General features: G+C 45.6%; 12 protein-coding genes, 3 long non-coding RNA genes, 2 other non-coding genes and 2 pseudogenes across 72 annotated transcripts in view; 10 read left to right on the top strand and 9 right to left on the bottom strand.

The window, feature by feature from the left end:
- Positions 1–23,803: 23,803 nt before the first annotated feature.
- TRNAE-UUC (transfer RNA glutamic acid (anticodon UUC)) lies at positions 23,804–23,875 on the top strand. Its single transcript has one exon. It is a non-coding gene; the product is annotated as a tRNA-Glu (tRNA).
- Positions 23,876–44,296: 20,421 nt separating this feature from the next.
- Positions 44,297–72,712, top strand: SLC2A1 (solute carrier family 2 member 1). 2 transcript variants are annotated; one of them, XM_081492246.1, is made up of 10 exons: positions 44,297–44,487; positions 56,173–56,268; positions 66,895–67,055; positions 67,224–67,464; positions 68,454–68,616; positions 68,703–68,890; positions 69,152–69,256; positions 69,712–69,813; positions 71,041–71,244; positions 71,625–72,712. In XM_081492246.1, exons 1-10 carry the CDS (start codon positions 44,470–44,472, stop codon positions 71,823–71,825), a joined length of 1,479 nt encoding a protein of 492 aa, XP_081348372.1. In that variant the 5' UTR covers positions 44,297–44,469; the 3' UTR covers positions 71,826–72,712. The 2 variants fall into 2 exon arrangements, with proteins under 2 accessions (XP_081348372.1, XP_081348373.1); XM_081492247.1 differs by lacking the exon at positions 44,297–44,487 and adding an exon at positions 56,096–56,104.
- Positions 72,713–74,703: 1,991 nt separating this feature from the next.
- Positions 74,704–109,412, top strand: LOC145506842 (uncharacterized). Of its 2 annotated transcripts, none has more exons than XR_014054374.1 (6): positions 74,704–74,801; positions 76,323–76,412; positions 76,581–76,829; positions 108,179–108,339; positions 108,443–108,528; positions 108,628–109,412. It is a non-coding gene; the product is annotated as an uncharacterized LOC145506842 (long non-coding RNA). The 2 variants fall into 2 exon arrangements; XR_014054375.1 differs by having other exon boundaries at positions 108,653–109,412.
- LOC145506840 (protein BEX3-like) lies at positions 77,659–78,452 on the top strand. Its single transcript, XM_081492260.1, is given in 3 exon segments — positions 77,659–77,797; positions 78,174–78,261; positions 78,264–78,452. Coding segments are annotated over 3 exon segments (288 nt in total). The 5' UTR covers positions 77,659–77,747; the 3' UTR covers positions 78,414–78,452.
- On the top strand, positions 78,892–107,021 carry LOC145506843 (uncharacterized). The gene is made up of 2 exons (XR_014054376.1): positions 78,892–80,373; positions 104,700–107,021. It is a non-coding gene; the product is annotated as an uncharacterized LOC145506843 (long non-coding RNA).
- LOC145506839 (transcription initiation factor IIA subunit 2-like) lies at positions 79,268–79,667 on the bottom strand (annotated as a pseudogene).
- TRNAE-CUC (transfer RNA glutamic acid (anticodon CUC)) lies at positions 90,046–90,118 on the top strand. The gene has a single exon. It is a non-coding gene; the product is annotated as a tRNA-Glu (tRNA).
- Positions 109,413–114,341: 4,929 nt separating the features above from the next.
- On the bottom strand, positions 114,342–125,329 carry ZNF691 (zinc finger protein 691). 3 transcript variants are annotated; one of them, XM_081492251.1, is made up of 3 exons: positions 125,309–125,329; positions 125,151–125,177; positions 114,342–115,800 (listed from the first exon to the last, which is right to left on the bottom strand). In XM_081492251.1, exon 3 carries the CDS (start codon positions 115,789–115,791, stop codon positions 114,943–114,945), a length of 849 nt encoding a protein of 282 aa, XP_081348377.1. In that variant the 5' UTR covers positions 115,792–115,800; positions 125,151–125,177; positions 125,309–125,329; the 3' UTR covers positions 114,342–114,942. The 3 variants fall into 3 exon arrangements, with proteins under 3 accessions (XP_081348377.1, XP_081348376.1, XP_081348375.1); XM_081492250.1 differs by lacking the exons at positions 125,151–125,177; positions 125,309–125,329 and adding an exon at positions 119,718–119,760; XM_081492249.1 differs by lacking the exons at positions 125,151–125,177; positions 125,309–125,329 and adding an exon at positions 119,718–119,760 and having other exon boundaries at positions 114,342–115,900.
- On the bottom strand, positions 121,774–148,972 carry ERMAP (erythroblast membrane associated protein (Scianna blood group)). Its single transcript, XM_081492248.1, has 9 exons — positions 148,663–148,972; positions 133,327–133,416; positions 130,400–130,516; positions 129,540–129,572; positions 128,516–128,548; positions 126,330–126,350; positions 125,431–125,451; positions 125,291–125,335; positions 121,774–123,557 (listed from the first exon to the last, which is right to left on the bottom strand). Exons 1-9 carry the CDS (start codon positions 148,730–148,732, stop codon positions 122,833–122,835), a joined length of 1,155 nt encoding a protein of 384 aa, XP_081348374.1. The 5' UTR covers positions 148,733–148,972; the 3' UTR covers positions 121,774–122,832.
- LOC145506838 (peroxiredoxin-1-like) lies at positions 137,994–138,903 on the bottom strand (annotated as a pseudogene).
- Positions 148,578–154,521, top strand: SVBP (small vasohibin binding protein). 3 transcript variants are annotated; one of them, XM_081492263.1, is made up of 3 exons: positions 148,578–148,981; positions 149,295–149,444; positions 154,335–154,521. In XM_081492263.1, exons 2-3 carry the CDS (start codon positions 149,331–149,333, stop codon positions 154,419–154,421), a joined length of 201 nt encoding a protein of 66 aa, XP_081348389.1. In that variant the 5' UTR covers positions 148,578–148,981; positions 149,295–149,330; the 3' UTR covers positions 154,422–154,521. The 3 variants fall into 3 exon arrangements, with proteins under 3 accessions (XP_081348389.1, XP_081348387.1, XP_081348388.1); XM_081492261.1 differs by having other exon boundaries at positions 148,578–148,625; XM_081492262.1 differs by having other exon boundaries at positions 148,578–148,615.
- TMEM269 (transmembrane protein 269) lies at positions 151,338–175,332 on the bottom strand. 6 transcript variants are annotated; one of them, XR_014054370.1, is made up of 8 exons: positions 175,257–175,332; positions 173,864–173,972; positions 170,603–170,741; positions 165,234–165,331; positions 164,403–164,546; positions 163,558–163,758; positions 161,628–161,801; positions 160,861–161,529 (listed from the first exon to the last, which is right to left on the bottom strand). XR_014054370.1 is itself a non-coding variant. In XM_081492252.1 (7 exons), the coding sequence occupies exons 1-7, from the start codon at positions 175,269–175,271 to the stop codon at positions 151,410–151,412; spliced, it is 843 nt and encodes a 280-aa protein (XP_081348378.1). In that variant the 5' UTR covers positions 175,272–175,332; the 3' UTR covers positions 151,338–151,409. The 6 variants fall into 6 exon arrangements, 5 of the variants coding, with proteins under 5 accessions (XP_081348378.1, XP_081348381.1, XP_081348379.1 ...); XM_081492252.1 differs by lacking the exons at positions 160,861–161,529; positions 161,628–161,801 and adding an exon at positions 151,338–151,546; XM_081492253.1 differs by lacking the exons at positions 160,861–161,529; positions 161,628–161,801 and adding an exon at positions 158,696–158,849.
- A 112-nt stretch (positions 175,333–175,444) lies between these two features.
- P3H1 (prolyl 3-hydroxylase 1) lies at positions 175,445–206,442 on the top strand. 3 transcript variants are annotated; one of them, XM_081492244.1, is made up of 15 exons: positions 175,445–175,554; positions 191,037–191,189; positions 192,842–193,031; positions 193,244–193,375; positions 194,470–194,609; positions 199,840–199,929; positions 200,199–200,251; positions 200,426–200,547; positions 202,421–202,548; positions 202,710–202,805; positions 203,469–203,619; positions 204,768–204,885; positions 205,292–205,367; positions 205,643–205,783; positions 206,189–206,442. In XM_081492244.1, exons 2-15 carry the CDS (start codon positions 191,100–191,102, stop codon positions 206,342–206,344), a joined length of 1,683 nt encoding a protein of 560 aa, XP_081348370.1. In that variant the 5' UTR covers positions 175,445–175,554; positions 191,037–191,099; the 3' UTR covers positions 206,345–206,442. The 3 variants fall into 3 exon arrangements, with proteins under 3 accessions (XP_081348370.1, XP_081348371.1, XP_081348369.1); XM_081492245.1 differs by having other exon boundaries at positions 175,503–175,588; XM_081492243.1 differs by lacking the exon at positions 175,445–175,554 and adding an exon at positions 187,275–187,762.
- On the bottom strand, positions 180,197–186,986 carry C5H1orf50 (chromosome 5 C1orf50 homolog). Of its 2 annotated transcripts, none has more exons than XM_081492259.1 (5): positions 186,897–186,986; positions 186,658–186,773; positions 181,727–181,813; positions 181,080–181,211; positions 180,197–180,720 (listed from the first exon to the last, which is right to left on the bottom strand). In XM_081492259.1, exons 1-5 carry the CDS (start codon positions 186,964–186,966, stop codon positions 180,520–180,522), a joined length of 606 nt encoding a protein of 201 aa, XP_081348385.1. In that variant the 5' UTR covers positions 186,967–186,986; the 3' UTR covers positions 180,197–180,519. The 2 variants fall into 2 exon arrangements, with proteins under 2 accessions (XP_081348385.1, XP_081348384.1); XM_081492258.1 differs by having other exon boundaries at positions 186,888–186,986.
- CLDN19 (claudin 19) lies at positions 206,066–218,560 on the top strand. The gene is made up of 6 exons (XM_081492257.1): positions 206,066–206,135; positions 213,387–214,137; positions 215,410–215,574; positions 215,683–215,767; positions 217,560–217,712; positions 218,424–218,560. Exons 2-6 carry the CDS (start codon positions 213,915–213,917, stop codon positions 218,470–218,472), a joined length of 675 nt encoding a protein of 224 aa, XP_081348383.1. The 5' UTR covers positions 206,066–206,135; positions 213,387–213,914; the 3' UTR covers positions 218,473–218,560.
- A 15,330-nt stretch (positions 218,561–233,890) lies between these two features.
- YBX1 (Y-box binding protein 1) lies at positions 233,891–251,554 on the bottom strand. 4 transcript variants are annotated; one of them, XR_014054393.1, is made up of 8 exons: positions 251,250–251,554; positions 250,517–250,580; positions 242,158–242,191; positions 239,399–239,488; positions 238,799–239,101; positions 238,588–238,683; positions 235,147–235,412; positions 233,891–234,279 (listed from the first exon to the last, which is right to left on the bottom strand). XR_014054393.1 is itself a non-coding variant. In XM_081492313.1 (8 exons), the coding sequence occupies exons 1-7, from the start codon at positions 251,413–251,415 to the stop codon at positions 235,178–235,180; spliced, it is 975 nt and encodes a 324-aa protein (XP_081348439.1). In that variant the 5' UTR covers positions 251,416–251,554; the 3' UTR covers positions 233,891–234,279; positions 235,147–235,177. The 4 variants fall into 4 exon arrangements, 3 of the variants coding, with proteins under 3 accessions (XP_081348439.1, XP_081348438.1, XP_081348440.1); XM_081492313.1 differs by having other exon boundaries at positions 238,601–238,683; XM_081492312.1 differs by having other exon boundaries at positions 235,147–235,433; positions 238,601–238,683.
- A 203-nt stretch (positions 251,555–251,757) lies between these two features.
- On the top strand, positions 251,758–265,194 carry LOC145506854 (uncharacterized). Of its 2 annotated transcripts, XR_014054395.1 has the most exons (4): positions 251,758–251,905; positions 259,847–259,967; positions 262,647–262,711; positions 263,217–265,194. It is a non-coding gene; the product is annotated as an uncharacterized LOC145506854 (long non-coding RNA). The 2 variants fall into 2 exon arrangements; XR_014054396.1 differs by lacking the exons at positions 259,847–259,967; positions 262,647–262,711; positions 263,217–265,194 and adding an exon at positions 255,656–256,520 and having other exon boundaries at positions 251,804–251,905.
- PPIH (peptidylprolyl isomerase H) lies at positions 256,104–272,835 on the bottom strand. Of its 4 annotated transcripts, none has more exons than XM_081492315.1 (10): positions 272,746–272,835; positions 272,347–272,411; positions 272,030–272,053; positions 271,715–271,759; positions 271,411–271,453; positions 267,960–268,052; positions 264,690–264,777; positions 264,161–264,201; positions 263,410–263,499; positions 256,104–256,307 (listed from the first exon to the last, which is right to left on the bottom strand). In XM_081492315.1, the coding sequence occupies exons 1-9, from the start codon at positions 272,809–272,811 to the stop codon at positions 263,431–263,433; spliced, it is 534 nt and encodes a 177-aa protein (XP_081348441.1). In that variant the 5' UTR covers positions 272,812–272,835; the 3' UTR covers positions 256,104–256,307; positions 263,410–263,430. The 4 variants fall into 4 exon arrangements, with proteins under 4 accessions (XP_081348441.1, XP_081348444.1, XP_081348443.1 ...); XM_081492318.1 differs by having other exon boundaries at positions 272,603–272,835; XM_081492317.1 differs by having other exon boundaries at positions 272,509–272,835.
- A 3,144-nt stretch (positions 272,836–275,979) lies between these two features.
- The window catches only part of LOC145506844 (phosphopantothenate--cysteine ligase), a 116,224-nt gene continuing 108,622 nt past the window's right edge, over positions 275,980–283,581 (bottom strand). For 15 of the 35 annotated variants that reach the window (XM_081492264.1, XM_081492266.1, XM_081492265.1 and 12 more), the window contains 4 exons: positions 282,131–282,267; positions 280,817–280,931; positions 276,569–276,636; positions 275,980–276,332 (listed from right to left, as the gene is read on the bottom strand). In XM_081492264.1, the coding sequence (XP_081348390.1) occupies positions 276,155–276,332; positions 276,569–276,636; positions 280,817–280,931; positions 282,131–282,267 (498 nt within the window). In that variant the 3' untranslated portion in view covers positions 275,980–276,154. Of the gene's footprint in view, positions 276,333–276,564; positions 276,637–279,434; positions 279,786–280,816; positions 280,932–282,130; positions 282,268–283,581 lie in introns of all 35 variants that reach the window. The other 20 variants (XM_081492268.1, XM_081492276.1, XM_081492274.1 and 17 more) reach the window with 3 other exon arrangements.

A 283,581-nucleotide genomic window follows, 5' to 3' on the forward strand; every position in this document is an offset into this window, starting at 1 on the left:
AGCTTCTGATAATAGTGTTTGAGTGCCTGGTCCCAGGTCAGCTTCCACCCTTTCCTTCCTCTCCTTCTCCCAGTCACTGTCCTTGGTTAGACTCCACTGGCTCTCCTTCCCCTCTCTGACCTCCCTGATGACCTGTGCATCCAGAATGGGAAAGGTTCAAGATGTGATTTGGGTCAAGAGACAGACACTAGCTATGTGACCGAGAAGCCACTTCATGTCTCTGGACCTTGGCCTTCCCATCTGTCCAATGGGGATGCTGTCTGTCTCAGACTCTCAAAGTTCTCTCGCGACCTGGCACACTTATGAGCAAACATGATTTAGAAGCGTAAAGTGCTGATCATTTTACTCATTTCCCTGAGGCCAAGTGTCATGTGCAGGTAGACAGAGTATAGAGAAAGGGCTTTGGCAAAAAGGTTGATCTCCACTTACTAGCTGTGTGACATGTGTGACAGGGGCACATCATGCATGTGCCCATGATGCAGCTTCTCTAAGTCTTTGTTTCCCCATTTATTAAATGAGATAATAGTACCTATCTGCCAGTATGTCTGTAAGGGAGGAGTGACAATATAGACCAAGTATATGGCACATAGAAATTACTTAAAAAATGGACTTTTAGGGGCTTCCCTGGTGGTGCAGTGCATAAGAATCCGTCTGCTAATGCAGGGGACACAGGTTCAATCCCTGGTCCAAGAATATTCCACAGGCCTCAGAGCAACTAGGCCTGTAGTGGCAACTACTGAGCCTGTGCTCTAGAGCCCACAAGCTGCAACTATTGAGCCCATGTGCTGCAACTACTGAAGCCTGCATGCCCTAGTGGCTGTACTCTACAATAAGAGAAGCCACTGCAATGAGAAGCCCATGCACCACAATGAATTCCTCCCTTTCCCCAGCTCCACTCTGGTCCAATAGACACTGCCAAATTCTGTCCTCTTAAAGTCTGCAACACTCTTTTAGCAGCCCACCTTCTTCCATCCATCTTCCCCTTCCCTCTGCCCTGTCACACACCCTACACCCCACATCCTTTAAGTCCCGTTCACCACCTCTCCCCTGCAGTACATTCTGGGGCTGGCAGGAGCTGTCAGAAACAGATCCCTAAGCTCAGAATATTGCCCCAGCTTCCTATTGCCTAACAAGTAAACAGCAAATCTCTAACAGGGACTGCGAGGCTCCCATGAACTCTTTTCAGCTTTCCTTTCTACAACAGGTGCTACTGGCACCCCCACCCCCTCCACCTGTGACACTTTAGTGCATCTTGAACATCACCTACCTACAGATTTGGTGAGGAGTTCCTGTACACACTGGTGGTTTCCTACCCCAAGCATCTACGCTTCTTTGTCCATAAGTTTTCTGTGGTGGGTTCACCCATCTGGGCAGGACAGCGAAATTGATCAGATTTGATGGACAAATACTCCAGCTTCCTTGTTCCTCTGTGAAACATTTCTTCTTTTTCTTCTTCTGCTTCTTTTTTTGGCCTCACTGTGTGGCTTACAGGATCTTAGTTCCCTGCCAGGTATTGAGCCGGTGCCCTCGGCAGTGAAAGTTCAGAGTCCTAACCACTGAACTGTCAGGGAATTCCCTATGGGATATTTCTGATGTGTGTCCTACACAGTCTTTCAGGGGGCTCCCCAGTGGCATTGAGCCCCAGTTCCCAAACAGTAACATTCTCATCTTGTATTGGTTTTCCTCCCTTTTCTGTCTTTCTCCTCCACTACTTCACTATGCTTCCTGGGGACATCCTCTCATATAAAGTATTTACACCTAAATCCTTGATCCAGCATCAGCTTTGGAGGGTACCCAAAGTAGGACATTTTCAAAGCTCAAGTCTCATCACACTCTTTTATGCACCCTTAACTCTAGCCAACTTAAACTACAAACTAGATGCCCACGCCTTCACTCTCCCATGTCTTTCCTGTTTGTGGGCCTGTTACCTAGAAGCCCTTCTTGCTTTTGCATCTGTCATCCCCTATCTATTTTTCAAGAACCAGCTCAGGTTTCATTGATTTCAAGATAAGCACAAAGAGTGATTGCTTACCCTCTGAATTCCTGAGCAGGTTCTCAGGTCCCTTGGAATGCAATTTGCCCTCCAGGTTTCTTGACCTAGCAGAGTCTAATGACAATCTCCCCACCCCCTTACACCCTACCTCCACTGCCCCAGCTTGGTTCAATGGCTTGCTCCCATGCCCATAACTAGACCTTATCATCACCCAGAACTGCACAGGCTCGGGGATCTTAAATTCCCGTGTCCCCAGGGTGACCACAGACGCTTCTCACACTCTTGCTTCAGAGGTATCTGCTCTATGAGGTTATCAAGATCTCCAGTCTCCTCTTCCCTGTCTCTCTGATCCTCCAAGCCACACAGACCCTACCTGTCCCGTAGATCTTTCCACAGACTTACCAGTCCCTTGGCCCTTACACCCCTCCATCTATACAAAACCCAGTTCTGTGTCAGTATACCCCTCAGCCTTCCTGGATCCTTCTCCCCCAGTGGCCTGAGAAGAGGGGCAAAGTGGTTAAGAGTACCCACAGGAATCATCAGCGTTGCAATCTTGGCTCCACTACACGCTTTATTGTGTAAACTTGGGCAAATTATGTAAGTTTTTGGTCTGCAGGCTCCTCATCTATAAAAGAGAAAAGTAATAAAACATGCTTCTCAGGTGAAAGGTTCAATTTTTAAATGCCAGAGACATGGCAAACCCTCAGTATCTGGGTACATGTTAATACTGCTTTTATTACTGTGCATCTACTTCACTGGGAGGGGAAAGTCAATGAAGTAATGCATGAAGACACTTAGAACCATGCCAGGCCCAGGATAGGCACTCCATACGGTTGGGGGCTGTTATTATTACTGAACTGAGTTTCCTTTTTTAAAATTTTTGCCTGCACTGGGTTTTCATTGCTGAGTGAAGACTTTCCCTAGTTGAGGCAAGTGGGGGCTACTCTCTAGTTGTGGTGTGCGGGCTTCTCGTTGTGATGGCTTCTCTTGTTGTAGAGCCCAGGCTGTAAGTGCATGCACTCAGTAGTTCCAGGCTCTAGAGAGTGGGCTCAGTTGTAGTGAATGGGCTTAGTTGCCCCGAGGGCTGTGGGATCTTCCCGGACCCGGGATCAAACCCGTGTCCTTTGCATTGGCAGGCGTATTCTTTACCACTGGACCACCAGGGAAGTCCTGGGTTGGTTTCTGGGACTGCTTTTAGAAACCACCACAACTGGGGAGCTTAAAACAAGAGCAGTGCGCTGTCTCACAGCTCTAGAGGCCAGAAGTCTAACACATTAAGGTGTCTTGCGGGTTGGCTCCTTCTAAGCCTCCGCCTGAGAATCTCCTCATGCCTTTCTCCTGGCTTCTTACAGCTGCCGGCAATCCTTGGTGTTTCTTGGTTTCTGGGTGTGTAAGTCCACTCTGTGTCTCTACACTCATACGGCCTCCTTTCTATGTCCCAGTCTCATAACTCCTCCTGACCTTCTCTTGTAAAGATACCTGTTGTTGTTTGTAGGGCCCACCCTAAATCCAGGCTGATCTCCTCTTGAGGGCCTTCACTTAACTGTATCTGCAAAAACCCTTTTTTATCCCAAGTATGTTCACATTCACAGGCTCCAAAGGTTAGGAGTTGGACATACCATGTCAGGGGCCAGCATTCAACCTTCCACAGTGATCCTTAGGCAGTTTCAGGAGATGGGTGGGAGTGGAAGCCAGGTTGCAAAGAATTAAGAGACAAAGAGGAAAGGGAGAGAAGAGGAAAAAAATTCTTTTAAAAAGGACAGTGGGGAGGCAAATAAATGTAGATAATTATTGACAAAGATTTGGTGAAGGACAAACACAAATAGAAAGGGAGCTGGAGGGGGAGTAAGTAGAAGAAGAATTTCTGTTCCTATTTTGAAATACAGTAGAAACTTGAGTCTCTTGGGGGCCAGGAGAGTAACTAAGAAAGGGACTATCTTGAAGATACAGGAAAGAGAGCGTTCCTGGTGGTCTAATGGTTAAGAATTCAACTGCCAATGCAGGGAATATGGGTTCGATCCCTGGTCCAGGAAAACTCCACATCCCATGTGCCACAGGACAACTATGCCCATGTGCCCCAAATACTAATCCAACGCTCTAGAGCCTGTGAGCCACAACCTCTGAGCCCAGGTGCTACAACTACTGAAGCCTGTGCTCCCTAGAATCCAAGTTCCGAAACAGAAGTTACCTCAATGAGAAGCCCACGCACCACAACAGAAAGCTCGCCCCAACTAAATAAAGCCTATGCGCAGCAAGAAAGACAGAACAGCAAAAAATAAAAAAGACAAATAAATCTTAAAAAAAGGAAAAAAAAAGATGCAGGAAAGAGAGAGGAGGAGTAGTAGAGCAGGGAGCAGGCCCCAGAGCAGGGTCACCTTCAATACATCAGGGCTAAAGTGGATGACTCAGTAAATCCAGAGGTAGGTCAATCACAGACCAAGAGCAGTCACAGAACAAGTCAGAACAGACATATCGCTGGAGGAGAAAAAGGCTGAGCCAAGGAGCTACCAAAGACAAGAGAAAACAAAACCGATGAGCCTCTGGAAGAGCCTAAAACTTAAAGGGACTGAGTCAGAGATGATGGTTGGGTGGTTGATGAAGCACTTTCTCCTGCTTTTTCTCTTTTGAAGCTCTGTCTACTGCTGGAGGGCAGGGAAAATTATGATGCCCCTTGGGTGGAGAAAGAAACCAAGACTCAGACAGGCCTTGGGCAAGGACATACAGGTACTTGGGGTTACCAAAGGACACACAGAGGTCCCGGGTGAGGAGGCAGGGGGCCCAGAGAAGGTCTGGGGGGTCTCCACCTGAACGTAGGAAGAGACATCCTTGAAGCCCCGCCCAGAAGTGGGCACCCTTTTATACTCTTGCCTGTACTCCCCTTTTTCCACCCTCCTCCCTGGGATTCTGAGCTGATCTTACTGGTTTCCTACCTCTTGGATCTTTCTCAAGGGACTTTCCAGCGTACCTCTTCTTCCTCCAACCCTTTACAGATCTAAAACTGGATCTACCTTATTTCCCTCTAAACTGACTCCTCCTCCTATGTTCCCCACTTGGCAGTTGGCACCACCAGCCACAAATCTGCCTCTCTGTAACATCCAACCAATCACCAGGTGCTGTGTCTTCTGGCTCCTAAATACCTCGTGAGCCTGCCTGCTCTCTCTCTTCCTAGGCCTTGTCGCCCTGTCTTGCCTTAACCCTACCACCTACCACAGGCCCCCACCAGATCTCCCTGACTCTTGGCCTCCCCAATCCATCCTTCAAACTGCTACAGCCCGAGGTTCCTGAACCATAAAGATGATGTTCTTGCTCAGGCATTTAAAGATCTCTGCTCACTTCCCACCTCTGCTGGGTAAAGCACAAATTAGTATTCAAAGCCCTTTATGAATATTCTTCAGCCTCAACAACTGGAGAATATGAACATATTCTACCCTCCAGTCACACCTATGATCTGCCATTTTTCAAATGCTCCTTGCCTTTGTCTAGGTTAAATTTCTACTGCCTGGAAAGTCCTCCTTCCCAGCACCATCTGCCTAAAGCCAGCTCAGGTATCTGCTCCAGTAAGAAGCTCTCCTGACCCTCCATCCTGTGGGGTTTACCCCTCCATGTGCACTTTTCCCCACTCCTCTCATCACACTTCTCACCTTATACAAAATTATTTCCCTGCCTGTCTACCCATCAGATGAGATAGAGATTTCCAGGTGGCCCAGAGAGGCTTCAGGAGCTGACATATGCTCGTGCTAAGTTACTATTTGCTGGACCGTGCTGATTGTCACAGCGTCCACCAATCTACCGTAGTTTGCCGTTTACTTATTCATTGTTCCATTATTGCCACTCCTCCCCATGATGCATAGTCAGCTCAAAACATCTTTACAAATAAGAGTTTCTTTCCCTTTCCATTATTCACTTGGAATATATTCTGCAAACTGCTTTTATTGGCCAAAGGTTATACTTGTGTGTGGCTTTTAATAGGCATGGCCAAATAGTTCTTTAGAAAGATGGTGTTGATTACATCACTACCATGTATGTGCATGGTTCTCTGTAACACTGCCAGCACTGGGTTTTACCATTTTCATTCAGATTTGCTACTTTAACAGGTATGATTGGTGATGGTCTCTTCCTTCAAGGAGGCTTCTCTAGTTCTAGAGAGGCAGTTATAATGCCATGAGAGAGTGTAGTTGCAGGGACTATATGAGCCTGGATGGAGTGGAGGTTCAGTGAAAACTTCCTAAAGGAGATGGCATCTAACTGGGATCCAACCAGTTGATGTTTCCTGTTGCCATGCCGTCCATGACATCTTCACCTGCACTGGCTTTCTCAACCTCATCTTCACCCATCTTCATTCACCTCCTGCTAAGAGTTTTCGAGTCCCAGAATCAGCAAAGAACAACAAGTCAATGGGAATAGATGTTTTTTTCCATCTCACAAATGAGGAAACTGAGGTTCACAGGGATCACACAGCTAGTGAGTGAAAGGACTAGAACTTGAACCAAGCCCCCTGGTTGTCCCTGGGCCCATGCTCACCCAGCCACCTCCACTGAGAAGGGAGAAAGAGGACATTTCCTGGAAAGACCATATGCCAGGCCATATGGAAGCCACTTCTCATCTATCACTCCATTCACAACGGCCCTGTCAAGTAAGAAAATACCAGCCACAGTCTACAAGGGAGCAAAGTGAAACCCAACGATAACCCTTTCAAGGTCACAGAACAGGGCAAGTTCAGTGGGACCCAGAATGTCCGGGAACATAGAATCTCCCTCCTAGGGAGGGCCCCCTACCCCTACCTCCCAGCCACACTGATCTCAGACGGAACACATCAGTTCAAGGGTTATAGATTGAATTGTGTTCCCCCATCCCCAAATTCATATGTTCAAGTCCTAACCCCTTGTACCTTAGAATGTGGCCTTATTTGGAGGCAGTTACTTTATAGAGGTGATCAACTTTAATGCGGTCATTGGGATGGGCCCTAATTCAATTTGACTGGTGTCCTTATAAGAACAGGACACCTGAACAGAGACAGACATTGCCAGAGAGAAGACGATGTCAAGTCATACAGGGAGACACTAGACAAAGAACACCAGAGGCTACCAGAAACCAAGAGACAGACCTGGAACAGATCCTGCCCTCACAACCCCGAGAAGAAATCAACCCAGCCATCACCTTGATTTTAGACTTCTGGCCTCCAGAACTGTAAAACAACAAATTTGGTTTGTTTGTTTTTTTAAAGCCACTGTTGGCAATGCTTTGTTACAGCAGCCCCAGTACATGAACACAAAAACTGCCACCCGTCTCCAAAAGAAGAGATCCTGAAGATATTTTTGAACACATGATCTTTGTGATTTTAAAATTTCCAATGTTTTTATTATTCTTATATTTTTATTGAAAATTTGGAAAGGATGAGACAGTATAAAGAAGAAAATTAAAAACACATGCCCTCTTTGGAAGTGAATTCTTGGGACAGGTGTGCAGGAGTTGAATGGAGAACTGCATGCCCTCTTATTTCACTGTTAACATTTTAGTGAATTTCCTTTTAATCTGTTTTTTCTCCCCTCGCAGTTATTAGAATCTCCCTTGCAAAGTTGCATGATGCTTGACTGAGAGACTGAGTGAAATTCCTAGCACAGGGTTGAGCACTAACAACAGTAGATATTGGGACTTCCCTGGTGGTCCAGTGGTTAAGCCTTCACCTTCCAATGCAGGGGTACAGGTTCAATTCCTGATTGGGGAGCTAAGATCCCACATCTTACAGCCAAAAATCCAAAACATAAAAGAAAATCAATATTGTAACAAATTAAATAAAGACCATTAAAATGGTCCACATCCAAAAAAACAGATATTGTGGATGTTTATATAGACATTGGATAAAATTGGAGTCATGCTGTTTTATAACTTCCCATCTCCAGTGTTTCCTCATATCGTTAATGTTCTTCAAGAGCATGATATTTAATTTCTGCACAACCTTCCACCCATGAACGTAGCATCTATTTACCCAATTCTCTGTCATTGAACATTGAATTTCCCTTTTTTCCCTGTTATAAATAAGATTGGGATGAAAAATCTTTGATTTTAGGGTACATCCTGCTAGTAGAATGGTTAAATCAAAGCATAACCCTTTTTAAAAGCTTTCATGCATACACACACATACCAAAAAAAAAGTGCAAAAGTTCCTGGAGAAACACAGTACAGTTTACTTCCTCAGTGGAGAAAAAGGCACTGACTTCCCCACGCTTTACCGACATCTGGTGTTTTCATTATTTTTTTCATCTTGACCAATTCTATAGGTAAGAAAAGCCGGAATCCTTTTCATTTGTACTTCAGGATTTCTAACATTTTCATAAGGTTTTTGTATTTCCTCGGCAAATTACGTTAATCATCCTTTGCTTCTGGTATCCCAGGTCAGTTCCTTTCATTGTTACGAGTTTAGCAGGACTTGAAAGGGCCGCTGCAGATGAGGACCCAAGAGCAGCTTCCTCCCCGCCCTTCTGACCCTCCTCTCCCCACATTCCCATCCTCAGAGCGTTCCTCTGCTCCCCAGGGAACCTTTGTCATTCAAACTAGCCCATGCTTTTCCCAGGGCCCTGGGAAAGCAACTCCACCACCTTTTGCTGCCTCCTCCCACCCCCTAGCCCCACATTCCTGTGGCTCCCACCTCCCTCTCACCACACCCTACACATTCACCCCTGAAATTCCTCAAGAAGGCCCCAAACCACAAGGGACCCAGACTGACCTAGTGCTAGAGCAAGCATCCCAGCCCTGCCCAGCTCGGGTCTGAAAGGGGGAGAAGGTGGTGACAAGGGGAGCGGTTCAGAGAAACAGTTGTCCCCAGGGGAAGGCCTGGGGGTGCCAGGCAACAGTGTGGGGTGGGAGAAAGCATGTTTGGGGTGTTTTTTGGTGTTTGATGTCTTTCCAGCACGAAGCTCAAACCCCAGGTCAGCCACTTGCAAGCTGTTCCCCCGCTCTTTCTTGCAGGGTCACCACGAGGGGCAAATGCCACATGCTCTGCACAGCACCAGGCACAGTAGTCAGGTGCGCCTATGGCAAAGCCCCAGGGATCAGGTACTGCTTCTGCTGGAGAGATGGGTCTTGAAAGGGTCGGATTTGCACCTGTGGCTGAGAGAGAGACAGAAGGAACAGCTTGAGCAAAGACTGGGAGACCAGAGGTATGGTTGGGCAGGTCGTGTAAATGGAGGGTCTCAGGGTACTGAGGAGGCCCCAGGGTCAGTGGTGAGAGCTGACAGGGAAGCCCAGACCTCAGCTCTGGCCATGGAAGGGCCCACGCTGGGCTCGGGAAACCTCGGTTCTCCTTCCTGCCCGCCTCCAGCTTCTCTCCCTCACTCCCTCGGGAAGACACTTGTATGGACGGCGGTCAGGCCTGTGCGGGGCAATGCGCTGGGCCCCACCCTGGATCTTGAGAGCAGGCGAGCCTCAACCGGAGGGATCAGGGCTCTGGGGGCACCCCGAGGACAGTGGCTAACACCGAGAGTCTGAGCGGGCTTCCCAGAGGCAGCGTTGGAGACAGGCCTGGGGGTGCGAGTTGGCTAAGCGCTGGGAGGGGGAGACAAGGCGGGCACCGCGTGCAGAAGGGTCGCTGGAACCCCGACTGGCCGGCAAAGCCTGGCTCAGGTGATGGTCTGCGAGCTCCTCGAGAGTGGCGCGCGGGGGAGGGGCGGAATGCAGCTGGTACCTAGAGACGCCCTGGAGGCCCCAAGCCGGTGGGGTGGAGGTGGGGTGGAGAAGGGGAGATGGAGGGGGCCCGGCGCCCCCCGCCCCGCCCCGGCGGGCTGCAGCACGTAGCGCTCGTAGCTCAGCGGCGGCGGGTCCCGGCAGGTACAAAGGAGGAGGGCAGAGGGGCGTGGCCTGACCGCTACCTGCCGCACCGCCCCCGCCTTCATCCCCGCCTGGGTTGGGGTGGGGAGCCAAGAAACGGAGCTGGGGCGGGGTGGGCTGGGGCCCAAGGGCACCCTGTCATTGCCAGGGCGGTCTCCTCCACCCGCAGCTTCCCCTCCCGCGGCCTCCCCAGGGCCTTCGGCCCAAGAAGGAGGCGGGGTCCCTGTGTGGCCGCCTGGAAGTCTGGGGCCCAGACAAAGGAAGGGGCTGCCCCAGATCCACAGGGACTGGGGGCGAGGGGACTAACAAAAGGCACCATCCGGTGTTTTGCCGGAGAGAAGCGAGGCCACGGCGCCTTTTGCACTTGCGCCGACCTCACTCCTACTCCCGGTCTGAGGCCGAGGACTGTGCCCCAGGCCCTCTAAGGGAGTATTTGACGTACAAGAACCCTCAAGCACACAAGTCTGCGCTCCGGAATTTCTGATCTAGGAGTCAACCTAGATGCACCTGTCTCTAAGCGGCTCTTTACCCAAGATTGTCCAGTCCACATCAAAGGAAGCGGGAGGCGCCGATAAAAGTTAGAGGGAGACCCAAGTCTTCTCTAGCCATCCTTAGCTCCGCCTCTGCACGTACCCATGCCAGTGGATGCCCTCGTGGGGGCTCACAATCCCGCAAACACACAGATAACCGCGCACGCGGATGCGCCAGTGTGTTGTTCCACAGACCCGCATTCCCATGATTTCACACATGCACGTGTGGGTTCGGGCTCCCCACGAGCCACTCAACAGATTCTGACGGTCAGAGAGGGCTGCAGAGTGAACCCTAACTGATCCCTTGGGATTATCCTTCCTATTCACTTCCCCTCCCCTCACCCCTCAGCCCTTTGTTCCTCCCTGCAGGGCAATCCTGGAGCAGGTGGGGGAGGAGAATTGGGCCAGGCTAGTTGGAAATCAAAAGAGGGAAAGTCCTCTGGATGGGAGCGGCTGCCCTCTGCCACCACACCCTCAGACCAGCCCAGTGTAGAGGGACTTCGCATTCCTCATCAAAGCAGGCCAGGGGACCACCCAAGATAGGTGTGCAAGTCTCGGGAGAGCAGGGAGCTAAGAGACTAGGGCCCCTGCCAGTTGAAGGGGCAGGGCGGGAGTGGCTGCCTCAGCTTTCTAATCACTACAGTGGGGAAGCCAGCTGTTCCCCGTGATTGGGGCCCCTCCAGTTCTGCCCTTCTGCTCTGGAGCTGATCATCAGATCTAGGGAGTGGGGCCCTTGTGCTCACATGCATCTCCACCCCCACCCCTGCAAGCTGGCCTAGAGCCCCTATTCCTGGAGGAGGAACCCTGGGAGCAGCAGACAGAAACTCTGAGCAAGGCGCCACCTAGCCCCGTACAGTCTCCCCTTTGTCAACTAGAGAGGAGGGAGACCAGGCCCCTGCCCTGCGGGTGTCTAGACCATGAGTAACAGTCACGTACACTCAGGCAGGCGTGGGACTGCAGTTCTGGTGCTGAGGGCTCAGGACTGGTGTTCAGAGAGGGAGGGAAGCCCCTCCCCTAAACAGCCAGGGCTGGGTATGCAGATGCCCTCAATACTATCTGGTTTCTGAATGAAAAAACAAATGAGTGGATGAATTCAGTGGATAAATGAATGAATGTCCGAGGCCATGAGTGCATTTGGGTGGAAAATCCTCAGCCTGCCCAGGCTAGGAATTCTTGTGGATTGTCACTGCTCTCATCCTAGTATGTGTCATCACCCCAGCAGGCTGCAGCTCCCCAAGAGCCATGTGGCCCCAAGGCCAGGAACACCTGTAGCAACCAGAGGGTAAGAGCAGATTCTTCCCCAGAATCTGGGGTGAGGAAGGGAGTAGGGGGGTGGCCACGGTGGCAGTGGAGCCCTGTTGACACCCTGCCTTCAGACTTCTAGTCTCCAAAACTGTGAGAGCACATTTCTGTTGTTTCAAGCTACCCAGCTTACGATAATTGCTTACAGCAGCCACAGGTTACTAGGATAGGTTTATTGGTTCTAGCTCCAACATAGCCAGTCTCCTATCCCTGTACCTCTCACCTCCTAGCCACATCTGGACCTGGACCCCCAGGCACTTGGAAACTAAGCCATAAAGCCAAGTCCTAAGTGGGATGAGACACCTGCCACCCACAACCTAGGCTGAGTCATAGCTGCCACCTGCCTCTGATGGACTCAGCGCCAGTCTCTCTGCCCCTCTAGACCCCAGTGGCAGTGGGAGGTGTTTTGCCTCCTGGGGTCAAGTACAGGTTAGTAGGGAAACCACACCAACTTGGGAAAATCAGGAGGTCTGTATTTAAATTTAGACCTCTCTATGAGCTTGAGCAAGTCACCTGAGTTCTGCAGACCACAATTTTCTCACCTGCCAGATGAACTACATGACTTTTCTGGGTACATGCAGTTCTGACTATGAATGAGCAAAGAAAGGGGTAGGAGGGCTTGGTAGGGAGGAAGAAGATAACCAGTGCTGAGCATAAATGTGTTCAATTCTATGAATGAGGTTTGGCTTCTCTCATGGATTGGATGAGAAGCAGTGTCACACAGTGATTCAAGGTTGGGGTTGGAGGTCTGCATGACAAGTGTCCATCACAGACCGACCCAGTCACACCCCTTTCCAAGGAGACTGCTCTGTCTCCAACCCCCACAGCGCAAGTGGGTATATTTAGACCATGGAACTTTGTCTCTTGTGGACAGAATCAACCTGAAGAATCAACTGGAAGAAAGGGGGACCTTCCTGGCAACCAATGACATGGAGGGAAAAGATGAGATGGGCCACCACATTTTCACACTTGACTGGAAAGCGTAATAAGAAAACAGAGATGAAGAAGTTCACAATATGGAGAAAAGCAGAGATCCGAGCCTGATCAAGCCAGTGATTGAAAAGAAAAATTAAAAGAAGTGAGTTAGTAGCTAGCAGAACGAGGTGAGGCAAACTAGGATGGTAGTCAAGTCGTGTTAACGTTGAGCTGTAAGAGTAAAAGTCTATGCATTCCTATTGCTGGAGGTCCTAACGTGTCCTAAAGCATTTGCAGGGAAAGGCCCCAGACTTAGAATTAGTAAGCACTCAGTTTATTAAAAATGCACTGCAGGAAAGGAGGACAAAGTGCTCACCAACGAGGAACTAAGGACTACCATGCTAGCTTGTTTTTCTTCTTTCTTTGGTTGAGCCACACAGCTTGTTAGTTCTTAGTTCTCCATCCAGGGATTGAACCTGGGCACTCGGCAGAGAGTGTAGTACAGTATAGTATAGTCAAAGCTATGGTTTTTCCAGTAGTCACGTACGGATGTGAGAGTTGTACCATAAAGAAGGCTGAGTGCAGAAGAACTGATGCTTTTGAAATTTAGTGCTGGAGAAGACTCTTAAGAGTCCCTTGGACAGCAGGGAAGATCAAATCAGTCAATCCTAAAGGAAGTCAACCCTGAATATTCATTGGAAGTACTGATGCTAAAGGTGAAGCTCCACTCTGGCCACCTGATGTGAAGAGCCGACTCATTGGAAAAGACCCTGCGCTGGGAAAGACTGAAAGTAAGAAAAGGGAGCAACAGAGGATGAGATGGTTGGGCGGCATCATCAACTCAATGGACATGAGTTTGAGCCAACTCCAGGAGATAGTGAAGGACAGGGAAGCCTGACATGCTGCAGTCCATGGGGTCACAAAGAGTCAGACACAACTGAGCAACTGAACAACAACAACTTGGCAGTGAAAGTGCAGAGTCCTAACCACTGGACCATCAGGGAATTCCCAACCATGCTATTTTCTTAACATATAAAATCTACAGACTTCTAAGCTACTAAGACTGAGTTCAACAAGGTAACAGGATATAATATCAATGTTCTAAATTCAATTATACTACTATCCACTACCAATAAGCAATTGGAAACTGAAATTTTAAAAATATCTTTTTAAATGACATCAAAAACCATTAAAGATAGGTGATACATTTATCAAGACAGAAGTAAGACATATATGCATACATGCTCAGTCGTGTCCAACTATTTATGACCCCATGGACTGTAGCACTCCAGGCTCCTCTGTACATGGAATTTTCCAGACAAGAATACTAGAGTGAGTTGCTGTTTCCTACTCCAGGGGATCTTCCCGACCCAGGGATCAAACCCTCATCTCTTGTGTCTCCTGCATTGGCAGGGGGATTCTTTACCACCATGCCACCAGTTATCTATTGCTATATAACAAACTACCCCACAGTTAGTGGTTTAAAACAGTAAACTTTTCCTATGTCAATTTCCAGAGATCAGCTTAGCTGCTAGATGATTCTGGCTAAGGGTCTCTCAGGAGGTTGCAACCTAGATGTTGGCCAGACCTGCAGTCATCTGAAGGTTTGATAAGGTCTTTAGCAGGAAACCTCAGTTTTGCATCACACGAAACGCTCCACAGGATTGCTCACAACATGACAGATGGCTTCTTCCAGAATGAATAATCCAAGAGAGAAAGGGCAACCCAGTTAGAGAGCCACAGTGCTTTTTATGACCTAGTCACCAAAGTTCCCCACTTTCTTCTGCTTCCTTCTCTTAGAGCAAGTCAAATCACTAAGTCTAGCCCATACTCTAGGAGAGGGAAATTCATCCCCACCTCCGAAAGGGAGGTATATTGAATAATCTATGAATGTATTTTTACAATCACCATAATCAACACACGGTAAACAATAAAACATTGCTGAGAGAAATTTTTAAATGAAAAGATAAGGCAAGCTCGTGGATGGGAAGAGAATATTGTTAAGACGTCATTTCTCAGATTGATCCATCGATTCAATATAATTTTAATCAAAACACCAGCAGGATATTTTTATAGAAATTAACAAGCTAATTGCCAAATTTATATGAAAATGGGAAGGTCCTCACATACCCAAATGAATTTTGTAAAGGAAGAACAAAGTTTGAGGATTAGGCTACCTGATTTCAAGACTTAGCATAAAGCTACAGCAGTTGCTTTGATCTAGGGATAGACCTTGATAGGATGTAAGAATAGATATGTAACTCAATGGTCTGAAACAGAGTCCAGAAATTAATCCACACATATGTAGTCAATATGTTGTGTTTTTATAAAAGGGCCAAGGCTCCAAAATCACTGCAGATGGTGACTGTAGCTATGAAATTAAAAGACACTTGCTCCTTGGAAGAAAAGCTATGACAAACCTAGACAGTATATTAAAAAGCAGACACTTTGCCAACAAAGATCCATATAGTCAAAGTTATGGTTTTTGCAGTAGTCACGTACAGATGTGAGAGTTGGACCATGAAGAAGGCTGAGTACCAAAGAATTGATGCTTTTGAATTATGGTGCTGGAGAAGACTGTTGAGAGTTCCTTGGACAGCAAGGAGATCAAACCAGTCAATCCTAAAGGGGATCAGCCCTGAATATTCTTTGGAAGGACTAATCCTGAAGCTCCAATACTTTGGCCACTTGATACAAAAAGCCGAGTCACTGGAAAAGACCCTGATGCTGGGAAAGATTGAAGACAAAAGGAGAAGGGGGCAGCAGAGGATGAGATGGTTGGACAGCATCACCAACTCAATGGACTTGAATCTGAGCAAACTCTGGGAGACAGTGGAGGACAGAGGAGCCTGGCAGCTGCAGTCCATGGAGTTGCAGAGTCAGACACGATTCAGCAACTGAACAAAAACAACAAGGGAATGCAATGCAGGAAAGGATAGTCTTTTCAACAAATGGGGCTAAAACAATTAAGTATCCACATTCAACAAAACGAATCTCAATCATCACGTCAAATGCAAAGATTAATTCAAAATATGTCACGTAGACTTACAAGTGAATGTTGATAGTAACTTTATTCCTAACAGCCAAAAACTGAAAGTAACCTAAATGCCAAAAGTGGTAAATAGGTTAACAATCTGTACTACATCCATACATTGAAATTTACTCAGCAATGAACAGAAACAAACTACTAATATACACAAGAATATGAATGAATCTCAAAATCATTATGCTGGGTTAAAGAAGCCAGACACACAGAAGAATGCGTATGACATAATTCCATTTATAAGAAGTTCCAGTAAATTCAAAATTACAGTGATAGATTAGTAGTTGCCAGGGCTGAGAAGAGGAACAGAGGACTGACTTCAAAGGGACACAGGAACATTTTTCTATATGTTGATTGTGGAAGGGTTACACAACCACACACGTTTGTCAAGACATCATATTTTATACTTGAGACTGGGGAATTTTTATTTTATAAGTTTTATCTAAATAAAAACTGTTTTTTAAAACTACAGGCTTCTTTTTAATACCTTCTCCAGATTGGCCTTGTGGTCAGCAGTGGAGGAGGACTCTTATAACACTGAGGTAGGGAAAATGACAACTTGGGAAATTTAGCTAAGAAAAAGAAAGTGCACTTAGCACTCTATCAAAATTTTTACATATGAAAGTAGTTCTCTTATATTGTACATTTGAAAAAGTTTACTGTTTTTTCCGGTAAAATATATGTTGGTTATAGTATTTGTCCAGTGGAGATTACTTATTAAAGATCTATAGATGGGGTCATAGATCTTTTGTCCAGGGAATAAATCAACTAAGGATCTCTTTGTTCATTGAGATTTTGGACATTTACCACCTGACGGAGTTCTTCAATGAGAGAGGGCCTGCATTCCTCATCTTTAGGGGCCTACCTCCATGTAGATCGCCAGAAGTCCATACTATAGGGTCTTTGTAACAGTCATGGGATTTCACTTACTGCACCTTACATACTCTTATTATACAAATGACCCTTTGTCCTTTGTTTCTTGACACTAAAAGCTTGTCACTAGAAAAGGGATCAGAGTTCTCATCTATGACAGAGGATTAGGTTAAGATTAAATTGAGGATTATGCTCATGGAAAATCTAATTGATGTTGCTCCTAAAACTATGTCCAACACATAGTGTCAAGTATAAGTGAGTCACATAAATAAATAAATGAAAACTGGTTAAACAAAACAAATCGGTTAGTTGGGTTTAGGTGACTCAAATAATATCACTAAGAATGAGGAAAGGTCTCTCCCTCTTTCTGCACTCACCTCTGCAGTGTCGGTCAAAAAATCTTCCCACCACCCACCATCATTCTGCTAAAAGCCTCCGATATGTGTGTGCTACGTCGCTTCAGTCATGTCCAGCTCTTTGCGAACCCACAGACAGAGGAGCCGGTCAGGCTCTGGGCAAGAATACTGGAGTGGGTTGTCATGCCCTTCTTCAGGAGATCTTCCTGACCCAGGGATCGAACCCACATCTCCTGTATTGGCAAACAGGTTCTTTACCACTAGCACCACCTGAGGATAGTAAAAAATGTACAGGGGTTGACTGAAAGTGGGCTTCCCTTGTGGCTCAGCTGGTAGAGAATCCACCTACAAGGCAGGAGACCTGGGTTCAGACCCTGGGTTGGGAAGATCCCCTGGAGAAGGGAACAGCTACCCACTCTAGTATTCTGGCCTGGAGAATTCTACAGACTGTATAGTTCATGGAGTCACAAACACGACTGAGCGACTTTCACTTTTGCTTGACTGAAAGTAATTTAAATGTTTAAATTTTGTTTTGCACAAATATCAAATGTTTGTATAATTATAAGAACCAAGCAGAACAGACTTTGAATTAGATTAGGGGTAAATAAATGCTGGGGCTTGAACTCAGTTAGATGACACTTCCTTGGAGAAATAGTTTAACCGCTCTGAGTTTCAGTTTCCTCATATGTAAAATAGAGTGAATGATAGTAGCATCACTTCACAAGACTATTGTGAGGGTTAAATTAAAAATTCCATATAGGGGCTTCCCTGGTGACTCACTGGTAAAGAATTCACCTGCCAATGCAGGAGACTTGTCTTCGATCCCTGATCCAGGAAGATCCCACATGCTGCAGAGCAGCTAAGCCCATGCACCACAACTGTTGAGCCCAGGAGCTGCAACTACTGAAGCCCACGTGCCCTAGAGTCCGTGCTCTGCAACAAGAGACACCACCACAAAGAGAAACCCTCGCACCACAACAAAGAGTAGCCCCCCTCGCTGCAACTAGAGAAAAGCCTGTGCAGCAAAGAAGACCCAGTACAATCAAAAATAAATAAACATTTAAAAAATTCTGTATCATGTTTAGCCATAGTACCTTGTACCTCATAGTAACCATTCAATATGCACTTGCAGTTACAATGAAGACGTGGGAAGAGGGATGCTGTGTAAAGACCAGACTCACTGTGACTACTCAGACCTGCCATCAGATTTTTTTAAACAGCGTCATTGATGTATAATTGACATACAGTAAACCATGTTCAAATTATACAATTTGACAAGCTTTAACACGTGTATGCACACTTGAAACCATCACCACCACCACCAAGATAATGAACCTATCTGGCACCCCCAAAAGTGCCCTCTCTTCCCTCTGCCACCCCTCTCCCAGGGAACTCCTCATCTGCTTTCTGTCACTGGAGATTAGCTGACGTTTCCTAGAATTTCGTATAAATCGAATCACACACCTTATGTGCTCTGTTTTTTGTGTGTTTCTTTTTCGGTCTGACTTCTTTCATTCAGCTTGTTTTGAGATCCATCCGTGTCATTGCATGTATGAACAGCTCCTTCTTCATTACTGAGAAGTACCCATTACACAGATATATCACAATGAATTTATCCAGTCACTTGGTGAACACAAGGATTATCTCCAAGTTTTAGTTATTACAAATAGAGCTCTCATGTACCAGTTTGCTTTAACATGTCTTAGAGAAATATCTGTGAGTAGAATTGCTTAGTTATAATGTAAGTATATATCTCTATAAGAAAGCTCCTGGCAGTAAATGTGAAATTTCCTTGGAGAGGGGTGGGAGGCTGGGGGTCAGGGTCAGGGGTCTCTTATACCTCCTTCCCATCTTCTCAAGCTCTCTGCTCAAATCCAGTATTCTACTAGAGTCTTTCCCTGCTTAGAGACACCCCATCCCCACATCAGGGGTTCCCATACCTGGGTGAGCCTCAGAATCTCCTGGGAAGCTTTAAACAGTATAGATTCCTGGGTCCCACCTGAAACCTATCACTCAGAATATTGCCTCTTGGGACCAGGAATCTGTATTTTTTTGTTTTTTTAATCTCTCAGATAATTCTTCCGTGTAAACAGGCCCAGGAACTTCCCACCTACTGGAATGAGTTTAAACCTCAGACAAGGCATTCATGCTTTGCCTCTCACCTAAGACATGCAGCCTAAAGAAGAGGGTCCCAGACATGCTCAGGCTCTCTTACCACCAAGCTTTCAAGCTTTCACTCGAGTTCACTTCTCTACCTTCCCCCTTCTCTACCCAGGGAACTTCTACCAGTCCTTGGAGACCCAGAGAAGACTGTTTCCCCTTACCTCAAGCCTTCCACACCCATCCCCTAGCCAGCCAGAAATTTTGTCTTCTTCTTGAGTCTCACAGCATCACCATGACCTATATATCACAGCATCCGTCATTGTGCCCTCTAATTACAGTTAGCCTTCCAATCCACGGACTCTGCACCCACAGCTCAACCAACAACAGATCAAAAGTATTGGAAAATAAAAACCCCAGAAAAGTCCAAAAGGCAAAACTTGGATTTGTCATATGCTGGCAACTATTTACATACATTCACATTGTATTAGCCATTATAAGTAATCCAGAGATGATTTAAAGTATATGGGCTGCTGCTGCTTCTGCTGCTAAGTCGCTTCAGTCGTGTCCGACTCTGTGCGACCCCATAGACGGCAGCCCACCAGGTTCCCCCGTCCCTGGGATTCTCCAGGCAAGAACACTGGAGTGGGTTGCCATTTCCTTCTCCAATGCATGAAAGTGAAAAGTGAAAGTGAAGTCGCTCAGTCGTGTCCGACTCTTAACGACCCCATGGACTGCAGCCTACCAGGCTCCTCTGTCCATGGGATTTTCCAGGCAAGAGTACTGGAGTGGGGTGCCATTGCCTTTTCCAAAGTATATGGGAGGATGTACAAATAGGTAATCTGCAAACACTATGCTATTTTATAATACATAAGAGACTTGAGCATCCTCTGCTTTTGGTACCAGCAAGGGTCCTGGAATCAATCTGCTGCTGATACCAAGGGAGGATGGCTCTAATAATGCCTCTGCCAGACAGTTGGCATCAGCAGCCCTGTTTAAACTTTCCAAGAATTCTTTGAGGTAGGTCATGGTGATGACGATGCAAAGCCAGATTAGGTGAAAAGTCTGCTACAATCCTTCTACATATGTTGCTAGACTCTTAAATCCTCACAAGAGACAGGTGAGGTAGGTACTATTATCATCAGGTCCATGTTACAAATGAGGAAACTGAGGTTTTGAGAGGTGAGTGGTAGAGGGTCTAACTCAGGAAATGCTCCAGCCCTTTCACAGAGAAGGGCACTGACACTTGGGGAAATAATTTGCCCCAATTCACCATTTTCTTAAGATGCACAGTCATGGTTTGCCCCCAAGAGTCGCTGATCCCACAAGGCCCCTGTTTAAACTTTCCACTAAACAATCCACAAGCCAAGCCCTTCTTCCTTGGCCCTGTGACAACGATTGTTTTCAGTTTGGGGCTATTGCAAATAGGGTTGTTACGAATATTCATGTACAAGTTCTTGCAATGCTTGCATTTCTCTTGAGTAAATAACTGAAAGAAGAATGGCTGGATTATATGGTAGGTGTAATTTTAACTTTTAAAGAAACTGTTTTTCCAAAGTGGTTAAATCATTCTACACTCCCACCAACAACAGAGTGTTCCGGTTGCTCTGCATCTTCACCAATACTTGGTGTGGTCACTCTTTTTTTTTTTAATTTATTTTTTAATTGGAGCATAATTGCCTTACAATGTTGTATTAGTTTCTGCTGAACAACAATGTAGATCAGCTATAAGTATACATGTTTCCCCCCCACCCGATTCTTGGGAGGATACATATATCCAACCCCCTCCATCCCATCCCTCTAGGTCATCACAGAGCACTGACACGAGCTCCCTGTGCTCTTAAGAGATTCCCAGTAGCTATGTATTTATACATGGTAGTATATATATGTCAGAGCTACTCTCTCCATTCGTCCCAACCTCTCCTCCTTCTGCCTCCCCTATGTCTACAATTCTGTTCTCTACATCTGCATCTTTATTCCTGCCCTGCAAATAGGTCAGTCTTTTTAATTCTAGCCATTCTAAAAGATCTGTAGTGGTATCATATTGTACTTTAATTTGCATTTTCCTAGTGACTATGATATTGAGTTTCTTTTCACGTATTTATTAGCAACCATATATTTTCTTTGGTGAAATGTCTGTCCGAATCTTTGCCCATCTTTTAATTTTTGTTTTATTAGTGCTTATTTGTAAGAATTCTTTATATATTCTGCAAACAAGTCTCTTGCCAGATATGTAGTCTTGTTCTCCCAGTCTGTGGCTTATCTTTTCATTTTCTTAACCGTGTCTTTCTAAGAGTCGTAAGTTTTAATTTTGATAAAGTCAAATTTATCAATTATTTTATGGATGGTGCTAATTTATCTCAGCAATATTTTATCATTTTTAGTTTATAGATCTTAATATATTTTGTCAGGTTTATCCCTATTCTCATATTTTGATGCCACTGCTATTTTTTAAATTTCTATTTCAGACTACTTGTTGCTAATATATAGAAAAATAACTGAGTTTCATATGTTGATATTGTAGCCTACATTCTAGCTAACCTCACTTATTAGTTTTAGTGCCTTTTTTTTTGTAGATTCATAGGATTTTTTACATAGGCAATCTTATTGTCTATAAACAGTTGTACTTCTTCCCTTCGATATTATTTGCTTGCTTTTTTTTTAACTTTATTTAATTCAGCTATTTGGCTGCTGAAGTTGTCCCACAGTTCACTAAAATCTTGGGTTTTAAGTATTTTTTTGTCTGTGTGTCTCATTTTGCCTAGTTTCTATAACTATGTCTTCAAGTTCACCAATCTGCTCTTCTGCAATGACTGCTGCGGATGCTGCTAAGTCGCTTCGGTCGTGTCCGACTCTGTGCGACCCCATAGATGGCAGCCCGCCAGACTCCCCATCTGCCATTATTTCCTTCCACTGTATTTTATATCCTGACATTGCAGTTTCTATCTATAGAAGTTTTATTTGGATCTTTTTTAAAATTAAAAATTGTTTAATTTAAAATTAGAAGTGCTACCTTTTTGTTTTGTTTTTTTAAGTTGATGCGTGTCTCTACATAGTTAACCTTTCTTCTGGTTAAACACATGAAATACATAGCTACTTTGTAATAGCTACTTTGGTGTTATTATCTATTAATTCTACCATCGGTGTCACTTCTGGGTCAGTATCAATTGATTGATCATCTGTTCATTATGGGTGGTGTTTTCTTGCTTCTTTGCATGCTTAGTAATTATTGACTGGATGCTAGAATTTTACCTTTTTGGATTCTGTATATTTTTGTATTTCTATAAATAATCTTGAGTTTGGTTCTTGGAAGTAATTATGTTACTTGGAAATAGTTTGATCTTTTTGTTAGGTGGGACCAGAAATGTGCTGTTAGGGTTACTTTGTCCCCAGTACTCAGCCAAGACCCTGCTTAGAACTTTAAAATGGATGTCCTTAGAATTATGAGACTTTCCACTTGGGCTATCAGGCTGTGAGGAACAGGCTCTATTTCCCAGGCTTGTGTGAGCTCTGAGCACTATTCCCTCTTATCCTTGTGGGTGGTTCTCTCCCCAGCTTCAGATAATATCTAGTTGATTAACACTCAGTTGAATAGTGGAGGGGTACCCTCTGCAGATTTCCAGAGCTCCTACTCTGCATCTCTCTTACAAACTCTAGCCTCTTTGGCTTCCCCCAGATTCCCAGCTATGTCTTCTTAATTCAGGAGACTGCCAGGCTCTGCCTGAATTCTCCTATACCTGTGTCATGGCTTGGGAACTTTCTCCAAGCAGTATGTTGAGTCAGTCATAGAACTCACCTTATTTTTCTTCCGTTCTCTCAGTGGTCACTGTTTGTCATCACCTGATGTGCAGTGTCTTGAGTGTCACTTTTTTGTGTGTGTCTTGTTGTTATTATTTCAGACGGAAGAATAAATCTAGTCTCTGTTACTCTGTCATAACCAGAAGAAGAAATTCCTGTCATCAGGTTGGCGCTGGAATTGGTCAGGGTCAGCGCTGAGCTGGATCTAGGAGGTTTTTCCTTCCTTACACCAGGTGACACAGCTGGCCCCAGGGAAGGGCTAATCCTACTATGCTTGCCAGCTCTTGGGCCCTGGGGAACCAACCAGAGCAGTTAGCCAGGGAGAGGAGGTAACCAGCATGCCCCGTGGGAAGTCGAGCTGGGGTGTCTCATTGTACTTTGTCAACAGAATGATTCCTCACTGAGAACCCCAGTGCCTTCCCTTCCTCTCACCATCCCAGCTATAGTCTCTGGCAACTCTGACCTCTTCTCTGGTTACTGGCCTCACTGGCCAGGGCAGGAAGGGATTGGCACCTGCAGCCTCCCAACTGGCAACATTAACTACTACCTAGCAACAACAGGAAGAACTTCCTTTTTAGAGCAGTTGCCATTTTCCTGATCCGGGGCTGCTTAGTAAGAATGTGAGGCTGGAGGAGGTAATGTGACTCCCCTAAGGCCCCATAGCTGGAAGGGACAGAGTTGGGGTTTAGCACTTACCTCTAGAGACCTGATGTCTTTCCTGCTAGGAAAGAGCCCTGAGAACTTTCTTAGCCTCTGGTTCTCCTTCTCCATTTTGACTTGGGCTCCTGTGTCTAGTTCTGACTTGCGCTTGCCTCTGGTCCCGAAGCCCTATCTGGAATCTTCTCAGTTATGGGAGGTGATGTGGGGGGACAGGAACCAGACACATACTGGCTTTGTAATCAGACATATCTGATTATCAAATCCTGCTTTCTAATGGTGTGAACTTAAGGGAGTCACGTACTCTTGCTCAATCACAATAACTGCTTCTACAGAATCAAATAATGGTATTACTTCACAGTGTTGAGGTAAAGATTAAATGAGATCATATCTAAAAAGTACTTACTGGAGTTCCCTGGTGGCCTAGTGGTTAAGATTTGGCACTTTCACTGCCATGGCCCAGGTTCAATCCCTGGCTAGGAACTGGGATCCTGAAAGTCACAGTGTGGCTAAAAAAAAAAAAAAAAAAAAAAAAGATGTGCAAAATATGCAGAGTTGGAATTCCTAAGAACCAAAAAAGCAATGCTAGAATCAAAACCACTATAACGAAAATGAAGAATGACTTTGATGAGCTCATTAGTAGACTCGGCACAGCTGAGGAAAGAATCTCTGAGCCTGAGAATATTTCAATAGAAACTTTAAAAACTGAAAGGCAAAATGAAAAGAGACTGGGAAAAAATGGGGCAGAAGAGCCAAGAACTAAGAGACAACTACAAAAAGTGTAACATACATGCACCAGGAATACCTGAGGAAGAAGAAGAGAAAGAAAAAGAAGCAGTAATTGAAGGAATAAGGATTGAGAATTTTCCCAATTTAATGTCAGACACCAAATCACAGATAGATCCAGAAAGCTCAGAGAACACCAAGCCCAATAACCTGACCCCCATCCCGCCCCCTGCCAAAAAAAAAAAAAAAAAGCCTGCACCTATTGTGTTCAAACTGCAGAAAATCAAAAATAAAGAAAAAAATCCTGAAAGAAGCCGAAGGAAAACAACACCTTATCTGTAGGGGAGCAAAGATAAGAATTGCATCCAAATTCTCCTCAGAAATCAGGCAAGGAAGAAGAGAATGAGGTGAAACAGAGGACTGGGGGAAAAAAAAAACACACACACTAGAATCTGTATCCTGTGAAATTTCCTTCAAAGTAAAGGAGAAATAATGATTTTCTTAGACAAACAAACACTGACAGACTTTGTTGCCAGTAGACCTGCCCTGCAAAAAATGTTAAAAGAACTTCAGAGAAAAGGAAAATGATATAGGTCAGAAATTTGGACCTGCATTAAAAAAGGAAGAGTATCAGAGAAGGAATAAGTGAAAATTTAATTGAATTTAAATTTGTCTCTTTTTAACTGATCTTAACAGATAACAGTTTCAAAATAAAAATAACAACAATGTATTTGATGATAATAACATGCATAAATGAAATGAATGGGAGCAATGATACAAGGGATGGTAAGGAAGAATTAGGAATATTTGCTATTATAAGGAACTTGCACTACTGTAAAGCAGAAGTGTTATGTGAAAGTAAACTTGGATTAATTGTAAATGTATATTGCAAGCTCTAGAGAAACCACTAAGAATATTTTTAAAAATTATAATTGATATGCTAAGAAAGGAAAAGCCAGAAAAAGAGTGGAAGACAAAAATAGGAACAAAAGACAGGAAATAAATAAAAGTAACAAATATGGTAGATATTAATCCAACTATATCAATAATAACCTTAATATTAAAAGTCTAATATATCAATTAAAAGACAGATTGTGAGAGTAGATCAAAAAAGAAGACCCAACTACAAGCTGCCTTCGAGAAACCCACTTTAAATATAAAGATAAGTATAAATTAAAAGTAAAGGTTAGAGGAAGATATTCCAGGCTCACACTAATCAAAAGCAATCTTGAGCAGTTATATTGATTTCAGCCAGAGGTGATTTTAGAGCAAGAAAAGTTATCACGGATGAAAAGGGGCATTACATTGTGATAAAGGAGTCCATTCTCCAAGAAAACATAATAATCTTTAATGTGTGCATACTTAACAACAGAGCATCAAAACACATGTGGCAAAAACTGATAGCACTGCAAAGAGGAATAGATAACTCCACTATTACAAATGACAGCTCAACACTCCTCCATCAGAAATGGACGCATCCAGTACGCAGAGAACCAGTAAGGACAAAACTGAACTGCGAAACACCATCAATCAGCTGAATATAATTGATACCTATTAACTACTCCATCCAACAAGAATAGAATACATATCCTCCCAAAACTCACATGGAGCATTCACCAAGATAGTCCACACGCTGCCCCCATGATACACACCATCACAAATTTAAAGCAATAGAAGTCATATAAGATCCACTCTTGGACCACAATGGGATTAAGCTAGCAATCAATAACAGAAAGGTAGCTGGAAAATCCCAAATTACTTGGATATTAAACAACACTTCTAAACAACACATGGGTCAAACAAGAAATCTTAAGCAAAATTTTAAAATATTTTGAAATAAATGAAAATACAACTTATCAATACACGATAGTCATCACCACTATGGTCATTCTCCAGCTGCAGCCCTGTGCCAGTCATAGCTGAGCTCACCATGACTGTCATACATTGGATCACTCAGGTCCCAGCTCCCAGATCGAGCTAGTTTACTGCATCTTGGTCTTCCCAATCATCACTGCTCTCAAAACTCGGTACACCTTGGGCTAGAGTCCACCTGTGTTATCACAGGTAGAGAAGAAAGTTAGTCAAGGACCTCCTTATCGCAAGCATTTCTACAGACAGTTGATGTCTGTCATAATCTAACAATGGAATGGGCCACCTGGTCCAGAGAGTGAGCGCTGTGTTCTAGTAAAGGTAACAGAGCAGTCTGAACAGCTGCCAGCCACTCAGTTACGGAGGAGATGCTGCATTGAATAAGGTGTGGACTCCACGATCCTCCATGGCCTTCCCTCCAACTGTAAGAAGCGGAGGGTTCTAAAATTTTCCATGATTCTTAGAATCTACCATCCTTACACTAGATTATTCCAAGAATCTTCTAAGGTTATTAGCTTTTAATGTTCTCTGAGTCTCGGGTTTCATAAGCAGTACTAAATGTAATAAGGTACACAAAATTATTACTTAACACATGGCCCAGAATTGTTCTTGGGAAGAGAAGGAACTGTGTTTCTGGGGAAATGATTTAATAAGGGCTTTGAGGAGAGACCCCATAGAGAGCCTGGACTTCTGAGGAATGAACTGGAAGGAAGCAAGGGAGGGAGAGAGGGTGGGGGAGAGAGACGTAAGGTGGGTGCACAGTGCTCTCTAGACGCCAGTAGGCTGAGCTCCATACGATGTGGAAGATTCCAAATCCTCTGTACTTGGGAGGAGTGATTTTATTTTTCATACAAAACCTAAATAAAATTCTGGGTCTCATCACATTCCAGTCAGTGTTGTTCAGGACAAAGCCAGCATGTTTTGCTGGAGGCAGAGATAACAGGGGTGGGTGTGAACCCCCTGGAGTTTAGCAGGCTTCTCTAGAGAAGGTGGGGCCTCTCTGTGTGGTGGGGTAGTCATCTAGGGGACTCCATTCCTATCAAAGTTTATGTGGACAGCTCTTTCTAGAGGCACAGAGTGCACATCCTGAACAACTGAATGTGACGGCCCTGGCCGGAGACATTAAAGGAAATTTCACCTCCATCTAAAGAAGCAAGGAGACCAGCCCAGCTAATATTCAGGCTCTGTGTTTTCTTTGGAACTTCCCTGGTGGCTCAGCAGTAAAGAATCCACCTGCAATGCGGGAGACATGGGTCCAATTCCTGGGTCTGGCAGATCCCCTGGAGAAGGAAATGGCAACCCACTCCAGTCTTCTGGCCTGGGAAATCACGTGGACAGAGGAGCCCGGAGGGCTACAGTCCATGGGATTTTAAAAGAGTTGGAGAGGACTTAGCGAATAGCACCACCACCACTACCAACATATTTTCTTTAGGCTCTATTTTTAAGGGTGTAAGATCCTATGGTTCTACAACTCCAAGAATCTAAGAATACAATACGGTTTACAATTCTAGGCAATAACCACCTACCACCACAGCCAGTGCTACCATGTTGTTGTTCTGTCGCTCAGTCGTATCTGACTCTGCGACCCCATGGACTACAGCACTCCAGGCTTCCCTGTCCTTGTTTGCTCAAACCCACGTCCATTGAGTTGGTGATGCCATCCAACCATCTCATCCTCTGTCGTCCCTTTCTCCTCCTGCCTTCGATCTTTCCCAGCATCAGGGTCTTTTCCAATGAATCGGTTCTTTGCATCAGGTGGCCAAAGTAGTGGAGTTTCAGCTTCAGCATCAATGCTTCCAATGATTATTCAAGGTTAATTCCTTTAGGATTGACTGGTTTGATTTCCTTGCAGTACAAGGGACTCTCAAGAGTCTTCTCCAGACAGTATGCCAGGCACTTAATCTGTATTATCTCAATTAACCCTCAAACCCTATGAGATACACATTACTGTCTCCATTTTGCAGATGTGGAAACTGAAGCACAGAGTTAAGTCATCAGTCCTGGGCCACAGTGGCAGGACTGAAGCCAGGTATTCTGACCGTGGAACCTCCTTACCTCTCTGCCCTCTACTGCTGGCATTCTTACAAGCACCTTTTGTCCCCCACAACCTTTTTGTCTGTGAGGTGAGCTTTTTTCCAAATCTTGCCCCAGAGATCTGGAACACAGACCTGAGGTCTGAAGTGTGTTGTGTTGAGCTGAGTCTTATTGAGTTGTGTTGTCGTGTTGTAATAGGTTGTGTTGCATTGAATGTGTTTGTCCCCATTGGACTTTGAACCCTCCAGGACAAAGACTGAATCTGATTCAGTTCGGGGACCGGCACACTGAGGGTGCTTAGGTAAATGTCTATAATATGAGTGACTAATTAGCTGGGAGTGAACGCTTCCGGCCAATTACCCTGAGAGCCTCATTCTGTGAGTGTATCTGGACAGGGGCTGGCGATGTGGGTGCACTCCCAAAGGCACCTGAGTGGGTGAAGCAAAGCCAGAATTCATCCTCAAAGGACCTTGGAAAAAGAGTCAGGACAGGCCCTTGAAGACTTCGCGTTTCCAGGTCAGGAGTAGATAGAGGGTAACTGGAATCAAGATGAGGAGGGAGCTCGGTGAGCCTTCCCTGGCAGTCCAGTGGTTTGGGCTCCATGTTTCCACCGCAGTGGGTACGGGTTCCCTATCTGGTTGAGGAACTAAGATCGCTCGTGTCACATGGTATGACAAGGAGTCTGAGGGGAGCCTCATGTGAGGGGGTTGGGCAAGAAAACAGCCCCAAGTGCCCCCATAGCCCATCTTTACAGATAGCCAGAGAAAGGAGATTTCCAGAACGTGAAGGTGCTGCAGCCAGGTGTCCTCTGTTCCTTGCCTATAACTTTTTCTCTCTTTAGGGCCAGGGGACCATCTAACACCCAGCCTGGCTCATGGGAACTCTTCTCTAGGGCTGGACTGGCCCTGACTCCTCTGTGTGGACTGGGGTCCTGTCAAGGACCTCCTAAGTCTCTAGACACACCCCAGTTGCATCTGCTGAACTTCAGCCTGCTCAAGATCAAAACCAGGAGCTCCTGAAGTTCCTGCCTGCCCCAGCCTCTCTTTGACCTTGAGTCCTGGAAATGCCCAGCTGCCCTGAGTGGAGCCAGCTCTGCAGCCCATCTGCCCTGTGCTCACCTGAGTACTTCTACCCAAAGATGCTTGCACCTGCCGAGCCACCTGCTCTTGCCCTAGGTTAGGCCCTGGCTACTCCTCCCTGGACTATGTCTGGTCCTCTTCACTGGACACTCTGCCTGGCCCCTCCAACACCAGCCCATTCCCCCAAACCAGCTTCCACACCACGTACTCAGATGCAAATCTGACCATGTCCCTCTCCTGCTCACAATTTTCCAATGGCTCCCCATTACCTACGACAGAAAGGTCTAATTCCTTAACCCAGCATTCACGGCCCTGCACTCTCTCTGTCCCTTGACCCTTCTCTGTGCTACAGCCATTGCAAACATCTTTTCACGCCTTCTTTACACTTGTTCTCACTCCACGGCACATTTTCCTTAAGTTCCTACTCATTCATCAAGCATCAGTCCTAAGCTGGTTCCCCCCTGAGTTTACAACACCCTGCACACAACTCCACAGTAGCCATAATCACATTGTATTAGAACTGTTTCATTGTGTTTGCTTCCCCAACTACTAGGAGTTCTATGGGAAGCCCTATTTTGCCAACAGCTTCACCCTTGCTGTCTGGCACCTGGTACATACATGCTGAATGAATGAGGGAAGAAATGAATGAATGGCAGTGAGTGACAGTGACATCCGCATCCATCCACACCTGGTGATGGTGTGGGCGGGATGGAGTGAGCAAGGGAGAGTGAGGAAACAAAAGAACAGAGCTAAAGCATGAAGCCAAGGAAGTTGTGGCAACACCAACACCGTTCTAAATTCATCTCTCTGCATGGGTCCATCCTGTACGGGTAGCTGTGAGCTCTGAAATCCCGGGAATCCCTGTCATTTCCTCCTGTTTGTTATTTCTGCTGCCCCTGTGAGGAAATGCTCAGGCCTTACCCGAGGCTGTTGCAGTGGGGCAGGGCGCGGTGGGGGGACATCACATAGATTACCCCTCTCCTGAGTACCAGGACCCTCCTGGCCGGGGGCACCCAGGGACGGCTGCGAGTTGGGCAAGCAAGGCCTGAGCCACATGGGAGAGGAGACTGGGCCTGTGGGATGGGGGAACCAGGAAGCTGTGGGATTTGGAGGATGGAACCATTGCTGCTGCTGTCTGAGCCCATGGGTGGGTCTCCTGTCCAAGCTCTCTTGTAGTTAGCCACATTTCCAATGCACTCTAAGCTCAGCCAGCTGAGGGAGTCAGGACAGATGGAAATTCTCTAGGAGGACACAGAGTGTCCACTTTATTCCCCCTATATCTCCAGGACCCAGCATCATGCCTGGCAAATGGCAGGGCGGGAAGCTCAAAAACTGTGTTGAACGGGTGGATGGATGGACAGATAAATGAATGGACAGAGAGAAAGAAGGTTGTCTTTCCTGAAGCCAGAGGGGTATAGGGCAGTGGCATCTCCAAGGTCCATCTCTGGTTGCAAATGTGACCATCAGAGAGTGGACGTCCTTGGGAAGGGGTGGGAGGCTGGGGGTCAAAGTCAGGGGACGTTTGCACACACACACACCCACACTCCATCCTCTCAAGTTCTCTGCTCAAATCTAGCATTCCAATAGTGCCTTTCCATGCTTGGAGATACCCCCTTCCCTTGGCTGGGGTTCCCATAACTGGGTGGGCATTAGAATTTCCTGGGGAGCTTTAAACAGTATAGATTTCTGAGTCCCACCTGAAACCTACCACTCAGAATATTGCCTGGTGGGACCAGGAATCTGTTTGTTTGTTTGGCCATGCCTCAAGACTTGCAGGATCTTAGTTCCTCAAACAGATTGAACCTGGGCCTTTGGCAGTGAAAGCACAGAGCCCTAGCCACTGGGCAGTCAGGGAATTTCTGGATTCTGTGCTTTTAAAACATCTCAGGTGATTCTGCCAGGTAGACAAGTATAGGAACTCCCCAGCTACTGGTATGAGTTTAAACCCCAGGCAAGGGATCCTGCACTGAGCATCTCCCCTCCCCCCAGGGCAGCCTCATGCCTTGCCCTCCACCCCAGACATGCAGCCTAATGAAAAGGCTTCACGTTCCCAGACATACTCAGGTTCTCTCACCACCAAGCTTTCACTCAAGTTCATCTCTCTGCCTTTCCCTTCCTCTACCTGAGAACTTCTACACATCCTTCGAGGTTCAGAAAATGCTACTTCTCCCAGGAAGGCTTCCACACCTATTTTCCAGCCAGGCAGAACTTTCATCTTCTTCCTGAGTCTCACAGCACCACCCACACCATCACAGCACCTGTCACTCTGCCCCGTAATTATAGTCAACCCTCCAATCCACGGGTTACACATTCATGACTCAACAATGTATTTCAGGGGAAAAAAAGAAAATGGCAGAAAGTTCCAAAAAGCAAAATTTGAATTTCCACATGCTAGCAACTGTTTGCATAGCATTTACATTGTATTAGGTATTATAAGTAATCTAGATATGATTTACTACATCTGGGAAGACGTGTGTAAGTCATATGCAAATATTATGCCAGTTTATATAAGGTACTTGAGCGTCCTCCGATTTTGGAATCCACAGGGATCCTGGAGCCAATCCCCTGTGGATACTGAGGGACGTTGTATCCAATAATGCCCCTGGAAAACAGTTTGCATCTATAGCCTTGATGAAGCCTCCCAGGAATCCTTTGAGGTAGATGATGACGATGATGATGGCAGCAAAAACTGATTTTGTGAAATGCTTGGCGCCTTCTACATATGCTGCTAGACCTTTGAAGTTTCACAACAACTGGGTGAGCAGCTACCATTATTATCAGGCCCATCTTACAGATGAGGGAACAGAGGCCCAGAGAGGTGAATTCACTTGCCCTGGGTCACGCTGATAAGTGGGGGAACCAGGTTCTAACCCAGGAAATGCTCCAACCCTTTTACAAATGAGGACACTGCCCAAACACACCATTCTAATAAGTGCTGCCAAGTTGCTTCAGTCATGTCCAACTCTTTGCGACCCCATGGACTGTAGCTCTGTCCATGAGATTCTCCAGGCAAGAATACCAGAGTGGGTTGCCGTGTCTTCCTCCAGGGGATCTTCCCGACCCAGGGATCAAACCCGTGACCCTTAAGCATCTCCTGCATTAGCAGGTGGTTTATTTACCACTAGTGCCACCTGCACAGTCATAATTTGCACCCAATAGCCTCTGATCCCAGAGCTCCATACTCCCATGTGGCCCCAGTTTAAACTCTGCTAATCTATCCCCAGATCAACCCTATCTTTGGCCTGTTTCAGGCTCTCTTCCTCTTTCCACAACCCCCCACCCCTTGAGACCTGCCCTCTCCTCTTCCCAGCCTGACATGCCCTATGATCTCATTTCTAGCCAGCCTGCCCCACCTCGAGTTCCCTGGAAGGAACACCCAGCCCTTGCTAAGGCCACAGCTCAGCTGGCAGGCACAAGTCCAGTGCCGCTAGCAAGGTTTTCCCCGTCACTTCCCCCTCCACATTCCAGCTGGGGAAGGCTGAGGCAGGTGTGGGGAGTAAGCATCCTCCTCTCCCTGGGCCTCAGTTTCTCCATCTGTCGGGCAGATAATGGCAGGGCTAAAAGAAGACTCTGATGATCACAGGGTAAAAGGCATTGTAAACTCTGGTGGTCCAGGCCTGAACATCTCACTCCCGGGTCCTGGTCAGGAGGGTGGGATACTCAGTCTGCCTGGAACCCAACTCTGCTGCCCTGGCTGGCTGTTACTTGCCCACCTAATGTCCCCACAGCCCATGTAACAAACGGGATCACAACCAAAGCATATACATAAAACATACTTTGCAGAGTAATAGCTCCATAAGTAAATTATAGCAGTTATTAAATGAAGGGCCCTGCCTCCCTCCATGGAGAGAGCAGACTAAAGCCAATGTGTAGTTGTACAATCAGGCAACTTTCTGGTGGGAAACTTGGCTCTCCCAGGTAGGTCTCCAGCATAGCCATCCCACCCACTGAGAAGGACTCAAATCATCTAGAGGGCGACTGCAGGTTGTAAGCATCGCTATTCTGGACACATGTTGCAAAACTCTTTCACATGCATGTTTCTCCTCCAATCCTTTACAAAATCTATAAAAGTTGCTGATAAGGGCTCTGTTTTCAGGCTGGCTTGAGCTCATTTCCAGCTCTGCCACTTATCTGCTGCATGATCTTGGGCAAGTTATTTCTTTCCTCTCTGCCCCACTCACATCTGCAAAGTGGGCATAATATTCATATTACTCATTTATACTTATTTAATACTCATAATACTGCAAAGTGGGCATAATACATAATATGCATAATAACCTTTGAGGGTTCCATGAGAGTTACAAGGATCAGGCATAGAGGAAGTAAATTATAATCCTCAAAGCTCTATTACCCTCATGCTCTAGATGAAGAAACTGAGGCTCAGAAGCCCTATTGTGTTCCACAGCTAGTAAGAAGTAGGGCTGACTTTGAGTCCAGGACCCCTGTTTCCACACAGGAAGGTGTCCCTCCGTTCATGAATTTTTGAGGCCAGGAGGTAAGGCTCTGGATGCTTCAAGCCAAGGACTGATTTCTGTATACACATTTCCTTACAACCCTCCTTAGTCATAGCTGGCCAGGCCCCAGGCATCAGCATCAGGTCCTCCAGAGTGGGTCAGAGTGGACAGGGTCAGGGTCAAGATGGGCTAGGCAGGTACAGCGGGTGGGGCCATGTGCCCTGTGTGCACCGGAAAACCTGCAGACAGAGGACAGGAAAGCAGCAGGCTTGTTGCAATTGATCTGCCCCATGAGGATACAGCAACCTCACCTCCACAGTCGGGAGCTCAGCTGGCAGCCCTGTGTTCCTTTTTTATAGCCTGAGTCAGCGGGCAGAGACACACTGCATGGCACTGCCTTTGAGCCTGCGGATTTATTAGGGCTGCTTCCCAGAGAAAGATAAGGACTCTTCCTAAGGATCCGGCTCTGGGCAACTTACTTTTAATTTTCACTTTGAAGACAATGATGAGATACCATTTCTCACCCATCCAACTGAACCACACCCAGGATTGAGCAGAGGATGGTGAAGAGACTGGTTACTTTACAGTCAATGGAAATGCAACATGTACTACATTTCTGAAGGGCAATTTGGCAAAACTTGAAACATTCTCCCCTCCTTTGACCCTGTCATCCCTCTCCTACAAGGATTTGTACCTAGTTTTTGGTACAAAGTTGACCTTCACAGAGATGTTTATAACTGCTCCCAAAATGAAAGCAACTAAATATTCATCAGTTGGGGACTGGTTAAATCAATGATAGGCTATCAGTGAGTCATTAAAAATCAGGCTGGGGAGAATATTTACTCATAGAGAAAATGTTCATTACAGATTAAGAGACAAAGCAAGTCATATCCAGAATGATTTGCACTAATATGAGCAGGCATGGTAAGTTTTTCTACACCTGGACATGCTCTTTCAAAATGCTCCCTGTTGGCCCCAGCCGTCATATTGTAAAGGAAGTCCAGGTTACCATGCTGGAGACAGAGGAGGATGCAACACTGTGTGTGAAGAATGGCCCCAGCAAGGTAACCCGCGGAACGCAGCTGCATAAATAACCTTGGCTGATCACGGGGAACAGAACTGCCCAATCCCCTGTATCAAGAGAGATAACACATCATTGCTGTTTTATGCCACTAAGTTTTGGAGTGCTAATTCTATAGCAACAGATAGCTGAAACACCCTGTCTTTCATTTCTTAGATTTTCAAAATGTGTACAGGTCATTAGAACAGAAGCACCTATGTCTGAGCACCCAGACTATTGTTCAAACTTTGAAGGCAGAGCCTTGGGGGACCCTAACGACTGAACCTCTACTGCTGGCCAGTCACTGTACAGCTTTCACAAGCATTGTCACGTACTAGGTGCTTAATAAATATTTATTAAATAAGTGAATAAATGTCTTAGTTAACACACACTGCAGCCAAGCATGGTAAGAATGATCATTTTATTATTACTCAACTGATATTCATGAAAGAAAAATCAGAAAAATGCAGATATTCAAAAGAAGAAATGAAAAATTACCCCTAATTCTACTACCCATAATTTCAATGAATATTTACCTTCTCTGTAGGAAAGTCAATTACATTACATATGCATATTTACTTTTTAAACTGTGATACACATACTGTTTTGTAACCCACTTTTTCCATTCAAAAATATCTTGACAGTCTTTCCATGTCAATGAACATCTATCCCTATTTCACAGCATTTCTAACAGATGCATGTGTTTGCCTGTGTGACTCCATTAAGGAGTCACACGCCCTTCCTCTACCCCACCTTCACACAAACGTGAGTCCTGCCAGCCTCGTTCATTCCCTATGACCCCATCACCTAACCATAGCCAACAGGACCCAGGACCAACATCTCCTCCAAACTGGCCGAATCTACTTTTCTTGTCTAGAAACTTAGAATCAATACCAGGAGAGAGTTGAGCCAGCCTTGAAATGGTCCCAGGTAAATTCTGGCATTGTGTGGTGGTCATATTCTGCCATGTGGAACAGGACATGCCTGTCTGTGAAGAGAAAGAGAAATAAAACAAAAATGAGGGATGCCGACCATCCTGGCAGCAGTGTACTCTGAGTCCCAAGCTTAGTCAACATCTGACTACACCCCACCACTGTTTGTGGGACACCTCTGTATCCCCTTAATAAAGTCTCCTTTATTAGCTGAAGTTGCCTTAAATATATTGACACTGACAACCAAAAAATTCCTAGCAATCATTACTCTAAGGAAATAAGGAAGATGGGACTCTCAGCCACAAGACCAGGTCTCTGGAAACCAATAAAAAGAATACACAAGATGGAAGACTATTGCCCCAGCACCTTCTATAAGCCACTTTACAAGTCGGGGGATACAGACTGGAATGCCAGCTGCTCAAGGGGAGGGCTCCATAGCCAAGCAGTCAGGGCCTCCTTTGATACCACAGCCCCCACCTCCCAGGCTCAGCAGCTAACATCTGTTGGGCACCTTCCATATGCTGGGCACGTGTGCATGGGACATAGATGCACGTGGATGTATAAAGTTCCATAGGTGGTTTTAGGCAAGTCATATCCACCTCTCCAGGCTTCAGTCTTCTCATCTGTAAAAGGGTTGAAAGGCACAACTCTAAAATCTTTCCAGCTCTCACATCTACTGATCTAAGCCAGTCCCAGCACTCCAGGAAGAGGGCATATATAACAAGCTGTAGAAGTAGCATTAGACTTTCCAAACACCTCCCTATCCACTGTCTTCTGTGAGCCTGCCAACAGCCCTGCAGGGCTGGACTCATTAGGCCACTCGTAGTGATGTGGAAATGAAGAGACAGAGAGGTTAAGCAACCTGCCTGAGGATATACAGCTGTTGAATGGAAGAACTGGAACTTAAAATCCATTTCAAAGCCAACTGCCCACAACTGAAGGATCATTTGACCTTTGCTCGCATAGTTTTGCTGTTGTCACAGTTTTAAAGACAAGGAAAGCTTATATGAGGTACCTAGAGTAGTCAAATTCATAGGACAGAAAGTAGAATGGTGTTTGCCAGAGGGCTGGGGAGATGGACAGTGGAGAGGTATTGCTTAATGGGTAAGGAATTTGGGTTTGGAAAGATGAAAAAGTTTCATAGATGGATGGTGGTGACGGTTACACAACAGTGTGAACGTATCTAATGTCACTGAATTACTATATGCTTAAAAATGGTAAATTTCATGTTATGTATACTTTGCCACAAATTTTTAAATGAAGCAACCAAGCTCTAGCAGGATAAAAGGAGTAAGAATAAACCCACTTATGAGAGTTCTGCGGACAGACGGGGTTTAAATTCTCAGATCTGCTATTGGCTTACTTGCCTGACCTGAGGCAAATTCCTCTGAAATGGTGCCTTGGTTTCCTCCTTTATGAAGTGGGATAGAGGCAGTATTTCTAGGACTTGTGATGAGAGTTAAAAGTGACAGTTTTACAGCAATCACTCAGCTCTGCCCCTGGCACACAGCAAACTATTGACACACACCACTTATCATGACAAGGCTTCTCAACCCAGGGCTGGAAGGGCCTTGGAAGTCACCTGTTGCAACCCCTTCATTGTGAAACCAAAGAGACTGAGGCTTAGAAAAGGACAATGACTTGCCTGAAGTCACCCAGCAAGCCTGTAACCTCCCAAAGTGGAGTCAACCACTGCCCTCTGAATTCAGGGATGTATGCCTCCAGGCAGACCACACTGCTTTCTCTTTCTTAAGAGCTAAACTGCCGTGGGTTTGGGACATTAATTTAAAGCCTCATGAAGAAGGGACAGCTTCTCCAGGTTTTCAGGTTCTCACTTTCCATCTTCTAAAGTGTGAGTCAGCTCCGGTATAATAGGGTGAGTCAGCCAGCTCAGCCAGCTCCTCGGTGATGAATGTACCTGTGACTGCCAGGTGGCAGCCAGGTGGGGCTGAGGGTGGGGGAAGCGGGCACAGCCATACGTCGGTCGGGCCATAGCTCCTCACTCAGGAGGTGAGCTCTGTGCTTTCTTTGGACTCCAATTGTTGCATGGTGGTGGTTAAGAGGTCCAGGTCTCACACCTTCCATTTGCTACCCAATTCCTCCTTTGGTGTAATTTCAAGCAAATGGCTTTAACCTTGGTATGCCTCAGTCTATTCACCTGTGCCATGGGTACATGAATAAATCTGGTCTTGACCTCCTCAAGAGGTGTGAGGAGGACCCAAGGAATGACATGCGAGAAGGTGTTTGGCACAGTTAAAGAGTTGCACCAGCATAAATGGTATTATTTCACTGGGAGTAATAAGGTCCTAAGACCAAAACAGAGCCCAGCCAGGCTATTTATTTGTTTTTCCCATCAGTCCTTAGATTTCCCAGAGTCTCTAAGAGCCTCCAGTCTCCTGGCTCTTCCCCAGGGTGCCATTCTTTAAGGAACATGTACTGTGGGCTAGACTTAGAGACTCTGGGGAATCCTCCCCAGAGCCCCACAAGGTAAAGATTATTCTCAGTCCTATTTTACAGAGAGAAAAGTGAGGCTTACAAAGAAGCAACTCATCACAGATGACACCACCAGCAGGATGGAGTTGGGCTACTAGACTTCTGGACAATCTCAGCACTGGTCTTCTCTGTGGGCTCAAGGAGGAAAGCTCCTGGGGAACCACAACAGGTCCCCTCCTTCCAACTCCAGAGACCTCCAAGAAAATAATACATGGAAATCGAAAGAGGTAGATCCCTGACATCCCGAAGTAGATCAGACTTTGAGAATGTGAACCACTGGAAAGAGTATTACCACAGTTACATTTTCCATGTGTTACATACCAGTCACCCCAACGAGCATTTCCTCACTTCATATTTTCATTACATTTTTGAGGTTAAGTACTGATATTATTCCCATTTTTACAGTTGGGGTAACTGGTGCTCAGAAAGACTGAGTAACAAGCCCAAAGACACACAGCTAGCAGATCTGCCTCCCCAACCTGTCCTCCACTCACCGCCTATCACTGTCTGCCTCATTCATTCATTCTTTGCTTTGTTCATTTATTAAATATTCAGAGCCTCTTCCCTATCCTAAGTAACTAGCTGGACAGAGAGAAGACAGGTATGCCTGAGCCCCTATCCCAAGGAGGTCATCATCTGCAGAGAGATACGGCTCAAAGAACTGTAATCTCAGGGATAAAAGCCAGGTCCTGGTATACCACTTGTGCCAGTGCTGGATCAGGTGCCCAAGCAGGTGCTACAGGTGGGAGTTTTTGTTGATTTTTTTTTTATCGAGGTGCTAGAACTCACACCTACTACCTATGTGAACTTGAGCAAATCATTTCATTTCCCTAAATCTGTTTTCTCCTTTAGAAAATGGAGTGAAAAAAGGACTCAGTTCACTGAATTCTTGTTGGGATTAAATTAACTGGAAGAATATTGTATTCATTCATTCAACAGCTATGTATCACACCCCAGAGTGTGTCAGGTACCATCTTGGGTCCTGAGGATGCTAGAAGAAGCAGAAAACAGTCATTTCCTTGGAATCACAGAAAGGTTTTTTTTAAGTTAAAAAAATTTTTTTAATTGAAGCATAAGGTGCATAATGTAAAAATTGTAAAAACTAGAACTGTCCAACCTGATGAGTTGTCAAAAACTGAATACACACATGGAACCAGCACTCATTGCAAAACACCACTGGCAGGGTCAGGACTAGGGCAAGTGAGACACTCACCTCCTGAGTAAAACGTAAGGGGGTGCCAAAAAGCTCAGTCATCAAGATAAATAACGTTTTAATGCAATATTTTTTAAAAATCAAAACTAATGCAAAAAAAATTCATGGTGACAGAATATCAAAATGGTAGGAAAAGACAGGATTAGTAACAATGCCGTGATGAGTCACATGAAAGCTTAGGGCAAAGGGAAATATCTGTACTACCTGCCTCATCCGCCTCACCATAGCCCCAGCCCTGATCACCAGCCCCGCTTATGGTCACTACCATCCCTCCAAGGGTAACTATTATACAGACTTCTAATCCATAGATAAGCTTTGCCTGTTTTTGAACTTTGCATACACGAAATTGCACTCCTTTGCATTTGGCTTCTTTCATGTCTGTGAGCTGTAGCCACATTCTCACATGCCAGGGAAAGACGCTTAAAAAGGGAAATGATGTGCTGGCTGGCTGAGTGTTTGAGAGACCAGAGAGGTGGCAGGTGGGAGGATGAACGAGCAGAGCTAAAGCCGAGCCAGTGGGATGAAAGAAGGGGGTGGAGTCCAGTGCCTGTTTTGGAAGGACCGAGTCCACAGGGTTGACTGGGTATTGAGGAGGAGGGAGAAAGTAGTGTCGAGGAAGATGTCAGATCTCTGGCTTGGGCTATTGGGTGGATAGAGGAAAGGTTTCTGCAGTGGGGACCAGGAGAGATGGGAGAGGGTGATGATTTTAGACTTAATCATGGTGAAGGCTAGTTACCTGTGGTTACGGACCCCTGGGGCATTCAAAGGGCTGTCTTGGAGGCACCTGGACAGACAAGCCTGGTGCGGGAAACAACGGGGGAAGTGTTCCCTCAATATCCCCCAGCATTGGCGAGCAGGTGGTGGCCCTGCTGAGAGCAGAGGGCCAGGGATAGGCGCGTGAAAGGATAAAGAAAGGGGAGGGGAGCTGAAAAGTGCTCTGTGAGCAGGCGGTGTGAACAGGTGCGCAAGTCAGAATGACTTGTCTGGCTCTTTGTAGAGGAGAATAGTAAACACACCAGACTGTCCTGCCTGGCGCATCAGGCCTTCCAGGAGTCCAACACCAGTTTACCTGCAGCCTGAGAGGATCGGGGTTGCAGGACATCCCGCGGATTGGGGGCTCTCCCGTCCTAGCCCCTAACAGCCCCACTTGCGTCAGCGGCAGCTGACTCAGCAAAGCCTTTTCTCCTGGCTGCCAAGGACGCTTGCCTTTAAAGTCAAAAAAAAAAAAAAAAAGCGTCTTTCCCCGGGCAGCCTTACTCACTCCTGACTCCGGAGTTGCTAAGACCGCCCCCGCACAGCGGCCAGCGCTGCTGGGGACCCGGAGCGTGCTAGCGTGCTCGCAGGCACGCACCAGGCCGCCCCGCCAGTCCCAGGGAGCTTTTTTCCTCCGACTGGCTACGACTAGAACTGCTTGGAATCCAAAAGTTCGAGTTCCTTCCAGGGCTAAATGCAGCCTCCTGCGAACAAAGCTGCCAGTGTGAGCGAAGCTTGGTCCTTCCAAGCGGAGCCCTAGGGCTTCACTGCCTCCTTACACCCCCCTTTAAATCTTTGGAGTAGGGTAGGCTTGAGAAAGGGCTGAGACTTCCTCAGGTCCTTCCCTGCTCAAAAACCCTCGATGGCTCCCCACTGCCCACTGAATAAAGCCCTAACTCCTATATCTAACATTTGACACCCCCCCCCACCCCGCGCCTTCAGCTTCTTCTCCCACTCAGATTCCGCGAACTTCATCCCCTTCTTGCTCCCAACCCTCTGCACTCCCGATGCGGGGGCTACTTAGCCGGGCTCCCTCTGCCGTAAGCTGCACCTCCATGACCTGGTGATGGGCAATTGCTCTGTCTCCCCAGGCATCCCAACCTTCCAGACTCACTTCCTTAGGCTTTCTCTGATGTTCCCTCCCTGGCTGGAGTTAAATCTGGTCGCAGAGGACTCAGCCATCCAAAAACTGAACTAGTCTACCTGGGAATCTAACCTGGGAATCTAATATCTGGCCGGTGTCAATAGCGTCTGATGAGTTTACCTCTACCCAGTACCTTCTAGGGATCATAAAGCTTTTACAATGAGAACATTTAGAAATTGAATTTCAAGCAAATGATAGGGGGCTATTGGGGCAAGTATGATGGGGTAGGGTGAAGGCAAAGCTGTTTTTCTAGCTACTCTGCTCTGTCTTCAAGTTCCACCCTGACCATAGCAAGGCAGTTTGATTGAATATCTGACATCATAAGTTGTGTGTGTGTGTTAGTCACTCAGTAGTGTCCGACTCTTTGCGACCCCAGGAACTGTAGCCCACCAGGCTTCTCTCTCCGTGGAATTCTCCAGGCAAGAATACTGGAGTGGATTGCCATTTCCTTCTCCAGAGGAACTTCCCAACCCAAGGATCGAACCCTGGTCTCCTGCCTTGCAGGCAGATTCTTTACCGTTTGAGCTACAGGGAAGTCGTAAGTTATTTGGATAAACTTTTGTACATAATCCGTTTTTCCTCTGGCCAACTCAGGAGGGGATTGTTATGCCCATTTTACAGATGTAGGTCTTGAGGCTCAGAAGAGAGAAGGGATTTGTTCAGTGATGTTTGGCAGGTAAACAGCAGAACTGGGACTCAGGAAACCGAATCCAGGGCTCCACCACCAGGTGTGTGGTCAAGAGATTCTTTCTTCCCTTCAGCAGTTACTCTCTGTCTCCTATCTTTGCAGGTGATCTTCCCCTTGCCAAAAATGGCCTTCCCTCTGACCCACCTGCTGAACTCCTATTTAGCCTAATAAACCCTGCTCAGCCTGCCTTCTCCCCATCCTGAAGCTCTCTCTACTCCCTCTCCTTCCTTTGTGGTACAAGATCTGCTCCAATACACATTCTCAACCATGCACACCCAACACAGTATTGTTGCTGTGCACCTCCCCTCTTCATTCTCTCCAGTCTGGGGAATCCATAAGGTTAGCAACAGGCTTGGTTGCCTCTGTCCCTGGGGAAGCAGCGAGCACAGACAGGGCTGGCCTGGAGAAGGAAAGAGAGCCTGATAGTGAGGGTACCCCGTGAGCTAAGTGAGGCATAGCCACAGCTGGGAAGAGGTATACACAGTAGACTGAATGTATTCGGCAACAGGGAGCAATGGAGAGACTTGGAGCAGGGAAGTGGTAAAACCCAAAAGGTACTTCAGGGAACACTTGTGTTGGCAAGAAACAGGCAGACTAGCTGCTCATGCGTTCATTCATTTCTGCCTTCTCCCTTCACCTCTGTGTCTCAGCTATAGAAGCTATCCTCAAGGTGCTCAGTCTGGAAGAAGAGAGAAAGCACAGCAGCACACTAAGAAACACCAAAAGGTAAAAGGGAGAACAACTCCCTCGTGGAGGACTCAGGCACGCCTCCTGGAAGGGGCCCCATTCTAGAGGTGCTTTGTGCCATCAGAAGCACTTTGGCTTGATGAGGTGGGGGTGGAGGGAGACAGGCAGAGGAAACAATCTGAACAGAGGTACAGATGTGGCAAGTGCAAGTGTGAGGGGTGAGGCTAAGCCTGTAAATTAATGCCCTGAAGGCCTTGCTAGCCAGGCTGGACCTTGCTGCCTCTACGGCAACACGGGACATACAAACAAAAAAATGAGGGTCAGTACTAGAGGACGAGGGCCAGAGGTGCCGGAGCCCCTGCAGGCAGCAGAAGAGAAGGAGGACGAGGTGGTACAGAAAGGTGAAATCGACGGGACTTAGGGGTTTGGGCACCAGATGAAGAGAGAGGTGGCCCCAAGCTTTCCAGGCTGCACAACTGGGAGACCATAGAAATACGAGCCATGGGCAGAGGTGCACCAAGAAGGGGCCTGCCTTCCCTGCCAGGGCTTCTTGCTCAGCCAGGGAGCCCCCTCCCTTGGCCAGCACTGGACCCACAGCCCAGACAGAGGACCCCAGGGGTCATGCCCAGGCTCCTCCTTCCCAACAGAAAATAGCCCCTCCTGACCCCTTCCATAGAGAAAGGGACCCTCAGGATTTTGTCCAGACCTTTGGACTAGGGGTCTCTTCCTTCACTGTGTCTCAAGTAAGACACGAGTCCAGAGGAAGAAATAAGGTGAAATCAGATGAAACAAGGTGAAAAAATACCATTACCACTAAAGGGGGCCTTACATGCAAGTCAACATGTGCTAAGTACTTCATGGGCTGATCTGGACATTGTATCTCTCATGATAGCACCTGAAGTTGGTGGTCGTGTTCATTCCGGGTTAGCCAGAAGAAAGCAGAGACTCATAGGCTAGCACCTTGCCTAGGATCATACCAGGGCTGGTCTACAGCGGAGTTGGTTCAAACCCAAGTTCTCCTATGTTCTTACCATTCATATTTTTCACACTTACCTGTCACCATAGAGTCACATGTACTCTCAGGAGCAGAGAAAAGCTTCACAGAGGAGGTGATATTAAAGTCCTAAGAAGAGGTGGGCATAGATTTTCAGGCAGAGGGCCCAGCCTGTGCTAAAGCCAGGCTTGGTTTACAAACAGGAATGTGGGTTGGAGAGGGGAGGGAGAAAATCACGGAGCGAGACCTCCCGTAGTCTAACAAATACTTAAATACCACTTACCACATAACAGAGGCTGCTCTAAACACTTTTCAAATATTAACTCACTTAATCTTCAAAACAAACCTATGAGGTGGTACAATCATTACAGCTAGTTTCCCAAAGTTATCCCTGGGCGGAGTGAGGACTCCAGTCCTCACTCTCACGCGCGACCGTGTGCGGCGCCGAGTTTTGTCTCACAGCCGCTACGAGCTCCTCCATTTTGCCGCTGAAGCCCAGAGAGGTGCGCACACTTGCAGAGAGTCACACAGCCAGAGAATTCTCAGGACTCAGGGAGAAGTGGAGATCCGCAGCCAGAACAAGGTACCCACCGGGCGCCCTCCCTCCCCACCCCCCTCACTCGCAGGGACCGCGACCGGGGCCCCCTCCTCTCGGAGCCCCGCCCCGGACGTGCCCCAGTCCCCGCCCCCAGGCTCTGCCCACCCCTCCGCCCCGCCCCCCAGCTGCGCTAGCCAATGGCTGGGGTCCTATAAAGGCGACAGTCGGAGTGCTCAAAGGTAACCAAAGCGAGAATTCAGACAGTGGGCCGCAGGTCTCGGCAACTAGCTCGCTAGGCAGAGGGAGGCCAAGCGAGTCGCAGACGGAGTCTCGAGACCGAAGCCGGAGCGGGATCCACAGAGCGCAGCCAGCCCGCGCACCCGGTGCCGCGAAAGCCTCCGGCGCAGCGCGGCCATGGAGCCCACCAGCAAGGTGAGTCCGCGCGCCCGCGGGCCCTCCCTGCCGTGAACAAAGGCGCGGATCCCCGCTGATCGCTCCGCCGGCCTGGGCCTCTCCCCTGGCCGGGAGCGCAGCGCCCTGCCGGGCCGGGGGACGATGACAGGGATGGGCTCGGGATCTGGCGGGCGCGAGGGCGCCGCGTGCTTAGGTGGCGCCCGCACTGAGTAACTGGCTTCCTTCCGGGGAGCCGCGCGGTCCACGCGGCCCGGCGGGGCACGGGGACCCAGGACCGGGGCGCGGCACGTCGCTCACGATCCTCCCCGGCTGCGGCCCCGCGCCGGCTCCTCCCGGGGCGGGGGAGGGGTCCGAGCGCGGCACCCATTGGCTGAGCCGGCCGAGCCCCCGGCCGGGCCCCGGCCCTTGCGCGCGGAGGAGGAGGGACCCGCCCCCGCTCGGCCGGCTGGGAACCACTGCTTTCATTTCCCCGGCGCCACACTGGGCGCGCGGCCTGGTGTTGGGCGTTTTCCGCCGCCCCGCGCGGTCCCCGCGCCAGCCCTCTGGGGCTCCGAGGCGGAGGGCACTCTGTTAAGGCCCGGGCTTCAACCCCAGGATGTCTGTCTGCAGGGCTGAGGCGAAAAGCCCGCGTACGAGACCCTTCTTTCCGCGTAGGGCAGGCCCTAGAGCTTTAGCTAAGTGGGGTGATGTGCTCCGAGGTGGCACGTTTCCCTGTTCAGGCGGGGCTGATGAGGGCCGCGCGGAGAGTGTGCCCCGGGGGCCGCCACCGCGATCCCGGGGGGACAGGGGTTCGGGAAGGGGCCCCGGGCTTGAGTGGAGTGGAAGGAGCGCGCGCCAGGGAGCTGCCGGACGCGGGACTATGAATAGATGAGGACTCTTCCCGCGGGAGCAAACTGCCTCGATACGATCTCTTTTTTCCCCCCGTCCTACAGGGGATCTTTGTGACTTTTCCAGAACGACTCCTTTCCAACAAGTATTTACTGGGCCCCACCTTTTGTATAGGGCCTTATTTCTTTCCTCCCTCCCTTCTTCCCCCTTCTATAGAATATTTCAAGTCACTTTTTTTCTTTGAAACTCGGCAGGGAAGGCGCGAGGGTGTACGTTTTTTCACCTGGTATGGATTAGCACTGAATTGCGCACTACCCTTCGTATGGGCGGTGGAGGTGTCCGGTGGAACTGAGCAAGGTTTTGGCTGGGCAGAGGGGTGCGTGACAGTGTGGCCAGGCTGTACCCTCAGCGGGAAAAGGCTCCTTTGTGCCTGCCAAATCCAGACAACTTGCTTCACCACCCCGCCCTGGCCTGAAGGGAGACCCTGAGCCTAGAACACATTTCCCAACAGTCATAGTTGAGCCTTTATGCTGGGGTATAACAAAATACAAATAAAATGAGAAGCTCTTTTAGCTAATGCTAAGAACTTACTTGGAGGAGGAAATGGCAACCCACTCCAGTATTCTTGCCTGGAGAATCCCAGGGACGGCGGAGCCTGGTGAGCTGCCGTCTATGGGGTCGCACAGAGTCGGACACGACTGAAGCGACTTAGCAGCAAGAACTTACTACTGCAAAGTTTAAATACTTGCTTGCTGTGTTAGCTCAGGGCTCTAGCAGGTCACTTAACCTCTCTAGACCTCAGTTTCACTGTCTGTAAGAGGATAACTTTTTCACTCCTTCAAGGGAAAGAAATGTCTGTTCAGCATATGATGCAGGACCTGGGTGTTTATTTGTTGAGTGGATAAGTGAATATTCTGAGTGGAGAAAAAAGTGGAGGAGAAATTCAACAGCTGCTTAACAGTTTACTAGGCTTTGGGCTCAAATGCTTTTCAGTATCACTGACCCTCCATATGGTTCAGGGAGGGAGCTCAGAGAAGAGAAGTAACTTTCCTGAAGTAAAACATCTAGTAAGTGGCTGAACTGGATTTGAACCCAGGCTAATCAGAAAAGGCTTTCAGTCTACACTGTCCCTTTTCACCATGAGCCTTTCTTGAATTTTGAATGGAGGCGAGAGAGTTTGTTTGACTTCCAGGGCTGCCCATGTGCCAGCCAGTTCTAAATGCTGTAGCAGGTGGGTGTTTTTCATGCAGTACCGTCCAAACTCTTGATTACCTGCTCCATCAATATATAATTTCGGAGTGCCTCCTTCCCAGTGGTTTGTCTGCATTTATTCTTGCCTGGGAAATCCCATGGACAGAGGAGCTTGGTGGGCCATAGACTGTAGGGTCACAAAGAGTTAGACATGACTGAGCATGCACACATAAATTCATATACATGCACTGTTATAATAATTGATTATATGTGTACATAAAGTAGAAATTTCAAAAGGCAAATACAGATAGCAGTTATAGTAAAAAAAAAAAAAATTTCACTTTTTTTTTGCTAACCCTTCTACAGACCGTCCTGTATACATTCTAGAAAAAAGCCATTCCCTTTGGATCTGCTGACTCGGTCAGCATGCCCAGTCCTTTTGTGCAGGAGGTTAAACTGAGGCCTGGAGAGATTATATTACTTGCCTAAGGTCTTAAAACCAGGGGTGTCTGATTCTGAAGTTAGCTTTGCTATGTTCCTCCTCATCTCCTTGGAACTGGAAACTGACTCATCTGACTTCCCTGCACTTTGTGATGCTTCTCTGCGGCTCATTGTGATGTTTACCTGAGTGAAAAGTAGGGAGGAGACAAGTTGAAGACCCTCTTGTTCCAGCCAGGAGTTTGCTCACACTCCCTACTGGGCAGCAGACAAGGGTGAGCCCTGCCCCCAGATGTCTCACCCAGCCCTTTGTGAAGACCCCTCAACTAGTCCTTCCTGGCACCCTAATCACACTCCAGGACCTCTGCCGACTCCACCCTCCATACAAAGGAGAAATGAGAAATCTGCGGGGTTCCTTAACCCTTCAGAGGTACAAAGAGCGTAGGCTTTTGAAGTCCTGCATTTGTGGTTTTGAATTCCAGCTTAGCTCAGTTACTGTGTCCGCAGAATGATGTCATTTTCATCATTAGAGTGTCTGCAAGAACTCAGAAATAAATGTGTCTGTCTGTCCCCATGGATGCTCCATAAATATCCCTTGCTTCTCTGGACTCCCATGATGCATTTCACTTACCTGGGCCCTAGGTGACCTGGGGTTACCTAGGTTGCAGCCTCTGTCCAGAAGTCTGGCATTCTGGCAACAGGAGCCTTTGGGGAGCCCCAGCGTACCAGGGCTGTATCACTTGGTCAGGCAAATCCTTAAAGTTCCAACTGGCCAGTTCTTCTCCACTTGGGTTTGTCAGGAAGCTGGTTTGCATGGCAGAACATGGGTGAGAGTGCTAGGCCCGAGATGGGTCCACTGATGGGGCTGCCCTGCCTTCTCTGTGAGGGTGATACCAAGTCATGATGACATCACAGTTCAATGGAAAACGACTTTTCCAAGATCACAAACTAGCCTCCCACCACAAAACACACTGCCAGCCTTTCTGGGATGGCCCAAGACGAAAAAGGAAAGTCCCCAGCAGGGACCTTCCAGTGCAAGGCCCAACCCTCCGTTTGACAGATGGAAACTCAGGCCCGAAAAGGAAAGAAGCTTAACCAAGATATGGCTGTCCAAAAATTTGAGATGTTCTTTGCTTTTTTTTTTAAATACTTCCTCCTCCACACGCCTCTTTTCTGTGTCACCCTCTGTTCACCCCAAATGAGCAGGAATTCTCAGACTCCAGGACTTTCCAGGCTCTTTCTGGGTGCAGTCTAATAGTTGGGTTAGATACATTTGACAACTGAAAGCCTTCTGTGAATGGAAACAAGACATTCTCACGAAACTATGACCTTGGGGAAGTGACTCTCCTCAGCCTTGGTTTTCTTCCCCATAAAATGGAGGTTCACTCCCCATGGTGCTTGTGGTGAGACTGGTCCAGTGCCCTAAACCAGGGTGGTAGCTATTTTAAATGGAAGGACCCTTTGCACGTCCAGTTGGGGTGTGCAGACATTGTAAACATCTCCATGATGATCCTTGTCCCATGCTGAGCCGTTTCAGGACCAACCCTAACTGGCCTGGAGCTGGGTCAACCCCAAATCCCCCCATAATCAGCTTGTGACTTCAAGGAGCTCAGCTTTACCCGGCACCTCCTGATCACAGGATGTCAGGGCCTAGAGCTCTGCTCCAGCTCCAAGGATACAGTCATCCAGTTCTCCCCCAACCCCCAACCCACCCCACTCTAGCTGGCAGAGCTGGAGAGGCCTAGGACAAAGGAGAACTGTGCAGCATTGGCTTGGGACCTGCAACCTTACCCTTCCCCCACCTCACTCCTGGGCAGAGAGGTAACAAAGTCACTCAGCGTCCCCAGGATAGTGGAGGCTGAGAAGGCTCCTGGTTGGACTTCTGGGCTCAGAGAGGCTGTGTCTAGGCCTGGCCACCACAACAAACCTCCAGCTGTTACCCGCCTCTTCCATGGGAGGGGTGGAGTGGAACCTAAGGCTCTGCTGTCCAACCTCCAGGCCAGGGAGGCAGTAGGTAATACATAAACATTGGGGTTTTGCAGTAACTGAGCAGGGCTCCCAGACCTTGAACTCTGATAGTCTGAGTACAGTTGACCCTTTCTAAGACTCCAGCACCAACACTTTGCTGGCTTTTGCTTCCCCAGGGCCTTGGCACCCTGGAAGGGGAGAGAGCTCTTGCCAGACCCCAGCTTAGAGAACCTTTGGCTACTGAGGCCTCTGCTGGACAGAACATCTGCCCAAATCACCTAGCCCAGAGCTCATTGGGGAGTGAGGAGGAAAGGGCTCCACTGGAAACAGCTCTACCATTTCACCCCAGGCCAGCCATACCTCTTGTTGGGGCTTTTTCCCCCAATTTTAACTGGCTCAGTGGTAAAGAATCTGCCTGCCAATACAGGACTCATGGATTCAATCCCTGGGTCAGGAAGATCCCCTGGAGAAGGATATGGCAACCCACTGCCATATTCTTGCCTGGGAAATCCCGTGGACAGAGAAGCCTGGTGGGCTACAGTCCATGGGGTCTCAAAGAGTTGGACACAACTTGGCAACTAAACAACAACAGAAATAATACCTACTTCTCTAGGTCAGGTTGCAGGGTTTTTTTTTTTAAGTTACAGAAATAATGGAGCCAAGTATAGAGAAGCATGCAAAGTAAGAGTGAACATCTTCTTCCAGTTGTAATCGTTGGGTATTTACCCCTCACAGACCTCTTTTTGTGCATGTGTATATATGTGCCTATAAATGGCATTTAGTGTAATTGGATCACACTTTCTACATAGTTCTGTGCAGCCCTGTGCCTTCCATCCTGTTCACCCACCAATACCTATGGTGTTTTTCTCTGCACATATAAGCACTTGCCATGATGCAAAGTCATTATCTCCTCCTTCTTTACACACAGTGTACATTCTATACATTGTTTACTACTTTTCTTTCTTTCCTGGCACTCTTTTCATATCAGATACATACAGATGGGTTTTATTCTTTCCAACAGCTGCATAATATTCCATTATAAGATGTCCTGCCTGATTAAGAATTAAGTGATTGTCTCCATCACTTTCTTTCTTCATACCACTCACCACCTGATACATTTTAGGTATTTATGCTCTACCTTCCCACTCCACCCACTGCTGCCAACCCCCAACTAAAATATCAAGTTCCATCAAGCAGGGATTCAGTTTAGTTTGTTGCTGAATCTCCATTGACCAGAACAGTGTTGGGGACCAGCACTCAACTACTGTCTTTCCTTAGTAATATAACTTCTTATTCTTAGGAAGCCTCTTTTATGGAGAACAGGAGATCTTAGGGGAAGGAACTTTTTCAAGGTCATATAAGTTGGGGAGCTGGGACTTAATCTTGTCAGCTGAGAGTGTTGGGGTTGCATATTCCCATAGTCTTATCAAATTAATCTTTTCATAGTCAAATAGGGGCACACCTCCCCGCTGAACAGGTCCCTCTCTGGGGTGTTGGCTTCTCCACATGCCCAGGTGCTGACTCAAGGAGTCAGTTGTTTGCATTTAACATCTTTTTGAAAGATGATTTGGTTTTGCCTGGAAGGCTTTGAAAAGTCCTGTGCAGCTATCATATGTTGGGTTTGCACACAGCCATTCAGAGCACCTGGGGCTTAAAGTAAAGATTGGCAAATTTTTTCTGTAATGGGCCAAATAGTAAGTAAATATTGTCAGCTCTGTGGGCCGCATGGTCTGCTGTTGTAGCACAAAGGGAGCCATAAACAATACAGTCTTCACAAAGAAGTATGGCTGTGTTAACAATCAAATGTTATTAATGGTAACTGAAATTTGAACTTTTTTTTTTTGGTTGTGCCACGTGGCCTGAAGAATCTTAGTTCTCCAACCAGGGACTGAACCCCTGGTTGCACAGCAGTGAAAGTGCTGAGTCCTAACCACTTGGGCCACCAGAGAACTCCCTTGAAATTTGAATTTAATATAATTTTCACGTATCGCAAACTTTTGGTCTTCTCTCCCCGCCCCCAACCCCAGCCACTTAAAAACGTAAAACCCATTCTTCCCTGGCAGGCTGGATTTGACCATGACCATGGGCCATAGTTGACTAACCTGGGCTTAGAGCAAAATCAACCCAAGTGGCCAAGAGGTTTCTGAGTGTGGGTCTGGGCTGTCCTGGCTCAGACTGGGCAAAGCCCAGCAAGTTGCTGGGATGGAATGTGACCTACATAGGAAGGAAGCACCAGGTAGAAACCTTGTTTCCTTTGGGCACCAGTACCCGGAAGCAGAGGGAGGACGTGAGCAGGAAGGATTTGGCAGCAGAGACCCCTTGAAATGAAGCTTCGCAGCAGCCAAAGGCCTTCTGGCTATCTGCTTTTTCCTCTCTGAGCCTCCTGTGCTCTCCTCCGTGAAGTGAGAGCAATCTCTCCCCCAGAGCCTGGTGGTGGTGGTTAAATCAGGATGTGGAAGCAGCCCTGGCGCGCTGCCTGGGGCCTGGCTGGTGCTGCTGGTGCTGATAAAAGCGGCAGCTCCCTCCTCTCCTCTCTGCTTTAAAGATTGATGAGCACCTTCTTGCCTCTAGGGCCACCGCGGGGTGCAGGGGTGGCTCAGCCATGCAGAAGTCCTGATATAACTGGAGGGTTTGAAGAAAAGGGCTTGGAGAGGAGTAAATAAATGCCTCAGGTCACCTGAAGGTCGTGCTTCCCAGGGTTATCACACTTCTTCTTGAAAAGACCTGGAAGGCGGGAAGAGTTCAGAGAGTAAAATGTCTGTCCAGGAATCCAAAGAACTCAAGTCCCAGGACTGGCTTCTGTTTGCTGAGTATCCTGGCCTCTACCTTCTGACCTTAAGCTCCCCATCTGTCACGGGAGGGCATTACAGCAATTCTGCAATTTCTTGGGCTTCTTTTTGTATTGACCCGAATTTTGTTCAAATGAAATCTTAGAAAAGAAATGTACACAAAATAAATTAAAAAGGAGCTGTCATGGATCCAATAAGCCCCTGCCCCACCCTCTCTAGAACTGAGGGCCACGCAGTCCTTGTTCCCCGTTCCTGTGCACCCCAGGGCCATGTGGGAGCTATGGGAGGAGGAAGGGATACGAGCGACCTGTGGCTCATCCCGGCTCCAGGACTCTCCTCGCAGACCCGTCTCCCACAGGGAGTGACCTACCTCAATGGCGTGGCCACATGCCCTCCCTCTGCCAGTACTGACCAGGAGAGCCCAGGGCTGGAGCGTGTACCAGGGAAAGGCCCGGCCCACAGGCGCAGGTCATAAGGCCATGCATGATGTTCGGCAAGTTATGTGACCTGGCCAGGCCCCCCAGCATCTCCGTGTGTGGCAGGAGAGGTCCCAAAGCTGGCAGGCACCTCACTGGTGGCTTCCTGGGAGAGGGAGAGCTCTCAGTGGGCCTCAGGACCCCCAGAATTGGGGTGGGGGTGGTGAGGGATGGGGGCGTGAGAGCCACCTCTGCAGAGCCCTGAGCCCAGGCATTTGCTTGGGGAACCCCTCAGAGAATCGAGGTTTGAACTCAGAGGCCTTTACCTCCCTGTGGGATGGGGTGGAGGCTGGAGAGTTACTGTTAGACTTTTTCCAGCTCTCAGAGCTGATGTTCCTGTCCTCATCAGGGGTTTGCTACATGACCAGGTTGAAATCTATTAGGATGAACACTGTGCTGGGGGAATAGATACTCAGAAGAGCCAGTTTTGCCCAAAACACTAATTTCAAAAGTGACCGGTTACCTTTGTACAAACATTCAGCGCTGCGTCCTACTCTGGGCACTCTAGGTCCCATTCTTGAGGAGTTCCCAGTGTGGTCGGGGAACAACAGTTGGGTATTGCCAACTGCTTGGAGCAGAAGCTGGAGACTGTAGAGGACACAGCAAGGGCAAAGGTCTGGAATGGCAAGGGGTGTTCTAGAAGGTAGCCCCATCCCCAGAGGTGGTCATAGATGGCCAGGGCTCTCAGATTCTGGGCTCTCCACCTCTATAAAAGGCTTCCATGAGAAAGCCGTGAGCTGTGGAACTTGGAACCCTTCTCATCAACTAGTCCATCAGCTTGGCACCTAAATAAATACACGTTGAATGAATGGACTGCATCGCTGCCTTTCAGTTCCAGCCATAGGGCTGGTGGAGGCAGATGGCTTCCCATCCCTCCCTGATTCAGCAGACACCTGTCAAGTGAACTCTGCCGGCTCCATGATGGGCATTGACATAGAACTCGAAGCAAGCCTTTAGGGAAGGCACTCTTACCCCATTTCCCATGTGAGGAAACCGAGACCCAGAGTCAAAGCCACCACAAAGACCAATTTCAAGGCGAAGGTAAGCAGCACTCTGCCTTTCGGCTTGGGTCTCCTGGTTCCTAGCCCAGTAGTGATCATGCTGGGTGTGGTGGGTGCAGCAGGGACAGAGTGTGCGCTGTGTGTCTACCCAGGAGCAGGGCCATGCTCCTCCCCTGCATCAAGCATCCAGCCACACTGAGCATGAATCCAACTGTGCTGGGCCCCCCATCTTCCCCTTGCACATACTGTTACGTCTACCTGGAATGCAGTCTTGCCACTGCTTCTCCCCTTGGCAGACTCCCTGCATGTCCTTCACGGCCCAACTCCAGTGTCACCTCCCAGGAACCCACCTTTGATTGATCATCCCAGGTGAAATTACAAGTTTGTCCCTGCAGGGCTCCCGTAGTGCCCCAGATGAAGCTCGGATCACACCAGTTTCCCCCTTCCCAATGGACCTGATGCTTTTCCTTGATGTCAGGAACAGGGCCCAGAACACGAATTCCTGAGCCTTTTAGTAGGTCCTGATGCAACAGCCTGCCTGGGTGGAGTGCATATAACCCTGTGGTTGGGTGGGCAGGTTTTCTAAAGCAGAGTTTGATCTTGACAGGTGGCAGCCCCCACTCCCAGAAGCACAGCTGCTCAGTGGGGCCCCTAAGACTGACGTCAGAGGCCCAGAGACCCCTGGCACATCAGAGCCAGACTGAGACAGGGCCTGTAGTAATAGTACTGATCCCCCACAGAGCCCCTCCTGTGGTGTCACTCAGGCAAGGGTGTGATTTTTACCAGATCCGCATATCATCTGTATCATTTTTCACTTATGTTTGTTTAAATTGCTGTGTTCTAAATAATATGAAACCTCAAGACTTGTAAAATATTTTTGAATAGATGATACATTCATGTGATACAAAATGACAAAATGTACAAAAGGATGGAAATTGAAAAATTTTCCTTCTACCCTTCCTCTGCCACCCAGATCCCCAAGGTACACTGCTACCTTTCTTGTACATTCTTTTAAGTAAATAGGTATGTATAGTCTCCCCTACCCCAGCCTTTTTTTTCCTCCACACAAAAGGTAGCATACAACACACTGTTCTGAAGCCTTGCTTCTTACTTAGTTATAACAAGAGGAATATGCCAAATCTATACCTAAAGAGCTTTCTTTTTTAGGTACCCTATTATATAGCTATGCCACATTTCTTGAAATCATGGGTTTGCGTTGCTAGTTTTCTATTTATTCTTGTGTGTACCAGGAAAATACATATCTTGAATACCATTAGTATCAGATGATGGCCAACCTCAAGGCCAACCCCAAGCTGACGCCTGTGAGTCACAGGCAGAAAGCTCCCATGTGTAGGCTTCAACAGCCACTGTCAAGCCCTCCTGTCCTTGGGATATCTTCTTACTTAGTCCCAGTGGTCACCCTGGGAGTTGGGCTGGGCCAGGCCCCTTCCCAGAGGAGGTCTGTCCGGTGCTCACCACCCACGTGGAACCAACAGTCCAGGGTCTGAAGACTCCCTAGGCAGTTGAGAGAAGGCTCTGGGAGGGCTAGGGTATGCTGGGCAGGGTGGGCCATGAGGGGCCGGATTGAAAAGGAGTGCAGCCTGCCGGGAGGAAAGCCCCACCGTCTAGGATGAATGACCAGAGTTTGGCTAGAAAGGGGCCATGGGAAGGCAGGACCCAGCTCCCACCCCCCACCCTCCCAACAAGAAATGGGCTCTGAACTCCCGCTGGCCAAAACCTCCTTCCTCTTTCTCAGCCTCTGACGTGAGAACCTTGGCTTTTGCAATCGTTGGTCTGACAGCTTCTAGAGAATGAAAAGACCATACTAGGAACGTGTCTAATTAACACCTAGATCCGGCAATATATGTGAGGATCTTGAAGTCAGGGCTGCTTCTGGGTTCTGGGTGGGGAGGGGAGGCCGAGGCCCTAGCAAGCCCGTGGCCGAGCTGAGGCTCTCCCCTCCACGGGCAGGTGTGGCTCTGGATCTGTGCCTCCACCCCTCCCCTCCAGCGCCAAGGCGTGTGAGACACCTGGTGAATACCTGTGGTTTCTTCAGCGTCCCTCCCTCCCACCCTCAGGCTCCGTTCTTTCAGTCAGTTAAGATCCTGCCTTAAATGGCTTCTTCATTTGACAAGGGGGAAAAAAAAAGTTCTCTCCCTTTCTCTAGCAAGGCGCCTGGCTCACCCAGACCCTCCTGCCTGCTGGCCTCCTCCCTGCCTGCCACCTTCCTGCCCTTGGCTTCCGGGGGACACAAACCCACTGCCCTTTTTCTGCCCCAGCCCTTTGCCCGTGGAAACACCTTGACCCAGCACTCTTTTTCACCTTGTGTCATGTTACTTTAGCAAAGCACATTCCTGGCTGATATGTCATCTGTGTCCAAACAACCCGGGAAGCTTGTGGTCTGGGGATGGTTGTCCTGAGCTTCAGCCTGGTTCTCTGCAACCCCCTGAGTGAGTTGGAACTGGTCTCCACCTTGGTATCCACCCTGTGACTAGAGGCAAGGGTTTGCAGCATACAGGGCCCAGGAGGAGTAGGGATAGGGATCTACCTGCTGGAATTCACAGCGCAAGGAAGTCAGTGGGCTGGAATTAGAAGCCTGCATCTTTGGCTCCAAATCCAGGGTACTTCCCCCACCCATCTATGCTGCTCTTCCCACATCATTCGGCACTCCCTTGCATTGGTTCCTGGGCCTCTTAACCAGTCTGGGGCCACCTCAACCCCAGGATTCACCAGGGCAATGAGGTGAATGCCAGGCCCTGGCTACAGAGAGGGAGAAGACCCTAATTCCCCTCTCCCCAGGAATGAGTCTGGCCAGCCCCATGTCTAGAAGTTGGCAGGGCTGGTTTGGGCACCTGAGGTCAGGAAGTGGCCAAGTTTCTTGGGAGAAGGGCTGGTGTGGTGCCAGGAATCAGGCAAGATATCTGAATGGGAACCTGCCAGCCAAGCCCCGCCCTCTAGTAACCTGGGCCCCCACATGCCTGTAACAGTGTGGGTTTTTTTTTTTCTCTGCAGAAGCTGACGGGCCGCCTCATGCTGGCCGTGGGAGGGGCAGTACTCGGCTCCCTGCAGTTTGGCTACAACACTGGAGTCATCAATGCCCCCCAGAAGGTGAGTGCTGTCCCGTCCTTGGCTTCTCAACACCAGCGGGCTCTGCTGTGCACCCCCACCACACCCCGCCCACATACACGCTCACCCTGCCTCTTGGATGTTGGAGACATCACCAGCGAATATTCTGACCCTGAACGGGTTAGAGACTCATAGCTTTGGCTTTGGAATTTTAAGGCCCACAGAGTCATGGGATCTTTACAGATCATCTCGACCAACCTCCCACCCAGCACAGACATTTGTAGAACTCAGAGCCATGCTCCGTGTAGTGCTGCATTCACGTGGCCCTCGGGTTACAGAGGCTGCCTTGGTGATTCTCTCACCTGCTGCTCACACTGCACTATAAGGCAGGCAGGCAGGTAGCCATGCCCACTCCCACCCTGCAAGTGTGGGGAACGGCCAGAGCCTGCCTGGCATCACCAGCTAGTCAGGGATGGAGCCAGGATGCAACATCAGTCTGCCTCGGTAGCCTCCTCGCCAGGTGGCCCCTGGACCCGTGCTCTCACCCATCCACATGTGGCCCACTCCCTTGTAAGGGAGCTCATTCTAGGCTGAAACTGCCTGTCTCCCTGCAGGCCCCAGGGCCAGGCAAAGCAAAAATGACTTCTTGTCCTAGGAACCAGGGCGAGGTACATGTCTGCTTCCTCCCTTCTCCCCACAACACACCCCAGATCTGTTCTCACTTATTCACCTGAGTGTCTGGACTGGGAGGGACCCCAGTAAGCACCTCCAGCCTAGCCAGCCCACTGCTTTAGGGAGGAGGGGAGAAGAAGGGGGCAGGAGAAGAGACTGTGACAAGTTCCTCCTTTATTCCAGGCCTACTGTGTACATTCATAACATCGGGCCGTGATTTCCACTTTATAGACCTGAAAACCACGGCTCAGGGCAGATGAAATGACCAGCGGGCTCAAAGTCACATAGCTAGGGGATGTGGAGTCAGAAGCCAAACTCTCTTGTTTACACAATCTCGGGCAGTCTTCCTGACCAACCACCTTGTCAGTTTAAAAGTCCATACCTTCCCCGGGCAGGACAAAATGAGAGTGGACAAGTCCTCTGAACACGTTCACGGTCCAGAACACGTTCACGGTCCGGACGGGTGAGGCCGGAAAGTGAGTGTGGCTGACTCCCGAGGATCTGGGCCTGTTTGGGGGAGTCAGAGTGGGGCCTCCTCCAAAGAGGTGGAGGGTGGCAGTGGAGACCACGCCCAAAGCTGGGGAGCAGGTCACCAGGAAGGCTGGGCCTGCTGAGTCACGCTCAGCTGCAGTGGAAGTGATGGGGCTTTTCCATGGGCGACCTCAGCCCCATGCTTGGAACAGTCCCAAGCTGCTTTTGCTCAGTGCTCTGAGCAGATCTGCCGAGGTGTGTGCCCCGGAGTCGGCTCCCTTTGGGAATCCTTTCAGGTACAAAGTGTGTACTGTCGTAAGAAGGAGGTTGAATTCTCCACTTGACTGCACACCGGAGTCCCCTGACACTCACCGTCTGATCTCATTGATCTGGGATGCTGTCTGGGCATCAAATTTTTAAAGCTCCCCAGCTGGTTCTCAGGTACAGTCAGAGATGAGCAGTACTCGGTTAAGTGATCACACTGTCAGGAGTGATCACTTGACTGTGATCACACAGGGAGTTACACGGAGTGACAGAACTAGGACTCTGGGAGCAGGATAGAGGAGTTTTCCACAAACAGAACAGGGTTGTAGTAAGCAGGGGCCCACAAAGGTGGGAGAAAGTGCCCAGAGAAGAGAAAGTCTGTGTGTCACTAGGGTAGAATGGGAGGAGGCAGAAGGATGGGAGGCTGACGAGGTGAGCCAGAACCAGACCACAGAGGGCCCTTGTGGTCGGCAGTTTCACGTGCAGAATCTCCAGCCCCCGGCAGGGCATGGCACAGTGAGAATGGGCACGTGGGCACCAGTGCGGAGGCTGAGCTGGGGAGGATGGCCTTCAGGGAGAGGACAATAGGGTCCCACTGAAGACGACAGAGAGGGTAAGATTTGCATTTTAGGGAAATGATTCAGGCGTCTGGTGCAGTGGGCTGGGTCTGAGAATGTGAGACTGCAGACGAGGAAACAGTGAGAAGGCAGCTATTGTAAGAGGGTTAGAAAAACAAACACTGGGTAGGAAGAATGGGCAGGAGCTGGTCATCGGTTCAGCCTGAGGGTGAGAGAGGGGGGTTTAAAACTGGCTTCTGGTTTTGACTGACATTGGGGCTGGAGGAAGAGAAGGTAGGTGCTGTGGGACACGCAGGAACTGAGCTTTGGTGACACAGCATACAGACACTTAGACACGGGGGTCTGTTTCTTCGGAGGGTAGCCAGGGGAGGAAAGCCAACAGGTGGGTCACTGGTATCCAACCAGTGGTAGACAAGGATCTCCTGGAGAGACTGTGAGTAAAAAAGTGAAGTGAGGGTCAAGCCCTGGACAGCACCCCCACTGATAAAAGGTCCTGGGAAGGAGGAGGAGGAGAGCTGGCACCTCTAAGCTGGGAGACAAGACCCTCCTGAGCCAGAGAAAGAATGGAAGCACCTGAGGACGAGGGTCCACGGTCCCTAGAGCAGTGCCCATCAGTAGGAACAGGCACTTGGATGTGGACAACTGAAGGAATGCTGTCGGGCTCCAGAGGCTGATCTGGGCACAGCAGCCCAGTGTGGCTGAATGCAGAAGACCCGATGGTGACCCTGCATTGCCAAGGCAGACGGAGCGGAGTCCTGTGGGTTTAAGCCCCCTGCAGTGGGCTGAAGAGGGAGAAGGGAGGTGGGAGAGAGCAGAGACGGCCCTTCCCAGGGACTGGTGGAGAAGGAGGAAAGGAGTGGTCACCAGAGGGGTTGTGGGGCTAGGATTTTTTTCCTTTTTCATACAAAGACTTCATTGTTAAAGGGGTTGTCAGGAATGCGCAGAGGAGAGGGTGAAGCTGGAGTGGTGGGGTGGGGGGTCCTTAAGGAGGCAGGTGGTGGTGGAGCAGAGGCAGTGGGGCTGCACTTGTCCAGAAGGGACTAAGACACTTCTGAGGGTGCAGGTGTGGACAAACCCAGAGTGACGTCCTCCAGTTCTTGGGGCCTCCCATCTAATCAGATACCGGTGAAAGGTAAGAATTTCAGCGGCAGACAGGCGGGACAGAGGGCAGGGAATATGGAATGGAAGCCTAATGGGTAGCACAGAGGCCCAGTTGTAAACGTTCACGAGAGCATTTGCAGGCACCTGTCCAAAGGTCACTTGGGAAGCCAACCTCTGGGGACCCAGGCGAGAGACCTACATGGTGTTTCCAGGGGGAGTGCGCTCGGGTGCTCGAGCCGTTCACTCTTGCCCTTTACAAACAACTTCTCATAAGCCTGGCCATAGATTTTCTCAACCAGGAGCAAATGTGATAAACTTACCAAGTGAAGAGGGGAGAGGATGACACCAGAGTGAGAGATGACAGCAGGGCTCAGAGGCAACGGTCCTGCCTGGGGAGGCACCAAAGCCATCATGCCTGGGACGGCACAGTGCTTCTGCCAACACCTTCATTCCACAGGGACGAACCAGGCAGAACCAGGCAGCGTTCTAGACTTGAGGCGGGATGAGCTGTGAAGACAGCAGAGACCTCCCAGCCCTCAGGGAGCTGCCTGACACACGGTCAGAGCTGGGCCCTGTCCTGCCCTCCAAAACCATCCAGAGGGCGGGGCTGGGGTGGGGAGGGGAGACTCCTTGGGAACAGCGGGAGTATTAATAGTGGAGGGCTCCTCGGTGCTATGGGAACGGAGAGAAAGGAATGACTAATGCTGGGGGTAGGGCTGACGGGAGAGACAGGAAGGGCTTAGCGAAGGAGTTGGCAGCTGTGCTAGACCTTGGAGGAGGGCAAACCAGCCCCAGGGGACAGATGGGCAGGGGGAATCGCAGGCCTGTGCAAAGATGCGCTGGCTGTGAGGTGTCCCACTGACGGTCCACACTATGAGGCAGGCCACTCCTGCATAGAAGCACTTCTCTTAGGAAAACTGCTGTGCTGGCCGGGGTGGCCTGCTCACCAGAGGAGATCTTGCCCCACCAGAGGTGAGAACGCCAGTGCTGCTGTTAATTACCAGGAGCTGGGTCTCCCCCATAAAACAGGCCCCAGAGGGCTTCCTCCTGGAAGTGGTTAATTAATCATAACATTATCTTAAATGTTTACAAAGCACCTCCTCATAAATTATCTCCCCACAGTAGCCCCACATGGTGGGTGGAGCCAAGGTTATCTTCCCCCTCATAAAGGAGGCCTGGAGGCTGGGTTGAAGGCACCCAGGGAGTGAGAGGCTGAGCTACAGATGTCTCTCCCGGGGCGGAGGGGAGCGCAGCCACACAAGAGCAAACAAATGAGCAAGGGCATCCTGACCACCGCACTGGGTGGAGAGAACTGCCTCTCCCCTCCCCACATGGCTGAGCTGCCAACAGAGATGACTAAAGGCCATTGAGGAACCATGAGTTCCTGGCCAGGGGACAGTGTCAGGCAGTCTGAGGCACCCTCAGAAACCAGACCGTTTGGGCTGGAAGGGGCCTGACGGGCCGTTGGCTCAATGTTCCTTGTTTGCCAAAGGAGGAACTTGGTCTAGAGAGCAGGCAAGGTCTGCCCAGGACAGCCCAGCTTGGTGCACGAACGTACTTGGAGGCAAGCCGGGCTTCCCAGCCCAGGCCCCAGGCAGCATCTCCTGGATCCAAAGAGCTCTGGGCCCCTCTGCCCTCCACTCATCTCCACTTACACAGACTCACAGCTTACAGCTCACTTACCATGCGCCAGGCATTGTTCCAAATGCATTAGAAATAGTAACTCAATTATTCCTTACAATAACCCCATTAGGTAGACACGGTGATCCCTGTTTTATAAGAAACTGGGGAACAGAGATGTTAAGCAATTAAACCAAGGACACAGAGCTAGTGATAGAGCTGGGATTTAAATCCAGGAAGTCTGGCTCCAGCCTGCGTTCTTGACCACCCGTAGAAGAAAAGGCAGTTGCACTTACAGGCACCGACACACTCTTACATGCCAACAACTGCTACCCAGCTGCTCCTTCCTGCTCTGACTTCAGGCCGAGTCAAGCTTAGTCACGCACAGACGTCTCAGTTTCCCACACACAGCTGCACAACCTCTTACACCATGACACCCTGTCACAGCTCCATCATCTCTTAAGTCACTCAGATTCATGGCTTGTTTTCCCATTAGTGACAGTGCTTTCAACCTCTAGCCCTGTGCTGGGACCCAGATGAATCAGGCCGTCCCCATGTTGAAATTTAGTGTAGAGGGAGCATGCAGGGCCTCACAGTTACCTGTCCAGGGTAACAATGGACATGCAGACAGACTGGTGGAAGCAGACAAAGGAGAGAGGGTACCTGGCCCTTGGAGCAGGGTTTTTCTCAATACCATAGACATTTGGGGCCAGATAGTTCTTTGGCATTACAGGGGCTGTCCCATGCATTGTAGGATGTTTAGCAGCATCCCTGGCCTCTACCCCCACCAGGGTGACAACCCAAAATGTCTCCGAACATCAGCCCCTCCCAGGGCGGAGGGGGGCCAAGTTGCCCCTGTTTGGGAACCACTGCAGTAATGAGGAGGTGGTTATGAAGGCTCTCCAGAGGAGAGAAAGTGCCCAACAGCTTACCAGGCAGAAGACAAAGGAGAGTCAAGGTGAAGGTGCAGAAGTGTGGGGTGCTCAGATGGCATTGCCACGTGGGGGCGTGGCCACATGGGGTGGGAAGAGACACTTCATCCCAAGGGTGTGAGCTGTGAGCAGGGGAGATGAAGATCTGTTTGCAGGGGAGACACCCCCCCACCCCCCCGCAGAGGCCAAGGACCAGTGAGGAGGTCAGAGGGAAGGTTTGGAGAGAGAAGCCATGTCAGGACTCTTCCAGAAAAGCAACCTGGGTGGTCCGGTCATCTGCTCTGGGGGTGGGGCCCAGCTTCTAGCTCCATCTGGCTGCCTGGGCCTCTTCCCCAGGCCCCAGGGAGAGGCCCTGGGGGACCCAGAAGCTATCTGTGCAGCCCCATCTGGAGCATCTGTCTCTGAACTCCCAGATGACCCTGAGGCGTGGCTGAGCAGGCTGTGGAGACATCCCCTCTGGGCTGAGGGGTGGGGGCAGCCCCAGATGTGGGGGAGGGGTGGGGAGGGAATGGGAAATAAGCTGGGACTGAACTGGACAAGCCGGCCCTTTCTTCCTTCTGACTGGATTTCAAAGACTGAGTGGCTGTTTAACCCCCTCATCCTGACAGTACATCTAAAAGAGAGAAGAAAGGGTTGAGAGAGCACTGATTCCCTCGCTGGATGATCTAGAAGACCAGGCCTCTCCAGGGAAGTTGAGCCCAGCCAGAAGTTCCAAAACATATACCCCTTCTCCTGGCAGTAGTCTGGAATTCTAGAACAGGGTTGGCAGGGGGACCAAATCCAGCCAGCAGCCTGTTTTTGTAGGGCCTGTGAGCTAAGAATGATTTTTCCCATGTTTAGAAGTTTGGAGAGAAAGGGAAGAAAAATAAGCAACAGAGGAGAGGCCATATGTGGTCAGCAGACCCTAATATTTTCTATCTAGCCTTTTATGAGTTGTTTATGCCAATCCCTAATCCAAATTTTGACTTGTATGCTCCCTGCTGACAGGGGACTCACTACCTGTAACTTCGGACTCACTATCCGAAAGCTCTCCTCTCCCCCCGACCCTACCCCCAGATGAAGTCTGTGCCCTGGGGGTCTGCAGACCTGCTGGGTCCCTCAGCCTGGGGCTGCCAGCAAGGTCTGAAGATAGAGCTTTACTCCCTAAGGCAAGCAACTAGTTATTCAAGTTCTTTCTTGTACTATACATTCCTTAGGGTAATGCTTTTTTTCCAGCAATTTAAAAATGGAAAACTCTGTCCCTAATGCTCCTCTCAAGGAGATGGCTTCTCTCCTTGAGACAACAGTGACACGTGGAACAGCTTACTCCAAGTGGCAGACAGTGGGTTCTGCCTCACACCCAGAGCCTCACTACAGACACTGCCCTGACACAGAGGAAGTCAGAACTTCCGCTCTAGACGGGCAGATGTGTGGTCCTTCACCCACAGTTACTCAGGCATGGAAGGGAGGGGGGTGTCAGACATGGCACAAACCTCTTCCCACCCTCAACCCTAGGAAAAGTGCTGGAATGAGGAAAAGCTTGTTACTGGAAAGGGATGGCAGCTGCCCAGGGCCATCCTGCTTCTCCACGCTGGCCCCAACAGTATCGCCGAGTGAGACTCTGCCCTCTGGCCCCAATGAGGGTATGCCTGGACAGAGAGCCTGGTGCCAGGGCTGACCAGGACCCCCCCCACCCCCTTTCTCCTCAGCACACAGCAGGAAAGGGCTGGGAACAGGCTGGGACGGGGAGCAGAGACAAGGAGGGCTGAGCCTGGTCCACTTGACGTCCCAGGCTTGACTGCCAAGTCTGGGAGTAATGATGGGAATCAGAATCTGGCTTTAGTGGGTGGGAGGAGTCAGGAGCAGAATCCAGGTGAGACCTAGGAGAGGTGGTGCGTGGGTAGAGAGGAGGACAGGTTAGGAGGTGAATTTTAGGGATGGGACCTGCTGAGTGACTGGATGTGGGGCAGTGGTAGGACCAAGGGTATCTCCCTGGCTTGTAACCAGAATGTGAGGCTGGAGCATTCAGAAGATGTATACGCGAGCCGGGGCTGAGGAGGCTGCCAGGAGCCTCAGTGTGGCGACTGGGTCTGTGGGATCCAGTTAAGGAAGCAGTAAGGAGGCTCTCAGACAGGAAAGAATCTGCCTGCAATGCAGGAGACCCAGGTTCGATCCCTGGGTTGGGAAAGATCCCCTGGAGAAGGAAATGGCAACCCTCTCTAGTATTCTTGCCTGGAGAATTCCATGGACAGAGGAGCGAATTCCATGGACAGAGGAGCCTGGTGGGCTATAGTCCATGGCGTTGCAAAGAGTCAGATAGAACTGAGCGACCAACACTCAGGCTCTTCTTCCCTGAGGGCCACCCAGCCATTGCTGGATGATGCTGAGGGCAGCAGCTGGGTGGGAGAGGTGACCCTAGAACTTCTCCCTGTGTAGGGTTCTTCTGTTCTTGAAGGACCTTTTGCCTTTCCTGAGCCAAGGGTCAACTTCACCCCCCACTTAGGGCATGGACCCCCAAGGGGAGAGGATAGAGAGCCTACACACCATATGCGGGAAAGGAAAACCTCATTCAGATTCTTCCCACAAATCTCAAACACCAGGTCCAGAGGCAGGAACCCGCTAGGCAGCCTCCACTCGGCCAGGAAGTGCTGCTGGGGGGTGAAGAGGATGAACCTGGGGCTAGGGTGGAGGGGGCTGGCTGCTCGGCCTCCCTCAACCCCATACAGTGGTCAAAGCAGCAAGGGGCTCAGGAGCCAAGAAAGAGTGAGCCTGGGACAGGGTTTGGCCCCTCTGACTTGTCACCACACGCAGGAGATTTAACTGGGGAGGCTCTGGTGACTATACATATTGACTCTTTGCACACAATTCAAACGAGCTTCTTTAACTGGCTTGGCAGATTTTAAAATGGATGTGGGGAGAGTTCTGTGAGACAAGCATCTAAGCCACAGAGGGTAGGGGTAAACTACAGAATGCAAAAATTAAATGCCACCTGGAGCAAACACCTCACCTTGGCCCTGCAGAGCCCTGAGGTCAGGAGTGGTTGTACATCCAGTTGCTCAGGGTAGCAGAGGGTGAGAGACAGGAGGGAGAAAGATTTCCACCCAGACAATGGGCCCCCCAAGGGGTGACGGTCACTTATCTGGGCAATTCCCTTATCCAGGACAGCTTGCTCTCTGCAGAGCCTGATAAATGGAGCATTGCTGTGCCCAAGCAGTCCTCCTCTGGGGATGGGTTTGTCCCTTGAAGAACACAAGCACTTTGTGTTTGTTTGGTTGAAATCTGCTTTCGGTGCCCCTGGTAAAAGTAAGGGCTTCTAGGAGGAGAACTTAAGCCCTTTCATGGGTTCCTTCATCCTGCACAAGCCCAAGGACAGGCCATGGGGTGAATCCACTGGGGTCCCTACCCTCAGGGAGGACAGACTCCTGGAACCCTCTGAGCTGGATCTCAAAAGGTTTCCGCATGGTAAGGTAGGGCAGGCCCTCAGGGTGGGTAACCGTGGAAGGTGGGGAAAGGGTGCATAGGCCAAAGGCAGAGATGCTAGCAGGTGCCATGATTTTGAATTATGGGATGCAGGCTCCGTCAGCCTTTGACAGTGGCCTGCACTGCCCTTGAGTCAGAACCGGAACGTGGTGGGCTCCTCGGCTCAGTGGTGATGCCAGGCACCGTGTGAGCACTGCAAGTGTGTTTCATTAACTCCCCGCAGCACTATAAAGTGGGTATTGCTAATGTCGTCATTCAAGATACAACCACTTGCCCTGGAAACGAGTGGTAGAGCTGAGTCTGAACTTGGTTGAGTCCAGCTTCCCTGGACAGACAAATAGATCACTGAGTGGGCACTCCTGGGACCGTGGGGCTTGGGGAGGTTAGGGACGGTCAAAGAGCAGTGCCGACGGAAATCGTACTGTATGAGAGACTGCATACTGCCCAGTGTACCCGAACTGGCAGTGGGGAGGGGTGCCCTGGGTTGGGCTGGTGTGGAACTGAGTTTGAGCTGCAGGTGGTGAGGGCAGCAGAGGCATGCAGGTTTGTGACTTGCTGAAGCCAGGAATATTCAGATTATGTGAGCACGAGCGTGTGTGCGTGTGTGTGTGTGTGTGTGTGTGTGTGTGATGCCATGAGTACACAGGAAGTTGTTTCTGGGTACACTGGGCCTGTGCCCAGCTACGCATGTGGCTGGGTGGGTCTGGCCCGCCCTGAGGCACTGGGCATGTGTCTGCATCACCTGAGAGTAAAGTGCGTGTGCGCAGGCAGAACCGGTGCTGCCCGCCTGCCACATTCTTAGGCATGAGCGGCCAGGCCCTCCCCTCGGTGGGGGCAGGGCTAGCTGGGCAGGCCTGTTCTAGGACAGGTGTCTCCAGTTCCTGGAACTGCTTCCTTGTCTGTAGCTTTTCCCCGAACCTCCCAGCTGGGCAGCTGGAAGAGAGGACGAGGCCATGGGTCCTTCAGGGGGGATCTCCCAGGCCAGCCAGGAGGGGCTGGGCCTGGGGATAGAAAGTGGCAGCTTGGTCTCACGAGCATTTGGCTGCAAGATGCTCACGCCAGACCCTGAGTGCAAAGTGAGCCTGCTCTTCCCTTCCTCCCAGGGCCTCTGTTCAGCTGTATTTCCTCCCCAGGAAGGGGGGTTGGGGAGAGAGCCAGAGTGGCCAGTGGCCTTAGGCATCTTGAAGGAAAAGGGGACACATGGGCAGAAGCGCTGTCTCTGAGCCCCTCTGTGCTGCCTGAACCCCCAGTGCTGGTCACTTGCCATCATCCCCAGAAAGTCCTGTTGAGCACCGGAAACCACAGGGCCCTGGAATCTGCCCCCGGGGGAGGTGTGAGAGCTGGCACCACTCTCCCTCGCAGACAGAGTCCAGCCCCTTGTTTCTCATGAGGAGGTGAGGGTGGGGGGACTGAAGCCCACAGAAGGGGAGGGACCTGGGGCTGGGCCTGGTGCTGGGGCCCTGGGCCCCTTCCAGCATCCTGGGGTAAAATGGTCCTCTTTGAGGAGGAGTGTGAGAGAAGAGGATGATTGCGTCCCAGCCTCACCCACCAGACTGCTGCTTCTCCTGCAGGTGATTGAAGAGTTCTACAACCAGACGTGGATCCAGCGCTATGGGGAGCCCATCCCGCCCACCACACTGACCACACTTTGGTCCCTGTCCGTGGCCATCTTCTCAGTGGGAGGCATGATTGGTTCCTTCTCCGTGGGCCTTTTTGTTAACCGTTTCGGCCGGTGAGCAGAAGGGGTTCTGGCCCTGCCCAGGGAGTCCCAGCTTGGAGTGGGGGTGGGTGAGGGGGCCTTCTCTGCCTGTCCTAGGGCATTATCTATGACCCAGCCTCTGGGGTCTCCAGGGACCTGCCTGACCTATGACCTCCTCCACTCCTCACCTGCTCCTCCCAGGCGGAATTCAATGCTGATGATGAACCTGTTGGCCTTCGTGTCCGCTGTACTCATGGGCTTTTCAAAACTGGGCAAGTCCTTTGAGATGCTGATCCTGGGTCGCTTCATCATCGGTGTGTACTGCGGCCTGACCACTGGCTTTGTGCCCATGTACGTGGGGGAGGTGTCCCCCACGGAGCTTCGAGGGGCCCTGGGCACCCTGCACCAGCTGGGCATCGTCGTCGGCATCCTCATCGCCCAGGTAAGCACCCACCCATGGCTCCATCCCTTGGGTGTGTGTCCAGATTCGACTCCTCGCCCAACCTTCCACAGCCCTGCAGAGGACACCCTCGTGGACACATCCGAGGCACAGGTCCCAAGAATACACCACATTCATCATCCTCCCCGCTTCCCCATTCCTGGTAGGAGAGCAAGTCCAGTCGCCTTGACTCTTCTCATCCCCACCCAGTCAGCCTTGCATCCTTTCTTCTCACCCTGGGGACCCAAGCACAGGGCAGCCTACTGGTTTCTCAACATGCCATCGTCTCTCTTACACCTCCAGGCCCTGATACCTGTATATATGTACGCACTCCCCTCTCAGGGCTCTCCCTTCTCCATCCCCAAATCATCTTGTGGCAGAGTAGCAGTCCCCCTGCCCCCTGCCAGACATGTTTGCCATCCTGCTATCTTATCCCAACCCCACCCCCACCAATGCTGTTAAGCAGGTCCTGCTTCCCCCTTGTCACAGATGAGGAAACCGAGGTTCGGAGAAGTTAAGTGAAAGTGAAATTCACTCAGTTGGGTCCGATTCTTTGCGACCCCATGGACTATGAAGTCCATGGAATTCTCCAGGGCATAATACTGGAGTGGGTAGCCTTTCCCTTCTCCAGGGGATCTTCCCAACCCAGGGATCAAACCAAGGTCTCCCGCATTGCAGGCGGATTCTTTACAAGCTGAGCCACAAGGGAAGCCCAAGAATATTGGAGTGGGCAGCCTTTCCCTTCTTCCCGACCCAGGAATCGAACCAGGGTCTCCTGCATTGCAGGCGGATTCTTTACCAACTGAGCTATGACGGAAGCCCCTCAGAGAAGTTAAGCCTCACATTAGTGGCACAACTAGACTCAGAACTAGAGCCCTCTCTCTAAAGCAGGGAAAGGCCCCTGGGCAGAGTGGGGCCGGAGCGAGCCCTGAGCCGGGAGCGAGCCCTGAGCCGGGCGCTCACAGCCGCTGCTCCGGCCCTGCCTCCCCCAGGTGTTCGGCCTGGACTCCATCATGGGCAACCAGGAACTGTGGCCCCTGCTGCTGAGCATCATCTTCATCCCGGCCCTGCTGCAGTGCGTCCTGCTGCCCTTCTGCCCCGAGAGCCCCCGCTTCCTGCTCATTAACCGCAACGAGGAGAACCGGGCCAAGAGCGGTACGGCGGGCCCTGCCCCTCCCCGCCCCCGGCCCCGGCCTCCTCCCCGCGCTGAGCCACCCCCTCCTTCCCTCCGGCCCCCTCAGTGCTGAAGAAGCTGCGTGGAACCGCAGACGTGACCCGCGACCTGCAAGAGATGAAGGAGGAGAGCCGGCAGATGATGCGGGAGAAGAAGGTCACCATCCTGGAGCTGTTCCGCTCGGCCGCCTACCGCCAGCCCATCCTCATTGCCGTGGTGCTGCAGCTGTCCCAGCAGCTGTCCGGCATCAACGCTGTGAGTGCCCTGTACCCACCCTCTCCTGTGCCCCCAGCCAATCCCTGGGGCCCCAGGCCTGCTGTGGACAGATCCCACACCTGAAACAGCAGACGGACCCCTGGCAGGGGAGCAGCTCTCCTTTAGAACCCAAACTCAGAAGGGCCCTGGTGCAGTGTCCCCTTCACGCTGTACTGACCGTGTGTCCTGCACCCACTGGGAAAAAGGCCGGGGAAGAGCCATAGCACCCGGCTGAGCCCCAACTACTCCTGTGTCCCGTAGGTTTTCTATTACTCCACAAGCATCTTCGAGAAGGCGGGGGTGCAGCAGCCCGTGTATGCCACCATCGGCTCCGGCATCGTCAACACAGCCTTCACTGTCGTGTCGGTGAGTCTTCCGCGTCATTGCCCACAGCCAGCCAGCCGCTGGGGTCCAGCCTGTGCCCTCAGGGCCTCGGGGCCTCGTGACCGAACAGCAGTCCTTACTGCAAGCCAGGCATGCATCATGTGCTCCCTAAGTGCTCTCTCATTTCATCTTCAACAACTTGTCAAGTTCATTACTCGTATCAAACAGCTGACACTGATGTTCAGAGAAGTGCAATGGCTGGCCCAAGGCCACAGCCAGAATGCTCAGGTGTCTGGCACTCACGGCAGCTCTCACCCCCTGGGACCCTATGTAGTCCCCGAGCCCAGCCCCAGGGAAGAGGCGATCCATCTGCCACTCCATCTCTGCGGCACCCTGTGGCTTTCCCAGCACTTGGGGGGGGGGGGATCCGCCTGGAGGAAGGGGTGTGTTTGGAGGGTCACCTGGAGGGGAGGCAGTGACACTCTCTCTGCCAACAGCTATTTGTGGTGGAACGAGCTGGCCGACGGACCCTGCACCTCATAGGCCTGGCCGGCATGGCAGGCTGTGCAGTGCTCATGACCATCGCGCTGGCGCTGCTGGTGAGTTGCCGTTCTCTGGGGGCTGAGGGAGGGGGGAAGGGGAAGGAGAGGGGAAGGGGGAGGGGGGCTCACGTGGGCATCCCAAGGTGCTCGTCTCATCCCCAGGCTGGCCAACAGCATCTGAACCCCAGGTGGGGCTCCCCTCCCCCTGGTTCTGCTCCACCCACAGCCCGGGGCTTGGGCCTGACCTTGGGCCTGACCTTCCGCTTCCTTGGGCTGTCTCTTTCCATCCCACTCTCATCCGGTCTTGAACCAGCTCCTCCCTGCCTGGTGCTTTTCTCACCACCACACCTCCCGCCCCCCGCAAGTTCCCTCACCCCTGGAGCTGCTCTGCAAAGTCTTCCTCTGCAGCCTCAATTCTTCTTGTAAACAGCCCTAGAAAGCAATGCACTCCTTACCACAGAGGCATGGAAACATGCCTTATCTCACGCAGTCCTCAGGATGCACAGGAGTAGTTCTGTCAATATTTCCACTTCTCCAGTGAGGAAACCACTACTCCACCACCACCACCCCCCACCCTCCGTGAGGTTAGTAATGCAGCAGATAAAGCCAGAATCAACCTCAGGTCTGCTGGCCCCAAGCCTGTGACTATAACCTCTATGATAACCTTATCCCAGGCACTTCACACACCACTCGCTTGTCCAGTGTTTGGGCAAGGAAAACACCAGGACACTCATTTTACAGCTGCACCAAGGCTTAGAGAGTAATTGATGACTGGGAGACCCAGCACGCCATAGGTGATAAGCAGGGGATCTGGGATCTGGAACAAAAATATATAACTCTTCTACTCTGGTCTCCTCAAGAGTGGCTCTCTGTGCAACTTCATGCCTGCTCTATGCTGGTCCTGAGCTGGGTACCTTACAAGCCTCTGACTCCCACCCCCAGGAATGTTCTTCCACATCCTCCCACCATAAGCAGACTGCTCCACATACAGAGCCACAGGACCACAGGGACCTATTCTTAGCACCTCCTCTGTGCAACTACATGACCATTCCTAGAGGCAGACGCAAGCTCACAACCACCATGCAGGGCTTAAACTGTTTTGTTCAGATGAGAAAACTGAGACCTGGCACAGGGTACCTAAGTCACACAGCAAATCCAGGACCAGCCCGAGGCCTCCTGCCTGCCAGAGTTCTTAGCCTGCCCTGGGCTGCCCCTGAAGTTGATTTCTTCTGAGGACCCAGCACAGCACAGCCTAACTTTCTTCCCCTCTCTCATCCTCAACAGGAGCAGCTGCCCTGGATGTCCTACCTGAGCATCGTGGCCATCTTTGGCTTCGTGGCCTTTTTCGAAGTGGGCCCAGGCCCCATCCCATGGTTCATTGTGGCTGAACTCTTCAGCCAGGGCCCTCGCCCTGCTGCCATTGCCGTCGCTGGCTTCTCCAACTGGACCTCGAATTTCATTGTGGGCATGTGCTTCCAGTATGTGGAGGTGAGAACCCCAGAGTCCCCACACTTCCGTGTTTCTCTCCTGCACACAGGACCCTATAGCGCTGTGCAAAATGCTGTCCCTGCTGTTCTTACTGGAATCACACTGGGGAGGAAACAGGCTCAGAGGCCAGGTTATAGGCTCAGAACCCTGACCTCCACTCCAGGCTTCTTCCCTTAGCTTTGAATTGTCTGTTCTGCTCGGCCGTCAGAACCTGCTCCTATCACATGCCAGATGCAGCAGAGTCCTGGGTTGTAGTGCTCCTGGGTTGTAGGTGGGTGTTCCCTTTTTCAGATCAAGGACTCAAAGGTAAAGTGACCGTCCATCCTAAGGGCAGGATGTAGGGTCAGGCCTCCAAACAAGTGTTTCTATGTGTCTTTCAGCAACTGTGTGGACCCTATGTCTTCATCATCTTCACCGTGCTCCTGGTTCTGTTCTTCATCTTCACCTACTTCAAAGTTCCCGAGACAAAAGGCCGGACCTTCGATGAGATTGCTTCTGGCTTCCGGCAGGGAGGAGCAAGCCAAAGTGACAAGACACCTGAGGAGCTGTTCCACCCCCTGGGAGCTGATTCCCAAGTGTGAGGGGCCCCACACCACCAGCCCGGTCTGCTCCCAGTGGCCCAAGGATCTCGCAGCGCGCAGGCAGCTGGATGAGACTCTCAAACTGGTAGATCTTAGCAGAGCCGGGCCTGGGGCTCCTTCCTTCAGCCAGCAGTGATGTCCAGAAGAATATTCAGGACATTAACGGCTCCAGGATTTTAACAAAAGACTGTTGCTCAGATCTATTCAGACCAGCAACAAGTTTTATAATTTTTTATTACTGATTTTGTTATTATTTTTTTATCAGCCAGAGTCTCCTTCACCCACATCCCTGGCTTCACCCTAAACGGCTCAGTGCCTGAGGGTGGGGACCAAGCCCTGCCTAGACACTTGCCTTCTTTGCCAAGCTAATCTGTAGGGCCGGACCTATGACCTAAGGACACACTAATCGAACTGCAAACTATGAGTCTTCTACCCTAAGAGGTGGCTATGGCCACCCCTTCTGTGGGCCTGGGTCTCCCCAACCTAGGGGTCAGGCTCCGTTAGGTTTTGCCTATTCCCTTCTCTTCCTACCCAACCACTCAAATTAATCTTCCCTTGCCTGAGGCCAGTTGGGAGCACTGGAGTGCGGGGAGGAGAGGGGAAGGGCCAGAGTGGGCTGCCAGGTGCTAGTCTCCTTTGCACTGAGGGCCAGACGATCACCATGAGAGGAGGAGGGCCATGGGAAACTGAGAACTCACTATTCAAGAAGACCTGGACACTCCTGCCCTGCTGTGTATAGTTGGAAGATATTTATATATATTTTTTGGTTGTCAATGTTAAATACAGACACTAAGTTATAGTATATCTGGACAAACCAACTTGTAAATACACCACCTTACTCCCTCTGTAACTTACCTAAGCAGATATAAATGGCTGGTTTTTAGAAACGTGGTTTTGAAATGCGTGTGGATTGAGGGTAGGCAGATTTGGATGGGAACATCCAAATCTTAGAACAGCTTCAGACTTTCTGACTCCAAGATCCAGTTATTTCCAAGCACTGTTGGTCAACACCCTCTACTGCTTAAAAATCTGTTTGATCTCTATTACCTAGAGATTACCTAAAAATTGTGGCATTTGTGGCATTCCCATTTTTCTTCACAAATGATAGCTGGTATTCAAAAGAATGACAGCTATGTGCTGACCTTGATGCTCAGGCCTTGATATGCATTATCTTGAAAGTGAGGTAGGTACTATATCTCTGTACGTTTGACAGGCTCAAAGAGGTTAATGTGCCTGAAGTTTCACAGCAAATATGCTAAAACCCCTGCTTTTAAGTTATACTGCAGGAATTCCCTGATGCTTTCACTGTGGTGGCCCAGGTTCAGTCCTCGGTCAGGGGAACTAAGATCCTGCAAGCCACATGGTGTGGCAAAAAAAAAATAATAATGATTATACTGCACACCCCCTACCCTATACCTCAGTCCTCCCCTCAAACTCCTATCCCCTCCAATGAACCATGTTCACTGCACGGGCAGAGTGAACTGTTAAGCTGCCTTTTTCCATCTATTTAATTCAGAATGCCCTATATGATACAGCTTATAGGCTACTGCACACTCTGGAAAGATTTCTCATGCCCTTCTCCCAATCCCTGAATTTCAGGAGCACTTTGTTTCTTTCCTGTGGCACTATATCTTTATCACAAGTTCCTAATTCTTCCACTAGCCTCAATTTCACGGAAAGAAGTCACTTTGATTCTTCTGAGTCTCCAGTACTAAATACAGTGCTTGGCACAGAGCAGGCAGTCAGAAAACAGTTGATGAAATAGAACCACCAAAGATATTTGTCCCTAGAGGTTCATCTGACAAAATCTTGTGGAGGGGGGCGGGGGGATATACCTGTGGAAGCTTTCATAACTGCACACAGGTGAAACTGTAAAATCTGCTTGGCATGAAGAGGGGTTGTAAGGAGAGGGCAAGAAGGGGAAGAAAGTACATCCTAGTTGGCAGTGCCTATCTGTATTATCATTAGGTATAAAGAATCTGAAGAGTTAGCCATCATCTCACAAAGAGGGAGGTTCAGAGAAGGGGTGTGCTTTGCCTGAGCAGGGGGGCAGGGTGGTGAACCGATGAAGTGCAGGGGCCAGGTGTGATGAAGGAGGGCTTATCACATGTCCATGTCCTCAAAAGTCTTCTGTTGAAAGGAGTTAGTTCGCAGGGGCCCTGGGCGGTTAGTGCAAAGAGTCAGACCCCTGCTGCCTGGTGTGCACTCAGGGCTCTTAAAAACCTATGGTGACACCGGCTGCTGTTCCACCAGATGGAAGGAAACGGACTAGGGGTGGGGTTAGGGCCGAAGAGGCACGCTAGCGGCCAGAGCTTAGGGATGCAAAGCAGATGGCGCCCGAGTCCCCGAAATAGGGCAGAGCCCGGAAACACTCTAGCCCCGCCACAGCCCAGGGCTCCAGACCTTGGTTTGAAAAGGTCCGAGAATCCACTCCCGGGTTCCCGCCCTTCACAAGGCTTGCACCAACGTGCTGGATGCCACCATTTCCCAAACCGCGAGGTGCACGCAGGCGCCTGGAGTCCTGGCCCGCCCCTGCCTGGGCCCACAATTCTTAAGGAGGCACAGTTGCCAGTCCCTTGACGCCTGTTCTCTAGAAGCCGCAATCCATCGCGAGTGTAGAAGATTTGATGCCAGAACGATCTTTCATCTTCCCAAGGCCCCTAACACTGGTGCTTCAGGGCCGGCTAGGCACTCGCGCTCCCACGTGGTTAGTCTCCATTGTCTACTCGCGGGAAGGGCGGGGCTACGCAGTGTCTTCACCAATCAGAACCTCAATGTTGGGCTGGTGAGGGGCGGGCCCCAGGCTCCCACCAATCACAGCCTGGTTGCTCCGGGCGATGGTCCAGGACCATGTTAGGGACTCGGGTCCTATGTCTTCAGGGAGATGCGTTTGCTCTAAGAGCTGGCGACCGTGGCTGGGTTACCGCTGGCATCCTGAGGAATGTAGCTCACCTGGGATACCTTATAGCACAAAAGGTGACGGCTTGTGACGAAAAGGGGTACATAGGTAACGGGGCTCCTCCCAAACTCCCTTCTTTTCCAGTGCTTAGCTTACAGTTTTGTGAGAACCTTGATCTGATATCTCAGGCTCAAAAGTCTATTCTCCCTGGACCCCAGAGCGTCCCGTATTTCCTTCAGCAAAGCCCCCTCCACGCTGTACAGGAGTTGACTGTTATTCCCCCAGGCTGGGGAGGCAACTGCTAAATCATTCCTTTGTTGCCAGTCCCCACCACAGACTGATCAGGATTGCTGAGTGAATTTAGACCTAAAAGAAGTTCCACGATCTGAGTTCTCCCAATGCAGGTTTAGGGAGAAAATCCAACAATTCAGAATGTGTTCTTAATAATGGGGAGAGAATATTCTTTCTCTTCTGTGAAAACTACATTTTGATGCCCTCTTTCTCATTCTATGGTTTTTATGAAAATCTCTTACAAATCTGACCTGTTCTGTCCACTGCCATTGCTGGCCCTGGTTCAGACCACTTTGCTCTACAGAGATCACTGCAGCACCTCCTCACTGCTCTCTTTACTTCCTGTCTCTTTCCCTTCTTTCTCCACACAGCAATCTTTGTGATCTTTCTAAAAGGCAAATCTCGGCATGTTTCTCTTCTACTTAAAACCCTTCCTGGGCTCCCATTTCCCTCAGGGTAACATTCAGCTTTCTTAGCCTGGAAACTCAAGGCCGTTTGCAATGTTTCTAGCTCTCAGATGCAGCCTCCTCTCTCTCCACTGCCTCCAGCCCCCACCCCCTACCCCTGCCCCACCGCAACCATCCTTCAGGCATTGATCACTCTGTCCTCTGACCTCCACATACTCCTTCTCCTATGTGTCTTTCGGGTTCCCTCCACAAAGACTGATCCCCCACTTACTCTGTGTTCCACCATATCCCAGCACAGCCCAAGGAGTTGGCTGAGGAAGCTGCTACTTACAGGGGCTGGCTCACTGATTTCTTGGAACATTGCTGCCAACTAGTGGCTATTGTGTGAATGTGTAGGTGGGGGCTGGTTTTAACCTCAACTTCTCATGGATTGAGAGAATTGATTTCTTTGGCAATAACCCTTCACAGGGACTATTACAAAAGATGCTTTTTCAACCCTGTCCCCAGCACCCCAGAATGACTTCCTAGAGCAGAGTCTGACTGCATTACAGCTTCATGCTCCCTACTGTCTCATGGTAAAGCTCAAATTCCATGACCAAGCTGTCAAGATCTTTCACATTCAGGTCCTTGGAGACCTTATCTTCCCAAATGCTCCTTCAACACTTTAAGATCCAGCTAAGCTGAGATACTCAGTGTTCCCTGGAAAGCGCCTCACCTCACTGCCTAATCTTAAAACTTTCTGTCCAAGCTTCTTTCTCTTGGTCTGCTTTTGATCTCTCCATAAGGCTGTTTGATCTCAAAAAAGACCAAATTAACAACCACTTTCTCTATGAAGCATTTTTTCACTCCTTCAACAGTTACTTAACTGAACAAATACTCTTTGCCAAACTTTCTCCTCAGCTGTGTGGTGTCTTGGAAAGAACATGGTTTCTAAAGTCAGATAGAGCTGATTTCAGATTCCGGCCCTGCTACTTAGCTGAAAATCTCTGGGTAAGTCACTTCACCTTTCTGATCTTCAGTTTCCTCATCTGTCGTGATATGAAGTTGAAATAAGATGATGTGTGTATGAGACAGGTGTCCGTTAGAGTTACTCCGTATTTCCCCTTCCACTCTTTTCATAAAGTGTGGTACTCACCCCAAGGTTTCTCTGAATTCCAGGGATTTCAAGGTCATCTCTGGCTCTATGATCTGCATCTCCTGAACTACCTGGTACAGAGTTCCCAGCGCAAGCTCTTTCCTGTCATGGAACCCAGATCTTTTGATTAGTTTCACTTCATTCATTTACTGAGTACCTGCTGGGCACCAGGCATTGTTCTAGTGCTGGGGATACAGCAGTAAACAAAACCAAGATTTGCTTTCATGGAGCTTACATTCTAGTAGGGGAAACCAGCAATCAGCAATCAACAGGTATATAATAAAGTATCAGATGGTGATTTGTGTTATGGGGAAGAAAAGGCAAACCAAAGAATAGAAGATGATGGATGTGAGCATGGGGTGGGCGGGTCAATTTTAGATGAGATAATTTGAAGGTCACCCTGAAGGAGTGATAAGTGATAACAAATTTGAATGAAGTAAGAAGTGATAACAAACTTGAAGTAAGGGAGCAAATCAGACCCTTAATCTGGGGGAGAGGCTTTTCTAAGCTGATAGAACAGCAAGTCCAAAGATACAAAGGCAGGACCATGTCTGGTGTGTTAAAGGACCAGCAGGGAGGTCAGGACAGCTGGACCAGGGCAACAGGAAGATAGGGGCGAAGAGGTGGCAGGACACTAGACCCCGTAGGGCCTCATATGTCACTTGAGGACTTTGGGTTTTGTTTTGGGGTTTTTTTAATATAAGAAGAAACTTTCCAGTTTTGATATTTTGTTTGCATTCATTATAATATGCAGTTATGCTCAGCAGGTTAGTTACCATAGGGTTAGTGAGCAAATCCATCTTCCTTTGACATACTTTACAACTTTGGAGAGGACCTACATTTTAACGCATTTAGTTTTCTGTAACAAAAATATAGTTGTAAAGTGAAAACAACCCATAAAGATAATTATGAAAAACCTCTGACTCTTACAGAAAATTCATTGGCATTTCCAGTAACAAGTCTTAGAAATTTCAATTAATTTATCTTAGCTCTCCAAGATGGAAATAAGTATAAAAAATAAGCACAGACTCCTATCTGGGTACCAACTCCCTACTGCTCTGTGCATGGTGGGCTGGCATCAGGCCAGGGGAAGAGGATCAGGTCTGCAGGATTAAGTGGTACAGCAGCGCACTCGTGGTGAGAATCAGAGGAGCAGGAGACAATGAGGACAGGCCCAGGAAAACAAAGAAATGGAACAGCCCATGCGGAATGGAGAGGAAGACTGTCCTTTGGGCAGGGGCTAGAGCAACTGAGAGTCCCTTGGACTGCAAGAAGATCCAACCAGTCCATCCTAAAGGAGATCAGTCCTGGTTGTTCATTGGAAGGTCTGATGTTGAAGCTGAAACTCCAATACTTTGGCCACCTCATGCGAAGAGTTGACTCATTGGAAAAGACCCTAATGCTGGGAAAGATTGGGGGCAGGAGGAGAAGGGGACGACAGAGGATGAGATGGCTGGATGGCATCACCGGCTCGATGGACACGGGTTTGGGTAAACTCCAGGAGTTGGTGATGGACGGGGAGGCCTGGCGTGCTGCGATTCATGGGGTCGCAAAGAGTCGGACATGACTGAGCGACTGAACTGAACTGAACTGAGAGCGACTGAACTGAACTGAACTGAGGGCCACCAGCCAGCAGAAAGTAATAGAGGCGGACAGGCTTGCCAACTTGCCCCTAATTTCCAACAGACCATACCCAATGATGGAGATAGAGTGATGGAGATAGAGATGATATGGAAATATTCATAGCAGAGATGAGAAAACTAAGGGAGCTGCAGCTGAGGAATTGTCTGCGTATCTTTATGGGGAAGCTCTCTAATCACCATGACCACCATGAGGAATTTTGCCTTATGCCTTGACTCCTGCCATGTTCCATGAGATTAATAGTGTGATTCCCACTGTTGTCCTCTTTTTCCTTGCATTTTCCTGATACACCTTTATTGATACATTTGCTGTGAACCTTATGTAATGTCTAAGTGTCAGGTGGGTTCTGTGTTACCAGCTTATAATTGGAGATTGCCTTGGCACTCTATTTAAGTTTCTGTCAACAGTAGAGTTTCACCATTTGCATGGAAAAATGTAAAGTTAATAAAGCAATTAAAAAACAACAACAGCAAAAAAGAATAAGTATAAATTCAACCTAAACTTTATAAAAACTGGGAGGTAGATATTTTCCCTCCTCCCTCCTTTCTTTCTAAACAGAGAGTACAAATCTGTTGGTGTTTTGAACTTTCAAATGCACTTGTGTCAACAGGCTTCACTCAGAGTTTCTCAGACAGTACCACTGATTCTTGTGGCCTTGGGTTTAAAGTCTAATTTTAAAGGAGGGAACTCAAAGTATTTGGGGGGCCTATAATCTGTTTCCACAAACCTGTGATGTAATTATGGTGTGTCATATTGCCCAGGCAGGAATCCTCATCACTTTTTTTTTTTTTTTGAGTTTTAAAATGAATTTATTAAAGAATGGCCTTAGGAAGGCAACAATGTTTGATTTGTCATTTTAGCAAAAGTTCTACTTCTTCATGCTGTATAATAAAGGTAATGTATGAGGGTACAGAGTGATAAGCTTCTTTCTGCTGGAATTATCTGATAGTACGGCACATTGTAGTCATTTCCTCAATGCTAGGATACATTTTTTGTTAAGTTTTCTATGCTTTTCTTCAAAAAGCCATGAACGATAACAGGATGTTATTAAAAAGCCATTTCTCCCCATTCATTCTGTAGTACTGGAGTCAGTGTTTTTACCATTACAGGCTACAATTTTCACTTTATCCAATTTAACAAGTTCTGTCACCTCTCTGAATTCAACATCATTCAGTTCAAAAGTCTACGCATTATTGCAGAATCTGTGCGTATTTAGAGAGCCCTTCAATCCTGCAGATAATGTCTCAGATGTTTGAAATCTCAGTAACTCCTCAGGGAAGGTAGCCAAACATACACAGGCCTGAAACTGACTCTGACTTTTTGTGCCAGTGTTGAATTTACAGCTTTATCAAACTGAAGTAGAAATTGAAGGGCAAGTTGGGGGTAATGTCGATAGAGGGTATGAGCTCATTGAGGCTCTCCTGAAGACTGCTTCCCATACTGGTATTTCTCTATAGCTGAGGTGCCATGGCTTAGGAGGGAGAAATTATTTTTCTTACTCAGGCTTTCACTGATGTCCTTGGAAAAGGCGCTTACTGCCTGGGAGTGTAGAAAAGCATTGCAGCCAGGAACCCAGCAGGAACCCCACCCCACCCCTACCCCCACCTCTCCCATCACTTCCTATTGTCTTTTCACAGAGGTAGGAGTAGAAGTTGACAAGGGAAAGTTACTAACACCTACCCCACAGAACTGTGAGGATCAGGCAAGACCAAGTTGGGATACTCTTTTATTTTCCAAATTAGGATACTCTTAATGTGATGCTTGATTATAGAAATGGTAAAGATTAGGAGCTATTATTATTTTCTGATAACCTTATTTCTCCATCCCTGTCATATTCTTTGAGCTCTGCCTACCATTGGCCAAGATTATAGCTAGCCAATCATCTTGCTGCTGCTGCTGCTGCTGCTAAGTTGCTTCAGTCGTGTCCGACTCTGTGCGACCCCATAGACAGCAGCCCACCAGGCTCCTTCATCCCTGGGATTCTCCACGCAAGAATACTGGAGTGGGTTGCCATTTCCTTCTCCAGTGCATGAAAGTGAAAAGTGAAAGTGAAGTCACTCAGTCGTGTCTGACTCTTCGCGATCCCATGGGCTGCAGCCTATCAGGCTCCTCCGTCCGTGGGGTTTCCCAGGCAAGAGTACTGGAGTAGGAAATGCCTACTGAGAAAAAGCCAGGGTGAGTGGGGACTTCTCCCCTATCTCTGCTTGGTGGTTATGTGTATTTATGGCCACGGGTATCCCCGGTAGCCAAGTTTCTATTTTTAATACCAACAATGGCTAATATTTAGATAGTGAGTGCTATTTGTCAAGCACTGTCCTTAATCTATGACATATATTAGTACGCTAGATCTTTACCAACACCCTAGGAAGTAGGTACTATTATTATTATACCCATTGTATAGATGAGGCAACTTCAGTTGGGCCACCAACATAAACCACACTCTGTAAGTGGCCTTTTATTTCCATTCACAGCTATGAACTGACATGGCCTAACTGCCTCCTTTGCCATCAAACCAAGAGGGAAAACCAGTCTTATCTCCCATTACTCTGCCTGATAAAGAGGCAGTTCTTATTTACACTTATTGCTGAACAAATCAAACATAAAGAAGTCAAGCAGTTCTTTTTTGTCACATCATCATCCTTGGGGGTAGTGCTGTATGCTCCTCTCAAGCACAAGTGCTTAGGTACATGAAGTACAGTGGGTAAAGATGTGATTTTGACATAAGAAGCATAGCATTTTAATCCAAGCAATGCTGTGTATTGACCCAGGCCTATCTTAGACTTGGTTTCCTTATCTATGAAATGAGGATAATAAGTGAATCTTTGTCATTGGGTTACTGTGAGTATTGAAAGAGGAAAGACTTATATACCTGGCTCATAGCAAGCACTCATTCAGTGGTTACTAATTTTCTGTTGTTTATTTGTTTTTGCTTCCCTTGTGGCTCAGCTGGTAAAGAATCCACCTGCAATGTGGGAGACCTGGGTTTGATCCCTGGGTTGGGAAGATCCCCTGGAGAAGGGAAAGGCTACCCACTCCAGTATTCTGGCCTGGAGAATTCCATGGACCGTATAGTCCATGGGGTTGCAAAGAGTGAGACGTGACTGAGCGACTTTCACTTTCACCTTATTTGTTTTTAATTCTTTTTGTAAATTGAGGTATGGTTGATTTATAGTATTGTATTAGTTTTATTATTATTATATTGTCACACAGCCGAACTATGCTGGTTCTCTTAAAAACCAAATTAGATTCAAAGCAACTTGGTCAAAATCTATAAATTTGTTTTTTCTTTTATTTTGGAGCAATAGGTGGTGGAACTTAGGCAAACTTTAACTTTTCATCATATACTTTCAAAAATCATGCCTAACTCTAAGGCAGGCTCTATTAGGAATATTTTATATCAGGACATTTATGGAAAAAGGTGTATTGTTCTCTGAGTAAACTGAAATATCTCAACCAAATTCACTTCCTCGGTGCTCTTCCCATTTCATTCTTCACACTCAGGTCTGGGGTTAAAGCCCCTCCCTGGTGGATGACCTTAGTGACTGCACACTGCAGAAAGAATACCTCAGTTCAGTTCAGTCGCTCAGCCGTGTCTGACTCTTTGCGACCCCAAGGACCGCACCACGCCAGGCCTCCCTGTCCATCACCAGCTCCCAGAGTTTACCCAAACTTATGTCCATTGAGTCAGTGATGCCATCCAACCATCTTATCCTCCATCGTCCCCTTTTCCTCCTGCCTTCAATCTTTCCCAGCATCAGGGTCTTTCCAAATGAGTCAGCTCTTTGCATCAGGTGGCCAAAGTATTAGAGTTTCAGTTTCAACATCAGTCCTTCCAATGAACACTCAGGACTGATTTCCCTCAGGATGGACTGGCTGGACCTTCTTGCCTACTCTGTACTCTATATTCTCTGGCCTGCTTTTTCATACACCCTACCTCTGTGGTGTTGGAGAAGACTCTTGAGAGTCCCTTGGACTGCAAGGAGATCCAACCAGTCCATCCTAAAGGAAATCAGTCCTGAATATTCATTGGAAGGACTGATGCTGAAGCACCAATACTTTGGCCAACTGATGTGAAGAACTGACTCATTGGAAAAGACCTGGATGCTGGGAAAGATTGAAGGCAGAAAGAAAGGGGACAACAGGGGATGAGATAGTTGGATGGCATCACCGACTTGATGGACATAAGTTTGAGCAAGCTCCAGCAGTTGGTGATGGACAGGGTGGCCTGGCATGCTGCAGTCCATGGGGTCGCAAAGAGTTGGACAGGACTGAACTAAACTGAACCTCTGCTAAAACCCCTAGTTACCTGTAACTTTTTTGACTAAAAGTCTATTTTGTCTGATATTAGGATAGCTACCTTTGTTCTCTTTTGGTTACTATTTGCTTGGAATATCTTTTTCCATCCTTCACTTTCAATCTGTTTGTGTCCTTGCATCTAAATGAATCTTTTATAGATAGCATTTATTGAATTATGTGTTTTCTATCCATTCTGCCAATCTGTTTTTTGATTAGAGAACTTAATCCATTTACATTTAAAGTAATTCCTGGTGAAAGTGAAAGTCACTCAGTCGTATCCGACTCTTTGTGACCCCATGGACTATACAGTCCATGGAATTCTCCAGGCCAGAATACTGGAGTGGGTAGCCTTTCCCTTCTCCAGGGATCTTCCCAACCCAGGGATCGAACCCAGGGCTCCCGCATTGTGGGCGGATTCTTTACCAACTGAGCTATGAGGGAAGCCCAATTCCTAAGGAAGGACTTAACTTTTATCATTGTACTATTTGTTTACTATACACCCCCATAGCTTTTTTATCCCTCACTTCTGTGTTACTGTCTTCTTTCTTGTTTACATGAGTTTTTGTAGAAAAACCTTTGCATTCCTTTCTCATTTTTCTTTGTTTATATTCTATAGTTCTCTTCTTTGTGATTATCATGGGAACTATATTTAACATCCTGAACTTACAACATTTTAATTTGAATTTATTACAGCTTAACTTCAATAAGATACAAAAAGTCTGCTCCTTTATATCACCGTCCCCACCCCTTTTGTGTGCTGATGCCACAGAATTATAGAATTGGGCCCCAAAACATAAATTAATAATTCTTTTAAGTTCATTCAGTTCAGTTTAGTCACTCAGTTGTGTCCGACTCTTTGCAACCCTATGAACCGCAGCACACCAGGCCTCCCTGTCCATCACCAACTCCTGGAGTCCAACCAAACCCATGTCCATTGAGTCAGTGATGCCATCCAACCATCTCATCCTCTGTCGTCCCCTTCTCCTCCTGCCCTCAATCTTTCCGAGCATCAAGGTCTTTCCAAATGAGTCAGTTCTTCGCATCAGGTGGCCAAAGTATTGGAGTTTCAGCTTCAACATCAGTCCTTCCAACGAACACCCAGGACTGATCTCCTTTAGGATGGACTGGTTGGATCTCCTTGCAGTCCAAGGGACTCTCAAGAGTCTTCTCCAACACCACAGTTCAAAAGCATCAATTCTTCGGTGCTCAGCTTTCTTTATAGTCCAACTCTCACATCCATACATGACCACTGGAAAAACCATAAACTAAGTTTATTAGTCTCTCAAATGATGTCAAAAACAAAATTTGGAGTTACAAACCAAAGTTAGAACAGTACTAGCTTTTAGACTAATAAATGAGATCTTTTTCCTTTAAATATGTTAGTCTCTCAAATCATGTTGATAACTAAATACGCAGTTACAAACCATTGTTACAATAATGCTAGCTGTTGTAATTGCCCGTGTGTTGCACTCCAAGTTACTGTCTAATGTTGTTTCATTTCATATTGCAGGACTCCCTTGAGAATTTTGTTTGTTGGAGAATATCTTGATTTCTCCCTCACTTTTGATGGATAGTTTTGCCAGCTAGAAGATTCTAGTTCACAATATTTCTCCTTGAACTCTTTGAATATGTTAGCCCACTGCCTTCTGGCCTCCAAAATTTTTCATGAGAAATATGTCAAAAATCTTATTGAGGATCCCTTGTGTGTAATAATTTGCTTCTGTCCCACTGCTTTTGTATCTCAACATGAGTTTCTTTGAGTTCATCTTACCTGAAATTCGTCGAGCTTCCTAGATGTTTATATTCATATTTTTCATCAAATTTGGAAAGTTCTCAAACATTCTTCAGATAATTCTTTCTGCCTCTTTCTCCTCTTTTCTCATTCTGGGACTCTCACAATGCATACTTGATGTTGTCTCACAGGTTCCTTAAAATCTGTTCACTTTTCTTTCATCTTTTTTCTTTCTGTTCCTCAGACTTAATAATTTCTATTGTCCTATCTTCAAGTTCACTGATTCTTTCCACCTGCTCCAATCTGCCTTTGAATCCTCTAGTGAATTTTTGATTTCAGTTATTGTACCTTCTAGCTCCAGAATTTCTTTTTGGCTTCTTTCCAGGTTTTCTCTCCTTTTACTGATATTTCTGTTTTGTTCATACATTATTTTCTTGACTTTCTCCACATCTTCCTTTAAGCATCTTTAAAACAGTTGTTGTAAGGGTTTTCTGGTAGAGTTGTCATCAGACTTTTTTCAGGGATAGTTTCTGTTAGTTTTATTTATTTATTTTATTTAAATGGGCCATAGTTTCCTGTTTCTTTGTATGCTTTGTGATTTGTTGTTGTTGTTGAAAACTGGACACTTGAATCTAATAATGTATTAACTTTGGAACTCATATTCTCCCCCTTCCCGGGACTTGCTCCTTTCTTGGTTTGTTTTATTGTTGTAGGCTGTCTCTCTACCAAAAGTCAGCCTGAGATGTAAACCTAAGGTCTCCTCATGTCTTTTCTGGGCCTTCATCTTTCCCTAGTTATGTGCAGTCACATTCTAATTTTCCCCATATGTGCAGTTGTTTTTGAATGTCCTAGTCTTTAATGTTTTGGCCCCAAAAGGAGAGAAAGAAAAATGAAAGGTGTGAAAAAGAGTGCTGGTCCTTTAAATCCCCTGGGGGCCATTTATGCCAGAGGGAGAATGGCTGTAACTGTAAGGGAAGGAGAGACAAAAGCTGCCCTCCTCTTCGCACCTCTGTGAGCAGAAACTGCAATCAAATGCCATTTGCAGCAACACGGATGGCCCTAAAGATTGTCATACTAAATGAAGTAAGTCAGACAGAGAAAGACAAATATCATGACATTGCTATAGGTGGAATCTAAAAAAATAAAAATGATACAAATGATCTTATTCACAAAACAGAAATAGAGTCACAGGCATAGAAAACAAATTTATGGTTACTGGGGGTAAGGGAGGAGGAGGGATATATTGGGAGATTGGGATTGATGTATACACACTACTGATATAAAACGGGACCTACTGTATAACACAGGGAACTCTACTCAATACTATGTAATGACCTATATGGGAAACGCATCGAAAAAAGAGTGGCTATATATCGAGATAGATAGATAGATATGTATAACTGATTCACTTTGCTGTATACTTGAAACTAACACAACACTGTAAATCAACTGTAATAAAAATTAAAAGAAGCAGCAGCAATCAGAGCACAGATCCCCAACATTTGGAGGACAGTGTCCTTTTTGCTCACCGTGGCTCCCACTAGCTATGTGTAGGTTACTCAAGAAATGTGTGTGTTGCCTGCCATGAGGCTAGAGTGGAGGATGAGAACCTGCTGCTGTACTGAGAGCTGAAACTGACTGAAATTAACTATTTATCACCTAAGCCTTCCCATGGAAGTTGCAAGCCTTCAGTAGACTCCAGATCTCCCCAGTATAAAGTTACATCAGACAGAGTCTGCCAGTTTGATTGTTGTCTTGGTGGGGATACAGATTCCAGGTGCTTCCTACTCTGCCGTCTTCCCAGAATCCTCCCTCTATAATTCTTTTTATACATCGTTGGACTCTATTTACTAATATTTTCTTGAGAATTTTTGCATCTATGTTCATGAGATATTTTTCAGTAGTTTTCTCTGTTTGTTAGGCCTTTGTCTAGTTTTGGTGTTAGTTTAATGATGACATCATAGAATGAGTTAGGAAATAGTCCTTCTTGACTCTATCTTCTGGAAGAAATTGTAGAAAATTGATATAATTTCTTCCTTAAATATATGATAGAATTCACCAGTGAAGCCATCTGGATCTAGTGCTTTCTGTTTGGGGAAGCTATCAGATATTGATCAAATTCTTTAATAACTATAAACCTACTCAGATTGTCTGTTTTTTCTTACATGAGTTTTGATAGCTTATGTCCTTCAGAGAATTGGTCCATTTCATCTGTTAATGAATTTGTGGGCATCGAGTTGCTCATAATATTCCTTTATTATCCTTTAATGTCCATGGGATCAGATGTCCCTGTTTTCACTTCTGATATTAGTAATTTGTGTCTTCTATTTTATTAGTTATCATTATTTATTACTAGCTAGAGGCTTATCAATTTTATTCATCTTTTCAAAGAACCAGCTTTTGGCTCTGTTAATTTTTTTCTGTTGATGTCCTGTTTTCAATTTCATACTCTAATTTTTTTCTGCTTACTTTGGATTTAATTTTCTCTTCTTTTTCTAATTTCCAAAGGTGGAGCTTAGACTATTGAGTTTAGATTTTTCCTCTTTTCTAAGATACGCTATTCAGTGCCATCAAAGCGTTGCTTTTGCTACCTCTCACAAATTGCGATTAGTTGTGTTTTTCACTTACTTCGAAATATTTTTAAGTTTTTCTTGATATTTCTTCTTTGGCCTACATTAAAAGTTTTGTGTTATTTTAAGTTTATTTAATACTTTAACTTCCAGGTATTTGGGGATTGTCTATCTATTTTTCTGTTGTTGATTTCTAGTTTAATTCCACTGTGGTCTGAGAGCACCCACTCCATGATTTCTATTCTGCTCCTGAGTGTCCCAAGCCGTGCCAGCTTGGGAGAAGGGCTATTGTGAGTGAAATGAAATGGTTCTTCTTATCTGTTTCAATGAAGCTGTTCTTGGCTTTTAGTTTGCCTGGGTACTGTGACTTCTTAACTGGTTTCTAGAATTCTCATAAAGGCTTTTTGGACTGAATTACTGTTGTTGAGTCAGTGTCTCTGTTGGGGAAGGAAGAATGGGCTTCCGACTCTACCATCTTGCTAACGTAACTCCTGTTAGATTAATTTTTGTAAAGAGTACAGTTGGAAGCTGAGGATCTTTACAGTGATTCCCTTTACACTAAATATGCTCACATCGTCATGGAACGTTTTGTGAACCGCCGGGGGTATGCACGCCAAGTCCGAAGACCACTTTTCTGGAAGGCCCAGACTAGTATTCCTCTGCTTCCCTTGTTTTCTTTTCTAACTCTGCCTCTGTTATGCCAACAGGGTGCCAGCTCCCTCTCCAGGATCTCTTCCATCCCCCACCTGGGGCATCTGAATCAACGGGAGTGTCTGGCAGCTCTTAAGTGATGAGTGTTGGGCAGCTGTCCTGGGCTCATGTGTAGCAACAGCAGGGTTTCCATTTGACCTGGAGGACAGGCTATCCCCTCTTCTCAAGAAGCCCTCCATGTTTATTTCAGGCCCACATACACTGAGAAATGAGTATCATGGTGGGCCTTTTATCACTAGCCTCTCCCTCCAGGAAGGTAGGAGGGAAAAGGAATGAGCTATGCTCTCATAGAGCCTGATGACTCCTTCAGGAGCTCTGCTCCTGTTTCCCACACTTCCTAAACCAGCCTTGGCTTCTGAAAGACCATAGTCAGGTTTTTGGAATGGGTACAGTTTAGCAAAGATGTCCTTCCTCTGAATAGCCAAGGTGAAAAGTGTGGTCAACTGCATTTCACAGAGTCTCAAGCTCAGGCACGCTACACACCCTCCCTCTGGAACTAGTCAGTACAATTTCCATATCTTTAGATATGCCATTTCTGGGACAATGCTCCATTCCCATCAGTGTCTGGAAGTATGGTCTCTGCTTTGCCCAATTTGCCCCCTATGTCTGTGGTTTTGTGGGTATCTGAGTCTATTTGTGGCTAGGTTCTTCACACTCTGAAGTGGTAGTTTTAACCCTAAGCCAGGATCTGGGCCTATTCTGGGAGACTTCTGACCTGCCTACCCCCAAGTGCCAGGCCTTGGATAGCAGGAACTTGATAGGGGTGTGCAAATAAATGGAAACTAAAAACCCTAAACCCAACCAACATTACACATGATAACCCCAACCCATTACCGAGGGCTCTGTGGTGGCCCACTCTGACCTGGATCTGGGCCAAAACCAAATCATAGTAACCAACACCTTCCACATGTCTCTTCCTCTAGACTGGTTGCTCCTTGAGGGCCACTGGAATACTGTCCCCAGTAGGGATCAGCCTAACACAAAGAAGTTATCAGTAAGTGTCTGGTGAATTTGACTTACCCTCCTTACACTACTGTCTGAGCCACCAGGGAAGCCACCCCACAATACCATAAAAACATGTTACCATCTTCCTTATTTCTTTTCTGGGGTAACAAACCCAGGCTTCTGTAATCTAGGTTTCATTCATTTAGACAAGTCCCTGAACAGCTTTTATGTCAATCTCTGAAGAAAGGCAAGACAGAGATCCCTGCCCGCAAACTGAAATAATGGGAAGAATAAAGGATACCCAGTTAAGTTATAGGGTTGTATCATGATTCCTGGTTGAAAGGAAGAGTCTATGTCAGCAGTACCTCTGAATGATACAGTGAGGTACTTAACTAAGAGAAGTTTGCCCACCATAGTGGACATCTGTTTTTGCTGCCTGTCATCCATTCAGCCTTCTTGAGGAGGACTGCCCCTTCCCTACTCTTAGCCCACATATTTGTGGTGGGTCTGACTCCACCTCCAACTCTTGTGGTCAACCTGAGACCTCAGGCATAGTCAGTTAAACCATCACATTTCTTCAGTCACAGTGATTAGTTCCAGAATAGACCCATGAGCTAATCGGAGTCAGTGAGATGCAGCGGTTCCTTTGCGGGAACACTGGAAGAGAGGCAGCCACATTTTCTAGCTATCCTTGAGCCCAGAGGTATGATGCCAGTCATCTTGCACAACGAGGGGAAAGAGAGCCTGTGTCTGAAAGAAGACAACACAGACAGATGGACAGAGAGAAGCAGGGTTTGAGTCTGTAGCAGCCCTGCCTGAAGCCGGAATCTTCTGTCATATGAGCCAGTAAAGTCTCTTTCCTTGATCTGAAATCAACTATTAGTTGTGAAGTCGACCTAAAGTGCATATAAGCAGACACTGATTAAGTCACTTCAAAACATTGAATTATCCTGAAGTCACTGGACTTTTAGGAGGTTGGTCCATCAGGAAGCCACACACACCCTGGTTAAGAGCGCAGGTTTTTGAAGCCACAGGCATGGACTTGATTCCTTGTTTCTTAACCTTTCTGAGCTTCCATTTCTTCATCAGTTAAATGCAGATAATAATAGTGTTGATATGTTTTTTTCCATGTCTGAGGGCAGATTTTGTGAGCCACAAAAGACGACAGCAGCTTGAATTTAAATGAACATTAAACTTTTTCATCTATAAACTCAAAACTTTGGTTTTGTTTAAGACTTGAAAGTTCAACTTACAAATGTATTATTCTACTTATAAATTGATTATATTTATAGAAAACTGATTAGGCCTAAGAGGATCTTTTATTATTGTTCAGGGAACTCAGGCAGAACAATGTAAACTCTGTTAAACAATTAATCCCATTTTTAAATTTATAAAATGTAATTTCATTACGCATTGTAAACCAAATATAAATTTCATATGTTCTCTTTTTATTTTATACCTATCACACACTTGCTCAATTAAGTTTCATTTCCAGTAAGCAAATTCTTCCCAAGTACTTAACAAAAATTTGTTACATATATATAAATAACACATATACTAGATCTAGTATTCTAATATTATTTACATGGGAGCTCCCTGGTTGTCCAGTGGTTAGGACTCTGTGCTCTCATTGCCAAGGCCCCAGGTTCAATCCCTGGTCAGGGAACTAAGATTCCACAAGCCATGTGGAGTGGCCAAAAAAAAATATTTTTAATAATATTATTTACAAACAATTAGATTCCCTTACATTTAATAGATCTAATCTATCAAAATAGGCTAACCTCTCAGATTTTTCAATATGTCATATTATTTCAAAATTACATTGTAAGTACCAAACACTCAGAATTATTTTAAACACAAAAGTATTTATCTGATGGGTTTGATTTATTTATCATGTCTAAATTTAATTCTAAACCTTTTCAGACTTGAAAAGCCACTTACTCACCAAGAAAAAAGTTCTAACATCTCGAGGGAGTTCAGATTACTGAGTCAACAATTCACAATCATGATAGAGTTACCATCTAGGGGGGCAATTGAGGTGACTGGCTCAACAATCCAGGCCATGATATAGTTACCTTCTTAGGATCCGGCTGAGACTGATACCTTAAACAAGTCAAGGCTATTGGGTTGACAATTTATTAGCACAATAAGGTCATTATCAGTCAGAGATTTGACCCTGGGGGCTATGACCTAAGCTTCACCTGCTTCAAGGATGACTCCACCTGAGTCACATGTGGATACAGCGAGCCCTTTTTCCAGTCTGCACTACAGCGGGGCACTTCTAGTCCCTGTCCTTCTCCTGGGTTCAAATTACACCCCTCTGTAATCCATCTGCTTGGAGTGTGCAGCTTCACCCAGGGTGCAAGAAAGGAAACTTACTCCACAATTTGAGTGGATTCTAGAGTTCTCTTAAGACATGTTAGTGCAACTGTTCTTTAAAAACTACTGAGAGTTCTCCACCATTCTTTCAAGATTCAGTTGTAATTGGTCTGGGTGCAGCCTGGGCATCAGGATTTTTCAGAGCTCTCCGAGTGATTCTAGTATGCAGCCAGCATTGAGAATCACTGTTGCACCTTCTCTTCCAGCTATAAAGATATGTTAATTTTATCACATTGGCTCTTGAATGCCTCTCTCTGTCGCAAGTTGTGTTGATCACAGTAAAGTTATCAAAGAGTGGTTAGAGCTTAAGGCTCTAGAATTAGACTGCTTCGGTTGACCTTGAGCGAATTTCTTACCTTGTCTATGCCTTAGTGTCACTATCTGTAAGATGGGGATAATAGTTATACCTGTCTCCTAGGATTGTGTTAAAGTAGGATTAAGTGGCATTTATACATGTAATGCTTACTGAACAGCTTCTGCATATATTAAGTGCTCAGTGCATGTTAGCTATTCTTATTATTTTTGTGCAAATGGTCATATAATCTGCAAATATATCTCTCTCTTTCCAGTCCTTATAGTTACTCCTTCATTTTCTGGTCTTATATCAGTCAGGGCCTCCAACATAATGTTGAGCATTAGTGGTGATAGAGGTACCCCCCATCTTATTGGTCTCCTTCATTACCAGTGTTAAAGGAAATGCCTCTGAGGTCCATAAGGATACTCGTACTTTAACATATGAGGTTTGATAGAGGTTTTGCTGTAATGCTGTTTCTCACATTAAGGAAGTTATTTTCTTACTTTTTAGAAGGCATGGAAGTTTATTGCATGCTTTCCTTGCATGGAGGGTAACAATCATATAATTTTCCTCCCTTAAGCTATTAAGGTGAATCCCACTTTTTGAAGGGACAGCATTGATTAACGAGGGGAACTAAAGAGGGGAATTTTTTATATAAGAGGTGGGAAAGGCATCAAGTTTAACTCAGAAGTAATAAATTCACTAAGTAAATTCAGGAGAAGCTATTCATATGAGTCAGACCTTATGAGGGGAGAGGAGAAAACAAGTATGGAATGTTTCCACTTTTGTGACCACAAAAGTGAAGGTTTTAAGAACACGGTGGATGATTAACCAAGTAAGATTCAAGTTTCTGTAATTTAGCACTGCACATCCTTTCTCCCTTGCAGCCCTTGCCTTTTTCCAACTGTAGTAGGTGCCTTTTTTTTTTTTTTTGGTGTTTTCTTTTTGCTTTTCCTCCCAACTTTTTATTTTGAAAAATAATCCCCAGAAAAGGTGAACTTATGGTATTAATATAATGAATTAATAGTTCATCCATTACCTAGATTCACCAGTTATTAACATTTGGCCACATTTTATTTGTCTAAGATACATCTGTGTACTTTTTTTCTTTTTTTGCTGAGCCATTTGAAAGTTCCAGACATGATGAGACTTTATGCCTAAATACTTCAGCACATAGCTTTTTACAGAACATTCTTCTAAATATCTGCAAAACCATTATCACATCCAAGGAATTTAACATTAACATATTTAATATACAATAACATAGTAAAATTTCATCATTACCACCAGTTTCCTTTATAACTTTTTTCTTATTTATCTAGGATCCAATGAAGGATCCAGCGGTGCATTTGGTTGTCCAGCCTTTTGCATATTCTTTAATCTTTATCTTTAATCAAGAACAGTACACACAGACATGCATGTCTGCATGGACACACATATATGCGTGGTCTTTCATGAATCTACTGTTTTTGAAGAGTCCAGGGAAGTTGTCTTTCAGAATGTCTCACAATTTGGATTTGGTCACCTTCCTCCCACAATTAGATTTAAGTTAACCATTTTTTGGCAAAAATACTATATGTGTGATGTTGTATACTTCCCCTTATATTCCATCAAAAGGTACATAATGTCAGTTTGTCTTGCTATTGGTGATGGTAAGTTTGATCATTTGTTTCAGGTGGTATCCATCAGAATTCCATTTTTTAAAAATTAGTTTATTTATCTATTTTTTAACTTTACAATATTGTATTTGTTTTGCCATACATTGACATGAATCCACCATGGGTGTACATGTTTTTCCCTTCCAGAACCCCCCTCCCACCTCCCTCCCCATCCCATCCCTCCGGGTCCATTTTAAAGGTACCTTTTCCTCTTTGATGGGAAGAGCTGACTCATTTGGAAAGACCCTGATGCTGGGAAAGATTGAGGGCAGGAGGAGAAGGGGACAACAGAGGATGAGATGGTTGGATGGCATCACCGACTCAATGGACATGGGTTTGGGTGGACTCCGGGAGTTGGTGATGGACAGGGAAGCCTGGCGTGCTGCGGTTCATGGGGTCACAAAGAGTCGGACATGACTGAGCGACTGAACTGAACTTTCCTCTTTGTAGTTAATCAAGTAACTTATGGAATGATACTTGAAACCATGTAAATATTCTGCTCTGTGGCAGTCTTCCACCCAATGGTTTTAGCATCCATTGATGATCCCTACCTGAATCTGCGCATTACATGATGGCTATAAAATAGTGATCTTCTAAGGCAATAATACCACCTGCAGATGATGTTATTAGAGGAGATGAAATAAGTTAGAGATGTTAACTCTACCTTGGGGGAAGATCTGGGGAGGCACCTACAGGGGATTTATGTAGAAGATAAAGACATGAGGTCCTGAAAGAAAATATTATCTTGAGCCTTTACACCCAGGAGAGCTTCTGAGTTCTGGATCCATAAGACAGGTGTTTTTCCTGTCAACTTCAATCTAGTCAGTTTAAGTTAACAAATCATGCAGTTGCACATCTGTTTTATCTGTATGTTGAAATCATTAGCCTTTCTGTATGAGTGAACCCCAGACATTCATTTCGTCATCCTCCATATAATTTGGTCTGGATGACAGTAACTGTAGTGACCTACTCCTTGGATTGTTCTCCTTACTTATGCCATTTATTGCCTACAAAGTCATGGGACTAGGTTGGGGAGTCAAAAGCACTGATAGTCTCTAATTTTCAAAAATCCTTATATTTCTAGATTATGCTGTACTCTGATTCTAATACATTATTTTGAAATTTATTACAGGATTTAAATTTTAATATTTTATTTAAAATTTTCACACCCATGTTCACAAATGAGGTTGTCTCTTCTACGGCCCTTACGTGGTCTTGGAATCAGTATTATATTAACCTCTTAAAAGTGAGTTGGGTAATTTCTCCCAATGAGCTGGATGATTTCACATGGAATAACAAGTATAAGATAAGAATTATCTGCTCCTTTGAAAGCGTAGTAAAGATTCACCAGTAAAACCGTCTGGCTTTAGTGCTTTTAATGAAGAGAATAGTTAAATAAGTTGTGGCGTTCCCTAATACAATAATATTCATACAATAGAGTGGTGAAAATCAAATACAGCTTCATGAAATAACATAGAAAAATCTTAAAACTATGAAGCCATCAATTTTGTTATAATAGGCAATGCAGCTATCAACATTCCTGTACATGTCTCTTGGTGCCAAGCTGCAAGAGCTGCTCTAGGAAATATATGTCATAGTAGAATTCCTAACTGGCAGAGGCTATGCATTGTTCAGCTTATTAAGGTAATAACATACTGTTTCCCTAGGGAACTTCTCCAGTTTATACCAATATCAGCAACACGTGAAAGTTCCCATTACTCCGTATTCTAGCTAACATTTGGTATTATCTAACTTTTGCATTTAGTGGCTGTGTAATTGGATTTTATTATGATTTCAACTTACATTTCCCTGATTTCAAATGAACCAGAAATTTTTTTCATATGTTTATGGATTATTTATGCTTTATCCTAAGTGAAAATACCATTCATTTCTTTGTCCATTTTACTGATTGAATTGTCTTTTCTTATTGATGTATAGAAGTAATTTATATAGTCTAGATATTAAATCTTACTCAGTTTTATGTCTTGCACTTATTCTTTCAGTTTGTAGCTTATCTTTTCACTTTATGTGAATCAAAATGCTTAATATAAATGTAGTCAAATTTATTGATTTTCTTCCTTTTGGTTTTTTCGTTTTGAACATTAGAAAATATTTTCCTATCTTGCAGTCACAAAGACAATTTCCATATTTCTTGTCTAATAATTTTCTTTTCAGATTAAGGCCTTTAATATTCTAGGAATTGACTTTTATTTATATTGTAAGATAGGGATCCAATTTTATTTTCTCCCTAATATATGATAAGTTGTTGAAGCACCATTTATTTTAGAATGTCTGTGCGTTTTTTTTTTAATTTTGAAATAATTTTAGATTCACAGATAGTTGCAAAAATAGTACAGAGGCCCCATATACTCTTCACCCAGTTTCCCCCAATGGTTATTGAATTAGAAAAACCCAGTCTTCCTCCTGTGTTGCTCCTGTACTCGCACACCACCGTCACACACACCGTCTCATACTCACAACACTTCTGACACCAAGTGTGGGAGAAAGGAGGTGCCTTACAAGCAGTTCTCTGCAACACCAGCTAGTGTCCTACAACCTAACTCCATTTTAACACAATCTACCTGGAGAAAGTGTCAGATCCCACAGGTTAAGGGCTCAGTCACACGACGCTTCCCCCCCACCACACACACACACAGTTACAGGCCAATAGCAAATAGTAGGACCCCAGATTAACTGCAACTTCTGTCCAACTTGGTTCCCACGACCACCTCTCCCTTCAGTTATTTGCTAGAACAGCTCATAGAACTCAGGGGAACACTGACTGATGTTTAACAGTTTATGAAAAGATACGATAAATGACATAAATGAATAGCCAGAGGAGCGGATAGATACAGAGGGCGAGGTCTGGGAGGGTCCCAATTACAGGAGCTTCTGTGGAGTCCGGTTGCATCACCCTCCCAGAATGTGGACATATTTACCAACCTGGAAGCTCCACAGACCTCTTCTGAGATTTTTATGGAGGCTTCCTCAGGTAGGCATGATCAATTATTAACTCCATTTTCAATTTCTCTGATGGGGGAGGGGTTATGCAGAGTCGAAGGGAGAATTCCAAGCTTCTAATCATGGCTCGGTCCTTCTGATGACCAGCCCCTATCTAAGAGCTATCCAGGAGTCCACCCAGAGTCACTTCATTAAAACAAAAGACTCTCCTATCACCTAGGAAATTCCAAGGGACTTAGCACCCTGTATCAGGGATGGTGTCAAAGGCCAAATACTGAAACAAAAGATATTCCCAGTGCTCTTATCACTTGGGAAATTGCAAAGGTTTTAGGAGCTCTGTGCCAGGAACCAGGGCCAGAGACTAATATATATATTTTCTATTATCTAATAGTTACATAATTATGATATACTATCAAAACCAGGAATATAACTTTGATACTGTGTTATGTGTTATTTATAATATGTGCATATTTGTGTAACCACACCACTATCAAGATATAAAACTATTTTATTACCACAAAGATCTCCCTTGTTCTACTGTTTATAGTCACACAACCCACTCTCACTGGTGTTTTTATTTTCTTTTTTTTGTTGTTTGTTTGTTTTTATTTTCTTAACAATGTCTTCCAAAGGTTAGAAGTTTGAGGTTGAAAAAGAAAACAAAAAATCCAAAAAAAAAAAAAAAAAGAAAACAAAAAATCCAATGAAAAATGGGCAAATATTTGAAGAGACACTTCACCAAAGATGATAAATGGGTGACGAATAAGCTCATAAAAAGATTTTCAATATTATTAGTTATTGTGGAAATGAAAATTAAAACCACAGTGGTACACTTTGTAAAACAGTTCAGCAGTTTCTTCAGAAGGTAAATAAATATATGTCTATCATCTTATCCAGCCATTCCTAGGGATTTACCCAAGAGAAATAAAAGCATGTGTCTACACAAAGAATTCTATAGGAATGTTCATAGTAGCTTCATTTGTAATAGGTAAAACTGGAAACAATCAAAATGTACATTAATAGGTGAATGGACCCTTATGGCAGAAAATGAAGAAGAACTAAAGAGCCTCTTGATGAAAGTGAGAGAGGAGAGTGAAAAAGTTGGCTTAAAACTCAGCATCCAGAAAACTAAGATCATGGCATCTGGTCCCATCACTTCATGGCAAATAGATGGGGAAACAGTGGAAACAGTGACAGACTTTATCTTTTTGGGCTCCAAAATCACTGCAGATGGTGACTGCAGCCATGAAATTAAAAGACGCTTGCTCCTTGGAAGAAAAGCTATGACTAACCTAGACAGCATATTAAAATGCAGAGACATTACTTTGCCAACAAAGGTCCATCTAGTCAAAGCTATGGTTTTTCCAGTAGTCATGTATGGATGTGAGAGTTTTACTATAAAGAAAGCTGAAATCTGAAAAATTGATGCTTTTGAACTGTGGTATTGGAGAAGACTCTCGAGAATCCCTTGGACTGCAAGGAGATCTAACCAGTCAATCCTAAAGGAAATCAGTCCTGAATATTCATTAAAAGGACTGATGTTGAAGCTGAAACTCCAATACTTTGGCCACCTGATGCGAAGAACTGACTCATTTGAAAAGACCCTGATACTGGGAAAGATTGAAGGCAGGAGGAGAAAGGAACGACAGAGGATGAGATGGTTGGATGGCATCACCGACTCAACGGACATGAGTTTGAGTCAACTCCGGGAGCTGGTGATGGACAGGGAGGCCTGGTGTGCTGCAGTCCACGGGGTCGCAAAGAGTTGGACATGACTGAGCAACTGAACTGAACTGAAGTGAATGGATAAATAGATAAATGTACAGCTATATGATGGGATACAACTCAACAGTAAGAATAGATGAACTATTTATGAACTCTTCATCATGCATGAATTTCAGAATAATTATGCCAAGTGAAAGACCAACAAAACAAGAGTACATACTATATAATTCCATGTATATAAAATTCTAGAAAAATGGAAGTGATCTACAATGACCAAAGCAGATCCAGTGGTCACCTGGAACAAACAGGGTGAAGATGAGAGGGAGGATCACATGGGACATGAAGAAATTTGGGGGATGATATATGCATTCAGTATCTTGATTGTGGTGATGGCTTTACAGGTGCATATCTGTGTCAAAATTTAACAAACTGTAGACTGATATATGTGTAGTTCATTGCATGTTTTTTAATATTTCCTTTTTTTAATTTATTTATTTGAGTGTTCCAGGTCTTAGCTGAGGCACCATTGCATGTTGACTGTACCTCAATAAAGCTGTCAAAAACAAACAGCCCAGGGACTTCCCTGGTGGTCCAGTGGTTAAGAATCCACCTGCCAATGTTCAATCCCTGATACAGGAAGATTCTACATGCCATGGAGCAACTAAGCCTGTGCTCCACAACTATTTTGGCCACCTGTTGTGAAGAGCTGACTCATTGGAAAAGACCCTGATGCTGGGAAAGATTGAGGGCAGGAGAGGTGGGGTGACAGAGGATGAGATGGTTGGATGGCATCACTGACTCAATGGACATAAGTGTGAACAAACTCTGGGAGATAGTGAGGGGCAAGGAAGCCTGGCGTGCTGCATTCCATGGGGTCACAAAGAGTCGGACACAACTTAGCAACTGAACAACAACAACTAGAGCCGGCAAGTGGCAACTACTGAAGCCTGCGCACCCTACGGCCCGTACTCCAAACAAGAGAAGCCACCAGAATGAGAAGCCTACACACCACAACTAGAAAGTAGCCTCCACTTGCTGCAACTAGAGAAAACCCACAGGCAGCAACAAATACCCAATGCAGCCAAAGAAAACAACAAAAGAAACACAGACAGCACAGTAAAGGTTTGTTTCTTAACTCATGCTCCATGTGCATCATGAATTGCTTGTCATATTTTCATTTTCCTCACTCTGGGTCCCAGGCTGATGGAGAAGGTACCATCTGGACAGTCCTAATTGCCATGATGGAGGGAAAGGAGCATGTAGCAAAGCACATACTAATTCTTAGAGCTTCCACCCAGAAGTAACAACGCCACACCCAACTCCCGAGGTTTTCCTAGAGTCTTATAGCTTCAGGATCATTATATGTTACTGATGAGTTACAATTCATCATTATGTGACCCTTTTTAACCCTACTAATACATTTTCCCTTAGAGTCTGTGATTTCTCATATTAAGGTAGCTACACACTGACTTACTTTTGATAAGTAATTGCCTGGGATATCTTTTAAATTCCTTTACTTTCTTTCTGTGTTCTTAAATCTTATTTATGTATTTTTTATTATGGTAAGAACATTTAACATGAGATTTACCCTCTTAAATTTTAAGTGTACAAACAGTATTATTTCTTTAAGCACTGTGTTTTACAGGTAACGCTATGTTGTACTATTGTTACTATTGGCACTATGTTGTCTTTAGAACTTGTTCGTCTTGCATGACTGAAACTTTATACTCATTGAACAGTACCTCCCATTTCCCTTGCACCTAGCAACCACCACTCTACTCTCTGTTTCTATGAGCGTGACTATTTTAGGTAAGTGGAGTTATGCAATATTTGTCCTGCTGTGACTGACCTATTTCACCTGGCATGTCTTCAAGGTTCATCCATATTATTGCACATGGCAAGATTTTCTTCTTTTTTAAGGGTGATGAATATTCATTGTATTATATATTGCATTTTCTTTATGTAGTCTACTTTAATGGATATTTATAAGTGGTTTCTGCATCTTGGCTATTATGAATGATGTGGCAATGAACATGGAAGTGTAGATATCTCTTTGAGATCATTCTTTCATTTATTTTAGACATATGCCCAGAAATGGGATTGTTAATCATATGGTAGTTCAATTTTTAGTTTTTTGAGGAATCTCCATAGTACTTTCCATAGTGCCTGCACCAATTTATATTTCTACCAGCAGTGTACAAGGGTCCAATTTCTCTGCATCTCATTAACATTTATTTTCTTTTTTTATAGTGGCCATTTTAACAGATGTGAGGTAACATTTCATTATGGTTTTGATTTGCATTTCTCTGATGATTTGTGCTGTTGAACACCTTTTCATATACCTGTTGGCCATTTGCATGTCTTCTTTGTAGAAATATCTATTCAAGTCTTTACCCATTTTTTAATCAAATTTTTATTTTTTGAACTGTTGTAGGGCTTTCTTATTTATATATTGTAGATATTAACCCCTTAAGTATAATGTTCACAATATTTTCTTCCTACCAATAAGAGGTAGGTTACCTTTTATTTTGTTGATTGCATCCTTTACTGTTCCGAAGCTTTTTAGTTTTTATGTGGTTACAGTTGTCTATTTTTGCTTTTGTTACCTATGGTTTTGGTGTCATATCCAAGAAATTACCAAGACCAATGACAAGAAACTTTTCCTGTATTTTTTATTTTAGGAGTTTTATAGTATCGGGTGTTATATTTAAGTCTTTAATTCATAAGGGTTCAATTTCATTATTTTTATATGTGGATACCCAGTTTTCCAAAACCATTTGTTGAGGAAACTATCCTTCCCCCTGTGTATTCTTGGCTCTCTCTCTTTTTATTATTATTATTGACGTATAGTTGACTTACAGTGTTGTTAGTTTCAGGTGTACAGCAAAGTGATTCATATATGTATTTATATCATATTCTTTTTCAGATTTTTCCCATTATAGGTTATTACAAGATATTGAACATAGTTCCCTGTACAATACAGTAGGACCTTGTTGTTTATCTCTTTTATATATAGTAGGATATATCATTAATCTCAAACTCCTAATTCACCCCTCCCTCCTCCTGCCCTTTCCCCTTTGGTAACCATGCCTTTGTTTTCAATGTCTGTGAGTCTATTTGTGTTTTATAAATAAGTTCATTTGTATCATTTTTTTAGATTCCACATATAAGTGATATCATATGATATTTGTCTGACATTTCACTTTGTGTGATAATCTCTGGGTCCATTGATGTTACTGTAATGGCATTATTTCATTTTTTATGGCTGAGTAATATTCCATTGTATATATATATCACATCTTCTCTATCCATTCATCTGTTGTGGACATTAGGTTGCTTCCATGTCTTGGTGTATAATAATATACCAAGTATATAATAATAGTACTGCTATGAGCATTGGGATGCATGTATCTCTTCAAATTAGAGTTTTTGTCCTTTCCAGATATATACCCAGGAGTAGGATTGCCAGGTCATATGATAACTCTATTTTTAGTTTTTTAAGGAACCTCCATACTGTTCTCCATAGTGGCTGCACAATTTACATTCCCACCAACACTGAAGGAGGCTTTCCTTTTCTCCATATCCTCTCCAGCATTTATTAGTTGTAGCCTTTTTGATGATGACCATTTGGACTGGTATGAGGTGATAGAGCTACAATGATGTAGCTCTGATTTGCATTTCTCTAATAATTAGCAATGTTGAGCATCTTTTCATTGCCCATTGGCCATCTGTATGTTTTCTTTGGAAAAATGAAACATACATTTCTTTAGAAAAATGAAACATTCCTATTTAGGTCTTCTGCCCATTTTTTGATTGAGTTGTTTATTTTTTTGATATTGAGCTGTATAAGCTGTCTATATATTTTGGAAGTTAATCCCTTGTCTGATACATCATTTGCAAATATTTTCTTCTGCTGCATAGGTATCTTTTTGTTTAGGTTTCCTTTGCTGTGCAAAATATATTGTTTAATTATGTCCCATTTATTTTTGCTTTTATTTCCATCACAGTAAGTCTCCTACATACAAACCTTCAAGTTGCAAACTTTCAAAGAGGCAAATGTGAGTTTGCATGTCCATTCGCATTGTTAGTTCACATGTCTGGCATACATTGTCACATGAGTGCAAGTCATGGAGAGCGATTTCTCCAGCTCTGTTCTTTTTTCTCAAGATTATTTTGGCTATCTGGGGTCTTTTGCACTTCCATACAGATTTTAAATTATCTGTTTTAGTTATGTGAAAAATGCCATTGGTATTAGTTTGGAAAAACCTGAATGAACTTTTTGGCTAACCCAATACCAATGGCATTTTTCACATAACTAGATGTTATGGAAAACCCAAATGAACTTTTTGGCCAACCCAGTTATTTGATAGGATTGCGTTGAATCTGTAGATTGCCTTGGGTATGATTGCATTTTAATAATATTGATTATTCCAGTCCAAGAACACAGGATATATCTTCCCATCTATTTCTGTTGCCTTCAGTTTCTTCCATCAGTGCCTTATAGTTTGGGGAGTACAGGTCTTTTGCCCACTTAGGTAGGTTTATTCCTTGGCTTTTTATTCTTTTTGATACAATTATAAATAGAATTGTTTCCTTAATTTCTCTTTCTGATACTGTTAGTGTATAGAAATGCAACAGATTTCTGTATATTAATTTTGTATTTGACAACTTTACTGAATTCATTGATGAGTTTTAGTAGTTTTCTGATGATGTCTTTAGGATTTTTTTTTAAATTAAAGTATAGTTGATTTACAGGGTTGTGCCAATCTCTGCTACAGAGCAAAGTGACTCAGTTATACACATACATACATCCTTTTTTATATTCTCTTCCATTATGGTTTATCACAGGTTACTGAATATAGTTCCTTGTGCTATTCATTAGGACCTTGTGGTTTATCCATTCTAAATGTAATAGCTTGCCTCTACCAACCCCAAACTCCCAGTCCCTCCGTCTCCCTCCCCCATCCCACTTGGCTACCACAAGTCTATTCTGTATGTCTACGAGTCTGTTTCTGTTTTGTAGGTAGGTTCATTTGCGCCACATTTTAGATTCCCCATATAAGTGATATCATATGGTATTTGTCTTTCCCTCTCTGACTGATTTCACTTAGTATGATAATCTCTAGTTGCATTTAGGAGTTTCTATATACAGTATCATGTCATCTGCAAAGAGTAACAATTTTACATCTTCCTTTTAAACTTGGGTTCCTTTTATTTTCTCCTCTGATTGCTGTGACTAAGACTTCCAAAACTCTGTAGCATAAAAGTGGTGAGTGTGGGCATCCTTGTCTTGTTCCTGGTCTTAGAGGGAATGTTATCAGCTTTTCACTATTGAGGATGATGCTAGCTGTGGGTATTACTGGCTGTCCTGCGAAAGATCAGGTGACTCTGTGTGTGTCAGTTTCTTTCTAGGCTCTTTATTCTGTTCCATTGTTCCATGTGTCTGTCTTTATACCATGTAGCTTCATAATATTAATATATTTTGAAATCAGAAAGTGTGATGCCTCCAGCTTTGTTCTTCCTTCTTAAGATTGCTTTAGCTTTGGGGGGCCTTTTGTGGTTCCATGTGAAGTTTAGGATTTTTTTCTATTTCCTTTAATAAGGTCAGGATATTGATGGGGATAGCATTGAAAAGTGAAGAAAGGCTAAAGGACCAAAAGTTATACTTTGGGTAGTATAGACATCTTTAAAACACTATTTTCCCCAATATGAACATGGGATATCTTTCTATTTATTTGCACCCAGTTTCTTTCAGCGATATTTTGCTGTTTTTGGTGTATGTCTCTTGCCTCCTTGGTCAAGTTTATTCCTACATATTTCATTCTTTTTGATGCTATTGTAAATGGGATTGCTTTCTTAATTTTCTTTTCAGCTAATTCATTATTAATATATAGGAGTGTTGTTAGAAATGCAACTGATTTTTGAATGCTGATTTTTTTATTCTACAACTGTACTGAATTTATTAGTTCTAACAGTTTTTTCATGAAGTCTTGAGGGTTTTCTACATGTAAGATCAGTTCATTTGTGAATAGAGAAAAATTTACTTCTTCCATTCCAGTGGATGTCTTTTATATCTTATCTATCTATCTACCTTTCTTATGCCACAGAAATAAGAAGACTCATAAGAGACTTCTGTGAAAAATTATGTGCTAGCAAGTTGGATAACCTAAAAGAAATAGGTAAATTCTTGGAAACATACAATGTATCAAAGATGAATCACAAAGAAACAGAAAATCTGAACAGATCAATAACTACTAAGGAGATTAAATCTGTAATCAAAGTGCTCCCAACAACAAAAGGTCCAAGACCAGATGGCTTCATAGGAAAATTCTACCAAGTATTTAAAGAAGAATTAACACCAATCTTTCTCAGTTTGGGGAGATTTTTGAGCATTATTTCTTCAAACATGCTCTCTGTCCTTTTCTCTCTTTTTTCTCTTTCTGGAACTCCTATAATGCATATATTGGTTTACTCTGTGTTATCCCATCAGTCCCTTAGCTTTTCTTCACTTTTCTTTTTTGTTGTTGTTCCTCTGACTCTAAATAATTTCAAATGACCTTCTTTGAGTTTGCTGATTCTTTCTTCTGTTTGATCAAGTGTGCTGTTGAACCCCTCGAAAAAGATTTCAATTCACTTAATTGCATTCTGTAGCTCCAGAATTTGTTTGGTTCTTTCTTTATAGTTTCTCTTTGTTGGTATCCTCCTTTTGTTCATGCATCATATTCCTGATTGTTTTAATGGACTGGCTTCATTCAGGGGAAGAACTTTAATAGTTAGCCTCACTAGAGATTCTGGGGATCTCTGGAAACATTTTTGGTGGATACAACTTCTCCGAGCTTGTGCAGCAAATTTTCCAATTAGAGAGGGCTGCGGGTTTCTTTTTCATAATCTCTTGCTCCCTCTGGTGTCTGTCTGTGGCCACTGAAAGTTCACTGATGCTACAGCATCAAGCCACCTCACCTAGAAGGATCACAAAGTATGTTGATCCCTGAGTCGGGAAGATCCCCTGGAGAAGGGCATGGCAAGCCACTCCAGTATTCTTGCCTGGAGAATCCCATATACAGAGAAGCCTGGCAGGCTACAGTCCACAGGGCTGCAAAGAGTCGGACACGACTAAAGAGACTTAGCACGCAGGCACATTCTTTTCCAGTTTTCTTTTTTGCAATCTCTTGCTCCCTCTGGTGTCTATCTGTGGTACTGAGCATTCTCTGGTTCTACTATCACTGCAGATGGTGACTGCAGCCATGAAATTAAAAGACACTTGCTCCTTGGAAGAAAAGTTGTGACCAACCTAGACAGCATATTAAAAAGTAGAGACATTACTTTGCCAACAAAGGTCCATCTAGTCAAAGCTACGGTTTTTCCAGTAGTCATGTATGGATGTGAGTGTTGGACCACAAATAAAGCTGAGTGCCGAAGAATTGTTGCTTTTGAACTGTGGTGTTGGAGAAGGCTCTTGAGAGTCCCTTGGACTGCAAGGAGATCCAACACATCCATCCTAAAGGAAATCAGTCCTGAATATTCATCGGAAGGACTGATGTTGAAGCTGAAACTCCAATACTTTGGCCACCTGATGTGAAGAACTGACTCGTTGGAAGAGACCCTGTTGCTGGGAAAGACTGAAGACGGGAGGAGAAAGGGACGACAGAGGATGAGATGGTTGGATGGCATCACTGACTCAACGGACATGAGTTTGAGTAAGCTCTGGGAGTTGGTGATGGACAGGGAGGCCCGGCGTGCTGCAGTCCATGGGTTTGCAAAGAGTTGGACACGACTGAGTGACTGAACTGAACTGAAGCCATCTCACCTAGCAGGATCACAAAATATGTTGTGCTCAGTGGCATCTCAAGTATTTTAGCTCCCTATCAGTATCGCAAATCAAGTGAAACAGAAACTAGTCCCTTGGGCAACCCTCTGAAAAGCCAGAACATTGCATGCATATCCCACTCTTCTTCCCACTCTCACCCCAACCCCAGAAAAACAACCCAAGTTGAGCTGTGCTTGCTTGTGGGTTTCTGGAGTTCTCAAGAAAGGTATTTTGGTCCATACATTGTTGTTAAGTTGGCGTCTTGGTTTAGGACTGATGCCTGGGACTTTCTATTCCACTATCTTGCTGAGATCATGGCCTCCTTTCTTATAATATGGTATTTTATTTTATCTAAAACAGCATCAATTATTGGATGTATTTTAACTTTAGAGATGCTAAAATGTGGAGAAGAAATGACCAATGGCAAGAATAAGACATCATACATAGTATGATGAGCCACAGTCTTATTATAGCAGAATCTCACCTGTAAATATCAAGATGAAAGATTAGGGTGCTGTAATAAAGAGACCAAACAACACAGTGGTTTGGAGTACAAAAAAAAATGTGTTTCTGTTTCATTAACAGCTGTGAAATGTGCATCCAACTACAAATGATTCCTTGTTTACCTGAAATTAAAATTTAACTTGGTGTCCTGTGTTTTATCTGGCAAATCCACACTAGGACATTGTATAGTCTGCAACCATCAAAGTTGGGTTCCTGCAGGTTACAGCTGGTGAAAAAGGGAAAGAAAATGATGTGAAGGCATGCCTGCTTTCCTGAGCACCTTGGCTGAGGAACGTCATGTACCATTTCTGCTCATTTTCCATTGGCAAGAACTTAAATGAGAGGATACACCTAATGGCAAAGGAGACTGGGAAATACTAGTTAAGTGCTCCAAATAAAATAGGTGGACAGATTTTGGAGGACAGTCAGCAGTCTTCATCATAAGAAGTTGATCTTCTGTGTCACTTATTTCCTCTTCCCCTATCTCTGTATTTTTGCCTTACATTTTAGGGGCTTTTCTCGATGTTATCTTCCAAGTGGTTTCTTGAATATCTTATTTTATCTATCACATGCTTAATATCCATAAGGGCTTCCCAGGTGGCACTAGTGGTAAAGAACCCTCCTGCCAATGCAGGAGACATAAGAGACGCGGGTTTGATCTCGAGTTGGGAAGATCCCCTGGAGGAGAAAATGGCAATCCACTCCAGTATCTGCCTGGAGAACCCCTTGGACAGAGAAGCCTGGCAGGCTACAGTCCATGGGGTGCAAACAGTCAGACATGACTGAAGCGACTTGGCACACAATTTTAATATCCAAAAGCTGTTTCCGATTTTCCAGTTGGTCTCTTTCCACTAGCAACCTTCTTGTTCTATAGAGGTAGTATCTTGCCAGATCTCCCTGAGGATATCTCTCGAGTTTTTAAAGATCCTATTGTGTCAGAAAGCCCAGAAATAAGCCCACACCTTTATGGTCAATTAATTTCTAACAAAGGAAGTGAGGATATACAATACGGGAAAGGTAGTCTCTTCAATTATTGGTGCTGGGAAAACTGGACAGTAACATGTAAAAGAATGAAATTAGCACATTTTCTTACATCATATGGAAAAGTAAACTCAAAATGAATTAAAGACCTAAATGTATCACCAGAAACCAAAAACTCCTAGAAGAAAGCAGAAGCAGAAGTCACAGCAGTATTTTGGGGGATCTCCTAAGGCAAAGAAAATGAAAGAAAAAAAATAAATGGGACCTAATTAAACTTAAAAACTTTTGCACAGCAAAGGAAACCTCAACAAAATGAAAAGTCAACCTAATGAATGGGAGAAAACATTGGCAAATTATATGTCCAATAAGGGGTTAATATCCAAAATATTATAAACAGCTCATACAACTCCACATCAAAACAATAAACAACTCAATTCAAAACGTCCAGAAGACTTACATGCTTTTCCAAAGAAGATATGCAGATGGCCAACAGGCATATGAAAAGATGTTCAACACCACTACTCATCAAAGCAATTAAAACCACAAGATATCACTTCATACCTGTCAGAATGGCTATCATCAAGACCACAGATAACAAACACTGGCGAGAATGTGGAAAATAAGGAAACTTATACACTGTTGGTGGGAATGTAATTAGTGCTGCCACTACAGCAAACAATAAGGTTTCTCAAAAAACTAAAAATAGAACTACCATATGACCCAGCAATTCCATCCTGGATATATAGCCAAAAAAAGACAAAAATACTAATTCAAAAAGATAAATGCATCTCAATGCCCATAGTAGCATTATTTACAATGGCCAAGATATGGAAACAAGCCAAGTGTCCCTCAACAGATGAATGAATAAAGAAGATGTGGTGTACATACACACACACACACACACACATATGCATACAATGGAATATTACCCAGCCATGAAAAGAATGAAATTTTGCTGTTTGCAATAACATGGATGGACCTGGAGGCATTACGCTTAGTGAAATAAATCAAATACTTTATGTTATCCCTTATATGTGAAATTTTAAAAGTAAAATGAATGAATATAACAAAACAGAAGCAGATTCCCAGAAATAGAGAGCAAACTAGTGGTCACCAGTCGGGGAGAGAGGGACAAGATAGGGTTGGGGACTAAGTTACTACTATGTATAAAATAAAGTACAAGGATATATTGCACAGCACAGAGAATATAACCAATGTAATAATTTTAAATGGAGTATTATCTGTAAAAATTCCGAATCACTATGTTGTATACCTGAAACCAATATAGTATTATAAATTAACTATCATCAATTTTTAAAAAATGATTCTACTGTGCCACTATAACTCTCTGTTGTCTGGAGTCCCCCTCTCTGTTTGTGCTGTCTCTCATGCTTTTAACTGTCTGTGTAATTCTAGTGCTGCTGGTGATGTGTTTCTAGAATAACAGACCAACCATCTTGGTAACTGTGTTGGTTCCTTCCGTTGCTGTGTGTTTCCTCTGCTGCTGTGTCTGCTTCCCTGAGCTGCACCATGAAGGACTTGTGGCAGTAGGGTTTTCTGTCAGCAATCACTACAAGGTGAGTGTTTGGGTGATTCTTGGCGGGGAAGGGTGGGGGGTTATAAATGTCAGAATAACAGAAGTTTTATTCTGAGATGTCAACATGGCATTAAACACCTTAGATTTCCCCCAGGGACTTACTGGATTTCCACAGAATGATCCTTCTTGGTTTGGCTGTGTGTGTGCATGCTGTATTGCTTGTCTGAAGGTAAGTGCCAATCACTCCATTTTGAAGGTTAAGGGGTAGGGGAGTGACTGGTGCAAGCTTCTGCAGAGAAAGACCTTCTACAAACTCCTTCATTTTTAGGTCCACTTTTCATGTCTGTCCTCAGTACTTGCTAGTTATGAACTCAGAGCCTCCGTGGGATCTTGCCAGGAAGACTGGCTGTCACGTCCATCACCTACCTTCTGGGCTATGGCTTCCTCCACTCTGCTGAGCCACCAGTGGGTTGTCATCCACTTCTAGAAATGTGTTGACATCGCTTCACCTGCCATCCCATCTCCCTGCCATTCTCTTTGCTGTTAGGTGTTTATATTCCTATTCTGTCCTTTTAATGGGGGTCTCAAAAAGAAGTGGAAACAACTATTTGTGCTCACATGACTATCTTGAATCTTTAATGTGTTCGCATGCTTTGCAAGTCTCCCAGGATATTTGTTGTTTGGATATTTTTACAACTGCTTTTTGGGGATGGGTGTACCACTGTCGCCAAGAGTTGGACACAACTGAGCGACTGAACTGAACTATACCACTGTTAAGTGGTGAGGCCTTCGTTCTGCTGAGCCCCTTGATGTGTTTGCGTATACAAATTATCATCAGAAGCTGAACAGAGAGTAAAACAACCTGGAGTTTCCACAGCAATCTGAGAGAACGGGTAAGGACAGCGATGGGAGGAAAGAAGAGCAAGTTAGTCTCATGCCCTGATGAGACCCCTCCCCAAGATTCCCAGTCTCTCGAAGGGATTCTCGCTGTACAAATGCCCGATATGACAGAACTTCCCAGGGACTCATGAAGGTGCTTAGTTCTGTGATAAAGCAAATGGGGACAAAACAAGTGATGAAATAAAATTTATGTTTTATGGTAAGACAAGAAAATTTTAAATAAAATTTTTATTTTCTCCTCCTCCCTCCCCTTTAGTGTGTGTTATATACACCTTCACTGACCAGACCTCATTCAGAGATAATATTTCTTCTTAATCTCATCCAGACTTATAACTCCTTGGGAGATAACCTTCCTTCTTCATCTTGGAAGGGGCCATGATGACCCATGGCCCACTGCCTGCTTTGTACACACAGATCTGGATTGTGTAAACTGTCAATAACCAACACTTAACGTACAACCCTCTGTCTCAAAAATTTATATAACTTTGCTTTGACCTCTAATGGGTGGAACAGTTCTCAGAGCTTTCTGAGAGGCTGTTCCTGAGTCATAATCCTCAGTATGGCTCAAATAAAATTTTCCATTTCTTTCTTAGAGCGACTGGTTAATTTTTTGTTGACACAGAGGACTGCACAGACCACAGGAACCTCAGGCATGAACGTAATCGTGCGATCTCTTGGCTTTAAAATTCTCTACTGTCCACAACCTGAAATTCTTTATCCTGGCATCCAATACCCTTCAGGACCCAGTCCCCGGCTACCTTACCAACCTCATCTCCTCACCCAGGACAATCTTCACTACCTCAAATGTTTCACTGTTCCCCAAAACACTAAAGCTTCCCTTCCATTGGAAATAGCCTTCTTCTTCTTTAGTAAACACTTAACTCATTCTCCAAGACCAGATTCAATCCTCTCAGCCTTCTCCTCTCCTGTGAAGAGTTTTGGCATCCTGCCTGTGTTCCCCAGCACCTTGTTCCGAAGGGAGTTTCCCTTCCTCTGAGTTCCTAGCAGGAGGGACTGTCTTATTCACTCCTGGGTGCCAATGTCCAGTACAGGCCAGGTTAGGGCCCTCCCCAGGGCTGCTCCCACAGACCCCTGGGAACAACTGTAAATGACACCTATCATCCTGCCTTGGAACTCTGGGTTTAAGTGCCAGTCTCCCACAGTCAAAAGGAATGACTCAGAAAAACAGAGTAGGAATTACTTTTTTTGAAAGGGAAATTTACACTTATAAAGGAAATCTCTATTTGTGAAGGTGACTCCCTCGCTGCACTAGGAGAAAACAGCTAAATAGTAAGAGAATCTTACTGATGGGGAAGGCAGAGACTTAATCTGCAAAACAAACCTTACCCTTGTTTACCTTGCTCTTCCTGGCAACCTCCCATAACTGGCTCCCTCACCCTCACCTTTACTTCGTCTTTGGCCAAAGATGGTATTTAAACTGCTGGTTTAGGCCACGTAGGGCTTCCCAGGTGGCTCAGTGGTAAAGAATGCAGGAGACGTGAATTCAATCCCTGGGTTGAGAAGATACCCTGGAGGAGGAAATGACAACCCACTCCAGTATTCTTGCCTGGGAAATCTCACAGACATAGGAGCCTGCTGGGCTACATGGGGTGGCAGAGTTGGATACAACGGAATATGTCAGACCACCTAGGTGAGTTAACTCATTTTCCCTGGGTGTCTCTCAGGTTTGTGAGATATACACATGAATAAACTTGTTTTTCTCCTGTTCATCTGTCTTTTGTTACATGGGTCTCAGGCAAGAACTCTGAAGGGTAAAGTGGTAGTTATTTTTCACCTCTTCCTGGAGGCTCCTCCCTCTCCCATCACTGGCCTGCTACTGCAGGTGAAGGAGCTCTGCAGGCTGTACCCTGGTTTGGTCACTCACATTAGGGTTGGTGAAAATTAAACCCAGGGTGGGAGCCTCAGGGCATAAGCTGAGGGCCTGAGCAGTGTCCCAGAGCAGGGGAAAGAGAAAAGTCCTGCAGCTCCTCAGTGTCCAATGAAGAGGAAGAGCAAGCCCTGGTTGTCCCAGGGTCCCAAATTACCCTGGGGACTACAGCAAGATGTTGTAATCCCCAGAAGACACCCTATGGGGGAGGGAGAACGAGGAGGAGCCTCACAGGGCTCCAGCTGATCCCTGTTCTTGTTCAGACCCTACCCTTAGCAGCCTGGCCTCAGCTCAGTACACCCCATCTTCTCAAGGAACATCAATTCCTAGGCCAAGCCAAATAACCATGAGAGAGATGTGAAAGAACATCCTTCTGGGATAGGACCACTCTAAAGGAGTAGTGGGACCTGACAGGGAGTAGGAGTCCAGGGAGCAAGGCTTAATTACCATGTAGTCATTAAGAAGGCCTTAGTATCAGGTCTGGGTTGGTTAAAATCCCAGGTGAGCCACCTAGCAGCCATGTGACCTTAAATGGGCAAATTACCTAATCTAACTGAACCTCGATTTCTTCATCGGCAAAATGGAAACAATAATTTTCTTGCAGAATTATGAAGGCTTAGAAATTAGGATCAATAGTAAATGCTGTTATAATCACTATTTCCCAATACCCAAACCTGTGTAGGACTGGTTCCAGGCCTATCTTCTAGGCTCCATCAAAAGCAATCCTGTAATTTGCCTGCACTATGATGTTGTGAGACTGAATGGGAAAGTATTGTTACCCAAATCGTTATGGGTTGATGTCTCTCTGTGGACTAGAGACTGGGAAAATGCCTTGATTCCAAGGAGTACTGGATGGTAGGTGGCAAGACCTGCAGGTAAAGGTACATGTGGGTCTCTGCTTTCATCTGGAATCTCATAGCAGAAGGAACCCAGAACTTTCAGAGCATAAGGAGACCAGGGGTGACTGCCTATCCCAACAGAAGTTGGGACCCAGGAGCTCTGTCTGTGGCTGTGTTGATGTCCCTTAGATCTTTCCTATCATAGAGGAGAGTTCAGGGGTCAAGGTCCTCCAGTGCTGAGGGAAGAGAGGGCCTGTACATAGACTATGCGTGCTAAGCTTTTCCCTTCTCCACACCTACCCACATCCTTTCCCTGCTCCGGACCCTCTGAGGCATCCAGTTAGAACTCCCTTAGGTGAGGCAGGGAGAACTCCCTGCTTCCTGATGCGTTAATAGCTGCTTCAGAAATGTTGATGGATGGAACTGAATTGCATGCAGGCCATAAGGCTGATGGGAGGGGAAGGGGCTTCATGTGAATTCAGTCCAGGGGCAGGGAGCCTGTGGGTGGTCACCACACCAGGATCAAGTGCCCGGAGTTGATGGGAGCCCCACCCTTCCAGGTTTGCCTGCTGTTGAAACCTGGCAGCCACCCCACACTAGAGAATACAGGAGCCACAGCTTCACTGTCAGTATTCCCAGTAACTAGGAGGAAGAGAGAGGAACAGAGTCGGGAGGGAGGAAGGAAGGGGAGGGGAAATGGAGAAGGGAAGAGGAAAAAGGAATGAAGGTGAAAATAAAAGAAGTTAGCAAAAAAGGAAATCAGAGAGTGAATAAATGGACTAATCAGAACTCAATAGCCTGAACCAACACTGAAAACAAAGCCTATAAAACTGGTCAGAAAAGGGCAAATGAGATGGGCCAGCAAGCTCAAAGCAGGTCCTAGGTCTTACTGGCAAGACTCCAGGTCATAGCAGTTGTCACTAAGGCTCTGGGTCTGGAAGGTTAATGTTACCAAGCTCCCCAGACTGAGCGGAGACCAGCAGACCTAGCTTGGTAATGAGCAAAAATGAAGAGCTGGCCTAACTGGAATCTCAGCTCAGCCATTAAGCCGGGTCCTTTAACCCGTCAGAATTTCCTTACCGTCAAAATGGGGATACTGCTCCTTTGCAGACTAGTCATGCAAATCAGAAATAACTGGCGCTCAGTAGGTATTAGATGGCAACTTCTAAGCTTTATTTTTGGCCATGTGGCACGTGAGATTTTAGCTCCCCAGCCAGGATCAAACCCGCAGCCCCTGCAGTGGAAGCAGTCTTAAACCACTGTACAGCCAGGAAGTGCCTGGCAACTTCTATTATTAGGAAGCAATTTATACATACAAGTTGGGTGACTATATGTTTAAAATACTTTGTATGAAGATTTTCAAGGAGCAGGAAAATGTATATGAAATAAAAGTGCTTTGTAAACTGAAAAGGACCCTACAAATATCAGGGAATTGTTTGGAAGTCATGTTTTATGGTTAGAAAAAATAAAGGCACATCCCTTCCTGGGTGGGTGGCAGGATCCCGTTGTAGTAGGTCAGGTCATCAGCTGTGCCAGTCACGTTCTGCCAGCTGGCAACAGATGAAGAGGGCCCCTCACTCTGGAAGGGTGGCCAGAGAGGGGGGTCTTTCATATTTGTTGGAGGAAATCTGGGTGAACTCTATAAACTTTAATGCAGAAAACACTGAAAACTTGCCACATGGAGCCAGGCCTTCAGAAGGGCAGGAAGCCAGGCCTGACCTCTACCAAGCTGTCTCAACCTTAGGAACTAAACTGCTGCTTAGTTGCCGTAGAGAGGCCAAAACTCTCTCTGTAGGTTCATCTTGTCCCAACCCTCAGCCCCTATTCCAAGTTACTGTCGTATTTCCTAGGCACAGAATAGTGTCAATCCATTATCAATCTAAAGTTGAAAAGGTTCTCATGCTTGGCACTGACGTCCCACAGAGCAGAGGGTCCAGGACTGTCTCAAGAGGGCACGCGCTAGCTCCCACTTCCAGGAAATCACCTGGTCCCAGGCCAGCTCCCTAAGTGGCTCCTCCTTCAGAAGCTAACAAGGTGAATGTAGTGAAAGAGCATCAGCTCAGAACCAAGGGAGACCCAGGTCTGAACCCTGGCTCTACCAACATACCCGTAATGTGACTTCACAGCGACTTCACCTTTCCTCACCTGTCTCCTCAACATACTCCCTTGCAGGCTGCTGCAACAACTAAATAAAGAATGGGAATGTGACCCGTACGATCCAGGGCACACAGTAGATGCTCAATTAATATTACTTCCCTCTCTCTCCCCTTCCTTCTCACAGACCTCAGACAGCTGCTTCCTTTTGCTTTTCAGAGCAGTCACCCATTCTTTCTTGAAATTCAACTCCCTTCCAGAGTGGTGGCAGTGGGACCATCTCTCCACCTCTTTGATGCCCCCAAATAAGTACACAGGTCCTTTTCATTAAATGGTTTTACTGCTAATCCTGGGGAAACAGATGCACGCTGGGCTGGGGGTGACAAGTCACAAACATGAGGGAATGTGAAGGTCCCTGGATCATGGCTCCTTGAGGGTCTCCCTTTCATTCCTAAAGTAGGACCTCAGACCTCTTCTCCAGGCCCGGGAGGCCCCTTCCTCCCTGTCCAGTTGAGGCACAATGGGTGGAATTAGTGGACCCATGCAGTGTCCCCTAAGCTCAAACAGTCCATATATAATACAGAGGCCCTCTAGACAGTGATGCTTATCTCACAGGTACTTCCTTCAAGGCCAGGGGACGGTCACCCTAATGATATGAGCAAGTACTAAGCCTACCCAATTTCTCTTTCACCCCAAGGAGATGAAACTAAGATGGAGTCATCTGACTTTCTACCACAAGAAATTGGCCTGGAAAAATGTAAAGATTTTTACTCAGAGTCCCTTCTCTGACTTCTTGGAGATCCTGGCTTCAGAGGCAACAGAAAGCCATTCTCCAAAGTGGGAGAAGGGCTGGAGGTCAAGGGGGCAGCAGCAGATCCTAAAGATCTTTCTAGGCTAGGTGGGGACCCCTTGCTCGCCCTCTTCAGCTGGACTCTTTCCCGGCCTGCTCTCCCCGGTGTGTTCTCTGGTGCCGGATGAGATTGGAGCTGCGGGAGAAGTGCTTCCCGCACACGGTGCACCGGTAGGGCTTCTCGCCCCTGTGGGTCCGCTGGTGCGCCCCGAAGTTGGAGATGTCGCTGAAGGTCCGTCCACACTCGGCGCACTCGTAGGGCCGCTCGCCCGTGTGGGTGCGGTGGTGCACGCCGAAGCTGGAGCTGTTGCTGAAGCTCTTCCCGCACTCGCAGCATATGTAGGGCGCGGGTTCCAGGTGGGTCCGGTAATGCACGGCTAGCGCCGAGCTCTGGCCAAAGCTCTTGCCACAGAGGTCGCAGCGGAAGGGCCGCCGGCCCAGGTGGTCCTGCTGGTGTGTGGTGAGGTCCGCGTGCCGCCGGAAGCTCTGCTCGCAGTTGGGGCACTTGTAGTGCTTCTCCTCCAGGTGGATGCGCTCGTGTCGGATCCGGTTGGAGCTTCTGGAGAAGCTCTTACCACACTCGGAACACTGGTAAGGCTTCTCGCCCGTGTGGATGCGCTGGTGTGTCCTCAGGTTGGAGGTGTTGTTGAAGGTTTTGCCGCACTGGACACATACAAAGGGCTTCTCGTTCACCTCGGGCCTGCGATGAACAGAGAGGTCCTCTGGCTCTGCAGCAGAGACAGCGACTTCCTGCGTTGGCTCTTCTGGAAGAGGCCCTTGTGGCCCCTCTGACGGGCTTGCTTGCCCAGGCTCTTTTTCCCCATCCGGGATCTTGGAGTCATCCCCTCTCCATGGCTTATTACCCCGTTCCCCTTCCTCGGGCAGGTGCTGTTCTGGGCTCTGCTCCTTCTCACTGCCCATCTCTGAACCCTGAGAATGAACACAAATGGCCAACACCTTTATTCCATGGGTCAGGCCGGCCCCCAGGGAATCTTCTATCCTGGTTTGATTCTGTCCCAGTACACGATCCCTACAGAAAGAACCATTTCATTCCATTAACTGGAATACTTGGAAGAATGCCTTTACTAACTTTCAAGTGACAAACCTCCACAGATATGTAAAGTCACACATCACAGCAAAGAGAAGGCCCTCAGCTCTATCCACCCCCAAAAGATGTTATTTGTGAAATTTGCATAATGTCATTTATCTTACTACCACACTAAACCATGACAGTCTAGACTCTAATTCACCTGCAAGTACAGGAGCTTCCATTAGGGGGTGAGTTTGATTTTTCTGCCTAAATGTCTAAGTTAACTGAAATTCCCATTCTGTTTCATCTTTTCTGGAAAAATCTTCCTTACAAGTATCCCTCTATCTGCCTGCTTTCAAACTGAAAATAACAGAACCTCTAATTCCTGAGGCTCTCCTACTCACTTACAAGGCCCACCTCTGAATCCTCTTAAGTGTCCCGCCACCCTTCCCTTCCCCACACCTCACCATAGTCTACAAATAAAGGGTAACATCTAGGTCCTCCAAGATCTACTGCAGAGCCTGGAATGTGTCTGTTCTGATTGGGCAGTACCCACTTCCACTCACACACCCCACAGAGCAGTGCCTACACACACAATCTCACACCACACACACAGTCATACTCACCAAACACACTCAGTCACTCTTACAACACACGTGCATATCATGCAACCACACATACACAGCCACACATGTACCAATCACACACACCATACACAGCCCTCCGATACACAGAACCACATACATGGCTACACAACCACACACCATACACACACCCAGCTATCCTTTCATACCACACAGTCTCACAGGCACACACTTCCCCCTCTGCAATCCGCCCCCCCCACACACACACACAGTGCCCAGCACAGGTCCTATTTGTGCATACATCAGTAGATGCTTGCTAAGCTGCACAGACTCCTTTTGAGTTCCTACAGACAAGGACGGCAAATAAGGGGGAGAAAGTACTGATAAGAGGAGAGTGGTATTTCCTCTGAACCTTGAGGAAATAATGGCATTTCAAAAGGCAGAGTGGACTGGTGGAAATACTGTAGAGTGATACGAACAAAGGGATGAGGGAGGGAAGCCCAGGCTATGATGGGACACTGATGACAGTGAATGAAAGATTGGTAATTCTTCATCCTTTGTGGAAAACAACAACAGACAATAATGGAAGGGACACCAACTACATTTAGGGCTGGATCCCAATGGTGACATATATTGTCTTTACAACTCTGCAAATTACTCAACCACTCTGAGCCTCAACTCCTGTATCACTAAAATTGTGATACCAACTGACACAGCAAGACTGTTAGAGGAAATGCCTATCATATGCTCAGTGTAAAGTGTGGCATATACTAGTCATTCAGTACATGACAGTTGCGATTAACTGTTGAAGACACTATATGCTAGCCCTGTAAAGAAGGCATGAATGAAAAAGATTCCTTACATGATCTTGTTAGGAAAGGAAAAAATTCAATCAAAAAATGGTAGTGTATATAATCTAAAATGTGAAATATGGACAGTACATTAAACCTTTAAGGAGTGGGGTGAGGGGGTGGTCAGTAAACTTTTTCTGTAAAGGACCAGGGAGTATATATTTAATAAATATTTGCGGCCATAGGATCTCTGTTGCAACTACTCAACTCTGCCGTTGTATCATAAAAGCAGGCGTAGAAAATCTGTAAATGTTTGGGTGTGGCTGTATCCTAACAAAACTTTATTTCAAACAAAAGAAAGCAAACTATTATCTACCAATCTCTGTTAAGAGTGTTTTTTTGTGTGTTTTTTTTTTTTCAAGAATCTAGGTAAGTAATGTTAAAAAAAAAAAAAAAAGGCTGCTTCACTTTCAAAACTGCAAAAAAAAAAAAAAATCAGAATCTATTCCTTCTTAGTCACTGTCTTCTGACCATCCCTTTAAAAATTACAACCCCTCCAAAACAAAAAGTTAAAAATAAAAATTATAACCCCTTCCCCCACACTCAGTTCCCCCTTGCCCTATAGCACTTCTCACCTTCTAATGATCTGTTCTTTATGTCTATTATTTAGTATAGGCCTCCCCCTGCAAAGCATAAGTCCCATTAGGGCCAGGTTCTTTGCTTTATTCATTAATGTAAACCAAACTCCTAGAGCAGTGGCAGTCATACATAGTAGATCCTTAAAAAATATTTGCTTAAAAAATATTTGCTGAATAAACTGAATGAAGACCAGGCCTGTCTCCACAACCCATTTCATGCTTACTTGTGTCTATTATCACCCAGGATTCCTTAGCAATCTCTTAATTTCTGCCCACTTCCTCCTTTATGCACTCACAGAATCTTGTACTGGGTTTTACAGTGTTTTGCAATTATCTGTTTACGTGTCTGTTCCCACTATTAGTTTATAAGCAATGTGTGGGCAGGGACTGGTCATTTTGGTAATGTCTCCCTGGTGCTCCCAATTTTTTAAGTATGAGTGAATAGATATGATCTTAATTTACCTCCTACTCCTGCCCATCCCACCTAGGGCTCCAATATCTCTCTTTATGCAATGAGCTACAGGGCCTCCCCTCACTACCAATCCTACTATACTGAGAATCCACAATATACCAAGCTCTGACTCTTCCCAGAGCTGAATGCTGGGTTGAATAAGAAGATTTAAGACTATAGTCACCACCCTAAAAGACTTTACGGTACAGTGCAGTGTCATGGGCCACGAACTCAAGAAACTGTCATACAAGTGTAGAAGGTTTAGTTCCAGGTGAAGCAGGAAACCTGTAATTTGCCCAAGGGCACACAGTAAATGAGTGGCAGAACTAGGAGCCATGCCCATCGCTCCAAAGCCAGTGCTTTTAAGCGCTACACCAGTAATAAATACAGTCCCACGGGAGTTCTGATGACACAGGCATATCTCCCTGAAAAGTTCAGGGATAAGCAGCTTCATGAAAAAGGCAGTCTTTGAGTCAGGACTTGCAGGATGGGTGAGCAAGACTGGAACTGACAGAGATGGGGAACCTACCATCTTCTAAGAAGACAGTGCCAGGTAAAGAAGCATTTCCATATCACATTTCAGAGATGTGGGGAGAAAGGGACTCATGGGGCTTGTCTTCCCAAGAGGTTCAGAGGTACAGGGAGGACCACAGGTGGAAGGGACGGAGACGGTGGAAAAGGAGCCATATCTAACAAGAGCCAAGAAGATGGTGCTGGTGATTAGAGATGCTGAAGGCCAAGGGCCTGGGTTAGAGGGAAAGGACCAAGCTGGAAAGTGGTCTGAGGAGCCTTTAGGGTCAAGTCGAGACTTGGAGGGAGGAAGGAAAGAGGCGAGCTTGGAAATATCAGGGGAAATGTGTGAAAAAACTGTGAACTGCACAGGGGAGGTGGATAAGGGGTCGGAGGGAGGACCAAAAGAGTCAGAGGGTCGGAGGAGACGGGTCAAGGTGGGAACCCTACCCAAGAGGCTGGGTTGTGTGCATCCGGGTAAGTCTGAGGTTCGAGCGTTCTAGAGGAGCTAGGTTCAGAGCTGCCGGGCCGGCGCTGGGCCGGAGGGGTGGGAGAGGAGAAGCTGACCCCAAAGATATGGTCAGTGGCAGCGGGACTGGGTACTCAAAGGCCAACAGAAGGGCGGGAAGGCAGGGGCTTAGGGCCAGAGGCTGGCCGTGCAGGCCGGGGGAAGGGGTAAGGAGTTGGGACGAGGGACCACAGGGCCCCGTTTGCTCCCCAGTGGGTCCGCGGAACAAAGCCACAGCCCCAGCTGCCCGGTGAGAGGAAAGGGACTAAGCTGAGAGCTCCCCGCGAAGCCACCAGCGCCTCCCCACCGAGACCTTGGGGCCGACCCCAACCCACCTAGCTCCAGCGTCTCGCGGTCAGGAACAAGAGCCGCCTCTCTGAGCCAGGGGGAGGAGCCGGAACCGGAACCCGGAAAGGATCCGCCCTACCTCTTCAGGATTGGTTCCTGAGGATTCCCTTTCCTTTCTACTGGCTATACTGGCTGCCACAACGCAAGAATCCCTGGCGTGGCCTGCTGGGAGTTGTAGTCCTGTGGAAGATACCAGGTTCGGAGAAGAAATTTGAGAAGTTTAGGATTTAGTGGTGGAGACTGGATTCCCTCTAAGGTTGAGGGCTTCCTACTGCGCTCCGGCGTTTAAAGCCCAAAGTGCGGGGCCACCAGTGTGGGAGGTAGTAGACTATGTAGCGCTAACCTACATGATCTCCTACTGCTGCTACTGCAAAGTCGCTTCAGTCGTGTCCGACTCTGTGCGACCCCATAGACGGCAGCCCACCAGGCTCCGCTGTCCCTGGGATTCTCCAGGCAAGAATGCTGGAGTGGGTTGCCATTTCCTTCTCCAGTGCATGAAAGGGAAAAGTGAAAGTGAAGTCGCTCAGTCGTGTCCGACTCTTAGCGACCCCATGGACTGCAGCCTACCAGGCTCCTCTGTCCATGGGATTCTCCAGGCAAGAGTACTGGAGTGGGGTGCCATTGCCTTCTCCGACATGATCTCCTAGCGGTCACGAATTCAGAATTTCTTCTTCACTCTAAATTTGCCACCCTTGGCAGTCCTGTAGACATCCCCCGAATGCAGAATCCCGCGCCCATCTGGAGGTTTATAATTTAAAGTCAAAGGATTTGGGAACTGGAAGGGAGTCTATTTATAATGAAGTATAGTACTCTTGCCTGGGAAAACCCATGGACAGAGAAGCCTGGTAGGCTGCAGCCCATGGGGTCGCGAAGAGTCGGACACGACTGAGCGACTTCACTTTCACTTTTCCCTTTCATGCACTGGAGAAGGAAATGGCAACCCACTCCAGTGTTCTTGCCTGGAGAATCCCAGGGATAGGGGAGGCTGGTGGGCTGCCGTCTGTGGGGTCGCACAGAGTCGGACACTACTGAAGCGACTTAGCAGCAGCAGCAGCAGCAGCATAGTTGATTTACAATATTGTGTTAGTTTCAGGTGTATAGCATAGGGATAAGGGATAGTTGTTGTTTACAGATTATATTCCATTATAAGTTATTTCACGATATTGTGTGTAATTGCCTGTGCGATACAGTAAATACTTGTTGCTTATCTATTTTATGGATACTAGTTTATATCTGTTAATTCCATACTCCTAATTGATTCCTCCCCCTGAAAGGGAATTGAAAGATCAACGAATCCAATATCTTTGTTGGAGAAGCTAAACATTCCCTGGCCAAGGAACCACCTCCAGTTTCCCAAAGTCCCTGTACAGGGATTTTTCTGAGTGCTACTTAGTTAAACTTGACTTTTGTTCATCAATTCAGACACAACAAGACCACTATCCAGGATTAAGATTTTTTTTTCAGGTTTAATTTTTAAAAAATCTAATCAAATATGTAGGCTAAAATTCTACAAGCCTCTCACATCTTCAAGGTATTTCAATGCAAAGAGAAAAAAGAGTATTGTCTTCAGAGACAGATACACCAGATTTATAATCCCAGTTCTACCACCTTGCGTTATTTCCTTCCCCTATAAAATCCCTGGCTGAATTATTGTAAGAATTAAATGAGTTAACGTATGTAATACTTCTACCACCACAAATGTCAGTTCTCTTTCCTGTTGGTAAGTTTTCTTGGGTGCAGCCAGTGTGAACAATGTGAATCAATTTTAAGACTGGGATAGTCACAAAAGTATGTTTGAAACTAAATATGGATGAGTGAAATATAAATTCCCCACATACACTACGACTTTATAAATGGATGTAAATGAAATACTGAGAAGGCGGACTCAGAAATAAAACTGTGGCTTTATTTTTAACTGTGGTTAAACTCTCATGGGTGGAATCAAGGTTCTTCAAAAGCAGTCCTGTAATGTGCTTTTTGCTTATCAGCCCAAAGCCTTTCCCCACAACTTCTCATTCCCAATGAAAATACGAGCATGCCAAATGACAAATACCAAGCTTTTATTTAAGGACTGTACAAAAGCAAACAAAAAATTCCTCTCTGAATCTCAGAGGGGATTCAAAAGGATCAGTGTAACACACGGCCTCACCCACAGCTGCCTTTTCAAGTTCACACACAGCTGAGCTAATCTATATAAAGCCTTGCTTCCTATCTTCCTGATGGTGATCCTTAGGTTTTTCAAAATTAAGATTATGGCTACCACGTTTAAAGTTCCCATTCCTGGTTATCATCAAGTTAGCTTTGAAAACATTCTCTAGTGGCTCAATTGGTAAAGAATCTGCCTGCAGTGCAGGTGATCTAGGTTCCATCTCTGGGTTGGGAAGATTTCCTGGAGGAGGTTATGGCAACCCACTCCAGTATTCTTGCCTGGAGAATCCCCATAATCAGAGGAGTCTAGTAGGCTGCAGTCTATAGGGTTGCAAAGAGCCGGACACAACTGAGCGACTTAACAGGCACACATATTAGTTCCGCGTGTCACCAAACTATGTTGTAATAGCATCAAGGAAATAGAAAACAGTGACTTTCTTTTTTTAAATCCCTCTGGCCCTCTGCTCTATATTCCAGAAGAAAGAAGGAAGAGTATGTGATCCAAAAAAAGTTTACTTTTAAAAGTTGTCCTTGGGGTTTAGAGGCCTGAACTGAGAAAAAGAGAAAAGCGATTCTTGATGTGATAAATAAGTCAGAACTGGGCATCCTAACTTCATAACTACAAGCCTGAGTCCAGGATGAGGCAAGATGAAGTGCTTTTAAGAAGCCCTGTGAGTAGAGAGTCCCTATATCTCAGTGACACACATTCCACACCATCACCTAAACCTAATCTGATTGTTCATTTGGTTTTCAAGAATCCTTCCAGGGCAATGGAAACTTTAAGTTCCCAGAAGTTCTAAAACTGAGCCCTGGGAGAAAGGTGGTACACAAGAAACCACAAAGCGGTCTGGGTTGGGGGAAAGGAGAGGAGATGGTTCAGAATCACTGGACCAGGAGACTGAAATCCAAGGCACTGGACTAGAGAGTCTGAGAATCAGGTGATGAGGCCCATCCCTAAAAAGAAGGAACCTTGAGCCCCTGAAGGGCTGGGCCAAGGTCAGAGGACCAGGACAGGATCATATCTTTGAGTGGAATGAGCTCTGATGCTTGAGCAGGGAGCAAGAAAGGGTCCACCTGCAGGGCCACATCTCCATTAGCCTGGCCTTTTTCTTCTGTGTTGGGGACAGTTGATTCCTCTGGTTTCTGGAGTTCAGAACAGATAATTAGAGGTGCCGTGTTTTTCCCTCCATCGTGAAGGCAAGGTTCAAAGAAAGGGCGGAGGGGGCCGGAGAAACTGTGGGTGAAAGTAAAGATGTGGGACTGGTTGGTCACATTGTAGAAGGAGATGATTCCTGCTTCATAGTCCAGAAAAATCCCCACACACCTCGGGGGCTCTTTCAGGTGGAAAGAGGTCTGTGGGGATGTGAGGGCCTCATACTCATTCCCATGATTCTGTCGCAGGAGCCAGTGTCCATTGGCAGGCGAGGCAATGACCTTCCCCTTCCTGCTCACTGACTCACTACACACCCCCAGGGCCCATTTGGTCTTGTCTGCCACAGACACCTCCCAGTAGTGACAGCCAGCTATGAAATACTCGGAGCCCAGGACGCTGACAACAAAGTCAAATCGCTCGGGATTATCGGGCACAGGCTGCCTTGTGTCTCCAAGCTTCACACACTTGCGGTCCTCAGACAGGATGAGTTTGGGATGCGCTGTGTCTGGGTCCAGGGTCACAGTCACTGCAGAGAGTCACAGAGAGGTGAGGTTTTAGGAAGCTAAGTCTCCAGCCACCTCTGAGTAGCTGTGGAGGGAATAATCATCTCTAGGTCTGCAACCATGGTGCCCTCATCCCCATATGTCCTGGAACTAAAAAAAAAAAATAGTGTCCAGTCTCCTAGATCTGCTGGTAGTGGATTAAATAAAAGAGGAAAAAGTTTCTCATCTGTCTGTGAAGCTGCCTTAATCCTTAGGAAATAGTGCCTTTGTTTTTGCTGGTCCAAAGGACTCTCACATATGATCATCAACAAGCTTTGATGTTAGACCCAGTAGTTTGATAGCATATTGGAGCCCCAGCTCTGCCTTATGCTAGTTATGTGATGCTAGGCTTGTTATTCATCTCTAAACCTTCATCTGTAAAGAGGGAATAATAGCAGCACTGATGTCGGAGAGCTGCTGTGCAGATTTGATGAGCTAATGCACTAGATAATGCGTGTGTGATGCTCATTTTCTTAACTAAAATTATTGCTTATTGTCATCATCTTAAAATGTTAATGTAGAGAGATAGCTTCCTTAAAATTATGGATTATGAGGGTCACAATGAATCTCCTTCCTTCACCAAGTCGGAAAACAGGATCATTTTGGAGAGTTAAATCCACAAAATGCATACTCAATCAGGTAATGGGAATGAATCAGACTGGGAGAGTGAAAACGGTTTGTGAGTTCCCAGAATGTCAACCAAGGTGACTTGGTGTTTTCTCAAGGGGCCGACTCATGGATTCTATTGTTCCTGCCTAAACGAAGACCTTCTGAATGGAAGGGGGATGAGCATCTTGGAAAACATAGGAAGGTCAGCAAAGCAGTGAAAATAACAGGTGCATTCAAACAGCAGCAAATAATGTGATCTAGGGAAAAAATTGAAGAGATGTGCAAATCTATTCAAATAAAACTATGAGACCTTTTTGTAGTCTACATTGTTGGGGCTTCTGCCTAACTCACTCTCTTCTCTGAGAATCACCACTCACCAAGGAAATGGATCTTCAGAGAAAGAAGGATGTGGCAGATGTGTAGAAAGAGACAGGAGCACTGACTAGCTGTCCAATAGTGGAAAAGGAAGGACTGCTCAACCTGAAAGTACAGGAGAGACTACACAGGAAAAGATGAATAGATTTGATTACAGAAAAATAAAATACTAATGCTTCAAAAGAAATACAGCAAGAAAATTAACATGCAAATGAAAAACTCAGAAAAATACTGTATGAAAAATATGACCAAGGGTTAATACAGAAAAAAGTCCCCACAAATTGAAAAGTAGCCAGAATAGGACAGGAGCAGACAAATCACAGAGATAAAATACAAATAACCAATGGACTTAAGAAAAAGCTCAAAAGTCATAGAAGACCCTAAAGAAGAGTAAACCAAATATTTATCAGTGTTTTAAAAGAAATGAGACTTTCTGAATCTAAATGTGATCCTCCCAAAATAAAAGATTTTCAAAAAATTTGATTAGCAGATAAACAGATTAAACTTAAAATTTGTTAAAATTACAGTCTGCCTTCTAAAGGAACAGAGTCACGGGCTCTCAACTGTGGATCCGTCTGACTGGTGTACCTTACCAAAGTGCAGCCGGGCTCTTCTCCAGCCTGAAAGACAGAAAAAAGACATCGTTAAAGTGATGGAGAGATAAATGGAGACTTTCTGATGCTGGGTGGGGGGTGGGTAATGGTGGAAGGATGAGGGGTGGGGGATGCTGGACGGGAAAAGTGCATCTTACCTGAGTTTGCTGCAGCTCTTTTTAACTCTACAAAAGAAGAAACATGGAGAATGAGTTTTCATTGGAAACAGAATCAACAGGAGAGAGGATGTTATGGAAGTTATAAGACCAGGGGTACTTACTCAGTTCTCTTCGGAGTTTCTCTAGAGAATAAAAACAATTTGACCAATCAGAATGAGGGCTTCTACATGCCTTTGATGCTCCAGTCCCATCCCAACCACACTCCCAGAGCAGATCCCTCCCCCATGACAGTGTTTCAACAGCAATGACTCCCAGCCTGGGTCCCCAGAGATAATGCAGAGGGTAAACAAGCTCCTATGGGAGCCAAAATGACCTGCAGACTGAACGTACAACACATCTCACATAAATGTATGCAATGTTGTGGGAGAAAAATAAAATATAGATTTATTTAAAACTGTTATTGCATTTCCATTAGATTTTCTAATGCATATTTTCTCAGTGTGAAATCATATAGATATGTCACGTGTTTGAGGATTTGGGGTAGTTGTTGTTATAACGAGGTTCTCATACATGAAAGGGTAGAGAAGCTGCTGCTGCTGCTGCTAAGTCGCTTCAGTCGTGTCTGACTCTGTGCGACCCCATAGACGGCAGCCCACCAGGCTCCCCCGTCCCTGGGATTCTCCAGGCAAGAACACTGGAGTGGGTTGCACTGCTCCATATATTCAGTTGAATGAGGATCCATCTACCTTGGATTCCACCTAAGCGAATGTCATGCCTGAGTGATAGAAGTGTCTCCCTGATGACTTCACCTGTAAGAGGTACCTCTCTTCTTGCTAAAACATGTCCCTTTTAGAGACCAGATAACAATTGTGCAGGAAACAGGAGCAGGGAATAGTTGAGAAAAAAAAAGAGGCCTTTATGAAGCCAAAAAATTCCCAACCCATATGCTTTAAGTACCCTTGCCCCCTCTCTTCTGCCCCAGGAGGTGAATCTGGGACTCTCATCCTAAAACAAAGATGTCTGCAGAAGGTTTGGAGCACAGATGAGAAGCAGAACTTACTGAGGGCTTTATGGAGTCGTCCTAGAAAACAGAGAAAGAAGCACAAGTGAGCAGGAGGGCTCATCACGCACCCCCTCCAACCCCTGGTGGAAAGGATGATGATGATCCCATCAGCCCCCAATCCAGTCACATCTCCCTGAGGGCAGATGGGGAAATTCACTGGTGCCAGTGCCACTTTCTGGATGACCTGGACTACCCTGACTCTAGTTCCTCTTCCCTCCCCTTTGTCTGTCTGGTTTCTTTTCCTCTGTCCGTATGAATTTTTCCATATGTGTGTAACCAGTGTCCATGAGTGTATGTCTTGCTGCCCTTTTGTAACTGTTGGGTTTCCCTGGTGGCTCAGATGGTAAAAAATCTGCCTGGAATACAGGAGACCTGGGTTCGATCTGTGGGTCAGGAAGATCCCCTGGAGAAGGAAATGGCAACCCACTCCAGTATTCTTTCCTGGAGGATTCCTTGGACAGATGAGCCTGGTGGGCCAGAGTCCGTGGAGTTACAAAGAGTCAGACATGACTGAACATGCACCACTCTATGCTATGCCATGATATCTATGGTGTAAAACTAGCTGAAGACCCACTGTTCACTTACTGACATGTTCTATTATTCTCTACAGTAGCCCTCCCTGAAGAACTGTGGAGAAACAAATTTGGAGACTCCAGGAGGTCTGGGACATGTGCATATGCTTCTGTGCTTTGGGGGAGTACCTTCAGCTTCTCTGGAAGGGTCCTCCACCCACGTTTCCCCTCAGCACTGGCCCCACCACAGAGTTGAAGTTATCCATCTGAGTTTACTGTCAGGACCTGTGCTAAGGGCTGGGCATGCATTAGGTGCTGGGCATTGGGGCAGTGAAGCTGAATATGATACAGCCTCCCAGTAAGACATTGTTTTACCATTCCCACTACCAACAGCCTCCATTTATTGTGTCCTGTTCTTATGATGTAGGTCCTGAATCCTCTCAACAATGTGAGGTGCATATAATGATTATTCCCATTTTACAGAGTGGTGGCCTGCTCAGAGGGACATGAAAATTTGTCCAGATTATCCAACTAGTAAGTGGCCAAGGAGGCAGGATTCACGTGCAAGTCTGTCTGACTCCTAGATGGAGGTTTCATACTACCCCATACTGTCCCTTCCCTTCTAGGACAGGATGGTCATTGCATCCTTGAGGCTGCATCCCACGCTTTAACCAGCCTGGAGGAGATGAGAGGGGGGAAGGGAGGAGATGCCGAAATCATTGCATGTGGAGCCATTTCTGAGCTAGAAGACAATGATTTGTCTTCCCAGATAGACTTTCTTTTTTTTTTTTTTTTAATAAATTTATTTATTTTAGTTGGGGGCTAATTACTTTACAATATTGTAGTGGTTTTTCAAGGGGCAGAGTCCCACCTGCTTTTTGAATCCAGGGTTCTATCTTTTACCCTCAGTGGCCCAGAGCAAGCATTTAATTAATGAGGACAAAATGGTAATATGAGAAAGGTTTCAGGAATTGTAACAGGAGGGTTTTTTTTTAAGTCGTCTTTGTTAATACTGAAAACAATCAGGTGAGAGGATTTATTATCACAATTTTACAGATGAGGAAACCAAACCTCAGAGTAGTAAAGTAACTTAACCCAGGCCTGTAAGTGGCAGATCTGAACCAGCAGCTGCTGAATCCAGCACCTATGATCCTCCCACTGTATCACACCACCTCTGTCAATGCAAAGTTTGTATGGATCCTTGAGATTCTCATACGTCCTGTAATACCTTTTTTTTAAAAAAAAAAAATTGGGACCTGTACCACAGAGCCTGAAGGATCTTAGTTCCCCAACCAAGGATCAAATCTGTGCCCCCTGCATTGGAAGTGCAGATTCTTAACCACTGGACCACGAGGGAAGTCCCCCGTAATACCATTTTAATATATTTTTACATAGTATATAGATCTTCTTTTTAGGTGATTGGTGGAAAAGCCAATGAATGGACCAATGAATTCTGACCACAGGTGTCCCCTCACCCATAGCTTCCAACCCTTGATACTGTAAAGCAAAGTCCAATAATACTAACAGAGGAGATATGTATGGGGAGTGTGTGCGTGTGTATACACATACACACAGTATATTGTACGTTTAACAAGTGACTGTCAGCATTTATGTAGAAAGAGAAAAAATATGCTATCTGTTCCCTACCCTTTATGCTATACATATAATTACCTTTTTCTTTTGCATGGTCTGAGAGAAGATTTTCTAGAGGAAGGAAAGTAAAAGAAAATGAGATTCTGTGCCATTTTCTTGAGGATCCCTGCCTCTAACTGAGTTTATGGGCTCTTGAACATATCCTCCTTTATCTCCACCTCCTCCTCCCTGATCCAGGCCCTCATCACCTCTCATCAGGATGCCAGAAAGAGTGGCCCAAATTGCCCTCAGATTCTGTCTCCTCCCTCTGGTCTCCTCTCAACACAGCAGCCAAAGAGAGCTTTCTGGAAGCATAGTTCTGGTCGGGATATCCCATTCACAGCTTCACCACTGCTCCAAGGAGAAAGACGAAGACCTTCATGTGATCCCCAAGGCCTCACATGCTGGTCCCTGCCTCACTCTGCAGCATCATCTGCTGCCGCCTTTCCCCCCATTTCAGGCACCATGTCTCTTTCTCAAGCTCTTCTGCTGTGGGTGGTTTTCTGTCCTCTCTTCCCCCATGTCAGTCCATCCTCCAGGTCAAACATCGCTTCCTTTGGAAAGTCCTCTTCTATCCCTGAAGTCTGGTTAGTTTCACCCAGTCACCATCTCTCCAGCCTTCAGAACTTCCATCTGTGGCATTTGTCTCCCTATTAAATTCATGTGTACTCCCTGACTGGATCAAAGCTTCCAAGAAGGCAAAGATTGTGTCCACTTCCACTCACCATTATGTCACAAGCATCTGGTATAGTCTGAACCACTTAGTAGAGAATTATCAATTATTTGTTGAATGAATAAACATGTGCCCTATGTTAGACCTACACGACTCGCCCAGAATCAGATCAAGCCATGAGTTCACAGACAAAATCGCCAAACACATTGGAAGGCAAGATATTACAAGGAAGAGTCATCAGAAAGTGGAAATGATGGGTGCCAATCTCCCACCCCACTACTGTCACCACCAAGGACAGCAGATGCTGGGATCTGCAGGTCCAGAATTTAGATTGGTGGGTCCTGGGGACACAAAAATGAACAAAACAGAGAAACATCCCAGGACACTTACCCACCTCCATCGCGTGTTCATAGAGAAGCCTCTCTGGAAGGGAGAGAGAGAGATGTCAGCTGAAGGAAGGGTCTTTTCTTTTCTTTTTTTTTTTTTAAGGAAGGCCCTTTTCTAACAAGCAGAGCTGTCCACAGGCGGCCCGAGCAGGATTTTGCTCCCTGTCACTATGAGTGTGTGACCATTAGAAAGGATTGCTGCTGCTGCTGCTAAGTCGCTTCAGTCGTGTCCGACTCTGTGCGACCCCATAGAAGGCAGCCCACCAGGCTCCGCCGTCCCTGGGATTCTCCAGGCAAGAATACTGGAGTGGGTTGCCATTTCCTTCTCCAGTGCATGAAAGGGAAAAGTGAAAGTGAAGTCGCTCAGTTGTGTCCGACTCTTAGCGACCCCCTGGACTGTAGCCTACCAGGCTCCTCCATCCATGGGATTTTCCAGGCAAGAGTACTGGAGTGGGGTGCCATTGCCTTCTCCGTTAGAAAGGATTAGAGGGTCTTCAAACCATCAGATGCAGAAAGGAGTGTTGGATTATGTGATTTTCAAGATCCTTTGCAACCCTTAGAGCCATGAAATGCAACCCTATTAAGGGTTTCATCCAGTGGATACAACTGGAGTTCTTAATTAATTAGAAGATTGGCATGATGTGTTACATGCTAATTTCTCTAAAGATGAGAATTCATAGCCCTGCTCAGGAGCTTCCTATTGATCCTCTCTGCAATGTGGACTCCGAGAGCATGGCTTTACCAGTTTTCTCCAAGACAACCTATGGATAACTGTTAGGTCTGTGTCAGCATCCTCCTTGCCTTTCCCTAGAGAATCTGCAGTACTATTTCCTGCCAGTCTGGGCTCCCTTACCACTCAGTTACCTTTTGACCTTCTTTGCTTCCAAATGATGTAAACGCCAACCATGATGAAAATCCCCAGGACAGGTAGGATCACAGCCAGAGCCACCTCTGATGGCGAGAAGCTCCCTGGAGATTCGGCTGAAACAGAAACCACCTGTGACCACCCACTGCGAGCTTCTTCCCCAAGGGTCCCACTTTGAATGGCAGGTGTCTCAGGCACATCCCAACAGCCTTTGTCACCTCAAGAGACACCTTAAGCCAAGATGGTGAGGGTCTCTGCTTCTCTCAGCAACTCAAAGCCCAGGTGACCGAGGGATGACTTTAAAGTGAGATGTTTCTCTCTCAGGATTGGTTTCAATGACCCTACCTGAAGACAATGAGTCAAACTCAGCAATTTGGACTTCCCTGGTGGTCCAGTGGTTAAGAACCCTCCTGCCAATGCAGAGGACACAGGTTCGATCCCTGTTCCAGGAAGATTCCACAGGCCATAGGATAACTAAGCACGTGTACCACAACTACTGAGCCAATACGCAGAAGCTACTGAAGCCCGCATACCCTAGAGCCTGTGCTCTGCAGCAAGAGAAGCCACCACAATGAAAAGCCCGAGCACCACAACTAGAGAGCAGCTTCTGTCACTGCAACTAGAGAACGCTGATGGGCAGCAACGAAGACCCAGCACAGCCAATAATAAACAAAGTAAATTTTAAAAAACTCAGCATCTAGGGACTTCCCTGGTGGTCCACTGGATAAGACCCTGTGCTTCCAATGCAAGGGGCATGGGTTCAATTCCTCATTTGGGAGCTAAGGTCCCACATGTTGTGCAACATGGTCAAATAAATTAAATTAAATTTAAAAAGAATAAAAGGTGTAAGACAAGACAAAAAAACCCCAAACTCAGCACCTAAACCACAATCTCACCCTACCCTATATGGAAAAACTACCCAGAGACTTTGGAGAACTGGAGGTGCGCCCTCAGGAATCCCCTGTCATCTTGTGAGCACCCACCTGCTTCCACTTCAAATCCTCACTCTGGGATAGAACAGCAGTCGGTGAACTCTTTGCCCTGAGCCCTACTGGCCAGGGCAAACCAATTTCTATAGAGCTACAGCAGCAAGCCGAATGTCTAGGCAGGAGAGAAAGGAGAAAGGAGAGACAACGCGGAGAAGGAAATAACAGCAGAAGAGGCTCTGACAAGCGGCGAAGAGCATAAGCTGGATGCGAGTCTTTCGCTCAGCAATGTGTGACCACAGGCCAGAGACTGAGGCTCACCAAGCCTGGCCTGCCAACTCTATTTCACTGGGTTCCTGGGAGATTTAATGAGATCAGGCACTTAGCTCTTAGTGAGAGACAGTGGCAGTAGTAAGAGAAGGGGTGGGGGACAGAGAAAAAAGACAAGAGATTGGCAGAGGTCCATGACTCCTCCCTATCTGGGACCCAAGACCACAGTCTTTCTTGGCTCTAAAACCACTCTGCTCCGCCACAGGGCTCCATGTTTCAAGAGTCTTTAAAAGAGCCCTACCCTTTTGACCCATTAATTCTACTTCCAGAAACACATTCTAAGAAAACAATCAGAATCACTTCCCAAAATATGCGGTAAGATGTGCATCGCACCATTTATTATAATATAAGGAAAAAATGGAAACCCTCCAGATGTCTAGAAATAGAGATTTGAATAACTTTGTTATGCTATAACCACACAATGAAATACTATGCAGCCCTTAAAAATCATGCTGCAGAGAATGACTTAAGGACATGGGTGAAGATGGTGAGTTCATCACATTGTAAGTGGAGGGGAAAAAATAAACCTGAGCAGAAGAGTACACACACATAAACACATGAACACGCAGAGATACAAACGTACAAGAAAGTCTTCAAAGAAATCCCCGCACTATACATATATATACACACACACATATATATGTGTATATATATATGTATAGACATATATAGTGTGTATATATATAGAGAGAGACATATATAGTGTATATATATGCAGTGTATATATAGAGAGATATATAGTGTATATATATAGTATATACATATATAATGTATAGACATATATAGTGTATAGACATATATATAGTGTATAGACATATATATAGTGTATAGACATATATATATAGTGTATAGACATATATACATAGTGTATAGACATATATACATAGTGTATAGACATATATATATGTCTATATATATGCTGCTGCTGCTAAGTCTCTTCAGTCGTGTCTGACTCTGTGTGACCCCATAGACGGCAGCCCACCAGGCTCCCCCATCCCTGGGATTCTCCAGGCAAGAACACTGGAGTGGGTTGCCATTTCCTTCTCCAATGCATAAAAGTGAAAAGTGAAAGTGAAGTCGCTCAGTCGTGTCTGACTCTTCGCGACCCCATGGACTGCAGCCTACCAGGCTTCTCCATCCATGGGATTTTCCAGGCAAGAGTACTGGAGTGGGTTGCCATTGCCTTCTCCGCATCTATATATATAGACCTATATAAAACTGAATCACTTTGCTATACATCTGAAACTAACACAACATTGTAAATTAACTATATTTCAATTTTTTTAATGGTTAAAAAAAAGAAATGCCCTCAAATGTTAGCAGTTGTTCTTTCCATTTTATGAGGTTCTAGGCCATTTAGGGGTTTCTTTAAAATGTTCTGTATTTTTTCAAATTGTCCACAGTAAACATTTGTTATTGATAGAATTTTAAAAATCCAAAATTGCTTTCTTAAGTTTCAACTAGCATAGGAGTTTTCTCTAGAACCACCAGGGACTTCAAGCTTTATTCCTACCCTGCGTTTACCTCCTACGACCATGGCTATGGTCTTCTCTTGGCCGAGGGCCATGCTGCAGATGGTGCAATACACATTCCCCACAGTGCTGTCCCTGACTCTGTTGGACACCTTTGCCCAATGTCCCAGGCATGGAAAGAGGTTCGGAAACTCTTACCTGACACGTGCAAAGGCAGCTGGAGGAAGACCAGTGTGATGAAGCATCTGGAGAGCCAGGAGCCTGAGGAACTTGGCATCTTCATCCAAACTAGGAGGACAGACACAGGGAGACATAAAAAAGGAGTCAGAGAGCTTGATGTGAGAAAGGGTACCACCCAGCAGGTGGAAATGGAGGTTGCATAGGGTACGCTCTGGTGTCACAGAAACTGGCTGTCTAATCCCAGCTCTGCTGTTTAGCTCCATGTAAGCTGAGTCTCTGGGAGTCAGTTTCTCCATCTTTGAAATGGGTATACTTACCATGCTTCCTGGCAAGATTATTATGAAGACTGAAGGAGGCTAGGAACACAGAGGCTGGCATCATGGTTAAGCCTATAAATGCCTTTAGTGGGGACAGAAGGGTGAGACACCAACTATGGTTTAGACGGCACAGGGAGGAGTCTGGAAGAATGAGAACTTATACCCAGAACTAGCCAGATAAACGTGGTAAGGACTGACTGTTTTTTGCATTTGGTGTCCCAGGTCAGGCTTGGAAAGTGCCTGTTGCAAGCCAATCGTGGGCCCATGATGTAGCCTGAAGCACTTCCCTGACAGCTTTTCAAGTCTGACTGTTGAAAAACAAGAAACCAAGGCTGTGAGGTCTCTTCATTTCATCATGAAGGCACTTATTCTACAAGTACAGGGTCTGGAGTTAGAAAGACTCGAGTCATAGCTCCACCCATGTACTAGTGCTGTGTCCCTGGGAAAGTTGTCTTTTTTTTTTTTTTTTTCTGATAGTGCTGTGCTGCCATGGGGAATTTCTTCGTTCCCTAACCAGGAATCGAACCCATGCCCCCTGCAGTGTAAGCACTGAGTCTTAACCACTGGACCACCAGGGAAGTCCTGGGCCTTCAGTTCTTAATGTATAAAGGGGGGACCTTCTTCACTTGCCAATGTGAGGGTTCAAGGAAATGATGCATGTAGAGCACCTGCCACCAATACTTGTTGTTATTATTACTAAACTAAAAGAGACCAATCATCTCTGGGAGGTGTGGGTGACCATCTGCACTTGCTGTTGTCTGAAATTCCTTGTTGTTGTTGTTCAGTTGCTAAGTCATGTCCAACTCTTTGCGACCCCATGGACTGTAGCATTCCAGGCTTCCCTGTCCTTCACTATCTCCCAGAGTTTGCTCAGACTCATGTTCACTGAGTCAGTGATACCATCCAACTATCTCGTCCTCTATCTCCCCCTTCTCCTCCTGCCCCCAGTCTTTCTCAGCATCAGGGTCTTTTCCAATGAGTTGGCTCTTTGCATCAGGTGGCCAAAATATTGGAGCTTCAGCTTCAGCATCCATCCTTCCAGAGAATATTCAGGGTTGATTTCCTTTAGGATTGACTGGTTTGATCTCTTTGCTGTCCAAGGGACTCTCAAGCATCTTCTCCAGCACCGCAGTTCGAAAGCATCAATTCTTCAGTGCTCAGTCTTCTTTATGATCCAACTCTCATATCTGTACATGACTACTGAAAAAACCATAGCTTTGACTATACGGACCTTTGTCGGCAAAGTGATGTCTCTGCTTTTTAATACACTGTCTAGGTTTGTCATAGCTTTCCTTCCAAGGATTAAGTGTCTCTTAATTTCATGTCTGCTGTCAAGAAATTCCTTGAGCAGGAAACAAATCTTTCATGCCACCCCTGGGGTTGAAGTTCAAATGTGAACCCTCAAGCAAGAGAGAATCTGTCTCTTACATTCTCTTCAAGATTTCAAATCCTTTCCAAAGAGGAGGGTGTTTTAAAAGTCATAAGGCTGGGTCCCTGCAGGTCTTGGAAGATGGCAAAATGGAGTTTGGAGTGGGTAGGACAGTCAAAGCAAGGTTGTGAAACTGAGGATGGACTCAAGATTTGAACACATTTCCAGTTCTGTTTATCTCATGGCAAATAGCACACTGGTTTAGGGTTCTGTTGTTAGTTTTTGTTTTAAAATTGTGATGCATGCATATAACACACCCCTCTGATCCCCTGGTGTTACAGAATGGCAACCATAGGACATATTAATATTACTATTAATTAGGAATGCAGTTAGGATGGTTTTGGTAGGGATTTTTGTTTGCTGTTTTTGCCTCTGTCCCACCCACTTTCCTACAGGTTACCAGCTACTCAGCAACTGAACAAGAGAAATTAGGTAAATGAGAAAGGCCCTCTACCTTATAAATTAAGGGTGAAGGTGAAAGTAGGCAGGATCCCCTGGATCCCCTGGAATAACGACAATCCCCAAACCCTCCATGAGAAGGTATTTTTGAAACACAACCTGGGTCACCATGCCCAGGGTGATGCAGAGCCACAGGCTGAACCAGAACTGCCTGAAATTTAATAAGAGGAGATTGCCACAGCCCCATCTTCCTAGATTCAGATAGTTTATTAAATGTTCAGAGTTTAGGCTCTAATATCAGTCTGGAATCAAGACCTGCTTCTGCTATTTCCTCCCTGTGTGACCTTAGACAGGCTAGTATACGCCTTCAAGAGCCCTCCCATTCACACATGAAGTGGAATTAATACTAGTATCCACCTTGTAGATACGGCTATTGTGAGGATTCATAGAAAACACTGGTGAAATGATTTGCACCAGATACTAAGAATAAAAAAGCAAATGAAGTCCATTCATCTAATTGTTACTCTGAGTAATTAGGGCAGGTGAGGTGGCTTCAGGAAGGGAGTCAGAGAGAATGATATCAGAAACAGGACTTTCATTTTCTGGTCATTAGAGAAATGCAAATTAAGACCACAGGTAGATATGCTTTGTCTCCCTTCAAATTATCAAATATTAGGAGGAAAAAATACCCAGAGTTATCACACATGTGGGCAAAATGACTCTCTAATCCATTGCTAAATATCTTTCACAAGGATAATTTAGCAATAAATATCAAAAAGTTTACACATTAATCCAGTAATTTCACCTCCAGAGAAGAGCCCTACAGAAATAAATAAGGATGTGTTTAAGGATTTGATGGTGAGGATTCTTATCACAAAGTTATTTACGAAAAGGAAAAATTGAAGACAACCTAAAAGTCCATTAAAATGGAAATGATTATTTATGGTACATTCTTGCAATGATATACTCTGCACAACCACATGATAGAATAATAGTACTGGGAAGTTTTCAATATAACCCAAACAATAAACTTTAAAAACTATGCATAGGGACTTCCCTGGTAGTCCAGCGGTCAAGAGTCCACCTTGCAATGCCGGGGACACAGGTTCTATTCCTGGCCGGGGAATTAAGATCCCAACCGCAGCTGAGCAACTAAGCCTACGCGCCACAACTAGAGAGCCCGTGCACCACAACTAAAACCCGATGCTGTCAAATAAATAAATATTTTTAAAAAAATTATGCATAGTCTGATGCAATTTTGGGAGAAGATGCTTAGAGAAAAGGCAAGAATGTAGACATTAAGCAGTGGTTATTTCTACGAGCGGGTGAGGAGAACAAAGATGATCTTTACAGTTTTCTCTGTGTGTTTTCTAAATTATCCACCTTGAACATGTGTAACCGTGATTATCAGGAAATAAATCTATTAAAAGAAGCAGTAGGAGGATGACCAGGAAGGAAAGGAGAAAAAGGAGAAGAAATAGAGCTCACTTTGGGCAAAGGAACACACAGTCCAGGAGGCACCTCTCTCATTCTTGGTATTGGTAATTTGTGTCTCTTTTTTCTTGATCAGTCTGACTAGAAGTTCATCAATTATATTGATCTCAATGAGTCATCTTTTGGTTTCACTGATTTTCTCTAATGTTTTTCTGCTTCTTATTGTATTAGTTTTTGCTCAGATCTTTATTAATTTCTTTCTTCTGCTTACTTTGAATTTAATTTGCTCTTCTTTCCTTGTTGCTTAGGTCAATGATCCGTGATCTTCTTTCCTAATATTATCATTTAATACAATACAGATGACTATATTACTCATCTTTTTTAATATAGTCATTAGTCATTTAGTCACAAATTTCTCCTTAGGAATTGCTTTAGCGACATCCAACAAATCTTGATATGCAGTGGTTTTCATTTTCGTTACAGTCAAAATACATTCTACACTTCTGATTAAATTCAGGCATCCATGGACCCAGTATACATGGAAGAACTAGGTGGAGAGAGGCATTTTAGGGTAACAGTGAAGCACTAGGGCTCGAGCCTGAATCACCACTTACCAACCAATTGTTTAAGCAGAACTTCTAAGTCTCAGTCTCTGTCTTTGTGAAATTGTGAATAAAGACAGTACTCATTTCAAAAAGTAAAAAAAAAAAGTGTTCTGATTTCCTTTTAATTTCTTCTTTGAATTAAATGTTTTATCTAGTTTCCAAATATTTGAAATTTTTTGAGATAACTTTCTGCTATTAGTTTCTTTTTTCCCTTTAGCTCAAGTCTAATAGAAACTACAAAAGATTAAAAGTGATACCCTACTATTATAAACCCTACTACTGACACATCAGTTGGCCTGCCCCATAACACAGCTCAGGTCATTCCCTCCAGGGGAAGAGAGGCTTGCCTCCCCATTCTCTGCAGGAAAGGCCTGTCCTGTCCCATACCATATCTACAATGAGTGTAAGGTCTTGGTTTTAAGCATGGCAATAGGACAAAGGAGGTTTTGTTCTCAAGGCCCTCTACTGCACACTGGCCCTAAAATGGCCCAGGGCTCAGTTCTACTTAGAGAAATATTCTTTGCTCTTCTGGACATCAGACTTAATGGTTATTACTGCCAGGCTTCCAGCCAGCTGGGCACATGTGTGTCAATAAACTGAAAGGCCTGAACTGGTCTCAATGTCTCATCCAGAGTGGCCAACAGTAAGGTCGTTGGTGGTGATCTTTCAAAGGATACCTTTATCATCAATAGTAAAAAGGGTCTGAATGAGATGCCTTCATCAGCCTTTATGACCCCATAGTCCTGAGCAATGGTGCGCTTGGGGTCTGATACCACGGGCCCCAGTCCTCCTTGTTTCTTGGGTGTGTTAATCCACGCCGGGTGACAAGAAGTGAGAATCCACAGAAACATCCATCACTTGGCAGTTGAGTTTCTTTGTTTTTTAAATTTATTTATTTTAGGCTGCACTGGGTCTTCGTTGCTTCTCGAGGGCTTTTGCTAGTTGCAGCGAGAAGGGGCTGTTTTCTGTTGTGGTCCTCAGGCTTCTCATTACAGAGGCTTCTCTTGTTGAGGAGCACAGGCTCTAGGGTGCACGGGCTTCTGGAGTTGTGGCATGTGAGCTCAGTAGTTGTAACACATGGGCTTAGTTTCCCCGCAGCACGTAGAATCTTCCCGGACCAGGGATCGAATCCATGTCCCCTTCTTTGGCAGGCAGATTCTTAACCACTGCACCACCAAGAAAGACCAGCAATTGAGTTTCTTAAATTCTTCTGCCCTATTACTGAAAGCAATGATCTCCATGGGGTACACAAAGGTGAAGTCAAGAGGGTAAAAGAAGAACACAGCAAATTTTTCTCTATAGTCAGATAGGCTCATATCTTTGAACTGACCATTTGGCACAACAACTATTGCTTTGAACTGAGGGGCACAGTGCCCAATTTCGGCATTTCCTGAAGACATATTGCTATCAGCAGTTCTCAGGCGGGAAACATGGAGAACAGTCAGGAAGAAGACATGCCTCTGTTATCGATTTCTAGTTTAATGCTATTGGGGCCAGAAAACATACTTCGTATGACTTCAATCCTTTGAAATTTATTTACTTATTTTATAGGCTAGCATATAGTCTATTTTGGGAAATGTTTCATGTGTATTTTGCTGTCATTGGGTAGAATGTGACTCACGTGACATGAGACTTAACATTTTTATTGAAGGTGTGAATTTTATTCCTCATAATCTCACATGAGAAGAGCAGAGAGTAAGCTACTTGACAACATTCCCAAACATCTAAGGTTAAATAAAAAAAACCAAGAGATAAAAGAAAGGCATATGTCCCTAGTGAATTGAGGACTAGAGTCAGATGCTTGCTTTTAGTCTTGGCTTGGGCTCTCTATCTGTATGACTTTGTAACTTGGAGCAAGTCACTTAAACTCTTAGGCCCTGATTTTTCATCTTTAAATTGGGAGATTCACTTTCATTTGCTGAGTTCACTGTCAATTAGGAAGTAACAAGAGGTATGGAAATGTATTTGGCTTTTGATCCAGTAAGAAATATTCTGGAAATCTACTCTAAGGAAAGAATCTGAAATACAGAAGCTTATATGACGTCAGTAGTATTGGTATAACAGTGAAAAACAGGACCATCTATAAGTACATCAATAAGGAAATGACTAAGTTAATTACAGTTCATCAAGCCTATGCTTCAAATGTAAACTAATGATGTGTTAAAAGCAAAAAAAGGAAGGCTTATAAAACATGAGTAGTCATTAATCACTAAGATGGTTAGAAACATGGGTAATTTTTTCTCATCTCTACTTCCCAACTTATTAATGAAGTATAATATATCGATGAACAAATGTGTAACATGAAACTAAATTTAGCAAAAATGAAATGTATTTAATTAAAGAGTTTTGACTAGATAAAGCTTTAAATTCCTTTCCCTAGCTCCATTATGCTATAATCTTACTTCATAAAAGGAAAAACAACATATCAAGAGTGTCTAACTTTCAGTTTTCCATTAGAAATATCCTAATTTGGAAATTTGATACTTCAGACTACAAAATTACTGAGTTAAGAGGGGCATTATTCAAATTCTATTTTTGAGAAGGCCTTCAGTGGGCAGAGCAATGGTAAAGGAAAACCATGATATTCCATGGAAGTTTCCAAGCCAGATGGGGAGAAAAAATCAAAGAAAGTGACTGGAAACTAAAAGATGGTAGAGAGGAAACAGGATAGAAGAAAAAGACTGAAAAAATAAAAGGGTGAACAGATGGTGAGGAAGAGTTTGCCATCATCAGCTGTCTAGATGTTACCTTTGCTGTAAGTCACCTGTAGGACACCAGGTCCCCAAATTGCTATATGTAAAAAAGTATTTTTTCATTGCTATATATGTGATTTTAATTTTTTCTTGTATCCATCCTACTTCAAGGAACTAAAAGTCCTCTCTTCTTACTATCTCCTCTAGTCTTTAAAAGAAAATTTTATTGGAGTATAGTTGATTTATAATGTTGTGTTATTTTCAGGTATACAGCAAAGCGAATCAGGTATACATATATCCACTCTTTTTAATCTTTTCTCATATAGGCCATTATAGAATATTGAGTAGACTTCCCTATGGTATACAACAGGTCCTTATTAGTTGTCTATTTTATATACAGTAGTGTGTATATGGGCTTCCTGATGGCTCAGACAGTCAAGAATCTACCTGCAATGCAGGAGACCCAGGTCTGATCCCTGGGTTGAGAAGAGCTCCTGGAGAAGGAAATGGTAACCTACTCCAGTGTCCTTGCCTAGAGAATCCCGTGGACAGAGGAGCCTGGTGGGCTATAGCCCATGAGGTCACAAAGAGTTGGACACGACTGAAGTGAATGAGCACACACACACAGTGTGTATATATCAGTTCCAACCTACCTCTCCCCCATCCTTACTCTCTGGTAACTGTAAGTTTGTTTTCTACATCTGTGACTCTATTTCTATTTTGTAAATAAATTTATTTTTACCCCCCCATTTTTTAAAGATTCCACATGTAAGCAATATCATATGATATTTGTCTTTCTCTGTCTGACTTGCTTCACTCAGCATGACAATCTCCAGGTCCATCCATGTTGCTGCAAATGGCATTATTTCATTCTTTTTAATGACTGAGGAGGGTTCCTTTCCCTCCACACCCTCTCCAGCATGTATTGTTTGTAGAAAAAATTTTGGATAGTGGCCATTCTGACAAGTGTGAGGTGATACCTCATTGTAGTTTTGATTTGCATTTCTCTAATAATTACTGGTGTTGAACATCTTTTCATGTGCTTTTTGACCATCTGTAGTTCCCTTGTCTTTGGCCTCAAATTCCCTCAGGCTCTGGGAACCCTTCACATTGCCTTCTGGAAATTGGTGGTCCCTGCCCTGACAGGCACCCATGGTCAACCAGCTCCAGCTCACCTCTAGCATAGCCCCATGACATTTCAGCTGTTTTACCTTTTTTATCAAATAAAATGTATTACTTTTTCTATCCTAGTTATTTTATAAAATCTGGAAATTACAAGGGAAACAAATGACCAAAATGTGTGAAATGACCTTCAGGTAATTCTTTTACCTGAAGATAATATAGTTCTTCAAATATTTTTTCTGTGTAGGTATATAACTTTGTTTAAAGTAGGACTATATTCCCTAGAGAAGGGAACGGCAACCCTTTCCAGTATTCTTGCCTGGAGAATTCCATGGACAGAGGAGCCTGGTGGGCTACAGTCCATGGGGTCATAAAGAGTCAGACACGACTGAGCAACCGAGCATAACACATACTGTACATACTGTTTTCATACCCGGCATTTTTACCAAGAACTACATTACGTAGTTTTCTCATACCATCAGATATTCTTTTAATAATTTCAGTATTCCATCATGAATATGCAAGAATTTTTAAAATAATATAATAATTTAAAATAATTTTTAAAATAATATTATAGAATATTCAGGTTTTCCCCAGTGCATTTTTATTATAAGCTTCACTACAACTGACTGTGGATTAAAGGTCTGGTTATAAGGCTTAGTCCTAATCTTAGTTTGGCCCCTGACTATGTGACTTTGTAACTTTAAGGAAATCACAAACTCTTAGGCCTTGAGTTTCCCATCTTTAAAATGATGAGACTTTTAATTTGCACTGCCAAATTACCCTCCAGAGAAGCCATATCAATTTAGCAAAGTGTATGAAATTGTTTTTCCACAATCTTGCCATCACTGGATTTTATTTTTTTTATTCTTTGTCATTTTAATGAGTAAGAAAATGGTATCTCATTAAAAATAATGATGTTTCATTTCAATTTGTACTTCTTTGATTATTCCTTTGTCATTTGGACTTTGTCAGTTACCTGTCTTTATACTTTGTCCATTTTTCTTTTTTTTTTTGTCCATTTTTCTATTTGGACATTTGTCTCTTAAATGGTTTCTTTAACAAGTAAAATTCTTCATATAGTAACAGTTTTTTTTTTTTTTTCTGCTACACATGTTAGAAATATTTTCTCTGACAGGAAATCATTCACACTTAAGTTTGAAACAGTTTAATTTCAAAAACTTCTAAATCAGAAAAAAACACGCAACCAAAGCTCCCTTGATAAGTCCAAGCAGCTTAAGACCCTGCATATATACAGATGTTCCGTCTGAAAGCACACAGCCAGGACCTGGCTAAGAGTAAGAACTAAGTAAGTGTTAGCTGTCATACTTAACAACGATGACAGTAGTACCTAAAGGAGAGTCTTGACAAAGCCCATTCAGTCCCCTTGTCACATGTCCCCTTTTGTGTTCCTCATTTCCCCATTTCCTCCTCTAACGTGTTATTGTGAACATAGAGAAAGGAGATAGCTTCTCCAACGAACCTGAGGATCCTGAGAAAGTCACAGAACTGAAAAGAATGAAGAGAGGGGAGAGGGAGGAGGACTCACCACCTTTGGCGTTGGGGGCCCTTTGTCCCTCACTGGCTGCACTGGAGTCTCTAAGCTGGGAACATCCTCTGCCCATTCAGGGAGACCAGGCATCAGGCAGGAGCAGCAGGAAGGACTCCAGAGGTGGGCCTGGGAAAAGTTTGTCTTTTATTCTAAGGCCTGAAGCTCTCAGCCAGAGCTCCCTTGCCACCGAGACTCTCTTCCAGCTGTACCTAAGCACCAACAAGCCACGCCCTGCCTGCCTGCCCCTGATAAAAGAGCAAAGAGAAGGTTCCTAAAAGCAGGGAAGCCTCTCAGCATCGCCGGGTAAGGGACCTCTGCCCCTCTGCTCCTTCTCCCATTCAAGCTAACGGCATGCTGATTGCTTTGATACATTTTGCTCCTATCACACCCATACTGAAAAGCTTGCTCCTCTTTACTTTCCAAATCAGAGTCAAATTGAAGACTGCTTTCAGACACCCACCAATTAGCCACCTTCTTTAACTCACTACTTTTATCTCCAGCTGCACTCTGACATGTGCTTCCTGACAAACCTGCTGACTATCCCCCAATATGTGATAAACCCTTTCCTGCCTATCTTGCTCCCAGAACATCCATAATTTTATGTTCATAATATACATAATTGTATTCTTACCCACGCATTATATACTTTTATGTATTTTTGAACTTTACAAAGATGGAGCACGTTGTACATGAGTTCCTATGATATCCTTTTTTCACTCCACATTAGTTTCTGAGTCTAGTAACACCTATGGTAGCACACACCATGTCCCCTCAGCCCACTCAATTTCAGAGTAGCTGAGTGAGACTTGCAGGCAAGCTGCCAGCATTCCACCTCCCAGGCCATAGCAGTTCTTTGCCTACCGAACTGGGAGTCTTCACAAACTTGAGAAGGCTGTTCAGCCTGTGCGTAGCTTAGGAGTTCAGAAAAGTTAATGCCTCAGGGGTCAAGGGGGCTTGGACGGTCAGGGATGAAAGTCAGTGGAAAATGGTTCAGCCCCACAAATCTCCAGAGGAACAGTTCTAAGCTGTATTCTACACAATTCCTCAGGGAGTTCCCAGCAGGAAGGAGGACAATCCCCACCGTCATCAGTAACTCAGTAATGCACATATTATTGGTTTGTCTTCCTTTTCTTCTCACTCACCATTTCTGATTCCTGGGATCACCACCTAAATACACTCTTGAACTGCAGAATTTGTCTCGCACCCTGGTTTTGTGGAGCACAAATTAAGACAGTGAAATCTATCCCTACTGATTGATAGAGCTTTAGTATGTTCATCCAACACTGTGGTGTGTGTGGGGGGTGTGTGTGTGGTCAGTCGTGTCTGACTCTTTGCAACCCCATGGACTGTAACCTGCCAGGCTCTTCTGTTCATGGAATTTTCCAGGCAAGAATTCTGGAAGAGGTTGCCATTTCCTTCTCCAGGGGATCTTCCCAACCCAGGGATTGAACCCAAGTCTCTTGCATCTCCTGCATGGCAGGAAGATTCTTTAGCCACTGTATCACCTGGGAAGCCCTTCTGTGTGGTAGATCATTGTATTTAATACGAGTATACCAACAGTCTACCCATTTCCTCCTTGATAAAAGTGAGGGTTATTTCTGGGCTTTTGCTTTTACAATAGTGCTGCAATGAACATTCTTGACCTACGTTACCCAGTTTATATTTGCAACAGTTTCTCTGGGACAGCAGTTCTCAATGTGGATCCATGAATTCTGAGAGTCCCTGAGATCCTTTCAGGGGACCCCTGGGCGATCATGTTCACTGAGCCATCATTTGTCTTTTTCAAGGTGTTGACATTTTCCATGAACCTGCAAAAGCAATGATGGGTAAAACTGACGACATCTTAGTACAATCAAGGAAGTGGCACCAAACTGCAGTAGAAGTTGCTGATTTTATTGAAGCTCAACCACTGAGTACATATCTTTTAAATATTCAGTGTGTTAAAATGGAAGTAGACTTAAGCAGTTCTGCTGCGTATCAAGATACAATGACTTTCTCCAGGAAAAGCACATAAATGATGACTTGTGAGCTGAACTAGCTCTTTACTCATGAACTTCATTCCTACCAAAAAGTACAACCAACAGACAAACTATGATTATTCAGACTTGGGGACTCAGCAGTTGTTTTCTCTAAAAGGAACAAAAGGCACCCGTCACTTCAAGGAAAACAACTGACAGCATTTGTTGCCAAAGAGATTTGATATTTTGGTTGGAAATTAGAAGTTTGGAAAACTTTCATCTGCTACTGTGAGCTTAATGGTTTCCCACTAAAAGAAGATTTTCCTGATGAGATTGGTAGTGACATTAATGAATATGAAATGTGTCAACATTTGAAAGATCTGCATAATTCAGTGAACCAGTAAATTCAAATCGACTAATACATGTGTTGACAACCATGCATGAGTAAAAGATCCACCAAAATTCAAGATAATCTAGTGTATTTTACTGTAACAGAGTATGAAAAAATCATTGGTATATAATATATTTGAAAGTTGCTAAAAGAGTAGATCAAACCAGTTAATCCTAAAGGAAATGAACCCTGAATATTCATCAGAAGGACTGATGCTGAAGCTGAAGCTCCAATACTTTGGCCACTTGATGTGAAGAGCCAACTCATTGGAAAAGACTCTGATGCTGGGAAAGGTTGAGGGTAGGAGGAGAAGGGGGTGATAGAGGGTGAGATGGTTGGATGGCATCACTGACTCAAAGAACATGAGTCTGAGCAAATTCGGGGAGATAGTGAAGGTCAGGGAAGCCTAGAGTGCTGCAGCCCTTGGGGTCTCAAAGAGTCAGACACGACTTAGTGACTGAACAACAAAAGAGTAGATCTTAAATGCTCTCACCACAAAAAAGAAATGGTAATTATGTGATGTGCTGGTGGTGGTAGCTACCTTTATGATGGTAATCAGATTGCAATCTGCAAGTGTGTCAAATCAACCTATTGTACACCTCAAACTTATACAATATTATAAACTTACACAATTATATCTCAGTAAAAACAGGTGAGGAAAGATAGGAAAAGTTCACTGATATAGTTTTAGATTCTATGCTGCAATAACTTTTAAGAAACTACCACTTGTCAAGTTTCTTCTAGCATCAAAGGAAAAAAATCCACAATTATCTGAGGTGATTGAAATGCTCCTTTTCCAGAGAACCCTCCTATACTGTTGGTGGGAATGTAAACTGGTGTAGCCACTATGAAAAACAGCCCAGAGTTTCCTTAAAAGGGTAAAAAATAAAGTTGCCATATGATCCAGCAATCCCACTCCTGGGCACATATCCAGAGAAAACTATAATTAAAAAAGATATATGCACCTCAGTGTTCAAAGCAGCACTATTTACAATAGCCAAGACATGGAAGCAACCTGAATGTCCACCAATGGATGAAAGGATAAAGTAGATGAACACACACAATGGAATACTACTCATCCATTAAAATGAATGACATAATGCCATTTGGAGCAACATGGATGGACCTATAGATTATCATACCAGATGAAGTGAGTCAGAAAGAGAAAGACAAATGCCATATGATATTACTTATATGTGGAATCTAAAATATGACACAAATGAACTTATTTACAAAACAGAAACATAATCACAGACATAGAGAACAAAGTTATGGTTAACAAAGGGAAAGGGATGTAAGGAAGGAATAAATAAGGAGTTTGGAATTAGCAGATACAAAATACTATATATAAAATAGATAAACAACAAGGACCTACTGTATAGCACAGGGGCCTAGAGTCAATATGCTGTAATAAATCATAGTGAAAAAAATATAAAAAAAGAATAAATATATATTTATACATATAACTGACTCACTCTGCTATATACTAGAAACTAATACAACTCTGGAAATCAACTACTTCAATTTAAAAAAAAATTTTTTTTAAAGAAAAAGAAAAATATCCACATATAAGTGGACCTGGGCAATTCAAACCATCATTGTTCAAGGGTCAACTGTACATGAACTTCCTGATTGAATGCAGTAGCCTGTATGAGGATACAGCTGACTTCTATTAAGCCAGACACATAAAAAGATTTACAGAAACAGAAAACAAGTCCATCTTTCTCACTAACTTTATTTATGTCAAACATGTTATGCTCGTGTTTTCTTCTAGGAGTTTTAAGGATTTGGGTCTTATATTTAGGCATTTAATCCATTTTGAGTTTTCGTGTATAGTGTTACGGAGTGTTCTAATTTCATTGTTTTACATGTAGCCATCCAGTATTCCCAGCATAAGTTATTGAAGACACTGTCCTTTCTCCATTGTATATTCTTACCTCCTTTGTTGTAGATTAATTGGCCATAAGTGCATGGGTTTATTTCTGGGCTCTGTATAATGATTGATTGATCCGTGTGTCTATTTTTGTGCCTATACCATACTATTTTGATTACTGCAGCTTTGTAGTGTAGTCTAAAGTCAGAGAGCATAATTCCTCCAGGTCTGTTCTTCTTTCTCAATATTGTTTTCACTATTCAGGCTCTTTTTTGTATCCATGCAAATTTTAAAATTACTTTAGTTCTGTGAAAAATGCTCTTGGTATTGTGATAGGGATTGCACTGAATCTAGATTGCCTTTGACAGTATGGTCATTTTAACAACAGTAATTCTTCCAGTCCATGAACATGGTTCATCTTTCCATTTGTTTGTGTCTTCAATTCCTTCCATCAGTGTTCTATAATTTTTCAAGGACAGGCCTTTACCTCCTTAGGTGAGTTTATCATCTTAACTATTTTTTAAGTGTGCAGTGCTGTGGTATTAACTATTTACACACTATTGTGCAGCTGATCTCTAGGACATTTTCATCTTGCAAAACTGAAATTTTGCAATGGTGGCAATCACCATTCTACTTTTTTAAGAATTTGACTACTTTAGCTATCTCACAAAAACAGAATCAAGCATTATTTGTCCTTTTGAGGGGTTATGCTCAGTATCAAGGCTTTTGCTGTGCAGCGATAAACTGGCTTCCCAAAAGGTTGTGATAATTTACATTTTGACTGAAAGTGTATGAGTGTCCATCAGGCTATACTTTTACTGCTGCTTAGAATCCCCCTTTTGTTTCGATTCTTGCCTAGTACTTGAAGGAACAACAGGAGTGGACATGCCTGGGATTTCCCAGGCAAGAATACTGGAGTGGATTGCCATTTCTTTCCCCAGGAGGTCTCGCTGACCCTGAGATGGAACCTACAACTCCCGCACTGCAGGCCGATTCTTTACCGCTGAGCCATCATCGAAGCCCCAAATTACTGTAAATAGTTATAAAAATGTAATTTAAAAAAAGTAACTAAAATTATCGATTGTCAGTGAACTTGAGCGTTTCTCTTCGTTTATATTGGCTACTTATACTTCTGTCAGGATTTCCTTTCTTCAAAGCATCCTAGTAAACGGAGTCTTACTTGATCTTCCTAACAAGTTTACGAATCCAGAAGACAGCAATCACCATCCCTCAACGAGTTACAATTCTAGCCCCAGGTTTCAGATCTCTCCCTTCAAAGCCTAGCAGCTGTCCCAGGAAAAATTCCCCAGGAAAAGTTTCAGCGACAGGTACCCAACCACCCCAGCTCCAGCTCCAGCTCCAGCTCCAGCTCCAGCTCCAGCTCCAGCTCCAGCTCCTGCGCCTGAGCTTTCTGCGCCCGCGCAAGCAGGCCTGTGGGCGGGGCCTCGCCCCGCCGGCCCGCCCCCTTTTCCTTGCCCCGCCCCCAGGCCCCGCCCAATCCGAGGCGCGGCAGGCTCAGAAGCTAGGCCCGGAGGTAGGGGAAGGTGAGGGTCCACGCGTGGGGCTTTGTTCGCGGCTCACCGGGGCTGGAGTCCTGAGGCCGGGAAGGAAAGGCGCCGAGTCCCGAGCGCCGCCCGCCTCCCGCCGCCATTTTGTACCGGGAGAGGGCGGTGGCGGCGGGAGGGGAGCTCCCCTGGGGCCGGACTTGGGCCCCGGGCGGGGCGGTGGCGGAGGGCGGGCCCGGCAGGCTGTTACCGTCTGGGAGGACAGAGGTGGGCTCCCGACATGGGCGGCCGCGTGATGCTCGGGCTCCCCGGAGCCCCGCTTCGAGACTTCGGCTGGCCGGTCTCTCCGGGCCGCGGTGTCCGGCAGTGCCACGCTGGATGCAGCCCGCGACAGTGTAGGAAACCGTTCACTGGGCTCTTCGCGTTTGGTGCTCATACCGCAGCTGGTGGGAGGGGCCAGGGAATGGACCGTTGTTCTCTTGTGCAGATGGGGAAAACTAAGGCTCGGAGTGGGGATGAGATTTGCCTAGAGACACTCAGTGAGGTGGTGGCAGTAGGACTCAGGTCTTATTCCTCCAAAGCAGCGCCCTTTCCTCCGGGCCCCTCTGCCTCACCTGCCAAAGGAAGGAGCTGAGGTAGGGCCTAAGTTTCTGGAAGTTCGTTCGTTCGTTCTTTGTTTTTAGATCAGCCTTCCTCTGTACCATCTAGGTTAGCGCTGACTAAGAAGTATACGGAAATCAAGTCATGGATCCACCTGCACGTAAAGAAAAGCCCAAAGTTAAAGAGCCTGTCAGCAGAATCGAGAAGGCCAAGCAGAAATCAGCCCAGCAGGAGCTGAAGCAGAGACAGAGAGCAGAGGTGAGAGTGAGGAGGGCCCGTGTACCTGTAGTTTGCTGGAAATGATGGTGGAATAGGGAGAGCGGAGAACCGTATAGGGGAGCCCCGCCTGCCTCCAGCCAAAAACAGGGTTCTCCCAGGTGTCCAGAGGAGATCACTGAGGACCAGATGGTGAGGTGGCAGGCCAGAGTCACACGCCAAGTGTCAGGGCCCCCACCCCCACCCCGACCCTGACTAGTCCCGGGTGGTCTCCAGATGACCCCTGGTGCAGAGCTTTTGTGGTAGGGTCCTGAGGGAAGGAAGAAAGGAGAAAGAGAAGGGCCGTGTGAGGGAGGGTCCTGTAAGGGAGTCCAAGAACAAGTGTCAGACACCCTAGCACAGATACCCTGGATTTGGGCTGGAGAGTAGCTGCTCCTAATTCAGAAGTAGAGGCCCAAGCTCTACACTCACCACTGTATTCCTTTGTTCAGTCTGCCCTTAAAAGTCTATTTGACTGTTTACATGAATATTTTACTTTAGTATTTAATATCAGGAAAAAGCTTACTCTGGTCTTTTTCCTCTATTTCGTTTCTTTCTTTCTTTCTTTAAAATTTCAAAATACAGGAAAACAAAATATTATAACAAACACCTGGGTACTCAGCACCCCAGATTGGCAGTGTTTAACATTTTGTCATATTTGCATGTAGTCTTTTTTAAGATAAATAAAAATTACCTGTAAATTTGAAATCCCCTTTCTCCATTTCCTGTCTTATGCCATTTTTCCCCTCAATGGACAACCATGATTTTTTTTAATACTTTTACACTCAAATATATTAGTAGATATTCTTGAACAATATAAAATTTTTTGTTTTAGAATCTTAAACTACCTGCATATGTTTTATTTTGCATTACGTTTTTTAGAATTATTCATGTTAATGTAAGAATCTAGTTTATTCCTCATCACTGTTTATAATAATCTACTTTGTGAATCCACTTAGTATATTTACCCTGTCTTCCAGTGATGAATGTTTAAATGATTGATAGGGGTTTTTTTTGCTGTTACAAACAGTGCTGTAGTGAAAATCCTTTGGATGTCTCCTTTGACTCCTGTACTGGAATTCCTATAGGGCGAATATAACTAGAAGTAGAATTATGACGTACATTTTCAAATTTATTAGATGTTGCCAAATTGTTTTCAAAGAGATTATACAAATTTGTACCCATATTAGCAGGGTAAGAGGGTTCTCATCCCTCACCTCTTTTTCAGTGCTTAATAGTGTCAGACCTTAAATTTTTGTTAATCTGATCCAATCACTAACAATGTTGAACTGCAACTACATGCTAGGCACTGTTGCGGGCATGGAGGAGTCCCTGCCTCTGTGGAGCTTGCATTCAGTGAGGAAGGCCATCATAATGAGTAAATTTAATAGTGTGTTTGAAGTTAATCTATAAGCTGAAATCTGCCTTTGTATTAAGTCAGACCATCTGAGAGCTGTGGACCTGGCTTCCAACAGATTGTTCCCACTTTACTTCATCTCCGCACCCCACCTGGACCCAGGCCCCCAGATGATTTTACTGCATTGCACTTTGGTGAAAGTTGGAGAACCGCTATAAGAAACAGCCCTAGGAAACTGGCCTTTGTGCACACTGCAGTGATAGATGTTATTGTTCATGTGCTCACTGACACCCTGTTGGTGAGGTTTCACGGGTTACACTTACTTGTCTGACCTCAAATCCCAGCTCCTCCGTAAGTTCCAGTTCTTCCCAGGTCAACTTGGGAAAGATACCTAACATCTCTGAACCTTGGTTCTTCAGTTCCACCTTGGTAAAATGAGGATGATGACATCAGTCACATGAGTTTGTTGTAAGCAGAAATGCTGTATCTAAAGCATGTAGTACAGTGCCTGCCCCAGAGAAAGCACTCGAAAATGGCAGTGATGGTTACCACGAGTCCCTGTGCTTTTATTGTGCTCAGTCTAAGTTGAATTGTGCTGACTTGCTAAGCTGTCATATTGGACTTGCACTGTTGTAGCAGCTGGCACTTGTTGAGCTCCTCAGATGTGCCAGGCACATGCCTGACCACATGTAATCTTCATACTGGTGTGTATTACTGTTGCTCCCACTTTGACCTTTGTAAATCCTTCCTGGAATAAAGATGGGAGATCTAACATACGTGACCTTGTGAGGTAGGAGGCATTATTCTCATTTAAAGTGAGGTATGGTGACCAGAATCCCTAGGTGGTGATGGACTGTGGGGCAGGCCTGCCATCCAAACAGGTCTCTTGACATTCTCCCCTGCTTCCAGCTTTGCCCCACAGCTGCTGGTTCATCTGTGTGGCCTGGAATGCAACCTCCTAAGATAAGAATGTGACAGGAGCCCATGTAGGGAGGCAGAAACACAGTTTCCATTCAGTTTTGCATAGATGCCACATTCCAGGAAGTGAGATGAGAAGGAGAGATGAGAGGGGAGAATGGAAACAGGCCCATTTGGCGGTTGAAGCAACATTTGGAACTTTTGATGACCCTTTCTTTCTTGAAAGTATTTCATTCCTTGGCTTGGACCCTTGACCCATTTTAAGACTTCTTTCTCTGCTTAGTATAAATATACACTTAATACATAATAATATATATAATACATATAAATAATATATATAAAATGTATTTTTACTCTTAAAGATGAATAAAACAAACACCCTACCACCCAACTACAGAAATAGAACATGACCATACATTAGAAGCTCCTCAGGCCTCACTCTGCCGTATCTCCAACCTTCCCACGAGCAGTACCCGTACCCTCAGTCCTTAATTTTATGCTAATCACTCCCTTGCTGTTCTGTATTAATTTACTGTTTCTGCGTGTACTCCTAAATAATACTGTATAGCATAACAGTGTATCGTCTAGTTTTGCATGTTTCTAAACTTGATGTATGCTACCGTATTCCATGACTGGCCCTGTTCACTGAGCATTTTTTTTTAACCATTCAAATTTATTTATTTGTGTTTGTTAAACATACATAAAACGTGACCATTTTAACCATGCTTTTTGAATCATTTCAGTTGTTTGAAACTGTTTTCATCACTGTGTAGAGTTCTATTTTCCTTGAAGGTTGTAGAATCATACCACAATTTTTAAAAATTGGGGGAAAAAAGATTGTAGGATTATTCAAGCTTTCTGTTTAGTCAGTTTTGGTCATTTTACTCTTCCTCGGAATTTGTATCATTTAAGTTTTCAAACTTATTGACACAAAGTTCGTAAATTTTAATTTATACTCTGGCTTCCCTGGTGACTCAGACAGTGAAGAATCTTCCTGCAATTACAGGAGACCCAGCTTTGATCCCTGAGTCGGGAGGATCCCCTAGAGAAGGGAATAGCTACTCACTCCAGTATTCTTGTCTGGGGAGTTCCACGGTCAAAGGAACCTGGCAAGCTACAGTTCATGGGGTTGCAAAGAGTTGGATACGACTGAGCAACTAACACACATGTATCAGTAATTATGACTTCTTTTTAATTCTGATAATATTCATGCAGCCTCCCTTTTATCTTGACAAGTCTCAGAGGTTTGCAGTTTTCTTTAGAATTTTCAAAGAACCATCTTGCAGTTTTAGTGATCCTCTCTGTTGTCCATTTGGTTGCCTTTTCATTAATTTCTGCTCTTATTTTATATTTTCTATTTGTCTCACTTCTCAGGGTTTTTTCCCTTCTCTTCTTTTTGATTATTCAGATTTTATCCCCTACACACAACATGGCCCTTTTCTTCTTCTATACAAATTTGGAAGTTTTACATTGTTTCTGGTTCCTTGGTGGACTGATTAATTACTGCAAGGTGAAGCAATCAGGTAGATACCCTGCCTTTCACCTTGGAATGGCTCTTGCAGTTTTCTTCTCCCTCCACTGCCTGCCCTGGGTCACGTTCCTACTACCTCCTACCTGGACTGTTGTAACAGATGTCTTCTAAGTGCCTGTGATCTCTCCTCCCTGACTGCATCCCTCACATGGTCTTCAGTTTTCTTTCTCAAAGCACAGATATAATCAGGTTTCTTCCCTGCACACTTCTCTCTCCAGAGTCGGCCAGATAAAGTCCAGATTACTTGGTGTGGCATTTAAGAGCCTAACATACCTTTCTTTCTTTCTCCAGCTCCCCAGCCTTTCGTATTTAGCATAGTTGAACTTTCCAGAACTAATGCTGTGCTTTTACATTATTTAATCATAATATCCATTGTCCTATCACTTAGGTCCTTTCCCCAGTCTCTACCTGTTTAAATCCTGTGTGTGTTAGTCTCTTAGTTGTGTCTTGACTCTTTGCAAGCCTGTGGACTGTAGCCCGCCAGGCTCCTCTGTCCGTGGGGATTCTCCAGGCAGTAATACTGGAGTGGGTTGCCATTTCCTTCTCCAGGGGGTCTTCCTGACCCAGGGATCGAACCCAGGTCTCCTGCATGGCAGGCAGATTCTTTACCATCTGAGCTATAGGGAAATCCCACCAATCCTTTTTTTGGGGGGGGGTCGGCTATGCGGGCTCTTCATTGAAGTATGCAGGCTTTTCTCTAGTGCTGTGTGACTTCTCTTGTTACGGAGCATGGACTCTGGAGTGAACAGGCTCAGTAGTTGCAGTGTATGGGCTTAGTTGCCCCGCATGCGGCATCTTAACTTCCTAACCAGGGATCGAACCAAATCCCCTGCATTGGAAGGTAGGTTCTTAACTACTGGACCACCAGGGAAATCCCCTACCAGGCCTTTCAAGGCCAGGTCAAGCACCTGCCTCACTGCTGCTTTCCTGATTCCCCAGTGGAGCTAATGTTTGCCTCTCCGGTTGCTTTATCACTGCCCCTGCATTACTGATGCAGTTCTGGCATTTTCAAATGACACAGCCTGTGGTGTCTGAAGACAGGTTGAGCAGCTCCTCCATTGTTAACTTATCTTTTTCTCCCATTCAGATCTATGCCCTCAACAGAGTTATGACAGAACTGGAGCAGCAGCAGTTTGATGAATTCTGTAAACAGATGCAACCTCCTGGAGAGTGAACCACTGTGTTCACACTAGATGGGACCCTGGAAGCTTTGTTTATGAGCGTGTTACCAGTTTTAAGCTGAGATGGCCCATTTGGAGCCTTACACAGCTAGACAAGAAGAGATTTGTGTTATTCCTGAAACTGGATAAATCAGAACTTCCTGTATGTAACTTGCTTCACTAGTTCCTCCAATCTGAATCGGCCCATTACTTGTTGAAGAGACTTGTTCTATTCTTCCAAGACAATACATGCTTTTTTATTTTTAACTTTTTCTATTGTTTGAAAAAAAAATCAGTGTTTCTTCTGAAGCTGTAAACCTCCAAAAATACAAATAAAATACTAATAAAATGTTTGTTTGCTCATACTTTCATTTAGGGGTGCCTAGTCATAAGAAAGTGGAGTCAAAAAGAAGGTAATAGGTAGGAAAAGTTGACGTGAGCAGAGGGGAGCCTTTTTCCTTCAGGAAGGGAGCAGAGGTGAGAGGACAGAAAGAACATGACTGTTTCCAGATTTCATTCTTCCTGAGGCTAAAGCTCTCCAGACCCTACAGATCCTAAGTTTTTAGCTATACAGGTATAAATATATAACTTTTACTCCCAGATGAGCCACTACTCAGAGCCTTGAAGCTAAGATTCCTATCACCCTATGACTATGGAGAGCTAGCAGCAGACTTGTACCAACAAGGGGAAGAGGGGAGCGAGGTGCTTTTGGTTTTTCATTTTGTATTTTATTGGGCCTACAAGCAGAATATGCACGGAAATGAGGCTGACTACTCGGAGGGTACAACAGCCAACATTGCCTCCTGTGTTACTCTCTGTGCTAGAAATACCTGTATTTTCCCTAGTGGTTCTGGGAACATCTCTAGCAATTCCCACCTCCTCTTTGTCTCCCCGTTGCTCTGAAGTCACTGAGAATTCTGTTCCCATTCCTATGCTTATTTTGGCATAAACCGTGATGTTAAGGAACTTGCTGTCCCTACGGAGAATGTGTTCTGAGAGCCTAAGTCATAGTTAAGGATAACCTTTACATAGATTATCCCCATAAGTAGTAATTAGGTTGTATAGTGTCCTATTGAATTTGGATTGAATGCAAATTTTTCAGTTTTATGTTTTGGAGGAATAGGGGTTTGGAGTAAGCTGTCATCATAAACATAAGGAAATGATGTAGTATACTAGAAAGAACAGTGTTTTGGGGTCAAGTATAGTTCTTACTACTTTGGATAAGTTATTAACCTCTCTAAGCCTCACTCTTCTCCCATCTGTGTAATGGAGTAATATTTTCTTCCTCTCAAGATCATTCATCAAGAAATAAGTATGATTATGTAATAACGACTCAGTAAATATTACTTCCAAGCTACCTTACTTCATGGGATATGTTTCAAATTTCAAATCCAGTTAATATATGAGTGCTGGTTGGAAAGATTCTGATCCTTAGTTTGAAACTGCTTGTGTTAACATGTCACAGCCCTGGATATACTTTATCCTAGAGAAGTGTTCTAGTATTGCAAACTGTAGGTGGTTGTCAAATCAGTTTAATAAATTATGACTAGCTTATCTTTTTAAGTAAACAGTAGGGCCCTACCTGGTGGTTCAGTGATTAAGAATCCACCTCGCAATGCAGGGGATGCCAGTAGATGCCACATGCTGCAACTAAACATCGGCATGCCAAAACTAAGACCCAGTGCAGCCAAATAAAATTTTTTTTTTTAAAAAAGCTTTCAAAGAAATAACAGAACAGATCTTAAAATATCAATGTGGTAAGGATATTGTTTCATGAAGCTTTTGTTTCAGCTTTCAGTTTTTTACCATTGAGTATAATGTTAGCTGTGTGTTTGCATATATGGACTTGAATACGTAGAGGTACATTCCTTCTATACCCACTTTATTGAGAGTTTATCATAAATAGGTGTTGAATCTTGTCAAACACTTTTTCTGCATATAGTGAGATGATTTTATATGATTTTGGCTCATTTTGTTAATGTGATGTAGCACATGGACTGGCTTGTACATCCTAGAATCCCTTAATCCTTAATAATCCACTTAATCCTTTTAATATGTTAATCCTTTTAATATATTGTGTATTTGGTTTGCCAATATTTTGTTGAGGATTTTTGTGACTATATTAGTAGTGACACTTGTCTCTACTTTTCCTTTTTTGTGTGTTTTCTCTGTTTGCTTTTGGTGTAGGGTGATATGGGCCTTATAAAATAGTTAGGAAGTATTCCTTCCTCTTCAGTTATTTGGATTAGTTTGAGAAGGATATTAAGTCTTCTTTGAATGTTTGGTAGAATTCACCTGTAACCCCACTAGGCCCTGGACTTTTGTTTGGGGGGAGGTTTTTGATTACTGTTTCAGTCTCTAGTAAGTGATCGATCTATTAGGATTTTCTATTTCTTCATGATTCACTCTTGGAAGACCTTCCTTCTAGGTTGGCCAATCTGTTAATATAGCTGATCTAATATTTTGTATTTCTGTCATATCCATTGTTATTTCTCCTCTTTCATTACTGAGTTTATTGGTACCTCCTCTTTTTTTTTTCCTTGGTGAGTCTAACAGTTTGTCAGCTCTCAACTAATCTATAACTATCCTCATATCGCTAACCTAAACTTTTGTTTGAGGCAATGTAGTATGATTATTATTGTTATAAACAAAGTACAATGTGTATTTTCCCTTTCAAAGCATTCCTCTGGGAGTCTACATATTTATTTCAGCTCTGCTGCTATGGCTCAGAATGGATATGGAAATCCTCTTTCAGAATTGCATCTTCTTCCTTTGAACATAGTTCAAGTTCTAGAAATAGCCAGAAGTCATTTGAGGCCAAAACCAATAGCTAATTTGGTTTTGGTTTAAAAAGAGGATATCATTGGCTAATATTAAATATTATTAGGTTTTTGGACTAAATTTGGTGGTCTCCGAGCAAAATAAGTATTTTTTGAGCACCTATTATGTCTAGGCACTGTGCTAAGTGCTGACCTTTAAGAGCTTTTGTGAAGCTCCTTGGAGTTCCTAAAATATTTTGATGAAGGATGGCAACAGTGAAATGAGGGTTCAGCACTAAAGGACATCACACTGAAATGTCTGAGCCCATGTATATTTGTAAGATTCCTACTATATTATTCTAACCTTGTATATAACTCACTAGAATGCACAACCAAATCAATTCATCTACAAAGTATATGTTTCTGAGTGTGGGACACTGTGGCAGGCATCAGAAATATGAAAATGTAAACTGAAGGAACTTAAAAATCTAAGAAATAGATCTATTCATCTATCCATGAAAAAAATGTAAGTGCTATAACAGATATGAACAGAAAGCCATGGAGAAAAGAGGGTGCTGTCTTTTCCTTTAGAGCCAAATCATAGCAATGTGGACTTCACTGGACTTTTTTCATTTAACTTTAAAGTTAATGCATACTTGCAATATATATTATTCTGCAGACTTCAAGAAGTTAGACCTGAGGTAAAGGTGGTCTGGTGCCCTGGCCGAGGAAGGGGCAGAATGAGCCAAGTACACCATCTGGAGGTGGAAAGTCCAGAGGCAGTGCTGCGAGCGTGACTTTAGTGGGCCTGGGTTCTCTATGATGTGCCACTTTAGGGTTCCATACAGTTCTCTTTATTTCTATTCAATTTGGATTTTAGAATATGAAATGCCCTTTGAATATCTTGAGTTTAGTATTTTTAGAGCTTAGGGAAAAAAAAACACATAATGAGATCCTAGAGGCCAGATGATGCCCTCAAGATGCCAATGTATCTAATCTCTAAACAAAGCAAAAGGCAGAAATTTTAATTGTGAAAATAGAGAATATTAAGTTACAAAATCCTACACACAAATGGGGCAACAGGATTGCCCTGCCATCAGCTCTGCTCTACAGAGCCAGAGTCTATAAATGTAAGAAACCCGTTAGTAAGCCCCACCTTACCACTGGAGTCATTACATTCAGGCAGGACAAGGTGGAGGCTACACCAGTTCTGAAGGGTTTCATTCATTTCCAAGGGACAAACCTTAGTGCACCAGGTCACACAGCTGGTAACAGAACTAGAACTCAAACCCAGCCCAAGTTTAGCTTGGGAAAAATCTGTTCTGTATGACATAAACAACTATTGTCTCCAAGGAATTCAGAATCCTGAATAAAGAGGAGGAAGTACAGGCCACTGGCCCTACCGTGGGTTGCTCTGGTTCAAGGCCACAGGTATCTAGCACTGCACAGCACAGAGACAAGGAAAGATTTAGTGAGGGTAAGGCAGGGTTTGGCCCACCATGCTAGCAGAAACCCCACAGAGGCGAGTGGAAGTGGGTAGGGCTGTTTAATATCTTCAGTGCCGTGGCCTAAGACATGCTGCCTTGCCCCACAGAGCATCTGGAAAGAAGATGTAGGAGAGTGACCACATCAGGCAGTAAAAAGCAGTTATCGAGAATGGACACAAAAACAGCATGATGACACCTAGAAGAAGGAAAAAGGCAAACACTCAATTTTTATGAAGCTGTCTTATGTGTATTTTGCACCCTCTAAGTCCAATGCCCATCTTTCCAGCCTTCAGTTTTTACTCACAGAGCCTAAGACACTAAAACCATTGACACATGAGCCTTACCTTTATGAAGTTTGTATAACAGATAATTACAATCTAATGCAATCTCTAGTTCTTTGCATTGTTCACTTAAGGCTTTCTTATCTCTCCTTGCTATTCTCTGGAATTCTGAAAGTGAAAGTGTTAATTGCTCAAAAATTCTGAAAGTGTTAATTGCTCAATTTTGTCTGACTTGTGGCAACCCCATGGACTGTAGCCCGCCAGGCTCCTCTCCCCTTGGAATTCTCCAGGCAAGAATAGTGGAGTGGGTAGCTATTCCCTTCTCCAGGAGATCTTCCTAACCCAGGAATCAAACCCAGGTCTCCTGCATTGCAGGCAGATTCTTTACTATCTGAGCCACCAGGGAAGCTCTGACTATTGAATATTCGTTGGAAGTACTGATGCTGAAGCTGAAGTTCCCATACTTTGGCCACCTAATGCGAAGAGCAACTCATTGGAATAGACCCTGATGCTTGGAAGCACTGAGGGCAGGAGGAGAAGGGGGCAACAGTGGATAAGATGGTTGGATAGAATCACTAACTCAATGGACGAGTTTGAGCAAACTCCAGGAGATAGCGAAGGACGGGGAAACCTGGCGTGCTGCAGTCCATGGGGTCACAAAGAGTCAGATATGACTTAGCAATTGAACAGCAACGATGCCATCTCAGATTCCGTGTTGTCAAATTCAGATCAGAAATCAGTCTTAGCCAAGAATACATTTGAGTTGCCCGGATCTCTTGTTAGAAAAAGAAAAAGAAGAGGAAAAAAATGTATATTCATATTGTTTCAAGTTTAACATGTGATAGAAGTCAATACAGTATTATACACATGTGGAAAAGAGTTAACATAGCAGGCCTAAGATTGCTATCCTTAGAAAATCCTGCTTGCAAGGTGGGCCAGGAGCCTGGAATCTTAAATAATAAAGTTTCCTACACTGATAAAAACTGATGAGAGCAACTGGTTGTACAAGCGAGATAGTTAATGCAGAATGTTGATTTCCTTCTATGGAAGTCTGGAATTTTGGTACATGCTAGGCAGAGGGGAAGGGCTTCCCTAGTGGCTCAGTGGTAAAGAATCCACCTGCCAGTGCAGGAGACTCGGGTTCAATCCCTGGGTTGGCAAGATCCCCTGGAGAAGGAATGGCAACCCACTCCAGTATTCTTGCCTGGGAAATCCCATGGACAGAGGAGCCTGGAGAGCTACAGTCTATGGGGTCACAAGAGATGCACATGACTGAGCCACTAAACCACCGCCAGGCAGAGGGGACCTATGTGTCCAGCCCCTGTAAATGCCTTCAGCACGAGTCTCTAAAGAGCCTCCTAGAAGACAGACCTTCACAAGCAGTGTCGCAATTCAGTGCTGGAGAATTGTGTCCTGCGTGACTCCATGGGGAAAGGATGCTTGGAAGCTTGTACCTGGTTCCCTCCAGACTTGATTCCTTTCAATTTCTCTTGACTGATTTTGCTTTATCCTTTTGCTATAACAAATCTGAGCTATATGTGTGACTCTCTGCAGAATCCTGTGAGTCCTCCTAGAGAAGCACTGACCCAGGGGTGGTCTTGAGGGACACCCCCCTCCACTCCCGCAACACAATTTCAATCTCAGATTTACCACCAAAGGGCACTAACATTTGTGGAGATCTAGTTTGCACTAGAGGCTTCCTAGGTGGCTCAGTGATAAAGAATCTGCCTGCCAATGCAGGAGACACATGTTCGATCCCTGGGTCAGGAAGATCCCCTGAAGGAGGAAATGGCAACCCACTCCAGTATTCTTGCCTGGGAAATCCCATGGACAGAGGAGCCCAATGGGCTACAGTCCATAGCGTCACAAAGAATTGTACATAATAGAGCACAGACACACACACTTTGCACTAGACAGTCTGCTACGTAGGTTACACAAAGTACTTTATGTGCATTTCAGAATTACCCTATGATTTAGGATTAACTCTGTTTTTCAGACAAGGTAACAGAGGGGATGTAATTCAGACAAGGTCCTGATTCAATCCCTCATCTGCCTAGATGTTAAAACCTAGAAACAGACTGCTTCAGAAAGCTCAAATGGAGGGAGGGAGTGTATAGTCTATGGCATTTCCATGCCATACTCCAGCATATATTCCTCAAGAGAAATCAGAACATGGGATCTGAAAAAAACCACGTCTAGGGATAAGAAGCAGTTACAGAAAGGTATTGGAACATTGGAATACTACATCTAGAGAACAGGCATTGATTTGTTGAGTTAGTGAGATAATATTTTAAACCAGAATTGTCCTGGAAAAAGGTCTCAGTAGCCATAGAGCAGCTCCTCAGATGTACAGAGCTCTGTGGGAGAGAAGGGAACTTGGTCTAAAAAGATGACGGGCTGCATTCCAATATCCACAGCAGGCATTTTGAAATCTATCCAGCAGGGCTTCAGTATCAACTGGTGTCAGGCTTGTGAGGTGCAGTCTCCCCCTTTACCCACACAGCACAGACAATCCATGGAAGGCTGTCACGTGTGCCATCTATTTTGCGAAGAGGAGATCGATGGTGTCTACAAAGAACACTGTGGGAAACACTGCTGCAATGAGATAAGAGAAGGGCGAGTGAAGGGAAGAAGGAGGCCAAGAAATTTCCATTTACAGGACACATCTGTGCCAGAGGATTTATATACATTACCTCATTTAATCTCAAGTATCTTGCAAGGTAGGGATTATCAGCTTCGTCTTATAGATGAAGAAAACTGCAGCAGGCTCAAATTCAGGCAACTAATATGTGCTGAAGTTAGAATTTGAACTCAGGTCTGTTTAGCTCCAAACCCGGTGTCTTCTCCCCTCATTGTGCCTCTGCCAACTGGGACACAGGAGGAGCCAGCACTTAGAACTTGGACAGGGCTATGGGTGCTAATGCTACAGAAGAAAGGGTGTGAACTTAAAGGGGAGAGTCAGGATGGAACCCAGGACCCTTCAAACCAAGTGAAACTGAAAGTGTTAGTCACTCAGTCATGTCCAACTATTTGCATCCCCACGGACTGCAGCCTGCCAGGCTCTTCTGTCCATGCTATTCTCCAGGCAAGAATACTGGAGTGGTTGCCATGCCCTCCTCCAGGGGATCATCCAGACCCAAGGATCGAACCTGGGTCTCCTGTATTGCAGGCAGATTCTTTATCATCTGAGCCACCACTTCAAACCAAGTGGACCCACATAGAAACAAGCGTAGATGTCATCTTGTTCACATGAGCACATTTCAAAAGAAGAAAAATCGATGTTCCTTGAAGAAGACCATAAATCAGGGAAGTCTTAGGGAGACATCTTCCAGGGCCCCAGGGTGACCAGGGCCTCAGGGCCTGGCACCCTTTACTCAATTGCTATAGCCCAGAAACTGCTTCCTCGACATCAGCTGTACGGTATTTCCAACACTCATGTCACATCTCTTCATCTTTACCCCCATCACCTTTCATGTGAGAAAAAGCTGGTTTTCCTACTTCCATTCTGAGTCTCCTACAATCTCTTCTCTACATTACAGTCAAAGTGAACGTGTAAAACTGCTGCTCAGACATCCCTTCAGAGACTTATTTGCCTCCAGGATCCAATCCCCAGTCCTGCCCAGTCTGCTCGCTTCGCTGGCCTCAGTCTGTTGCCAGCCCTCTCTCAGCAAGTCCAGCCACACTACTGCTCTAATGTGTCTGGCTGCTCCTTGTCTCAGAGCACTCACAAAGGTCTGTTTCATTTTCTGAACCACCCCTCCCACTACTTGGCAAATCATCTTGTAGTTTTCATGTGTTTTTAATTTTTTCCAGTTTTATTGAGATATCATTGACATATAACTTGGTATTAGTCCAAGGTATATCAACAACTTTGATATTTGTGTATATTGCAACATGATAACCATAATAAATTTAGTCAGTATCCATCACCTCACAAAGTTACAAACTTTTTTTCTTGTGATGAGAACTTTTAAGATCTACTCTCTTAGCAACTTTCAAATGACAATACAGTATTGTAGACACCATGATGTACATTACAGGCACAGAACTTATTTATCTTGTATCTGGAATTTTTACCTTTTGATCAATTTCACCCAGGTTTCATTCCCTCTAGGCATTCCCATCTAAATTAGGTCACCCTCTGATGCCCTCTGAGAACATGCTGTAGTTTCACAACACATCAAAACTATATATTTTTAGTTATTTCTGCCATGATTCGTTTGGTGTCTGTCTCCCCCATCCGAAGGAAGTATTTGTCTGGTTTACCAATTTGATTCTTAGTACCTGGTATATGGTAGGTGTTCCCTAAATTCCTATTGAACTTAATAACATCCAACAAATATTTACTTGAGTATCTACTATGTGATTGGCACAATCCTAGGTACTAGGGATTATGGCACAAATAAAAAAAAGAGTCCTCTATGGGTGGGGGGGGGCAGGTTTAGTGTATATAGACAACACACACGTAAATACACTTCAGGGGATGATATAATAAATTCTATGGAGAAGAATAGAGCAGGGTGAGAGAGAGAGAGGGAATGTGGGGTGAGAAACAGGGTGGCAGTGAGCAGTAATGATAATAAATGATCACTAGTGACATTAAGAGCAATATATTTCACTTACCTCCCAGATAGACCATTTTTTTCCAGCTCTCAGACTCCAGGATTTCATCATGTGGGTAGTAGCTCTGGTCCATCATGAACAGAATCATGAGTGAGGCCATGCAAGAGAGAATGAATGTGTTGCCTTTGGTCAGGAGGGAGGTGGAAGCCAAAACACAGGAAGCATAGGGGCAGGGTAGACCCTTGTGTGTGAAAGGAATGCCTGCAGGGAAACAAAAGATGGGGTTAGCTGCTTCCCACTGCTCTAAAGCATCCACAGGAGGAAGTCCTTCTCTCTTTGGGTCTTCCCTGCCCCACATTCCAAATCCCCTTACTCCCAGGGCAGCAGCCAGCTGTAAAGAACTTAGTTATTCAGAGATGACATGTGGGTTTTGCACTGGATCCCCAAGGTAAAGCAGGCAGCTAGGACCAGGCCTGTGCCCTCACCCCTAGGAAGCCTCTGTAGAAGAGGCCTCTGAGATCTTTCTGTCTGCCTCTGCAATCCCTTGCATTGTTACCTTAGGCAAGGCAATTACCCTCCCTGGAGTTCAGTTTCCCCATCTGTTTTGGGAAACTGGAGTATGACCTCTAGTTCTAGGGTCTTGGAAGCCATGTGCTCCATCCAAAGGTCACACAACAAGAAAAAAGCACAGCTGGTTCAAGAACCAAGGGTTCCTGCCCACTAGACCAGGGCTCAGCCAAGGCAACCTGAAACCTCCAGTGGGCCTAGAGCAGGAGAGAAGGAAGGAAGAGGGTCTCCATAAAAGGAAGGAGAGGAGTCAGTTACTGCTCCCCAGGTTTCTGATATCCAACAGCTTCTCCCCTCCACAGTTCCTACCCTCAGCCATAAGTCTGGTTTCTACTCACCGGTTGAATAAAAACAGAGGCGGAATGAAATAGCTAACACATAGATGATGGCCAGGAACCCATTCAGAGGTCCATCCACACCTAGAAGCAGGGCTGAGGCCAGGCCAAAGGTGGTGAAGACTGCAAAGTCATTCAGCTCGATTCCTGCTCCAGAAGGCCAAAGTTAGAAGAATTTTCGCTCACATGTCTTGTATCTTAGTCCCCTCTGATGGGGTAGCTGGAGTGATGACAAGCAGGATCCTGCTATCAGGTCCCTGAGGGGCCAGAAGGCAATGCTGCTTCCTGGGGTGGTCTGCTGATTAAAGACTAGGGTCTTCTCCTGGCTCTGCCTCGAACTGACCATGTGGCCTTAGGCAAGTCTTTCTCTGTCTAGGTCTTAGTTTTCCTGTCCTTCAACATGCAAGGGTTGGACCACAGTTGGAAACAAATTAATGATATGGAACCCTTTTGTTCCAAGCAAAATCTTACTTGGGAATATTTTATTATATTTTAAGTGAGTTGCTCTGCTTGGGGTATTTTTCATTTCTCCACACCTCCATTACCACAACCACTGCTCCCACTCCCAGATCCGCCCTGAGAGGGAGACAGGGCAGATAAGCCAAGTGAAGGCCAGGAGAAGGACAGGCAGAGATCCACAAGTGAACCAGCCAAGTCGCTAGATCTAGGCTGCGGGGCTCACAAAATCCTGTTCTAGGGCTGCTTCTGCTACACTCAGAGGGACTGAACAGGGGTGGTGACTGCTGGAAGCCTGCTGAATATTACAGGACAGAGGAGCTGACCTGAATGGGTGCTCCTGGGGTCAGGGATGATGAATCTGAGGCCTGGACTCACCGGATCTGGAGCAGATGTTCAGGTGTCTGGTCACTGACCCGATAGCCATGTTTAATAGAAAGCTGACCAAAACCATCCAGGAGGCGCAGGAGGATTTCCTAAAGTGCAGGCCCGCAGGCCAAACAGGACAGCTCTCTCACAGTATCAAAGAGACTCCACCCCTACCAACCTCCAACTAAACCAATATGCTTCCTGTGCTAGCCAGCACACATATACACACTCCTACATGCTCCCTATCTCACATCCTTCTGATCTGTGCTGCCTTACACACCACACACACAGACTTACACCCCCTTCATACTTGTATTCTCAACCCACATTCTTAGAGGGCTGCCCTCTGCCCCTTAGGTAATCATTAAGAAATAAGGTCCTTTCCGATTCTAAATTCCAGGCATATTCAATGGCAAGGGAGATCCTAGGTCCTAGCCCAGCCTCCACAACCATCTCACTGTGGCCTCTGTTCCTCCATTTGTAAAATGAAAGGTTTGTGTCAAATGATTTCTTTAACAGATACAAGCCTATTTAGATTATCTATTTCTCCAATGTGAGTTTTGTATCTTTGAAGGAGTTGATCTGTTTCATCTTAGGCTACAAATCTGTGGACACAGAGTTGTTCACAATATTCCTTTATTATACTTTTAATGTTCATGTGATGATTCCTCATTTTTCATTTCTGATATTGGTAATTTGTATCTTCTCTTTTTCTTGGATAGCCTGGCTAGAGGTTTATCAATTATATTGATCTTTTCGAAGAACTAGATGTTGGTTTCATTGATTTTCTTTATTGACTTCTTGTTTTCAATTTCATTGATTTCTATTCTAATTTTTATTTCTTTCCTTCTGCTTACTATGGATTTAATTTGCTCTTTTTTTCTCGTTTTCTAAGATGGAAGCCTACGTAATTGATTTTAGATCCTCCTTCTTTTCAATTTTTTCAAAGACTTTATTTTTTTAGGGAAATTTTAGATTTACAACAAAATTGAGAGTAATGCAGAGATCCATTACCCTTCTTCTCACATATGCATAGCCTCTCCCATTATCGATATCATTCAACAGAATGATACATTCTGGCCTTGGTTATATACCAAAAGTGACCCTGCACTGACACATTGCAATCACTCAAAGTCCATAGTTTACCTTAGGGTTCATTCTTGGTGTTATATTCTACAGTTTTGGGCAAAAGTATAATGGCATATATCCATCATTATAGCATCATACAGAATATTTTCACTGTCCTAAAAGTCCTCTGTGCTCTACCTATTTATGTCCTCCCCAATCCTCCTGACAAATATGATCTTTTTATTGTCTCCATATTTTTGGAGACATATTTCCTCCATATTTTCTTTTCCAGAATGTCATGTAGTAGAGGTCATATAATATGTAGCATTTTTAGATTGGCCTCTTTCACTTGCTTATATACATTTAATGTTCTTCCATGTCATCTTAGGGTTTAATAGCTCATTTGTTTTTGTTTTTGTTTTTTTATAAATTTATTTATTTTAGTTGGGGGCCAATCACTTCACAACATTGCAATAGTTTTTGCCATACATTGACATGAATCAGCCATGGGTTTACATGTGTTCCCCCTCCTGGACCCCCCCCCACCTCCCTCCCCATCCCATCCTTCTGGATCATCCCATTGCCCCGGCCCTGAGCCCTTGTCTCATGCATCGAACATGGAATGGTGTTCTGTTTCACATATGATAATATACATGTTTCAATGCTATTCTCCCAGAACGTCCCACCCTCACCTTCTCCCTCAGAGTCCATAAAATTGTTCCATGCATCTGTGTCTCTTATTCTGTCTCGCATATAGGGTTATCGTTACCATCTTTCAAATTCCATATATATGCATTAGTATACTGTATTGTTGTTTTTCTTTCTGGCTTACTTCACTCTGTATAATGGGCTCCAGTTTCATCCATCTCAGTAGAACCGATTCAAATGTATTTTTTTTTAATGGCTGAGTAATATTCCATTGTGTATATGTACCACAGCTTCCTTATCCTCATTTGTTTTTAATACTGAGAGTGATATTCCATTGTCTGGATGTACCACAATTTATTCATTCATCTACTGAAGGATACCTTTGTTACTTTCATGTTTTGGCAATTATGAGTAAAATACCATAATCATCTAAGTACAGGTTTTGAACATAGTTTTCGATTCATTTGCTTGATTGTACAGTAGGAGTTGGGCTTCCCTGGTGGCTCAGATGGTAAAGAATCTGCCTGGAATGCAGGAGACCTGTATTCAATCCCTGGGTCAGGAAGATCTGAAAAAGGGAATGGCTACCCATGCCAGTATTCTTGCCTGGAGAATTCCGTGGACAGAGGAGCCTGGCGGGCTACAGTCCATGGGGTTGCAACAAGTTGGACATGGCTGAGCAACTAACACTGACACACTGATTCATGGCAGGAGTATGCTTAGTTTTGTAAGAAGCTACCAAACTGTCTTCCAAAGGGGCTGTACCATTTTGCGTTCCCATCAGCAATGAGTAAGTGCTCTTGTTGCTCCACATCTTCGAAAGCATTTATTATTGTCAGTGTTCTGGTCAGTTTCCATGATGACATTTGATGAGTATCTTTTCATATGCTTAAATGCCATCTGTATATCTTCTTTGGTGAGGTGTCTGTTAAATTTTTGGGCCCTTTTCAAACTGAATTATTTTCTTATTGACAAATTTTAAGCTTTGTATATTTTGGACTATAATTCTTTATCAGATGTATCTTTTGTAAATATTTTCTCCCAGTCTGTGATTTGTTTTCTAGTTCTCTTGACATAGACTTTGGCAGAGCAGATTTCTTTTCTAATATATGCATACAATGTATAAATTTCCCTCTAAGTACTGCATTCACTACATCTCACACATTTTGATAAGTTGTATTTTCACTTTCATTTAGTTCAAAATATTTTCTAATTTCTCTTGTGACTTTTTTGTCTATGTATTATTTAGAAATGAGTTGTTCAACTCCCATGTATTTTGGAATTTTCTAGTTATCTTTCTGTTATTTCTAGTTTAACTCCATATGGTCTAAGATCATACTTCGTATGATTTATATTCTTTCAAATTTGTTAAAGTATGTCTTACAGACCAGAATGTGGTCTATCTGAGTGAGCTTGAGAATAACATGTATTCTGCTATTGTTGGATCAAGTATTAGATAAAACATCAATTAGATCAAATGGGTCAAGGGTACTATTCCACTATATCCTTACTGATTTTCTGCCTGCTGAATATCCAATTATGATAATAGATCCATAAAATTCTGCTTGTAGTTCTATCAGTTTTCATCTCACGTATTTTTGACACTCTAAATGATTTCCAAGATATCTTTCATACCCTACCTTCAAGGATTCCTTCTTTTTTGGCTGTGCTGGATGTCCATTGCAAAGCACGGGCTTTCTCTAGTTGTGGTGCACAGTGGCGTGCAGGCTCAGTAGTTGCAGGGAGCTGACTTCTCTAGGCGCGGCACATCAGCTTAGTAGCCCCATGGCATGGGAGATCTTAGTTCCCAGACCAGGGATCGAACCTACATCCCTTGCATTGGAAGGGAAAGCCGACCTTCAAGGATTCTGTGTTTCTTTCCAGCACATGCTCCCAGACCCCCTCTGAAAGCAGCTGTAACAATCTCAGGTCAATTTGCCCTAGAAGGCCACACCCAAGTTGACGCACTGACTGCAATGCTTGGGTGGCCCTGCAGAAGCAAACAGAGAGCCTGACCCTAGACCTCAGCTGTCCCTAAACAACCTTAGAATTTCTTTTGTTTAGACCCATATTTATGTGTCTAGAGGGGCTTCCCTGGTGGCTGAGCTGGGAAAGAATCCCCCTGTAATGCGGGAAACCTGGGTTCGATTCTTGGGTTGGGAATATCCCCTGGAGAAGGGAACGGCTACCCACTCCAGTATTCTGGCCTGGAGAATTCCATGGACTATACGGTCCATGGGGTCGCAAAGAGTCAGACACGAATGAGTGACTTTCACTTCACTATGTGTCTAAAGGGAATTGGGCCCACTATGATGGCCTTAAATACTACATTCCCAGAAGATTAGGTTGAACTAAGAAGATAGAGATTTTCTGCTGCAGGTATGTCCCAATTTATGAGACCCCCAAACCTAAATTTAGAGATTTTCAAACTGGAAGGGAACTTAAACATCATTAGGTAAAACCATCTTATTTTATGGATGAGAAACAGATCCAGAGAAGGTATTGCTAATGGTTATAAAGAATCAAACAGATTACGAGGACGTTGCTTACATTATAAAGGACTTGTTTGTGTATGTGTGTGTGCACTCAGTCGCTCAGTTGTGTCTGACTCTTTGCGACCCCCATTGACTATAGCCCGCCAGGCTCCTCCGTCCATGGGATTTTCCAGGCAAGAATACTGGAGTGGGTTGCCATTTCCTTCTCCAGGGAAATTTTCCTGACCCAAGTATCAAACCCACATCTCCTGCATCTCCTGCATTGGCAGGCAGATTCTTTAACCACTGAGCCACCTGGGAAGCCCATAAAGAACTTATCTTTTTAAAAATATTTATTTATTTATTTGACTGTGCCAGGTCTTAGTTGTGGTATGTGGGATCTTTATGTGGGATCTTCAGTTGTAGCATGCAGGATCTAGTTCCCTGACCAGGGATCGAACCCAGATCCCCTGCATTGGGAACTCGGAGTCTTAGCCACTGGACCACCAGTGAAGTCTCCATGAAGAGATTCTCTTTAAAGATCTGATTTCCCAAAGGCATTGAAATACAATTCAATTCATAGAAATATAATTTGCTTACAATTTTTGGGGGACCCATACTCATGTCTCAGACTTTCCAGAACAGGGTTAACTTTAACTATTCTACCAGGTCATACACTCTAATTTAAGAATCAAAAAAATATTAATGGTAGCCTGCCTACCCAAGGATTGTGCAAAGGCTACAGGAATGGAATCTCTTGATTTTCTCATAGAAACCATTCTAGATTGCCATATTTGGAAAGAACTATAGAGATCATAGTTCCTTGTTTTAAAGATGGAGAGGGACTTCCCTGGCAGTCCAGTGGTTAAGACTATGTGCTCCCAATGCAAGGGACATGGGCTTGATCCTTGGTTGGAGAACTAAGACCCTGCATGTTGCACAGCATGACCAGAAAAAAAAAAAAGATAGAAACTGAGCCTCAAGATGTGACCTAGCCAAGGTCTCCTATCAGGCTGGTGGTTGAACTGAGGCTAGGATCTTAGCCCCTTGACTCCTAACCCACTGCACTTTCACCTGCCCCGAGTCAATCTGTATGCCTCAGTGCTTTGTTCTCTAGACAAACCCCTCCCTCCCTCATGCCATTGGCTCCAGCTCTTGGCAAAGAGCTTGCTGGGCCCCCAAACATACTTGCAGAAGCTGCAGAAGATGGAGAAGAGCCCCAGGATCATGTTGGCCAGGGACAAGGCATTGACAACATCCTTCCAGGTAAATTCATTCATCTGGGGATGGCTCTGCTCTTTGGTCAGGAAGAAACTGCTGCACTCACCTGGGGCCCGGGAGAGAGGGTCATGGGGTTGCCGAGGTCAAAGAGTCCCAAAAGAAGCTCCCAGGGACCAGGTACCTCCTGTTCCCCTAGATCTCACCCCACAACTGCACCCTCCCAACATCATTTCACTGGCTGGAATGAAGGAGACTAAGGGTGATGGAGGAGACCCAGGAGGTGAGACAAAGGTGCTGAAGATGAATGCCTGAGAAAGTTCAATAGCAAAATGAGTGAACCATAGCTATGAATCATGACCACAGCTTCCACCCATCTCTGACTACACCTCTTGCCCTATAGCACGGACCTCTATCCAGCCCATACAGTGACCCTCCTGGCACCCCCACGGCCCAGGGTCCAAGGGTATGGGCCCTTCCTCAATCTGAGAGATGAGCCCTTTGTCATAAAGACCTTTATCATAAATGAGCCTCCTTTATTTTTACATTACAAAGTAAGTAAGTGTTAAGTGTTAGTTGCTCAGTCGTGCCCGACTCTTTGCGACCCCATTGCAGCCCACCAGGCTCCTCTGTCTATGAGATATTCCAGGCAAGGATACTGGAATGGGTTGCCATTTCGTTCTCCAGGGGATCTTCCCAACCCAGGGATCGAACCCGGGACTTCTGCACTGCAGGCAGATTCTTTACCGACTGAGCTACAAAGGAAGACAAAGCTACTTTTAATACTCTAGAGTGAGCCCACAGGAGTCAAAACACTGGGAAGAGGTAACCCCCTCACACCTAGGAGTGGCCCAGGAGGCGAGAGGCTACCTGATGGGAGGGAAGCACAAAGGGCCTGCTGCAGATTCAGGCTCCTCTGCCCCTCCAGCCACACTCCCTCCCTCAGGAGGAGAGGCTGAGGTGCCTCAAGGTCCTAGTTCAGACAGTCCCCAGCAGCAGACCCAGCACCAACAGTGGAAGAGATGAGAAACACAAAATGAAGACAGACAGCACTGGATAGTTCACAGGACACTTCTACCACATTCTCTCTCCTGATCCTGACAACCTGGGGAGATGCTACTATAATTGTCCCCATTTCATGGATGAGGAAACTGAGGTCCTGAGAAATGGACATATTTGCTCACAGTCACATATTAGGTGAGTAGAATCAATCCCACCTGTTTGATTCTAAATCTGGTGCTTCTTACTAGGGGCATGATCTCAGCAGGAGGGGGTCTTTCGGGCAGGGGGTGATGAGGGAGCTCCGATGGCCAGCCCTGCTGGGTAGCTACAGCCTTTCCATGCAGAGCAGCCCCTACCCGTCCACCTCTCTCCCCCAGCCTCCTTTGGCAGCAGGGATCAGCTGGCCCTGGCCATTCTCACAGTCCCACTGTGTCTGTGTTCACTCCGAGACCAAACACGTGCACTCCTTACACATAAACTGCATCGTGAACCTTGCTTTTGGAGAAAGAGCCCCAGCGCTCTCTGAAACAGGGAGGCCCCACCGGTTGTAAACATACTACCCATATATAGAATCCTGCACTTGAGTAAAATATACAAGTTCCAAGGTGTTTCCACATCTGTTTTCTCATTTGATCCCCACTCATTTTCAAGGTGAGGAAGCTGAGACTTTGCTTCCATATAGCCCCTCTGTACAGCCCCAGGTGTTTCTGGTCTGGGCAAGAGCTAAGACAAGTCATGGCCCTTTCCCATAAATACTGCTGCCAAGATGCAGAGGGTGAGAGGGGGCAGGATTTGGAGTTTAGAGCTAAGAGTTTATCAGGCAGCACGGCAGAGCTAACTGCTCCCATAGGCCAGCTTTATTCACCAAGGGGTATCAGTAGCTATAATGCCAAAGCCACTGGAACTTCTGAGACCTTGTCATGCCAGATTCCCTCAAAATGTAAGACAGGAAGCAATGCTAGCCAGACAAATCTGGGATGGGAAGGGGAGCAAAGGACTAGTGTTATGTTCCCTGCCTGTCAACCCTTCCCTCCTGGTCTGTCCTGAGTCTCAGGGCTGAGCTGGCAAGACCAAACACCTCTGTTCCAGTCTAGCCTACTGTCGCCTGGAAGAGCAGCATCCTAGCATCTCTGCCTCTCTGCAGAGATACCTGGGGTATGTCCAACAGTTACTAGACACATCTCATCTATACTGCTTCACAGTTTAATTAATGTTCAATTAATTGTCTACCAGATTATCTTGTTCATTCACAAAGCACGTTCATCTCTGTGGTTTCCAATGGCCCTGTGAGGTTTGCCAGGTAAAGCAAAGAAGACTCGGAGAGGGGAAGAACCTCGTTCAAGGTCACACTGGAAGTGGCAGAACAAGACTTCCAACTTCACCTTAAGGGTTCTTTCCTGTGTACGCTGCTGTCTACCAACCAACAGATCTGATCATTTTGTACTTGTTGTAAGCTCAGATCAAGCAAGGTGCTGACTAAAGTCCTTGGTACCTGCCTGGACCATAGAACTTACAGTCTATTCAGGAGAAGAAGATTCATGCATGCATGTGGAGACTTACAGACTGTTATGGTGATAACTCATCTTACAGGTGGGGAAACTAAGGTTTCAGGACAGTTGAATAATTTGTCCCAGTAAATGGTGGAGCCAGGATTGGAACTGGGCCTCCTCTTTCCCAATTAAAAGACATCTGCAGCATAATGCACAGGCTCCAGGTATGAAAGGATGTGGACCTGAGAGTAAGGGCTGTTGAAATTCAGAGGAAAAAAGAATAATCCAATCATTCAGCAAACATTTGGTCTTAGGACAAAAAAGATTAAAACCTGGTCTTGTCTCTCAAAAACCTGGTCTGGCAGAGGCTTTAACCCTGCACAGAAAGGAAGAGGTGACAAGGCTGCTAAGGGAGCATAGAAGAGGGGTCCTGCCTGTCAGGGGGCTCAAAGAAGGCTCCTCAGAGGAGGGGTCAGAGCTGAGGCCTTGCCCAGCAGTGGCTGGCAGGACTAGCTTGTGTCACTCCCCAGCTCCTTGGAGGTCATCAGTGGCTCCCAGCTCCCTCAGGATGGAGCTCAGCGCCTTCATTTGGTATGCAAGTCCTTTCTGCATTGCCCCTTGACCCCTTCTCTGCCCGCTTCTGGTCTTGGGTTGGGTGGTGATCCTCTTTGGGAAGCCTGGCATGCCCTCAAGTCTTGAGGTGCTCCTCCCCTGCACTGCCACATCTCCTTGTGCTCACCGTGTGACACTTGGCACTCTGTATTGGCATCACCTATGTGGTCTTCCTTCTCTAGTACAGGGAAAGGAACTTGAGTGCCGACCGAGATCCCCGGTGCCCAGCATGAGGCCTGACAATAGAAGTTGTTCAGTGACTGTTAAATTAATAGAGCACTCTGGTGCTTGCCTGAGATCCTCTCTGCACTCAATCACTCACTCAAAGCCTGTCTAGTCTGTCGCATGAGAAGCATTCTCAAATGAACAATCCAGCCTCTTCAACACACCCAAGCATCTACCCGATGCTTATGATCTTCCATTTACTCATTTTAAAAAATGTACTTGCTTATGCTTGCCCTGTGCCCAGCCTGCATGTTCTGGGCACACAGAACATCCTCCGGAGGCTGGGAATCTGTTGGGGGAGGCAGATGTGTGCAGGGACAGTGAAGGTGGTGTGACCAGTGTTGTTGGACAAGGGTTTGTCAGGTTGCTGAGTGTGTCCAGGGAAGACTAAGTCTGTGACGGGGGCAGGGGAAGGCTCCACCAACATGATATTTACGACTCTATAAGCATAAATGAAAGCGGTGGGTGGTAGCGGGGGTGCGGGGGAGAGGGCGGGGCGGTGGCGAGGGCAGCTTCTTGGCAAAGGAAATTCCAAGAAGGAAAGCACAATGAGGAGGTGGATCCCAGGGAGAGAGGGGCGCCTGGATGCAGAGCCGGCAGGGAGGTCACCGTTGTGATAGCTGGTGTGATCTTGCATTGCCACTGCAACTGGGCAGTAATGTTTATTTAGTAAGAGGGTGTAGGAGGGTGTCTTGCTCAGATGTGGGTTGCAAGTGGAGGGTGGTCTCGAGGGGAGAGGCTGAAGAAAAGGAAATCAGCCATGAGACTGGTGAGGTGAGCGAGCCGGAACGGCAGACGTTGGGGCTGCTCCTGGAAGAAGTGGGAAGGGTTGCGTGTGACTCTCGGGAAAGGCAAGGGCGGCGGTGTGGGTTCTGTGCCCAGGAACCCGGCAGCATTGGTGCGAGAACGCTCCGGGTGACACTTCCCCGCGGGCAGGCTGTGAGCCACGGGCACAGCCACTTGTGTGAGAAATGACCTGCCTCCCCGCGGCCACCCCACTCCGCCCGCTACTCTAGACGCCAGCAGCCCAACAGAGAACCGGCCTCCTCCTGACGCTGGTCTGTCCAATCTGAAGACACCAGCGAGCTCTTCCTCGTCCCTCCCCCTCTGCTATTCCGCTCGCCCTGCGGGATGACAGCAACGGTGAAGATGCCCAGGAGAAAAGATGGAAGAGACCGAGCCGGGGCTGGGCGCCAGCACCTCGGGACAGCCCTTTCCCCACTCCCCCCGCCCCCACCCTGAGCCGTGATCACTGACAGCACCCGGAGGAGGCACGTGCTGCTGCGGATGCTTACCTGGGGACCAGACATTCCTAGATGGGGTGGGGGCCCACACTCCCTTCCCGTTTCCTGTGCGGTGGAGGGGCCAGCCAAGGCAAGCGGGAGCTGCCAACCCAAGCCTCTCACCCCTGGCTCTTAGCTCACAATCCCCAGGAGGCAGGGGAGGGGCAGCTTTAGTTGGCAGACGAGGGGCCTCATTTTGCAGGGGAGCCTGAAGTCTTGAAGCGGCAGCACGGAGTGGGGGTACGGGGAAATGGAGGGATCTGAGAGGAGTGGACTAGTTTAACACAAAGAATGTGCAAAGGCTCAGCAGGTGAAGGGACCAGCGCGTGCACGGTGCATGGGAGGTAGGCGGGGAGTTGAGGGGAGGTAAAGCTGTAAAGGGCCCCTGGAATATAAGGCCCCTCTTCGTGGGCAGGGCTTTGGCTCTGCTTGGATCACTGCTGTATCTTTGAGCCTGTATAAGTGCTAGGCATAAAGTACCCTCCCGCCCCCAACCTCAGTATCTGTTGGATCAATGACAAACAGTATATTTTAAGTAGGGAAATGACAAGGTCAAGTTGATTTAGAAAGATTATCCTGGCAGCCATTGTGGAGGAAGGCTCTCTGTAACACTGCAAGAGCTGGGGGTGTGGTGCTGGAGCAGACATCTTGTTGGACAGCAGCAGACAGGACCAAGAAGTAGCCTGACCAGGAGCCCCTGTGAGACAGAATGCCAAGACAGCAGAAGAGTGAGAGGGAGGAGGAAACAGCCCCTCTGAGGTATCCAGGTTCTATAACTGGACAAGTATATACCACAGACACCTGTTAGTATTGGGAAGGATCCCAAGCACCAGTTCTAATACCTGCCCCACAATCTCTGACCTACCCTGTTGCTAAGTCCCTGCAGCAAGAGCTTCCAGGGCAGCAAAGGAGAATATGCAAGAGAAGGGGTGGAGTCTGGAGGTCAGGTGACCCTTTTCCTCACCTGGCAGCCTGGAGGGGGGAAGAGAAGTATAGGATCCAGCCTGTCCTGAGTGGCTGCTAGCCACTGGGCACTGTGCTCAATGCTTTACACACACTATAGTCATCTTACTGGATTTTCTCAAATGCCCCTAATGTTAGTTATCAGCATTCCCATTCTCCAGAAGAGGAAATGGGCATTAGTCGATTTTACTGAAGGTTACACCATTACTAATTAGTGGTTCTAAGACCTGAACAGTTTGACACTAAAGTCACACCTAAGGTATTTGAGAAACTAAACTGGAGATCCAGGAGGCAAGTAAAGCTGTGCTACAAGTCTAAGCTGTGCTACATGTCAGGTCAGCTTCTTTCTGTCATTTGTATTTCTCATTTTCCCAGGCAACATGGACCATTAAAGTGGCAAAGTAAAAAATGTCACATAATGATTAGAATACTGGCCTTAACTTTTAACCAGATTTACATTCCAGCTCTAGCACTAGCAGAGGTGTACATCTGAACAAGTTACTTTGGTTTCCTGAACCTATTTCCTAATCTGTAAAATGGGATTGCTGTGACAATAAGCTTAGAATTTATATTAAATATAAAATATAAATAATAAATATATCAAATAATGCTCAGCACAGGATAGAAGCTCAATCATCATCATCATTATTCTAAGGACGTGATCATGCATCTGTTACCCCAGACATCACCAAGGCTTCCTTCAGAAGGGGGAGAGGAAGCAGGGAGATCTAATAAAAACCCTCCTCTCGAACTGGCAGAAGTTTCTAGCTTCCTCTCATTCTGGATCTCACAGAAGTGGAGAACAGGAATAGGGGAACATGTGCTTCTGGCTAGTCCAAATTGAGGCGGCAAGAGTCTGGACTTTATTCTAAGTGTAATGAGAAACCTGGGGGTCATTTTTATAGAAGTATTATAACCTGACATACTTTTAAAAGATGATGACAACAGTCTGTGGAAATGGACTGAAGGAGGGTGAGAACAGAGGCAGGAAGGCACATGAGGAGGTTACTGCATCCATCCAGGCCAGAGATGCTGGTGGCTTGGACTAAGAGGGTAGGGGTGGCGGCACTGAGCAGCAGTCAGAGTGGGATATATTTTGAAGACAGAGCTGAGACTTGCTGATTGGTGTGGGAAGAACAGGATGACTTGGGTTTTGGGTCTCAACAGCAGTGTGACAGGTGGTGATGGAAACAGAAGGACTGGTGACAAAACAGCCTTGGGGTAGAACTCAAAAGACTTCCATTTTGGACACGTTAGGTTTGTAATGACATCAGGTGAGACTGTTGGATAATGAAGTCTGCATGAAACTCAGGGAGAGATCAGGATAGGTGACACATATGTGAGTCAGCAGCATGTGGGTGGCATTTAAAGCCAAGGGAAATGATTAGATCACCTAGCAGAGAAAGAAAAGAGGGCCAAGGACTCGGCCTCAGAGCAGTCCAAACTATTAGTATCATGAGACAAAAAAGATGCAGGCAGTAAAGCGGAAGATGGTAATATTCCAAATCAAAATGAAGAACAAAGCTTTTAAGAAGGGAGTAATCCACGAATCGAGTGCTGCTTGGACTACAAGTCCAGTTACTCCAGGCACTGAGTCTCCTTCCTCCCAAGCTCCAGCTCCTTTAGGGAATATGCACCTTATCTTGTGTGTGTGGGGGTTCTGCACATGGGCTTTCATGCTAGAAGTGTGGGCTCAATTATTCTTAAGTTCTGTGACCTTTGGTAAGTTAATTTCCTCAGACTTTGACATACACCCTCTGCATGCTCATCACTAAATACTCAAGTGAACTATTCCCGTAGTATCCCCTACACACATTACTCTGTCCCTTCTGTATTTATTTCTTCACACTTCTATGAAGAGCTCTTCTAGGACTGTCCTACTCAGCCAAAACAGCTTACAGATAAGAACTAAACAGGAATGTCTGAACCTGACCTCTAGCACTTTGTACCTGTATAATCACAAGTCAGGTGCTTAATCTCTGAGATGATCCAGCTCTGTAAAATAGGAATACTATATAATACCTTATAGATGATGATTATATAAAGATTAAATCAGACAATGGCTATGCCTGGCAGAAAAAGAGCTCACTAAACAGTACTTATCATCTTTTAATCTATACCACCAGTGCTCTCAATGCTTGTGGACTGATAACTTAAGAACCCAAGGATACAATCAGGCCTCCTTTCCCTCCTTCTAGAGCCCTCATAGGAGAATGGGAGGTGCAGTAAGTTGTTATTCATACTCAGTGAACCTAGGCAGAGCCAGCCGGGTGGATTATTGAGGCAAATACAGATTGCTAATTATTTTGGAAAATTATCAGGGATGTCTTACTCTTCTGTTATTTTGTTAGATCTCTTGCCTGGACTGGGATGAAGGCTCATAGAGGTTTTCCCTCCACTCATCCTCTGTTGTCAAAATCAGGTTTCTAAAAGGTCAATTTTATCAACTCCCTACCCCCAATCCTTCAATTAGCTCTTTTCTCACACCCCCTGGCCAATACTCTTCACTTTAAACTAGCTCCAATTCCCAAATGTTATATTACTTCTTGTCAATGTCCCTCACGTGCAATTTTTTTTGTCTAGAATTGTTTACCATCCTATTCATCTACCTATCTCCTACCTGTTAGAAGTAAGAGTGTTCTGGTCAGGAGATATCTCAGTCCACCCTTCATGATTGGCAGGATTATTCTGGTTGATATGGCTTGTTAAATGGATATTCCTTTGTTCATTCACAAATAAATCCTATCCAAAAATGAACCCTCCCCACTACCCTGAAAGACAGCCTTCCCATAGAGAGGACAGTTGGTACCTCCAGATAAGCTGTAACTCTTGTTTTTCAGTTTCCAAGCAGGTGTCAGCTCCTCTAAGTCTTCTTAAATTCTCTAAGCTAAGTTAGGTCGCTCTCCTCGGTGCTCCAGGATATTCCATGTGAACTTCCAACATAGCCCTTTTTATACTATGTTGTAATGGCTGACTTACTGTCTCCTCAACTAGATTGTGAGCTTCCTGGAAATAGGGGCCTGTCTTATTCAGCTGTATCATTCTCCAGAATCTGCAAGCTAGAAGGCACTTAATACTTAGTAATTAAGTATTAATTACTTATGGATGGGTGGACAGATGGGTAAACGAAAAATGGTTACTGTATATAATCACTGGGTCTTAGTCCCTCTAGGAGATGCTACCTTCAAAATCAAAATCACTTCACAATGCTCCTTTCTCTGAACTTGGTAACCGGCTTAACCAGGAAATCACAATGGCACCACCTAGTGGTCAATGTAGGGAGTAGAGTGAAGTAAGCCAGACCTTACCAATTGTGTAGAAGTCAGTCTATGCTGCTGCTGCTGCTAAGTCGCTTCAGTCGTGTCCGACTCTGTGCGACCCCATAGACGGCAGCCCATCAGGCTCCGCCGTCCCTGGGATTCTCCAGGCAAGAACACTGGAGTGGGTTGCCATTTCCTTCTCCGGTGCATGAAAGGGAAAAGTGAACGTGAAGTTGCTCAGTCGTGTCCGACTCTTAGCGACCCCATGGACTGTAGCCCACCAGGCTCCTCCGTCCACAGGATTTTCCAGGCAAGAGTACTGGAGTGGGGCGCCATTGCCCTCTCCGGTAACAGTCTATAGCGGAGAAGGAAATGGCAACTCACTCCAGTGTTCTTGCCTGGAGAATCCCAGGGGCAGGGGAGCCTGGTGGGCTGCCATCTATGGGGTCGCCCAGAGTCGGACACGACTGAAGCGACTTAGCAGCAGCAGCACAGGGTGGCAGAGTCAGACACGACTGAGGCAACTTAGTGCACACACATACACACACACCGGAATTACACACTATCGCTAGCCAAGCCAGGCTATTTATCATCTCCAGTACCCAATACTCTGCTTCCCAGACGAATTTGAAGCTACAGTTGAACAAACTATTAAACAGCCTCAACCCCAATCTTAAAACATTCTAGTTACAAAAGCTTAACAGTGTTTCTGGAAATGACTCACCAGCCTTTTTCCCAGGAAGAAGAAAACTTTCCTTCTTTAATGCTCTAACTCATGAGAGAACAGATGGAGATAAAGGACAAGGAAAGTACACTGACTGGTCCTCTGAAACTGACCAGTTGGGTACGTGTGACCCAGAGAGGATCCCAAAAGAGACGGATATGATTCTACCACCCCACTGAAAAGTAATAACAACAGCGTTTCCATTCACACAGGGTCACCCTCAAAGAAGTTCATGATTCACCCACACGCCTTTGTCTCTCTTGCTACCTCCCACCAAGGCAGAGGTTGGGGCAACAAGGAGGTGACAGGTCCATGTCGACAGCCTTTGTCAGAATCCACTCTCAATGGACCTGAACCCCTGGAAGTTGGGTTCAGTGCCTGGAGGCAGAGCCACTGGCTGGTTTAGCAACTTGTTCACAACACTGATTTTAGCATCCTGCTTCTCAATGTCCTCATACGGAGTCCAGGACAGGTCGTGCTGTAGCTTGTAGGCACCAAGAAAGTCATGTGGACGACTCATCCCCCATTCCTAGAGAAGGCAAAGGAGTCAGTTCTGATCAGGGCAGGAGGTAAAGAAGTTGAGTCCATTTCCTAATAATACCACAATTTTCTTTTTTGGCTTTTCACTTCAGACCAGTCAGAATCATCCTTGGAAAGCATTGCATTACACATCAGGTACTTCCCTAAACAGAGATAATGACCGTGAAATAATTTAAGCGCAAGTATTTTTCAGAGTCATCTCTGGGCTCATGCCACCTCTAGTTTTCTAGAAAATCACTTACCAACCCCATGCCTACATTTTCTCACACATAACACACACACACACACACACACTACCAAGAATTTCTTAAAGACAAGGTTTTTGTAGCAACAATTAAATGTTCTTACCTCTGGAGAAATAATGGAAAAATACTGCTGACCACTCTCCCGTTTATAAAGGTAGTAAATGTTGCCAGGTTTTTTCACTATATTACAAGCTACATGGTGCAAGTCAGCATCTCTGCGAGCATCCTCCAATACCTAAAATCCACAGAGATATAACGAATTAGGTATAAGAGGTAACAGCACTCACACTCAATGATCACCCCACTCAAAAGCTGGAACCTGTTCAATGCTTAGGGTCTTGCTCCCTCACATCAATGAATCATGACTGAGACCCAGATGACACTGAAGAGAAAAATTAGACTACATTATACTACTATGTTATAAAAATGCCTTTGGAAAACTTATATTTCAAAATGTAGAGTATTATTGGCTTTGAGTCGTTTTTAAATTTCTTCCTAATTTTTCAGTGCTAAGTACATTTCCTTTATAACTGAAAATAAATTTTCCCCTTAAGATGCTTTACAAAACACTCAGCTTTCTCCCAGTGAAAAACGTTATACTTAACCTCTTGGGCTTATTCTATTTTGCTCAACACTTCTATATTTCTAGGAGGTACCAAAACAAGTAAGTTACAGTGATTATATGCAAGTTTAGTCAATCCTGTGAACAAAATGAAGAAAATGAAAGCTTACCGAAAAGCTACTACTTACCTTCCTGGCTTGTTCTTGCAAATGTTCGATTTGCTCAGCTATGACTGTCAGCTTGTTGGTGGCATTTGCTCTGATGAATTCATTAGCCTAAGGGTGAGAAGAAACTGAACTGCGGGTCGGAAAGATTTACGATGCTCTTATTTAGATCCCAATGTGAAATTATGTCAACATGTTGGCTTATGCCTATCATACCCTTCCCATTCTCACTATTCCCCCACGAACACCCACTCATCCCAAGGCCTAGCTCAGAAGACACTGCTTAGGAGAAGTCAATGCTGACATGACCCCATACCAAGGAAATAAGTGCTCTTTTTCTATCTCCCAAAGAATCTACCTTGTTCACTCTAGATTCTGGTCACACTCAAAAATTTCAGTCTTCTAACATGCCCCACTCCCTTTCGCTTCCAAGTAATTTTGCATATGCCCTCTCCTCCATCCAATACGTTTTCCTTCTTGCTCTTTTGCCTGACTAACCCCACTTATTCCTCAGGTCTCCATCTATTTTCTCACATTTCTCACATTTCTCACATTTCTGAAATCAGGGATGGGTCTTACAATGAAAATCCAAAGACACTTGTGGTATGTCTCTTATGACCTGTGATATAGGAACCTGACTATATACAGAAGGTATCTGTTAAACTGACCATTATTCAGTTGAATTATTTACATCACACTTAGTTATATTTAACCTATATTTGCATTCCTGTTACTTAAAATGTATTTTTAAAACACTGTAAGCTCAGTGGGTAAAGCATCTGCCTGCAATGCAGGAGACCCGGGTTGGATTCCTGGATCAGGAAGATCCCCTGAAGAAGGAAATGGCAACCCACTCCAGTATTCTCGCTTGGAGAATCCCATGGACACAGGAGCCTGGCAGGGTACAGTCCATGGTGTCACAAGGGTCAGACACGACTTAGTGACTACACCACCACCATGATGTAGACCTGGAACAATTATAAAATATACAAAAGACTGTCATGTGCTAGGAAATTCAACTGAAGGCACAGGAAATTGCTTTTAAAAAAAATAACTTTCAAAGCTAGGAGACACATATGTAACCAATTCGTGTACTGGGAAGGATTATCATTCACATATCAGAAATCTGTCAAAAAACTTCCAGATTTCTTTTCACAAAAAGCTGATTAACTTTTTTTTTTTGGCTCTGTCCAATCAGAGATTGAATCAAGGCCCCAGCAATGAAAGCACTGAGCCCTAACCACTGGCCCACCAGAGAGTTAAAAAAAAAAAAACAACTGATTAACTTTTAGTGGTGTAGAATTGTTAAGGAAAAGAAAGTAAGAGGTAAAACTTGAACTAAGAAATATTAAGAGAATTTGCTGGTTAGTTGAGGACACTTATGATAAAAGTCAGGTATAAGTCGTGCTATGAGTGAAGAGAAAACAACTGAGTAGGCTGAGTCAAGCCTTTATCTGTTTCACAGATACATACTGAGCAACTCCCATAGGTCAGACACCATGATAGGCACTGCGCTGGACACATTGGCAAACATGAAATGTGGTCACTGCCTTCGTTAAGATTATAGTCAAATGCAACTATCCTTGAGGATAGAAACAAGTCACATATGAAACTGTAAATTTTCTAGTAGCTGGGTTAAAAGTAAAAATAAATGAGTAAAATTAATTATAATAATATAGTGAATTACCTGGCAGTCCAGTGGTTAGGACTTGGCACTTTCACTGTGGTGGCCTGGGTTCAATCCCTGGTTGGGGAACTAAGATTCCATAAGCCACATGGCACAACCAAAAAAAAAAAAACTACTAATATAGTTTATTTAACCCAATATATCAAAAAGTTGAGTGCTGAAGAATTGATGCTTTTGAACTGTGGTGTTGGAGAAGACTCTTGAGAATCCCTTGGACTGCAAGGAGATCCAACCAGTCAATCCTAAAGGAAATCAGTCCTGAATATTCATTGGAAGGACTGATGCTTAAGCTGAAACTCCAATACTTTGGCCACCTGATGCGAAGAACTGACTGATTGGAACAAAGACCCTGATGCTGGGAAAGACTGAAGGCAGGAAAAGAAGGGGACGACAGAGGATGAGACAGTTGGATGGCATCATTGACTCGATATACATGAGTTTGAGCAAGCTCCAGGAGTTGGTGATGGACAGGGAAAGCTGGAGTGCTGCCGTCCATGGGGTTGCAAAGAGTCTGATGCAACTGAGCGACTGAACTGATCAAAAAATTTATCATTTCAACATGTAATCAATATAAAAATTGTTAAAAGAGATATTTTACATTTCATATTAAGTGTATATTTTATATTCACAGCACCTATCAATTTGGATGCTATATTTTCATTGGAAAAATTTGATCTGCATAGAGACTTCATAAAATTTATAGTTGGAAGAGTCAATTCACATACTCAAATTGTTCCAAATAAACTTAAAAGTTTCCAGTCATTGACTCAATTACCAGGTTTTAAAATTTAAATTAAGATCACATTAAAATTTAAAATAGTTTCTCAATTGCACTAATAGACAAGAAAGTCTTACTGAGGTTGTGACTTTTGACTTGGGTCTGAAGGAAAGGGCCAGCCATGCAAAAAACCAGAGACGCAGCTTCCAGGCACTTCTGATGCCCGTGCAGCTTATGAGTAGTCAGTGAGGGGAGATGTAAAAAAGAGTGCAGGCATCAGATCATGTAAGGCTTTATGATTCCTGATACAAGAACCTGAATTTTGTTCCAGGGACAGCGAGGAACCTTATGGCCAAGCACAGACTAGGTGGTTCGGTTAGGAGTGGCCTTGAAATAAATCTTTTTTCTTAAGGTGGCAACAAATCTATCCTTTGAACACAAAAGAACCTAATTAAAACTGAAATAAGAGAAAGACTACCTCTAACAATTAAGCACAAACTCTGGCCCTAATCACTCTGAGGCCCTTTGCATATTATCTCATTTAATTCTCATAATACTTTATGAAGTTGGAGATGATAACTTCACCTTCTCATTTTAGGATTAGACTCAGAGAGGTGAAGTAGCCTGTCCAAGGTTTCAAGGCTTCACTGATGGCTCAGTGGTACAGAATCTGCCCACCAATGCAGGAGATGGAGGAGAGGCTCCCTGGGTTGGGAAGATGCCCTGGAGAAGGAAATGGCCATGCACAACAGTATTCTTGTATTCTTGCCAGGATAATCTCATGGACAGAGCAGCCTGGCAGGCTACAGTCCAAAGGGTCACAAACAGTCGGTCACAACTGAGCACACACACACATCCACAAATCTCAACACAGATCAGTCTGATTCTAAATTTCGTGCCTTAATACCAGGGTTCTTGCGCTTTCCAACACACATGAATACCTAAGTGGCATGTAAGAAGTCAGTCCTGCTACAAAGTACATTTCAGTTCACAAACTGAAATACTCTTGATTCTGTTTATCTTCAGAATGCTTTTTCTTCAGTTTCTCAAAGACTAATGTTGGAAAAACGGAGGCAGCACAATAATGCATACTCTGTATTTCATTAGATTACAGACTGAAGGACAAAAACTGTCTTCCTTCTTTCTTTTCCACATCATTGTAATAAACATGTCACTCAGTAACCCACCAAAAATGTCTGCCTAAGATGTGACTCTGGGAGCCTCCCTGCCAATAAGTGATTTGATTCAACAGACACATAAAGTGCAAGTTAAAGTCACTCAGCCGTGTCCAACTCTGCGACCCCATGGGCTATACAGTCCATGGAATTTTCCAGACTGGAATACTGCAGTGGGTAGCCTTTCCCTTCTCCAGCGGATCTTCCCGACCCAGGAATTGAACCGGAGTCTCCTGCATTGCAGGCAGATTCTTTACCAACTGAACTATCAGGAAAGCCCACATAATGTTCTCCTAATCCATAAAAGTCATATTTTGCTTTTCACCTCTCTAGGAAAGAGAAAGCACGCAATATATCAAAGAAGATTTCCTAAGCATTTGAAAACAAAACTGAGGTACCAAGACATACATGTAATGGAATTTGAGGACACTGTTAAATTTTTTGAGCAAAATGAAGGCCTTTGAATATAACCAAGGCCAAATGTGATCATATACGCCAGGATGAGGGAATATCATAAACTTTAAAGAAGCAATCCCCTGTATTTGTACATCTCAAAGAGGGTTCTACAACTGGAAGTCTTGGTAAGAAAGATTAGAGGAAATCTGGATTTTCAAGAATTTCAGACCTAAGAGCTCTCCTAGTTCACACTCAGCATTTTACAGATAAAGAAGCTGAGGTCCAGAGAAAAGTAATTCACCTCAAGTCACAGTGCAAGTTAATATCAAAACTGGGATTAAAATTCATGTGTTCAAACTCCCTGTGACCCTGGGAGAATGGGGCAGGAGCCAGGTTATACAGAAGTTTTGCAACAAAGGGCAGGTAGTCTGAACATCAAAAGACTATTAGTAATTAAAGAAAATCAGGTAATCCAAATTAAAAAATTAAGCGCTTTTCCATATATGTGAAGATACAAGAGTCTGGACTCACTGAAATCATTCCTTTGATATGCCCCTCAGCTATCTGAGGCAGCATTCTGTTTTCACATCCTGTTTTCATCCTGAGCTTCCTCAGGATGTGAGTGGCTGCAGTCTGATGGCTGCTAGATGACTGCTAGATGGGAGATATTCTTTCCTTCCTGAGTTCCCTCAGGGCTCACTACCTGTGAAGGCAGCAACTGCTAAGGACTGTGACATCCTTATTTACTCACACAGCATGAAATATTCCATTTCTCAGAGATTATGGGCACTCAAGTTGCAGCTGAAGGGGTGTTTGGTCTCAGAAAATCAGCTGGAGTCAGGCCACCAACTGGCCATGAACATCAGTATTGCCCGACTGTAAAATGGAGACAAGAAAAAACACTACTCCACACTAAGTGGCTGGGAGGACCAAATATGCAAGAAGATAGTCATTCACTATCCCAGCCCCGCCTCCTCACCTTCTGCACCTGCTCTGCGAGCGCCACGAGGTCTAAAGGGTCCCCGGCCCGGTGGGTGTGGTAGGGGCTCACCAGGGCCAGGCCGCCGGGGTTCGGGGTGAGCTCCACCAGGGCTCCTGCGACAAATACCCAGGAACACAGGCCGTGAGCGCCCGCCCTCGGCCTCCCGTGAAGCCCGGCAGATTAGCTGCTCCGGAAGGGCTTCTTTTCCCCATCTGACTCCCGCCTACCTCCCCGACCTGCCGCCGACAGAACTCCTTGGTTTTCTGTGACTCCCTGGGTCCCCCCGGGCGTTGCACGATCTTCCATGACAAAACCTTCTCCTCACTACCCAGGCGGCGAGAAGCTGCAGAGCATGCGCAAAAATGCTCGTGGGCGGAGCTTCCGGGTCTTCTGACCACTAGGCGTCGGAACTGCTGGGAGTCAGGAGGCGGGGCTCTTGCGGACTCTCAGGGTTCCGCCGAGGGGTGGAGTCAAGGGTGGGGGAAGGCAGAAGAGGTGGTGCCTCCTGGGAGACGCCGCTGGGTTGGGAGGCGGGGCTTAGTCTAGGGCGGGGCTTACCTCGAGGGCGGGGCTTCCCGGAGGTGGGACTCCAACTTCCCTGGCCGGTGACCAGCGGTCCCGTTAGGTCTGAGCGGCCATGGCGGCACGCGCGTTAAGGCTGCTGACCACATTGCTGGCGGTCGCCGCCACTGCCTCCCAGGCTGAGGCCGAGTCCGAGGCGGGATGGGACCTGACGGCTCCTGATCTGCTGTTCGCAGAGGGGACGGCGGCCTATGCTCGCGGGGACTGGGCCGGTGTGGTTCTGAGCATGGAGCGGGCGCTGCGCTCGCGGGCCGCCCTGCGCGCTCTCCGCCTGCGCTGCCGCACCCGGTGTGCCGCCGACCTCCCGTGGGAGGTGGACCCAGACTCGCCCCCCAGCCTGGCGCAGGCTTCAGGTGCCTCCGCCCTGCACGACCTGCGGTTCTTCGGGGGTTTGCTGCGCCGCGCCGCTTGCCTGCGCCGCTGCCTTGGGCCGTCGACCGCCCACTCGCTCAGCGAGGAGCTGGAGTTGGAGTTCCGCAAGCGGAGCCCCTACAACTACCTGCAGGTCGCCTACTTCAAGGTGCAGACCTGCCCGGGTCCCGGGCGGCTGGGGGTCCTTCTGGGCGTGGTTGGTTAGGGGACTTGGGGGGCAAGGAACGTGTCCGCGGAGAGGGAAAGTGGCCTCTTGGACGAGAAACTCTTCCCCGATCCTGGGAGAGCAGCGACCTGGCCAGGAGACCAGCCTCTCCGGGTTCGCATAGGCAGATGGTGACCCCAAAAGTCCATCCTAGGGTTAAGGCACATGCCAAGCAAAACTTGGTCTTGTGTTACTCAGGAAGCCGCTTATAGGGACCTACAGCGGTAGCTGTAACTCCTGATTTCATTGTAAGTTACTCAGTGAGAAGCTGAGACCTTTCTACAATATCTTCCTTCCGGTTTGCTTTTCAGTGATGCTCTTCCTGCCGCCTGAGTGCAGCAGCCTTCTTTCAGGACGTGAGGTTGCCACGTCGCCAGTAGGGGCTGTCTGGCCCCTCCCTGTGAGGGACCCTCTGGCTAGTGTGTCAGGTTTCCAAAGAAAATGAGCATTTTTTGGAATTCCAGAGTGCCTTAAGTCCAAGTGTACCCCCAGATTTGGAGCGCTTCTGATTTATGATGATAATGATAGCCAAAACAGACTTCCAGGCATTATTAAGTACTTTGTTAGTTCATCTACCCAGATTCTGGCAATATCCTGTAAAGTAGGTGCTATTAATAGCCCCATTTTATTGGGGGAAAATGGAAGGAGGAGCTGTGGGGGCTTATCTATTATATCCATAGTTTAACAGACCTTCAGTTCAACTTAGAGACTTACAAAGTCTTGGGGACCTCAGATTTCCACTCTGCACAAGCATTCTGCTTACACAGTTCTGCTCCATTCCTCCTAGTTTCCCAGAGGAGTACCGGATTTGACACCAAAATAATTGGGCTATGTCTTTGGTTATGTCACTTAACAACACTTTTAAAAATTCTTTGACAAACATTTACTAAATACTTACTACATTCCAGTTTTTGAACAGGTAATGTGCTTGACTTTGTATGTTGTTTTACCTCGCTTTGCAGTTTAAGAGTCACTTTAGTGGTAAGGGCTACTAAAAGAGTATGTATATCCCGCTGTGGAGACACAACAGAGGAAGAACCTAACTGTGTGTCAGAGAAGTTGGACTTGAAAGAAGAGGTGACATTTGAAGCTGATCCCAACTATTGCCGGAGGAGGGGAAGTATAGCCATTTCTGACAGAGTAGGGCCAGAGTGGGAAGAGAATTCTGCCGACTTCATGGACCTGTCATCAGAACTGGGTTGTAGGATGCTGATTCTGGAAGCCATGTGGGATAAGCCTTGGGAGAAGGAGAAAGTGGTGGCAGAGTGAACCATTAGGAGATGACTGCAGCTGTCCACATGAGAGGGAGAAATCAGGTGCCTTGCGCTCAGAGGGTAAAAAAGGGCTGGAGGTGGAGTGAAGAGTGTAGAGATGGAGGAGAAGGAGAAAGGCAAGAGTAGTGCTGAAAGATACGAGAGAGAGTCAGTCCATAGAAGGGACAGACTTGAGAGAATTTCTGGAGAAGGAAATGGCAACCCATTCCAGTACTCTTGCCTGGATAATCCCATGGATGGAGAATCCTGGTACAGGCTACAGTCCATGGGGTCGCAAAGAGTTGGACACGACTGAGTGACTTCACTTTCACTTTGAGAAAATTTCTGATTTTACAGTTAGGGATACTGAGGGACGGAGATGGAGATTGTTGACCTTGGGTCACCTAACTATTTGGAGGTCACAGCCAGGGCTGACTCCTTGTCTAGTGTGCATTTACTAGTACTAAAGTCAGAAAAGAAAAAAATTTTCTTGGCATATTAGTCATGTGCTGGGAAGAACTGACACAGTGGAAAAGACCCTGATGCTGGGAAAGGTTGAAGGCGAGAGGAGAAGGGGACGACAGAGGACGGGATGGTTGGATGGCATCACCGATTCAATGGACATGAATTTGAGCAAGCTCCAGGAGTTGATGGACAGGGAAGCCTGGCGTGCTGCAGTCCATGGGGTCGCAAAGAGTTGGACACGACTGAGTGCCTGAACTAAACTGAGGATTTACATTCATTGAGCTGACATTTATTAAGCATTTAATATGTGCCCAGTGGCATGTGTTAGCAGCTGCATATATATCCTCTCATTTAACTTTCCCTGCAATCCTGTGAGATTAGGGGATGTATTTATATATTTATTTATTCATTTTTGGCTGTGCTGGGTTTTCACTGCTTTTCTCTAGTTACGGTGAGTGGGGGTCTACTCTGTAGTTGTGGTGCTCAGGCTTCTCACTGTGGTGACTTCTGTTGTTGCAGAGCACAGACTCTGGGGCACACAGGCTTCAGTAGTTGTGGTGCACAAGCTTAATTACCTGCAGCATGTGGAATCTTCCCAGACCAGGAATTGAACCCCTGTCCCCTGCATTGCCAGGCAGATTCTTAACCACTAGCAAAGTCCAGGGAATGAGTTTAGAGAATTAACTTTAACTTGTCTAAAGCCCCAGCAAGAGAATAATTAAACCTACCATTGTTACCAGACTGATATCACAACCCATGTTGTTAATCATTATATCATCAGTGATTTCTTCTGGATTCTATATATGAAGCTGTATAATTTTGGTATGCTGGAGTCCATTGCTCTAAGCATTACTGTGGTCCATAGCACATTTCTTCCCCTCTCATATTTCTGTAAAGTCACTAGTTTTAACCTCATGAGCCCTGGGCTTTGAAAAGTCAGAAGATGTCATGTCTGGATTTTGTATAGGACCTTAAGATTTTTTGCCACCCACCTTTTCCTTGAATGAGTCAAAAGCATATATGGAAAAAAAAGCATATTTTTTTTTCTAGGCAAATTCGTAGGCATGGTCTAATTGTTAACTGCGCTTTCTCCCCTGCCCCTAAATCCTTGAGTTCTTGGACTTTTTCAGCTCAGTCCCTACATCTGAATCTCGAGAGTGTATTATTTCAGGCAGGCAGTCGTCCATAGCATTCCCCCTACAATACTACCTTTGTTTTAGAATAGAATGTTTACACTTTTGAAGCATGACCTCCTGTAATTTGAGGAATCCCTAATCCTGATTTGAAAAATAGCTGAAAATCTGTTCAGGGCCCCATGCTTCTAATCTCTGGTATGTAGTTTCTTGCAATAGGTGTGTTTTCTGGGCTTGGGAGGGGCTGGACACACTGAGTGGAAGGCTCAGGAAGGCGGGGATTTCCTGTTTACTGTGAACTGCATATTTGGACACCAAACTTCAGGGTTTGCATGTGACAACTATGTTTTTATTCTTCATCCTTAGATAAACAAGTTGGAGAAAGCTGTAGCAGCAGCCCATACCTTCTTCGTGGGCAACCCTGAGCACATGGAGATGCGACAGAACCTGGACTATTACCAGACCATGTCTGGGGTGAAGGAGGCTGACTTCAAGGACCTTGAGGCCAAACCCCATATGGTGAAAAAAAAACAAAAAGCGTTATCCTCTTCACTCACTCTTTATTATAGTGACATTCACTAGGGTTGTTTTCAGATTACAAAAGTAATGTATGTTCATTGTACAACGTTAGAAAAATGCAAATACATAAAAAAACAGGAATTATCTCTAACAGTGCTACATTCAGAAAACCAGAGGTTGATATTTTGGTCTATTTTTTAAGTCTTCAGTACCTAATTTTTATGGGCTTCCCTGATGGCTTAGTGGTAAAGAATCCATCTACCAATGCAGGAGACAAAGGGTTCGATCACTGGGTCAGGAAAATCCTTGGAGAAGGAAATGGTGACCCACTCCAGTATTCTTGCCTGGGAAATCTCATGGACAGAGAAGCCTGGTGGGCTTCAGTCCATGGGGTAGCAAAAGAGTTGGACAAAACTTAGCGACTAAACAACAACAGCAACAAATCTAATTTTTAAACCTAATTTGGTGTCATATTGTGTATGTATTTTTTATCATCCTCCTTTTGAACTAACATTTTATCATGCACTTTTTCTCACGTCTTCAAATTTTCTTTGAATTTAATAGCTGCATGGTAATCCATCTTACTCATCAATTGTATTCATTTACTTATTGAATATTTTTGGTTGTGTAGATTTTTGCTTTTCACAGAAGTGAGTGGTACCATATTCCTCAGTATTCTTATTCTATTTGTTTAGCAGCTGGTGGCTCAGACAGTAGAGAATCCTCATACAATGCAGAACCCAATCCTGGGTTCGATCCCTGGGTTGGGAAGATCCCCTAAAGAAGGGAATGGCTACCTACTCCAATATTCTGGCCTGAAGAATTCCATGGACCGAGGAGCCTGGCAGGCTACGGTCCCATGGCATAGTATTTTTATAAAGGGCGTATGTTCTAGTTTATTAATAGAAATAGGCATATTAGAGACAATATCAGAATAGCTTTTAAAAATAAAATGTGTACATATAGTACTTTATACAACTCTACACAGTTTAGATTTTGGGTTTGTCTGTTTGTTTTTAGTGATTCTGTGACAGATGAAAATGGTTACTGTCCGCAAGAAGGGAGCTGTGTCCCACAAAGAGCAGAAGCAGAGTCTGTAATCAGCAGTCCTTACTGCCAGAACGATTGCTTTCATCATCTCAGCCCACATTCTAACCTCTAAGAGTTCAATTTTTTAAATCAAATTTTATTTTGAAAACGTTCAGCCCTACCAAGAAAAAGTGCAGGAAAATGACAATGAGGGACTTCCCTGGTGGTCCAGTGACTACGACTCTGAACTCCCAAAGCAGGGGCCCCAGGTTTGATCCCTGGTCAGGGAGCTAGATCCCACACGCTGCAGCTAAGAGTTTGCCTGCTGCAACTTAAAGATTCCACGTGCCGCAACTAAGACCCCCGCACAGCCAAATAAATATATTTTTTAAAGAAAATGACAATGAATTCCTATATAGCTTTCATCTAGATTGAGGTAAATGCTTTTAAATTTCAAAATAAACAAGGAAAGACTGTTTCTAGGAGGCCTTCATTATACAGCAGCCACCCTTTCCGTCGGTAACCTGCGCGGGCTAGAGGGACGCCCGCGGAGGTGGCCGCGGGATAGAAGGGAGAGCCGCCTGCCGCCTGCCCGGCATCTAAGTACCTCTTCCTCCCAGTAGCACGAATTTCGGCTGGGAGTGCGCCTCTACTCCGAGGAGCAGCCGCAGGAAGCCGTGCCCCACCTGGAGGCGGCGCTGCGGGAGTACTTCGTGGCGGACGAGGCGTGCCGCGCGCTCTGCGAAGGGCCCTACGACTACGACGGCTACAACTACCTGGAGTACAACGCCGACCTCTTCCAGGCCATCACAGGTGCGCGGCCCGAACCCGCCCCGGATCGGGCCTGCTGGGCTCTCAGAGCAGCGACGTGGTCCTGCAGACAGGGCATCGTAGGCCTCATTCCTGAATCTCCTGGGAGCTGGGAATCCGACTGAAAACTGCTTCCTCTTGATTTGTTCATCTTAAGCAGAATTGGAATCCTGGAAGTTGACCTTACCATTCTCCCTCTCTTCGATTCCTTTCAGATCATTACATCCAGGTCCTCAGCTGTAAGCAGAACTGTGTCACCGAGCTTGCTTCCCACCCAAGTCGAGAGAAGCCCTTTGAAGACTTCCTGCCATCTCATTATAATTATCTGCAGTTTGCCTACTATAACAGTAAGGTCTACTTCCCTCTTTCTCAGCTGCTTTTAACTAAGCCAAAAGCAGGGAAGGCAGGGATCATGGCCACTGTGCTTCTTTGCTTGTTTGGCTTCTCTCTGCGGCTCTGGGAGGCCTTGTGCCAGGTGATCCCTGGGTGTCTTGTTACAGGTCACCTGCTGGGAAGCCAGTACCGGCAGCCTGAGAAGCTGGGAGAGGGAGACTCTAGGACCTCACCGGTCCCCTCCATGACATTTATAATCTGATTTTGCACTTGAGTTAAGTTATAGTAGGGCTTCCCTGGTGGCTCAGATGGTAAAGAATCTGCCTGCCATGCAGGAGACCCATGTTCAATCCCTGGGTTGGGAATATTCCCTTGAGAAAGGATGGCTACCCACTCCAGTATTCTTGTCTGGGGAATTCCATGGACAGAGGAGCTTGGTGGGCTACAGTCCATGGGGTTGAAAAGAGTTGAACATGACTGAGTGACTAATGCTTTCACTTTTTTCACTTTAAGTTATAGTAAAGGCAAGGATGTATTTCCATTTAAACCAGCTCACAGGACATTTCCCAGACCTTCTCCTTCATAACAGCACTGATGCTCTGGAGTAGAGAGGGGGATGTTAATATCCAGAAAAACAACAAGTCAGCGGATCTTTACTGAGTTCCTACTGTGTGCTAAAGTAAGCCTTATAGCATATTCAAGAATATATGCTTTTATAGTTGAGGAAACCAACACATATCAACAAAAACTCTGCCAAAGAGGCAATCTGCTATTATAATCTTCCCTTCTCTTCTGAAAGTCCATAGGGGAAAAAAGATAGGAAGATGGGAATATTCCTGATATTGGTCTAATGAGACCAATATTGGTCTCATTGGTCTATTAAGGCCAATGTTTGAGTTACCTGAGGACACTGAGCACCTTAAAATCAATTACATATACTATGTGGATTCTGTCATTTCTCTCCCCCAATCAGGCAGTTGTGTTATGTAGCTGGTGCCTCCTGGCCGTGTCATTATCACCTTGAGCTGTGCTGAGACTGAACTCTAGGTGGTTCATGGTACCCAAGATGAGATGCTTTCTTTTCAGCCGTTTTTTTTCCCCTTTGCAGTTGGGAATTACACACAGGCCATTGAATGTGCCAAGACCTATCTCCTCTTCTTCCCCAATGATGAGGTGATGAGCCAGAATCTGGCCTACTATACAGCCATGCTTGGAGAAGAGCAAGCAAAATCCATTGGCCCCCGTGAGGTGAGAGACTTGCATTACTTAGGACAGCTGCCAGCTGAACCCAGACCAGAGAGCAGAGTGGGGTAGAGGAGGGAGAGCCAGCTGCTGCTTGGGCAGGGTAAGGCAGGGTTCCCAGGCAGGCGTGAATGCATGGGAAGCGTAGGGAATAAGCTGGAGCCTTCATTAGCACAATCTGGGCCCAGAAGTCTGTTCTCTGAGTTGGCAAAGAAAACCAGAGCTGCAAAGCAGCCATGTTCTTTGCCTTTTTTAGCATCCCTACTTTAAGACTTGATACTGTTTGGCCAAGATTAATCATTTTCTACTTCATGCTAACTTTTTTTTTCCACTCACCACTTTCCTGCCTCCATTTTCCTTCCTGTCCCCTCTTCTTTCTGCCATTGTCTGATCTGTCCCTGTTTCACCGTTAACCCCATATCCTTCCAAATTGGAAGGAAAATCTATGTGATACAAAGACTAAAACGAAAAGCACTGAAGCGAAAGCACCCCCTATCCCTGCACTGTACATTGTGCTGTTCATTTAACAATGGCTATTTCAGGAATTACCGGTGATTTGTTTTATTTTGCTCATTTGTATTTTATAAATTCCCTGCAGTGAATGCGTATTATTTTTGTATTAAAAACATGAAACGAGAGGACTTTCCTGGGTGTCTGGTGGTTAAGAGTCCACGCTTCCACTGAAGCAGGTGCAGGTTTGATCCCTGGTCAGGGGACTAAGATCACATACCTCAGAGCATGACCAAAAAATAAATAATAAAATAAAATAGCCTAAAAAAAACACACACACATGAAACTTTCTCTGTTTCAACTTAATGAAGTTTGGCACTGTGAACCTTCTTATTTGTGCCTATGCCATGCACAGGCCCTAGATCCTCTTTCTTGAGCCCAGAACAATGAGGTGGATTTGAAGTCACTAATCTGGGCTCAAGTCCTGACTCCTCCACTTACTAGCCATGTGATTTTTGGCACATCGTGTGGGATCTTAGTCATGCTGCTTTGCCCTTCTGAGTCTGTCTCTTCTGCTATAAAATAGGACTGTGGCTCTTGCTCTGTCTTCAACACAAGATGAGTATGAAGGTCAAATGAGATAGTGAGCTGGAACTTCCTTGGCAATCCAGTGGTTAAGACTCAGCACTTTTCCTGCTGTGGGCCAGGGTTCAATCCCTGGTCAGGGAACCAAGATCCCACAAGCCTTGAGGTGCAGTCAAAAAAAGAGAGAGTAAGCCGACAGGCACTATACAACATGTTGTGTGGACAGGTAGCATCACAGGGGTCTGGATGATGGTACATGAGTAGCAGTTGGAGGGTTTTCTCACCTCTAACCTCAGTTACCTCCTGAAACCAGGGGGCTTATCACTGTGGCCCTCGATCACTTGTGTCCTGCTGGCCTCACCCAAACCCCAGCCTGTAAAATTGGCTATAACTTTGGACTAACTTTTCACTTTGTCAACAACAACAATAACAACAACAAAAAATAACTACAGACGCTCTAGAAGCCCCTCCGTTGTTAATGCATCACATCTCTTGGACAAATGAAGGGGATGAGAAAACAGGTCCACCCCTGGGCTGTTTAACCGATGAATCAGAGGCCAGGGATTCACCCCGCAGCTGTACCACACACTTGTGCAAAGGTAAATGTGCACAGCTGTGCATCGGAACACTGCTGCTGAAAGCAAAATAACTACAAACAAGCTCAATGCCATCAATTTGGAGACTGGTTGAACCAATTTTGGTACATTGATTCAGTGACATACAAGATAACTCGTAAATTGCATGAGCAGATTACTATGCACCAATATGAAATTGTCTCCATGATAATAATTTTAGGTAAAGAAAAAAATTAACATAACTGTTCATGGAGATTATTTCCCCACCCCCAACCCCCAGGCATGGGCCTGTAGGTCAAGGGTTGGAGGAAAGACCTGAGCGTTGCTATTTATGTCTATCAGCTCTCTATGGGTTTAGCTGTGTATGTTTTACCTTCATGTCTTTCTGAGTGCCATCTGAAACCACCTTGGAAAGGTATACAATATGACATTTGTAGGATACTGCAGTGAATATAATAAAAGAGGTGCCAGCAAGCCCGGGTGGACGCATGGGAGAGAAAGGAGTGCCTGGAGAGTAAGGGAGGGCTTTGCAACAGGCAGTGGTGGTGACATTTGGTTTTTAAAGCCTACAGTAGGTGAATGAGACAGGGAAGGGCCGTTTAGATGAAGAATAGCATGTACAACACCTACACAACTATCCCATGCAAATGGAAGATGGTGACAGGAAGTGGCAGGCAATGGAGCCTGGGAGAATCAGATTCTGAAGGTTCTTGAGTGCCTCTCCAGGACCTTGGACGCTACTCTCTGCGGCAGGGAGTGGTGAGTCCTGGAAGGGTTTGAAACAGCCTGATGACCTATGATGGTGCAGGGTTCAGAATGGGAGGTGCTTGGGGCCATGTGGCGCCAAGAGAGCTGCCAAGGCCTGAGCGAGGCGGAGGAGCCAACCAGGTGGAGGAGGGAGGTGGAACTGCCAGCATGAAAGGGGGCGTGTTTTCACTCCTCCCTCCTCTCCAGGCCTAATTAGGTACCCTGCTCCAGTCTGGGACCCACTCCAGTATTCTTGCCTGGAAAACTCCATGGACAGAGGAGCCTGGCAGGCTAAAATCTATGGGGTTGCAAAGAGTAGGACACGACTTACAGACTGAGCAACAGAACACACACCCAGAATTCCCAGTCTGGGAGACATTGTGCGTGGTGCTGGCCACAGGGCTCCAGAGTGTACAGGGGCCAATGGGAAGGGACTCACAGCCTCCCTTCCTGCCTGCACTCCAGCCCAGGGTGGCTAACTTTTCCTCTGTTCACTGGGAAAAGCAGGTAGATGATGCAGTAGTAACAGACTTCCCATTCTGGTTGTTGTGGCACTTCCTGTTGAAAATAAGCACCCTTTAAATGTGTGTGGCATTTTCTAGTTTACAAAAATCTTTTGTAGCTTTTCTTTCATTTGATTCTCATAACAGCCCAGTGAGGTGGCATCACCAACCTACCCTGAAGTTAAAAACCAAGGTTCTTCCTTCCTAGATCTGGCGTCCTAAGAGTCTCCAATAGAAGGAATCCTCCTCTTGCCATCCCCTCCCATGTAGAGACTGGTTACCTTGTCATTGTCCTCTTTGGCTGCTAGATGGTGACCACCTGGCTTTGAGATGGCACTTCTCCTGGCCTCTTTTGCTCAGTTAAGATCCCCCTCACCCTTACCCTTGATGGCCTAGTAAGTCTTGGGCAGAAAGAGAAAATGAGTGGTCAGTCAGTCTACCATTTCTAACTAGAACCACCCTACTGGTAAGAGGGTAACTAACATCTGTTGAGCCCCGTCCCAGGCCAAGAATTGAGCTGGGTCTTTACACCCATCATGTCATTGCTGCTGCTGCTGCTGCTGCTAAGTTGCTTCAGTCATGTCTGACTCTGTGCAACCCCTTAGACGGCAGCCCACCAGGCTCCCCCGTCCCTGGAATTCTCCACGCAAGAACACTGGAGTGGGTTGCCATGTCCTTCTCCAATGCATGAAAGTGAAAAGTGAAAGTGAAGTCGCTCAGTCGTGTCCGACTCTTAGCGACCCCATGGACTGTAGCCTACCAGGCTCCTCCGTCCATGGGATTTTCCAGGCAAGAGTACTAGAGTGGGGTGCCATTGCCTTCTCCGTCATCTCATTGAGCTGGGTGTTAACACCCATCTTCTCATTCTGTCATCACAGGTGCCCTTTGAGGTGGGTGCTGTTCTTCCTTTTTTTAGAGATGAGGACATTTAGGCTCCAAGAATGAGTTAACCTGCACGGTGGCCTGTCACTGCCTATGGTGATGAGAATCTCTGCTTCCCTGCTTTATCCCAGTGCCGGCATAGTTCTGACACAAAGCTGCCACTCAGTAAATCAGTGTTGAGTAAGTGGTAGAAGTGGGACTTTGCAGCCTCATAGGGCTGCTGCAGAGGGTTAAAGGAGATAACACATATCTAGCTTGGTGTCCAGCACTTGGTGAGGGACGCCAATCATTTCAACTCCTCAGGAGAGACTTCCCTGTTGATTCAGTGGTTAAGACTCCATGTAATACAGGTGGCCTGGGTTCCATCCCCGGTCAGGGAACTAGCTCCCACGTGCCATGACTAAGAGTTCACATGCTGCAACTAAAGATCTTCCATGAAAAAAGAAAAAGATCTCACACGCCACAGCGAAGATTCTGAGTGTCACAGCTAAGACCCAACACTAAGACCCAAATAAATAAATATTTTAAAAAATAACTTTATCCCTTAAAAAAATTTTAAAAATGAACTCCCTCAAAAATTTCCATCTTTCTCTTGAGTATATCTAACAGGTGATATAGGTAGGCCTCACTGATGCCTTTAAAGTTTTCCTTATTGCCCTCATCTTTTATTTCAACTGATACTTTTTCTTTTTCCTTCCTTCCTTCTGCTGCTAGGAGACTAGCAGGGCACCTAGGGAAAGATGGGATCCAGAAGGTACTTAGTTTCCCTGCCCCGGGTAAGCCCGCCAGTGGGAAGGGCCGGGTGCTGAGCCCTGTTGCTCTTTCTGAAGCTGCCTGGCTCCAGGGAGGGATACCGTCTGCTCCAAGTCTGAGGGGAGGCACATGACACAGGAAAAAGCATATGGACTTTAGGATTAGAGAGACCCAGCCTTGGACATGGGTCCCTGCTCTGCTGTTTCCTGTTGTGTCACCCCACCATAGGACACAATATTGTCCGCCTGTACCTCAGTGTCCCCATCAGTAAAATGGGGATAATCGGATCAACCTCAGAGGTGGCAGTAAAGATTGAATGAAGAACACAGTAGTCACCTAACACCTAGTTTTTAAGTTTTGTTTTTTTTTTTCCCCCCTGAGACCAAACTCCTGCAAAAGTCAAGAAGGAATTTTCCTCCTTTGAAGACTAATTGTTCCTGAGAATCCTCAGGTTTTCTGTCTCAGAGTGTAATGGCAGAGGAAGGAAGGGGGCATTTTCCCTTCAAGGGAAGCCTGGTTATGCCACCCTCAGATATGCTGCTTGTGCCAGGCAAGAGGAACCCTTGAGCACAAAAGTGAGACTTCTGTCCCAAACTGGGGATGACCACATGAGTGGTGGTGGGAGAGGAAGCCTTGGGTCACACGGGGAGCAGAAATGTAGACACTGGCTGGAGGGGGGTGGGGGCCAAGAGCTAGCGGCAGGGCTGAGTTCCAGAGCATTCCTCCCACTGTGTGTCTCAGAGTGCCCAGGAGTACCGCCAGCGGAGCCTGCTGGAGAAAGAACTGCTCTTCTTCGCTTACGATGTTTTTGGAATTCCCTTTGTTGATCCGGTGAGCCAGGGTGCGGGGGTGAGGGGTGGGCAAGGGATGGGGTGAGCTGTACACCAGGTGACTCCAGGGAGAAGACCAGTGGACAGGAGACAAGGGGGAATTCTGGATAGCTAGTTATAGGTGACTCGGTCCCAAAGACGTCTCCCTTTGTCTCCTGGAAGGGGTCTGGTGAGAAGGTGGACTTCCTGTAAGCCCTAGTCCATGCATCAAGACCTAAAGGATTCAGCAGGCCCTCTGGCACTGTTCATTTCTTCCTGCTCTGCTTTTAGGATTCATGGACTCCAGTGGAGGTGATTCCTAAGAGACTGCAAGAGAAACAGAAGTGAGGCCCTTGAAGAAACTGCATGAGTGGATCGGTGTGATGAAGCACTTGAGGCTTCCCGAGCCCAGGCAGATGTGAACTCCTGGCAAGGGGTGGGCAGGTCCAGTCTGGGGAGCCAGGGTGGGAGCCTGGGTTGGCCCCAGGATGCAACTCTCAGAGCAGCTGTGCTCACAGGTCAGAACGGGAAACAGCTGCCCGCATCTCCCAGGAGATCGGGAACCTTATGAAGGAGATCGAGACCCTTGTGGAGGAGAAGACCAAGGAGTCACTGGATGTGAGCAGGCTGACCCGGGAAGGTGAGAGGATGGGCTCAGGGCCACCTTGGCCATTGTGGGGACAGCAGGGCCAGGGTCCCCATGTCAGCGGGGCAGCTCCCGTGAGAGGGCAGCCTCAGGAGCTGAGCCGGCACGGGTCACCCTTCCTCACTCACCCACGGGACTTCTGCAAAGAGCACTGAGAATTGGCCTTTGGTTAGAAATAAAACGCCTGTGTCACGTGGACACTAGTTCACTTTGGTAAGTATTTAGAGGAGAAGACTCATCTCCTTGCCCCCAAACTGTTTCCTCCCAACTGCCATCATTTGTTCTGTCACCAAGCCTCAGAATCTTCAGGTGTCCTTTGGTCCCCCCTTGCCTGTCCCCTCCAGTCCACTGGCGAGGCCTGCCGATGGGACTCCGCTCTCTTTCTATCTCCCCAACCCTTTTCATGTCCCCTTGCCTCAGGCCGATGACAAGCTCCCAGCCCCTCCTGTCTGCACCTTCTTTCCTCTTCCAGTCTGTCCTTGCCCCTTCCCACCGGGGGGGCAAGACCAGTCTCCAAACACCAGGACTCTGACACCATCCTCTGTGTCTCCCCTTTAACCATAGGCTCCACTCTTGCCTCGTTTACACCTTTTCCTCATCCTTGAGCCTCTCTGCCCATAAGTCCTTGTTCAGGTCTATCCATCGTCCTATACATTTCCTATCATCCCTGCCCGTGAGGCATCTCAGATACACCCCCACAGTCTTTCTTAAACTCCAGACCAGTCAGGAGCCCCTGCCTATTATTTATTTGTTTGCACTGGGTCTTAGTTGCGGCATGCAGGATCTTTAGTTGTGACATGTGGGATCTAGTTCCCTGACCAGGAATCGAACCCAGGCCCCACGGCATTAGGAGCACAGAGTCTTAGTCACTGGACCACCAGGGAAGTCCCTCCCCTCCCTCTTTCTGTTGAATTTTCAAGGCACTCTGTGCTTTCACAAAGTCTGCTTTGTGCTGCTTATCGTGTAATTATTGGAACAGGGTCTGTCTTCAGGTGTTAATCCCTCACCTCTTCTAGCACAGTGCCTGGCACATGCTGAGGCTGGAGTAAATAGAGTTGAATTGCTCTCTGGTATGCCCCAGCACAAAGAGATACCAGGAGAAATTGAAGAGAGAAAGACTGGCCTTTACGGTTGCTTCATTTAACAGTGGTTAGTTTAAAAAGATTAACCATTAAAGAATTTGTCCAGCATTCGTTTATTTTCAGAGAGCTTTCACTCTACTCTGTTATTTTTCTTGATTCTCTTAATTGCCTGACAGGTAGGTTTGGGCAGATTATGAGATCCTCATTTTTAAATAGATGATGATATGATGGTGGCTAAACTTTTTTTTTTTTGATTGGAGGATAATCACTTTACAATGTGGTGTTGGTGATAGGTAAACTTTTAAGCATTTACTCCATGCCAAGTATTGTGCTAAACTTTTAAGTTGTCTTATTATTCTTTATATCAAACTTATGATATACCAGGAGAAATTGAAGAGAGAAAGACTGGCCTTTAAGATATTATTTTGCAGTTGAGATACGGCTCAGGGAGGTTAAGTAACTTGCCAAGGTCACACAGCTAGTAAGTGGAGGATCCAGGAGTCAAACCCAGTTCTTTCTGATCTTGAGCTCACGTTATAGTAATGTCTATGATGTTTCCCCAACAATGTGTGAAGGCCTAGGAGCCAGCAGCTGTGGAACAGTACTTGGATCTCCTGTCCTAAGTTCCATCCTCTGGTTCAGCCTACCTTTGGAAGTGACCAAATGGAAGATTTCTCTGGTGAACAGGAATCAACTGGAATTTCTATTCCTTACAGGAAGGTAGTATCTGATGGAGAGTGTCTGAACTGCTGCTGGATTTAGCCAGTCTTGTCATTGCTTTGCAGGTGGCCCCCTGCTGTATGACGGCATCAGACTCACCATGAACTCCAAAGTCCTGAATGGTTCCCAGCGGGTGGTGATGGATGGCGTCATCTCCGACGATGAGTGCCAGGAGCTGCAGAGACTGACCAATGTGAGGGAGTGACCACACTGCCTCCCTAAGGGCCCAGCATCCCCCGACTAGGTGCCTCCTGGGTGCTGGACGATTGCCTGCCCCTTGCTCTGGGCAGTCGACCACCTCTTCCCGGGCTGTCAGCTGCCTGGCTAACTCTACCTGTTCTGGGGGCCTCGTAGGCAGCAGCAACTTCAGGAGATGGCTACCGGGGTCAGACCTCCCCACACACCCCCAGCGAGAAGTTCTACGGTGTCACCGTCTTCAAGGCCCTCAAGGTAGGGTCAGTACTCTGTTCTAGGTGTGGAGAGGAGGGAGGGGGCGCCCAGGCTCTGAGGGGGAGTTGGAGATGGTGGCAGGAAGGGCAAAAGTATCTGCCTGTCAGCATTCCGGCTGCCACGGAGGCAGGATAAACCCCGCTGGGTGAGGCCGACTTTTGAACCATGGCTCTTGGTGTAATAAAATTGAGACAAGCAAGTAAGACTAATACCCCAAGTTTGAGAGTGCTTTCTGAAGAACAGCTATACTTTTTTGTTTAATATTTATTTTCATTTATTTGGTGGCACTGGGCCTTAGTTGCAGCATGCGGGATCTTTAGCTATGGTACGTGAACTCTTAGTTGCAGCGTGTGGGATCTAGTTCCCTGACCAGAGATCAAACCTGGGCTCCCTGCATTGGGAGCACAGAGTCTTAGCCACTGGACCACCAGGGAAGCCCCAGAATGGCTATACTTCTGAGCAGAATGCATGAGTTATTTATAAAGAGAAGTGTGAAGGGGAGGGGCGGGGGCTGATGGCAGAGGGTCACGTGCGGGAAGCAGAGGGACTACTCCTTCACGAGCACGAGGAGTGGGGCCTTGTGCCTCCCTGGTCTCTGTCGGCCCCCAGAGAGAGGGGCGTCCAGGGCCCCTGACCCAGGCTGACCACTGTTCTCCTCGGCAGCTGGGGCAGGAAGGGAAGGTTCCTCTGCAGAGCGCCCACCTGTACTATAACGTGACTGAGAAGGTGCGCCGCATCATGGAGTCGTACTTCCGCCTGGACACCCCGCTGTACTTCTCCTACTCCCACCTGGTGTGCCGCACCGCCATTGAAGGTGGGCCTCCCTCACCCCGCAGCACCCGCCCAGCAGACAGCCCCCCGCCCAGGCACTGGCTGGACGCCAGGATGAGAAGAGCAGGCACAGTCCCTTTCATCCTGCTGGGGAACCAGTGTAAATGAGTGCAGTCTGTGCTGCGGAAGAAGTTAGAGTCGGTCTCCCTGGGCAGTCAGGAGGGCTTCCCAGAGGAGGTGACGGTGGTTACACAGGATGAATAGGGGTTGTGGAGTACATGGGGCGACGGGAGGATGTTCAAACCAGAGGGAACAACAGCTTGTACAAAGGAGTGGAAGCATGGATCAACCAGCACTTGGGGGAACTAAGAAAGTTGCCATTTCTGGAGAGTAAGGTCAGGGAGGTGGGGGGGTGGGACAGCCAGGTGAGGCTGGCGAGGGCCTCAGAGGCCAAATTACAGAGTGCTTCTAGTTGGGCATGACTTAGAGACTAAACAACCACCTTCAAGAGCATTTTTCATCCTGTAAGTCAGTGGTTCTCAGCATCAGGTTTGGGCATACAGGTGTCTTTAGATGAGTCATGAGCTCTGTTGTAAGTTCTCTGTCACTAATTTTTAAATACCACATTTTTGAGAGAACTCCTTATTTTATAAGTTAGGGCAGACTGGAGGTCACTCATGGTTCACTCTCCCTCTGTCACATTCCCTTTTGCGTCCCTGCGGAGGGGTGAGGTACGGCCAGTGTCCAGGACTCACATACGACCCACAGCCAGGTCTGTCCTGCCAGAGCCTTCCGCGGCCCCGGTGCTGACGTACCACTGACGGTGGCAGAGATTAGGGCTTTACCCTCCCTCAGAATGTCTGGAATCCTGCCATATTCTGGGCACACCAAAGGAATATGCCAGACTTGCGACTGTGTGTCATGGTCTCCAGGTAGGGGCGCCCTGGGGCCTGGGCAGCAGGAAGCCAGTGGTCAGGCAGGGGAGGGCTGGATGAGGCCTTGTCTTTATTCCACCAGTGCTGAGGATTTAAGGTTGGTCTTGCCGCTGTGTCAAAAGACTCGAAGGTGTGGATCAAGCCAGAGGAAGGGAAGCTGGTCAGCAGTGACCCAAACCCACCCCTAGGCCAGCAGGAGAGCTGCACGGCCGTCCCCCGAGGGCCCCAGTGCCAATGTGTGTCCCCTTGGCCGCAGAGGCACAGGCTGAGAGGAAGGACGGTAGCCACCCCGTCCACGTGGACAACTGTATCCTGAACGCCGAGGCCCTCGTGTGCATCAAGGAGCCCCCTGCCTACACCTTCCGGGACTTCAGGTGCCAGTGGTCCTCAGGTCCCCGGGGCCCCGTGCCTTGTTCCCTCTTCCAACACATGCATGCTTGGGACCAGCTCTTGCTAGAGTCCAAGACCCTCTGGGTTGGAAATCAGACAATACGGGAATGGTTACAGTGTAGTGGGAGAACAGAAAGGAGAAAGGAGGACGTGGTACAGAAACAGCCCAGAGAAGGGCATGGTGGGTGCTCAGGGTTGAGGGTGGGGAGGCGGAAAGGTCAGGAGTCCTGTTCGTGAGGCTTCAGAGAAGCTCTGGAAAGCTTTCTTCCTGTGAAAGGCCCCCTTCCAGCTGCTGGTTGGGAGCACTTGGAGGTGAAGGCACTGGAGCTGCGGGTTTTCTCGGGAGCGGGAGGAGGAAGTTGGTGTCGAGATGCTCTCTGTCTTTCCCAGTGCCATTCTTTATCTGAACGGAGACTTCGATGGAGGAAATTTTTATTTCACTGAACTAGATGCCAAGACCGTGACGGTGAGTGCGCCTGTCTGTGGGAGACAGAAACCCTCAAGCTGCAGTGGGCAGAATGGCCAACTGGCCTGCCTAGTAGCCAGCACTCCCCTCCCCAAGCCAGGAGGCCTCCGACCCGTCACCTTTTCTCCTTAGCTCTGGGCTTTGGGCAGCCAGGCAGAGAAGCCATGCCCCAGCCCAACCTGAATGACCCCATGTCCCTTCTGAAGGCGGGTTACAGTCTCTGACCTGCGGGTTACAGTGTCTGACCTACACACCCGCCTCGCTGTCCCCTTCAGGCAGAGGTGCAGCCCCAGTGCGGAAGGGCCGTGGGATTCTCTTCGGGCACCGAAAACCCGCATGGAGTAAAGGCCGTCACCAGAGGGCAGCGCTGTGCCATTGCCCTCTGGTTCACTTTGGATGCTCGACACAGCGAGAGGGTGAGAGCTGTTGGTGCTGCCATGACCTATTCCTGGCAGGGCCCCTGTTCTGCTTCCTCCTTCCCCAGTCCCACTGCCAATGCTTAGACAGGAAAGAAACACTGGGCTTGGGAGTCCAGGGAGACTCTTTGCTCTGGCACTGTGTCACCATGGTCCCCGGCCCTTCCTTCCTTGTCAGTAGGGCTCCAGGTAGGGGACTAGGGGGACAGGATGGGGAAGTGATCCTAGTTCTTGATCCCTCACTGGGTACCACCTCTGCTGCCTCTGCCCATGACCTGGTAGGAGGAGTATGAGCTCAGAGGCCTCAGAGGAAGAACCTTCTTGTTCTCCAGGAAGTAGCACCTGGGCGATGGTGAGTACCTGGTCCAGAGGCCTCTCTGAACAGCCAGGGGTTTGTCCTTGCAGGACCGAGTGCAGGCAGACGACCTGGTAAAGATGCTCTTTAGCCCAGAAGAGATGGACCTCCCCCACGAGCAGCCCCAAGAAGCCCAGGAGGGGACCCCCAAACCCGTACAGGAGCCCGTCTCCAGCAGTGAGTCAGGGCACAAGGATGAGCTCTGACGGCTCACGTGGATGGTGATCAGACCCACATGAGAGACTCTGTCCTGCACCCTGGACTGGCCAGCCCCAGGCGAGGAGCAGTGGGAACCTAGGCCTGCCGCCCAGCTGAGGGGGCTCTGCTCATGGCCATCCGCATGGTGCTACTGCTCTTGGAGTGGACGTGGCGGGATGGCCCTTTCCCCTCTGGGCCTGACTGAGGGCTCAGGACGCAGATCCAGAGCCACTCTGGGGGCCTGCACAGGCAGCCACATGACAGCAATACAGTATTTAAGTGCCTGTGTAGACGACCAAAGAATAAACGATTCGTGGTTTTTTCACCTGGTGGTTTGTTCAGAGTGGAAATATGCCCATTGGCCCCAGAGGTCTCACTTGATGAAAATTGTTCTGGGCAGGACGCAGTGGCAGGCCCGGTGTGAGGAGGCCTGGTGCCACACCTGGCTTGGCCACTTCCTGTGCAGCCTCAGGCCAGACACTTAACCTCGGGGACCTCAGGGTTGTCATATGTACAAGTGGGACCATAATCTCCGCTCTGCCCACCTCCTGGGCGGTTGTGTGGCCCAGAGGCAATATCGGATATGACAGCATTTTGTAAACTGGAACGCTCTGGGTGGATGGCAAGGATTATTATTAATCCTTCTCTGGCAGCCAGCATCGGTCAGCAGTGCTCTGGCATGGTGCCCCCGTGTCAGCCACATGCATCCTGCTCTGCTGTCTGGCCTCTGGGTCCTCAGACCTCAGGGTCTCCATGTGCAGGACAACACACACCTCTAGGAGACAGAGTAAGAAGAGACCTACAGCTTCAGCTCCTCTGGCCTCAAGCTCATCTCCCATCCTGGGCTTGAGAGCCACGGGGGTTGTGAGTTAGGAACCTGCACTCTGAGAGCCCATTTATTCATTTAACCCGTGTTTATTTATTGAGCACCATCTAAGTGCCTGGTGCTGGGAACATGGAACCACACAAAACAAGTCCCTGCCCTTGTGGAGCTTATACTTTAGTAAGGGAGACAGGTAACAAACACATAAATGTGTGTGTGTGTGTGTGTGTGTGTGTGTGTGTGTGTGATCCTTTGAGGTAGATAAGAAAGCAGGTTAGGCCCTAAGTGGGGGGCAGCAACAAGGAGGCCAACACGGCAGCACAGAGCGGGCGAGGAGGGCAGCCAGTGAGGTCAGGGTCCCGGGAGGCCCTGTTGGCCATAGGGAGCACCTGGACTTTGACTCAGTGGGACAGGAGCCCTTGGAGGATTTCGAACAGTGGGTGGGGGCATCTGACTTACATTTGAAAGGCCTCAGTGAAGAATGAACATGGAAAATGGGCTACAAGAGCTAGTATGGAGGCCAGGAGAGCATAGCAAAGGCTGCTGCATTGACCCTGGGGAGAGACGGAGGCGGTGTGGATTGGGTACTGGCAGTGAAAAAGGTCAGGTTCTGGATCTCCTCAAAGTAGAACCAAGAGGGACTTACCTGGTGGTCCATTGGCTAAGACCCCGCATTCCTGACTTTGTAGGGGGCCTGAGTTTGATCCCTGAACAGGGAACTAAGATCCCACATGCCACAGCTAAAACCTGGCACAGCCAAATAGATAAATATTCTTAAAAATTTTTTAAAGTAGAGCCGATAGGAGTCGCTGATGGGTTGGCTGGCATAAGAAGAAGGAACAGCAAGGATTTAGCCTGAGCAGTTGGGGAAGTGGAGCAGCCCTGTTTCCCATGTCAGGCAGACTGCAGACAAGAGGGTTATGGGCATGGAAATGAGGAATTTGGTTTTGTGTGTTTTGCTCAAGTTTGAAGAGCTTGTTAAGCAGAAGATTTCTGAATCTGGAGTTCAGGGAGAGGTGGAGGTAGGAGTTGACAGTTTGGAGGTTACCATCAGCACATGGTGGGTGTTCAAAGCCAGGAAACTGAGGTCAGTGTAGGCAGAAGAGGAGTCGGAAGACTGGGCCGGGCTGCAGGCAACTGGAGGGCAGTGGGGTCCAACAGAGGACATGAGGCCCAGCCATGAGCAGGGAGCCAAGATGTCTGGTCCTGGAAGCTGATGAGAGTGTCAGGAAGGAGGGGGTGAGCAGCGGTGTCTAAAGCTGCTGAGAGGTTGAACAAGCTAAGAACCGGGAACCCGCTTTTGAATTTGGGGATGGACATGGAGATCAGTGAGAACTTTGGCAAGAGATGTTTCGGTCCTCTTTCAAGTGAGAAGGGGAGGAGAATGAGTGGTGCTGGTGGGTGCAGACCACTCTTCTCAGGAGTTTAGCTCTACTCGGGGGCAGGGTGAGCTGGAGGGAGATGTGAAGGAACGATTGTTTTTCAAGTTGGGAGACAGTCTGCTCATGGGAACCATCCTGTAGGGACAGTCACTATTCCTTTAGTCATTGGTGGTCTGTGTCCTGTTTGGATGACTCACTTGCCTTATGGAGAGAGGACCATGTCAATGGAAAGAACACCAACTTCACCCACACGCTGAGCTGGACAAGACGTTCACTTCCCACCACTTCCAGCTGTGTGATCTCTTGAGTGTGTTTCCTCACCAGTAATGTGAGATTACAGCCCTTACCTCCTGGGATGGCTGAGAGTATCAATGAGGGAATATTCATAGAGAACCCGGCATGACGCTTGGCACATAGGAGATACTCAACATTACAGAAAATTAATCAGCCGGATTCTGGTCCTCCAGGAGTTTTCACCTCAAGGCAGATGACCTTCACAATTTCAAAGTGTGGTAAGCACATAGAGACAGCGGACTGTCTCAGTGTAGCTCACGAAAGGCCAGGTGTTTTCAGCGGCAACAGAACTGGAATAAGTGCGTATGGTTATGGTGGGTGAGTCCTCCCAGCAGCAGGAGGTGATGGCAGGGGCCAAGCTAAGATTGCTTGGCCTGTGTGTGCGACACCGTACACGACAGGATCAGCACTGGGGAAGGCTGCTTGAAATAAAGGGAGAGCAGCCACGGGAGCATGAGAGGCGACGGAGGCAACTCACCAAACTCAGGGAAGATGTGGACGTGGAAGATGTCTGTCTCGGCACTCTGGGCAACTGGCAGAGCTCTCAGCAGGGGTGCCAGAGAGAGCCAGTGCTCAGGACTGTTTGGGGAGGAGAAGAGGGCACTGCCAGACACCCTCACCCTGGTTTAGTTGTTGTTCAGTCACTAAGTCATGTCCGACTCTTGGCAACCCCACGGACTGCAGCACACCAGGCTCCTCTGTCCTTCACTATTTCCTGGAGCTCGTTCAAACTCATGTTCATTGAGTCAGTGATGCTATCCAACCATCTCATCCTCTGTCACCCCCTTCTCCTCCTGCCTTTGGTCTTTCCCAGAATCAGGGTCTTTTCAGTGAGTCAACTCTTCGCATCAGGTAGCCAAAGGATTGGAGCTTCAGTATCAATTCTTCCAATGAATATTCAGGGTTGATTTCCTTTAGGATTGACTGGTTTGATCTCCTTGCTGTCCAAGAGCTCTCAGAAATCTCCAGCACCACAGTTCAAAAGCATCAATTCCTCAGCACTCAGCCTTCTTCATGGTCCAACTCTCACATGCACACATGACTACTGGAAAAACTATAGCTTTGACTATATGGACCTTTGTCAGCAAAGTGTTGTCTCTGCTTTTTAATACACTGCCTAGGTTTGTCATAGCTGATCTTTCAAGGAGAAAGCATCTTTTAATTTTGTGGCTGCAGTTACTGTCCACAGTGATTTTGGAGCCCAAGAAAATAAAGTCTGTCACTGTTTCCATTATTTCCCAATCTATTTGCCCTGAGTTAGTCGTGGGACACAAAAATGAGGCTGGTGATAGGGCCAGCAGATCTTTCAGTCCTTGGGAAGGAGGCAGAGGAACGATGAGCCAAGTGCTGTGAAAGGAAATATGCAAAGAATATGACAGATCCCAGATCAGAGCGCCTGACCCTGCCAGAGCAGGCAAGACATTGGGGTGGCCACGCTGCTAGCTGCACTGCTTTCTAGCTGTGCCGCCTGGGGCAAGTCTTCTCCATTTTGAGCCTGGGATTCCACGAGAAAGTCAGACTCCAAGCTGGGGGGAGTTTGGCTGGCACCACCTCCAGAGCCGCCAGCATTTCAGATGGTGGCTGCAGAGAATATGCTGGACGGCAACCAACTGAGTCAGACCCTCTTAACTGGCAGAGGGGAAGGACCGGAGGAGGTGGTCCTGTGTCTCACTAGGAAGGAGGCAGAAATGTCATCTTTACGCCCATCAGTCAGTGGTCAGCAGAGATCTACCTACTAAGCACCTGCCCCGCCAGGCACTGCCAGGCAGGAAGGGGCAGTGGGTCTTCAGCCACTCAGGGTGAGAAGGCACCCAGTCTGCACCCAGGGTGAGAGGGCACAAGGGGGAGATAGGCCCAGGAGGGAACAGAGCATTCATTAGCCGCAATTCTTCAGGCATATTATGTTTTCCAAAAGCACTTCTCACCCATTTTGACCCTTCTGAACTCCCCTGTGACCCAGACAGATGAATACTATTGTCTCTATTTTTCAGTTGGGGAAGCAGGACCAGAGAAGCTAAAAGGGACTTGCCTAGCATCACACAGCTTTTCAGTGACAGAGATAAAGCTAGTACCCCTAAGTATCTTGTAAGTGAAAGCACTTGTTAAACAGTGAAGTGTGATACCCCAGGGAAGTTTCTAGTTGGCTCTTAATGGAGGCTGAGGTGGGTTCCTTAGCCTTGTTGCTCTCCCCGCATGCCTGGGAGTTGCTGGACTGTAGGGGTCCATAGAGGTGGCAGAGCCCTGGGTGGAAAAGCTACACCTGGTTAGGGAACTTGACTCCAGAAGCAGGATCTGGATTCCAAAGGGCTTTGGGACATGGGTGAGGGAAGGCCTTTGGGGTAGGAAAGAATGTTTTGGTAGAACAGACTCAAGACCACAAGCAACAGAAGGGATAAGAGTTTCCAAGGGAGATGTGAGCATCATTCTGGATCATAAAGTGGGTCTGGTCCAGTGTGGGGAAGGCTCGGGGTGGGGGTGCCCAGCCAGGGTGGAGGCGCGAGCAGGTCCTGGGGGCAGCTGTGTGATCCTAAGCAGCTCGCTTCCTGTCTTTGATACTCAGCTTTTCATTTGTCAGTGGAGGGCCTCGAAGTCCCTGGTCTCCAGGGCTGTGTGGCTCTGACACTCTGTGTGGCCTTGAGGATCCTGAGGCTCAGAGACCTGACTCAGGTGCTCCTTGGGATCAGAGTGACTCCTGGATCCTTCTTACAGAGGAAGCCCTGCATAAGGCTGGGAGAGGGCTTCCCTGGTGGCTCAGCCGTGAAGAATCCACCTGCTTTGCAATAGACACAGTAGACACAGATTCCATCCCTGGGTCTGGAAGATCCCTTGGAAGAGGAAATGTCAACCCACTCCAATATTCTTGCCTGGAAAATCCCATGGACAGAGAAGCCTGGAGGACTATAATCCATGGGGTCACAAAGAGCTGGACACAGCTTAGCAACTTAACAACAGCAAAGGCTGGGAGAAGCCAAGCCCAGCCCAGTCCTTCGGGAATAACTGCTGAGTGGCAGGAATAACTCTGAGTGGCGGCCCCATGCAGGCAGCCCACATTCTCTCAAACACTGGGCAGCTCTCTGGGTGATTCCATGAAGCTAATTAGAGTCCATGATTATAATTCCATGATTTAGAGATGAGGACACAGGCTCCACAGCCAGCCAGCTCAGGCCTGTCCCTCCTGGTGCTGCAAGAAAGGTGGGGTGTGGGCTAGACAGATCTGATAGGAAAGCACCCTGACCTCGGGCTTCCTAGCTTGGGGTAGGTCACCTCTCTCAGTCTCGGTTCCTTATCCGTGAAGGGGCGCCCACCGTGAGGGGTTGGTTGTCTACAACTAGAGGGATAAGGCCTACAAACCCTGGCTCGGAGGCTCCACTCTGGGCGCCGGCAGTCCCCTGCTCTTCTACATCAGTCTCTCGCCTTCCACAGTAGAGGGATCGGAATTAGGGGCTGACTGTAACCATGGCTCTAGGCCTGGCTAGCTTTGGGGGACTCGCAGGCGGCCCCAGGACAGCCAGATCCACGTGGCTCGGGACTTTCCAGCTCCGAGGACCACAGTGGGCGGTGAGTGGTAGGGGGTAAACAGTGTCGGGAACCACAGGCCCAGCAGCACCCACCGCCCCCTTGAGGGCAGGCCCCTCCCCCAGCTGGCAGCCGTGGGGCCGCGGGCCATACCAGGGCCCACGCCCGGGCGGGCGCACAGGGCAGCATTGTCTGCAGCGCCTGGCACCCTCTCGTTTGCATAGCCATGTGAAGAATGCGAGGGAGCAGGCAGGGCTGCCCCTGCGGGGGGGATTCTGGGTGGAGGGTGCCTGGAGCCCAGGGTCGGCGGCAGGATCCTGCCTTCCCCCAGCGCAGCATGGGGAAAGGCGAGTGGGACGCTGGCGTAGGAGGGGGTGCAGGGGCGGTGGGGGTGCTGGCGGGAGCGGGAACAGGATTGTGACATTCCCCGGCACCCACGCCTGGCGAGCCGAACTGAACGTGAGGGGATTGCTAATGAGGTCGACGAGAGTTAAACATTCCCTTGCTCCAGAGGGCTGAGCTGGGACTGGAGAGAGGATGGGAGGAGGGGCGCTAGGAGGGGGCAACCTGAACCCCAGGAATGTGTAGAGGCCTCTGCTCCCCACCAGGCTGTTCTGGAGCTGGGGGCCAGGCCCTGGTGCCTCAGGCCCCAGCAGGAGTGTTAAGCCAGCCAGCAAGGGATTAGCAGCCTGAGCAGTCTGCCCTCCTTCAGGCTGATGCCAAAGGTTGGTGATATCTCCCACCTCCCTGCCAGGCTCCTGGCTGGCTGGCGGCCAGCTCTGTCCCAGCCTTCATGGGGTCTCTCTTCTGCCCCCTACTTCAGATCTCAAACAGACCCCTGTTTGAGTGAGGCTGGCCCTCCCTTGTTTTGATACACACGGTCCCAGGGGCCCAGGACCTCTCTCCCCAACACCCCCTCCTCAGCCCAGTCTCTCCATAGCTGACCTCAGAACCCGCTCCAAAAAGTTCTCCTTGATGTCTAACCCTAGTCTCACCTCCTGCTAATTGGAATTCCATTCTCTTTCCGTCCTACAGGCAGGCGACAGAAAACCCCAAGAGTCAGATTGACTGTGCGAGGGCAACATCCATCATCTCAGGGCTGATGCTTGGGGTAGGAATTAGAATTTTAGGGCACTTGTATCAGCTTCTAAAGGGGTTCCCCTAGGGAAAAGGCCCTGAGAGCCAGCCTAGGTCACTCCTCCCAGCCCCCCCCTTTCTCTATCCCTGGGGAGGGGAACCCACCTTGGCCACGCCCCACTCCACCCCCCACCCCCAGGGGGCCGGGCAGGAGGAGCTTTGCTGGGGACCTTGCCCTGGCTTAGGAGGCTACTGTGGGCGGGCCCCTGGCCTTTCCAGCCTGGGCCTCCCCCTGCATTCTAGAGCCTGGAGCCGCTGCCTTTGCCGCTGCCACTGCAGGGCTGCCGCCTCTTCTTCTCAGCCTCTGACCACTTGCTGCACCCTACCCCCCACCCAGCTGCTCCTGTCACCTGGCCATGACCTCGGCCCCCCCAGAGATCCTGGCCCAGCCCTGAGCCCTGGAACCCCCAGTCCCCTCCCTTGGCCATGGCCAACTCAGGCCTTCAGCTCCTGGGCTACTTCCTCGCTATGGGTGGCTGGGTGGGCATCATTGCTAGCACAGCCCTGCCGCAATGGAAGCAGTCCTCCTACGCTGGCGACGCCATCATCACCGCCGTGGGCCTCTACGAAGGGCTCTGGATGTCCTGTGCCTCCCAGAGCACCGGTCAGGTGCAGTGCAAGCTTTATGACTCGCTGCTCGCCCTGGAAGGTAGGCCTCATGCCTGCTGGGATGGGGAGGCGGGAAGTGGGGGTGGGGGGCCCAGAGCAGGCTTTCCTACAGTCTGCCATCTGCCCTGGGCTGCACTTGCCAGCCCCTGCCCCCGTGCACTCGTGAAGAGCCGGGTCAGCCTGGTGCCTGGCCAGGGACAGGGGCTCTAGGTTCTGGCAACTGTGGGTCCACATGCCAGCTTTGCCAGTGTCACCTTGAAGGAGTCACTGACCCTCTATGTCCTCATCTGGAAAGGAGAGGACTAGGATTCTCGCAGGACTCTGGGAGGGTCAGAGGAGATGACTGCCAGCACTCAGAGGGGCTCAGTAGAGACCCTTCCCTCTGTTTCTCCCCACACTCTGTGCAGACACACTGTGTGCACATATCTACTTGTCAGTCCTGCCACATAGACAAGTATGCGGGCACTTGGGTGCACCTACACACACACACCCCGATTCAATGGACATGAACTTGAGCAAACTCCAGGAGATGGTGAGGGACAGGGAAGCCTGGCATGCTGCAGTCCATGGGGTCTCGAAGAGTCGGACACGACTAACCCACACACACAAGCATATGCATGTACATGCACATCCACACACAGGCACTTGAGTAGGCAGGTAGTTCTCCTCTTCCTGAGGTGTGGGGCTGAGTCTGACAAGTTGGCTCATAAACAGACACCGCTTTAGCTCTACCCTGGCTGGGAGCCCACCCACCACCCTCTGCCCAGGGCCCCACAGGCCTGAGCCAGGCTACTGTCACATGGCCCCCGCCACTGCAGACCAGACAGGTCATCTGGCCCCCATCAGGGACCCAGATCCCCTGAGCTGCCCCTAGGCCCAGGACTGACCCCAGCAGCAGGCATCCAGCTACCATGGGTGACTCAAGGGGCAGAGGAAAAGGTGACTAGAGTCGGATCCCTCAGCTCCTCCTCCTGCCGGATCTGAAAGGCCCCAGGAGAAGCTGCCTCCCAACCCCACTGCCTGCGAGGGCTGTGCCAGGCCCCAAAGGGAGTCACCTGGCCAGAAAGCAGCAGATGGGAGAACTCATGCCACCCTATCACCACACACTATCCAAAAGAACCCGCAAGCCAGAGTGAATGGTGGAGTTCACTGGTGTGGCTCAGCTCCACACACTGCTCTCACACCCTCCCCATCCCCTCACCCGTACCGCAAGTAGCACCTCCAGCTTCAGCTCCAGGCGCCCCCCATCTTGGGCTCCTCCCACCCGCCTACTTCTCCCACCCACCGGCTCAGTCCCTCCCACTCCACCCAGGTCACATCCAGTCAGCGCGAGCCCTGATGGTGGTGGCTGTGCTCCTGGGCTTCGTGGCCATGGTCCTCAGTGTTGTCGGCATGAAGTGCACCCGGGTCGGAGACAGCAACCCCATCGCCAAGGGCCGTGTCGCCATCGCTGGCGGTGTCCTCTTCCTCCTGGCGGGTAAGTGCCCAGCTGCCCTGCCACCATCTTGACCGTAGCCAGTAGCCCCATGCTGGGTGGCCATCTGGGGGCCGGAGCAGAGCTGAGACCTCCCTCCCCTGTCCTTAGGCCTCTGCACTTTGACGGCCGTCTCGTGGTATGCCACCCTGGTGACCCAGGAGTTCTTCAACCCCAGCACACCTGTCAACGCCAGGTGAGTGCCAGGGCATGGCTTGAGCCAGGGGACAGGCTGGGCCTCCCGCTCCACCTTCTCCTCTGGCCTTCGTCCAGCAGGGCGCTTGGAGGGGAAACAAGGGACAGGCCCCAGGGGCTGTGGCTGAGAAGTTCTTTGGCGTGCGGAGCAGACAGTATGTGGCTGGGTCCTCCAACGGGGCGGGAGGCCTATGGAAGCCACCCCAACGGGTAATGCCCTGGCTCTGGATTTAAATCCCAGCTCCACACAGGCTGGCTGTGTGACTGGCAAGTTCCTTAATCTTTCTGTGCCTGGTTTCCTGACCTGGAACATGCAGCTAGGACCAGGGACACAGCTCAGTGTGGTTGCGAGGGTTCTGTGAGATGATGCAGGTAAGGGACCTAGCTCAGTGCCTGGGTTGTTATTTCTGTAGGAGGCACAGTGACTTTGAGCCAAACAGATGAGGTTGGAAAAGTCTTAAGGGCAGATGGCAGAGGCCCTTGCAGCCATAGGAAGCTTTCTTTTCCCCATCTTGGGGTGGAAGGCAGGACAATCCCTCTGGCTGTGGTGTGAGAATGATGGGGAGAGGGCAAGGCCAGTAAGGTTCTGTTGTAGAGGTCTGGAGCAGAGGGCTTGGGGCTGAGGGGCAGAGATATTTAGAGGCTAAAATGGTCAGAACTTGTAAGGTCAAAGTGTGGGGGCCAAATAAGGGGCTCTGTGAAGGGACTAGCCACTCCCCTTACCTCTCAGCTCTGCCAGGAGCAGAGAATGGGACAATTCCAACAGACCTTGAGGCCTGGGGTGGAGGGAGGATGAGGAGAGATGGCTGGGTGGTTGCAGTCTGGAAGGCTACCTGGAGGAGGCAGCAATATGGAGAGGGGAGGAAAAGGAGACTTCAGGAGTAAGGTTCATTCCCCGAGGCTGGCAGCTATAACCACGGAAACCTGACAAGCAAGAGGTAGTGCAGCTCAGAGATGCCAGGCTGGCACTCACCCTGTCCCTTCAGCACTCCTCAAGGTTGCCCGAATTGTAGGCCCTGTGCTGGGCCCTGGGGACATGGACGAATCTGGTGCTGTCTGCCCTCAAGGTGCTCTCCGGGGAGCCAGACAAGCAAGAAATGATCAGCCACCATGTGAGAGTCAGCACCAGGTGGCAAAGAGAAGTCAGGGAAAGCTGCCAGAGGAGGTGGCATGTGCACTGGGTCCTAGAGGCGGAGGATACACAGGTAGCGGGATACTCCAGCAGGGGGCGCTTCTGGCTCAAAGGTGGGGAGACCTGGGTGCTGCAGAGAGGACGCCAGGGCTGGCCCGCCCAGCCTAGGGGTGGAGAGGCTGGAATGCCAGGTGGAGCAGGCAGAGGAGTCTGGCCTTCTCCAGAGGGCGGCGGGAGCCCGGCGGCGAGTTCCGTGGGCCAGACCACGACCAACAGAGGTGGCTGGACTGCCCCGTTCCTCCCCTCCCTGACGGCCTGGTAGGCACCCCCCACACACCCCCTTGCACTGGCCAGAGGAGGAAAGAGGCCCGAGGCTGCACGGAGCAGACCAGCCTGGACCTGGGTTGCTCTGGGTCAGTGGTGTTGATGTGCTGGGGCAGGGGCTGAAGAAAGGATGTGAGTTCATCCCAACTTCCGTAGATGTGCATTCACCCCAACTTTCCCAGAGAGCCCGAGGAGGCTTGTGAGGCCCCAGCCTCCGCTCTCCATGCCCTGCCCACCTTCCACTCTCCCAGGCAGAGGCTGGGAGCCCCTCGGGGGAGGTCGGGGCGGGGCAGGGGTCGGCACAGTCACACCTGATGGCGTCCTCCACCCCTCACAGGTACGAGTTTGGCCCAGCCCTGTTTGTGGGCTGGGCGGCCGCCGGCCTGGCCCTGCTGGGCGGCTCCTTCCTCTGCTGCACGTGTCCGGAGCCCGAACGAGCCAACAACAGCCCGCAGCACTACCGGCCGGGCCCCTCCGCGGCTGCCCGAGAGTACGTCTGAGCCTGCCCAGCATCTGCCTGCCCGTGCAGCACCCCGGGTGGGGCCAGGAGGGCTCAGAGGGTTCCCCAGGTCGGTTAGGGCTCTTAGCAGCTTGTCCCCAGCCTAGGCACCCAGTCTGTGTTCTGAGACTCAGGCCCAGACATTCAGAGAGAGGCGGGAGGCAGGCCTCAGCCCTCCTGCGCCGCTGGGGCCAGGGCCAGGGCCAGGTACAGGCAGGGACCTGTCCACACCCCAGCCAGCTGCAGTTCCTTTCATGGCCACTTATTTACTCATCCACGGGTTGAATGAGTGACTCCTCTGTGCTGGGCCTGGAGGACACAGCAAAAAGACGCCCTGGGGGTGGCCAGAGCCCATTGTCCCTCTGGCCCACGGGGCTTCTCACAACCCCAGGAAGGAAGCAGCGCCAGGATGACACATGTCCCCGATTACACACAAGGAAGTGGGTTCAGAGAGACCAGGAGGCGTGGCCCGGCTGCCTCTGAATTCAGATCTTCCAGTATGCCTGGAGCTGCGTGGACACTCACACAGACGGCTGAGCCAGGCCATGTCACCCCTGCCCCGGAAATAGGCTCCCGCCGCGGGGCTGCTGTAAACTGCACTTGCCAGTCCTTGGGTCTGGGCCTGAAACCCACAGCCCCTGCCCCAGCCCCACTGCCCTCTGCTCACCCCACTAACTAGCTCTCCTCTCTTTTGACTTTCAGACCAGTTGTTAAATTGTCCGCCTCCATCAAGGGCCCCCTGGGTGTGTAATGTCCAGGTCCCCAGCCTGGCTCTGCCCCGCCTTGCCACACCTTAGACTATGTGCTTGATATTTTTTGGAAAGAAAAGTGAACATCCAGCTCCGAGTGTGGTGTCATTTGATCCGTCTCTGGTATGGCAGAGCTGGACCCTGGGACCCTTGGGCACAAAGACGGGGAAACAGGTCCATTGAAGGTTACACAGCACATCCAAGCTGGTCAGGATCCTCCCTGCCTGTCCTTAGGTTGGCACCAGCACCTCCTTAGTCGGAGACGCAGCCCTGCCGCTCTAGCTGTCCCGGAGCCCTCCTGGGAAAGGGGGTGATCCCAGGGACGCCCTCTCACTTGGTGCTGGGGGTCAGAGCCGGGTGAGAGGACACCGAGGAGGAGTTGGCTGCCTGGAGAAGTGCCAGAGGGAAGGACGTTAGGGCCTTGCAGGAGTGTCGGAAGCTCTGCTCCCAGCCCAGTGCTGCCACCTCTCCCACACCCATCCCTCTTCCTCTCCAGTCTGCTGAGACCCCACTTTTCCTGCCCTCCTGAGGCTGCCTGAGATAGTGGCTGGAGCTCTGGCCTCACACAGGGCTGTGGGCAGAGCTGGAAGGGCTTTTGGTCTTGAAGTACAGTTATCATCTCCTTAGTAAAGAAGCAAGTGTGTGCACATGCTTATTCACTTAGTCATGTCCCACTCTTTGGTATCCTTTGGACTGTAGGCCGCCAGACTCCTCTCTCCACAGGATTTTTCAGGCAAGAATACTGGAGTGGGTTGCAATTTCCTCTTCTAATAGAAGCGAGAGACTTCCTCAAAGGAATGTAGGGAAAATTAACCCAGATGAGCACCTGCTCTGATGCTCAGGTGTTGCCCACCCCAAACGTCCTCCCGGGACCCTGGGTCTCTCTCTGGCCTCTGCCCTCTGTCTCTCCCAACCAGAAGGAGCTGACCACAGCTCTCGGAAAGAACTGTCCCTTGCCTTCCCCTGCCCTCCTCAGCCAATTCTCTTCTGGCTTCCAGTGACATCTCCTACCCAGTCACAGATCCCAAGGACGCAGCTCAACCTTCTCCCCGACGTGCCTCTGAGAGGTGAGGTCAGACAAGTTGACCGTCCAGCTTCAGGAGAAGGGAGGGGAGAAGCAGACGGCAGAGCTGCTGTGGGATCGTCCACGGGTGGCCTGGCCTGGCAGCAGCTGCGTGTACATGGGGGCGCCTGAGGGGCTAGAGGGGGGTGGGTGGCTGTGCCTAAATGGGTTCACCAGAGCCCTGCCTCTCGAACTGTGGATGAGAGCTATGGAAGAGTCTCTCTGGGCGCCTGACACTGTGACGTAGGGGCTCTTGGCTCTGGTCGCACATTCAAGTCACCTGGGGAGCTGAGGTCCAGCCCTGCCCGCCACCTCCAGGCATCCCAACCTAATGGACTTGAGGTGGCCATGTGGTGGACCTGGGCACCAGAGCTCAGCACACTGAGGGCACTTCCGTGAGGCCTGAAGCTCGGGGCTGTGGCAGCCACATTTTCACCCCCTCTGAGGCAGTCCTGAAAGGCAGGGGAAACAAGAGGCGAGAAAGACGAGAGGAAGCCCCTCTCCCTCTGCCTTTCCTGAGACCAGGCCGTTCCATGAGGACACTGCACCCTCCCAGTAAATAAATAAACCCCTTTCCACTGAAACAGTTTTGAGTTTGACTTCTGTCGCACACAGACCACCAGAGGCCTGGGACTTGGTAGGAAAATGCTGGGATAGAGTGTGCTGGCTGCTTCAGGGATGGGCTGTGACGGAGACAAGCACCAGGCCAGAAGGTGGCCCTACAGCCAAGTGGGAGCAAACTTCTGTGCGATCCTTTGTGAAGGGAAGTCTTCTGTGCCCATAGCCGAAGACTGGACAGGTGGAGAGTCAGACGACCACTTATAACCCAGTGGGTCCTGGCAATGGGAGGACGCCTGGGAAGAGTTCCGAGTTTGCAGCTAGAAGTTTGGGAAGCCTGACCCCCCCAGGCTTCTTCTCTTTCAAATGTTTACATCACGGTCACCTTGTCTGCCAACCTGTGACAAGGTCAACTGTCCAGGCCTCCTGTTTCCTATCCCAGCTGCAAGGCTAGAGGACTGAGAGGAGACCCAGGTAGGTTGTGCTGTTATTATTTTACTAGCAGAGTTCTTTCAAGGATGAAATTAAGTGTTAGTTGCTCAGTTGTGTCCTACTCTTTGCAACCCCATGGACCGAAGCCCTCCAGGCTCTTTCATCTATGGGATTCTCCAGCCAAGAATTATTGGAGTGGGTTGCCATTCCCTTCTCCAGGGGATCTTCCTGACGCAGGGGTCAAACCCAGGTCTCCCGCATTGCAGGCAGATTCTTGACCATCTGAGCCATCAGAGAAGCTAAGAATGAAATTGGCAGGCCATAAAAGATGGTTTGGGGAGGGATATACCTGTGCCCTCAGCCTCGAAGGAAAGCCTGAGTGCCGTGGTAACAGATGTTCAGCTAAGGGGGTGTGAACGAGGTGCTGGAGTATCTGACCAGACGACACTCATCTATTGCCTGCATCTGAGAGTATAGATAGGAACTGAGTATTAGATGATGTCAAGGAATTCTGGTTAATTTTGTGTCATATGTATTATTCATTTTATGTGATAATGACACTGCTTATCATTTTTAAGCCTTGTCTGTCAGACATGCACACTGAAACAATGTAACGGCTGGATTTTCTTTAAAACTGCTCTAGGAATAGAAAAGTCAGCTGCTGCTGCTGCTAAATCGCTTCAGTCGTGTCCGACTCTGTGCGACCCCATAGACGGCAGCCCACCAGGCTCCCCCATCCCTGGGATTCTCCAGGCAAGAACACTGGAGTGGGTTGCCATTTCCTTCTCCAATGTATGAAAGTGAAAAGGGAAAGTGAAGTCGCTCAGTCGTTTCCAACTCTTAGCGACCCCATGGACTGCAGCATACCAGGCTCCTCCGTCCATGGGATTTTCCAGGCAAGAGTACTGGAGTGGGGTGCCATTGCCAGGGTAGGGACAATTTATAAAATAAGATTGGTAAATGTCAGTGGTACTTCGGGGTTCACTCTGTTCTTCTCTGTGTTTGAAAATGAAAAGGTTAAAAATACATCTAAGTTTTGCTGGTTTGTAATTTTATATACTTCCCATTGGAATAAAGGTGATGAAGACTCTTGTCACTCAAAGCCGAGTCTTCCGGCCACAAGCATCACATCACCCAAAACCTTGTCAGAAGGGAAGAATTTCAGGCTGCGCTGCAGACTAGGAGAAAGAGATTCAGCATTTTCAGGAGATCTCTGGGTGATTCGGGAGCATCTCGGAAAGGCAGGTGTAGGCTAGTGAGAGCTGTGTGTTGCTTCTCCTTTTCTGGATGAGAATTTCAACTGAGCTACCACTGAATAACTGGATACAATGAAAGTGGGTCAATTTAAGATTTTGTCTAGAGTTGGGAAGACTGTGGGAACACAACTAAACCTGACCCAGGCAAAATTGGACATGAAGAATGGACAACACCCAAAGAAGTGCTTCCTGACCATCTCTCCTCAGAGAGCACATAAAACTAATCCTTAGTTCAATTTATGAGAATACTGCAGGCAATTTTGTTCTGGATTCTACACAGTCTTGTTAAAAACAAATAGAAATGTGGAGGAAACAATCACTTTGCTGAACAGCAGAAATTAACATTATGTTGTAAATCAACTGTGAGTGAGTGAAAGTCGCTCAGTCGTGTCCGACTCTTTGCAGCCCCATTGACTATACAGTCCATGGAATTCTCCAGGCCAGAATACTGGAGTGGGTATTATTAGTTCCTTCTCCAGGGTACTGCACTTCAACTGTACATCAACTGTAAATCAACTGTACTTCAGTAAAATTTTTTTAAAAAGAAAAAACTGTAAGGAAAGGGTAAACAATTCTTTAGAGCATCAAAGGACTGACACAATGCTATGGAGTCACAGAGTCAAAACCTGAAGCACCATCTCTCCCTGACTGTGTTGGTGGCCCATGTGGTTGCCACAAAGCTGAAGAGTCCTTGGTTGGCAGGTTTGGAGATTGGTTACATATAAGGGGATTGAACAAATAAGTAAATTTGTTGTTGTTTTGTCGCTCATTCATATCTGACTTGTGACCCCATGGCCTGTAGCCCGCCAGCCTCCTCTGTCCATGGGATTTCCCGGGCAAGAATACTGGAGTGGGTTGCCATTTCCTTCTCCAGGGGATCTTCCTGACCCAGGGACTGAACCCTCATCCCCTGCATTGCAGGAGGATTCTTTACCACTGAATCACCTAGGAAGCCCAAATAAGTATATACGCTGGAAGTAATTGGAGCCAGTCTTCTGTCATAGAATGGATTTACAGAGTTGGAAAGGGGGAAGACTAGAATAAATCTTGAGATGTTGGATTGGAATTGGAGGTATGCGGATGAACATACAGCTTTTAATATATGTAGATAAAGGTAGAAATACTGTTGTATATGTACATGTGTGTAATATATATACACAGAGCCTTCTGTAACCATGGACATGGAACTGGAAATATGAAGAGCCCACGGTACTACAGTATTTTATATAAAGGATTTGAGCATTCAGGGATTTTGGTATGGTTGTGGTTGGCAGGGGAGGGAGCGGACCGGTGTGGTTCTGGAACCAATGCCCCATGAGTACTGAGGGCTGACTGTACGACTGTACATCCCCTAGACAGGCAAAGAAGCAATGACCCCCAAGGGCAAGCTCATATCTTGATTTCTGAATACCATGCAGAACCCCAAGGAGAGTCAAGGAAAGTACAAAATAAGCTTGGAGCATCTTGTTCCAGAAAGTAAGAATGTGCTCAAGGAATGATGGAAATGTGTCTAAATGATTCAGAAGCCAGATTAAAGGGTTCCCTCTAATTTTATCTGGAACAATTTGATCATCAAAATACATAGTGACAGTAATGGATTTTAACTCTGTGAATAAAAATAAGAATCCACTAGTTCCTAGAGATATGAATAATTAAATAAGTGGGGAAAAAGAAAAAGCTTTACAGTAAAATGGCAATACATGTAATTTATTAACTAAGAAGTACATAATACTTAATTCTGCAGTGATGAGCACAGTGGACATATCTTAATCAAGTGGTAAGAGTTAATACCACCAGTAATGAAACAAGACAAATGTAGGTGACTCCCAAGATAGAGATGGAAGCTTTGAACTCACCTATGATGAAAACAGAATCTTTCACTTCCATTTTTGAAAGATGTTTATGCCGAGTATAGAATTCTAGGTTGACTCCCTCATCCTTTTTCAGCACTTTGTAGATGTCATGCTAGTGTTTGCTAGCTTACATAGTTTTTAAATCAAAAGTCTGCTGTAGTTCATATTGTAGTTCCTTTGTTTCTCTCTGGCTGTTTGTCAGATTTTCTCCGTCTTTGGTTTTCTTAAATCTGACTATGATGTGCCTGGATGTATTTTTTCCTTTGTGTTAATTTTGCTTCATGTTTTCTGAGCTTCCTGGATCTGTGATGTGTTAGCTTTCATTGACTTTGGAAAATTTGCAGCCATTAATTTTTCAAATGTTTCTTCTGCTACATTTTTCCTGTCTTCAGCAGCTACTTCAGTCACATGCTGGATATTGTGTCACATCTCTTCAATGGTCTGTTTTCCCCATGCTTTGGTTTGTATAATGTCTACGGACATATCTTTAAGATCAAGACGTTTTCTTCCGCTGTGTCATCATGTGATGAGCACATCTAAGCAATTCTTCACTTCTGCTGATACCTTGTGCTTAGTTTGAGACCTGGAATCCAGAGTTTTTCTTAGTGTTACTGAGTCTTGGCATTTAAAACTTCCTGCATGCTGGCACCAAAGGAAATCCCTCTCCATGCTCTCGTTGCTTCCCCAGAAACAGCTTGCCATTGCTTGCTTTATGACACAAGGCTCATGTTGGTGGCAGAGGTTTTCTCAGTTCTGCTCCAGCCTGTCATAGACGGGCCCTGTGCACCTGAGCTTCTGACCTCCGCCTTGTGATGACAGTGGGTCTTGGCTGGGAGTTTCCTGCCCTCCCACTAGGAAGCAGATTTCTGTTTTGTATCAATTCAGGATCTTAGTAACGAGTTTCCTATTTTTCTCTAGTGTCAGGCAGCTTTTGCTTCTACCCCAGCTCAGAGGTAGGCAACCTTGGTTTAGGACTTAATTCTTACTTTGCTTTTCATTCCTTTTATATCTTCTAATATTTCAAATAGGATCATTATCTTCTGCTTGTTAATGCCCATATGCTGCTTGTGAGTGTTCTTCATTATTATCTCTAAATGTCTTTTTTCTTCACCTTGACATCCTACTGTGTATGGAATCCTAGGTTGGCAATTATTTTCTTTCAGGTCATTGAAGATATTTTTCTACTCTGAGACTATCATTTTACTATTTTCTGGCATCCGTTGTTTTTGTTGAGAAATATCAGCTTAAATGTCACTCCTATGCAAGTAATCTTTTTTTCTCCCTGGCTCCTTGTAATATATTCTTTTGCCATTTAAAAAAAAAATTGTGGTATCATTTTTGATGTGTTTCGATGTGGATTTCTTTTTATTTAACCTCTTTGGGATTCTTGACTCTTTTGGTGTCTCCCTTTCTCCCCACCCCAGTCATTTCTGATTGAGTCTTAGTCATTATCTCTTCAATTTTCTCCTTTTTCCTTTCTTCTGTGGCTACAATTACAGACTGGTTGATTTTCTTACTATATTCTCTATCTCTTAGCTTTTCTCCTCTATTTTCCACATTGTTTATTCTCTGTATTTCATTAGAAATGATTTCCTTCAGCTATCTCTCAGTTAATATTTATTTTTATTTTTTGACTGCACTGCATGGCTTGTGAGATTTTCATACTCTGACCAGGACTGAACCCAGGCCCTCAACAGTGAAAGCGTGGATTCCTAATCACTAGACCACCAGGGAATTCCCTTTTTATCTTCAGCTTTTAACTAGCTTCTGAACCTGTCTATTGATTTCTTTGGTGTATTGTAGTTTTAGTCTCAGATTTCCATCTGTTTAATTTTTAAAAATCTGCTGTCAATTTATAGTTTCTGGTTCCCTCCTATTAGTTTGCCAGGGTTGCTATAACAGAATAATGTATGTTGGGTGGCTTAGACAATAGAAATTTATTTCCCCACATTCTTGCAGGCTGAAAGTTCAAGGTGTAGGTGTAGGCAGAGTTAGTTTCTCTCCGAACACTCCGTCTTTAGATTGTAGAAGCCTGTCCTCTTCTGGAGCCTTCATGGTCCTTCCTTGCGTGTGTCTATGTCTTAATCTCTTCTTATAAGGACATCAGGTATATTGGATTAAGCCTCAAGTCCATGATCTCATTTAACCTTATCTCTTTAAAGACTCTATGTTCAAATAGAGTCACATTGGAAAGTACTGGGGATTAGGATTTAAATATATGAATTTGGGTTGGAGAGAGTCACAATTCAGCCCATAACACATCCTAAAATTTTCGAGTCTTTCATCTAATGAAACAGTAAACATAGCTGCTTTACATTCTATGTCTAGTATTTTTGGCCTCTGGGCTACCTGTGGGTCTTTTTCCACTGTCTGCTGCTTCTCCCTTCTACTAGTCCTTGTTCGTGATGACTTGTCTCCTGTAGACCTGATCATCTTTGAATGTATGCTTGATTTGGCACTTGTGAAACATTCATTGAAATAATTCAAAGCCTAGGATTATATTATTTTCCACGAATAATATTTTACTTGCTTAAGCTGGGTGCCTGGGGTGGGGGTAGTGGAACCAGCAATTCAGGATCACCTTTATTGAAGTCTAGGCAATGGCAACCCACTCCAGTGCTCTTGCCTGGAAAATCCCATGGATGGAGGAGCCTTGTAGGCTGCAGTCCATGGGGTTGCTAGGAGTCGGACACGACTGAGCAACTTCACTTGCACTTTTCACTTTCATGCATTGGAGAAGAAAATGGCAACCCACTCCAGTATTCTTGCCTGGAGAATCCCAGGGACGGGGGAGCCTGGTGGGCTGCTGTCTGTGGGGTCGCACAGAGTCGGACATGACTGAAGCGACTTAGCAGCAGCAGCAGGGCTTCAGATCTCTGGGCCCCCATATGACTCCAAGTCAGGTGGCAATCTATGTGAGGGTTGGTTAATTTACTACCATGGTAACCTTTCAAAGTCCTCAACTCAAAGCATGGGGTAATACACAAGGGTTCACATGCTCAGTGGGCCCTCCAGCAGTTACAACTGCCTCTTCCAGGCCAGCAAACTTACACTTCCAGATAAGCACCCAGTCTCCGTTGTCTCTTCTAGATTTTCAAACATGTCCAGGGGAAAGGAAGCCCTGAAAATCACTTCCTTTTCTACACTTTCATCCTCTCCTGGACCTAGCCTAGCAGTTTGTCAGTATTTTAATCTTTTAAAGCTTAAAAAATTTATTTTGCCTAGTGTTTTTTTTTTTTTGGTGGAAATTTTGCTTTATTTCAGTTGCCAGCAACTAGGGTGGGGGTGTGGAGGTCGACTAGAGAATACCTTCAGGCTTCTCTGTCCATGGGATTCTCTAGGCAATAAAACTAGAGTCGGTTGCCATTTCCTTCTACAAGAGATCTTCCTGACCCAGAGGTCGAACCTATGTCTCTTAAGTCTCCTGCATTGGCAGGCGGGTTCTTTACCACTAGCATCACTTCTGTTTATATGCTGTTTTCTCATCTTCAGTCCTGTCTCTTCAAACATTTGTTCTAAAAGCTCTGTGTAGTAGATCTGCTACCAGGTCTTTCTCAGGGATAGTTTCTGTTGGTTTTCTTTCCTTTGATTGAGCCATATTTTCCTCTTTGTATGCCTTATGACTTGTTATTGTTGTCATTAAAAACTTGACACTGAAACTAATAATGTAATAACCCTGGAAATCACATTTCTCTCTTCTCCAGGGTTTGCTGTATTTTTGTTTTCTTTTACTCTAGGCTGTATCTGTACCAAGGATCAGCTTGAGGTGTAAATTCAAGGTATCTTCAGGTCTTCTCTGAGCTCTCCCCTCACCACCCCCACCATTCTGGCATGTGAAGTGACTAACTCCCCCCCACCCTCGTATGTGGGTGTTTTGATTGTCCTTTAGACTAAAATGAAGAGGGGGGAGGCGCCAGCTTTTTATATCCCTGAAAGTCCCTTCAGCTGGAGGGGAGAGGCTTGCAACAATGAGGGTAGGTGCAACAACGACTGCTATCTCTGTGTTTGCACCTCCTTGATCAGAAACAGCTGACTGACTACAATCAGAACATAGTCCCAGTGTTTAGGGGACAGGGTCTTTATTGCTCACTTTGGCTGCTGCAAGGTATGTGCAAGGTGTTCCAGGAACAACTGTACGCTTTAGGGCTGAGTTGGGTAGTCACTGCTCAATTAAGAACAAAAACCCCCAATTAATCTCCAATGTACCGTGTCTTCCCCGTATGTTGCAAGCCTTCAAAATAGTTACATCAGACCAATTCTACCAGTGTACTTGTTGAGATTACAGGCACAGATTCCTGGTGCTTCACACTCCGTCATCTTCCCAGAATCCTTTCTTACCTCCTTACTTTTCTGTGATGCTTATGTTAGTTTGGGTTCTCCAAGCAGTAGACCCCCACCCTCCCCACAGTAGGATTAAAATGCAAGAATTTTACTATGGAAACACCTTTAAAAAATGGGTAGGGGGCTGGGGGAGTCATCAAGCCTAAGTGAAGGAATACTGGGTTGAAGAATCATAGACTACCATGGAGTCTAAGTCAGCTGTCAGAGGAGTTCAACATCTTCCAGAAACAGGACTGTTTTAGAATCTCTGCTGAGCTTACTCATTGGCTTGGGAGCACTTAGAAAGCACAGCCTCAAGGCAAACATGGTGGCAGATTTCAGAGCAAAGCATCTTGGGTCAGTTATACCACCTGTAGTTAGAGATTTGCAAGTCATACTCTCATGGCCACCACAATTTCAATTTTGTGTTCAGAGCTCCTATCTAAGTTGATACTTAAAATTACTATAATAACAGCTTACATTTACTGAGCGCTAATTGATGCTCCACTTTTTTTTTTTTTACTTTGGCCACCTGATGACAAGAGCCAACTCACTGGAAAAGATCCTGATGCTGGCAAAGACTGAAGGCAAAAAGAGAAGGGGGTGGACAGGATGAGATGGTTAGATGGCATCACTGACTCAACGGACATGAATTTGACCAAACCCTGGGAGGTAGTCGAGGACAGAGGAGCCTGGCGTGCTGAAGTCCATGGGGTTGCAAAGAATAGGGCATGACTTAGCAGCTGAACAACAAAACATAAGGTATTCTTCTTAGTTCATCTTCGCAAGAAACTTGGGAAGTAGGTATTATTTACCTCTACTTTCATTGGCAGGACTAGAACTCAGGTTTTCTGACTGCAAATCACCTTTCCATCCTGGTGTCTCAAAATGATCTATGAAAACTGAATTTTATGCATAGGGTAAACAAGGCATTTGGTTGCACCACAGAATCACAAGGCTCTTCTTGTTTGGCTCCTTCTCCCCCAACCCCACATAAACATGTCTCTTCATCCTAAAAAAACCCTTCCTTCAAATTTGATATCTCTGGAGTGACCAGAACTCCCGGGCAGTCTTTTCATCCCAGTGTAATTGGCAATCAAATCCCTGTCACTCTCAAGAGCATCCATTTGGCTAACACATAAATTATATGGTCTAACATTACTAGCTTATCTTGCCCTTCCAGCGGCAGCCCTCGCTTCCGTCATCCCTCTTCCCAACGTAATAACACAGTCACTGAGCTTTTACTCTGTACCTTTGTAGATCTGTGGATGTATCAGGGAGAAAGTAAACACAAAATACAAACAAGAATCTCTGCCTTTCACTTTCTGGCAAAGAGAATATGCACTATTGATTAGCCTATGATGATAAGCACTATGGAGAATAGTCAAGCAGGGCAGGGAGGTCAGAAGATGTGGGCACAGAAGGGCTGCTATTTTAAACAGAGTGGTCAGGGAAGGCTTTCCTAACCTTTCCCTGAAACGACAGAGGGAGAAAGCCATTCAGTTCCTGGAGGAAACAGACTGCCTGTCAAGAAGGGAAAGTAAGTGTAAAAGTCTTGGGTTGGAATATGCTGGCACATTCAAGGAAAAGAACTGTGAGGCTGGTGTAAACCAGCAGGAAAGCAGTGGAGTGGGACACATTGTGGAGACTCCTGTAGGGTGTTGACTTTTGTTCAAAAGTGAGACTGGAAGCTTCTGAACGGTTTTGAGCAGAGAAGTGACCCAGAGTCTGACACGGTTTTTAAGAGGACTGGTTGGAGACAGGTGCGGCAGGAATTTGGTAGCAGGGAGCTCACCTAGCAGATACTACAATCCAAGTGAGAGACAAGAGTCCTGGACCCATGTGGACAGAGGTCGTGAGAAGTGGTCAGATGCTGGCTATATCAAAGGCAGAATCAACAGGATTTGCAGACTCATTGGATGTGGAGTGCTCTAAGAAGTGAGAAGTCAGGATAGACTGAGGATTTTGGCTGGAACCTGTAAGGATGGACTGTTACTGAGATGCGGAAAGTTGGGCATGCAACAGCCCTTGTCACCACTCACTTGCTGAGTCTGGGGACACCCTCACATTTCCACAAGCCTGCTCTCACCCTTCGTCTCCTTGCCGCTGAGCCCAAGGGACACTTTTCAGCCTCCCCCTTCTTGGACTGTTTGGTTTTGATGCCCACTGAACCACTTCTTGGTTCTCCATGATTCCATGATGCTCCCCTTCCTGGATTCCTCACATCTTTGTGCCTCCACTCTATTCTCCACAATCACAGCTTTCAACAGCCACCTGATGGGTGGTCAACAGCCCATTCTTTAGCTTCACATCTGCTTCTCACACCTTCCCTATGGATGCCCCAGACGCTGCAAACAGACCCCTCCCCTTTGTGCATCCTCTGTTCTAGCGAGTAGCTCTATCTTCATCACCATTCTACAATCACACCAGATTCTTCCCTCTTCCTCATTCCACATTCAGCTAGTCCCCTCAAACTGGCAACCCCATTTCTGATAACATCTCAAATTTGACCTTTTCCTACTGCCTTATCTATGGTCTCATCTTATCTGGGCTTCTACAACAATGTCCCCTTATTCTGTCCCAGAATAACTTAAAATGATAACTATTCTATTTAAAAATCATTCGTTGGAATTACCTGGCAGTCCAGTGGTTAGACTCCACATTTTCACTGCTGAGGGCTCAAGCCTGATCCCTGCTCAGGGAACCGAGATCCCACCAGCTACAGCCAGCCAGAAAGATAATATACAAATATCATCCAGATCCCTTATCACCAGCTTCTCAGCCCAGACAGAACGGCTGTACAGCTGGCTGCCCCAAGCCAGTAAGAGGTGCTAAACATCACTTGGATAGCTATTTATGCAAGCTGACGTTTTATCATTTATAGCTTTTAAAGACACCCAGCTAGACTGAAAGGATGTAAGCAGGCTGTCCAATATCTGAGGCACCATTCAGAGCAGGGAGAGGCAGAATTCCTAACAAATGCTCCTTCCCTAGCCAAAAAGCAGCCTACCAGCCTTAGTGTCAGTAGAGAACCTGAGAAATGAGCCTGTCATGAACTATACTTGCCTGTTTACCTCTGCCAGATGCTCAATTCCCATTCAGTGCCACTACCTTAATTTCTGTTAGCTCTCTATTTATTTCTAATTTCTGTTAGCTCTCTTATTTATTCTGTTAGCTCTCTATTTTCTGCCCCTGATCTGACTCAGTATTGCTCCCTTCTCAAACCCCTCACTGTGCCCTATGGATTTAACCACCACCTGCTTTTCTGAATGTTCTCTTAGCCTACCTCTCAGTAGACTTGTGCTGAGGACTGTTTCTCTTTGAGCTTTCAGTAGTGGCTTTCTTTTTCTAAACCCCGAGTGCTGTGATGACTGATGGTGGGCTAAGTCTATTACATCACTGCCATTTCTAAATTCAAACTTCCTCGAAGCCCATGCCTTCAAAATAAGCTCACTATCCAGCAGCACTCCCTGACATTCCAGGGCCTTCACCACACCTACTTCTATCAACACCTGAGGCAATTTCAACACTGAGGACCCCTTCGGACACCATGGTCTATTTTTGGCCCCTTTACCTCCAGTACTGTCTTCCACACACAAGATCATAACCTGAACTGTCACTACCAGTGCCCCAGGTCTCCAAGCTTGTTGGTTTAAGGCCGGCACCTCCTTCTTCCAGCTTTGTTAAATTAGTCCTTTTACTCCACCAGATCACTTAGGGACTGTGTCAACTCATAGACTCATTCCAATCACCAAAGAATGCTATGTGCTCTCATCGGCTTTCACTAATAAGGATTCACCTCCTGGATCTGGGGATGGGGGAAGTGGATGCTGGGGACAATAGCATCAGCTTTAAGCTTGCCTTCACTTAAAAAAATTTTTATTTGGCTGTGCTGGGTCTTTGTTGCTGCGTTGGCTTTTCTCTAGTTGCGGTGAGTGCGTGGGCGACTCATTGCGGTGGCTTACCCTGTTACAGAGCACAGGCTCCAGAGTGTTCAGGTGTACCTCATTTCAGCTTGTGAGCTTCCTAGTTGTAGTTGCCCTGCAGCATGTGGGATCCACCCAGAACAGAGAACGAACCCACTTCCTGCACTGGCAGGCAGATTCTTTACCACTGAGCCACCAGGGAAGCCCACTGGATTTGCTTTCAATACCTTTACTCTTTTCCCTTCTGTTGGATTCAGCTGGCCAAGCTCGGGTGAAACCCAACCCTCCACCTGCTGGCGGGTCTACTTCCTTGGTATACTTATTTTCCTCTTCTCCAAGACAACTATTTTACATCTTTTTCTCTCCTCTAACCTCCAATCTCTCATCTTTTCTAAAACCCAAAAATGTCATTAAAAAAAAATTGAATAGATGGATTGATATCATTCTCAATATCCATGAACATGTAAATTTTCATTTTGCTTTAACGTCTTTCAATAGTTTTGCTTCCTCCCAGATATTTGGAAAATGTTACTTAGTCCTACATACATTTCCTTGATACTACTATATTTCTTATTATATGAAATAAATTTTAGCTCTTTTACTAATAAATTATCCATTATTGACTACAAGCTTTTCTGGTTTGTTACCACTATCACCTATTCCTTAAGTATTACCTGACTTCCTAGGCCATTCAGTACAAGCTTCAACAGAAACCAAAAGTATCCTAACTTAATTTTAAAGAACAAAACAGACAATAAACTTGACTGACTTGGCACTCAGTTCCTTACCACCTTCTGTGCTCACTGTGCTCCAGCCACACAGGTCTTCAGGAACATGAGGTATTCAAACTGTTACAGCGAGAAAACCAGACTCATGGGTAAGCAACTAGGGTAGAGCTGTCAGAGGAAATTGCTGCAGCGGAGCACTGCTGCCACTGCCCCTCTCTAGTCCTTGTACGTAATGAATTCAGCATGATGTGCTGGGTGACATGAGAAAAATACACAGGAGAAAAACATTGTTGTTTGCAACACTGGCAGCAAGACTACATCACAAAAAGCTTTCCTCCTTGCCACGGTTTTCAAAATCACAGTCTTACATTATTGGATTATATAAGCAATGTTGAAATCATTTTCCGCAACATATATCCTAATGCATGCAACTGTTAAAAAAAACACTATATTTTACATACCACGAGCAGTGCTCAATTGTCCATATCATCCAAAGAGTTGGTCCCAAATTCAGAAAAGGCATTTCGAAGTGTTAACTGATACTAGCCCAGCTACTTGCCTGTTTTTTCCCCACTTTATTCGCCAGTCCCCTGAACTAAAACTACCACTGCAATGCAACTCTCTGTTCTGTAAATGCCAAGCCCATTCTGGACAGGCACACAGCACTTCACGACTTCCAGATATGCCACTCTAGCCAACTGTATATCCCCAAGGTCTCAAAAGCTGGCCAGAACGATCCAGAATGTCTCTGGACAGCAGTCATTAATTATTCCATAAAGGAAAGTAAGACACTAGAAAATATAGAACATGCTTAGGTTACAAGGGTGCTGAGAACAAAATGAATGTCACTGACCTCTATATTCTTTAAGCAGCCTTCCCACAAGCATTCCATCATTTGTGGTTACCATCTCTAGTACCCAAGTAAAGGAGCTGAGCTGTGTTTACTGAGTATAGCAGTCTCTGCGGCAGACATCTGCTAACTAAGGTGGGTGTCCTTCAATCTGCAGGCTGAAATAACGCACAGTCCTGTTAGTCTCCACTAGAACACTCCCTCTCTTTACCACTGCCTCCTAGTAAAAGGAACTCACTGAAAGTAAAATGGCCAGATTATCACAGCGAATTCTATTTTTCAGTACAGGTATGCTACTCAACAAACGATTACACATCTTAAGAACATTTCCTTGAGTAAATACCACTGAGTATCACCTATCTGCAGAGATTTAAGCTAATAACCAGTTAAGTACTTATAAACTAAAATGAAGCAAGGCAGAAATATACAACAAAGACAATTATTTAAGACCTTTATTAACAGGTGCTTGCAGTTTGTTGACTTTTTTTTTTTTGAAAAAATCAAGCTGTAAACTTTTATTACAAATTAAAAATGAGGTTCTTAAAAATCTCAACTTGACCAGATATGAAACAATTTAAAAACCTTTAAAGGTGTATTGAGAAAAAACAGGCTTTTTTTATTTTAAAAAACACGTTTGTCATTACCAAAAAGAGACGTCTTTAGGTAAAAATAATAAAAACCCCATGCTGCATAGATAATGCAGATAGTTCTAGTTATCTGGTCAACAGGCAAAAAGCAAGCACTTAAGGTCTTCAGCTCCAATCTTTTGTTCATTTCTTATTGCTGGAATTTCATATTCATTTCTTCTTGTTGGATGACTAAACTGTAAGAGAGAAAAAAAAGTTTTTTAATTACCTTCAGCAGTTCATAATCTTTTAGTATATCAAATTGCTCCAGATCAAATTAGCTAGGTAAGGAAGGTATTAACACATCTCATATTGGTTTACCTCTACAAAGCAGTTCATAACAGGAGTGGGCATTGCTATATAATAATGGTTACTCGTATGTTCTGAATGTCCTTTTGACACTCAAAATAGAGGGGGGAAGTCTCACTGGCTGAAAATGATAATTCTAGAGCCAAACAGAGACAAATACATGTCCCCTAGAATCAAGTGAAAAGGGAATTCTCTTAATTTTAGAATTGATGATGTAATGCCAAAGTCACCACTTTCCTCAAACAGACCATACTGGTCACCATCACCTACGTTTTTAATCCGAGTAGCTATCCCATTTATTTTTGAAAATGAAGAATATCACAACGTAATTACTTGTTAGGGTAAGGTCAGCAAGACTTTCCTCAGCTCACTGGTGTTTGTGTGTGCACTCAGTCATGTCCGACTCTTAACGACCCCCATGGACTACAGCCCACCAAGCTCCTCAGTCTAGAATTTTCCAGGCAAGAATACTGGAGTGGGTTGCCATTTCCTTCTCCAACTTACTGGTAAAATCATCCAAGAAAGTTAACAAAAGGCCCTAATACTCGAGATACAATGTAAAGCTAGGCTGAAGTATGGCTCTGATATAGTCCATTAACAAAATGACATTCAAGTCATGCTAAGATTAGTGTGGGTGGAAGACACTGTAAGTTTAAGTGGCTTACCTTACCTGATGAACTGGGTTTTCCTCTCTTTCACTAATGGACATCACTCATGACTGCCCAGAGGTCAGAAGGCCATCGAGGCTTACTTACCCGGATGATGGTAGAGATGGTAAGCCGGCATTTACTCAGCCCCGCCCTGCTCAGCCTCGGGAGCGGACGAATTCTCAGCTGGTGGATCGGCTGCTTTTGTCTCTTTGCCATCTTGTGGTTTAGGGTTTTCTGGGCGTCTGCGTCGGTAATTGAAGTTGCGGCGGTACCGACGTTGAGGTGGCTGCTGACCTTGGGTCTCATCTCCTTGATTTTCCTTATCTTCTTCATTGCCGTCCTCTCTGGGCTGTCTTTGGCGAGGAGGGCCCCTGGAACGAACATTGTGCAAACTTGCAATGATAAAACCTTCTTTCTTTAATCAAATCACCAGGTTAACACATCTGCCCTGTTTATCAAGTAGTGTGAAGGCAATTTATCAAAACTGAAAGAGTAAACTTGGCTTTTACTTCACAAGTTGAGTACGATGACTTGGTAAAAGGATTTGGAAATGTAAACTAAGATGACCATTTAAAACTGCTTTTAATAGTCTCATATTACCCAATATATCCATATATAAACCCAATATATTCAGAGATAGTAAGTGAAGGATGGGGAGCCTCGAGTGTTGCAGTCCATGAGGCCACAAAGACTTGGACATGACTTAGTGATTGAACAACAACACATTCACAATACTCAAAATACCCACAGTATAGCCTATTCCAAAGTTAGCCATGAAAGGACTAAAGCTGTACAACACCATCAATACCCTGATGCTATTTAAAAACATGGGTATTAAAGTAACCAGGTTTGGAAACAAGTGCTAACCTTTATAAATGAACATTTGTTAAAAAAAGCAGAAATCAAAACCAGAGAAAAGGTATTATCTTCATATAAATCAAAGTACACAGCAACCATTAGTTTGGGAAAGGCAAATCAAAACCACTTCATACACACCAGGAGAGCCATAATCCCAAGGCTGAAAACAATCATATTGGGGAAGGTGTGGAGAAACCTCTCAATGCATTGCTGGCTGGTGTGACTATAAAAATGGTGCAGCAGCTTTGGAAAACAGCTTGGCGACTAAATGACCTAGCAGTTCTACTTCTAGATCTGTATCCAAAACAATATCCATTATGCATTATTTTAACATTCACAACAAGATGTGAAAATAACCCAAATGCCCATCAACCAAGTTAACGAAGAACAAAATGTGTTATCCATACAATGGAACCTGATTTGGTCATAAAAAGGAATCAAGTACTAATGATAAAGGCATGAATGACTAAAATACACAAGGTGAAAGCCAGACACAAAAATGTCCAAACTAGGCAAATACAGAGATAAGAAAGCAGATTAGTGGTAGCCAGAGGCTGGGGTAGAGGGGAATGGAGAGTGACTGTTAATGAATACAGGGCCTTTTTTTTCTTTTTTTTTGGGGGGGGATGATGAAAATGTCTGGAATTAGCCATTGGTTGGATAACTTTGTGAATACACTAAAAACCACCGAGTCCACACACTTTAAACACCAAGATTATTAGCACGCCTTTTATACCTGTATAGGTCATCCCAGCTCTAACTTCCTATTTAAGATTCCATTTTTCACTTCGAGCCCCTCCAATCTTCCACCGACCCCTCCCAACCACCACCCCCGCCACCTCTTCCCCTGAGATGGTTTTCCCACATTTTTGGGAACTCCTGACCAGTCTTTGGCAAAACTGCCCTGGCCCTCCCCTGTAGCCTTCCAGTGGTGGTTGCCCCACCCCTTATCACTGTGGCTTCTAAGTGAATTCTAAACCCCACCTTTCAAATCTTAATGTCATGTTCCATTTTACTACCCTTTTCCTATTATAATTATCACAACAGTTCCACATTAACATGGGCTTTTAGATTCTTTACCTCCCATCCAATTCTTGTTTGCTACCTAGGTTCTCTCAGCTTCAAGCTTTCCACTCTCTGGTCACCCTTTACTGATTTTCCTGGTGTATTCCAGGAGTCTTGTTCTCCTACTCTTATTTCCACTAGGACCTATAATCCAACAATCCTGTCACTCATTCTGTCCCTTAACTCTTCCTTAATCCTTTTCTCTCCAAGTATAAGGTCTACCATTAATGATCATCACCAAACCCAAACCCAGTATCTTTGAGTAGACAAACGCTGAAGAAATCTAACTCTGCTTAATCTGAGGCTGCTGCTCAAAATGGCTGGAAAAACACAAGCATGTTTGGTGGACCCACTTTAAATTTGTGATCACTGTTATTTGATTTCCCCTGTTTCTCTTCTAGGGATAATTTCACATATTTGTCCCAAACCTCTCACCCCTCTCCTTTTGACTTTACCAACACACTGGTGCCCATAAACTCTGGCTTTTTACACATGCAACATCCATGGTTCCCAGCAAAAGACCAACCCATTACATGGACCAAACCCAATCCTAACTGAAGATAGCTGTAGCAGATAATTCCTTGACAATTATCCTTTTTTTAAATTGCATTTTTCAGCCTACAAATAAGCTCTTATTTCTCAAACCAAAAAAATCCTTTCTTAATGATTCCTTTCCCTTTACTGCCACCTCATCTGTCTTCCTTTCAGCAAAACTCCTGGTATACTGATCTCAGATTTCTCACAATTTGCTCTTGGATCTGCATCAATCATTTCACCCCCTGGACTGTAAGTAGCATGTGTCATTTACTACTCAAACAAAAAATTCCTGACTAGTTTGGAAAGCCCTGCATTCATCGATAGATTAATAAATATATTCAAATGAGACCATTAAGTCTAACTTAAACCAAAAGGCAAACAGTAAAACTGAAGCACTCAACAAAAATTCATGTGCTGTTTTTAAACACACCAAGGATACTGCCCTTGGGATTTAAAGGGTCAGAGCATGAAAGCCTACTTTAGACCGTTTATCACTATCACAGATTAACATTTATCACTATTTAAGAGCTGATACTGTGATTGTTTGCAGTATTTCAACGAAGTATCTATGTCTAGGTTTAGAATAGTATGCTACCTGTTAGTTTTAGGGATCACATCTGGAGACTCGATATTCTAAGACCTTTTACTACATATATGCATTAAACCTGTCTGGCCTGTGAAGCTCTACCCTAATTCCTCTAATAATTAAACACTTTCCGTTAAAAAGGTATGCTTACCTTTACTTTTCTCCCTCCCAATGAATCACGTCTTAAAGTTATAATACAATGCAGTTTAAACTACTATTCTCTTACCTGTTAAAGGACAGAAATGGGAAATTCCATACCCTCATTAGAGTAAAACAACAACAAAACCAACTGCAAAAAGTAGACCACATCTATAAAGCTGTTTTTAATCAGTGCCAGCAAAGATGTAAAGAACACATTCTCAAAGATAACTGACTTCAGGTTCACCTTTTAGGCATCTGATGAAAGAAAATGTGAAGTGTTAACAGACAAATGACTGAAAAAGCCTGCAGAAGAAGCATGCTGCTGCTGAGTCATAATACATGCTTGAAAAAATTTTTACATGCAAATCATACCTGCGGAATCGTGGTCTATAACCCCGATACATATTCTGTCTCACTGGTCTACCTTGTTCTCCTGCACCCTGGTTGTCAGCACCCTGAAAAGGCAATGGAAATCAAGCCAAATTTTACTCAATTTACATTAGCGTAAAAACCCAACCAGACAAAACTCTGAATACAGCAGCAGTTAAGAGAAAATAAAATCACGTTTACCTCCATCACTTCTCCCTGCACAGGAGGGTTGGAGTACTGTGGTCGACGCCCATAGGGTCTCCGCATGTAGTAAGGTGGGAACCTCCGCCTGCGGTAGGGCCGGCGCTGTTGGGCCTGGCCTTCGGGAGCGCTCTCCGATCCCTCATTCTTTTCCCCACTCTCACTATTCTGGTAATTCTGCTGGTAATTGCGTGGAGGACCCCTGCGACGTGGATAGCGTCTATAATGGTTACGGTCTGCTGCATATTTACTGCCTTGCACTGGAACTCCACCAGGGCCTGTAACATTTGCTGCCTCCGCACCCTACAAAAGCCATCATATAGTGATAGTGACAACGGAATTAAGTACACTCAACAAAACTTACACAAAAAATACAAAAGGGTCTCTGTGGCCAGGGGTGCATAGAAATGATTAAACACTAGTTCCTCACTGTTCTGAAGAGGTAGCCCTCTAACTGCAGCCAGCACATTAGGGTTGGTGCACCTGTGTTCAAGTGGTCACCTGACCCATCCATCCACCTCAGAGCCACCATCCTAATGGATGAGATCTCCAAAATATTTCCATACTGAAGTCAAACCTTTACACAAAAAGCATCCTCACCTTTTCTCCTTCAACAACATCAAACTCCACAGTCTCTCCATCTCCTACACTGCGAAGGTACTTCCTGGGGTTATTCTTCTTTATGGCAGTCTAGTAATATCACATTCCAAAAATAGATTAATAGGGGAGAATAATGTGCTTTTTCATTTAAAATGTACCAGAGTCAATATTAACTTGGATATATACACATAAAATTAGCTTTAAATAAGACCAAACCATCAATAAATTTAGGAAAACAAGGACCGGTGCTACCCCCAACCTCAACCAAAATACTCCAATCTTACAAGGCCCCAGCCTTTTATCACTATTTTCCAAACTAAAACAAGTAATTTAACACGCAAGACAAACACAACTATAAACATATATTTTAAAATGCTTTTTGCAAAAGCATTATATGTAGCTTTGAACAAAATGAGGATATCCACCTATACCCAAAGACTGCACTTAATAGTAGAAGCTGGCCCCACGCAGGGCCAGTTTAGATGACAGGCGAGTTTAGTTTTGCATGCTGCAAAGTTGACCAAACCAACTTTGTTCCTGTGTTACCATATCAAACTCTGTTACAAATGTCAACCAAAATCCCTTCCAACCTGATTGTGGGAATACTTCGATGGAAATGCAATTCCCATGAATTAACTAGGCCACTTTTAATATTCTGTTGGTTATTTCCTCCCCAGAATACATTAAATCTCTCATTGTTACTCATTCTCCAGACTAGTAAAACAAAACTAAAGGGGAAGAATAATATCTCACATTTGTAATACTTTCATAAAGTACTTTCATGCATTACCCACTCAATTGCATTATGAAGATGATGTGAGGCACCATTATTCATTCCTCTTTTAAGGTAATAAAACAGGCTTTAAAAGTCGGGTGACTTGCCCAAGGTCGCACAGTAAGTGGCAAAGTATGGGCTTTTCTAAATCCAGGTCTCGGGACTCCAAATCCCATGTTCATTCTACTATATCACAGTGGTATCCATTACGGGATCACCCATGCATTTCTATTCCAGAGGAGGCAGGACAACCAACAAATCTGAAGCCAATTAAGCTAAAGTTGCCCAGAACTGCAGTCTCCTTGTACCACCACCAAGACCTGAGCAGCCAAAGTCCTAAGAAACAACTAAATGTTGAAACCACCTCCAAAATAAAGAGGAAAGCATATTGGTGACAACTTGTGGGTTGGTACAAGTGGGTGACATGTGTTCAGCCAAATAATTGATCTCATCTGTCATCTAAACTGTCACAAAGTTTTCATACCTTTCATGTAACTCTCAATTATCTGCAGTCATAGAGGATAGAGAACTATGGGTTAATTAAAACCCCAAACTTTTATTCTGGTCAGTATCAATTCTCTCCTGCACATCCCCAGACCCTTCACTGTTGCCTACAGGCAGCAAGACTGGCAAGCCTTGCTGTCTGTCTCTTGTTCCCAAGTCTGCAAATTCCTTCGAATATGCAGAAGGAAGTAAGAAACAGATTAAGTATTGGTATTCAATTTTATAAAACAAACATTTGTTTTAATACAATATTTTGCCTGAGCAGTTCTGTATTTGTTTAGAAAACAGGGTTTTGGATGTACCTAGAAACTGATCTGGTTTCGCCCTCAATTGCCACTGAGTGGTCTACAGGTCAATGTAGAGAGCTACACAACACCAACTTAAGGCAGTCTTTCCAAGGAGTATGCTGCCAGCAAGCTCACACCTGCCTGAATAAGGCACGAGGGTGGAGACTGACTTTGTCTTTTGATGTCTACATTACAGTACAGTGGTTATAAAGTTCTTAACGAGTGATTTTCAATAGAAGTCAATAATATTTCAATAGTCTTAGTAAAAAAACAAACCAACCCCCCCTGCCCCAGAATTCATAGAAGTACACATTCCTAAACATTTTTCCTACCCATTGCATTCCTATGAAGAAAATTAAGTCCAATGAAGCCTATGATATACTTAAGGTTCAAATATTAGTGTTCATTTGGCAGCAGCTTAAACAATAAACTTCATGTTTAAAGTTCCCCAAAATACTTTCCTTAAATAGAACTTGTGGAGGAAAGGTTGGCAGGTGGCACCTATCCTGTCAGTCTTTTCCTCTCAAACACTGAGGCTAATCTAAAAACTACTTAATAAGTAATTACCAACCTTGCCATCATACCACCCTTTCACTTAACCTTAAACTAGCAAGGATTTCTAAATGTCCCAAGCTGGTAAAAATTCTCCAAACATAAAAACACATCTTACCCATTCAAAGCACTTTAGAATAAACAGAAGGATCTATGCTACAATGTCCAGTTTTTCAACATTTGTCTCAAATCAATGTATTTTGCAGCTTTGGCCTATTTCCCCCATCATTACTGTCATCTGTCAGAGGTAACTAACAGCATTTGAGAACATGTTGTCAAACTTTGTGTTATGGACAGCAACAGTATAGTTCAAATTTAGATTAATGGAGGTTTTCAGTTTGTCTGAAATAAGGCTTGAAAATTTAGTGTAAGGAATCAAGCAGATTCAACATTTTAAAAAGCTACAGCTATTAACAAAACAAAATACCAACATGAAAGGCCTATTTTAATTAAGTGAACTGCCAACACAATGTTTTAATGTACACATTTAAGCTGTACTACCCCTCTTCCTGTGGGAACTAAATGGTTTGGTAAGTGAACTTAATAAACCTTTTTTACAAGGAAAAATAGTTAGAAGACATACACCCTTTTCTTCTCACAAGCGTTGAGCCAGAAGTGTAAATAGCTACAGGAGCACTCACCTGGTGTACAAATACATCTTCCTTGGTGTCATTCCTACAAGACAGAACCAAGTAGAACAAGTTAGAAAACTGAACATTACATTTCATGTTGCCAAAGATTAAGAATACGCTTGATCCTTTGTGCCTTCCCCTCCCCTTTTTAGAGACTTTCCTGGCTGCCAACCAGCCATTAGGAAGGAAATTAAGAATCGAAACAAAAACACAACCAGTAAGTCACAATGGTTTTACTAACAACTGTCTCACCACCTACCTTAGAAGGATTAAAAAAGGAAAAAGACAAATAAAAGTGTGACCTACAAAGCCATTAAGAGGATAGAAGTGACTAGCAACATATATTGTCACTTCTCATCCTACTAAACATTAAATGTATTCCAGCACAAGCCATTCGTACCTCTAAGAGCATCGTTACTAACTTAAATAGAAGAGACCATGAACATCCTCTCACCAATTACTAGCTTCCTTCCTACTTCATCTTCACCATTCCCAATTCTCAACTTTCATTGAGGGTCATAAGGATGACCTCAGAATGTACAATACCAGGAGTGAGCCCTAGATATAAACTATAGACTTTGAGCAATAATGGTGTCAAATGTAGATTTATCAATTTTAACAAATGTTATCACTTGGTATAGAATAGGAGAGGTGGTCACGGATACAATCTGTAGGCGTGGGGTACATGGGAACTCGGTATTTTCTGTTCAACTTTGCTATGAACAGAAACTGCTCTTAAAAATAATGATTAAAATAAAGTGACCAATTACAATGAAGTACAAACACGAACACTACCATTATTGACATCATTCACATGGCAAGCATTGCTTGTGTCAGAGAACCAAGGAAGTGAAGTTTTGACGCAACTTTTCACTTGCACACAACCCTCTTTTACTTCATTTTAAGACATCCTTTTTACACCAATCTTTGTTGTTGTTTAGTTGTCTCTTTTGTGACCCCATAGACTGCAGCCCACCAGGCTCCTCTCTCCGTGGGATTTCCCAGGCAAGAATACTGGAGTGGGTTGCCACGTCGTTCTCCAGGGGATCTTCCCAACCCAGGGACTGAACCTAGGTCTCCTGCACCGCAGGCAGATTCTTTACCACAGAACTACCTGGGAAACCCACACCAATCTTTACTCTGTTGTTAAGCAAAAATGGTTGAAATATTGCTTCAGGGCTTCACAAGTAAGTGTTAAAGGAAGCAACATTTGCCCTGAGTCTTAGATGAGTTCACTGGAAAATGAGGAAGATGTTCCCAGTGGAGAGGTCATGGACATGAGTAAAAACCAACAACTAGCAAATTCAAGTTGGCTGAAGAATGTGACCCAGCTTTTGCGGCTGTGTGGGTGAGAGAGTAGATTTGAGATACCATTCTTAACTTAATAGGGGAAAAACTGTGAATGAATGGATGTCAGAAGTGAGGGGGCAGTGGTGAATGATTTGACTCTCTAGAGATTGGGAATTAATGTGATGATACTATTAGTAAAAAGAACCACTGGAGGAGCAACATTTCTAGACCTTTACTGACTCACCCCACCCTGTTGTCAGTAGGTCAGAGTTGAGAAAGGACTCAATATTCTAGTGTTTATGCACCCAAGAATCCATATAGCTTGGGATTATCATAACAAGAAGATATTTATGGAAACAGGATTAACTTCAAATCTTCACACACACACACTGCCCCCCACCCAAGGCAGGGTGAGTGAAAACTGACCTTATCAACTAGTTGAGTATTGTTGTTTAGTCACTAAGTCGTGTCTGACTCTGCAACCTCATGGACTGTAGCCTGCCAGGCTCCTCTGTCCACGGGATTTCCCAAGCAAGAGAACTGGAGTGGGTTGTCATTTCCTTCTCCAGGGGATCTTCCCAACCCAGGGATCAAATGAGAGTCTCCTGCAATGGCAGGTAGATTCTTTACCACTGAGTCATCAGGGAAGCCCCATTGAGTATTAGGAACACTTAGGAATTAACAGCTGGTTGGAGTATCCATCTGTCAAATAGACCCACATACATCACACAACTCCATAGCCACTAGTTTTCAAATGCAACACAACTGAATTTCAAGCTCTAAGGTTGTTCCAAAGACAGGGGGACATTACTTTCATTAATGGGAGTAAAGGATATAAGACTTGCTAGATGACCAAGGTAAAGGATATTTGGTACTGGACTTCCATGTAAGTAAATTACTTGAGTTTTGGGAAAAAAAATACTTTATGGTTTTAATATGCATTAAAATTTCCTTAAAAAGGGGGGGGTAACTTTCAAGAGAGGAATTTTTCATTACTAACAATAATGCTGCCCATGTATCTGGGTAGCCAATATATCATTTTTTCTAATGTAGCTGCAAACAGGCATTTACAGACCGAAAATACACACCACAATAAAAAGAAAAGCAGTTGTCTATTAATTTTACTTTAGGGCTGTAAAAGGAATATTTTAAAAATTCACCAAATACTTCTCCAGTCAGTTGGTCTAGTTCAACTTGTTATACAGGGGAAAAGCTTAGATACGTAACAGCTTATACTATGAGGGTTTAAGTGCCAGATACTTTGCCAAGCATTTTACCAAACCAATCCTCACAATGCCAAGGTGGGTGCTTTTATTTATATTAACCACCCATCCTACAAATTAGGAAAATGAAGTATGTGGTCATCTGCATACAGTGGTAGAATCCGACTCTACAGGCCCTGGTCTTTATCTATCATGTTGAGAACTCAAAAAGGACCAGTTCGGAAATCTTTACATATTTCTGCTTTAGAGGTAGATTACAGCATGTGGTTTCTCTAATTTTGGGAGAGGACAGTAATAAATAACTGGACCAGGGTTCTGCTACATATTGCCCCCTCACCACCCTCAACACATGGAAAATGCAAACACCATTCTTTGCTCACAAGCCACATAAAACCAGTTCTGTTCTGTGTGGGTATGTTGATTCCCAATTACTGCCACTTTTAACTTTTTCCCAAAGTCTATTCTTTCATATTATTCCACCTTATTAGTTCTTCCTCTGATCTACCATAAGCCACAGGACTGACAATGAAAGAACAGCAAACCCAAAGGCCTCATTCAATTCTTTAATAACCTTGGGTATTTACTTGTGCTAGCTAACTGGGCATTGTGCTATGCACCGGAAATAAAAATAAGACATGGTCTACTCTCAACAATTTCTGTCTAGAAGGCTGCCACCATTCCAGTCTAATACAGCAGCTGAATCACCAAACACAGCTGCATATTACAGTATGTTAAGGCATATCAATCAAAGGAGGAGGCGAGAGTGGCAAGATGGGATATAGAACACAATGGTTAAGAGCTCCTTACCGAAATCACTGGAGCCAAGGTTGGAATCCTGGCTATTCCCATTATTAACTACATAATCTTGGGCAAGCTGCCTTATTTGTGAAGTGAAATATCTAAGTTTGTTTCCTAGTGGCCTTAAAAAAAAGTAAAGACAAGTAAAATGAATTTCATCATTTCAATATTTTGGTCAACATTAACTGTTGGAAGTATTTCACATTCAGTTTCTCAAACCTTCAACAGCCGCACGTATCCACTGCCGTACTGGACAGCATAGAGTCACAGTGTCCCAACAGTGTCGTCCCACGTGTCACACACTCATCCCTCCGTTCCCCAGTCACGGAGAGTGTGTACTGTATTCTACTCTACTCCTCGGTGTTCACAGAACACTATTCGCTACTGAAAAAAATTTTAAATGGAAACACAGCTTTCTCACCTATCTAAAAGTACTGATATAATTTTGTTCTTATTCAGCATATAACACAGTAGTGACGTCAAGGAAAAAGAAATCACACAGATAGCAAGAGACTGAAGAAAAGGGGATGCCATTTTAAGTTAAGAGAATGCCAAAGAAAAAGGAAGTCCTGCAGGGATCTAAAGAAAATGAAAGTCTCTTCAAAATCCCTAACGTAGCACAATGAAGGTAAAAAAGCATGTAGCCAACTTTCCAAATTTTAGGAAACATTCTTTTTACTAGGTGCCAATCCACAGTATTGCCCGAAAGGAGACATACCATATGTAAGCATATCTACCCACAACTGTCAATAAATGCTCTTACGCCATTATCTGAAGGCCACCACACCAAGCCATTAATAATTTAACATGCCCAAGAGCATAAATTAATTTATAATCCTATAGCTATAAACACAAAAGTTTCAACTCTCAACAACTTGGTGAAATGACTTCTGGCCAACTCACGATCAGTGCCTAACAACCAGCACATGAATCAATCCTCAAGCGCTCTACATACAAGCCACTGTGGTCTTAAGAACCACAGGTCTGTTTTTGAAAAGACTGCCAATGACACATGAGACTTGGGGGACCACTCAAATGTCTTTTAACGCCTCCAGCCCCCTTAGCACACCATCAAATCTTCAAGTTTCCTCTAGTGCCACAGCATTTACTCATTTATGTTACAGACTACTTATGATTTCTTGGCTCTTCCCATGTGATTCAGCTATGATCAGTTTGACTTCTATAGCCTAAGAGGCTTGGCAATCATCTTTCTACAGGTCTACAAACTTTTAAAGTTAACAGGCTTTGTGGGACTTCCCTGGTGGTCCAGTGGCCGAGACTACACACTCCCAATGCAAGGGGGCGTGGGTTCAGTTCCTGGTCAAGGAACTAGATTTCCACATGAAAACTAAGACCCAGTACAACCAAGTCAATACTTGAAACAAAACGGGCTTTGTAGGGTTACAGACTGCTGTATATTTTCCTCTTTTTTAAACATTTAAAAGGCAAAACTGGTTCCTGATTCACAGATCATATAAAAACAGAATGAGTTTAAAGATAAAGCCTAGTACTCTCTCCTGTAATTCCTTAATTGCCTCCCAATATTAGGTAGACAATCTGCACACTAAACTAGAACTATATTATGGCAATCCCTAGCTACATGAAACAGGCAATGAGAAGTAGAAAGCTTTTCAAATCTGGGGAACCAGCAGCATACAGGAGCCCTAGTGACAGGCTAGATACCATTTAAGAACCTTTCAAATGGCAAAGAATACCACTCCCCCCGCCCCACCACCCCAATCTGTAACCATATGGAAACAACCAAATTGAAGACTTGGCAGACAGCATAACAGCAGTTAGGGCACACAAACTCCAGTGTGAGAAAATAAGTTCAAATTCCAGCTCTGCTCCTTACTATCCACACCTCTTGGAGCAAGTTTACTCAACCTCTCTGTGCCATGGAACGGTACCTATACCTGAAATGTCGAGGATTAAATCCATTAGTTGACTTTAAGCATTTACTATAGTTCCTGGCATAAAGATTTGATAAACATTAGCTACTCTTACCACCACTGTAATGAAGAATCAGTTATATACACATGAAATCCCCAATAGGGAGGCCCCCTAAAGGGAGACCAAACCGGAGAGCCATGATATAGCATCTTTCTAGGGAGGGACAGCTGAGCCTTTCCTAGACCCTGGGTAATAAGTAACAAACACAAATGCATATTAGGAGAGGCCAGACAGGAGAGAACTAAGCCTGAAAGATGTGGTGAAAGGGAACACACGCCCTGATTACAGGTGGCAGCACCCATACGAGCCGATTTTCACTTACATGGAACTAAAGGCCCCCGAACTAAAACAACAGCTCTTAAAAAACTCACAGATTAGGCACATTACCAGTTTGTGATCTCTTCTGTATTTGATTCTCTTTGCTCCAAATTTCTTGGCCAAATTTCTTTAGTATTTTAACTACTCTGGATAACAGAAAAATATTTCTATTCTGGTCACTGAAAGATGCATGTCCAACTGGAAAATAAATTGTTACTGATCCATGTCAATCTTTCTTAAATTTGGTGAACATGGATTAATCCTCAACACCTGGAAGCAAAAGAGGAAACAGTTTCTAGATTGAAAATCAGAGGATCAAACCCTGAAACCACTGACCCCATGCCATCCTTCTAATGCTATCTCCAACAGTCTTGAGTGAAGTTTTTCATTATAAAATGAAAAATAATTCTGGGGGTTAATAAACCCCTCTAGTCACATAATCCAATTATCTTTCACAGTCACAGAACACAAAGGAATAATAATGAATTCCTAGACTACATAGCCTAAAAAAACAAAGCCAAAAAATTTGCTGTGTTAAAATCAACATAGTCTTATTTATTTGGCACCTTTCATACAATACAATCCTTAAAAAAATAATTCTAACAAGGCTTTAACAATTATCACAAGCAAAAAATTTATAATGAAAATACATTCCTTTAAAGGGAACTTTTACATTAAAAATATATTTTTAACAAATTGTAAAAACTTAAAGAACCTAAAATACATAATTCATAGAATTCCAAGGTTAAAATTAGAGCTGTACTAATCATCCCATACACTGCATCCTCAAAAACAGCACACATCACACACACACTCTCTCTCTCTCTCTCAGGAAAGCCAGGTGCCTACAGCCCTGAACCACTTGCTATACATTTTCCCTTAAGCAAGGTAAACCTCTCCTGGACTTAACTTCTGTTAGGTTTTACAGTGTCTTGTTCAAAAGTCTCTGAATCATTGAGATGACCAGTTTAGAAATGTGAAGCACATTTATTTGAACCAGTTAGTTAGTTTGACAAAACACTGTGGTTAAGACAATCCAAACAAAGGATCATTAAAAGCCAACTTACATTTAACTTGCCCTATCTGATGATCAAAAGAGTTGATTACAAGTTAGATGGATAAAGGAATGGTATCTCACTGAATAAAAACTTAGAACACGAAGAACTGCTTTTATCTTGGATTATCAATTGTTCACTTACAAATATAATCTAGATCCATTTAACAAATGCAGCAAAACAGAAGGCACATATATGCTACAATCTTTAAAACACACACACAAATTACTTAAAAGGCTGCAAATTATAGATCACTCCTAACAGGCACACCTGTGATAGCCTATCACCACACTGGGTCAAAGGTCAAAAGCAGTGTTTCTCAAGCTAAGGCTCGCAAGCTATAATCACCTGGAATTCTCCTTAAAAAATGTACCCCAGACCTAATGAATCTAAGCTGAGAAGAAAGAACTCAGGAATGTGCACTTTTACCCCTTTCAAGGTAAGCACACAAATTCGAAAGGCTCTGGTTTAAGGGTGAGGCCAGTAAGGAGGATCAGAGTAAGACTGAAATACTAACTGAAATGCTAACAAATTCGGAGATCACCTAAAAAGTGGTCAATCCAACATTGGCATCAAAGCAGTCCCTTCCTTCCTCGCTAGTAACCCATTATCAAAAAACTGATGAAAAAATATGGCCTTGGCCTGTCTCAAGGCAGCGTAAGAACAGATGGAAAATTTCTAAAAGATTTTGGAAGAAACAAAACGTTTCCCTTCAACTGCAAACGTGGAAAACAGACCAACAAATTTACAATCTCTTTTGCTCTCTGAGGGTTTGAGTAACTAATGGGTTTTCGCCAGCCAATTCTGTGTCTAGGGCTTGATCTTGCCCACTTGGTTTCCCTCAGTAGTGTCCTTTTCAGAAACATTTGGTATTACTTCTTACTCTTGAAGTTCTTTCAAACATCCAGTGTAACAGGGGTGTAAGAAAGAAAACGCTAAGATGACCGCATCATACCTGCAAGGCCAACACTGCTGTTAGCATGCACAGTGCTCTACACCCTGTAACTGCACTACCAGCCTGGGCAGCCATCTTGGAAAAGATGCCCGGCTGACAGGGACCACGAAGAGCACTGTAGGTGAACTGCCATCACCATCACTACTGCTACAAACAAACCAAAGGATTAATCCTAAAGATGCAGTTTGCAGCTCTGCCTTCAAATACAAAGAATAATGTTATCGTGGACTAACTAAGGTCACTATAAGCTACAACCAAAGCTTTAACAGGTACGATTTGGGGGGACAAGGAAATAGGAGGAATAAGGCAGTAAGACCTTAGTCAAAATGACATACTTGCATTGTCAAATCACACTACCTCCAAAGGTTAACAAGTTGTAAATAACCTACATAATAATCAGCGGCTCACATTTTAAAATATCAATTTCAGTAACATAGAAAAGGATGACGGATAAAAACGCGAGTGGTCTAAGCCTAACAGAACCACACCAGATCTTAGCTTTCTCAGTTCGCCCTAACTGGTAAGAGATGGCTCACTCATTCTGCTTGCCTTTTAAATCGCTTTGTACCTTTCAAGTTAGCTAGAGATCAACCTTTAGCTATAAAACAAAGACAATCTCTAGGTCTCCTAATCCTTTCGGTCACCAAGGAAAACAAAACCCCACTAGCACTACAGGGGTGGCAACCTACACCCCAACAACCCCAAGTTCGTAAAGCCTACAGATGGAGGAGAGCAATGCAAGAGGCAGGACAGGGCTTCAGCGGCGGTCACCTCACCTGTTGATGAAACCATATCCGTTTCTTACATTGAACCATTTTACTGTTCCCAAAACCTTCGTTGCTGAAGGAGAGAGGAAAAAAAACCCACAATTACTAGACGTCCTTTTTTAAAACCGCCACGCTTCAGCATCCGGTGGCTCACGCATTCCCTGGCAGCGGCTCGCGGCCACCTGACAGCCTTTTTCCCCAGGGCCCGCCAGCCATCCGCGCGGTCCACGTGGGTGAACCCACCGCAGCAGAGGCCCCCGGGCAGGCGCGGGCCCGAGCTGGGTGTGCGCGGGGACCGCGGGCGGCGGCGAGCACGTGAGAAGGGGGAAGCCGCCCGGCCCACTCCGGCCTGCGTAGGCGGCGCGCCGCGCCCTCAGGGTACACGCGGAAGGGAGCGGGTGGGGGACGGAACAACGGCGTGCGGGCCCGGGCGCACGCGGCCGGCGGGCACGGAGGGGAGGGACCCTGCCGCACACGCGGTCGGCGGCGCGCGGCCGCACAGGGGGAGGGGCGCGCGGCCGTGCGGGGTCCGCAGGGGGCGCGGGAGGCGGTGCGCGCGCGCGCGCTTGCCGGGCACGCGGACCGGGCGGGCCAGCGTCCGCGAGGGCGCGAGTGGGGGGGCCTGGGGGAGGGGCGGCCGCGCGCCGCCGAGTCGGTCCCCGCCGGCTCGCCCCGCTTCGGGTAACGGTTCCGCCGCCAGACTCCCCTCCTTGCCCCACCCCCGTCCACGTCCGGTCCTCACCGATGACCTTCTTGTCCCCGCCGGCAGGCGCCGCCGATGTGAGGCCGCCCGGGCCGCCGCTCCCTGCGCCGCTGCCCGTCGTGCCGGGCTTGGTGTCGGCAGCGCTGAGGGCGGGGGCGGCGGGGGGGGCGGCGGGCGGCTGCTGGGTCTCGGCCTCGCTGCTCATAGTTGCGGTGATGGTGACTGGGGCCGGCTGCGGCAGCTGCGGCTCCTCCCGGGGTGTGATGGTAACTAGGCCGGCGGCGGCGGTGGGGCTGCTCAGGGCTCTCTGGGGTCCGCTCTCCGCTCCCGCTACCGATCGAACTAGCGAGAATGGCGGGACGGGCGGGATAAGCCCTGCGCCCGACCCGCCCTAAGCATCGTTCACTCGTCAGTAGTGTTGTCAATCTCACCACCTGACCACAACTCCTAGTTTCTATTGGCTAATACTCTTTCACTCCTCCACTCTCATTGGCCTTTAGGCGGCTAATTCGGCCGACCTACAACCGTTCCTGCCTCTGCTGCCGCCATAGAGACCGGAACTAGAATTAGAGTAGAGTCACCACGAGAACCATAGAGAACCCGAGAGGACGGGCAAGAGGGGACGTGACTTTCACGAGGCTGCAGCCGGGGTGGGCTGGCTCCAAGTCCAGGGTTGTGTCCTGGCCGAAGGAAAGGTACGGCCAGAAGCCTACGCCGGGATTACCCGGCCTGACCTGGGGGCTTGGAACGGGGCCCGACGACACCGTAGCTGCATGTGGAGAAGGCCTCCCTCCCGCCCTGCTCCAAATATGGTCCCTGTGACCTCAGACCATTACTGCAGATAGAGCCGACTTTTCTACAATGGCCGTGTACTCGCGGCATAGCCGAGAGTTTCTGGAACAGACTTAAAAGAGCGTCGGTTTACGGCGAACCAGTCACTCCACGGGGGGGGGGGGTCACGCTAGCTACTAGGAAGCCCTGGTTAAAAATATTGAGGGCGGAGGGCGGGGGTGTACTCCATGGGGACCTGCCTTCCAAGCACAGGAGGACTGTCTTGTTAAGTATTCACATCTTTTTGTATTGGCCACAAAAAAGATTTAATTTCAACTCACATTTATTGAGCAAGCTAGGCATTTTATTCTTACAACAGCCATAATTGAGGCTGCCACATGATGTAGATGAAGCCCTTCACCTTCGTTCTTTATTAGGCGTCTGCTGTCTCCTGGGGATGGACAAGTTCGCCAGTTGCTGCCTTCTTAAACTCAGTCTAGGGATGAAGGCACAAATTCAAAATGCGACATACCAAACACCCCAGCGCTGCGAAAGCACAAAGCGTTTTGGGAGTGGCCGTGGGAAGAAGGTAGCCGACTTCAAGCGCATGGAGGTTTATGCAAAGGCATAGAGGGAAGAGATGGGGTCTGGGTGAAATGCAAGTAAAGTAGTTATATAGGACCAGAATGAAGATGCTGGGTTATATAGGAAGGCAGGGTTAAATTAGGAACATTTTATCTGAAACTTAAGGGCAATAGTGAGAAAGGACTGGAATTTTTTTTTTTTTTTAATGCTAGGGAGTAGAGAATGGGTTGGAAACTTGGAAATAGGGAAGCCTCCTAGGAGGCTAGTGTGGTAGTCCTTACCCCATCCGTATCATTTAGCCTGTCAATCCCACCTCCTAAACGCCTCCCTGAATCAGTCATAGAAAATCTCTAAATGCCAATCCAGTCTTTATTCCTACTGCTGCTACTCTAATGTAGGCCATCATCATCTAGTGCTCATTGCAGGGGTGGTTGTTTAGTTGCTAAGTTGTGTCCTACTCTGTGACCTCTGTGGATTGCAGCCCACCATATTGCTCTGTCTGTGGGATTTCCCAGGCAACAATACTGGAGTGGGTTGCCATTTCCTTCTGCAGGCAATCTTTGCAACCCAGGGATCGAGCTCATGTCTCCTGAATTGGCAGGCAGGTTCTTTACCACTGAGCCACCTGGGAAGCCCCAGAGCAAGGGTAGGCACACCTTTTCTCTAGGGGTCAGATGATTCTGTCTCAACCACTCAACTTTATAGAGCCTGAAAGTAACCATAGGCAATCAGTAAACAAGTGCATCTGTGTTCCCCCCAAAAAGTAACTTATGGACACTGAAATTTGAATTTCATGCAATTTTCGTCACAAAATATTTAGATTTTCAACTGTTTAAACCCTTTTCCCCCAACTATTTAAACATTTAAAAATCATCCTTAGCTCATGAACCACTGAAAAATAGAAAATACCTGGCCTGCCAACCCTGGCTTAGAGCACAGCTGTGGCCTAGCCAGTGTCGTTCTTTCTTACTCTAAGAGTCCCCACACCAACATCCAGTGTTCTTTTGAAACCACCATCTGATCACGACAGTCTTAAAATCTTTCAGTGACTACACCACCCACCGAATTGTCCAGATTCCTTAATGTGGTTGGCAGGACCTTGCCTGACCTCTAAACTTAGCTTCCACTCTTCTTTCACATCCCCTGTCCAACCTTCCAGGTGATCTTTTTACAACTGCTTCAATTACCGCATACTGTTCCCTCTGTTCCTTTCTCCTTTGCCTGCTTAATTCTTCATCCTCTACATCTTGCCTCAGGTGTTATGAGATTAGGAGACCCTTCCTCTCCTAACACACTGCACTGCACTCATTACATCTTCCTTGTAGGACTACGAGTTCCTGAGGCATCTAGCATAGTCCTTGACACATGGTATCTTAATGTATTAAATACGATCTGATGTAGAAAATGGATCAGAGGAGGAGGTACTGGCAGCAGAGGTTATCTAGGCAGCAGCACCAGTAATCCAAGAGGAAAAGGTTTGCAGCCCCAGAGCTGCTATTCATCTGTTCCAGCTCCAGGTGACTTTTGACTGTTAAAAAGAAAATGTTTCCTCAAAGGCAATTCTGCCAACATTGAGGACATTTAAAAGTGTGCCCTATAGGCTTGAGAGCTTTTTTGCAAACTGGAGTTACAAAGACACTTAGGATAATGGCAGCAGCACCTCTGAGAATAAGTGAGCAACCTTCCCTATGTAACTGCTTTGAAGGGATGGCTTCTCAAGCAGAAAAATTAATTCTGTAACATTTGTCTTGAAAGTGTTACTTAAAAGTATCATTACTTACTCATCCAATTACTTTACTAAGCTCTCTCCTCATGCTCAATGCACATGAAGATGAACGATTTAAGAAATAAGAAACTAGTTTTCCTCGTAGCTACATCTCTACCACTGCAGATGGTACTGAAGCACTGAGGAGAAAGTTCATGTCAAAATTCATCTCCTGTTTCAAGGTGGGAGCTCTCCACACCATAGTTCTGCTAGTCCCCCTGTCACCCTGAGAGCCCAGTGTAGTGACCACAGCTCTGGTGTGTACCTTTAAGTGATTTGAAAAGCTAGTGGGTTCATTCCAAGAATCTCCTTTGCAAAACTTTCACTGTGTCCCCATCTCTAATAGACTCTGGCCCAAGAACATAGTTCCCTTTTCCTAGAAAGCCCTCCCCACCATTATCTCCAGGCTAATTCCAACCAATCTGCCAATACTTACCTCAAATGTTGCCTCTTCCTCTCACCCCCGATCTCTCCACTCTGCTTCCATAGCATCTTAAACGTACCACTATCATTCATGTGACAGGTATTTATTGAGCACTTACTGGCTACTGGGTGCTTACCTCTTCTAGTGCTGGAGACAGTAGTAAAAAAGACAAGACCAAATTTCCTGCCCTCATAAGGGTTCACATTCTAACACCGCACTGAATCCAAACCGTGCCTAGTCCCTGTCACAAGCATCGGTCACATCTTATTCATTTTTACAGCTCCAGTGCCCAGGACAGACACTGGCATAGAATATAGGTGCCAAGTGTAATTTAATTCAATTCAATGTCCTATCATGAGACTGTCAACTCAGGATCCCAGCTGCTCATCCTCCCTCCTATCTCTTTATAATTCTACTCCGTTTAGTTACTTGAAGACTTCTTCTCCACTGGATCACAGCCCCTTCTTTCCTGTGTGCCCTAAATTCTGTTTAACCAGAGTGAGTTGCAAATATCGACACTACAGAGGCCCTTGATTATCTCACCATCTTCCTTGTCCCCCAGTACAGTGAAATGGCACTTGTACGCTGGTTCTGTTGTGTCAGAGAATTTAGCTCTCTGCTACAGTAGCCTGCTGCTAGTAGTTATGAGTCATCCCTGCCATGAGCCAAGAGAACAGAGGAATGGGATAACACACACATTGCCTCATGAAAGGAGTACCAAGGAGTTCCCTTCATCTCTTGAACATGATACTCAATGGGATCTTTTTATGTTGGGCTATTTCCTTTCAAAACAAATATTTTCCAACGCGTGTTACTGTTTACAAGTTATTCTTATATTCATTCTTTTGTTTGACCCTTTCAACAATACTGCAAAATAGTAATATTATCCCCATTTTACAGATGAGGAAACCAAGGTTCTGAAAGGGGAAGGTCTCAAGACCTCAACTGTTTAAACAATGACTTCAGATTCAAACCAAGATTTTTAACTAAATTATTCCCACTTCATCATGATTAAGACACATTCTACCAAATGGTCTTCCATCTGCAAATATCTCAAACTAGTGACGTTTCACCTACAGGCTCTAGAACTAACCAAATGGAACCTACTGGAAACATCCTGGAAGAAATAGTGCTAAAAGACCCTGGAGCTTTGTCTTCTTTGCCCGATTAGCTTTAACCTAAGAGGGGATTGCTACAACTGCATATAAATCTGAGGCATCAACTCTGCATAGCAAAAGCCTACCTCTGGTCCATGCTGGCCTCTAGGGAGAGCCAGTTCTCCTAGCTGGAGCTAAGGCATGAGGAGGTAGGGCCATCATTACAACCATTTAAGAAGAACACAACATACAAAGGAAAAAAAAAAACAACTTTATTTACAGTTGAAAACTTAAAACACAAAATTTTGGGTTTTGAATCTGTGATGCTTCCAAGGTCTCTTGATCAAATGGGGCAGCAGCCAGCAGGGAAGCCAACACAGGGGCCAATCCAGGTTATCTTACTCAAGATTATCACATCGAGCAAGGGAAGGCCTGCAGTGGCAGAGGTGGAGGGTCTGCGAGGGATGGAAGAGAGAAGCAGCTCAGAGGGGACAGGCCACGAGAGAAAACACTCGCAGCTCTCCTCTGCACCCCAAACCCTCCTTTCCCCAAAGAGCAGAACCACTCTGATTCTTGCCACAGGCCAGACCTTTGGTGCCCTACAGCAGAGTGGAGAGGGATATTACATAAGAACCAAGAAAGAAGCTATTAATAATGTTTACAGCCAATACACTATCTCATTTATTATTTACCCCTCACAATTCTGTGTAGTATATATTATAATTAAGCAAAGGGGAAAACTAAGGTTCTCAGGGGTTTAATGGCCTGACAGTGATGGGGCTTCCTGGTCTCCTTGGTTCCAAAGTCTGTGTGCTTTCTGCCAGACCTTGATGGCTTTCTGGAGTGCTAGAACAAAGAGCAATCCCTTTTCCTTGAAGGTTTTGGGCCCAGGGCTATAGAGAAATGAAAGTCCACACCCTCTGTTTATGACCTTGGAGCTGGTTGTACTAAAAGAATGGGGTGAGTACACTCAGTTACCACTGCCCCCTCCCCCCAAATATGGCTAACACTCCTCCTCCTCCAGAGCACAGTGGGTCCTGGCCTCACACCACATGCTCAGACAGAAGTCTAATCCTGGGTCTTCAAGGAGAATGTACAAAAATGTATAAATGCGCTTTACAAGTTGCATGGTGCTCCGGGACCTAAACTCTAATCCCTGACCAGGCACTGTGTGAGTAGGCATGGTCCCTGCCTCAAGGAATTCTGAGTCTAGAGAAAACCAGATCAACACATTCATGATGCACTGTGTTAAATGTGGGAATAGAGACAAGAACCAAGTACTGTGGGTACACCCAGGAGGGGACCAGGGAATGATTCACAAACTGATGTTAGCCACATGCTCCTGAGAAGGACTGGAGGAACTAGGATTAGTTAAAACTGCAGAACACAGTATGTATTTCTGTGTATCTGAATTTTATAATATTATAAAATATTGCCCAATGTAGAAAATTCAAGCATATACATAAACTGAAAAGAAAGTCTTCAGCTATCTCTACTCTGCAGAGGTAAGCATTACTACCAGTCAGCAATCTATCACTACAGTAATTTCTGAAAGAGTAATTCTAAATAAACAGCATCATGTTTATATAATGTACTGTATCTTGACTTTGTCCCTTAATGTATCTTAGAAATCTGCCAACACATACAGATCTACTTTGTTTTTAAGGCTATATAGTATTCCATGGACATGATGTATCACTCTGTATACCCGGTTTCAGGGCAGGGAGCTTTGCCTTTGTACTGGAGGGACTGCAATAGAGCCATTCTCTCCTCCCTGCCCTTTACAGCTGGCAGGGCTTCTGACTTTCAGGGCAGGAAACAAACAGTGTTACACACCCAGCAGGTATGCAGATATTTACTGCCCTGCTCCCTAGACCTGTATTTCCATGTGGAACCTCTCCTCTGGCCAGACTGCTGCAGTGGACATCTCACTGGCCTCTAGCCTATCCACACTTCTGAATTAAAAAAGTCAGTCACAGTGTTCTTCTGCTCAAAAACCTTGAGTGGCTCCTACTGGCCTGGTTCTTTTTGAACAGCTAGGCCACCGTTTGGAATCTCAGAAGCATGGTGGACTCTCATCCTGAGGTGGGAGGGGGCTGGGGGAGTTGTCCATACTGCCTAAAGCTCACCCCCACCATGAGGTTAACATATGAATACATCGGCCTGTGCTGGATCTCACATCTGTCCTGGCCTCCTCTAGCCTCGCCTCTATTTGCTTTTCACACCTTGCTTTGGCTGTATTGAATTACCTGCAGTCTCCCTAACACTTCCTGCTGTTTCCTGTGGTTTGTACCTTTGCTCATGCTATTCCCTGTGCTTGGAATGCTCTCCCATTTCAGCTACCTGACAATCTCCATTCTTGTACTCAGCTGAAACATCTCTCCTGCAGTCTTCCTAAACACTCCAGGCAGACACAAGCGTTCATCTTCCTTCCTCTTAAAATCTCCAGTCTGGTGTTTTACTGTACTGTAATTTTCAGTTTCCCTAAGAAACTGTGAGTTCCTTGAAGGCAAGAACTGGGCTTTCCAAGTTTGTAGCCTCATCTGCAGCATGGAGCCTATCTTAATTAATTAGTTCTTAGTTGTGAAATGAATGAAGGGTTAGCCAAGGTGTCTAACCAAGGTGTCTTTCAGCATCTTCCTCTACAGGAATGTATCAGATCTACAGGAAATCCCAGGTTGGGCTGTGGGCTAAAGTTTGAGAAATATGGCCTAGGAGGACTTAACCTCAGTCATTACAACAGCAGCTTCACATCTCTTATCACAGCCACCATCCACAGGTGCAATTAATTTTTAACCTACTGACTATTTGAACTTGAATAACACCTCATTGTAAGCTATGATAGCTGTAAAATTATGTGCTATGCTAATTACATTTTCTCCTAAGAGACAAATATTAAAAAACATTCATCCAGCACCACCTAAAGCAGGGTTACCCACATTTCTCTGGTAAGAAGCCTCTGAGATGCTTGTAACAAACATAGCATCCTGGATCCTACCTCAAATTCACTCAAACTCTTGAGGGGTGGGGGAGGGCGACTGGGAATTAGTAGGCTTAACAAATGCTCCTATGTGAGTCTTATCTTCAGGGGAATTTGGGGAATAATGAATTTAAAGAAAAATCTCTACTGCTTGACAGCACCAGATCTGGGGATCACAGAGAGACTAGCAGGACTGTCAGAGGGCAGAGCCACTCTTTTCCAAGCGACTCTCATGCTTTCAAAACAGAGGTTCCACCCCCCTACACCTCCGCCATGTGGCTGTAAGTAGCCAAGAACCCAGTTCACTCTACAGCAGGAGAATCCCGTTTTGAAAGCGTGAGAGTTGCTTGGAAAAGAGTGGCTGTGCCCTCTGACAGCCCTGCTAGTCTCTCTGTGATCCCCAGATCTGGTGCTGTCAAGCAGTAGAGATCTTTCTTTAATTCATTGTTTCCCAAATTCCCCTGAAGACAAGACTCACACTTCCCTGATAACTCAGTTGGTAAAGAATCTGCCTGCAATGCAGGAGACCCCAGTTCTATTCCTGGGTCGGGAAGATCCACTGGCGAAGGGATAGGCTACCCACTCCAGTATTCCTGGGCTTTTCTTGTGGCTCAGCTGGTAAAGAATCCGCCCGCAATTAGGGAGACCTGGGTTTGATCCCTGGGCTGGGAAGATCCCCTAGAGAAGGGAAAGTCTACCCACTCCAGTATTATAGCCTGGAGAATTCCAAGGACTGTTTAGTCCATGGGGTTGCAAAGAGCTGGACATGACTGAGCAACTTTCACTTTCAAACAAATTCATAATAAAAAGCTTTCAAAGGACCCACTGAGATAAAACCTAGGTTTCTGCATCTAGAGTTGTATATTAATAGAAAAATTCATTTTCACTACAACCAAGGTCAGGACCTAAGGTAAAGCACAAAAGAAGTTGTGAAAGGAAGGGCTTCGTAGGAGGCACAGCTGATCGAGTGACTTTACCTGTCTACTGTCTCCTCCTACATTCCTCTATTTGCAGTGCCTAGGCACAAGGCCTAAATGCCTGATAAGAGAATGCTTGATTTGAATGCAGTAGATTCCTGCTGGACCGATACCACCAAAAGATTATCTCCTCCTGTGTCTTTTCTGATTGGAACATGGTGAGTTCTCAATTAAAAGACAAGCTGTTATTTCCCTGTGGCCTACTCCAGGTCAGCGTCAGCATCACTCGAGAGCTAGTCAGAAATGCAAAACCTCAGGTCCCATCCAGACCGACTGAGTCAGAACCAGCACCGTAACAAGACCTCCCAAGTGACTCATATATGCACTAAAGTTTGAGAAAAACTGCCTAGGAGGACTTAAAAACATCACCTATACTGGCTGTGAAACATTATTCTGCCCAGACACAACTTGAGGGATCTGAAATACTCCTTTAGAAATTAAGAAACATTTGTAACTTTACAGCTGGGGAGAAACATGATGGAAGGATACCATACTCCTGGGGGAATTACTCACCTCTTTTCCTCACTTTCTCCCAAATCTATTACTCGGAAACCCAAAGTGAGGACCCCATCTGTGGAATGCCTTAAGGTCAGACTACCACTTAAGATTCCCTACACCTTAAAACCTATGAGTTTTCAACTTGATAAAGTTAAATGAGATAATTAAAGTAAGGTTCTTAGCTCAGAATTTGAGCACCAGAAATATTCAATAAGTGTTAGAATTGCTTCTACTCTATTGTCTCTAAATATAAGCTCAGAAAGATTTAATTTTGAGCAAGTCAAGGTAAAAGACTAAGTTGAAGGTATCACGTGTGGCTCTTTAATTAAAGTTAAATAAAAATAAAAATTCAGTCCCTCAGACACAGCAGCCATTATTTCCAGTGCTCAATGGTCACATGTAGCTGGAAGCTACCATAATGGACAGCACAGATGCAAAATATTTCCACCATCACAGAAAGGAATGCCTCCTGGACAGTATGGGTGTAGAGGACCTCTGGAGCATCAAAGAGCACCCCTGGGATTTGTTCTGCTTGGGGTTGTAGGCTGAAAAGAAGGGCTTTCATAGAGGCAAAGGTTTACATGACGTTAGCTCATAGCAGGTGAGGAGAGGAGGGTTGATGACTGCCACCTTCAGAAGACAAACTCCTAACATGGATTTCCAGTAACTTTTTGTAAGGGACTCAGAAAAATGTAGAGAAAAGGCTGCAAACATAAAAGGATTTCTAAACTTTACTGTTTTTAATGATCTTCTGTCCTCCAGTGGTGATCAGTGGTCAGTCTTTAGAAGGAAAAGGACCAATGAGTTCAACTTTAGTTCAGCCCAGAAAAGATGGGGGAAGGGAATGAACAGCAGTGAGGGCATGGGGATAGCAGGTTGAGCCTGGGGCCCCCAGTACCAGCAGAAAAGACAGTTCAGTGTTGTCAACTGGGCCTGAGAAGGGAGCATTTGGCTGGACAAGGGTCCACATGAGCTTTCAGCACGCACTTGTGCATTCCTGCCCTGGCATTTGCTCACACCAGATCCATGCCTAAAATGCCTGACATTCTCCCTCTCTATTAACTCGTGTAATAAATTTTAACTGAATGCCTTTAAGTGCCAGATGTTGTGAACACAAAGTAAGTCACAGATGGAGGTATGCACAGTCATTAAGATGCTCTGGTATTTGACTAGATCTCCATTTGAAAAAATGGCAGAATCCAGAAAAATAAATTCTAGATACTTTTGTAAGAAAAACTACAGAAACATTAGGCATTATGACTGAGGTAGTAAGGACCTTCTTAAATAAGATTAAAATACAATACAAGGGAAAAGATTAAAAATTCTGATCTCATCAAAATTAAGAACTTCTCTTTAACAAAGGATATCATCAAAGTTAAGATAAGCAACCCACTGCCAATTTTTTTTAACATATATTCGGGACAAAATGGCCACAACGTAAAAAAATAAGAACTAAGATGCAGAAACGTACACTTAATTCAAGTCGAATTGTATAATTACAAAACTTGTAATTATTCAGATATATGCTACAAATATATAGCATATCAGTTTTGTTTTAAATACTACATAGTTTTTACATAAATGGTATAGGAAAAGTCTTCCAGACATATGTCAAATGGAAATAAAATGATGAACAAATATTGAGTTGGCCCAAAAGTTTGTATGGTTTTTCTGTAACATCTTATAGATATACCTGAACAAACTTTTTGGCCAAATCAATAGTATGATGCCATTTAGGGAAAAACAAAACCTCCCCAAATTAGATTGGCAAAGAAAAGGCCCTATGGACATACATCAGGTTGATACAGCAGTTACCTCTGAGAGCAGTGGGATGGGGATACAGACGGGGGTCGGGGGCAAACTGTCAAGGAGAGGGGGCTTTAGCTGTTCTGTGTGAAAAATTTTCACATGAATTATGTTGCTTTCCTAACTAAAAATAAATAACCAATCAAAATATGTGAATCGTGATTGGATTTCTTTTTTTTAAGAGCTAGAAAAGTTACTTTGTGGACAACTGGGGAAGTTGGAACTTGTATATCAGACAATATTATTGTGGTTATGCACGATGTTCTTATTTTTAGGAGTCACTTGCTGAAGTATTTAGAGGTGAGGTGTCAAGAAGTCCTCCAACTTCCAGATGAAAAAGAAATGAAGTAAGGGAAAGAAAGGAAAGAAGGAAGAGGAGCAGGAGAGGGACAGAGGGAATGGGAATGGGAGGAGAGGGGAGAAGACAAAGAAACAAAAGTCAAAGCAAAATGCTAAACGAGTTTTAAATATTGGCAAATTTAGGTGAAAAGTATATAGGTGTTCAATGTACTATTCTTCCAATTATCCTGCAGGTTTGAAAATTTAAAGAATAAAAGAAAGGAAAGAAAGGCAAAGCACTACCATCCTTTACCTAGCTGTAAGTGCTCAATTTCTTTCTTGAACTCATACTAACACTTAACAACATCACTCATATTACTAGTGATCACTTCTGAGAATGTGTTTTTATTCCCCACAAGCTCCTAAAAGGTGGAGGCATCTTTCCATTTTTTTCTCCCACTCTCCATGTCCAATGTCCAGCACAGAGTGGGCGGTGAATAGCAAGCCTGGGTAGGAAGTGAGTCTTTGTGGGCTGAGAAACGTGTCACATTCACCTCTCAGTCTGGCAAACACAGAGTCAGGGCCTGGGACTGCAGCATCAGTTCTGACCAGAGGCTTGATAAGAGAGTGTCCTGGCTGCCCAGGCTGCTCCCAATCACCCAGGGCTGCAGCCAGGTCTTTCTAAGTGGGACTACTGAATGAAACGGGTGTCTAACAGTGCTGTCAGAAAGTAGCCTGATGGTTTTCAGGTTGATAGCTTGTAAACTATAAAGTGTTAGAAAAATAAAGTGTCCCACTCAACCTTTCTCTTTTGATCCTTACAGTGACCCTGGGAGACAGGCATTAATCACCATTGGACAGACGAGAAAAACAGGCTCAGGGAAGGGAACTGACTTCTCTCAGGTCACACAGAGAGAAAATGTGCTCAATCCCGCATCTTCAGGTCTAAAGTTCTTTCCACTAGACCGTGCTGCCCTCTCTGGGATCCTGACTTCTGATCAGGAAAGACACACTTACCTGATTCAGTCTCCCTCTGGACTACATCTCCCCACACTGTGAGATCACCACAGGCAGCTTGGGTTTATTGTTGGGGCCTGTGGGAACATTCTAGGAGAGAAAGCACAGTGGTGATTCCCCAACTCTGACACCCCTCACCACACACTTACTGATGCCTGCCAGCCCCTGTGCTAAGAACTGACGGCTCATGGGCTGATCTGACAGGAATATAATACGGATCAAAGAGAAAATGTATAATCTCAAAAAAAAAAAAACCAACCTATCAATCTCATGACATATAAAAATGTAGTAAGTTATAAGACAGGGTAGAGGAAACAGCATGAGCAAAGACTCAGGGCAGGAAGGAGCAAGAGGCAGGGATGTGTATGCTTATTTAAGGGAGGGTTAGTAGCCTGATGTGACTAGAACACGGAAGTGGCAGCGGCAGAAGGGGCAAAAGAGGTCACGGAGAGGCAGGCAGGGACTCAGTCACGGAGAGGCAGGCAGGGACTCAGTCATGAAGAACCTTGAATACAATGCTGAGGAGGATTGCATCAAGTAGGTGAAAGAGTCAGCAGAGGCCAAAGGTCAATTCACACGAGAGAGGCTAACTTAGGGCCCAGAACCCTTGGGGGGCACATGGTCTCTCTTCCCTGTGAAGCCTGGCCGAACGAACCGCAGCCCCCTCACAGTTCTCCCGCTCCTCAATACTAGTCAGGCAGTACGAGGCCAGAATGGCTGAGACAGCGGAGATCAACACCACAGGACTCACCTCAATCTTTCTCATCACCAAAAGTCCATCAATGATTTTTCCTGTGGGAAGAGTATGAGCTGGACTTGACTACTCATTTGCATAGTATTTTCCAGCCCCCCACGGCCTAGTCTCAGCCATTATCTTATTTGAATCTCAGACTAACGTTACAAAATTAATATTCAGTGGAAATGCAATGTTTCCCAAGGTCACAGGTAGTAAGGAGGAGAGTTAGGGCTCATACCTAGGTTGGAGCAATTGCAAAGCCCCACTGTACCATGCTGCCTGTGTGGTATTTCTTAATGCTGCCATCCCCCACAGACACACCTACACCGACACAGACATGCTGCTCAGCTGGCTACTCACTCCATCACATCGCCTTTTCATCATCCCTTCTAACCATGTATCCTCTCCACCCACCACGGCTTCCATCTTCCTGACTACTGCCCAGGGCAGTTACACCTGTCTAGCACAAGAGTTGAGGGACCAGCTCCTTTAGAAGCTCCATGCTGGGTGAGGGGACCTGGACTAGGACAGGAATAGGACTCACCAAACACCACGTGCTTCCCATCTAGCCAATCACACTTAGAGCAGGTGATGAAAAACTGGCAGCCATTTGTGCTGGGACCGCTGTTTGCCTGATGGAAACCAAGCAGACACACTGTGAGTTTTCCTGGCCACGTTAGCTGAAGGGCCAAACTCCCTAAAAGAGACTGTAGCCCCGACTCCTCCGTGATCTTTCAGCAAATGTGACTAAGCGTCGACTGTGAGCCAGGGTCTGACCTAGGACCCAAGGACACAGAGAGGAACAGAATACACAATTTCTGCCCTCAAAGAGCTAGACCCTTCAATAACTATACATGTCTCCTACAGTGTGAATTTCTATAATGGAAACAATTGTTTATGGAATCTGATTTGCTGTATTTAGGCCAGTACTGGTAATAACTGGATCACACTTAACGAATTAGCTACCAGCTCACAAAAAGCCTGTCACTTGTTTTGTCTGAATGGCTCTGTATTGTCCCGAAATAACGGTAATAAAAAAATTTAAGGTGCAAGAAGTTGCCATGCTAGTGCTATGCTAGAAAAAAGACTCCGTTTAATTAATGACGTGCTTTTTACAGCTACATCCCAAATCCTTTATTACTGAATTTTATAGGAAAAATTATTTTTTAAAATTGAGGATCTGGAATTCTCCAGCCATATCCCTTTCCTTTTCCTCTCTTGAAATTGTTTTTGTATCATTATACTTCACAATGCATTATATAATGACAACACAAAGCAATCAGCAAACCCATGTCATGTTTCAGCAGCACTACCTTACCACAGTGTCTGTGTAACTACGTGAATATTTCACTGCATACTTCCCTTGTTTTGAAAAAAACTGTGTAGAAAATGGAAAACTGAAAGCGCTAGTACTATTAAAAGCACAGGTCTCATGAAAGTAATTCTATGGAAACAACACTGGAAATGATCAGATTGGTCACTAGCCTTAACTGGATGTTTAATGGATTTAAATTAGTTGAGTCTGTGTTTAACATTGAAGGAATGAAAATGTGTATGAAATACATTAAAGACTTTGTCTAGAAGGGATTTCACATTATATTTTAGAAATCCCCCATGTGAGATGAGACTATTTTTTGTTTTTGTTCACGTATGTAGGAACATCTCACATTAGGCAGGGACTGCCTGAGCCAGTGAGAACAGACCTAACTCTGGAATGAGGGCAGACGCCTCAGTGGTCCCACTTCTTCCTTCCTTCTTCTCTTCCTCCCTCCCTCCCTCTTGTTTTCCCTATCTATCTACCTTGCTGCTCAATGTATAAACATTTATTGGTCGGCAGGCAGGAAAACAGTCATACAACATGTGTTTTTCGTCAGTCATTTAGCCAGTCTTCCAGGCAGAATAGCTTACTGGTTCAGAGAACAAGCTCTGGAGCCAGATGATCGATCTTGAATCCCAGCCCCACTACTGCCTGTGATCTTGTTTAGCTGCATAACCTCTCTATGCCTCCGTTTCCTCATTTGCACTATCTCAAAGGGATGCTGAGGATTAAAATGAATTAATGCAAACAAGTTGTTGCTGAGAATATGCTCAACATTAGCCTTTATTCTGATTATCTTTCAGGCATTCATCAGTATCTCCTCAGCACCTTTCTGTATCAGGTAGTCAGGCTAGGACATCAATGCGACTCAGTCTGTGCTCTTGAGGAACTCATCACGACATAGTGGAGAATGGAAGCAATTGTGCTACAATTGCTACAAGTAAAACAACTGTGCTGCAAGATGGGTGACAACACAACTTAACCAGTGTCAGCCTGAAGGCAGCAGAAAGCAAAGCTTCCTTCCACTTTCTTCTGACCCTTCCCCGGATGCTAACATAGTGGCTCACACCTAGAGGGGTTCCAATCTTCATGACGATGACCCAAGCCCACCTAAGCCCCGTCAGCACGGTACCGTGCCTGCCCAGCCTGACTTTTCTAAAAGGAGGTTTGTACGCTGTCTGTTATGCTAGGCTCACCCGAGTGTTATGGCAGCCTCCTAACTGGCTTCTCTGCCCTAGCCTGTTTATTTCTATCTGCCACTCAAACACTGCAGCCAGGATCTTCGTTTTAAAACACAAAGTCGATCAGCCCTGCTCAAAAAAGTGTATGGCTTCCCACATTCCATGAAATCAAGTCTACATAACCTCATCCTTATTCTGGCATTTAGAGCCTTCAGGAGCTAGACCCACCTGCCTCTCCAGTGGTCTCTATTAGTTCATTCCCTCCTCCATCCACAACCTATGTTCTCATCACTTTCCTCACTTTCTGGCCCTTGCCCATGCCACCCTGCTATTTCAGGGTCACACATCTTCTGTCTAGGCTGTTTTCTCTGGTAGAGAACTTCTCTGGATCTTCGCAGCAATTACTCTCATTCTTTGGGGCCCTCATAGTACTCTTACATACACCGCGGTGACTTCCCCTTAGTACACTGATGGCATGAATTATACACTGGACTCATCATTCAGCAGGTGTGCTTCCCCCCTAGAGGGCAGGGATCAGGTCTGTATCCTCAGGCCTTACCACTAGGCCTAAAACAGTGGATGTCAACAATTTTTACTTGTTGGATGCCTGAGTGGATGAGTGGAAGAATGGGCAAGCAGACAGATAATGCGCTTGTAAACAGTGTGTCTGGGGGAGTAAGAGTTGCGGAACTGACAGAGGGAAATAGGTGTTGACAGGAGGGAGGGAGAGGGTTGGACAGTGAGAAGGAAGCAAGGTGAGAGGGGTAAGGGAAAATGAGAAGTGAGGGGTACATAAGGAGAAGTGAAGGGGAATAAGCAGGGATGTGTAGATGGGGGGCTAAAGGAGGTGGGCAGGGGGACAGAGAGAGGAGCAAGATGTTTGAGTGGGGTTGTAAATGGGCAGAGAGGGTGCTGGGAGTGGGGAGAAGGAGTGGTGTGTGACCTGAACAGGGTGACCAGCCAGCAGGCAGTGTGAGGGAGGGTCAGGGGTGAGTGGCGGGACGGGTGTGTGAACACTGGGTCTTGACAGCACAGCTGGCTGCATTCTAAGCAGCAAGGCTGAGTGCCCAGCCACATGTTCTGGCTCACACAAAGAATTCTTTGCGTTCGATTCTGGCTCCCTGGCTGGCTAGCGGGTCCAGCCCCCAAAATCAAACCAGACTGAGGAAAGAGGTGGGCAGGGCAGAGCTGAGTCCTGGGTCAAGCAAGGGAAGGAAAGCATTTTCTTCTATCCCAAGAAGAAAGGGCCTCCAGAGGGACCCAGAATTCAGCTGGCTGTAAACCTAGCCCCAAACATTGACTGGTCCTCACTTACCATGGAAAGAAGGCCGGGAGCTGAGTGTCTAAGCTTAAAATTTTCATCTGCGAACGGCCCCCGGTAGATACTGGCAACTCCGGTACCATCTCCCTGAGCAGAGAGAAGGGAAGTGTTAGTGACTTGCGAGTGTTGGCTCTCAGAGCTCACAGGAAGCAGCTGCTGCACCTGAAACCTCACTGCTTTAAAGTCCTCTTACTCCTGCAGGTCCCTTTGGGAGCCACACCTCTTTAACCCTATCCTGTAATCAAAACAAGCCCCATCCAACGCACGTGCAGCCCACAACTTGGCTAGGGCACCTCACTGAGAAAAGAAAACAACAGGTCACACAGCTGGGCCTCTAGAAAGGTGGGTTAAGACACAAGCAAAGCACAGGATAGGAAACAGTGATTACATATGTAATCAATGCCCTTTCCAAAGACTCTGTTGCCTGCAGTCAAATATGAAAATCCATTTAACTGACTATTTCCCCTCTCCTCACAACTATGCAGGTGGGTGGGCTCTTGGAAGTCTAGTCTGTACAACAAGATACCATACTTCTGGCTAAAGTCGAGGTACGGGGAAGTTGAGGGGAGAATGTGGGGCCAATCGGAGTTACTTCTCTGGGAAGCATGAAATAGCATATATGCTCTCTGGAGGCTAAATTTGTATTGCGTAAACCTGGAAGTTGGAGGTGACTATCTTTGGCAAGGTAGACTGGAGAAGAAAAAGAGACTGCAATACACACATGTAGAAAGCCCTAGAGAAACAGAAAGAAAGGACTGCGTGGTTCTGTGACTCTCCAGTTCCTAGACCTATTTCTTCCTTTGGCTTCCATGAAACACCTTGTCATAAATCCATAATTTCTGCTTAAACTAGCCCTATTTGTGTTATTGTCCCTTTGCTCTTCCAACAACTCCATGGAACATGCATTATCATCTTCCCCATTTTTCAGTTGAGTGCACTTAAGTCAGGATAATAAAACAACCTGACCAAGGCTTTGCTATAGTACCTTAAACAGAACCCTGGGGGTTTAAAGTTAATATTGAGAGACTACCAAAGACCAATCTCTCCCAGCCAGTTAGTAAACAAAAAGAATATTGGGTACATGACGGGATGTGAAAACACTGACTGAGTGTAGAATCAAGGGGCCCTTACTGGAGCAAAGACCCCTAAAAGGGAACGTAAGCGAGGGAAGGAAAAAAACTCTCAAACTGTTTGATCAAAAGTTATTGGTACAACCAAGCTCTGTATAGTGGAAAGATGGGCTCTGAGTTTCAGATCTATCATTTATGAGCTGGGGAAGTCACTTCCTATCTCTGAGCCCCAGTTTTCTCAACCATCAAGTGAAAATGAAATCACCTACTCCTTACAATATTGCCAAAAAGATGCAATAATCATGTCTGAGAAAAACTTTTTGCAATCCACATAGCCCTGTGTAAATGTGAGCTATTGTATCTTTGTTGATATTGTTTAGTCACTAAGTCATGTCTGACTCTTGTGACCCCATGGATGTAGCCCACCGGGCTCCTCTATCCGTGGGATTTCTTTAACCACACATAAATACACACATACATATAGAAGGAAGAGAAAACATGTTCCTTTCCAATTTCAAAAAAAACCTAGAGAAAAGATTAGTTAATGCATCATTCTCTATAATCACACTATCTGCTGTACTCCAGAAGCCAGAATAGGGAAAATGACCAAATTAATTTGCAGGACAAAAAACAGAAAGCAACTTAAATCTTCAATGATAGTGGACCGATCAAACAAACTCACTATCTTTTCCTAAGGGAACAGTAGGGAGTTATTAGCAAGAATGTTTTTGAAGAAGACAATGACAAGGGAAAACACAATGATTGAGCCCAAGTTTTTAAAAGTTTAAGTCTGTTAAAAGTTATATTTGACACACAAACATACGCAACAACAAGATGGGCAACTGTAAACTAAAATGCTAAGAGTATATTCCCTAAGATGATTTATTTTCATTTTTGTACTTTTCTTTTGCAACCAGAAAAAAAAAAACATTATTTTTTATATTTTAAAATACATTATTAAAACAAACAAGCAAATATTCTTAGTCCAACCTTAGAAGGTCTCAAATTCTGCTTCTACCTCTTGCTCATTCTATTTTTTCTGCCCTAAGGGTGGCTCTGAGTAATTTCTTCTCTCTGACAGCCTTCTGGCTGACTAACTGCTAACTCTAGAGCCATCAGCAAGTGATCACATGTGCCTGGCAATGACCCATAAGAAGCTGGTCCTATCCCTGCTAAGACAATATAGCAGTATAGAAGCCTTTGGGAAAAAAAAAAGAACGCAGAGAATAGCATCTTAGCCCTTCTTACCTGCCAATAAAAAAGGATATGGTTACCCCAAGCCCTACTCCAATCAGTTGTGGCCAAGGGGTTGCAAACTTAAATGCCTATAGGAGTAGGTGACATAAAGAATGGAAGCAAGTGGTGGGAACTGTGGTGAAATAATAAGGACATACTCGTCTAAAGGGAGCTGTTACTTGACTCAACCAATTGTTGCTGCATGAGAAACACAGGCCAAGTGCACCCCTACTTTTCATTTGTAACAGAGAAAACAAAACTCCAGAACTTTTCAGTAAAATTTCCCAGTTTTACAACATCATACAGATGAAACAAAGCATATCTGTTTCTGATTCAGCCCCAAATCTGCCACTTCGTAAACCTTATCTGGGTAGGAAAGACAGAGATCTTAAAAAACCCCCAAGAGTCAAACTAAATATACATGTAAAGGATAAAGAATGTCTCCCAGATCCAAGAAAACAGCAACATGACTAACCAAATAATATTAATAAGAAATATCATGCACAGAAATGGGTGGGTAAGGACTAGGGTTTAAGAAAGCATAAATGTGGTTTATTCAGAACCCTGCAAGGTTAGGGGAAGCGAAGGAAGCTTGAAATGCAGATGCATACAGTCTCATTGCAAGAAAAGTTATGCTTAGCAATGAAGGATTAATGCAATGGGTTCTCCTAGTGAATAGGGAAAATATCCTTCCAGAACTCTCTCTGATTGTTTGCCCACTAATGAATTTGATTAAAAAAACAACAACTCACCTTTCCAGGCACTGGGATACCAGAAGTGGATGGGAAATCAGGGCATAAGCATTTAGCTTACTGGAAAGGGACTTGCCCCCATTTAGAAAAAATAACTGTAACTGATTTCTAGCTAAATTCCATGTGACCAATTAATTTGGGTCTGTCATGGATCACCTATAGGTATGCTGGGAAAGTCAGTTCCCAGCCCTAAAAGGCTGAGATTGGGAAGTCAGTGACTTAATCAAAGTGATGCAGTCAGTAGTAGCCATCACAGGACATTCCCATTCCCACCTCCTCCCCCAGCAAACTTGGCTATTGTTCCCAGGTCCCTGAGGAGCAGCTTCAATAACAACTACAACAAAAACAAAACTTATAGGTCCTTAATAGGAAAGGAACAATACTTACATTAACAAAATCTCCACCCTGAATCATGAAATCTTTTATGACCCTGAAACAGAGAACAAAGGATCCTGGGAGAAGATTCTGTGGTTTGGAATAATATTAATTTCAAAATATAATGTTTATCACCTTGGTTTTAGTAAGTCTTGAAATCAATGGTTGAGTTCACAAAAACACCCCTTTTCAAGAACTAAGAATTATGTTATGGTTTTGTTTTCCTCTGAAGAGACTAATCCCCCAAGGAAGTAATTCTAAACAATACTAATAGTAATTCTAAAAGTCCCCCAGGATGGCTTGCCAAAGGCCTTACCTGTGGAAGGTGCTCCCCTTGTATCCTATCGGAACCCCATCTTTTCTATAAGCAGAAAGAACGAGACTTGAAATGTAACAGGTAAAAACAGGCCTTTCAAGTTTACCACAGTCGAGCCAGAGACACTCTTCTAAAGATGGTCGGGAGGAGATAGACGAAGAAGGCAAATGAACTGAGGACAGACCCATAGTGATCCTTTCTACTACTGTCACCAGCAATCATTCAAGGCCTTCCGGTGATTCCCCAATACCCTCACTGCAGCCTCAGGACACCCCTCAGGAACAAGCAGAGAAGTCAACCACGTCTGAGACTGACCTGAATTCTCCTGTGCAGAACTGCCTGAAAAGGAAAAGAGTGAACGATTCAGTCGCCATGGCATCACAACTCTGAGCGCCCCTAATCTCGGCGGGAAGAGGAGACGTCGGCGCTAGCCAGCCCACCAACCGGCTGGTCAGACGTCCAGGCAATACAGATGAACATAAACTGATAAGGGGACAGTCAAGACTATTCAGAGCGATACCCAGAGAAGTCAGATCTCAAGGACGGTGGATGAACGGATAGAAGTAGGCACAAGATTCCACAGACAGGCCCAGCTTCTCGTTTGGTTTATCCAGCAAAGAACATCTTCTTACCTAAAATTCTCCGCCGTCTTAGGCACAACGTCTGCAAAGAGCTCAATCTTCATACGACCAACTTCCTGCAACCGGCGAGAGACGCTCAGAAACCCCAGTCCAAGCCCGTGAAGGCCTCACCGAGGGAACCCTCGGGCCCCCATGCCAATTGGTCTCTCCCACCTCCGCCTCCATAGCCTACTCTTCCGTTCCACCCGGTCTCTCCACCAGCCGGGCGCTAGGATGCGCAAGACTCCTCCTCTTCCTCCTCCCTCACCTCCGCCCCGCAGGTCGATAGGTGCTGGTTCAATTTCACTTTTTGGCTTCCCGAGTTTGCTACACCTGAGGAGGTGAGATCTGCCTGCCAGACCGCGTGCACGTTCCCTTTGGCATCGGGCTGGCTAGCTGCCAAGACCTCACCTGGCCACCAATGCTGACATCAAAGAATACCACGGGATTGACAGGGCTTGAATTTGCCACCGCCATGCCTCTGACCCGGAAGCAGAAGTCGGGAGCGCGGGATTCCGGCGATCCTATGCCCCTGCTCGGCCGGGTGGGGGTGGGGCGGGGTTATTTCCGGCGCGGGCACAGGAAGAGCCGGGACTAGGCTGGCCCCACCCCCGGAAGCTCTCGGCCTTCGACGCCAAGCTGGGCGCTGCGTGGGTGACCGGTGTTCCCTTCCGTTTTGACTACTCACTGGTGTTACCTCACCTGAGTCTCCTTGAGCGCTGAGTCCGGAGGAAATCCTCGGCATTGTTTTGCTAGAGGCCCACGGGCACCCCATTTACTTGGATACAGTAAGTGCAGTACAGATTATTCTCGCTCAGGCTACGGGGCTTGGACTAGGCAGTCTTCAGGATCCTTATCAGCCTTTGCAACCAAGACCTAGCTGAATCATCATATGTGCGGCTTCTTACCCCTTTTCACTAGTCTGGAGGCCCACGGAAGCAAAAACTGTGTTTATCCTCAGCTCTTAGAACAGCCTGCCATATAAGGCTTGTTCTGTAAATTCAGCGCTTTCTTGAAGTCATGACACTAGAATTTTAATTCCAGTTCTCCCACCAGCTTCCGCTTTTATCAGCTCCAAGTCACTTACTGCAGAGCAGCTAGAGCTTTTAAATGAATCTGCTTATAAATCACTCCTGGCTTCCCTTATGTAGAATAAAATCCAGTTCCTACCATAAAAGACCTACATTACATTATCTGGCCATCTACCTGGGACCCTAGCCTGTTCCTCTAGGTCACGGAGACTCGGATTCTATTTAGGGCCTTGATACTAGCTGTTAACTGACTTTAATATTCTTCTAGATCTTCATGAGGGTGGGGAGTGGTTTTGTAGGCCAAGTCTCAGCTCAGGTTATCAGTCAGGAACATTGCACCCAATCTAAAGTAGCCCTCTGCCACTCTTTTGGATAGATTACTGATTTTCTTCATGCCATTCACCATCCAAAATTATATGGTTTCCCCACCTCACCAACTGCTTCACACTTGTTGAACTCTATGAAAATGAAACTGGGTCCTTCCTAAAAACCGGGTTCCTCTGCAAAGCTTATGAATAACCTATCTAAAACGTTCCCTTTCTTGTCCACCTGTTTCCCTCAAGGTTGTGGAGTACCAAAGAAAAAGGGATTGAGACAGCAGGCCCTTGCAGGACACTACTGTGTATAAAACCCTTTCTTATGTACCTGATTTCCTTGTTTGTAGAAAGACTTGAGCCTCCTGGACCTTGTTCCAAAGAGCAGATCCAGACAGTTCCTAATGAGGGACATGAGGGAATGCAAAAACAAAGGAAAAGCAGTCACAGAATTATAGTTCAGGGACTTCCCTGGTGGGCCAGTGGTTAAGACTATGCTTCCAGCACATGCATGGGTTTGATCTCTGGTCAGGGAACTATGATCCTGTCTGCTGCACAGCAATAAATAAATAAAATTTTAGTTCACTTTGTTGTACACCTGAAACGAACAACATTGTTAATCAGCTACAGTTAAATTAAAAAAAAATTGTATTTCAGTGAGAAACAGAGCCTTAGTCCCTCCTCATGGGATATATGTAATAATCTGATACAGATCTTTGAGTGCTCCGGGAAGTAAAAAGCCTTCACCCGGGTGGAGGATGGTAACTACCTTCTAAGAAGCTAGACTGGTGGGAACTGGAAGGTTGATGATTGAGATTCCTGGAATGTTACCCTGTTACCTCACCACCAACCAATCAGAAGAAAGTCATACACTGTACAGTAATCACCCCCAAATGATGCCTTTAAAAACTATTCCCTGAAAACTAATGGGAAGTTTGGGTCTTTCCAGCAGGAACCACTTGTTCTTGCATGGCCCATGCAATAAAACTTTCTCCAAATTCTAATTTTTCTATTTGTTTGTTCTCACTGTTCTGCAGGCACAGGGACTTGGGTTTGCTAACAAAAAGTGAGACTTTCCTCATTTGTCTTCACAGGTGTGCCCACTATTGAATAGCACATAGTAGGGATTCAATAAATAGATTCAATGAATTGAATGAATTGGGTAAGGCTTGGATTTAATATCACAGCTATTATTTCCTATATCCTATGACCACCCTTTTGGTCTGAGGAAGCAAGGGTTACATACAAAAAATTCAGTGTGTCCCAACTTAAGGGGTCTTTTAAAATAACTTCTGGTTACTTTCCCTCCATTTGGTCTCCCTCTCTACTTCCAATTGAAGGTATAGAAGAAAGAGGAGGAGAAAATGGAGGGAAAAGGGGAGGAGGAGAAGGAGCAGCAGAAATAATCCTTCAGTTTTACACCAACTATTTAGAATAATTTTTTATATTGATAATATCCTATGTTGACGAGGTTACAGAAATACTAGTACACCCAAACTGCTATTGAAAATAAATAATGATGTTTAAGTATTTATTAAGCTGTTACTAAGTGCTACATACACAGTTCATTTCATTTGGTCCTCACAACTCTATAGGATAGGAACTACTATTGCTCCCATTTTATGGATCGAGAAATTAAGGCTTAAAGAGTTAAACTATAGAAAGAGTATGTTGACATAATCTTTTTTAAAACAATTCAACAAGTGATGTATCAAAACTATATATCATTTGTATCCTTTAACCCAATCATGCCCATCTTGTAAATGTGTTTTCTGGATAACTCAAAAGAAGAAAAGAGCTACATTTACAAAGACTTTCATCACAGCAATAATCTTAAATAATAAAAAAGTAGAAACAAATGTCAAACAACAGGAGAGTTTGTAGGACAACATGATGGGATACCATATGGTTACTAAAAGAATAATTATGAAGATTGCTGAAATATGGGGAAATGTTTTATGATACATTAAATTTAAAATCAGACTATGAAAATGAATATACAGTATAATCATTTAAAATATATACATTTGAATAAGAACCAGAAAAGGATAAATGAAAGTAGTTGTGTTAAAAATGTGGGCCTTATAGGCTTTTTTTCTTTCTCAAATATTTGCTTTAAGGTGATTACATTGTTTTTTCTTTTAAATTAAAAAATAATACCCATGATAATAAGGATAGAATGCTGAATTAGCCGTATACGTGCTCTGCTGAACAACAACCTTATTAAACCACTGGATTTATGTCATGACATTGATCAACATGAGGCATTTGAGGATACCAAAAAAAACTTGAGAAATCCATTTGTAGAACAGGTTTAATGAAATTGTCAACAATTTTGAAGATTCCTGGTTGACATCCAGTGAGGATCTGCCCGAACTCCTCCACGTCATGTTCCACCTTCATGCCCAAGCTTCAGGTTAGCAGCTTTGATCAGTCTATTTTAGACACCAATGATTTTCTAGATATGACTTCGTCTTATTCTTGAATGAGATGTGTTTCTTTCGGGGAAGCCACGTTTATGTATCCAGCTTCAGAATTCTGTGAACATGAAAGGGACTCGAGGGACTTGGGGTTTGCTGCTGTTTCTTCTAACCTCTGTTCTTGAGTCTCTTGAAGACTTCCAGCTGACTCTGCCAAACCCGTTCCTGAAAAACTAAGAAGGGCCTTATGTGAGCACCACATAAAATGGACTCGTTTCTACCTTAAGTCAGGATTCTGTCAAGTGTGAAGGTGAAGTGGTAGCAAGAGGAGAAGGAGTTACAAGAAGATTTAGATACTAAATATAGAGAAAATTATCTCTAAATAGTATGCTTTCTCAGGCCAGCAACTAGAACTAGCTAGGCAGCCATGACTCTCAGGCATGCAAATGATGGTCTTGATTTTACTAACCTGGAGTTTGGTAAGTACATGATTTTATTCAATACTTGAGATTCAGGGATGTCATAAACTGTTGTTTCCTTAAAAGAAAGGATGAGTATTAAATTATAATCACAGACCATTGGTGATACGTATTTTTTATACATATTTTTGGTTAAAACTGTAATCCCCTCACCTCATACCTATTAGACTAGCTATCACCAAAAAGACAAGAGATAACAAATGCTGGAGAAGATATGGAAAAAAGGGAACCCTTCTGCACTGTTGGTGGGAATCTAAATTGGTACAGCCACTGTGGAAGACAGTATGGAGGTTCCTAAAAAAATTAAAAAGAGAACTACCATATGATCCAGCTGTCTCACTTCTGGGTATGTACCTGGCAGAAGTGAAATCACTGTCCCAAAGAGATATCTATATTCCATGTTTAGAGGAGCTTTATTTACAATAGCCAAAATATGGACAACTTAGGTGTCCATGATGGATGCGTGGATAAAGAATGTGTGTACAGTATAATACTATTCAGCAAAATGAAAATTTTTTAATAAGGAAATTATGCCATTTGTGACAACATGAATGGACCTTGAGGTCATCATGCTGAGTAAAATAAGTCAGAGAGAAAGACAAATACTGTAAGATCTTACATATGCTTGGAGTTAAAAAAAAAAAAAAAAACCTTCTTGAAATTGAGACCAGATTTGTGGTTGTCAGGGATGGGGGAATTAGATGAATGTGATCAGTGGTATGAACTTCCTCTTGTAAAAGAAATAAGTTCTTGGGATGTAATGTAAGACATGATGACTATACTTAACAGTACTGCATTGTATATATTGAAAGTTGCTAAGAGAGTAGAACTTAAAAGTTCTTGTCATGAGGAAAAAAAAATTGTACCTATATGAGGTGATGGATGTTAACTAATCTTACAGTGGTGATCATTTTGTAATAAATACATATAATAAATCATTACATTGTATACTTTAAACTTAAATGTTATATGTCATTTGTATCATCAAAATTGGGGGATATAATCCCTAATATCTATGGAATATTTGACAATTGTACATTTCATACTTTTAACAACAAAAAACCAAACAACTGGATTAAAGAAATGGGCAGAAGAGCTAAATAAACATTTTTCCCCAGGAAGACATACAGATAGCCAACAGGCACATGAAAAGATGTTGAACAACACTTAATTACTAGGGAAATGCAAATGAAAACCACAATGAGATACTACCTCATGCCCATTAAAATGGCAAGAAATAAGTGCTGGCAAGGGTGTGGAGAAAAGCAAACCCTCATACACTGTTGGTGGGATTGTAAATTGGTACAGCCACCGTGGAAAACAGTATGGAGAGTCCTGAAAAAATTAAGAGCTACCACATGTTCTGGTCCCACTTCTGGGTATGTATCTGAAGCATGACAACAGTAATTGGAAAAGTATATGTGGACTTCACTGGTGGTCCTGTGGTTAAGAATCTGCCTGCTAATGCAGAGGACACATTTAATCCCCGATCAGGGAAGATCTATATGCTGGGGGGCAACAGCCTGTGCACCACAACTACTGAAGCCCACACTCTAGAGCCCCTGCTCTTCAACAAGAGAAGCCACTGCAATAAGTCTGTGCATCACAACTGGAGAGTAGATCCCGCTCACTGCAACTAGAGAAAGCCCTTGCACAGCAATGAAGACCCAGGGTAGCCTATATAAATATTAATAAATAAAATTTTTTAAAAAAGAAAAGCTATGGCATTATTTACAATAGTCAAGATATAGAGACACCCTAAGTGCCCTTCAATGCATGAATGGTGGATAAAGAAGACTATAAATATATAAAGATGAAATCTTGCCATTTGTAACAATGTGTGTGGACAACAGGGTATTATGCTAAGTGAAATAAGTCAGAGAGAAAGACAAATGTCATGATTTAACTCATTTGGTTTCTTCCCTCACAGCTCAGTTGTTAAAGAATCTGCCTGCAATGCAGGAGACCTGGGTTCAACTCCTGGGTCAGGAAAATCCCCTGGAGAAGGAAATGGCCACCTACTTCAGTATTCCGGCCTGGAGAATCCCATGGACAGAGAAGCCTGGCAGGCTACAGTCCATGGGGTCTCAAGAGTCAAACACGACTTGGTGACTAAACCTACCTTAATTCATTTAACTCATATGTGGAATAATAAGCAAACAAAAATAAACAGAACAGAGTAGTGGTTACCAGAGGGGAAAGTGGGTGAGGGTGAAATGGGCAGAAGTGTTCTACTATATGGTGATGAATAGAAACTATCAATTTTTGGTGGTGAGCCTGCTGTAGTGTATACAGAAGTCAAGGTATAATTGTTATATACATGAAACCTATATAATGTTGTAAACCAATGTTAGGGTAGGGTAGGTAGGTTTAGTTGCCAAGTCATGTCCGACTCTTGTGACCCCATGGAGTGTAGCCTGCCAGGCTCCTCTGTGCATGGGATCTTCAGGCAAGAATACTGTCGTGGGTTGCCATTTCCTTCTCCAGATCTTCCTGACTGAGCAATTGAACCTAGATATCCTGCATTGCAGGCAGATTCATCACCAACTGAGCTATGAGGGAAGAAACCAATGTTACCTCAATAAATAAAATTATTTTTAAAATATATTAGTGCTTTCCACTGCTAGCCTGCTTTTATTTTTTTTAATTATGAAATTATGATAACACATTTATAGGAGACTTGGAAAATACAGAAAAAAGTTACTTATATCTGCTAGCCTGCTTTTTATATCTACTTTTCTACATGAATAACTTCATATTAGCTGATGTAATCATTCCATTATATTTACCTAGGTAAGCTTTTAATTAATACTGTGGTAAACATTTTCTGTCCCTTTATAACATAAAAAAAGTTACCTGTTTTGAGCTCCATGATCTTTTAAATTTTCATTTATTTATTTGTTTACTTTTGGCTGCACTGGGTCTTCATTGGTTTTTGTGCAGGCTTTCTCTAGTTGTGGCAAGTGAGGGCTACTTTTCATTGTAGTGAATGGGCTTCTCACTGCAGTGGCTTCTCTTGTTGTGGAGAACAGGCTCTAGGCTTCAGTAGTTGCAGCTCTTGGCCTCTAGAGCAGAGGCTCAGCTGTGGCTCATGGGCTTAAGTTGCACCAAGGCATATGGAATCTTCCTGGACCAGGGATCGAACCCGGGTCCCCTGCACTGGCAGGCAGATTTTATCCACTGCGCCACCAGGGAAGTCCTCCATGACTTTAAAAAACAAATATTCTGTCTCAGAAAAATATAGACCAAAATAGACCAGAGACGTGGTCACAGAGCATATAAAGACCATGTCAGAAACTGGGAGTTTTACCCTGAAGACTGCAGGAAGTTCTTGCACAGCGTTGAGTCATCTGCTCAGACTACATGTATTTTCTAAGGACCCCTTCGGCTACAGACTAAGAACCACAGGACTTAAAAGACAAAGGCTGGGAAGATGGGAGAGGGGAGATGAGACATGTCTTTCCATGGTCCCTAATCCAATAAGCAGGATCTACTGTGAAGTATCCTGGGAAGAAAGGCCTAGCAGATGATATAAGCCAGGGAAGAAAGCAAGCAAGCTCCATCCTGGATTCAGAATACAGCTCTGCTTACTGAAGTCCCTCTGGCTGACTTGCTCACCAGCCAGACCCTGGATCTCATCTGAATGTAGACTATTTGCTGCATCTCTCTGGACTTGGCTACTTGTCTGCTAGGACTTTTCTAACATAATTGTGTTTCTCTGACTCAGATGTTCTCCTTAGACTTGACTCCTTGCCAGACCGGACTAGCTTCACTTTACCTTTCTGAGCCTCAGATGGGCTCATCTCTCAAGATAGGGATAGAATAATACAAGGCAAACAGGGTAGCTGAGAAGGAGGCATCTGTTTGAGGATATTTAACATCCTTTCATTCTCAAATATCTATGGAGCACCTGTTCATAGATACAGCGACAAATGAGATGTAACCCTTGTCCTCCAGGATGTCACTGCTGAGATGATGAGAGAGAGAAGTGAAAAGGTGATGACAGTACAGTGTTTTAAGGAAGAAGCTGGAAGGCATACACAAAGTACTTTGGGATCACATCGGAGGAGCCTGTGGAACAAAAGCTGACCCGATGAAGAGCGAGTTGGCCAAGAGCTGTCTCAAGGCCTGCTGCCCAGGTGTGCAGCCAGTAAGCCCCTGCCATAGTCCACCAAGGCCAAGTTCAGGCTACAGCTCCATGCAGAAGGTGAAGGGAAGAGAGAAGACGGCAGCCTTACCTCCCCTCTGTGGATCTGGATGCTCTTTATGATACGCTCTAGGAGACCAACCTCCTGTGTGAGCCGGAGACTGTTTTTCTGTAGCTGCTTATTTTCTTCATCCAGGAAAAGTACTCTAAGAATGGCATAGATCAGAGGTGTAACTTAACATTTCTGGATCATCCAAAAAACTCTCTTCCACTTCCCACTAGCTCTGGGTCTTAGCCCACTGCCAGATTTTAGAACCAACTTTGCCAGAATAATTCCCACCATATTCCAAAACCAAGTGAAAATGAGTAAGCTTCTGGCTTATACATAGTCATTAAATAGAGAATAGAGACACACTCTATGCAAGAATATGAAAGGCACAGTTCCAGCCCTTGAGAAGCCTGAGAGATGATACGATCCCCTTTAGGGGCGGGACTCTGCATCCCTTCTAACATTGGCCACACGGCCTGCATCTGGTTCTGATCTCAGTCACCGCATGTTTTGTTTCAGTAGTAGTAGTAGTAAGTAAAAACAGGAGTAGCAGCAGCAGCCATTTTACCAAGAACTTACCATGTATGTAGGCACTGCGAACTATCTATACAGTGCATGCATGCTAAGTCGCTTCAGTCATGTCCAACTCTTTGCGATCCTATGGACCATAGCCCACCAGGCTTCTCTGTCCATGGGATTCTCCAGACAAGAATACTGGAGTGGGTTGTCATGCCCTCCTCCAGGGGATCTTCCCAACCCAGGGATTGAACCAGCATCTCTTATATCTCCTGCATTGGCAGGTGAGTTCTTTACCACTAGTGCCACCTGGGAACCCCATCTATACAGTAAACACTTAAAACTTTTCATGTATTAGCTCCTTTAATGACAATGACCCCATGAAATAGATACTGTTATGAAGCCTATTTTGCAGGTAAGGAAACTGAGGCTCAGAATGGGGAAGGTAACTTACGTAAAAAGATAAAACCAGAAAGTCATAGAGCTGAGATGCCAGCCTTATTTTCTCTCAGTCTACCTTGATTCCATAGATGCCAAAACATAAACATGAGTGTTAACACACATACAACGGGATGGACCAGGATGAACACAGCTGGGTCCTTGGGAGGCAATCCTGCCATGAAAGAGCCTATCTGAATGCCCAGCTCACCTTCTCCATGATACTTTTCTCTTTAATTTCACAACTTCTGCCACTTGTATGAACTACTAAAAACAGCCAAATGGTAGAGAAACAGTTATGAGACAAGTCTACAAACTCAAAGGACCACCTCTGGAATGATCTTTGTGGAGGGAGAAATATCCTCTTTGTGGAACTCACAGGCCACTGGGGCAGGCACCTACCTGCTTTGGACAGAAGATATTATCCACTTGTTGCTGTCAATCAATTCTTCTTGTTCTGTGACCTGCTCCAGAAGTTTCCTTTTTTCTAGGAGCAGGATATCATTTTGGGTGGTGATCTGGTGCTGGAATGCCTTCTCCTAGGGATAATAAGTCCTCATAATTAGCCAAGCAGGAGAAAGAATTACACATTTAAGAGCATCAGCCTGTTTCTAAACTCAACAGAAAATTGTCTTGCAAACATCTTTTTCTCCTGTCTTCTTAGTCTGTCTTTAACTGTTTGCTGACATTGTCAGCTAGATCATTCTCCTATTTATCTGGGTTATTTTATGCTACATATTTGACATTTATTCATTCTTTTAGGTTAATATTTTTTAATGTCTGAACACTCAACTTCCAATAAGGTCCCGATGCTCTCATCTGTATTCTAATTCTATAGTTATCAAGTCACTAACAAATACAACTAGATGCTCTGAAGCTCCATATTGAGAAAGATTTCCATATAACACATTTCCATCTGCTCTGTAGTTACAGCCTTTTTAAGGCAAAGGAAGGAAGATGGGAATCTAGCCACCTCACTTGAAAACCATCGTCAGGGTTTCAGTTGCTTGGCATGTCAGCCAGGTATTGAGAATACTCTTGCAGTGATGATGCTGAAATGATTTCTAGCTTGACATCATGTTTCATGTTCTACCAACATCTTCCCTGAAAGCAATAGCTAGTGAAGTTATAGCTAAAACAATACAGGATTACATTTTGTGAAAAAACACTAACATCCTTACATTGAGTCAGCAGATATTAGTAAATATCACAGTTGGTGAGGAGTTCAGAAGCTCACAAATGTAGAACTGCCCTTCTCACTTCACCAAGGACCTGTTAGTGGTAATAGGTAAGTGCCTTCTCCTATTTGTGTTTGTTTCCACCTTCCTTTGTGGGATGGGCATGAATAGGAGTGGGAGGAGAGTAAGGACCTCTGGCAGATGGGTGAATCACATGGTTAGGAGGAGCAACTTTCTTTCTTTCAATAACGTACTATTAATCATATAGATCATTCAGAAAAGACTGTCCACATATGTGATATCTAAAAACAACAACAAAAAACCAGACTCTTAGATACAGAGGGCAGATTGGATTGTTGGCTGCCAGAGGTGAAGTCCACAGGGTTGCAAAGAGTTGGACATGACTGAGCAACTGAACAAGAGGTGGAGAGGGGTGGGCAAAATGGGTGAAGGTAGTCAAAGGTATAAACTTTCAGTTATTAGTAAGTTATACGGATGTAATGTACAGCATGTGGCTATAGCTAGTAATACTGTATTTCATACGACAAAGTTGCTAAGACAGGAGATCTTAAAAGTTCTCATCGCAAGAAAAAACATTTGTAACTATGGGTGGTGATGGATGTTAATTAGACTTATTGTGGTGGACATATATACAAATATTGAATCATTGTGCTG

This window comes from Giraffa tippelskirchi, chromosome 5, assembly GCF_054371585.1.
Source record: "Giraffa tippelskirchi isolate mGirTip1 chromosome 5, T2T-mGirTip1v1.2.pri, whole genome shotgun sequence".
In the NCBI taxonomy this organism is placed as follows: Eukaryota; Metazoa; Chordata; class Mammalia; order Artiodactyla; family Giraffidae; genus Giraffa; species Giraffa tippelskirchi.

Bases quoted from the DNA above. Each gene is read 5' to 3' on its own strand.
- SLC2A1 (XM_081492246.1), top strand. The intron at 67,056-67,223 runs GTGAGCAGAAGG...TGCTCCTCCCAG, and splicing joins TTTGTTAACCGTTTCGGCCG to GCGGAATTCAATGCTGATGA. The intron at 67,465-68,453 runs GTAAGCACCCAC...TGCCTCCCCCAG, and splicing joins TCGGCATCCTCATCGCCCAG to GTGTTCGGCCTGGACTCCAT.
- ZNF691 (XM_081492251.1), bottom strand. From the start codon at position 115,791: ATGGGCAGTGAGAAGGAGCAGAGCCCAGAACAGCACCTGCCCGAGGAA.
- ERMAP (XM_081492248.1), bottom strand. From the start codon at position 148,732: ATGGCGGCGGGAGGCGGGCGGCGCTCGGGACTCGGCGCCTTTCCTTCC. The intron at 130,517-133,326 runs GTAAGAGTTTCC...TTTCTGTTTCAG, and splicing joins GCTGCCTTTGCACGTGTCAG to CCGAATCTCCAGGGAGCTTC. The intron at 125,336-125,430 runs GTAAGTACCCCT...CTTCTTTTGTAG, and splicing joins GAAACTCCGAAGAGAACTGA to AGTTAAAAAGAGCTGCAGCA.
- SVBP (XM_081492263.1), top strand. From the start codon at position 149,331: ATGGATCCACCTGCACGTAAAGAAAAGCCCAAAGTTAAAGAGCCTGTC. The intron at 149,445-154,334 runs GTGAGAGTGAGG...TCTCCCATTCAG, and splicing joins AGCAGAGACAGAGAGCAGAG to ATCTATGCCCTCAACAGAGT.
- TMEM269 (XM_081492252.1), bottom strand. The intron at 163,759-164,402 runs GTGAGTAGAAAC...GTTTCCCTGCAG, and splicing joins CCTCTGTTTTTATTCAACCG to GCATTCCTTTCACACACAAG. The intron at 151,547-163,557 runs GTAAGTGAAATA...TCTTTATTCCAG, and splicing joins AAAAATGGTCTATCTGGGAG to GAAGGATTTACAAAGGTCAA.
- C5H1orf50 (XM_081492258.1), bottom strand. From the start codon at position 186,966: ATGGAAGATCGTGCAACGCCCGGGGGGACCCAGGGAGTCACAGAAAAC. The intron at 181,814-186,657 runs GTGAGGAGGCGG...TCTCACCCTTAG, and splicing joins TCGCAGAGCAGGTGCAGAAG to GCTAATGAATTCATCAGAGC. The intron at 181,212-181,726 runs GTAAGTAGTAGC...TGTGGATTTTAG, and splicing joins TGCAAGAACAAGCCAGGAAG to GTATTGGAGGATGCTCGCAG.
- P3H1 (XM_081492243.1), top strand. From the start codon at position 187,298: ATGGCGGCACGCGCGTTAAGGCTGCTGACCACATTGCTGGCGGTCGCC. The intron at 193,376-194,469 runs GTAAGGTCTACT...TCCCCTTTGCAG, and splicing joins GCAGTTTGCCTACTATAACA to TTGGGAATTACACACAGGCC. The intron at 202,806-203,468 runs GTAGGGTCAGTA...TCTCCTCGGCAG, and splicing joins CCGTCTTCAAGGCCCTCAAG to CTGGGGCAGGAAGGGAAGGT.
- CLDN19 (XM_081492257.1), top strand. From the start codon at position 213,915: ATGGCCAACTCAGGCCTTCAGCTCCTGGGCTACTTCCTCGCTATGGGT. The intron at 215,768-217,559 runs GTGAGTGCCAGG...CACCCCTCACAG, and splicing joins AGCACACCTGTCAACGCCAG to GTACGAGTTTGGCCCAGCCC. The intron at 217,713-218,423 runs GTACGTCTGAGC...TTTGACTTTCAG, and splicing joins CCCTCCGCGGCTGCCCGAGA to ACCAGTTGTTAAATTGTCCG.
- YBX1 (XM_081492312.1), bottom strand. From the start codon at position 251,415: ATGAGCAGCGAGGCCGAGACCCAGCAGCCGCCCGCCGCCCCCCCCGCC. The intron at 239,102-239,398 runs GTGAGGATGCTT...TGGCTTTTGTAG, and splicing joins ATGTTGTTGAAGGAGAAAAG to GGTGCGGAGGCAGCAAATGT. The intron at 238,684-238,798 runs GTAAACGTGATT...TTGCCTTTTCAG, and splicing joins TGCAGGGAGAAGTGATGGAG to GGTGCTGACAACCAGGGTGC.
- PPIH (XM_081492315.1), bottom strand. From the start codon at position 272,811: ATGGCGGTGGCAAATTCAAGCCCTGTCAATCCCGTGGTATTCTTTGAT. The intron at 271,760-272,029 runs GTCAGTCTCAGA...TTCTGCTTATAG, and splicing joins TTCTGCACAGGAGAATTCAG to AAAAGATGGGGTTCCGATAG. The intron at 268,053-271,410 runs GTAAGTATTGTT...CTCTCTGCTCAG, and splicing joins AGGGTGGAGATTTTGTTAAT to GGAGATGGTACCGGAGTTGC.